The sequence below is a fragment of the Salmo trutta genome, chromosome 17 (assembly GCF_901001165.1).
Source record: "Salmo trutta chromosome 17, fSalTru1.1, whole genome shotgun sequence".
Taxonomy (NCBI): Eukaryota; Metazoa; Chordata; class Actinopteri; order Salmoniformes; family Salmonidae; genus Salmo; species Salmo trutta.
The window spans coordinates 18,193,331-18,481,688 of record NC_042973.1 but is presented as its reverse complement, the minus strand read 5'-3'; the positions used below and the strand labels follow the sequence as shown (position 1 = coordinate 18,481,688).

The window sequence follows — 288,358 nt, the reverse complement described above, 5'->3', positions numbered from 1 at the left end:
TTGTTTTTCGACCACTCCACACATTTCTTGTTAACAAACTATAGTTTTGGCAAGTCGGGTAGGACATCTACTTTGTGCATGACACAAGTAATTTTCCAACAATTGTTTACAGACAGATTATTTATCTTATGATTTACTGTATCACAATTCCAGTGGGTCAGAAGTTTATATACACTAAGTTGACTGTGCCTTTAAACAGCTTGGAAAATTCCAGAAAATGTCATGGCTGTAGAAGCTTCTGATGGGCTAATTGACATCATTTGAGTCAATTGGAGGTGTACCTGTGGATGTATTTCAAGGCCTACCTTCAACTCAGTGCCTCTTTGCTTGACATCACGGGAAAATAAAAAAATCAGCCAAGACCTCAGAAAAACAATTGTAGACCTCCACAAGGAGCAATTTCCAAATGCCTGTACCAACAATAGTACGCAAGTATAAACACCATGGAACCACTCAGCCGTCATACCGCTCATGAAGGAGACGCGTTCTGTCTCCTAGAGATGAACGTACTTTCGTGCGAAAAGTGCAAATCAATCCCAGAACAACAGCAAAGGACCTTGTGAAGATGCTGGAGGAAACGGGTGCAAAAGTATCTATATCCACAGTAAAACGAGTCCTATATCGACATAACCTGAAAGGAAGGAAGAAGCCACTGCTCCAAAACCACCAGAAAAAAGCCAGACTACGGTTTGCAACTGCACATGGGGACAAAGATCGTACTTTTTGGAGAAATATTCTCTGGTGTGATGAAACAAAAATAGAACTGTTTGGCCATAATGACCATCGTTATGTTTGGAGGAAAAAGGGGGAGGCTTGCAAGCCGAAGGACACCATCCCAACCGTGATGCACGGGGGTGGCAGCATCATGTTGTGGGGGTGCTTTGCTGCAGGAGGGACTGGTGCACTTCACAAAATAGATGGTTCATGAGGAAGGACAATTTATGTGGATATATTGAAGCAACATCTCAAGACATCAGTCAGGAAGTTAAAGCCTGGTCGCAAAGGGGTCTTCCAAATGTACAATGACCCCAAGCATACTTTCAAAGTTGTGGCAAAATGGCTTAAGGACAACAAGGTCAAGGTATTGGAGTGGCCATCACAAAGCCCTGACCTCAATCCTATAGAAAATGTGTGGTTAGAACTGAAAAAGCGTGTGCTAGCATGGAGGCCTACAAACCTGACTCAGCTCTGTCAGGAGGAATGGGGCAAAATTCACCCAACTTATTGTGGGAAGCTTGTGGAAGGCTACCCGACGCGTTTGACCCAAGTTAAACAATTTAAAGGCAATCATATCAAATACTAATTGAGGGTATGTTAACTTCTGACCCACTGGGAATGTGATGAACGAAATAAAAGCTGAAATAAATAATTCTCTCTACTATTATTTGGACATTTCACATTCTAAAATAGTGGTGATCCTAACTGACCTGAGACAGGGAATTTTTACTAGGATTAAATGTTAGGATTTGTGAAAACTGAGTTTAAATGTATTTGGCTAAGGTGTATGTAAACGTCCGACTTCAACTGTATCGGCCCATTTATTTTTTCTACATATTTTGTCTTATTTTAGTCGTTTAAATTTACACTAAGCGTTTTTCAATCCAGAGAATGTATTTTGTCTTAGGTGGTCGAAAAAAGGAAGAAAAAAAAACAGTTCTATGCAGAAAAAACCCTGACATTGCTTTCCTTTCCTAATGGTTAGATGTTCTAGCCCTGGGGGTTAGACTCGGTTTCCCACACAGGAGTCCACAAGCCTGTTCCCTGGTTACCCACCCATTATACACTCTCCCTCCAGTCTAAACCACACACAATGGAGCCAGCCTCATTCACCAGCTTGATGCGGTAGTCTGGTCCTGTTGATGAGCAGGTGTGTAATAGGAGTCTCTGCTGACGAAGTCCACAGCTGAGCTGGCACAGGCCCACTGTACACATACACTTAGAACTGGGTCAGTTTGTATGAATCGTCTCTGCCAGCCTGCAGGTCCGCTGAGTACATGGGCTCGGCTGGAAGCATTAGACCATTTTGGTCTGCTCTGCCCCATGCTCACTTATTCACACAACGAGAAGGGATTGGCTGGCGTTTGTTTGGGTTTTGGGAGCCAGTCTTCAGCATCAGGCAGGGTCAGGCTGGGTGAGAGGTGAGCAGCACTTGACACTACAGCCTGAACACACTCACCCGGCCAGGCTGACTCTTGATCAGACCGAGAGGCAGTGAGAGCCAGGATGCATCTCTGGAATGATGCTGCTTGTCTTCGAATTATAAAACAGAGACACAATGAAGAGGAATAAACCACCTGACACACAGTTGGCTACAATCATGTTTATGATTAAGTTATGTCAGTTTTATGTTGTATTGCGGGACAGAGGGCATGGGTGTTAGCTTATGTTATGACAGTTTATTGAATGCAGTGTGAGTGAACCATTTTCGAGACTAATCAGAGTGAATCGGGTGTAATCTCAAATGACACCCTAGTCCCAATTTCCCACTACATATATAGGCCGTGAATAGGGTACCTAGAAGAGACCAGATAAGTGGATCCATTTCCTCTTTGATGTTACCTGGCTTTGATCTAGATCTGTTGAACTGGTGCATAGTGGGGCTCTGGTGTCAGCAAGCCACTGTTGGTGGTTCTCATTCTCCCCCTCCTTTTCAACACAACAAAAGACTCATTCTGAGTCACTTCTTCCCTGTAATATTCACCCTCATGTTGATAAATCACATGTCTCATACAGCTGGAGACTGTCATTAGGCTAATAATATTCATCATGAGCTCTCATATGGCGAATTGGCCTTTCTGGGTTTCATTTTAATGTGCCTCGCTCAATCCCTTGTGATATTTTGCTTGCAAAAATGCTTGATTTTGCTGCAGCAATTCTGACATTGTGCATGGCAATATGGGATGATTCTGTCCAATTTGGAACAAAGTGTGAAAATGCTTCTTTATGGAGATAGATGTCCCTTGAATGTAAATTGGTTACAAAAGCATTGCCACTTCCTCGCTTGGTTTTTGTAGAGTCGGGCTAATTCTAATGTTGCTTCTAATCACGTGCAGCATGATTAATATATGAATAGCTGCAGAAACTCTAACAATACAGCAGGCTCTTAAAACACTTTGTTTCTATCTCCCTCCTGTTTGATAGCGCGGCAGATTTGGTTACTCAGTCATTTGATCATTTTTCTTTGTCATTTTCTCCCTTGTCACCGAGCTGTCCACACATCCTCTCTGTGCGTCAGTGCCGCTCAATGGAAAATGGCATGTTGATAAATACCTGATTAATAATTCACTGTTTTGAATGACAACTGTGTTTCCGAGGGAAGTAACTTGTTCCTTTTTAGGCATTTAAAAAAAAATATTTGGCATAGCATGCTGGATTAATTAGCCAAACTATCATAACCACCAACCCACTGGTTTAATGTAATGTAGCTTGGCTCTATAATCTTATTGAAATCAGACATTTAATAGGTGAGGACATAAGTGAGTGACTTTGTAGGTTTCGTTTATTAGGATCCCTATTAGCTACTGCACATGCAGCAGCTACTCATCCACATAAAGGTTGGATGAAGTGTTGTCAATTGTGAAGTCTGAGATGGTATCTCTGCTCAATGGGAACAGATACCAAACCTTTTATCTGTCGTTCATTCATATGAAACCTCATGCAACCCTGTGTGTGTGTGTGTGTCACCCTTGCTGCCAGGATGCCCTGAACTTGAGAGCGTAGTTAATGAAGATGAAGCGGGGCTGCCCATTAAGGGATTTACTCTCTGCCTTAAGCATGATTAATGCCAGGCTTGAGGAGCAAGGGAAGACAAGTGTTTTTAAATAGTGATGGATCACACATGAGGGGTGAAGAGGTGGAGGCCTGCGAACAGGGTGGTAGAGATGACACCACTATACTGGGGCATGTTCCCATACCACTCCGGGCAGTAGTTGCCCTTGGGCACAGGCCAGATCAACTATCAGTTTACCCTCTACAAATCCTAACCTTAACACATGAATGCAAAACTGAATGACCTTAGATTGGCATTTAATTAGGCAACTTTATCATGATAGATGGCAGGAAAAGACCCTGACATAGCGCTCCATAGTCAACCTTGCCTTGCTCTCTCCCCTCCCTGACCCAGGCTGAGCTAGCACCGACACAGAGGAAGAGGCCGTTGTTCCCCTCCTGTGTGGAAGGATGGTGGTCCTCGTGAGCGCTTAGCTGTGATTTAGCAGATTAAGGGAGTCACACTTCCCTGGATGACTTCCATGTGCTTCAGCTGGCAGGCTGAGTGCCTAGTCAGAATGAGAGACAGGAAAGACTGGTGGCTGGCTAGCTGGCACTCAGCAACATGGGGAAACGGCTGTGGAAAATACAATGTTACAACAAAATGTGATGTTTGTTCATAATCATTACTTAATGTTGTAATGTAGGTCATAACTTGTACTTCAGCCCTCTTAAAGGTCTTGAGTTCTTTCATCAAGGCTAGATTTATAAAATGCAGGGACATGAAATAATCTGCACCTCACCCCCTCGGTTTATAATATGTCAGGCCACCCAGTAGGAAGGCTAAGAGAGGGGGGCGCTGGACCAACCACCACCAGCACCAGTCTCTGAAGGAGGGATGGACATTTTGGTCAATTTGTTGCCGACGAACCAACCCTCAACAGGTCAACAAACTGTAAAAAAAAAAATATATATATATATATATATATATATATATATATATATATATATATATATTTATTAGCGATCGTGAAACTTCTCGCTTTGCCTCTTCCTCTCTGATACCTTGCATGCATACAAGGAACATACTTTTTTCATGAAGAGCTTAATGGAAACATGCAACATTAGCAAGCCTATCGTCTTCCAGGCAAAAGGCTATATTATTGAACATGCAACATTAGGAAGCCTATCGTCTTCCAGGCAAAAGGCTATATTATTGAACATGCAACTCCTGTAATGAAGCAGCTAATAAAACACATTTTTCAAACATTTTCCAAAATGCAATTCGCGGGAAAACAGTTCTAAACAGCACGCCTAATGTTTTTATTTCACCTTTATTTAACCAGGTAGGCAAGTTGAGAACAAGTTCACATTTACAACTGTGACCTGGCCGAGATAAAGCAAAGCAGTTCGACACATACAACAACACAGTTACACATGGAATAAACAAACATAGTCAATAATACAGTAGAAAAATAAGTCTATATACAATGTGAGCAAATGAAGTGAGAAGGGCGGTAAAGGCAAAAAAGGCCATGGTGGCAAAGTAAATACAATATAGCAAGTAAAACACTGGAATGGTAGATTTGTAGTGGAAGAAAGTGCAAAGTAGAAATATAAATAATGGGGTGCAAAGGAGCAAAATAAATAAATACAGTAGGGGAAGTGGTAGTTGTTTGGGCTAAATCATAGATGGGCTATGTACAGGTGCAGTGATCTCTGAGCTGCTCTGACAGCTGGTGCTTAAAGCTAGTGAGGGAGATAAGTGTTTCCAGTTTCAGAGATTTTTGTAGTTCGTTCCAGTCATTGGCAGCAGAGAACTGGGAGGAGAGACGGCCAAAGGAGGAATTGGCTTTGGGGGTCACCAGAGAGAGATACCTGCTGGATCGCGTGCTACAGGTGGGTGCTGCTATGGTGACCAGATAGCTGAGATAAGGGGGGACTTTACCTAGCAGAGACTTGTAGATGACCTGGAGCCAGTGGGTTTGGCGACAAGTATGAAGCGAGGGCCAGCCAACGAGAGCATACAGGTCGCAGTGGTGGGTAGTATATGGGGCTTTGGTGACAAAATGGATGGCACTGTGATAGACTGCATCCAGTTTATTGAGTAGAGTATTGGAGGCAATTGTAAATGACATCGCCGAATGTGAGCGGTTCCATGTGATTGAGATGATACAATATACATTTAGGAGAGGGAATCTAATAGTAACAACTGGGATTGGTTTCGAATACTATCATTTTGGCTTCTGGACAACAAAAGAAAGTTCATATGAAAACTAATAAAATGATTACCTCCACTTTTCTATGGATGGATTTTTGCTTCTTTGAAGCAAGGTAAGACATGCCTCATTATTTGAAGTAAAGTAAAACGTTCAGCTTTCAAACAATTATACTGCCTCAAGCTCACATTGCGGAGGTGGGTGACACGCTGATAGACTGCCTACCGTTGACTATAGGTTATGCGCTCGAATGGCGAATGGGAGGTGCACTTTAATTATGAGTTGAGATTTGACAAATAGAAATGGCTCTTTTTAATCGTTATTTGTTGCGCGATGACTGGGTTTACAGAAAGCGTTTCACTCCAGTACCAGTTTCTTGAGGCGCTGCTCTCGCGCTGTCTGACAGGTGATAGGCTATTCCGCTCCACAAACTACACTTTGTATGCTGTGCCCGTGGGATAAATAAGATGCATGACGACTACCAAAATACACACGCGGCAATTTAATTCCACCAAATTATGCAAATTACCCATAGACCGATTTTTAAGCATGACTGGGCAAATGTATTTTTCGAACAAGCTATCCGATTTAACGGTCAACATCCCTACTCTGAAGCCGTGAAAATATTGCACTGTATACTCACTCCTGTGACTGAAATGAACCCCCTCCCTCTCTACTACTCAACAATGGGCTTTAAGTTTAAACAGTTTAACACAAAAGATCTGGATTTTTGCATTACTGTCTTATAAATGGGACACCCTCCTCACCCTAGAACCCTGTACTTGTGAAAAGCATTATATATTTCAATAAAGGCCAGAACCTTTTAAATAATCCATGGAGGTATAGTAAATGCTTTCCTTATGTGTGTTTTGCTGAGTGAATGAAACACTAGTTACATTGTTAGCCTCCTGCCCTTCTCTCTCTCTCTCCCTCCCTCAGTGGCAGGGAGTTTTTCCTGTTTTCCTGTATTGATAATAGGCCTTACAGGAAGAGAACATCTGGGAACCCAATAATTATCAGTATTTATTGTCCTCGGACACTGGGCTGCTAAAGAGGGAGACTTTCTTGGTTGCTAGGAGACATGAACTGCTGCCGGTGATATGGGGGATGGTGGGATCGACTGGAGGGAAAAGCGGGAAAGGGCCCAGGGATGCTGGGAATAAATCCCAACGCTCCTGAGATGGTGAGAGAGAACGAAGGAGAGAGAGCGAGGTGGGACTCAATGAAGAGAGATGGACTGTTGTGTTTGTCACACTGATTAAGTCATCACCTGCCTGTGATTGTGGGATTCACAGCCGCATATCTCCTTCACACCACCCTCACACAAACGCATGCACACTCCTCTCATGTATCTGTTCTTTACCAGCTTTGACTGTACGCCTACACCTAATATGATTTCCAAAGTGTTAGTAGGACCAGCTGTTTTTCTGGACCATAGATGGAGCTATAGCCTATAACTATGACCCTGAGTACAGTTTTTCCTGGTCAGGTCCTGTGGTTAGAAAAACGACTTAAGTGTCAGCATCCACACACCCTGGGGAGGAGCCTGCCAGCCTGGGTCAGGCTGTAGTACAAAGGACTGCTTATTGAAACCCTCATATGAACTCCATTAGACTTTTGGCTATGCCCCCTGGCGCAGGTGGACCCGTCTGTTCTTTGTGTGCTGGCGAGGAGGGAGGGAGGAAAGAGTTTGATTAGTGAGAGAGGTGGGAAAGGGAGCATGTTAAAGAAACAAGCTTTCTATTGCTCCAGATAGTGGTATAGAAGCAATGTAGCCTGGCGTGCAGGCCTTTATGTGCCTATTTGATATGCATATCTGACTATGTTCCCTTCAGGAGGGAGTGCGATTGAGGATATGCAGCCAATCGGTCATGCTGGTGTGTGGCGCCTCTTGATCATCTGATCAAACTTAGTGGATATGTAGGTGGTGGGACTGGGAGTCCTCCAAGCTTCCTCTCCAGTAGGCTCACTAACTAGCTGTCCAGGAACATACAGCCCCTGCCATCCTCTCTCAACCCCCTCTATGTCTACAGCTACTATTTACTATTTTATTAGGATCCCCATTAGCTGTTGCCAAGGCAGCAGCTACTCTTCCGCTTCTCTTCCTAGCTCAATGAGAGCTGTGAATTTAATAGCATTGAATGTGGAATCTGCTGTGATGTCAGAAGGCATAAAGCAAATGGGTCCTGTCAATCAGGAATGATGAGCTACTTCCAATTACAATTGAGCTATGAATGCAGCAAAGTAATGTAGCATTGTGCGAAGAAGACTGACATCCCACTACATTTACAGACAAACTCATGGTTTAAATTGTGCTATTCTATGATTTGCAACATTAAGATGTTTCAATGTATAATAAGCAGTAGGCTGTTATTTGATTAACATTTTATTTTGTTTGGAACTTGAAGTAAGTGATTCTGTCAATCTGGATGTAATTCGAGTGATATTCCCCAGATGATGTTGTTGCCATCCCACACAGTTTCACCATGCTGGTTTCACTACAGACACTGTTATACATTATAGTCCGTTGTAATCAAGCCTGCCGTTGTGACGTTCATGCATTATCTTTGTTTAAAAACTGCAGCCTTTGTATAGAGTTGTCTTAGCTCATCATTCCTGATTGACAGGACCCATTTGCTTTAGTCTACTTGGTGTTACAGCACCCAAAACCATTATACAATTAGGTTATTTGACTTTAGGTATAATGGTATGTATATTCTACTGCTTCAAAACAGCAGTACAGGTTTTACAGTTATATTAGACTACACTACTGGACGAAAAACATGACGCGCTACTGTGTGAATAGTTAGGGGTTTAATTCAAGCTATTCAAATTCTGTCTCTTTCTCTCGCTCTCCAGGTGATGGAGTGGGCCTTGGTATAAGCTCTGTAGGACACAGCCAGCATACGTACGTGAAGGTCAAAGGTCATGTGTCAGCCTGCAACCTGATGCCCAGCCTCCCATCACCCTCACCGGCCATGGACGGGGAGAACTACCTGCACCCAGAGGGGCCACAGCTGGACAGCAGCATTTTCGAAGTTGCCTCTTCCAATATGGAGGTATGTCGTATGCACACTACACACGTTTACACATCCACCCATTTTGGTAAACTCAAATTTCCAGGAAAATGTGGCTACATAATATGCTAATATTAAAAGGCTACATATGCAAATAATAAAGTTTATTGTCATCAAACATTTTGTTAGAATGGCTAATGGCATGCAGAACTCTTGTCTCTGGATCTCCACTGGCCCCTCTACCTCCGGTCCTCTGGGCTGGCCTACAGGGGGGCTGACTGTCAGAGACCAAGGTGCCAGGTTACATTTTCTCCCTAGCCACTAATGTTAAAGGTTAGGGAAGGGAATGTTATGTCGGTTATATTTACATGCAGGATGTGCCCTCCGTCTATTGAATCTCCCTCCCTATCTAAGCAAGAAGTACTCAGCAAAGAGTCAACAAAGACCCGCAACTAGTTAAACAGATCAGGTGCTTCTCTCCCCTAGCCTGATAATAACTCAGGACTGACTGTCATGGTGGTTAAGGACACTTCAACTCAGGGGTCACGTTAACGCAGAATCTTTCATACAGAACATTTCTGCATTTTTCACACAGAACATTTTTAATATAACACATAAATATCTTGCTGTGTTTTGTAAACACAGATCTGAAATGCTTCTTATTGTCATTTCTGCTCGTGTTCTGACACATTTTGTGCTTCAGTTGCACTTCTCCACTTGGATGAGAAATCTTTGTTCGTCAGACCAATAAAATTCCCGCATTCGCGAACGGCATTCTATCAGCAGACCTTATTCTGTAAAGCTGCTTTTCTCCTGCACTTTTCTGTGTGTACTTTTTCTTCGGTACTTTTCTAAGTACTTTTCTTCAGTCATTTTCTGTGTACTTTTCTCCTGTAAAATGCAAGATTAACTTAATAAAGCAAGACATTAGAAAATGTAGCTGGTAAAAAAAAAAATAAATATGATAAACATCGGCATGCATCGTTTTTGCAAGAAAGACCTTGCCTTTTCATTGTAAGCTAATTTACGTGTGGCTGCTAGCCAAATAGCGTTGCACTTCTGTTGTCATCTGATGAAAATGAAGCTATTTTCTGACGAATGTGTTGCACTAATGTAATTACATGGGCCTGATCACTCTATTGAAGCAAAAAAACACTGACTTTTAATATAAATCACAGGTGAAATGGTTTTTATGGTCTCCATTTCTGAAGGCTAATGCGACTCCTGCAATTTGAGAAGGACCTGGAACACTACAATGGCAGTCATGCATAAGACTTTTTGACATCTGTGGTGGGACGGTGATGTCTTTGTGCTGACAGTTATCTCAACCGATACTGAGCCTGATGAGGGTCAAGATTTCTCAGGCTGATACTCGTTCAGGTCTTAACTAGTGCCGGGCATCATCTATGTCTCGCTTTTAGGAGACGCTGGTACTCTCTAGTGCAGGAATGGGCAACTGGTGGCGTGGCCCACGGATCTCAACTTAATGTTGAGATTTGGGATAGTAAAATACACAAGGTGCAATTTCAAATTTTGTTTGGGTATCAGCAGTTGTTCTATTATGTCAGCTCTTTGCAGTCACTCAATTAGCCCATGCCAGCTAACATATTTAAGTTTGTTAAGTTAGTCTAGCAGTAATCATTGTCAAATTACCAACCGGGGGGCCCCCATTGATTTTGTTAGTCACTCTCACTCATATAATTTTCAAATCTGCAAACATTGTTTTCCACCTTATGGAAAATTAATAGAATTGTAGGAAATTATCTGTAAAACTCTCCCAAAAAATATCCGCCCCATGGCAAAATTAGAATGGCATGAAATTAGTTATACAATTGGGTATGTGGCCCCTCATGAGGAATGACCCAGAGGAACAAAGACATCCTAAATGGTTACCTGTGAAATGCGCTTTTGGGAAGAAAAAAAAAATATTATTTTGTGCACAATTTTTCACAAATGTCATTTTGGGAAAAAGGGTACACCCCTCCCCCCATTTGTCAGAGGTGTAGCTTCATGAATGCAGAGATCTTTTGTTAGTCGATTCCTGACCAAGTAATTTGACAATATAAATACAATTCATTTTTGACCATATGATATCCAGTCGCATATAGTGTTTGAGTCTTGTTAGGCATGGTATGCTAATGAACCTTTTATCTACTCTGTTTCAGAGTTATCTGTATCCCTCTGGTTCCTGGGGATCATTTTCACAGCAGTCTGGAGGCTACAGCGCACACTGCCCTATGCAATCTGGAAACCAGTAAGTAACCAATCACTTCTCATACCTCACCCTCCCCTCTGCTGCTTTACTTGTGATGTGTATTTAGTATTTTTTTTTGAATTTTATTCGGATCCCCTTTAGCTACAGCCAAAGCTGCAGCTACTCTTCCTGGGGTCCAAACAAAATATAAAACATGACATAATACATAACATTAATAGATAATTACAGCTGAAGGACAGAATTACATGAAATTACACTACTACATTGTGGAAGGTACTATGATTACGCATAATCCTGAATTAATCGTGAATGATGATGAGTGAGAAAGTTGAGGGTATGTTTTTTGTGAGTAACTTTCTCACTCAACATTATTCACAATCATGGTAGCATCCACATTAATGTATGTGTTTAGAAACATATTTTCATTTACAATAAAAGGGACTCAAATGACACACTACATTATTTACCATTAATTTCTATTGGGCACAAAATATTCTGAAACACAATTAAAATAAACAGCAAATGCATCCAACAAGTGTGTAGAGTCACAAGCTTGATGTAGTCATTGTGTGCTAGGACACATACTAAACTTGACTACTTTTAATACACAAGTTAATTTGTGCCAATACTTTTGGTGTCCTAAAATGGAGGGATTATGTACCAAAAAATCTGTAATTACTAAACGTTTCACCCGATATGGATAAAAATACCCTCAAATTAAAGCTGACAGTCTGCACTTTAACCTCATAGTCATTGTATCATTCCTGGAGTACATGTCTGGAGTACAGAGCCAAAACAACAACAAAAATGTTTAGCCTATTAGCTGAATGTATAGAGAGAGAGATCATGCCAACCTATAAGCCCTGCATGACCCCAATGCATTTAAAAACTACACTATGTCCGGGCCAGTAGAAATTCTGTTTGAGCCAGTAGATTTTTGGCCAACTGGGCCAGTGAGAAAGCAAAGTTTACGTTGGATTCTGGTTTATTAAATCCAAATAATAATTCAAAAGTACCCTGACAATGAAGCGCCAGTCAACGTACCCTGACAATGAAGCGCCAGTCAACGTACCCAGACAATGAAGCACCAGTCAACGTACCCTGTCAATGAAGCACCAGTCAACGTACCCTGTCAATGAAGCACCAGTCAACGTACCTTGACAATGAAGCACCAGTCAACGTACCCTGACAATGAAGCACCAGTCAACGTACCCTGACAATGAAGCACCAGTCAACGTACCCTGACAATGAAGCACCAGTCAACGTACCCTGTCAATGAAGCACCAGTCAACGTACCCTGACAATGAAGCACCAGTCAACGTACCCTGACAATGAAGCACCAGTCAACGTACCCTGACAATGAAGCACCAGTCAACGTACCCTGACAATGAAGCACCAGTCAACGTACCCTGACAATGAAGCACCAGTCAACGTACCCTGACAATGAAGCACCAGTCAACGTACCCTGTCAATGAAGCACCAGTCAACGTACCCTGTCAATGAAGCACCAGTCAACGTACCCTGACAATGAAGCATCAGTCAACTTACCCTGTCAATGAAGCGCCAGTCAACTTACCCTGTCAATGAAGCGCCAGTCAACGTACCCTGACAATGAAGCGCCAGTCAACGTACCCTGACAATGAAGGTCCAGTCAACGTACCCTGTCAATGAAGCACCAGTCAACGTACCCTGTCAATGAAGCACCAGTCAACGTACCCTGACAATGAAGCACCAGTCAACGTACCCTGACAATGAAGCACCAGTCAACGTACCCTGACAATGAAGCACCAGTCAACGTACCCTGACAATGAAGCACCAGTCAACGTACCCTGACAATGAAGCACCAGTCAACGTACCCTGACAATGAAGCACCAGTCAACGTACCCTGACAATGAAGCACCAGTCAACGTACCCTGACAATGAAGCACCAGTCAACGTACCCTGACAATGAAGCACCAGTCAACGTACCCTGACAATGAAGCACCAGTCAACGTACCCTGACAATGAAGCACCAGTCAACGTACCCTGACAATGAAGCACCAGTCAACGTACCCTGACAATGAAGCACCAGTCAACGTACCCTGACAATGAAGCACCAGTCAACGTACCCTGACAATGAAGCACCAGTCAACGTACCCTGACAATGAAGCACCAGTCAACGTACCCTGACAATGAAGCACCAGTCAACGTACCCTGACAATGAAGCACCAGTCAACGTACCCTGACAATGAAGCACCTGTCAACGTACCCTGACAATGAAGCACCAGTCAACGTACCCTGTCAATGAAGCACCAGTCAACGTACCCTGTCAATGAAGCACAAGTCAACGTACCCTGTCAATGAAGCACCAGTCAACGTACCCTGACAATGAAGGGCCAGTCAACGTACCCTGACAATGAAGCGCCAGTCAACGTACCCTGACAATGAAGCGCCAGTCAACGTACCCTGACAATGAAGCACCAGTCAACGTACCCTGACAATGAAGCACCAGTCAACGTACCAGTGCGTAATGAGTCTTATGTAGATTGTCCTGTAAGTGGCAGTCTTAAAATGTGGGGGTGGGCTTCAGTTCTTTATTAAATCTCCTTAATTTCCTTAATTGCATGCCTGGCTGACTGGCTGGCGTCAACCTCCACCCTCTACAGTGAGGGTATCTCTGCATCTGGCAGCTGGGGCAGTTCCCTGGCCTCCCAGTCAACTGAGATGTGTTGCTCACACTGCCTCCTAACCCTCACCTCTCAGACACACACGCACACCACAGCACATGCGCACACACACATAAGAGCTCCTAACTCTTACCTCCATCTCGCACACACTGGCAATTGTATGCCCAGAAAGGCCTATCTGTGTACCAGTTGTGTACACATGATTTCATCTGGTTTAACAGGGTCAGGTTAATTAGTTCAATGCTTTTTATAGTATTTTCTCCATTTAGTTTTCCCATGTAGCACATGGCAAAGAGAGTATATGTCACCTAAACCTCTAATCCCTACCAACTGTTGATTTAATCCGATAGAGTCGATATCCGAGCACCCGAAAAAAAATAACCCCCAATAAAATCCGTCAGTTTAAGCTAGAGATCAGTTTTTGTATTGGATTCGTCTCAATCCCCTGCATCCGCACTTCCGCATCTGCGGTGAAAGGTGACCGAGCTAAAGCGGTCTTCTCACAAAATTGTCTGTAACGACCCCCACAAGCGTATTGGGACTTCAGACAACTTCTGTCTGTATTTCATTTTTTTAAATTTAACCTTTATTTAACCTTTCAAGTCTGTTAAGAACAAATTCTTATTTACAATGATGGCCTACACCAGCCAAACCCGGACGACACTGGGCCAATTGTGCGCCGCCCTACGGGACTCCCAATCACAGCTGGTTGTGATACAGCCTGGAATTGAACCAGGGTCTGTAGTGATGCCTCTAGCACTGAGATGCAGTGCCTTAGACCGCTGCGCACTCTAGAACACTTTAGCCCAAACCGTCTGAACAGTTTGGGCTACACACTAATATGACCTCTCTGTGGAAAATATGACATCTCCGTGGAAAGATGAGACTCTCACAAACACGTACATGTTGTTGTTTTGCTCTAGGACACCCACAGGCCTCGCAACACCCGTATCTAGGTCCCACGGTACCAGTTGAAAAATAAATGGACGAATATATGGAGACTGTTTAGTGCCAAAAATAAGGGGTTAAATACATGAGATCTTTCTTATCTCTCAGACATAGGGCACATACTTCAGAACAAACTTCCTTGAGATTTTTTTTGGGGTTGCTGATCTGTTGTTCCATGTAGTGAATCTGTTATTAAATAGACTGTAATGGGTTAACTGTTGATGTAGTTTGCTCTACCTCTTTGCAAAACCTGTGGTTTTCACATTTCCTCAGACTTTAGTTCGTTGGTAGTGGCTTCTTTAATCTATCATCTCTGTTGCAGAGATTCCCCACTTCGATAAAATATTAGGCTAACGAAAGTTGATTGATTCTACAACTATACTTATCAGCTGTATTAGTCCTGCTTGCCTCCTAATTACATTGTCATTATTGCTGTAATTGTAGCCAGACATCCAATAAATAGCATGAGAACAAGGCAAATAATGTCAGACAACAAATTAGTTATTATTATCTACTGTATCGTCTTCAGCTCTGCAGATCAGAATGATGTCTTGTAGCCGTCATTAAGTGCAGAGAGTTGATCTGACATATATGGTTAGATGTTTTTTTACTGTAGCTAAAATGGATTTGCTAGTTACCACACAGTTGATCAAGTCCTGTGGTACATTGGGAGACAAGTGATTAAATTAGTCTCAGCCTCATCCTCACATCCCTGTTCAGTGTGAGTAGATAGTCCTGTGCAGAAATGTGAATGGGTCGGTCTCCAATGCTCTGTTTACTCACCACTCTCTCACTCACTCACACACTGAGCGTAGCCTAGTGGTTAGAGCATTGGACTAGTAACCGAAAGGTTGCGAGATCGAATCCCTGAGCTGACAAGGTACAAATCTGTCGTTCTGCCCCTGAACAAACCCACTGTTCCTAGGCCGTTATTGAAAATAAGAATTTGTTCTTAACTGACTTGCCTAGTTAAATAAAGAAAAAAACACAAACACCACACACACTATTTTAAAATATCATTGAGATGCTGACTGGATAGATTTATCATTACAGAGCTCACTGAATGAGTGTGAGATCCAGCCAGGGTTGGGTGTGTGTGTGTTCAAGGGTTGCTATCCAACAAACGGCTGTACATGCCCCCTCAGTTTCGTCACCATGTGGTTTTGCCTCACAGTGTATCTCATATATCAATGCTTTGACAAACAGGCCACCCACCAGCTTGAGCTTCTGTTTACAGCAGTACTTCAAAAGCAGTAGATATCTAGGGTGTAGGCCTCTAGCTGCATTGGAACATGTATGGATCATTTTAAATGCAAACTGTTCCTCTGTCTACTGTATCTGCATTGCTGGCAGTCTAATGCCCTAGTCTGCAGTACAGGGGTGGTGAATTAATTCAGTTTCAATTCAGTTAATTCCATAGTGAATTGAAACAGGCTACCTATTTAAAAAGTAATCCTTCATGTAAATGGAACTGAAACCAAACCCTGACTGACGCACATACTGGTTGTTAACACAGAGTGGGAGATTGACACGACCTGATAATCGGAAGTAGCTAAATGAATGGCAGGTTTGTCTGGAAGTCAAAATGAAAGCTCCTGATGTGGTCAGTAGATAGGCCACGGAAGGATCATTGTGTCACATGTCTTTTGGTAAATTCTGCTGGCTTGCCACACAAGGAAATATTAAACCTCTTCTAGGAAAACAAGATATTGTTATTAATCCCCACCCCCCCATTCCTGTTAGTGTTTTGAGTGGGTTTATTTTGCCCTTCCTGCCCATGCTAGTATTTTATGTTTTTAGTGGGTGGATCAGCTTTAATATTGCAGATAAATTGTGGATTCTATCAATGTAATGTCTGCATCATTTCCAATCCCCCATATCTTTGTTGTAAAAAAATATATATATATATATTTTTTTAAACTAATATTTTCCTTTTTTATTTACCTCTAGCTATACCACCCCTGCCCTAATTGGAGTAAACTAATGGACAACAATATTTAGTCTTCAACTTCCAGCTTATACATAGTATATACATTTTACGGACGCAGTATATTTTACAATAGTTATTTTATTTGATTTTAGTCCCAACCGTCAGCTACCGTCAACCCCTCCCATCTTTCTCCGAAGCCCTTCCAGTTTTGATTTCTATCTGCCATATATTTTTCTGCTGTGATGTTTCACAAATGTTCTGAACCTTTCTATGCTAGTATTCTATAGATGATCAAACACGCCTTTCATCTGGGTCTCTGTAATCCATAGTTGTCTAGACAAGCCTGTAATTTGAGACGAGAAATGCAGGTTTGAGTTCTCTGAATATTAATGCTTCCACTTTTGGTTATCACGTCCTACTGTCCTGACCAAACTATTACAACTCGGAGGTTGTCACCTTAACTGGATTTATCTCCTCAGAATTCAATAACCGTTACGCATCAGGTGAGAAGTGATACTCGGTAGTCAATAAAGCATTTACTGGAAGATGGGTTATTTTCTGTTTGCCCTGCCCTATGTACATTAAATTGTGCAACACCAGCTTGAACCAGTCCAATACATGGAATAGCCTTTGTCACAGTTGGTTACAGAAATATTTGAGGGGTTTTGTAACACTACATAAAGCTGACTCATCCGGGAAAGGCTGACTTTGTGCTATTGGAATGCTGCTAGTGCTGACACCTTCTGGCAAGGTAGCAATTATCACTGTCATTTTTATTTAACCCTTATCTTACCAGGTAAGTTGACTGAGAACACATTGTAATTTACAGCAATGACCTGGGGAATAGTTACAGGGGAGAGGAAGGAGAATGAACGAGCCAATTGGAAGCTTTAGGATGCTGCACTGTGACCCCAGCTAGGTGGCTGACGGTGACCCTTTAAAATAAAGATGTTTGATTACAGGTGTGCATTTTCCACACTAACCAGGAAACCCGGATTTCTGATCCTAGAATATCTGGCTTGCTTTTTTTGAGATTTACCCCACATCTTGTGCCAATCACATCCCTGAATCTCCATGTTAAATTCCCCTCACACCCAGCTTTGATATACATATGAAACCGACAAACAAAGTTTAGACCACCAGCATCTCTCCCAATTGCTTATCTCTCCCGTTCTCTTTAAATAACAACCTCAAGTCCATCAACGATCCTCCAGCTGGTCTGTGGCCTGGGTTGGAGGACAGTTTTGTCCCTCAATCCCCGTTGTATACATTAACTCACACAGGATTTAATTCTATGTTGCGCTCCTCATTTTGTCACCGTCATGCCCTGCCTGCTGTGACTTGGTGAGAAAGTGAAAATATCCAACAGGCAGCAGAAGTGAAGCGGGTGTTTTTCCACTGAACTGCGTTGTGATTCCAAGAAGCAAAAGTGAAAGAGTGGAGTGCCTCCATTCGCTTAAGGTCAGGAGTCGCATGAAGCCCTGAGTGTAGAGAGACAACTCCACACAGCTCTGCCACTCCAGTGTCTTTGTGATGGTGTGTGAGTCGACTCGGTACATCTCCAATGTGTGTTGTCTGTTGATTTCTGTGCGAGTTTGACTGGACAGGGGCAGTATGGTCAGCGTGGCCTTCGTGGATCATGGAACCCGATGATGGGTAGGGGCTGTTCTCTCTCCGTCTCTGACTCTTTCTCTCTCAACTCAATTCAAAGGGGCATCTCAGATGTTATATTATTAGCTACGTACAAAGTTGTAACAGTGTGCAAGTAATTGTAGTATGATTGGCAAGGGAAAATAAATAAACAGATAATAAATATTGGTTGCATGTATATGTTGGTTGAATGTACAAAGGTGTTTGTGCTCCACTGGTTTCTCTTGTGGCAACAGGTCACATATCTTGCTCATGTGATCGCACACTGCGGTATTTTGCCTAACAGATACAGGAGTTTGTCAATGGGGGTGTAATGGTACACCAAACCCATGGTTTGGTACGATTTGGGGTCACGTTTCGGCACAGCTGGAAAATGAAATGCCAGCAGTTACTGTAGTTCATTTGTGTTTATTTAAGAAAATACAAAGTGTTGGTATTCCTGATTCCATATATGATCATGAGTCAAATAATGCCTGATGAGAGCACAATCAGGAATACCAAAACTTCTTAAATGAAAACACACAATTACTCACCAACACAAAAATAAAGTGCAACATGTGTGTGAAATCAATATGTAAACATGGCTCAGACATTGTATAGGTCCCCACTATGTTTTCTTACAAAGACAAAAATGTGCGCTTGTGTGACTCATAAAAGCATTGTGTTTCCTAGCACGGTACTTCTCATTTTCAAGTGAGGGGGAATAGGATGTGCTGTTACTGTTAAGTTGCTCTCTGTAGCTCTGGTGGTCCATCCATCTGAAGTAGGCGCAACATAGTATTCATTGGTCAATTCATTGACAACTTAAGGCTTTAGCTTGCTTTATATAGAGCTGGCTCTATCTGTTTGCTGAAAAGGGTGCGACAGAGCGAAGTTCGTAATGTTGCACGAGCACTTTCACCAGTTGCTGAAACAACCTATTCTTCTCATCAACTGAGAATGGGTGCATATCCACGGCTATAAACATACCGATCGCTCTTGTAATTTATTTGGCCCCGTCAGAATCGGCTGCGAAGGGCTGCTTGAATGAAGAGGTGGTAGGAATACTGGGGTGATGTTGGCGTAAATGTGTCAACATGTTTGAGGTGTTGCTAATCTCGTTGAGCAGTGGCAACATACTCTGTCCATCGCCAGTGTAATCTACAAGAAAGCCAAAATGTTCCCAAACTGGAGATTTAAACAATGACGGAGAATCCTCCTGGTTTATCGTTCTCGCCATCATACAGAACTTGTTCAAATCAAATATTATTTGTCTTATGCTTTGTAAACCACAGGTGTGAACTTTCTGAAGATACTGTATATTCCCTTTTGCGAGACTGGAGCCGTTTCGTCTATCCAGCTGTTCCCTTCTATGTGTAGCCTGCTGCTACAGGTAACTGCCAAAATAAAGGAAATGCCAGCAAGTGTCTTAATAGGGTGTTGGGCCACCACGAGCTTCCAGAACAGCGTCAATGCACCTTGGCATAGATTCTACAAGTGTCTTGAACTTCCTGTGTAGACACGCCCAATGCTTTCAATATACACTGCTCAAAAAAATAAAGGCAACCCTAAAATAACACATCCTAGATCTGAATGAATGAAATAATTTTATTAAATACTTTTTTCTTTACATAGTTGAATGTGCTGACAACAAAATCACACAAAAATAATCAATGGAAATCCAATTTATCAACCCATGGAGGTCTGGATTTGGAGTCACACTCAAAATTAAAGTGGAAAACCACACTACAGGCTGATCCAACTTTGATGTAATGTCCTTAAAACAAGTCAAAATGAGGCTCAGTAGTGTGTGTGGCCTCCACGTGCCTGTATGACCTCACTACAACACCTGGGCATGCTCCTGATGAGGTGGCGGATGGTCTCCTGAGGGATCTCCTCCCAGACCTGGACTAAAGCATCCGCCAACTCCTGGACAGTCTGTGGTGCAACGTGGCATTGGTGGATGGAGCGAGACATGATGTCCCAGATGTGCTCAATTGGATTCAGGTCTGGGGAACGGGCGGGCCAGTCCATAGCATCAATGCCTTCCTTTTGCAGGAACTGCTGACACACTCCAGCCACATGAGGTCTAGCATTGTCTTGCATTAGGAGGAACCCAGGGCCAACCGCACCAGCATATGGTCTCAAAAGGGGTCTGAGGATCTCATCTCGGTACCTAATGGCAGTCAGGCTACCTCTGGCGAGCACATGGAGGGCTGTGCGGCCCCCCAAAGAAATGCCACCCCACACCATAACTAACCCACCGCCAAACCGGTCATGCTGGAGGATGTTGCAGGCAGCAGAACGTTCTCCACGGCGTCTCCAGACTCTGTCACATGTGCTCAGTGTGAACCTGCTTTCATCTGTGAAGAGCACAGGGCGCCAGTGGTGAATTTGCCAATCTTGGTGTTCTCTGGCAAATGCCAAATGTCCTGCACGGTGTTGGGCTGTAAGCACAACCCCCACCTGTGGACATCGGGCCCTCATACCACCCTCATGGAGTCTGTTTCTGACCGTTTGAGCAGACACATGCACATTTGTGGCCTGCTGGAGGTCATTTTGCAGGGCTCTGGCAGTGCTCCTCCTGCTCCTCCTTGCACAAAGGCGGAGGTAGCGGTCCTGCTGCTGGGTTGTTGCCCTCCTACGGCCTCCTCTACGTCTCCTGATGTACTGGCCTGTCTCCTGGTAGCGCCTCCATGCTCTGGACACTACGCTGACAGACACAGCAAACCTTCTTGCCACAGCTCGCATTGATGTGCCATCCTGGATGAGCTGCACTACCAGCACCGCCAGCATTCAAAAGTGACCAAAACATCAGCCAGGAAGCATAGGAACTGAGAAGTTGTCTGTGGTCACCACCTGCAGAACCACTCCTTTATTGGGGGTGTCTTGCTAATTGCCTATAATTTCCACCTGTTGTCTATTCCATTTGCACAACAGCATGTGAAATGTATTGTCAATCAGTGTTGCTTCCTAAGTGGACAGTTTGATTTCACAGAAGTGTGATTGACTTGGAGTTACATTGTGTTGTTTAAGTGTTCCCTTTTATTTTGTGTATTTTGTGTCCCTAATTTACTCAACTGTTTTCTTTATTTTAACAGTTACCTGTAGAATGGACTGAGAGATATCGCTTGAGTCGCGAAAAAATTGAATATAATGTTGCGGATACATTTCGGTATACTGAGAGCTTTGCGATTTCTAAAAGGACATTTTGGAGCCTTTGTTCATGTTTTTTCGGGGACCGCATATAGGGTTGGGTGAGATCCCAATTTTCATATCGTCCTTCTCCCATCTCCCATCCTAGCAAAAGCTAGCTTTTTCAAACAGAAATTTGCGTCCTGTAACACAAACTCCAAAAAGTTCTGGGACATTGTAAAGTCCATGGAGAATAAGAGCACCTCCTCCCAGCTGCCCACTGCACTGAGGCTAGGAAACTCTGTCAGCACCGATAAATCCAATATAATTGACAATTTCAATGAGCATTTTTCTACGGCTGGCCATGCTTTCCACCTGGCTACCCCTACCCCGGTCAACAGCCCTGCACCCCCCCACAGCAACTTGCCCAAGCCTCCCCCATTTCTCCTTCACCCAAATTCAGATAGCTGATGTTCTGAAAGAGCTGCAAAATCTGGACCCCTACAAATCAGCCGGGCTAGACAATCTGGACCCTTTCTTACATTTACATTTAAGTCATTTAGCAGACGCTCTTATCCAGAGCGACTTACAAATTGGTGCATTCACCTTATGATATCCAGTGGAACAACCACTTTACAATAGTGCATCTAAATCTTTTAAGGGGGGGGGGGGGGGTTAGAAGGATTACTTTATCCTATCCTAGGTATTCCTTAAAGAGGTGGGGTTTCAGGTGTCTCCGGAAGGTGGTGATTGACTCCGCTGTCCTGGCTTCGTGAGGGAGCTTGTTCCACCATTGGGGTGCCAGAGCAGTGAACAGTTTTGACTGGGCTGAGCGGGAACTGCGCTTCCGCAGAGGTAGGGAGGCGAGCAGGCCAGAGGTGGATGAACGCAGTGCCCTTGTTTGGGTGTAGGGCCTGATCAGAGCCTGAAGGTACGGAGGTGCCGTTCCCCTCACAGTTCCGTAGGCAAGCACCATGGTCTTGTAGCGGATGCGAGCTTCAACTGGAAGCCAGTGGAGAGAGCGGAGGAGCGGGGTGACGTGAGAGAACTTGGGAAGGTTGAACACCAGACGGGCTGAGGCGTTCTGGATGAGTTGTAGGGGTTTAATGGCACAGGCAGGGAGCCCAGCCAACAGCGAGTTGCAGTAATCCAGACGGGAGATGACAAGTGCCTGGATTAGGACCTGCGCCGCTTCCTGTGTGAGGCAGGGTCGTACTCTGCGAATGTTGTAGAGCATGAACCTACAGGATCGGGTCACCGCCTTGATGTTAGTGGAGAACGACAGGGTGTTGTCCAGGGTCACGCCAAGGTTCTTAGCACTCTGGGAGGAGGACACAATGGAGTTGTCAACCGTGATGGCGAGATCATGGAACGGGCAGTCCTTCCCCGGGAGGAAGAGCAGCTCCGTCTTGCCGAAGTTCAGCTTGAGGTGGTGATCCGTCATCCACACTGATATGTCTGCCAGACATGCAGAGATGCGATTCGCCACCTGGTTATCAGAAGGGGGAAAGGAGAAGATTAATTGTGTGTCGTCTGCATAGCAATGATAGGAGAGACCATGTGAGGATATGACCGAGCCAAGTGACTTGGTGTATAGCGAGAATAGGAGAGGGCCTAGAACAGAGCCCTGGGGGACACCAGTGGTTAGAGCACGTGGTGCGGAGACAGATTCTCGCCATGCCACCTGGTAGGAGCGACCTGTCAGGTAGGACGCAATCCAAGCGTGGGCCGCGCCGGAGATGCCCAACTCGGAGAGGGTGGAGAGGAGGATCTGATGGTTCACAGTATCAAAGGCAGCAGATACGTCTAGAAGGATGAGAGCAGAGGAGAGAGAGTTAGCTTTAGCAGTGCGGAGAGCCTCCGTGACACAGAGAAGACCAGTCTCAGTTGAATGACCAGTCTTGAAATCTGACTGATTTGGATCAAGAAGGTCATTCTGAGAGAGAGAGCAGGAGAGCTGGCCAAGGACGGCACGTTCAAGAGTTTTGGAGAGAAAAGAAAGAAGGGATACTGGTCTGTAGTTGTTGACATCAGAGGGATCGAGTGTAGGTTTTTTCAGAAGGGGTGCAACTCTCGCTCTCTTGAAGACGGAAGGGACGTAGCCAGCGGTCAAGGATGAGTTGATGAGCGAGGTGAGGTAAGGGAGAAGGTCTCCGGAAATGGTCTGGAGAAGAGAGTAGGGGATAGGGTCAAGCGGGCAGGTTGTTGGGCGGCCGACCGTCACAAGTCGCGAGATTTCATCTGGAGAGAGAGGGGAGAAAGAGGTCAAAGCACAGGGTAGGGCAGTGTGAGCAGGACAAGCGGTGTCGTTTGACTTAGCAAACGAGGATCGGATGTCGTCGACCTTCTTTTCAAAATGATTGACGAAGTAATCCGCAGAGAGGGAGGGGGAGGAGGATTCAGGAGGGAGGAGAAGGTGGCAAAGAGCTTCCTAGAGTTAGAGGCAGATGCTTGGAATTTAGAGTGGTAGAAAGTGGCTTTAGCAGCAGAGACAGAAGAGGAAAATGTAGAGAGGAGGGAGTGAAAGGATGCCAGGTCCGCAGGGAGGCGAGTTTTCCTCCATTTCCGCTCGGCTGCCCGGAGCCCTGTTCTGTGAGCTCGCAATGAGTCGTCGAGCCACGGAGCAGGAGGGGAGGACCGAGCCGGCCTGGAGGATAGGGGACATGGAGAGTCAAAGGATGCAGAAAGGGAGGAGAGGAGGGTTGAGGAGGCAGAATCAGGAGATAGGTTGGAGAAGGTTTGAGCATTGGGAAGAGATGATAGGATGGAAGAGGAGAGAGTAGGGTGAGAGAGAGAGCAAAGGTTGGGACGGCGCAATACCATCCGAGTAGGGGCAGAGTGAGAAGTGTTGGATGAGAGCGAGAGGGAAAAGGATACAAGGTAGTGGTCGGAGACTTGGAGGGGAGTTGCAATGAGATTAATGGAAGAACAGCATCTAGTAAAGATGAGGTCAAGCGTATTGCCTGCCTTGTGAGTAGGGGGGGAAGGTGAGAGGGTGAGGTCAAAAGAGGAGAGGAGTGGAAAGGAGGAGGCAGAGAGGAATGAGTCAAAGGTAGACGTGGGGAGGTTAAAGTCACCCAGAACTGTGAGCGGTGAGCCATCCTCAGGAAAGGAACTTATCAAGGCGTCAAGCTCATTGATGAACTCTCCAAGGGAACCTGGAGGGCGATAAATGATAAGGATGTTAAGCTTGAAAGGGCTGGTAACTGTGACAGCATGGAATTCAAAGGAGGCGATAGACAGATGGGTCAGGGGAGAAAGAGAGAATGTCCACTTGGGAGAGATGAGGCTTCCAGTGCCACCACCCCGCTGGCCAGATGCTCTCGGGGTATGCGAGAACACGTGGGCAGACGAGGAGAGAGCAGTAGGAGTAGCAGTGTTTTTTGTGGTAATCCATGTTTCCGTCAGCGCCAAGAAGTCGAGGGACTGGAGGGTAGCATAGGCTGAGATGAACTCTGCCTTGTTGGCCGCAAACCGGCAGTTCCAGAGGCTGCCGGAGACCTGGAACTCCACGTGGGTCGTGCGCGCTGGGACCACCAGGTTAGAGTGGCAGCGGCCACGCGGTGTGAGGCGTTTGTATGGCCTGTGCAGAGGGGAGAGAACAGAGATAGACAGACACATAGTTGACAGGCTACAGAAGAGGCTACGCTAATGCAAAGGAGATTGGAATAACAAGTGGACTACACGTCTCGAATGTTCAGAAAGTTAAGCTTACGTTGCGAAAATCTTATTGACTAAAATGATACAGTACTGCTGGCTGGTGAAGTAGGCTAGCTAGCAGTGGCTGCGTTGTTGACTTTGTTTGAAAGTGTAGCTGGCTAGGTAACCTCGATAGTTTCAGTGCTACACCTTATCATGATACAAAGGCAACTATGTAGCTAGCTAACCTGGCTAGCTAACCTCGATAATTACTCTAAACTACACAATTATCTTAGATGCAAAGACAGCTATGTAGCTAGCTAACACTACACTAATCAAATCGTTCCATTGTAATGTATTAGTTTCTACAGTGCTGCTAGTCGGTAGAAGTTGGCTAGCTAGCAGTGTTGACTAAGTAGGAGAATCGCGGCGCGGCGGACGAAAATAGCTGGCTAGCTAACCTTGATAATTACTCTAAACTACATAATTATCTTAGATACAAAGACAGCAAAGACAACTATGTAGCTAGCTAACACGACACTAATCAAATCGTTCCGTTGTAATGTATTAGTTTCTACAGTGCTGCTAGTCGGTAGAAGTTGGCTAGCTAGCTAGCAGTTGTTGACTAAGTAGGAGAACGGTGCCGCGGCGGACAAATAGCTGGCTAGCTAACCTCGATAATTACTCTAAACTACACAATTATCTTTGATACAAAGACAGCTAAGTAGCTAGCTAAATAATTGCTCAGATCAAACAAATCAAACCGTTGTAATGAGATGTAATATTACCTGCGGAGCGAAGTGCTCGCTCCATTTGGAATACAACCTTCCTAAAATGATCCGGCGAAATTGTTGCAACCCCTATTACTAGCCTGTTCAACCTCTCTTTCGTATCGTCTGAGATCCCCAAAGATTGGAAAGCTGACGCGATCATCCCTCTCTTCAAAGGGGGAGACACTCTAGACCCAAACTGCTACAGGCCTATATCTACCCTACCCTGCCTTTCTAAGGTCTTCGAAAGCCAAGTCAACAAACAGATCACCGCCCATTTTGAATCCCACCGTACCTTCTCCACTATGCAATCTTGTTTCCGAGCTGGTCATGGGTGTACCTCAGCCACGCTCAAGGTCCTAAACGATATCATAACTGCCATCGATAAGAGACAATACTGTGCAGCTGTATTCATTGATATGGCCAAGGCTTTCGACTCTGTCAATCACCACATTCTTATCGGCAGACTCAACAGCCTTGATTTCTCAAATGACTGCCTCGCCTGGTTCACCAACTTCTCAGACAGAGTTCAGTGTGTCAAATCGGAGGGCCTGTTGTCCGGACCTCTGGCAGTCTCTATGGGGGTGCCACAGGGTTAAATCTTCGGGCCGACTCTTTTCTCTGTATACATCAATGATGTTGCTCTTGCTGCTGGTGATTCTCTGATCCACCTCTACGCAGACGACACCATTCTGTATACTTCTGGCCCTTCTTTGGACACTGTGTTAGCTAACCTCCAGATGGGCTTCAATGCCATACAATTCTCCTTCTGTGGCCTCCAACTGCTCTTAAATGGTAGTAAAACTAAATGCATGCTCTTCAACCGATCGCTGCCCGCACCTGCCCGCCCGTCCAGCATCACTACTCTGGACGCTTCTGACTTGGAATATGTGGACAAATACCTAGGTGTCTGGTTAGACTGTAAACTCTCCTTCCATACTCACATTAAGCATCTCCAATCCAAAATTAAATCTAGAATCGGCGTCCTATTTTGCAACAAAGCATCCTTCGCTCATGCTGCCAAACACACCCTCGTAAAACTGACTATCCTGCCGATCCTTGACTTCGGCTATATCATTTACAAAATAGCCCCCAACACTCTACTCCGCAAATTAGATGTCTATCACAGTGCCATCCGTTTTGTCACCTAAGCCCCATATGCTACCCACCACTGCGACCTGTATACTCTCGTTGGCTGGCCCTCGCTTCATTTTCGTCGCCAAATTCACTGGCTCCAGGTCATCTGAGTCTTTGCTAGGTAAAGCTCCGCCTTAGCTCACTGGTCATCATTGCAGCACCCACCCATAGCACGCGCTCCAGCAGGTATTTTTCACTGGTCATCCCCAAAGCCAACACCACCTTTGCCGCCTTTCCTTCCAGTTCTCTGCTGCCAATGACTGGAACGAATGGCAAAAATCACTGAAGCTGGAGACATATCTCCCTCACTAGCTTTAAGCACCAGCTGTCAGAGTAGCTTACAGATCACTGCACCTGTACATAGCACATCTTGCACCCCAGTATCTCTACTTGCACATTCATCTTCTGCACATCTATCACTCCAGTGTTTAATCGCTAAATTGTAATTATTTCGCCACTATGGTCTATTTATTGCATTACCTCCATCTTACCTCATTTGCACACACTGTATATAGACTTTTTCTATTGTGTTACTGTATATTTGTTTATTCCATGTGTAACTCTGTTGTTTGTGTCGCACTGCTTTGCTTTATCTTGACCAGGTCACAGTTGCAAATGAGAACTTGTTCTCAACTAGCCTACCTGGTTAAATAAAGGTAAAAAAATAAATAAAATGGAACGAGAGACATTGTTAAAATTAACAAAGTTTTGATGCATGCTTCTCTGAAGGAAGAACCGCACTGACTCTTGAGCAGCATGTGTACATGCTGCGCACACACACACACACACACACTGTGTGTAGTCTGGAGTCGCTAAGGCAACGGGCCTGCCTGCTCTGCTTGGAGAAGAGGATTGGGGGGAGCAGACAGGCAGAGAATGGAGAGGAGAAAAAACGGAAGGAAATCAAAATAGCAGTGGCAGTTTCTCAAATACGGCAGAAAGCGAACACTATAGTTAAACTTAGGGGTCGCGTTAAATGCAGAATTCAGTTTTTCCACAAAGAAGAAAAAAATGCCCAAGAAATATCTTTGCGTTTTGTAAACCCAGATCTAAAGTGCATCTTATTGTAATTTCAGTTGCACTTCTCCACTCGGATCAGAATTCATCAGGAGACTGTGCTCTGACTGATGTATAGCTACTTTAATCTGGTACTTTTCGGGGTAGCCTATTTTCTCCAGTAAAATACAAGATTAACTTCTAGCGAAAACTTAGGAATTGTAGCTGGCTACATTCTTTCTATGATAAACATTATGAATATGATGGCCATGCATCCTTTTTGCAAAAAGTACTTTGCTTTTTCATTGTAAACTAATTTACTTGTGTGACTGCCTGCCAAATAGCAAAGCACTTCTGTTAAGGTGTCTGGACCCTTCTGTAACATGCCATTTACATCACAAATAGAGATTTGGTTGTAAAAAAGAGAACTCCTTTAGGATAATGACTCATTTGGTTGAATAGCTTGTGTTATGACTCCACAGTTTGTATGGGTTGATGTATTACACTTTGTGTGCATGTTGACTTTATTTATTCCTTTTATCCTCTCACTATTCTTGCTCTTAGATATGTCTTTGTTGGGCTAGTATGAGACGGTTGTTTTTCCAACCATGCCATGCCAAAATCTTCTAGTTTCCTTTGTTTAAATAAATTCCAAACGCCTTCTGATTCAACTTCTGCCCACCTAATGATGACTAGGGAGTTCCCTTGTGAAACCTGCTATCCACAGCGCTCTGCTCTCGATCTCTCAGTACATCTCATTAAGCTGCCTTACCTCTGACCTTTTTCAGGCAATACCACTTGAATGCCCCTATGCCCGATATGCACATGGACATGTTCAGCCATTCAGGGTTCCATGACGATTTCCTCAACCTCCCCAGGAACGGAGACTTCCCTCAGGTAAGATTTCCCTATAACATGCTCCCTCTGTCCCCCTCTGTCTCGCTCTCTCTCTGATCCTGTCTTCAGGATGGTTGGTTATTCCTGGCTGCAGAAACTGATTAAAACGTTGTCTGACACTGTCTACGCTACCTGCTCCTTTTCCTGTGAAGGCTTGTTATTAATAAGCCACTGTCATTTAGCAGGGCTTTAGTTGTTGCCATCAGGTTCTATTCACTCTGTCACTGAGGAAAATGGCTGCTCTCATTGCACCTTTTGAGGAACACTTTGAAAGCGTGGGGTTTTTCGGTCAGAGTTTTTGCATGGAGGAATTTTATCTCTTGCTTTCTTCCTCATATTTGCTTGTTGAGTTTATGCACCACCGATCACCCGGGGGCTTTTGGGACAGGGAATTTCACCCCTCTGTTTATATTTAGCATCCTATGGGCTATATTTATTTTCTTCATTTATATTGCCCACTTATACACACTTTGTGTCAACCCAGGCAATTCCACTTCTCTTCATATGGAAAATGAATCCCTCCCCTGGCCTCCACTGACTGAGATTAGCCTTAACAACACAGACCATTGACTTCTCATCTGGGCTTGTTTGTATGGAGGTTGTGTGTTAGGATATTAACACATTGGGCTCCAGTAGCTGTGGGTAAAGGAGAGCAGTGATGTGTTAATGAAGAGCCAGTCAGTATGCCTCTCACATCCGGCCTGTCCTGTATCAGGTGGCTGGTGAGTAATGAGTGTTCAGTGGTTGGGGGTATGCTTATTTACTTTATGAAGAGCCTCTTACCCAAGTGTGGCACCTGCCAAGTACGCACAGATGCCTGGGAGGAGTGAATGCCCTACAGCTCCCTGGCACTGCCCAGCTGTGTGGTGTAGACTAAAATGGGTGCTGCACACACTGTACAGAGCTCCACACACACACACACACACACACACACACACACACACACACCGGTGTCATATGACACAAACATACCTCTGAAATGTCAGTTTTGCTTTGTAGACACTTGAATGGGTGTAGGTGTTTTGTGATTTTATTCTGATTACAGCATGATATTCAGATGGGGATTTTAGGAGAACAAAGATAGCAGCTTGTCTTTGTCATATAGGAACAATGTTATGTTATGCGTTCAGTGTGGTATTTCATAGGGGATTTTCCTAGTTTTTCATGTAGCTTTTTTTCTTCTTGACAAGCAGTGTGATATTTAGACTGGCCTTTCTAGTTGTCTGAATTACTGTCTCCAACTCAACCCACAAATAATATACAGTTCTTTCAGAAAGTATTCAGACCCCTTGACTTTTTCCACATTTTGTTAGGTTACAACCTTATTCTAAAATTGATACAATTGTATTTTTTTCCTCATCACACAATGACCTGTTTGGTTTGTCATTATGGGGTTTCAGAATTTTTTTCTAATTTATTAAAAATTAACTGAAATCACTTTTACATAAGCATTCAGACCCTTTACTCAATACTTTGTTGAAGCACCTTTGGCAGCAATTGCAGCCTCAAGTCTTCTTGTGTATGACACTACAAGCTTGGCGCACTTGTATTTGGAGAGTTTCTCCCATTCTTTTCTGCAAATCTTCTCAAGCTCTATCAGGTTTGATGGGGAGCGTTGCTATTTTCAGGTCTCTACAGAGATGTTTGATCGGGTTCAAGTCCGGGCTCTGGCTTTGGGACATTGAGACTTGTCCCAAAGCCACTCCTGCTTTGTCTTGGCTGTGTGCTTAGGGTCATTAGCCTGTTGGAAGGTGAACGTTCGCCCCAGTCTGAGGTCCTGAGCGCTCTGGGACAGGTTTTCATCACAGATCTCTCTGTACTTTGCTCCGTTCATCTTTGCTGCGGAAAAACATCCCCCGACCACCATGCTTCTCCCCTGCTAGAAACCGCAGGGCTCTCCAGAGGATGGTGAGGTCTGCCCAACGTATCACCAGGGGCAGACTGACTGCCCTCCAGGACACCTACAGCACCCAACAGCCAAAAAGATCATCAAGGATATCATCCACCCGAGCCACAGCCTGTTCAACCCGCTATCCTCCAGAAGGTGAGGTCAGTACATGTGCATCAAAGCTGGGACCGAAAGACTGAAAAACAGCGATTGGAGGTTTGTTGGGTCATTATCCTGTTGAAAAACAAATGATAGTCCCAATAAGCACAAACCCGAAGGGATGGCGTATCGTATGCTGTGGTAGCCATGCTGGGGAAGTGTGGCTTGAATTCTAAATAAATCAGACAGTGTCACCAGCAAAGCACCATCACACCTCCCCCTCCATGCATCACGGTGGGAACCACACTGCGTCTCACAAAGACACGGCGGTTGGAACCAAAAATCACAAATTTGGACCCATCAGACCAAAGGACAGATTTCCACCGGTCTAATGTCCATTGCTCGTGTTCTTTGACCCAAGCAAGTCTCCTCTTCTTATTGGTGTCCTTTTAGTAGTGGTTTATTTGCAGCAATTCAACCATGAAGGCCTGATTCATGCTCTCTCCTCTGAACAGTTAATGTTGATGTGTCTGTTACTTGAACTCTGAAGAATTTATGTGGCAGTTTCATTAAATAGTAACCGCAAAACACCAGTCTCAACGTCATCAGTGAAGAGGTGACTCCGGGATGCTGGCCTTCTAGGCAGAGTTGCAAAGAAAAAGCCATATCTCAGACTGGCCAATAAAATGATTAACATGGGCAAAAGAACACAGACACTGGACAGAGGAACTCTGCCTAGAAGGCCAGCATCCCAGAGTCGCCTCTTCACTGTTGACGTTGAGACTGGTGTTTTGCAGGTACTATTTAATGAAGCTGCCACTTGAGGACTTGTGAGGCGTCTGTTTCTCAAACACTCTAATGTACTTGTCCTCTTGCTCAGTTGTGCACCGGGGCCTCTCACTCCTCTTTCTATTCTGGTTAGAGCCAGTTTGCGCTGTTCTGTGAAGGGAGTAGTACACAGCATTGTACAAAATCTTCAGTTTCTTGGCAATTTCTCACATTAAATAACCTTCATTTCTCAGAACAAGAATAGACTGACGAGTTACAGAAAAGTTATTTGTTTCATTTTGAGCCTGTAATCGAACCCACAAATGCCAGATACTCAACTAGTCTAAAGAAGGCCGGTTTTATTGCTTCTTTAATCAGAACAGATTTCAGCTGTGCTAACATAATTTCAAAAGGGTTTTCTGATGATCAATTAACCTTTTAAAATTCTAAACTTGGATTAACTAACACAACTTGCCATTGGAACACAGCAGTGATGGTTGCTGATAATGGGCCTCTGTACGCCTTTGTAGATATTCCATAAAAAATCAGCCGTTTACAGCTACAATAGTAGTTTACAACATTAACAATGCCTACACTGTATTTCTGATCAATTTGATGTTATTTTAATGGAAAAAAAATTGCTTTTCTTTGACCCCAAACCTTTGAACGGTAGTGTATATACAAAAGAATGTGGACACCCCTTCAAATTAGTGGACTCGGCTATTTCAGCCACACCCGTTGCTGACAGGTGTATAAAATCGAGCACACAGCCATGCTGTCTCCATAGACAAACATTGGCAGTAGAATGGCCTCACTGAAGAGCTCAGTGAATTTCAACGTGCCAGGATGCCACCTTTCCAACAGGTCGGTATGTCAAATTTATGCCCTGCTCGAGCTGCCCGTGTCAACTTTAAGTGACGTTATTGTGAATTGGAAACGTCTAGGAGCAACAACACTACCACACTGTGAAGTGGTAGGCCACACAAGCTCACAGAACGGCACCTCCGAAGCACATAGTGTCAAAATGGTCTATCCTCGTTTGCAACACTCACTACCGAGTTCCAAACTGCCTCTGGAAGCACCGTCAGCACATTAACTATTCGTCAGGAGATGGGTTTCCATGGCCAAGCAGCTGCATAGAAGCCAAAGATCACCATGTGCAGTGCCAAGCGTCTTCTGGAGTGTCCAACAGACAAATCTGGGTTTGGCGGATGCCAGCAGAATGCTACTTGCCTGAATGCATAGTGCCAACTGTAAAGTTTGGTAGAGGAGGAATAGTGGTCTGTGGCTGTTATACATTCTTCGGTTTAGGCTCCTTAATTCCAGGTAAGGGAAATGTTAACGCCACAGCATACAATGACATTCTAGATGATTCTGTGCTTCCTACTTTGTGCCAACAGTTTGGGGAAGTACTTTTCCTTTCATCATCCACATGAAGACTATACTACTATCTATCCACATGAAGGCTATACTTCTATCTATGCTCATGAAGGCTATACTAGTACTATCTATCTATCCACATTACAGTGAGGGAAAAAAGTATTTGATCCCCTGCTGATTTTTACGTTTTCCCACTGACAAAGAAATGATCAGTCTATAATTTTAATGGTAGGTTTATTTGAACAGTGAGAGACAGAATAACAACAACAAAAATCCAGAAAAACGCATGTCAAAAATGTTATAAATTGATTTGCATTTTAATGAGGGAAATAGGTATTTGACCCCTCTGCAAAACATGACTTAGTACTTGGTGGCAAAACCCTTGTTGGCAATCACAGAGGTCAGACATTTCTTGTAGTTGGCTACCAGGTTTGCACACATCTCAGGAGGGATTTTGTCCCACTCCTCTTTGCAGATCTTCTCCAAGTCATTAAGGTTTCGAGGCAGACGTTTGGCAACTCGAACCTTCAGCTCCCTCCACAGATCTTCTATGGGATTAAGGTCTGGAGACTGGCTAGGCCACTCCAGGACCTTAATGTGCTTCTTCTTGAGCCACTCCTTTGTTGCCTTGGCTGTGTGTTTTGGGTCATTGTCATGCTGGAATACCCATCCACGACCCATTTTCAATGCCCTGGCTGAGGGAAGGAGGTTCTCACCCAAGATTTGACGGTACATGGCCCCGTCCATCGTCCCTTTGATGCGGTGAAGTTGTCCTGTCCCCTTTGCAGAAAACCACCCCCAAAGCATAATGTTTCCGCCTCCATGTTTGACGGTGGGGATGGTGTTCTTGGGGTCATAGGCAGCATTCCTCCTCTTCATCTGACCACAACACTTTCACCCAGTTGTCCTTTGAATCATTCAGATGTTCATTTGCAAACTTCACATGTATATGTGCTTTCTTGAGCAGGGGGACCTTGTGGGCGCTGCAGGATTTCAGTCCTTCACGGCGTAGTGTGTTACCAATTGTTTTCTTGGTGACTATGGTCCCAGTTGCCTTGAGATCATTGACAAGATCCTCCCGTGTAGTTCTGGGCTGATTCCTCACCGTTCTCATGATCATTGCAACTCCACGAGGTGAGATCTTGCATGGAGCCCCAGGCCGAGGGAGATTGACAGTTCTTTTGTGTTTCTTCCATTTGCGAATAATCGCATCAACTGTTGTCACTTTCTCACCAAGCTGCTTGGCGATGGTCTTGTAGCCCATTCCAGCCTTGTGTAAGTCTACATCCTTGGAGAGCTCTTTGGTCTTGGCCATGGTGGAGATTTTGGAATCTGATTGATTGCTTCTGTGGACAGGTATCTTTTTTACAGGTAGCAAGCTGCGGTTAGGAGCACTCCCTTTAAGAGTGTGCTCCTAATCTCAGCTCGTTACCTGTAAAGACACCTGGGAGCCAGAAATCTTTCTGATTGAGAGGGGGTCAATACTTATTTCCCTCATTAAAATGCAAATCATTTTATAACATTTTTGACATGCGTTTTTCAGGATTCTTTTGTTGTTATTCTGTCTCTCACTGTTGAAATAAACCTACCATTAACATTATAGACTGATCATTTCTTTGTCAGTGGGCAAACATACAAAATCAGCAGAGGATCAAATACTTTTTTCCCTCACTGTACTAGTACTATCTATCTATCCTCATGACGGCTATACTACTATCTTTCCACATGAAGGTTATACTGCTATCTATCTATCCACATGAAGGCTATACAACTACTACTATCTCTCCACATGAAGGCTATACTACAATCTATCTATCCACATGAAGGCTATACTACTACTATCTATCGCTGCACATGAAGGCGATACTAGTACCATCTCTCCACATGAAGGCTATACTACTACTACTATCTCTCCACATGAAGGCTATACTACTATCTATCTCTCCACATGAAGGCTATACTACTATCTATCCACATGAAGGCTATACTACTATCTATCTATCCACATGAAGGCTATACTACTATCTATCTATCCACATGAAGGCTATACTAGTACTATCTATCTCTCCACATGAAGGCTATACTAGTACTATCTATCTATCCACATGAAGGCTATACTAGTACTATCCATATCTCCACATGAAGGCTATACTACTATCTAAACTTAGCAAAAAAATAAATGTCCCTTTTTCAGGACCTTGTCTTTCAAAGATAATTCTTAAACATCCAAATTACTTCACAGATCTTCGTTATAAAGGGTTTAAACACTGTTTCCCATGCTTGTTCAGTGAACCATAAACAATTAATGAACATTCACCTGTGGCACGATTAAGACACTAACAGCTTACAGACGGTAGGCAATTAAAGGTCACAGTTATGAAAACTTAGGACACTAAAGAGGCCTTTACTGACTCTGAAAAACACCAAAAGAAAGATGCCCAGGGGCCCTGCTCATCTGCGTGAATGTGCCTTGGTCATGCTGCAAGGAGGCATGAGGACTGCAGATGTGGCCAGGGCAATAAATTGCAATGTCCGTACTGTGAGATGCCAAAGACAGCGCTACAGGGAGACTAGACAGCTGATAATCTTGGCAGTGGCAGACCACATGTAACAACACCTGCACAGGATCGGTATATCCAAACATCACCCCTACGGGACGGGAACAGGATGGCAACAACAACTGCCTGAGTTACACCAAGAATGCACAATCCCTCCATCAGTACTCAGACTGTCTGCAATAGGCTGAGAGAAGCTGGACTGAGGGCTTGTAGGCCTGTTGTAAGGCAGGTCCTCACCAGACATCACCGGCAACAACGTCGCCTATGGGCACAAACCCACCGTCGCTGGACCAGACAGGACTGGCAAAAAGTGCTCTTCACTGACGAGTCGCGGTTTTGTCTCACCAGGGGTGATGGTCGGATTCGCGTTTATTGTCGAAGGAATGAGCGTTACACTGAGGCCTGTACTCTGGAGCGGGATCGATTTTTGAGGTGGAGGGTTCGTCATGGTCTGGGGCGGTGTGTCATAGCATCATCGGACTGAGCATGTTGTCATTGCAGGCAATCTCATTGCTGTGCGTTACAGGGAAGACATCCTCCTCCCTCATGTGGTACCCTTCCTGCAGGCTCATCCTGACATGACCCTCCAGCATGACAATGCCACCAGCCATACTGCTTGTTCTGTGCGTGATTTCCTGCAAGACAGGAATGTCAGTGTTCTGCCATGGCCAGCGAAGAGCCCGGATCTCAATCCCATTGAGCACGTCTGGGACCTGTTGGATCGGAGGGTGAGAGCTAGGGCCATTCTCCCCCAGAAATGTCTGTGAATTTGCAGGTGCCTTGAGTGGGGTAACATCTCACAGCAAGAACTGGCAAATCTGCAGTACTTAATGCAGGTGGTGGACACACCAGATACTGACTGTTGCTTTTGATTTGATTTTAACCCCCCCCCCCCCTCTTTGTTCAGGGACACATTATTCAATTTCTGTTCGTCACATGTCTGTGGAACTTGTTCAGTTTATGTCTGTTGAATCTTATGTTCAAACAAATATTTACACATTTTAAGTTTGCTGAAAATAAACACATTTGACAGTGAGGATGTTTCTTTTTTTGCTGAGTTCATCTCTCCACATGAAGGCTATACTACTACTATCTATCTCTCCACATGAAGGCTATACTACTACTATCTATCTCTCCACATGATGGCTATACTACTACTATCTATCTCTCCACATGAAGGCTATACTACTACTATCTATCTATCCACATGAAGGCTATACTACTATCTATCTATCCACATGAAGGCTATACTACTATCTATCTATCCACATGAAGGCTATACTACTATCTATCTATCTATCCACATGAAGGCTATACTACTATCTATCTATCTCTCCACATGAAGGCTATACTACTATCTATCTATCCACATGAAGGCTATACTACTATCTATCTATCCACATGAAGGCTATACTACTATCTATCTATCTATCCACATGAAGGCTATACTACTATCTATCTATCTCTCCACATGAAGGCTATACTACTATCTATCCGCATGAAGGCTATACTACTACTATCTATCTCTCCACATGAAGGCTATACTACTATCTATCTATCTCTCCACATGAAGGCTATGCTACTATCTATCCACATGATGGCTATACTACTATCTATCCACATGAAGGCTATACTACTACTATCTATCTCTCCACATGAAGGCTATACTACTATCTATCTCTCTCTCCACATGAAGGCTATGCTACTATCTATCCACATGAAGGCTATACTGCCATCTATCCACATGAAGTCTATACTACTATCTATCCACATGATGGCTATACTTCTATCTATCCACATGAAGGCTATACTACTATCTATCCACATGAAGGCTATACTACTATCTATCCACATGAAGGCTATACTACTATCTATCCACATGAAGGCTATACTACTATCTATCCACATGATGGCTATACTACCATCTATCCACATGATGGCTATACTACTATCTATCTACATGAAGGCTATACTACTATCTATCCACATGAAGGCTATACTACTATCTATCTATCTATCCACATGAAGGCTATACTACTATCTATCCACATGAAGGCTATACTATCTATCTATCTATCCACATGAAGGCTATACTACTATCTATCCACATGAAGGCTATACTACTATCTATCTATCTATCCACATGAAGGCTATACTACTATCTATCCACATGAAGGCTATACTATCTATCTATCCACATGAAGCCTTTAATACTATCTCTCTCCACATGAAGGCTATACTACTTTCTCTTTCCACATGAAGGCTATACTACTTTCTCTCTCCACATGAAGGCTTTACTACTACTGTCTCCCTATCCACATGAAGGCTTTAATACTATCTCTCTCCACATGATGGCTATACTACTACTATCTATCTCTCCACATGATGGCTATACTACTACTATCTATCTCTCCACATGAAGGCTATACTACTATCTATCTATCCACATGAAGGCTATACTACTATCTATCCACATGAGGGCTATACTACTATATATCTCTCCACATGAAGGCTATACTACTTTCTCTCTCCACATGAAGGCTTTAATACTATCTCTCTCCACATGAAGGCTTTAATACTATCTCTCTCCACATGATGGCTATACTACTACTATCTATCTCTCCACATGAAGGCTATACTACTATCTATCTGTCCACATGAAGGCTATACTACTATCTATCTCTCCACATGAAGGCTATACTACTATCTATCTGTCCACATGAATGCTTTACTACTATCCGTCCATATGAAGGCTGGACTACTGTCTATCTCTCCACATGACAGCTACTATCTATCTCTCCACATAAAGGCTTTTCTACATCTACCTATCTATCTATCTACTTGAAGGCTATACTACTATCCATCCACAGGCTGGACAACTATCTATCTCTCCACACTGCTGCTGCTATCTATCCACATGAAGGCTATACTACTATCTATCTATCTATCCACATGAAGGCTATACTACTATCTATCTATCTATCCACATGAAGGCTATACTACTTTCTATCTATCCACATGAAGGCTATACTACTATCTATCTATCCACATGAAGGCTATACTACTACTACTACTATCTATCCACATGAAGGCTATACTACTATCTCTCCACATGAAGGCTATACTACTATCTATCTCTCCACATGAAGGCTATACTACTATCTCTCCACATGAAGGCTGTACTACTATCTATCTATCCACATGAAGGCTATACTACTATCTGTCAATCTATCCACATGAAGGCTATACTGCTATCTATCCACATGAAGGCTATACTTCTATCTATCCACATGAAGGCTATACTACTATCTATCTATCCACATGATGGCTATGCTTCTATCTATCCACATGATGGCTATGCTTCTATCTATCCACATGAAGGCTATACTACTATCTATCTATCCACATGAAGGCTATACTACTATCTATCTATCCACATGAAGGCTATACTACTATCTATCCACATGAAGGCTATACTACTATCTATCCACATGAAGGCTATACTACTATCTATCCACATGATGGCTATACTTCTATCTATCTACATGAAATCTACACTACTATATCTATCTATCTATCCACATGTCCATTGTGCTCTTGAGTGTAGTTATAGTTCTCCTAACATCTGCTGCCCTGAGTGCTGCTAGATTTAAATGTCTGAGGAGTCCCCTTCTGTTACTCAGGCAGAAACTGATTGGCTTTCTCAAGGCAGATGAAATGGGAGTGTGTATGCTTGCGTGCGGTGTGTGAAGTGCCTTGGGCCTCCGTGTGCTCAGGATGGGAGGTGCACCCAGGCTCAGTAGAATGAGCTTGTTGTGGAAAGGCTTGACCTTTTCACATTTCAGACCGGTCAAACGGTGCTGGACTCAGTGGGTGGGGATGTGCATGGAGCGGTGGAGTTTGTGGCTCTCTCTGTCTCGTTCTCTCGCTCTCTCTCTCTGTGTATTCATGCTCGCTCACATGCGTGTTCACCTCAAATCAGAATGCATGTACAGTGCATTTGGAAAATATTCAGACCCCTTCTCTTTTTCCACATTTTGTTACCTTATTTTGTTACCTTACAGCCTTATTCTAAAATGTATTTTTTTTTTTTTAAGTTTTACTTCTCAATCTACACACAGTACCCCATAATGACAAAGCAAGAATAGGTTTTAAAAAATGCTTGCAAATCTATTTATAATGTAAAAAAAATATCTTATTGACATAAGTATTCAGACCCTTTGCTATGGGACTCGAAATTGAGCTCCTGTTTCCATTGATTAAAAAAAGTTTTTACATTTATTTTAATTTAAATGTTTTATTTAACCTTTTATTTAACAAGGCAAGTCAGTTAAGAACAAATTCTTATTTACAATGATGGCCTACCGGGAAACAGTGGGTTAACTGCCTTGTTCAGGGGCAGAGCGACAGATTTTTACCTCGTCAGCTCGGGTATTCGATCCAGCAACATTTCAATTAAAGCTCTAACCACTAAGGCTACATGCCGACCCCGATCATCCTTGAGATGTTTCTACAACTTGATTGGAGTCCAACTGTGGTAAATTCAATTGATTGGACATGATTTGGAAAGGCACACACCTGCCTATATAACGTCCCACAGTTGACAGTGCATGTCAGAGAAAAAACAAGGCATGATGTCGAAGGAATTGGCCGTAGATTTCCGAGAAAGGATTGTGTCATGGCACAGATCTGGAAAAAGGTCCAAAAAAATGTCTGCTGCATTGAAGGTCCCCAAAACAGAGTTCCTCTGTGGAGATGGGAGAACCTTCCAGAAGGACAACCACCTCTGCAGCACTCCACCAATCAGGCCTTTATGGTAGAGTGGCCAGAAGGAAGCCACTCCTCAGTAAAAGGCACATGACAGCCCGTTTGGATTTTGCCAAAAGGCACCTAAAGGACTCTCAGACCATGAGAAACAAGATTCTCTGGTCTGATGAAACCAAGATTGAACTCTTTGGTCTGAATGCCAAGCGTCAAGTCTGGAGGAAACCTGGAACCATCCCTACGGTGAAGCATGGTGGTGGCAGCATCATGCTGTGGGGATATTTATCAGCGGCAGGGACTAGGAGACTAGACAGGATTGAGAAAAAGGTAACGGAGCAAAGTACAAAGAGATTCCTTGATTTAAAACCTGAGAGCGTTCAAAACATCAGACTGGGGCAAAGGTTCACCTTCCAATGGGAAAATGACCCTAAGCACACAGCCAAGACAACGCAGGAGTGACTTCGGGACTAGTCTCTGAATGTCCTTGAGTGGCCCAGACAGAGCTTGGACTTGAACCCGATCGAACACCTCTGGAGAGGCCTGAAGATAGCTGTGCAGCAACGCTCCCCATCCAACCTGACAGAGCTTGAGAGGATCTGCAGAGAAGAATGGGACAAACTCCCCAAATATAGGTGTGCCAAGATTGTAGCATCATACTCAAGAGTCAAGGCTGTAATCGCTGCCAAAGGTGCTTCAACAAGGTACTGAGTAAAGGGTCTGAATACTTAAGTAATATTCATATTCATATTTTTTTATTGATAAGTCATTTGCAAAAATTCATATTTTAGAATAAGGCTGTAACGTGGAAAGGTCAAGGGGTCTGAATACTTTCCGAATGCACTCTAAACCCATGGCTAGCATTTTTGCTAGAGAGAGTCGATTCTGTGGCATTATGCTAGCATGTTGTCACGCATTTAGAAAATTAGCCACAGAAAGCTTGCAGGGCAATGTGCATGCAGCATGAACACACTGAGGATCTGGGTCACGAGCGCTGTCTGATCTCTCCACACAGATCATATGATTCGCTGTGCTGTGTAACATGATTCAGGGAAAATAAGAGAAATGCTGCCCTGCTTACGGGAAGAAGAATCATAGGAGAGCACTTTTTCTAACCACTCTCACCAGTAAGCCACAGTTGGAGTGAGGAGTATATCCACCGCACACATATTCAATGCTGAGTACACTCTGATACACCACACACACACACACACACACACACACACACACACACACACACACACACACACACGGTGCACATACTCTTTCCTACTTCCTGATTGTCCCATGTAGTGTCAGGCTGTCTTTGTTAGATCACAAATCTGTATGTATGAACAGACCCGTTCTGCCTCCCCACCCCCTCCTGTTAAAGTTTTTTTTCATATTTGTACTCCACCATATTCTCCAAGGAGATAGAAAACGAAAGGCTTTAAAGGCCATGTTCAATTCTTCTGAAGCCCTGAATTGCAAAAGAAAGTGTCTGGAGAATGTCCATTGACTTAACACCCTCAGGTTCTGTACCAAGTGAAAGCTTCCCCCATGTCCTGTGTTTATTCTAACTGAATCAAGCTAAATGGCTTGTTTTATTGTCTCTGCTTGTTTTTTGTTGCAGTAGAAAGCCCTACAGAAATGGCACTGTTAGTGTAATAGTTAAGTCCATAAGTTCTGAAATGCAGGTTTTGTACTGTGCTTGTTTTGCAAAGACAGTTTTCTTTCTTCTCTAATTCACGTCACAAATTGCCTTTTGGATGGCCAACTGAGTTCAGTGGTTGCCATGGCGCTGTGAGGTTACCTACGCTGAGAGCTCTGTAAATATTGTATATTTAATTTATATTTTATATTTTTTGTTGCTTTTAAAAAATGTGTGGGTGTCTGACTGCTCCGGGGGTTGATCACTTACATCTTGAGGTCTTTACGCTGAGTTGCATAATTGGGATGAAAAGTATATTTTTGGCTTATCGCTAGGTAGCTGGCTGTTTTGGATTAAAATAATCATCTGTCGGGATGAATTACAAGTACAGCATGCTGTGTCTAGAGATGGCAAAGGGGCTCAGGGACTGTTCTTAATCACTGCCAAGATGTGGTGGATTTTCGTGCGCTTTTCAGCAGCTGTGGCATCCCCCAGGTGGGTGCTACATGTTTGGCAATGGAGAACCAGTATCTACGGAGGAGCGGGTCATGTGGAGGAACTGACCGTCGGAGAAGGAGATGTGGTGCACTAATGAAGCGCTCCGGGCTTGCTTGTCAGACTGTCTTTGTTTTTCTCTGGCTATACCATCGATACCTCATCCACTGAAGCTACACTGTCTTTCCAATCCAAACTGCCTCAACTTCCAGCCTTTTATCAGAAGCCAAATGGAGACATAAAATCTCTATCTCTTCCATCTCAATTGAAATGTTTGTTTTGCTTTTTATGCACCTTGAGATCATTTTCTGTGATGAAAAGAGCTATACAAGTTCAATACATGTTTATTATTACTTCTATACCAGGAAGTTATTGTAACAAATTGATTGCTACAGGTAGTCCTCCAATTGGGGGCATACAGTAGCCTCACAATTTGTGGGAAAGCAACATTTTGTGCTTTTCATGTTGCTTTTTAATGTTTAACACTCTTTGGTTCTGTCTCAGCAATAGATATAGCTTTTTTTTCAACAGCAGCAGCCCCTGCCGCCACAGTTACTCTATTGTCCTGAGTTTGACACTTAGGGGAGAGATGACACTGCCGGCTTGAAAGAGGCAGCCTATCAGTGACTCATCCTTGCCGATGTCCCAATAGCTCAGTGACCGTTACAGGCATGAGGATTCCCACAATCTCCCTCATGACACTACCCAGAGGCGCCACTCAGTCTGTCGGTCTCCATTTTGGACCAGACTAGCCCAGTGGAGGGGGGCAACACGGTGCCCCATCTCTGTTCCTGTTTGCAGAGGGCAGTGGCCCTGCACCATCCCTCTGCCAGGAAGGAGGATGTTATTGTGAAATATGTGATTGTTTCACATTCATCATTTCTTAAAGGAAATCAGGAGCTACAGTGCCTTCAGAAAGTATTCACACGCCTTGACTTTTTGATTGATTTGTCATTTTTGGTCAATGATCTGCTCAAAATACTCTGTCAAAGTGGTAGAACAATTCTAACATTTATTACAAATTAATGAAAAATAAAACACCAATATATTGATTAGATAAGTATTCAAGAAACACGTTTGGCAGCAATTACAGCTGTAAGTCTTTTGGAGTAAGTCTCTAAGAGTTTTGCAAACTTGGATTGTATAATATTTGCCTTTTTTAAAAAAGTATTATTCTTCAAGCTCTGTCTAGTTGGTTGTTGATTATTGCTAGACCACCATTTTCAGGCCATAGATTTTCAAGCTGATTTTAAGTCAAAACTGTAACTAGGCCACTCAGGAACATTCAATGTCGTCTTGGTAAGCAACGCCTGTGTAGATTTGGCCTTGTGTTTTTAGGTTATTGTCCTACTGAAAGGTGAATTCGTCTCCCAGTGTCTGTTGACAAGCAGACTGAACCAGGTGCCTTGTTACAAACAGGACGTATGTTTTTGAATATTTTTATTCTGTACAAGCTTCCTCCTTTTCACTCTGTTATTTAGGTTAGTATTGTGGAGTAACTACAATGTTGATGATCCATTCTCAGTTCTCTCATATCACAAACATGAACTGCTTTATAAAATCACCATCAGCCTCTTAGTGAAATCCAGAAGCATTTTCCTTCCTCTCCGTTAACTTAGTTTGGAAGGACGCCTGTATCTTCGTAGTAACTGGGTGTATTTATACACCATCCGAAGCCTAATGAATAACTACCATCTATCAATCGGTGCCCTTTTTTGCGAGGCTTTGAAAAAATTCCCTGGTCTTTGTGGTTGAATCTGTGTTTAAAATGTGCTACTCTGTTGAGGGACCTTACAATTATCTGTGTGTGGGGGGGGGGGGGTACAGAGATGGGGTGGTTGTTCAAAAATCATGTTTACCACTACTATTGAACACAGAATGAGTCCATGTAACTTATGTGATTTGTTAAGCACATTTGTACTCCTGAACTTATTTAGGCTTGCCATAACAAAGGGGTTGAATAATTATTGACTCAAGACATTTCAACTTTAAATGTTTTATTAATTTGTCTAAATTTCTAAAAGCAAAATTCCACTTTGACATTATTGGGTATTGTGTGTAAGCTGGTTATGCAAAATGTCAATGTAATCCATTTTAAATTCAGGCTGTAACAGAACAAAATGTGGAAAAAGTAAAGCGGTGTGAATACTTTCTGAAGGCATTATCTTTTTAGTACTAGCCGATTTCTTTCATCTCTGTCTTATCATTCTAATTTATCTATAGCCTTTCCCCCAGGTGTTTTGCCGATCACAGCCTTGTTTTCAATAAGCAGAGATGTCAGTTATGATGGATTGTGTCGGTGTCCGTAGTGCATCTGTGCAGAACTCGGGATGGGTTCAGATGTGGAGAAGACATCAGCTGTTGAAGGGCCTTCCATCATATCAGTGTAATTCATTGTAATCTCTTTATCATATAATTATTTTTTTGATAGCATATAGATCCTGTCATTTTTCAGTTTGTATCACAGATAGGCCTGTGGTGTAAGTTATGGTGACTTATATATTAGATAGACTCGCTCGTTGTCTGTGTCGGATGAGATATCAAAACTTTTCTCAGTATTTCTGAACCATGTAGCTACATGGACTGTCAGTGTGTAACAGGTGCTTTGAATGACCTTTCCATCTACTGTAGCACAACACTGATCAGTGACTGCCCATTCCATTAGCTCTTTAATTAGTTTGACATCTCAGCTCAGCAAAACTCAATCATTAGAAGTCCACATCATTTCCACTTCAAGCAGCAGCAGCAGTAGCCTTGAAATGGAGCCTAATCTGTCAGGCAGACAAAAGTCAGCGTCTGAAAATAAGTCTACCAACCAACCTCTAAATATAATAATCATTAAATACTGATCCCACACCATTAAACACAGCCGTAAGCAGCGGCTCAAGAGCCGCTAAAGAGGACCCAGCACGCAGCACTGTTTACACTACAAATGCGGTTGAGTTACACCATGTATAGTAAAATGAGCTTGACTGCCAGTAACTCTAGTCACTTACCAACAAAAGCATCATTTCCTGAAAGCTCCTCCTCCTTCTGCTCCCCTCCCCTCTGCTCTCTCCCCAGCACCTTAGAGCATTGAGGAACTAGACTACAATCAATATGACTAAACCTCTATGCAAATACCTGTCAGTCCAGCCGTAGCAGGAAATGTGTGTGTGTTTTAGGGCAGTGTTTTCTGCCCAGAGCTTACCTGTAGTCTGCGTTGTCCAAATGTGTGTGTTGGTGTTCTGAGGAGCTTGGCCGTCTGCTATTGGGAAACATTACAGCTGTGAGGTGTTTCCACAGCTCCAGCACATGGAACAATCTGTCGTTGTAAGGGAAAGGTGAATTAGGGGTGTGTGGTCTTTCCGCCCAAAGCTTTTGGACTCATGTCTTCTATTCTGCCGCTTTGGACTAAACTCTATTCACAGTTGGGACGACCACTTCCCAAGGTAAGGTTCGTCATCAGTTCTTTATGTTGAAGTGTGAAAGCAGGAGCTCTGTGTCTGGGGTGAACAATCATTTATAGATGTTTGCGGGATGGCTGTTTTCATTTATTTTCTTTTTTTTGTACCGATGTGTTTGTTTGAAACACTGACTGTCGCGTAGGTAATGGAGAATAAGTAGTAGGTTAGGTGTTATCTGGTGGACTGATTTGGTTATTTATTTGTTTGCTTTCTGGAATGGGTTATTGTTTAATATTCTTCCTTCTCCTTACACCTCCTTGGTAGAATAGAAATCGTCAGTACACCTAGGCCTCACCCCTTCTGCCTAGCTTGCATTATGGCCTCCTCTGACCTATGTAGAATTAGCTAAAGTTGGGTTAAGTTCAGACATGTATAGGCTAGGTTACTGCTCTATCAATAACTACTAATTACATGTTCATGTCAACAACAAAAAATCAGCTGCACATTCTCTTCATTCTTAGACATTGGACTGCGTTATATTCAATATGCTATTATAGATAAATAGATGACTATTGAATTAATATTATATCAAGCATATTGGTGGTTTTGGAGTTTGTTCTGTTTCACATTGGGCTTCCTATGCTGCTCGTCTCTGTTGGTGTCTGCCAATCACGATAAACGCTGTCTGGACCACAGCCTTCCAGTAAGTCCTAGAACCTGATAGCTGCGCATGACCACCATACATACAGCAGAAGTGCCATGCTCTCTCCTCATCTCTCTATTCCAAGTATAGAGGACAGAACACAGTCATACATTCTCTGAATGTTTTTTGTTCTAAATGAATCTGGAATGTATACGATTCATGTTCATTCAGCTAATGACATGATTTGGCTGCAAGGTTGATATTATCAACAAATTCAGTGTTTTCATCACAATGCCCATTTTTACAGTTGAATCCGTGCGTCATGCAGTGGTCTGTGTCATGCTCTTTCATTGACGTCCAATGTACGCAGACAGACGGTATTTTTTCCAACAAGTGAGTGTAGAGTAGTCCACTGTAATTTCTTTCCCGGTCCAGAGGTGGTGTGTGTGTGTGTGTGTGTGTGTGTGTGTGTGTGTGTGTGTGTGTGTGTGTGTCCTCGCTCTCTCTCGTGGTCTCTTGTCATCTCGTCTCTTGTCGTCTTGTCTTGTCCACTGCAGATACAAGGGAGTCAGCACTATTTTAGGCCCGGAGTGGCAGCAAGGCATGTTTTACTGGAACTGGGAGAGCGGAATGGTAACTGAGTTCATGGGCTTCTGGTGTTGGAGTGCCAGTGTGTGGGGTGGGATTTTAGAGGGTGCTTTTTTTCTTCAGCCAATTCCATTCCCAATCAAAAGAGAAACTGGCATTAAAATTGATATGTCATTGTAATTTGGTTAAAACCAGGGGTTGGAAGCCAAATTATTTTCCAATTGTTTCGTTCTGAACAGAACCACACATTATTTTGCATTCCATTCCACTGTTCCAACCAGCTAAATAAAGTTCTGAACTGGTTTGAACCAAACAACTGTTTATCGTTCCTTTCTGTTCCTTTTTAAACCTCTGAATTAATTTTATTTTTACTATTAGCACAACATTAAATGGCTTCACCAATGGATAGAGCAGCTTGCTATGGAGCGGGCAAGCTATGTACATGCATTGGACAGACAAGTAGGGTGTAACATGCAACTGAAATTTTGCGGGTGAGGAGAGCGCTGGGCATGAAGCACTGGGTATTTTTGTTATGACATGCATTATCTGAATTAGGCTCACATAATTATACCTACAGAGGAGCAGCTTCTATGAAGGAACTTTGAATGTCTTTGAAATTCAGAGTTGGCGTAACTAACGTTGGACCAGAGCTAGCCCTTGACCATGACTCTCAGTTCCATTACATTACACATAATGCTGCCTAGAGTTTTCCAGAGCTAAACCAGAGCTAGCAACAAGCTAGCTAGCTAACAAGCTTGTGTGTGCAGGGCAGCACCAGAATTAAAATAAATAACATGTCTTACCTTTTGGACTTAATAAATCCAATGTCAAACGTGATAACTATAGAATACTTAACCAGCATTGAAAAAGTTAATCCATTGTTCTCTAATTAATTTCTTACTCATGCATGTAATGTCAGTAGCTACAATAGACGATGCATGCTTCGAGGGGTGGGGCAGGTAGCCTACACACACACACACACACACACACAGTGGCAAAGGTTTTCAGCTGGCAGGCAGGCGGGCAGACACTGGAAGAAGTTTCAGTGACAGTGAGGGCTTTGCGTATGCGCATTGTTCCGTTTTTTCTGGGACTGGAAAAAAATGCCCGGAATGTAAAATAACATTATTAACCGGTTCCCATGCTTTTAAAATAATGGTTCTCTTCCAGAACATTGAAGATCACTTTCATTCTCGGTTCTGGTTCTGTTCCTTGAAAATGTGTGTTTTTTTTCTGTTTTCTTTTATTTGTTCGCTTGAACTGGTCCCTAACCCTGGTCAAAACTGAAAAGGGTTTTGGATTTAATTTATTTTAGCCTATTTAGTGTGGCCATAAAATATGGATATTGACATTGTAAGTGTTGTGGAGTGTGATGCAATCTTAGGCTGCACAATAACCCGGCAATTCTTGGGAACTGAGTTATCTGACGTCAGCACCCTGATGAAGCCATTTCCCTTAAGCCATGAGAATGCAGGCTCACATCTGCCCCCCACCCCAAAACACACAAACACAACTGCACACACACAATATCAACTTAACCGGTTTTGTTTCCGCTTTTATTTGTTCTGATTCCTGAGTCACACGTGGTGCTGGTTTACGGTAAGCTTCAGAATCCCACCCTCTTTGTTTTTCAGAGACAATGGGTGCATCTCAATACTCCTTTCTGTCATCTGCACTGTTCTGAAGAAAGAAAGAAATAAAGATGGGTGAAAGTGATATGAATATCCACCATTAAAAAAGTGATATCACCTGTCCAGTTTTTTCACAGTGCAGATTTCGAAAAAGAAAGAAAGCAGGAGAGGAAGCCACATTATACTATTGACCTTCTCCCAGTGTGTGTCAGCTGCTCTCCACCCAGCCCTTCTGCACTTCCTATTGGCAGAGAGATCACTGGGGCCGCTGACTGCTGCTCTCCTATTGGGCTAACCCTCTTCCTTATCGGGTGACTAGCTTATTCAGATTTCTTATTAAAGCTGACAAAGTTGACTGTGAGCTCATTGTTGCGGGGAAGAAGAGAGGTGTTCCGTGTAAGAGAATTGAGCATTACGTAACATTCAGATATAAATGTGCTGTTTACACCATACATTATTCTCTGGTGTGTAGAACAGACATTTCTACATTACATTTCTCTTATCTTAACCTTGTACCCGTCTGAATGCATTTTATGGTGGTGCTGCTGTTGGAGTAAGAGGATCGTTGTGCCCTACTGCCCCTCCACAGCCTGAGAGTCCCGTTCTCTCCCTGCCAACCCAAAACAGACAAAGCCATCTCAGCAGTCCTCATAGCCAACTGTATTCTTTTTTTTATCATTAAAATATGATAGCCTGCTATGGCATCCTTTTATTATTGAAAAGTGTGCAAGCATTGGAAAGTTCCAGAGGCCAGCTTCCCTTCTTTCCTGTGGCTGGGCAGGACGTAAAGGCCTCTGTGGGTATCCCTGTACACAATGTTAGGTGATGTGGGTAACAGACTGCCTGGGATAAAATAATCCAGACCGCTCCGTGGCCCCAGGCCATCCGTCAGGCTCTGGTGACGGCAGTAGGTACTGGGTTCCATACAGGGACCACGTGACCCACACAGGACACTGGAGACAGGTGGGGCTTCCTCCTCCTGCCGTCCCTCCTACACAACAATTGCTGACCCCTGTCCCAGACAGACACTGATTTTAAGGTCTGTTTTACGTCCCCTACCTGGAATTAAAAGTTTAGGATTGGGGGAGGGTAAGTTGTTTCCACACAAGCTACAGCTGTTGGGAGTGTTTCAACCAGCTGTGTTGGCATCCGGCACTGTGGACAGTGATGTCATCAACTTGAGTCCACACAGGCTGGCATATTGGAACTTCACAGAACTACTTGGCTCCTGACCTAATACTTTTTAATAGACCACACAGCAGTGGAGAGGAAAGAAGGAAGTCTGTGTTGTCATTCTGCTAAAAACACTAGCTACAGCAAATGTTGGGTAGAAAAACATCCAAACAAAACATCACAATGAGAGTTTGTTGTCTTGAGACATATTGGATGTCTGTGTGACTCTCCACTTCCTGGGCTGGCCTGGCTGAGTAGAGAGGGGATTCCCTGGCTGCCTCGTCAGCTTTTTTGGAGGAGGAGGAAGAAGAAGAAGTGGTGGGTAGGGTTTCAGGAAGTCTGCTTATTCCCTCTGGGGTGGGGGGGCGAGGAAGAGGTGGTGGTTAGGGTTTCAAGAAGTCTGCTTATTCCCTCTGGGGTGGGGGGGCGAGGAAGAAGTGGTGGTTAGGGCTTCAGGAAGTCTGCTTATTCCCTCTGGGGTGGGGGGGTGAGGAAGAAGTGGTGGTTAGGGCTTCAGGAAGTCTGCTTATTCCCTCTGGGGAGGAGGAGGTATAAGCTGCCCTGAAACACAAACCTATGATCAGCTTACCCACACCACCAAATAAAAACCTTTACTATTAGTGGAGAAAATGTCAAACTGACCTAAGATGAGTGTAATACGGGAAACTTCATCCGGGAGCTAAAATGGTCCAGAGAGAAACACTCTGTATGTTACGACTTCCTGAAAAGATAGACATACCTTCTAGAGCTGAGCCATGCCTTCTACAGTTGCTGAACAATGACAAGCCTCATGTCTTATCACAAGCCTGCTATGTAAAGCTACTATCATTATTTTAATTATGTTGGGAAAGCTTCTTGGCCAGAGACAGGATGTTTGTTTTGTTATTAAATGTTATTACATTTGTTATTAAATGTGTTTACTTCACATGACAAGGAAAATAAGAATGTCGGCTAGCTAAAAGACATCCAGTTCAAGATGGCTCAATTAACAACAAGTACAGATATTTGTGAGTGATTCATGTCTGATGGCTTTGTCATTGGCAGTGCTGCTTTAACTCAGGAGGCAGTCAATACAATCATCTCAGACCCAGCAGTGTATGCGTTGCCTTGCTTTCTGACAGGGATGCTAATTGCAGCGATTCTTTACTCTCAATGTTTCCATTACTCAATGCAGCCAGGAAACTGCCATTATCCCAGGCTCTCAAACACAATTTAGTGCGTGCGTGCGTGTGTGCGTGCTGGGTTAAGCACTAAAACAGGAGAAAATGAAGTGTAAGAGGAACCTGTGAAGGACTGGCTTTGTGTGATGACATGAGGACTGACCAACAAACTGGGTACTAGCCAACCAACACGCAGCTCTGCCGTTTCATAAATGAACGCACAACTTGTCCTGTATTTTCACTTTGAAATCCTTTTCTCTCACAAAGGCCATACACTGTCTGCTACCACTCACTCTCTCACACACACACACACGCATGAGCCTGCATGTGCATGCACGGACGCACACCACTCACTCATTCACAGATTTCTCCATGTTTCCCATCGCTCGCTCGCTCACTCTGCCATCTCCATGTTTTGTCCTGTGAGGATTAGGAGCCAGGCAGTCTGTGGCTGTTGTTGGCCAGATTACCATCAGTGCAGTTGGAATTCAGGCCTTATCTCTGCCTCACAGAACATAATCTTAGCTGCAGCACCAGCCGCATCACTGCGGGAACAAATAGTGCTTTACCAGTCACAGTTGCCTTGCTTCACATTTATTAAGAAAAATATATTCCAGTCTGCTCGGGTTATTCTCTCTCCTTCTCCTCTCGCTCTCTCTGTGAGTGGAGATTAGTGGATCTGGGGGTCCAATTGGTTGGTGATTTTAGAGAAGAACGACCTTGGCCATGACGTTTGATGTTTGGGTAGGGGATTGTTTCTGTTTGTTCATAATCAAAGCTCTTATCCTGGCTCTGAGAGGGAAAGGCTGCCGTCTCATCTTTGCTTTGATAATAAGGTTTGTCCTGTCTGAGCAAGAGGGTTGGAGTGGTGGGGAAAAGGACGTCATTATTTCTGATATCTGACTGTTCATGACAATATCAATTTGTCAATCAATAAACAAAATGTCTAAAGTATAAAGTGGTATGTGCATGTTATATCGTCTGGCCTTTTTGTGGTGAGTCTAATTGGAGGTAAGAGCCGTAATGAAGGTTGCCTAGTTTCTAGTGTAAGACAGTATGAAGCCCTTCCTTATGTTCACTGTAGGACGGAATTCATCACTAAGCTTGTGTTTCCACTGTATTAACTGCTGAGCAGTTGGGGGGAGGGGTGTAGTATATGTCTGCCTCTGGTTACATTTTGTTCCTCCTTGTTTACTAATCACTCATCTGCCGGAACAGCCACGTTTCTTGGAATGGTGGTGGGAGGGGCACTGGTGGAGGAATGGAGGGGGGAGAGTTTCCAGGGATCGTCTCGGCTTCTCTTCCCCATTTCTCTTCTGTCACACACAAAAAATGCAGCTGTTCCATTTTAGCTGGCCACAGGCACAAATCTTCAAGAGGCTGCTTTCGGAGCTCAAGTCTGATCTTGCCCTAGCAGAGCTAACACATGCACAAGTGCACACACACACACACGACACAACCAGGAGTGTAATCAGAGCGCTTCCAGTAAACACTGATTAGCTGAGTGCTGTGCCCTTGAAAAACCTCTCTTTAGGAGCTCTTTGCCACCCTTAAGACACATACATATCACACACACAACCGCATCACTCGTCCTGCTCCTCTGACCTTGTAAACAAACACACAGACCCGGTTGGCTGGCTTCTAGCCCCCTTAGGGTTCCCCTAGAGCTGCTATCCTGCCTATTAAAGTCCCTCTCCTGTCCTCGCTGGTTGGTTGTGAAACCTCCCAGCCTGGGGTGTGTATGTACACTACATGACCAAATGTATGTGGACACCTGCTCGTCGAACATCTCACTCTAAAATCATGGGCATTAATATGGAGTTGGTCCCCCCTTCGCTGCTATAACAGTCTCCACTCTTCTGGGAAGGCTTTCCACTAGAAGTTGGAACATTGCTGTGGGGACTTGTTTCCATTCAGCCACGAGCAGTAGTGAGGTCGGACACTGATGTTGGGCGATTAAACCTGGTTCGCAGTCGGCGTTCCAATTCATCCGAAAGGTGTTTGATGGAGTTGAGGCCAGGGCTCTGTGCAGGTCAGTCAAGTTCTTCCACGCTGATCTTGACAAACCATTTCTGTATGGACCTCGCTTTGTGCACGGGAGCATTGTCATGCTGAAACAGGAAAGGGCCTTCTGCAAACTGTTGCCATAAAGTTGGAAGCACAGGATAATCTAGAATGTCATTGTATGCTGTAGCATTAACATTTACCTTCACTGGAACTTAGGGGCCTAGCCCAAACCATGAAAAACAGCCCCAGACCATTATTCCTCCTCCATCAAACTTTACAGTTGGCACTATGCTTTGGGGCAGGTAGCGTTCTCCTAGCATCCGCCAAACCCAGATTTGTCTGTCGGACTGCCAGATAGTGAAGCGTGATTCATTACTCCAGAGAACACGTTTCCACTGCTCCAGAGTCCAATGACGGCAAGCTTTACACCACTCCAGCCGACGCTTAGCATTGCGCATGGTGATCTTAGGCTTGTGTGTGGCTGCTCGCCCATGGAAACCCATTTTATGAAGCTCCCGACTAACAATTATTGTGCTGACGTTGCTTCCAGAGGCAGTTTGGAACTCGGTAGTTTGTGTTGCAACCGAGGACAGGTGATTTTTACGCACTATGCGCTTCAGCACTTGGCGATCCCGTTCTGTGAGCTTTTGTGGCCTACCACTTCGCAACTGAGCCGTTGTTGCTCCTAGATGTTTCCACTTCACAATAACAGCACTTATAGTTGACTGGGGCAAAGGGCCTTCCGAGTGGCGCAGCGATCTAAGGCACTGCATCACAGTGCTTGAGGCGTCACGACAGACCTGGGTTTGATCCCAGGCTGTGTCATAACCGGCCGTGACCGGGAGTCCCATAGGACGGTGCACAATTGGCCCAGCGTCATCCATGTTAGGGGAGGGTTTGGCCGGGGGGGCTTTACTTGGCTCTTCGCACTTCTGGCGTGCCAGGCACCTACCTGCAGGCTAACTTCGGTCGTCAATTGAATGGTGTTTCCTCCAACACATTGGTGCAGCTGGCTTCTGGGTTAAGCAAGCAGGTGTTAAGGAGCGCGGTTTAGTGGGTCATGTTTCGGAGGAAGCATGACTCGACCTTCCCCTCTCCCGGGCCCGTTGGGGAGTTGCAGCGATGAGACAAGATCGCAATTGGATATTACGATATTGGGGAGAAAAAGGGGGTAAAGTTCAAAATGAAACAGTTGACCGGGGCAGCTCTAGCCAGGCAGAAATTCTATAAACTGACTTGTTGGAAAGGACGCATCCTGTGACGGTGCCACGTTGAAAGTCACTGAACTCTTCAGTAAGGCCATTCTACTGCCAATGTTTGTCTATGGAGATTGCATGGCTTTGTGCTCGATTTTATACACCTGTCAGCAACGGGTGTGGCCGAAATAGCCGAATCCACTAATTTGAAGGGGTGTCCACATACTTTTGTATACATAGTGTATGTTCTGTAGTATGTAGAGTGTAGTCACTCTGTCTAGGCCCCTTCTTCCCACATGATCTAGTAATGGACACAGCACAACTGTACTCTTATTGACCGTGGAAAATGTTTCAGTAACAGCTTGTGCGACGAGCATGTTTTCATTTTGAGTGTATGCTCTGCTGTAGGTTCTTACTGTGCTGGACAGGGTGTCCTACCTGCTGTCCCTAGACAGTCCTTTGATATTAGATAGTGTTTTATTCCATGGTGTATATCTGACTTAGGCTGCTGGGTCATCTGTGGTTGGAGCCCCTGCTCTTGTTATGCAACGCTGGGCTAAGTTGATGCATTGGCCTCTGGGTGGTTCCACTGAACTGAAGTGTGGGGGTGTGGGAGCCTCTACCAATGACCGACCAGCCAATCATACTGTGGGAACACTATACACATAGTTACCAACACTTGTATTTAAGCACGCACTCACACATACAGTACATAAACGCACTCAAATACATTTACAAGCACACGTGTGTATTACATCACCACACACACACACTCTTTCTCTCACACACACGCACACACACACACACACACACACACACACACACACACACACACACACACACACACACACACACACACACACACACACACACACACACACACACACACACACAGTGTTGGAAAGGACATGGCATCTCCTCCATGGGGCTTGTCTCTCTCTCCCACCCTCTCTCTGGGTCCATGTTTATAGGTCTCAGGGGGTGCCTGTGGGAGGTAGTTAGTGAACATGGCAAATGGAGCCTCTACAATATGAATGAAGAGGGTCTGGAAGGCAGCCATGCCTGAAATGAGATACACAGGCGCTCCACACACACATTCACATCTGTCTAATTAGGCTATGCTCTCCAGAGAGAGTGTTATGTTGGCTGAGGACCAGGCCTAGTGTGTCGTCATGTCCCTCCCATAACCTCTGTATGAGAAGCACAACTCCTCTGTTATGCTTGTAGAATAAGATTTAGGTCAAATTTGTTGTCACAAAATCATCATGCATAATATGTTGCATAATGAATATTCAAAACATACTGGAAGCAGTTTGATTGTACAGTGTGTGCTCTTTGGCATTGGATATTTTTTTTGTAACAACAATGGTTAACACCAAGGAATAACCCCACAGTACAAAGATAAACAACTGTCCTTGTTATACCCCATGGAATCTGCTGCAATATAAAAAGGTGCCAGCAGCACTAACTTGATCCAGAAAGGAGAGAATGAACTAACATATTGTCTGTTGCCCTGTCTCTGTTTCCAGGACCTGTCCTGCATCGATGACCTCTCCAACTCTCTGTTCTCCTCTCCGGCCGACTCGCTGTCAGAGTACGCCGATGCCCAGGCCTTCATCCCCACAGATAACCTGGCCCACGTGCCCACGATATGGGACATAAACACACCAGCACAGAGCCAGCTGGAGGTGAGGGGACCTGACAATGTGCACACACACATAGAGAGAGACTCTCACTTTTTTATGTCTCACTCATACACACTCACACAGAAATAAACACGTCAGAAAAAACACATAAGCCGTTTTCTTTTTCTCACACAAAACAACGAAACATGCATAACTGCCTTCAGAAAGTATTCATACCCCTTGACATATTCCACATTTTCTTGTTACAGCCTGAATTCAAAATGTATTAAATCAATTTTTTTCTCTCACACGTCTACACACAATACCCCATAATGACAAAGTGAAAACATGTTTTTAGAAATGTTTTCAAATGCATTGAAAATGAAATACAGCAATATGTAATTTACATAAGGATTCACACCTCTGAGTCAATAGTTTGTAAAAGCACCTTTGGCAGCATTACAGCTGTGAGTCTTCCTGTGTAAGTCTCTAGGAGCAATCCACACCTGGATTGTGCAACATTCACCCATTATTCTTTTCAAAATTCTTCAAGCTCTGTCAAATTGGTTGTTGATCATTGCTAGACAACCATGTTCACATCTTGGGATAGATTTTCAAGTAGATTTAAGTCAAAACTGTAACTCGGCCACTCACGAACATTCACTCCAGTTTAGATTTGGCCTTGTGTTTTAGGTTATTGTCCTGCTGAAAATGTAATTCATCTCCCAGTGTCTGGTGGAAAGCAGACTGAAACCGGTTTTCCTCTAGGATTTTGCCTATGCTTAGCTCCGTTACGTTAATTGCTTTGCCATATTTTTTGTGGCAATACTTTAGTGCCTTGTTGCAAATAGGATGCTTGTTTAGGAATTCTGTACAGGCTTCCTTCTTTTTATTCTGTCAATTAGGTTAATGTTGTTGATCCATCCTATCACAGCCATTAAACTCTGTAACTGTTTTAAAGTCACCATGTGAAATCCCTGAGCAGTTTCCTTCCTCTCTGACAACTGAGTTAGGAAGGACACCTCTATCTTTGTAGTGACTGGGTGTATTGATACACCATCCAAAGTGTAATTAATAACTTCATCATGCTCAAAAGGGATATTCAATGTTAGATTTGTTCATTTTTTACCCATCTACCAATAGGTGCCCTTCTTTACGAGGCATTGGAAAACCTCCTTGGTCTTTGTGCTTGAATCTGTGTTTGAAATTCACTGATCATCTGAGGGACCTTACAGATAATTGTGGAGTATGTGTGGGGTACAGAGATGAGGTAGTCATTCAAAAATCATATTAAACATTCCATTTATTATGGGACTTGTTAAGCAAATGTTTACTCCTTATTTAGGCTTTCCACAATAAAGGGGTTGATTACTTACTGACTCCCGGGCAGAGGTCTAAGGCACTGCATTTCAGTGCTAGAGTTGGCATTACTGACCCTGGTTCGATCCTGGGATGTATCACAACCGGCCGTGATCGGGAGTCCCATAGGGCGGCGCACAATTGGCCCAGCGTAGTCCGGGTTAGGGGAGGGTTTAGCCGGGCTAAGCTGTCATTGTAAAATAAGAATTTGTTCTTAACTGACTTGCCTAGTTAAATAAATAAAATAAAAATACATTTAAGCTTTTTATTTTTGTATTAGTTTGTGAACATTTTGAAAAACTTAATTCCACTTTGACATTATGTGGTATTGTGTGTAGTGGGCCATTGACCAAAAATCTGTAGCACAACAAATTGTGGAAATGTAAAGGGGTGTGAATACTTTCTGACGGCACTGTACATACTTCACCACACACTACTACCTAGATAACTAACACCACTATGCTCATACCCACACATACACACTCACTCTAAAAACAAGATCAGGTGTCTGTGTGCTTAACAATAAACAGCAATTCTCAAATACACATCATGTGCAGTTGGCAAATGTTGCCTCTAGGGGTCAGATAAGTTTACAACCCATCTCTGTAAAGAGAGCATGGTAGCAAATAAAGTCAGAAATGGGAGCGTTTGAGTCTTTGTATTTTTCATATAGGTTCTGTTATTATTTTATCCATTATGTAGTTGGCTGTCACTGACAAGATGACTCATCACTCTCTCTCATGTTGTGTTTCCAGATGTTCCCACATTCATGACATACACTCACTCACCACTGTGTGACTGGCATATTTTCATTAGTTTGTGTTTGTTTTTTGTTTGTTCTCCCTGCAGCTGAATGTCAACAGGTTTCAGGGTTTGAACAGTTTGGAGGATATCTCTGCCATTATCAGCACCCCACCTTTGGGAGGATACCAGGTAGCCTCAACCCTTCAAATCTAATCAGAACTAAATTAGTCAAGTGACTGACTGAGGGCATAAGAATGTGGAGATGGAGCCAACACTGACTGCATCGTTTTAAATATGCGGCACTAAATTCAAAATGAGATTGGCATAAATGTTATTATTATTTGTCATTTTTTTTACCCCCTTTTTCGATCATGTCTCATCGCTGCAACTCCCCGACGGGCTCGGGAGTCGAAGGTGGAGTCATGCGTCCTCCAGAACATGACCCGCCTAACCGCGCTCAGTAACACCCACCAGCTTAAACCGGAAGCCAGCCGCACCAATGTGTCGGAGGAAACACTGTTCAACTGGCGACTGGAGTCAGCCTGCAGGCACCTGGCCCGCCACAAGGAGTCGCTAGAGTGCGATGAGCCAAGTGAAGACCCACCCGCCAAACCCTCCCCTAACCCAGACGGAGCTGGGCCAATTGCGCACAGTCCTATGGGACTCCCCGCCACGGCCGGTTGTGGCACAGCCCAGGAATGAACCCGGGTCTGTAGTAACGCCTCTGGCACTGCGATGCAGTGCCTTAGACGGCTGCACCACTCGGGAGGCCCCGGCATAAATGTTTTAATTCGAGTGAATTGTTGCTGTATTTTTGCGGACGTTCCAAAAACAGTTTTTGAAATAATATATTGAGTAAAGCAGTTGGTTTTGGTAACTTCTTTGTCAAAATAATCTTCCTGTGAGGCTTTGCTCTTCTGAGTCCTTCCGAAACACTGAAGGCTAATGATCTGATGTCCAATCAGGCTCCCATTGACATTAATGAATTTACCTTATTAGGTTAATTATGTCCAATTAGCAGTCTCTCCACCCTTTGACCTGTAACCATCCACAAATATTTTGTTTGTTCATTTCACCTCACATCTATCTTGTCCAGTTGGTTGAGGATATTTTACTAACATCTCTTCCTCATCTGCACTGATCTGAAAAGAAAACGGGCATTTGCTTTTCACCTGTCCAGTTGTATCATACCAGTGTAGACGGCGAGGAGACCAGTAATGTACAGGATATTAACTAAATGACCTGTGTCCCTTGCTTCTGCAGGCTCAGAGAAACCAGACTCCGGCAGAAGAGGAGGCAGAGGAGGAGGAGGAAGAGACAGAGGAGCTGGGACATGTAGACACCTACGCTGACTACAAACCATCCAAATGTACGCTGCCCTGCACTACTCTCAAGACACAACCTATTTATCCTCTCTTATTGGTTTCCTTTGTGGAAGGAATTATTATTTTGCAGTAGTCTGTCTATTCAATCTTTAAACTATTTTGTCCTTCCTCAGCCACCATAGGGATCTCCCACCCAGACATAGTGGTGGAGACCAACACGCTGTCCAGCGTCCCTCCACCTGACATCACCTACACTCTGTCCATTCCTGACTCCACCATCAACTGTGGCCTGCTCTCTGCCCTGCAGCTAGAGGCCATCATCTACGCATGCCAGGTAACACACCACTCTATCACCTCTGACCCCTGACCTCACACATCTGGTCTGACAGGAACAAGTTTGTTCTTGGGAACTACAGTATGTGGGTCATGCAAAAAAGGATAGAGTATACATTGGTTTTAAACAACTGTTTCTGCTGTATTACCTACTTCAGCTGTGCTTTTGATATCTTTCTGTGTAAGACGTTTGTTCAATGGGATTACTGTTTTATTAATTGCCGGTCTTCATAAGAGTGTCTACTAGATGACTAGAATGTGAAGTGTTAGTGTTTCTACTTGCGTGGACACATGAGTGACGCTGTGCTCCCTGTGTGCTCCCAGCAACACGAGGTAATTCTGCAGAACAACCAGAGAGCAGGCTTCCTAATAGGAGACGGTGCCGGAGTAGGTAAGGGCCGCACGGTGGCCGGCATCATCCTGGAGAATTACCTAAAGGGAAGGAAGAAAGCGCTATGGTAAGACACTAGATACTCCACCCAATGCATTACCCAGCCTAGCTCTGTTTCTCCCTACCTAATAGGTTTCTCCTACCAGTACGTAGGTGCGGGTCTCCCTGTCTAACAGATTTAGATTTAATGGTTTTGATTGTAAAACGTTAGTTGTAGTGGATATTGCTTCAGGAAGGGGCCTTTGTGACCTGCGTTAGAAACCATCACTGTAAAACAAACCTATTCAGTTGTGCTCCACCATTGTTTGTAAAGATGCACTCGTTCTCCTCTTTCCCCACACAGGTTCAGTGTATCCAATGACCTGAAATACGACGCAGAGAGAGATCTGAAAGACATAGATGCTCCCACCATTCCTGTGCATGCCTTAAACAAGGTGAGTGTTTAAGGAAAAGCAAACCACACTCCAGAACAATATTTGTTCTCAGTCATCCATATCCATCAGATTTACCTAATGTCTTTCCCTGGCGAAACCTGTGATTATGTTATTTCCCTGTAGATAAAGTATGGAGACACAGCTACCTCAGAAGGAGTCCTGTTTGCGACATACTCTGCACTGATTGGGGAGAGCCAAGCAGGGGGGCAGCACCGCACCAGACTCAAGCAGATCCTGGACTGGTGCAAGACCGGCTTTGATGGAGTTGTATCCTTGTATACTACATTATCACCTTGCTCAATGACCACCATTACCTGAAGTATCTAGCTGGCCATTTTAGAAGAATGGATGTACTGCATCTGTTATCCGCTAATAATGACTAACCCCAAACTCTAAAATGCGAACATACTTGATCAATAGTTTGGATGATATTGCCACTTCTGTCAGTTCTAGCATGGCATCTAGCCCAGTAACTAGTGATAGGAGAGCATACATCACTCAATGTTTACAGTTCATATTGTAGCTGCAGTACTTTGCCCTTGACTGTGTTCCTAGATTGTGTTTGATGAATGCCACAAGGCCAAGAATGCTACGTCCACCAAGATGGGCAAGGCCGTGCTGGACCTGCAGCACAACCTGCCACTGGCCAGGGTGGTTTACGCCAGTGCCACAGGTGGGCCTTTCTCACACTGTACCTGAACCTCTGTCTTCTCTTTCACTATCGCTCCTTCTTACAATACCTGTACTTTAGAACTGTTTGTCTTCCTGTTCCAATCTCTGTTTCCCTTTCTCAATCTTATTCAGACTGTATTTGTCTTCCCTCTTCCTCTCTCTCCCTGTCTCTTCGCTACTCTCTCTCACCTGCTCTCGCTCTCTCTCTCTCTCTGTATCAACATCTCACCCTGCTTCTCTGTCTCCCTCCAGGTGCCTCTGAGCCAAAGAACATGATCTATATGAGCCGCCTGGGGATCTGGGGCGAGGGCACGCCCTTCAAGACCTTTGACGACTTCCTGCACGCCATCGAGAAGAGGTCTGACCTTATTCCACACGTCATTTACCTGATTTATGTCACTGTATTACCTGTATCATATTATTCAAATGTTTATGATTATTTATGTTGTGAGAATGACATCTCGTAATGTTGTGGGTACCAGACCAGTCCTGGCTTCCAGGATTCAGCATCGCTGACAGGCTGCCTGTGGCTTTGATTTTTGATTGACAGGGGTGTAGGCGCCATGGAGATTGTTGCCATGGACATGAAGGTGAGTGGGATGTACATCGCCCGGCAGCTGAGCTTCTCAGGGGTGTCCTTCCGCATTGAGGAGATCGGCCTGGATGACGACTTCAAACTGGTCTACAACAAAGCTGCCAAACTGGTAAGACTGACTTGATAGTGTGTGCGTGTTGATTTAATTTATTTGCTAAGTTTATTTGGATAAGGACAATGTAGATCAAAAACATTAGTCTTAGAAGTGAGAAGTGATGCATTGCAGCGTTGATACGTTTGAAAACAGAAGTCAAGACATGACACAAAAGTCATTGAAATGAAAGCTGGAAGAGGTTGAGACCCACACACTGTTCAAAAAAGAGGAATAAATCCAAAACTGAGGCTGAAATGCAAAGAAAGTATGTTTTAGTGGGACATCATGGTGCATAAATAATTTATACTGTGTAGAAAAGTGCATAAATAAGAGGTGAAAACAAAATAGAAAGGTTTTGGCATCAAGCCATCATCAGTGTGACTGGTGAGCACACACGCTAAGCTTCTATTGGAGGTTAATTACATATGTCACATGATCTAGTGAACAAATCTACACATGCAAACAAGTACGTGATTGAAGTACAGGAGTGGACAGAGAAGTATCAAAATCTTTGCTATTACATATACCATGTGAACATTTCCTACGAATAAATAGCACAGGATTATAAAGACCAGAATGTAGAGTGATGTCCAAATTAAACATCTTTATTTTTGCACTTAAGCCTTAGTTCTGGAGACAGTGTGCAGGTCTTAATATTTTCCACATCAAAGTCATTGCACATATTTCTGTTGGACCTGATAATATTAGAGTGTTAAAACACATGATGATGTGAGATTATCTGTATGTGTATGTAGAAAGTTGTCAGATTTTTGTAAATTGCAAGAGTGCAGTACTACCCTGTTAGGCTAAGATGACGAGCTTGTAAAGAGCAAGGAGACTGACCTATATATGTTTGTCCTCCTCAGTGGGCGGAGGCGCTGGCCGTGTTCATGCGTGCAGCGGACGAGCTGTGTCTGGTCAGCAGGAAGTCCCTGTGGGGTCAGTTCTGGTCGTCTCACCAGCGCTTCTTCAAATACCTCTGCATCGCCGCCAAGGTTCGCTGCCTGGTGGAGCTGGCCAAGAAAGAACTGAAAGCTGGCAAGGTGAGACTGACCAGCATTTATGTTCATTTATTCAGCCTTTATTTTATCATCAATTTTTAAGATAAAAATTCTTGGCCCCCTTTAAATCTGTACTCAGCCTCTGATTGACTTCCAAGAGGAGTCACCATAAAGCAGAACTTGGTATCCTAGATGACCTCCCTGAGGCCAAGGGTCAATGGCTTTAAATTCAGCCATCAATGGTTTCAAATTATCAATACATTTAATATAAGGCTCACTCTGACCCAAGTGCTCTTGACAACATTGATTAAATGTTTTTATCAGAGGCCCGGAACACTTGGAGAACAAACAGATAAGCACGAGTATTTATGCCTGCTCTTGAGGAGGTTGGCAGATTGGTACAAACCTCTCAGAGGAACGTGTCTATCTCCCCATATGCATCTGTCTATTGTTTGTCTATTAAACCTTTAAATATAGATGTTTTATCATGGGGGTTCAGCATTTTCCACACCAGAGTGTCATTTAGATGGGAATCTCTGGCCAAGAGGCATTATCACAATTATATAAGCATTTGATTGGACAAAGAAAATCATAAAGGAAATAGAGCCATGTTTTAATGTTTTTTCCAGGTTGGTATGTGTTACTGTGACGCTCTGCTCATGTGTCTTGTTTCTCCCCTTCCCAGTGCATCGTGATTGGTCTACAGTCCACAGGAGAGGCCCGAACCAGAGAGGTCCTGGATGAGAACGATGGGCACCTGGACAGATTCGTATCTGCAGCAGAGTAAGTGCGTGTGTCTGTGCCCATGTGTCTCTGAAGCCTTGGGTAAGTATAGTATTAGAGCAAATAGATTTTTGGCTAAGCCCTGATTCAACTCTGACACACACCACCACAGCTTCCATCTAGTGTAACCGGGGATTTCCAGCCTGACGCGCCTGTGGTTTTCATACAAATCATTTGTTTGTTGCCGGGTGAATGACCACTTCCTGGTTAGACAGCACTCCATTTGTCACTCTCCAGCTGCAGTCAAAGGTTCAGTCTGAACCCTTCACTTTTCTTCTTCAGTACACACTACCTGAGGGTGTATGAGAAATCTGCCCTTAGACACTGATCCAAAGTCAGTTAAGCTGTTTCCCCGCTAATGGTTAAAGACTAGGATTTAGGGAGGGTAAGCTGATCCCAGATCTGTTCCTGCAATCGAGTTAAACCGGCAGCATATCTGTGTGTCAGGCTGGAAATAACGCTGTGTGTCTGCCTGCCTGCCTGGACCATCTGAACCTGGGAGACATGAAATGCATATGATGAGGCCAATCAGAGCTTGTCACTCATCTCTATAACCTGTCAGAACTGTCTTGACATTCTGTCAGCCTTCCACGGTGTTAGATTGAGAAGATAACATCTGTATGTTTGTGTCTGGTCTTTTCTCCTCAGGGGTGTGTTCAAAGCTCTGGTACAGAAACACTTTCCCTCAGAGAAGCAGAGGAGAGAGAAGGCGCGTGGAAACAAGAGAAAACGTACGTTAACTAAAATAGTAAAAACTCTGGGTTCCTCTGCACTTAGTCCAAAGAAAACTTTGGACTAAGTGCAAAGGTGGGCACTGCCCCCATCCCCACTGTACTCAGCAGCACTGCCTTGTTAACAAATCCAGGGGAGAACCCTGTAATGATAATAATAACAACTCTATTTGTGACCAGATTTCTTTATGGTGGCTTATGTCAAATTTAATTGACTTCATATCCAGTCAGTCTCAATATGTACTATTCAGGTAAAGCCACTGAGCCACAGTCTGAATTAGCTCATGTGTGTGTTCTGTCCACTAGGTAAGCCCAGGGGCCGGCAGCCCAAATTCCCAAAGCACACCATGGTGCATCTGGGGGGCGTGATCAACATCAGTGACGACAGCAGCACGGACACGGACGGCATGGACACCGACTCCAACTCCTCGCCAGACTCCCTGATGGACAATAACGATGACGTCATCTTCGTCCAGCACACCAGCTGTCACACAGGTACTAGATTTCCACTCTCCTTTTAGCAATATTTCTGAATTGGTTCAGACCAAAATTGATCCACAGGTAAAAATATACACTGCGTGTACAAACTATTAAGAACATCTGCTCTTTCCATGACATAGACTGACCAGCTGAAAGCTATGATCCCTTATTGATGTCACCTGTTAAATCCACTTCAGTGTAGATGAAGGGGAGGAGACAGGTTAAATAAGCATTTAGATATGGATTGTGTATGCGTGTGCCATTGAGGGTGAATGGGCAAGACAAAATATTTAAGTGCCTTTGAACGGTATATGGTAGTAGGTGCCAGGCGCACCGTTTTGAGTGTGTCAAGATCTGCAATGCTGCTGGGTCTCCCGTGTGTATCAAGAATGGTCCACCACCCAAAGGACATCCAGCCAGCTTGACACAACTACGGGAAGCATTGGAGTCAACATGGGCCAGCATCCCTGTTGAACGCTTTCAACACCTTGAGGCTCTTCTGAGGGCAAAAGGGGGTGCAAATCATTATTGGGAAGGTGTTCCTAATGTTTTATATACTCTGTATGTTATGCAATGCACACCTTGTGTTGAAGTCTAGTCAATAATTTAAGACAAAGAAAATTACAATAAAGAAACATGCATTTTAGGTCCACTGTACTCTCATACACACAGACAGTAAAAGCACTTAGCTGACATTTGGGGACATTTTACCATGCTCGCTCCCTTTGTGACTGACCCTGTTAACAGTCGTTAACATGAATCTGTCTGTCTGGGGTTGGTTGGGTTCCTCAAGCCAGTATAGAGAAGATGAAGCAGAGCCTCCTGAACAAGATCGCTGACCTGGGAAAGGAACTACCTCTGAACACTCTGGACGAGCTCATTGACCAGTTTGGAGGACCAGAGATGGTATCGGAGGTACGTACACCTCTGTTACCGGGCTGGGCAGGCGCCACATAACCTTATGTCAGAGAGTACATAGTGAGGGCTCTATCAGACAAATGTGAGATGAGTACCGGTATGTTTCCTGTTTAGAGATTTGTGATTGATTGTTAAATTTTGCTCTGAGGCACTCATTGACGACCTATGTTGTAGATGACGGGTCGTAAGGGTCGCGTGGTGCGGCGTCCTGATGGAAGCGTGCGCTACGAGTCGCGTGCAGAGCAGAGCCATACCATAGACCACATCAACCTCAAGGAGAAGGACCGCTTCATGTGTGGAGAGAAGGTGAGACACTGGACACTAGAACCATTCTACATGTGTGTCGAAGGATCTCACTCAAACTGTGTTTGTTTATTCTTGCTTAGAAAATCATGATCCTGTGACACTATGTTCTGACCAGATATGATGGCATTCTATGTTCTGACCAGATATGATGACATTATTCTATGTTCTGACCGGATGTGATGGCATTATTCTATGTTCTGACCAGATATGATGACATTATTCTATGTTCTGACCGGATGTGATGGCATTATTCTATGTTCTGACCAGATATGATGGCATTCTATGTTCTGACCAGATATGATGGCATTATTCTATGTTCTGACCGGATGTGATGGCATTATTCTATGTTCTGACCAGATATGATGGCATTATTCTATGTTCTGACCAGATATGATGGCATTATTCTATGTTCTGACCGGATATGATGGCATTATTCTATGTTCTGACCCGATGTGATGGCATTATTCTATGTTCTGACCCGATATGATGTCATTATTCTATGTTCTGACCCGATGTGATGGCATTATTCTATGTTCTGACCCGATATGATGTCATTATTCTATGTTCTGACCCGATATGATGGCAGTATTCTATGTTCTGACCGGATATGATGGCATTATTCTATGTTCTGACCAGATATGATGGCATTATTCTATGATCTGACCAGATATGATGGCATTATTCTATGTTCTGACCAGATATGATGGCATTATTCTATGTTCTGACCGGATATGATGGCATTATTCTGTGTTCTGACCCGATAAGATGGCATTATTCTATGTTCTGACCAGATTAATGGCATTATTCTATGTTCTGACCAGATATGATGGCATTATTCTAGGTTCTGACGTCATTATTCTATGTTCTGACCGGATATGATGGCATTATTTTATGATCTGGCCGGATATGGTGGCACTATTTTATGTTCTGACCGGATGTGATGGCATTATTCTATGTTCTGACCCGATATGATGGCATTCTATGTTCTGACCGGATATGATGGCATTATTCTATGTTCTGACCGGATATGATGGCATTATTCAATGTTCTGACCAGATATGATGGCATTATTCTATGATCTGACCAGATATGATGGCATTATTCTATGATCTGACCGGATGTGATGGCATTATTCTATGTTCTGACCGGATATGATGGCATTATTCTGTGATCTGACCAGATATGATGGCATTATTCTATGATCTGACCAGATATGATGGCATTATTCTATGATCTGACCAGATATGATGGCATTATTCTGTGTTCTGACCCGATATGATGGCATTATTCTATGTTCTGACCGGATATGATGGCATTATTCTAGGTTCTGACGTCATTATTCTATGTTCTGACCGGATTTGATGGCATTATTTTGTGATCTGACCGGATATGATGGCACTATTTTATGTTCTGACCGGATGTGATGGCATTATTCTATGTTCTGACCCGATATGATGACATTATTCTATGTTCTGACCGGATGTGATGGCATTATTCTATGTTCTGACGTCATTATTCTATGTTCTGACCGGATTTGATGGCATTATTTTATGATCTGACCAGATATGATGGCATTATTCTATGTTCTGACCGGATATGATGGCATTATTCTATGTTCTGACCCGATATGATGGCATTATTCTATGTTCTGACCCGATGTGATGGCATTATTCTATGTTCTGACCCGATGTGATGGCATTATTCTATTATCTGACCCGATGTGATGGCATTATTCTATGTTCTGACCGGATATGATGGCATTATTCTATGTTCTGACCCGATATGATGTCATTATTCTATGTTCTGACCCGATATGATGGCATTATTCTATGTTCTGACCCGATGTGATGGCATTATTCTATGTTCTGACCCGATGTGATGGCATTATTCTATGTTCTGATCGGATATGATGGCATTATTCTATGTTCTGACCCGATATGATGGCATTATTCTATGTTCTGGATTGCAGTGTTACAGTGGTTTGTTATCTTCCTCTCCTCCATCCCTCTTGCCTTCCCAGATGGTGGCCATCATCTCGGAGGCAGCCAGCTCGGGCATCTCCCTGCAGGCAGACAAGCGGGTGAAGAACCAGCGTCGGAGGGTCCACATAACCCTAGAGCTGCCCTGGAGTGCAGACAGAGCCATCCAGCAGTTTGGTGAGTCTGGAGACTACCAGGGGTTAAAGGTCAGGGGTCTGTTAAGCTTAAGGTGTCTGCATGCTTCCCAGCCAAAGCAGTTCAGAGGAGTTTGAGCATATATTATGACAACATTTAGTGATGTTTTGGACTTTTTTTGGCTGTTTGGGCACAAAACACATTTTCTCGAGGCAAGCCGAAGCCCCTTCGTTGGTGATTGGTCAACAGTATGGATTCTTCAATTTAGTATTTGTCATTCAATGAGAGACGACTCGTTTTCATGCACATTTTTTAATTGAGAAATAATACTGCACCAAACATCTTAGTTAGATACATTTTGTATTATTTTTATTTAACCTTTAACTAGGCAAGTCAGTTAAGAACAAATTCTTATTTACAATGACGGCCTACCCCGGCCAAACCTGGACAACATTGGGCCAATTGTGCGCCCTGCCCTATGGGACTCCCAATCACAGCCGGGTGTGATGCAACCTGGATGTAATATTGCGCGACTAAGATCTCCTCTGCAAAAACGTCATAACTCCAGAAATCTGTAATTAATTATCTTAGATGAATTATAACTATTTTGAGGAAGTGTATATTGGCAACGGCATCTTTAAATGGACAAACATTAATATTGCTTATTTTTTCCAGTTTTTCAAGCGAAGGTCTTTTAAAGGAGTATGTGCGCAAACTCGTTCGGTTCATGGAGTTCGACTCGGTAACAGCCGAACTGAAGCATGCTGACGCCTTTAGGGGTCAGGGTCAGAGTTGGACTCTCCTCAATGCAGGTTACACACACTGTCACACAGACGTCTGTCTTCACACAGTCCACCCTGCTAGAAATGTTACACGCTAGCCTGATAAAATGTCATGACATTAGTATTGGCTGCCTCTTCGAATTGCCTTGCCTAAAGACAGATTTAATCATTTGATGTATATCAAATTAAAATATATTTTGTATTAGGATGCGATACATTCTAATCATTGGAATGAGTCACTTTTATAATGGTGTTGTGAAACTTTACTTGGAGGTGTTGCAGTTTTGTCTGGCTGCAGGGAGAGAGGTGTGTTGGACTAAATTAGAATAATATTATTATTAATCTCCGTTGCAGTCTGCTAGATATAATTTTGCACCCAATAACAACAGTGGAAAAGCGGGCGTGTGCACGCACACATCGTGGGCCGTGAATGAATTGTTTGCAATTAGCTAACTGCCTGTAATTCCTTCCTGTTAGCCGCGCTCCCTTGGGGAGCTGAACTCACTGCATGGGTTGGCATGTGTGGGCCTGATTGACAGACACTGTTTACACTCACAACAGCAAAACACGCACGCACACACATTTAGGTGGCCTAGGATTTCCACTTTAAGATCCAAGTTAGAACTTGGAACTTGAATGACGGGTTTAGATATGGTACGATTGTTCCAGGAAAAAGATGTGGTGAGTGGAAACTTGGACCCATTCTGAAATGAACCTGGGGCTTTCACACCCAGATTCAATATGCATCCATTTATTTAAGTCTGGGGGAAGCAGCAGACCAGAGCTGGTGAAGTGAGAGAGGGAGAGAGGTGCCACTCTAGCAGGCGGAGAGTGGCCGTACTGTGAGGGATTGACACAGGGAGGTGGGAGCGAGACACTGCAACCAAGCTGACTCGCACTATAGTAGACTAATAGCTGCCATAGCTAGGTTATTTATCATTGAGTATGATCACATACTACCTATCTTGATTGCATCCAACTGGGAGAAGCTAGTTAAGCTAGCTAGCTGGGCTAACTGAGGCTGCAGTGCATGCGCTTTCTCATCTTACAGTTACAAATAACAACTCCATTCAGAATATTAAATAGCAGCCTACCTGTTTGGCTCTTGGTCATTGTAGCCTATCCTTCTCCTTTAACTTTTAATTCCATCTTCCATTGATTAGATATCTCCTCACTTTTGCCACACATGGAGTGATGCTCTATGACTGTAACCTATTGCCGTTTTGATGACTCATGATTGGCCAACAGCAAGCTACACGCTTCACTCTCGTGAAAAGCAAGAGCAGCAGCATAAATGATGAAAGGTATCTCTCTCGCTCTCTCTACTGCAGCAGTCACTTTCAGATCTGTACGGGCCCACCTGGACATGTCAGTTAAAATTACACGTACCCGAGACCTGTGACAATGTTATCAGATCTGACACAGTCCCGTGACGACATAATTTAGAATTCTGCATCCGACCCGCTTGTGTCCCGGGTACAGGTGGATCTGTGAAGACCTCTAGAAGAAACACAGTTCAGAGACGGGTTAGCCAGGAAATCCACATTTGCTGACATTATCCTCTGTTCATTGAAATCAATCTACCCCACAAACCAATATCTTATTTTTCTAGCTTTTCCCTCTTGTACACTACTATACTGAACAAAAATATAAATGCAGCATGCAATAATTTCAACGATATTACTGAGTTACAGTTCATATATGGAAACAGTGAATTGAAATAAATCCATTAGGCCCTAATCTATGCATTTCACATGACTGGGCAGAGGCGCAGCCATGGGTGGGCCTGGGAGGGCCAACCCACTGGGGAGCCAGGTCCAGCCAATCAGAATGAGTTTTTCCCCACAAAAGCAGATTATTACAGACATAAATACTCCTCAGTTTCATCAGCTGTCCGGGTGGCTGGTGTCAGACCATCCCGCAAGTGAAGAAGCCGGATGTGGATGTCCTGGGCTGGCGTGATTACAAGTGGTCTGCAGTTGTGAGGCCAGTTGGACGTACTGCCAAATTCTCTGTAATAACTTTTGAGGCGGCTTATGGTAGAGTAATGAACATTCAATTCTCTGGCAACAGCTCTGGTTGACATTCCTGCAGTCTGCATGCCAATTGCATGCCCCTCAAAACTAGAGACATCTGTGGCATTGTGTTGTGTGACACAACTGCATATTTTAGAGTGGGCTTTTATTGTCCCCAGCACAAGGTGCACCTGTGTAATGATCATGCTGTTTAGTCAGCTTCTTGATATGCGGCACTTGCCAGGTGGATGGATTATCTTGGCAAAGGAGAAATGCTCACTAACAAGGATGTAAACAAATTTGTGCGTATGGAATATTACTGGGATCTTTTATTTCAGCTCATGAAACTTTGGACCAACACTTTACATGTTGCATTTATATTTGTTGAGTATAGTTCCTCAGAGTCTGCCTGTTCTGACTGATCTTCCTCCTCTGTGTGTGTGGTCCTCCAGGTCGTACCCATCGCTCTAACCAGGTGACGGCTCCAGAGTACATCTTCCTCATCTCTGAGCTGGCCGGGGAAAGACGCTTCGCCTCCATTGTGGCCAAGAGACTGGAGAGCCTGGTACGTGCTGTTGCAGCCTCCTTTACTACAGTCTGATCTATCTACTATGGAATCCCAGAACTACATGTGTAATAAATCCTCATTTTATTAGAGTGAAGATTGAACTGCTGAGCTTATTACTTGGGGGCTGTCTTTCTCCCAGTAGTCCGTTTACTTCCCCACCACTGTCCCATTGACCAGATGCTTTCAAGGTCACAAACACCTTTCACACAACATTTCAAACCCAGGAAATTCCTCAGATCCTCATTTGGTCTGAATAATAAGGTTATCAAACATTGGAACGCACCCATGTCTGGGTAGTTATGAGACAGTTTTCCATATTTCATTGTAATCTCTTTACTCCAGTCGTTTATTTTCCTTGTCTCTCCGGAGGGAAGGGGGGGTTCCAGAAAGTGTGTGTTGTCTCTGCCAGGCCTGTGCGGTAATCCAGTCTCAGAATGGGATACGTCATGCCCAAGGCCCAGCTTCTCTTCTTTCCCTCCTTCCCAGCCTCTACCTTTGTTTGGCTCCCTCCAGATCAGCAGTGATCTCATATCTGGCAGAAACATCCCTTTGTTTTTATCTCAGAACATTCCTTTGTGTGGGCACCAGCTAAAGCAGCTGCTGGCTTCAAGTGGACCTTCAGTCACAATCTGTGCACAACACTCAATGTCTTGGCAGTCATGTCAATTCACTGTCTCTATGCTTTACCTGTCTGCTGCAGTTGAGAAAGTTGTGCGTTTGTAACTGGTGTGTTATCAGTCCGTGACATAAGGCTGTAAAGCTAACTGTTTGTTCCTGTTTCTGTGTCCAGGGTGCATTGACCCACGGTGACAGGAGAGCCACAGAGTCCAGAGACCTGAGCAAATACAACTTTGAAAACAAGGTCAGGGCTGGCTAGAACTATTACATGCAAGATCATGCTTCCTCTTGTACAGAAGCCCAATTTGGCATTAGGTGTGATTGGTTGTGTTGGAGGTTCTGGGGGGAGGGAGCGCTGACCTGTTAGATGACCTGGTTTCCTGCCGTGTGTTTCTGCAGTACGGTACCAAGGCTCTGGATAAGATCACCAAAGCCATCCTGGGCCACATCGAGAGCAAGGTGTCCCCTCCCAAAGGTTACCCCGGGGGTGATGCTCTGTTCTTCAGAGGTATGTTGAGTGCATGTAGAAAATTGTTCCAAACATTATGCAAGTCCAAAGCTACATTGAAATAATTGTTGTATTACCCGTTTCAGACATGAAGCATGGCATGATGGACGTGGGTATCTTCTGCAAGGAGCCACGGTTTGGTCTCAGCACTGAGAAAGACTGCAGCATCACCAAGTTCCTCAACAGGATCCTGGGCCTGGAGGTCCACAAGCAGAACTCTCTGTTCCAGTACTTCACCGACAACTTTGACTACCTGATCGAGAAGGACAAGAAGGAGGGCAAATACGACATGGGAATCCTAGGTATGGAGTCCAACACTCACGCTTAAAACATGACTGAATAAAATGGTGCCCTTTCCCATAGGTTGTAAAGCTAAATAACTCTCCACACTATTAGAACAAAAGGCTGCATTCTATTGTATGTGACTACTACGCCATACAGTATATACTCCTCCATATATTAAAATAAATCTACCTGCCTACTGCATTTGGCCTTCCTAGAATGTCTTTCTATGAACAGCAGCATGAGGCTGATGGTTTGGGATGGTACCGAGTCTCTGTATAGAGATGCTAGGTATGTCTCCTGACTAGAACTATGTGTCCTGTCCTGTCTGTCAGATCTGGCCCCAGGTAATGATGAAATCTACGAGGAGAAGCAAGAGACCTTCATGACAGTGGGAAACCCCCAGGACGGACAGGTCGTGCTCTACAAGGTACTCCCATGGTACACTGGCACATTATTGTACAATCGAATTATCTCGCTATATTTGACAGGCACCTCATATAGATTTGCATGTTGATCTTTGTTTTGTAACTAAATGAGTGCTGCTGTTTGGGCTGGTTCTCTGGTCTGAAAAATAGATGTAAAGTTTCAATAAGACTAAATATTTTTTTTAAAACACTACCCACCACTGCCGTGAAACAACAAGAAAGCAGTGTTTCCTGCCTACGCAGCCAGAGAGGTGATATAACGTACTCGACAGATTTATCCTCCACTTTGTTATTCAGTACTCTGACTCCTGGATACAGTTTTTAGTGCTGAGCGATTTAACCAACATTTCAGAGGGGTTTCAGTTATTAAACAACTAATTGACCAACGTCGGATCACTTGCGTGAATTACATTTAGTTATTTTTTTTGTGTGCCCAGCGTGCCATTTCTCTAGAGAGAAATCAAATCATTCACGGAAGAAATCAAGTACTACGTGGGATGCTGGGCTAAAGGGAGTTGTAGTTTTCAGTAAGCAAATAACCTAGTTTAGCACAGAAACATGGTAATGAACTACATTGACCATAATCCATTGCCCGGATCTTTCCTGCTCTGACAGGATTCATTTTTCATTACGTTAGGTTAGATACATACAGACCGCATGAGAGAAGAATGTACACAATGACGAGAGAGCTACTTTGAAGAACTAGTCAAATTATTTTGTCAGACAGCTCTGCAGCATACTTGGGCAGGCTAGCCTAGCTAAAAAAGGATGATTAAAGACAGTACAGCACAGGTGTCAAACTCATTGCACGGAGGGCCGAGTGTCTGCGGGTTTTTGCTCCTTACTTGTACTTGATTGATGAATTAAGGTCACTAATTAGTATGGAACTTCCCATACCTGGTTGTCTAGGGCAACCAAAAACCTGCCCTCCATGGAATGAGTTTTACAGCCCTGCAGTGCAGTATGGGAAGCACAGAGATAACGTTAGATGGGCTGGCTGCTACAGGCAGAGATGAGATGATCACTTTTAGGAATTCAAAATGAATTCAAATAAAACTAAGTAAAAATATTTCCTATTTTCTATGTTTTGGTAATTGAGTGTTCAATTTCCTTGCTCTGGAATTTCCATAAAAAATCTCCAAAATAATTTGTATGTGACTATTTCATAATGAATAAGAAATAATTAAATTGTTGATATCAAAAAAAGCTATTCTTTTTTAAGAATTGAACCGACACCGAGCCAACTTCAAAAAGCATGAATCGCTCTGCACAAGCAGGTATATCGAGATTTAAAATGTTAACATTTCATCTGCCTGTGGTTGGATGGTGAACATCACATTTAGCCAGATGGAGGGAGAGTAGCAGAACGCTGAAAAAGTATCATTACAGGTGTCTCGGGCTCCCTGCCTTGCCTGGCCGTCACTGCAGGATAACCTAGAGTGTACATTTTTAACCAACACAGCCAGGACCGGTAAAGCACATGTAGACTCCCAACTCATGCCAACCCCCCCTGGCTGGCCTCTGAGCCCCTGATACAAAGAGGATACAAAGAGCTGTGTATGTGTGTGTGCCCGCACAGATTTCCGCGTATGTGTTGGGAATGTTGAATCGTGCCCACAGTGGGTATTCGCTGCATAGTGTTCTTCCATAGGGCAGCTATTCTGACCTCTAACCGATAACCCTTGTCCTCTGCATGTCACCCCTATAGATCAGCGTGGACAGAGGTATGCCCTGGGAGGAGGCCTATGAGAAGGTCCAGAACCTCAACAGTCCTGACGAGGGCTTCTACCTCTCCCACAAGGTGAGTCTAGCTGGCTACCGTAGAGGACAGAGAGACACTCTGCATGTCCCAGCACGCACACAGACGCATCAGGAAGCGTATGATACTGTGAGTACCTGTACCTCCCCAGGGCTCAAGCAGAGCTAGAACAGCTTCCAGACTGGTTATTTCCCAGGGGTGAATGACAGTTCAGAAGCGTCCAGGTGCCTCTGTTCTGCTCTCTGGAGTGTGGCTCTTTCATCGCACATCAAGGGAGTAGGATGAAAGTATACATGTTTTGAACCTGAAGAAGGAGCTTAACTCGGATTTTGTTCAGTATTAATTGTAGTGGCTAGAGTGAACAATATACACAGCCTCTTCCTTCCTGATGTTGAGTTTTCTTAATTATACTGTAGTTAAATTCACTTGGTTCATAATACAATTCAACAATGAAATGAGTCTTCTATAGTCCCACCAGGCAAACACTTCAACACTGCCAGGTTCCCATTTGAACTTACTTTAAATCTTCCGACTCTTTTTTGATTTGATTTATTTGTGGTTTAAAACAATTGTACAGATGGAGTTCAATCGTGGCCAGAGGAAAACACATGAAAGTATTTTACAGAACTTTAAAGACATTTCCATCTCCTATGTGTTCCTCAGTTGCGGGGGAACCACCCGTGTGTGCTGCTGGCGGAGCAGGGTCGAGGGAGGAACTTCATCGTCTACAAGCCCAACATCGGCAAGCAGGCCCACCCAGAGAGCCTGGATAACCTGCAGCTACGCTACCACAAGGTATGACTCAGTCTGACACGCACAGACACACACGGACAGAAGTCTGTTGTTTGGCGGAAGGAACAGCTATAGGGTTCACTGACATGCACACAATAGAAGGTTTCCACTCGCATGGCAACAAGATTTGTCTTTGTTGTTTGGCAGGAAATGTTTTATGTTTTTTGTGTGGTGTATGCTGCCCTCTAGTGGAATAAACAGTAGTGAAACAGGAAGAACAGTCCTGCGTATTGTCTAAGGTCCAATATAAAAACCAGCACTCAACACTTTAACATAAGACTTGTGTGTTGTGTTCCCATCCTAGGTGACTCCAGACCAAGCCAAAGACAGCTGGGAGAGCCAGTTCAACTTCTCCTTTGGGAAATGTAGCCATGCTAACTGGAACGGGAAGTGTAAGAAGATTGAGGAGGGTCAGGAGTGTCTGCAGGGAATGCGTCTGCGCCAGTACCACATGCTGTGTGGTGCGCTACTGCGCGTCTGGAAGTATGTGGCCGACGTGGTCTCTGACATCACCTGCTCCAGCATCCTTCAGATCGTACGCCTCAAAACCAAAAATAGTAACAAGCAAGTCGGTGAGTACTAAACAACTCCATACAACCCACACACACACCATCACCAAAGTGTGGTTCTGTGAAAGGGAATCAGAGGTAATGTCTTGAAAAATGGGTTTTTCGGTTGCCAAAATCAAACGCCACAACAGCATTATGCTCCAACCAACTGAGCCAAATTATCGACTTGTATAAACAAATGTTAACATAATACTCTCGTGGCCTCCCGAGTGGTGCAGTGGTCTAAGGCACTGCATTGCAGTGCTAGTTGTGCCACTAGAGATTCTGGGTTCGAGTCCAGGCTCTGTTGCAGCCGACCGCGACCGGGAGACCCATGGGGCGGCGCACAATTGGCCCAGCGTCGTCCGGGTTAGGGGAGGGTTTGGCCGGCAGGGATGTCCTTGTCCCATCGCGCACTAGCGACTCCTGTGGCAGGCCAGGCGCAGTGCACGCTGACACAGTTGCCAGGTAGGTGTACAGTGTTTCCTCCGACACATTGGTGCGGCTGGCTTCCGGGTTGGATGTGCATTGTGTCAAGAAGCAGTGCGGCTTGGTTGGGTTGTGTTTCAGAGGACGGACGGCTCCCGACCTTTTCCTCTCCCGAGTCCGGACGGGAGTTGCAGCGATGAGACAAGACTGTAACTACCAATTGGGTACCATGAAATTGGGAGAAAATGGGGTAAAAAAAAAACATAATACCCTCTCTTTCTCCCCTAGGTATCAAGATCCCAGAGAACTGTGTGGCCCGAGTGCGGCAGGAACTTCTCAAAATGGACGAGGAGGTGAAGAGAAGGCGCAAGGAGAAGGAGCAGCAGCGCGCCCAGGAGCAGCGGCTAGCCGAGGAGCGGCAGCTTCAGAACCAACATCTGCTGGCCAAGCTTTACAGCCAGAGACAGACCCTGAACCACAGCTTCAAGAACCAGAACTTGTCGCAGAGCCTCAGCCAGGGCCTCAAGACCCAGCGCCTGAGCCTGGCCCAGGCCAATCCTCTACAGGTCAGGCCTCTACTCCAGCCCAAACCTTCACAGCTCAAACCCCAGCTCGGTCCAGTCAACCAGCTCCCCAGCATGGCCAGCCCCACCTCCCACTTCTCCAATTTCCCCCACCACTTCCCCTCCCTGCCCCTCCTGCAGCCCGACCCCTCCTCCTCCTCCAAGCCCCCTCGGACCGGGGAGGAGGTCTTAGACCTGACGGTGAGCCCCTCTCCCTCCCCAGACAGCAAAGAGAAAGGCCTGGTCCTCGACTGCCTGACCAGAGACGGCTTTGGCCTGGACTCTCTGATATTGCTGAGCGAGCTCGCCGCCCAGAACACTGCACACAAACTGCAGCAACCTTTACAGCCACTGCCACCACTGACAAAGCCACAGCAGCTACAGTCGCCACAGCAGATACAACCACAGCTACAATCGCCACAGCAGATACAAACACAGCTACAGTCGCCACAGCAGATACAAACACAGCTACAGTCGCCACAGCAGATACAACCACAGCTACAGTCGCCACAGCAGATACAACCACAGCTACAGTCGCCACAGCAGATACAACCACAGCTACAGTCGCCACAGCAGATACAACCACAGCTACAGTCGCCACAGCAGATACAAACACAGCTACAGTCGCCACAGCAGATACAAACACAGCTACAGTCGCCACAGCAGATACAAACACAGCTACAGTCGCCACAGCAGATACAAACACAGCAACGGTTGGACAGTCCGACTCTAATCAACAGCGACCACCAGGACTACTATGACATCCTCAAACTGCTGGAAGATCCAGACCATCTGCCTTACTCTCTGTCTAGCCAGACAACTACTAACCCCTCCTCTTCCTCCAACACAGTGGCTCAAGTCTCGTCCGGCCTCTTCTCTTCCCCCTCTACCCCCCCCTCCTCCTCTCTTTTCTCTTCTTCGGTCCTGGCCCCCTCAGAACAGCAGCCACTCCCTCTGGCCAACGGCCACTGCAGCACGGACGCCCTCATCAATGTGCGCGAAGTGCTGGACAACATGCTGCGGACCAGCGCAGACCGGCAGACGGTTATCCATTACCGGCTGCCTGAATGGGACTCTGTGTAACCACCTTGTCAGTGTGGCTGTCTGAATGGGACTCTGTGTAACCACCTTGTCAGTGTGGCTGTCTGAATGGGACTCTGTGTAACCACCTTGTCAGTGTGGCTGTCTGAATGGGACTCTGTGTAACCACATCATCAGTGTGGCTGTCTGAATGGGACTCTGTGTAACCACCTTGTCAGTGTGGCTGTCTGAATGGGACTCTGTGTAACCACATCATCAGTGTGGCTGTCTGAATGGGACTCTGTGTAACCACCTTGTCAGTGTGGCTGTCTGTGTCCTCTAGCTGCTGAGTATGAACGCACGCCTCATCCCCTCTCCCCTCAGGGCCTAGTCACATCACTGCCTGTCCTGTGCTCTTGTCCTCCTTAACCCTCCCAGGCACTGGATCCACAGGCCAGGGTCACTTTCACTAGACCAAATGTGTGGTCCCGTTCAGAGATGGTAAACATACGACCCAGGTGGAACTGGCCGGGTCCCTTCGCTGAGAGAGAGAGAGCAAATGGTCTCTATACGGCGTTTCTACACCAAGGCTTGACTCAATGAAGAAACACAATTCCAACAGGGTTTGATTATGTTTCTATAACTATCAAAAGCTCATGTGCTTTTAAAAAAATCCAACCTGGTTGCAATTGTTTTAAATTTTTTATTGAGGAAACCTGAATGTAGAAATATTTTTCTAGAACTACAGCTAGTCGCTACTGGTTATGTTGGGTTTCACTGGTAACATCGCTGAATTCAAACTGCCTTTCATGCACATCTGTATGCTTTTCCGCGTTGTCATGTAATTCGCTTCATCGCCATTGCATCGACTTGGTTTGTTAAAACCAAGGGCTCTACTCAAAAACATAAAACTGGAAAAATCGACAATGTTTCAGTTTTGGCTCCTTCTTCTCCCTCGCTCTCTGCTGTTTCTACCATCACTCTCTCTAGTGTCCCGTGTGAAAAAAGAAGGGAAGGGGAAAAGAAAACAGTCAGCCGTTGTAACAGTGCCTTTGGAAACCTACTTAAATGCAGTCTTTGAAACCCATATAGGCCTAATGTATAGATTTGTACTGGAAGCATAGGTATGTTAATTTATTATATTTGTATTTAACTTAACCATCCTCGGCCCTTTGTTGGGTCTTTGCTGGTGGCAGGTGCCAGGGGTCGTCCCCACGAGCCCAGTATGTGTATGTCTGTCTGTGTGTGGACCCTATAGCTGTCCCTTCAGCAGGTCTGTTCTGTGTGGAACCTTGCTTTCCCAGGCCATGTTATAGACAGAGAGCAGGGGTTAGATGGGATGGACACTGCTGATGTGATGCAATTGGGTGGATGGTTTAAAATGGTGTCATTTCCTTCTTTTAGTCTACTTACCATTCATCCAACAGTGACTCCTGGGTTGCTTTTGATTTGAACTTCTCAGGAATGTCTCGGGTGCATTTGTTATTTTGTTTAACTTTCAGACCAACATTGATATGAGTATTTGTTTTGGCCTATATATATATATATATATATATATATATATATATATATATATATGCTAAAACAAATAATAATAAGTATATATAATACATACATACAGTGCCTCTGGAAAGTATACAGACCCCTTGACTTTTTCCACATTTTGTTACGTTACAGCCTGATTCTAAAATGTATTATATTTTTTCCTCATCAATCTACACACTACCCCATAATGACAAAGCAAAAACTGATTTTAGAGATGTTTGCTAATTTATTAAAAATAAAAAATTAACTCACATTTACATATGTATTCAGACCCTTTACTCAGTACTTTGTTGAAGCACCTTTGGCAGCAATTACAGCCTCAAGTCTTCTTGGGTATAACGCTACAAGCTTGACGCACCTGTATTTGGAGAGTTTCTCCCATTCTTCCCTGCAGATCCTCTCAAGCTCTGTCAGGTTGGATGGGGAGTGTTGCTGCAAAGCTATTTTCAGGTCTCCAGAGATGTTAGATCGGGTTCAAGTCCAGGCTCTGGCTGGGCCACTCAAGGACATTTAGAGACTTGTCCCAAAGCCACTCCTAAGGGTCATTGTCCTGTTGGAAGGTGAACCTTCGCCCCCAGTCGGAGCGCTCTGGAGCAGGGTTTCATCAAGCATCTCTCTGTACTTTGCTCCGTTCATCTTTCCCTCAATCCTGACTAGTCTCTTGTTTCTCATGGTATGAGAGTCTTTAGGTGTTGCAGAGATGGTTGTCCTTCTGGAAGGTTCTCTCATCTCCACAGAGGAACTCTAGAGCTCTGTCAAGAGTGACCATCAGGTTCTTGGTCACCTCCCTGACCAAGGCCCTTCTCCCCCGATTGCTCAATTTGGCCCAGGTGGCCAGCAATAGGAAGAGTCTTGTGTTCTTGGGGACCTTCAATGCTGCAGATATTTTTTGGTACCCTTCCCCCAGATCTGTGCCTCAACACAATCCTGTCTCGGGAGCTCTACGTAAAATTCCTTCGATCTCATGGCTTGGTTTTTTCTCAAACATAGACTGTCAACTGTGGGACCTTATATAGACAGATTTTTCCCCTTTACCAAATCATGTCCAATCAATTTAATTTATCACAGGTGAACTCCAATCAAGTTGTAGAAACATGTCAAGGATGATCGATGGAAACAGGATGCACCTGAGCTCAATTTCGAGTCTCAGCAAAGGGTCTGAGTGTTTATGTAAATAAGTATAAATAAATAAAAATTGTCTAAACCTGTTGTCGCTTTGTCATTATGGGTATTGTGTGTAGATTGCTTGGGATTTTTTTTCATTTAATCCGTTTTAGAATAAGGTAATTTAACAAAATGTGTAAAAAGTCAATGGGTCTGAATACTTAACGAAGGCACTGTACATACATACATACATACATGACCAAAAGTATGTGGACACCTGCTCGTCAATCATCTCGTTCCAAAATTATGGGATTTTATACACCGGTCAGCAACGGGTGTGGCCGAATCCACTTTTGTGTGTGTGTATATATACACTGCCGTTCAAAAGTTTGGGCTCACTTAGAAATGTCCTTGTTTTCCATGAAAACATACATGAAATGAGTTGCAAAATGAATAGGAAATATAGTCAAGACGTTGACAAGTATAAATAATGATTTTTAATTGAAATAATAATTGTGTCCTTCAAACTTTTCTTTTGTTAAAGAATCCTCCATTTGCAGCAATTACAGCCTTGCAGACTTTTGACATTCTAGACAGAATACCAGCTGACTGCTTCTTCCCTAAATAGTTATTGCATCGTTTGGAGCTGTGTTTTGGGTCATTGTCCTGTTGTAGGAGGAAATTGGCTCCAATTAAGCGCCGTCCACAGGGTATGGCATGGCGTTGCAAAATGGAGTGATGGCCTTCCTTCTTCAGGATCCCTTTTACCCTGTACAAATCTCCCACATTACCACCCAAAGCACCCCCAGACCATCACATTGCCTCCACCATGCTGACAGATGGCACTTCTCCAGCATCTTCATTTTCTCTGCGTCTCACGAATGTTCTTCTTTGTGATCCGAACACCTCAAACTTCGATTCGTCTGTCCAACACTTTTTTTCCAATCTTCCTCTGTCCAGTGTCTGTTCTTTTGCCCATCTTAATCTTTTCTATTTATTGGCCAGTCTGAGATATGGCTTTTTCTTTGCAACTCTGCCTAGAAGACCAGCATCTTGGAGTCGCGTCTTCACTGTTGACGTTGAGACATATTTTTTGCGGGTACTATTTAATGAAGCTGGCAGTTGAGGACTTGGGAGGCGTCTGTTTCTCAAACACTCTAATGTACTTGTCCTCTTGCTCAGTTGTGCACCGGGACCTCCCACTCCTCTTTCTATTCTGGTTAGAGCCAGTTTGCGCTGTTCTGAGAAGGGAGTAGTACACAGAGTTGTACGAGATCTTCAGTTTCTTGGCAATTTCTCGCATGGAATAGCCTTTATTTCTCAGAACAAGAATAGACTGACGATTTCAGGAGAAAGTTCTTTGTTTCTGGCCATTTTGAGCTTGTAATCAAACCTACAAATGCTGATGCTCCAGATACTCAACTAGTCTAAAGAAAGCTACTTTTATTGCTTCTTTAATTAGCACAACAGTTTTCAGCGATGCTGACATAATTGCAAAAGGGTTTTCTAATGATCAATTAACCTTTTAAAATGATAAACTTGGATTAGCTAACACAATGTGCCATTGGAACACAGGGGTGATGGTTGCTGATAATGGGCCTCTACGCCAGTGTAGATATTCCATTAAAAATCAGCCGTTTCCAGCTACATTAGTCATTTACAACATTAACAATGTCTGCGCTGTATTTCTGATCAATTTGATATTTTAATGGACAAAAAATGTGCTTTTATTTCAAAAACAAGGACATTTCTAAGTGACCTCAAACTTTTGAACAGTAGTGTGTGTGTATATATATCTTGTTTCAGAACCTGTAAGATCTGGCTGTGGTTGTGAAATGAATGCACGGTAATTGATTCATGAAAAGCCTGGGTAAGTTCAACTAATCAAAAACAATAAACAAGACATTTTGAATAGCAGATGTTTTAAAAGTCTAAGTACTGTTTACGCTCCACAGCCGAAGGTTATAGATATACCTGTGCATGGTAAGAATTGGATTCCTCTTTATTTCTGTTCTACTTGTAGTCTGTAGTTAAAGACCGCTGAAATACTTATGAACTTTGTATAAACATTGTGATGGGATGAAAGCAATGTGCTTTTGATGTTTTTTTGTCATCATTATTATGATGATTATTGTTATTTATATTTTAGGGACATTTCGTTTTTAGACTGTTATCCTGATGATGCTTTAGTCAAAGTTTGGTCAGGGACATTTCTAGTTTTCAAGATTACTATAAAAACAAAAAATAAGTCTATTATAACCTGCCACCAAATAATATTGCACTGTTCTGTACAGGGGTGATCATTTGTTTCTTTTCAGTTCTTTGATCCGATTCTGCTTGTGACTCAAGTAGAATTGTTCCAACTTTTCCATCTTCTGCCAGGGCTTTAGTTTGCAGAGAGATACCAAAGTATTCCACACCCCGGAAGTTACTGGCTATATCTGACCTATTATATCAATCTCAGGAAGAAACCTTAAAGAGATGTATTGGTGGGGAGTTATGAGAAATATTGTTGTTTCCCCTTACAACAGTGGTGAACCTAACAAAAATGCACATTTAGTGCTATTTTATTTCTTCGTTTTGTGCTGCGACTCTTGCTGTTTAAAAAAAAAAAAACGTTTTTTCAATCTTTGATTTTAAGTGTTTATGCCATTTTAGGGCAAAGATCAAATGCTGTTTCTTTTAAGGAACTTTATTGTTTATATGTCTGGACAGTTTTTTAGTAATTTAATACATTTTAATGCTGACAAAGATTTTGAGCAGATTTGCACCTGGATATACTGATATGTGCAATTACTGGTGCAGATCGTTCTCCTTTCCCGACTATCTGACAGATTCACACTGATCCCAGACATGCAATAGCTCAGGCCCATTTTCTCCTAAGAGATTCTACTTTATACCCATCTCATAGCCCTCTCTTTTCTGCTTCAGTCCCAAACATATATTTTCTCATCAGGCACATTCCAATAAATCCAAACATTTTCACAATCAAACTGTTTGTCCCATGCTTCACCTATGGCCAATGGACTGTGTGGTATAACACTGACATAGAGGTAATATGCATTATCAACCTGTGGAAACAGACAAACACGATTTGAGAAAATGAATTACAATTTTTAAAGGAACTGTTTGACTTTGTTTTAGCTAGCTAGGTCTTTTTATTTTGTCTAAATTTGCACTAAGAATGGCATAATCAAGTTACTGTTGTCTGTTTGTTGTGATTGAGAGTTGCAAGCTTGTTATGTTCCTGACCTTTTGATGGATAGCATTTTTGTATACTGTAACCACCATCCTCCTTGTTTCTCCACCTTCTGCATATAAAAGTATCACATTCAATAATTTATTGCCAACAAAAACTAAACAAAAAACATGCTACTGATTGTATGTATTAAAAAAAAAGAATAATCTTTCTGTAAAAATTGTTCAGCACTTTTATTCTGGGTTGTGCTTTTGTTTTTCTATATATTTATAATTTAGATCGAAATGTATATATTGTAAAAAAAATTGTGCCTTTCGACTAATTCTTTAAAAGGTTTTCTACTCATAAAAGGAAGGAATATATCGAAATGCAATCTTAACTTTGTAAACAAACAACAAATAAAAACTTGAAGATTGTGAAAAATGGTGTCTGACTTTTTCATTGTGAATGAATGCCTTTTGCATTGGGCCTATACTGATGATGCATAATCCATTTGCTGAATTGCTATTGAAAACTCACTTCTAAGACAGGTGGAGGTGATCTCATTACTTCTGTATTACATTGATTGAGACCTTTACTGTGCATTTCGGTTATTAATAGTTTTTTGAAATATGTCAAATGGGCTCTGTGCATTTTAGTAACGTTTTGGCTCAATGTTTTCCCATATGCAGGCAGAATAGTTTTTTGTACTTTTACCCCTTTTTCTCCCTAATTGTTACTATAGTTAGTCTTGTCCCATCGCTGCAAATCAAATTGTATTTGCCACATGCACTGAATACAACAGGTGTAGTAGACCTTACAGTAAAAAGCTTACGTACAATCCCTTAACCAACAATGCACTTTTAAGAAAAATACCTACAAAAAATAAGAAATTAAAGTAACAAATAATTAAATAATAGCGAGGCTATATACAGGGGGTACCGGTACAGAGTCAATATGCGGGGGCACCGGTTAGTCGAGGTAATTGAGGTAATATGTACAGTTGAAGTCGGACGTTTACATACACCTTAGCCAAATACATTTCTTTCAATACATTCCCAGTGGGTCAGAATTTTACATACACTCAATTAGTATTTGGTAGCATTGCCTTTAAATTGTTTAACTTAGTCAAAGTTTCGGGTAGCCTTCCACAAGCTTCCCACAATAAGTTGAGTGAATTTTGGCCCATTCCTCCTGACAGAGCTGGTGTAACTGAGTCAGGTTTGTAGGCCTCCATGCTAGCACACACTTTTTCAGTTCTGCCCACAAAAGTTCTATAGGATTGAGGTCAGGTCTTTGTGATGGCCACTCCAATACCTTGACTTTGTTGTCCTTAGGCCATTTTGCCACAACTTTGGAAGTATGCTTGTGTAACAGTGTAGCTTCCATCCCTCTCTTTGCCCCAACCTGGGCTCGAACCAGGGACCCTTGCACACATCAACAACTGACACCCACGAAGCATCGTTACCCATCGCGCCACAAAAGCCGCGGCCCTTGCAACGCAAGGGGAAACCCTTCTTCAAATCTCAGAGCGAGTGACGTCACTGATTGAAACGCTATTAGTGCGCACCACCGCTAACTAACTAGCCATTTCACATCGGTTACACTTGGTGTCATTGTCCATTTGGAAGACCCATTTGCGACCAAGCTTTAACTTCCTGACTGATGTCGAGATGTTGCTTCAATATATCTACATAATTTTCATTCCACATACTTTTCCTACCTCATGATGCCATCTATTTTGTGAAGTGCACCAGTCCCTCCTGCAGCAAAGCACCCCCACAACATGATGCTGCCACCCCCGTGCTTCATGGTTGGGATGGTGTTCTTTGGCTTGCAAACCTCCCCCTTTTTCCTTCAAACATAAAAAAAAGGGTCATTATGGCCAAACAGTTCTATTTTTGTTTCATCAGACCAGTGGACATTTCTCCAAAAAGTACGATCTTTGTCCCAATGTGCAGTTGCAAACTGTAGTCTGGCTTTTTAATGGCGGTTTTGGAGCAGTGGCTTCTTCCTTGCTGAGCGGCCTTTCAGGTTATGTCGATATAGGACTCATTTTACTGTGGATATAGATACTTTTGTACCTGTTTCCTCCAGCATGGTCCTTTGCTGTTAATTTGCACTTTTCGCACCAAAGTACGTTAATCTCTAGGAGACAGAACGCGTCTCCTTCCTGAGCGGTATGGCGGCTGCGTGGTCCCATGGTGTTTATACTTGTTTATACTATAAGTGAAATAATCTGTCTGTAAACAATTGTTGGAAAAATTACTTGTGTCATGCACAAAGTAGATGTCCTAACTAAACTTCTGACTTCAACTGTCTGGGAAGCCATTTGATTAGATGTTCAAGAGTCTTATGGCTTTGGGGTAGAAGCTGTTTAGAGCCTCTTGGACCTAGACTTGGTCTCTCTGCTACCGCTTGCCATGCGGTAGCAGAGAGAACAGTCTATGACAGGTGGCTGGAGTCTTTGACAATTTTTAGGGCCTTCCTCTGACATCACCTGGTAGAGAGGTCCTGGATGGCCTCAGACTTGGGAGAAGCGAAGGTCGAGGGCCATGCGTCCTCCGAAACACAACCCTGCCAAGCCGCACTGCTTCTTGACACACTGCTGGCTTAACCCGGAAGCCAGCCGCACCAATGTGTTGGAGGAAACACCATCCAGCTGGTGACCAAAGACAGCTTGCAGGCACCCGGCCCGACACGAGTCGCTAGAGCGTGATGGTACATGGAAATACCAGCTGGCCAACCCTCCACCAACCCAGACGACGCTTGGCCAATTGTGCGCCGCCTCATTGGACTCCCGGTCACAAACGGCGTTAACACAGCCTGGGATCGAACCCGGGTCTGTAGTGACGCCTCAAGCACTGTAATGCAGTGCCTTAAACCACTGCGACACTCTGGAGGCCGGAGGCAGTATAGTTTTACCTTTCCTACTAGACTACCACTAGCCGAAGAGGTACTCTTAAGGAGCCTACCGTTTGTTACTTTCAGAGGTAGACTGGCTCTGCCAGACAAAACAGCCAAATACTCAATCTAAACGTGAGTCGATTGTCAATTGCGATACGGTTCTAAAAGCATAAAGGTTCCTCTGTTTCCCATCTATTTTCTGTAAACGAGCGCAGTAACATAGAGATATGGCTGTGTGGGAACACTTACCCTATAAAGGTGTGTATCAATTTAACCTTTTTTATTATTATTTCTCGTTGATATGAAAGATAAGGTCCTTATGCTTACAAAACCATACTGTAAACGATGTGTGTTAATGTTCAGACCAAGCATCAGTGCTCTTGAGTCTTATGTGTAATGGAATGGAGGGTCATAATCAAGGGCTAGCCTACCAACTGTCTATTTTGTATTTATTTTTTTACCTTTATTTAAGTAGGCAAGTCAGTGAAGAACAAATTCTTATTTACAATTACGGCCTACCCTGGCCAAAGCTGAGCCAATTGTGTGCCGTTCTATGGGACTCCCAAACATGGCCGGTTGTGATACAGCCTGGAATCGAACCAGGGTCTGTTATGACACCTCTTGCACTGAGATGCAGTGCCTTAGACCGTTGTGCCACTTAGGAGCCCATCTATGTGCATTCTTGATTGTTTTTTATTAATACATCTGATATTTGATAGTACAATTATACTCCTTGTACTATTTGGGCTTTATAATAATGGTTGGATATAGGTTTGATACGTTGACAATCCATAGATTGAGGAATACCAAGGAGTGTCTCTGGACAGTGTATTGAGAACAGGGCAGGGAAGAATGAAATTGAAAAAAAGGACGGGTGTCCTACTTCCTGTATGTGACGAACAAGCGTGATGACGTTATGAAACTCACCTGAACGCTGTACCGCCAAATAGGGACATCCCTTCTCTGTGTTCTTCAGGTTGGTTTTTCAAGGATTTTATTTAGTTCATTCAAATCGGCTGATAGCATCAAGTGTTTGGAGACAAATTATTATTGTGAGTTGGACGCCTTTACGCGAGTTGCTGGGACTTGTCTGAGACGTTTTACAGGTAGGATTGGAAATAACTACCACTTTTCGAACACTATTTCTCAAGCAGATGTTGGGGATCTACAAATTGTTTTCTCGAGGCGTCAGTTGAAATGATTTGCTCGAATGTTGTGACACCTGTGTTGGCACATTGACACTGCAATGTTCATGAAAACAATCTCACAGAGGTCGCGAAGCCTACTTGGTTTACAGGTCTGGTTTTACTGTTTTCATTTTCTGTCATGTCATACAGTGAGTGCCTAAAGAAAGTATTCACACTCCTTGACTTTTCCCACAATTTGTTACAGCCTGAATTAAAAATGGATTGAAGTGATACTTTTGTCATTGGCCTACTCACAATACCCCATAATGTCGAAGTGAAATTATATTTTATGAGAATAATTAAAACGAAAAACTGGAATGTCTTTTATGGCAAGCCCCTATTTTTATGGCAAGCCTAAATACATTAAGGAGTAAAAATGTGCTTAAGTGACAAGTTGCATGGACACACTGTACAATCAGTGTTTAACATGATTTTTGAATGACTACCTCATCTCTGTACCCCACACGTTACATTATTGCTAAGGTCGATCAGTGAATTTCAAACAGATTCAACCACAAAGACCAGGGAGGTTTTCCAATGCCTCGCAAAGAAGGGCACCTATTGGTAGATGGGTAAAAAATTAACAAATCTAACATTGAATATCCCTTTTGAGCATGATGAAGTTATTAATTACACTTTGGCTGGTGTATCAAAACACCCAGTCACTACAAAGATACAGGTGTCCTTCCTAACTCAGTTGTCAGAGAGGAAGGAAACTGCTCAGGGATTTCACATGGTGACTTTAAAACAGTTACAGAGTTTAATGGCTGTGATAGGATGGATCAACAACATTAACCTAATTGACAGAGTAAAAAGAAGGAAGCCTGTACAGAATACAAATATTCCAAAACAAGCATCATGTTTGCAATAAGGCACTAAAGTAATACTGCAAAAAAATGTCCAGAATACTAAGTGTTATGGTTGGCAAATTCAATACAAAATATGACTGAGTACTGAGGGTGGGCCTGGTTCTGCCATACATGCAGGTTAAGGAGTTTCGCCACTGCATTACCAAATGGCTGCATCTTCCCTTCCCTTGTCTACTTGATGCTTGCTTGATGATAAATTAAATCTCTAATCCAATAGTTTCATTTAAATCCAAGGTTGCTTTTTTTAACTGACTCGCTCAAGGAAAAGTCTCATTCAAACTATCCAGTCATGGTCATCAGATCAGCGTGAATTCCCAGAAAGATGTTTAGTGATTGTAGTTTGTTGAAATGGTTTTCCACACTGTGTAACTGACACAAATGACACAGGATCCACACGCATTAACAGCAATGAGCATAATATTGAGTCAACAATTGTATTGGTAGAGATTCAATTACCTGCTTTGTGTGTGTGTGTGTGTGTGTGTGTGTGTGTGTATATAAACAATCCAAAAAGTTGTCTGTAATCGTCAGCAGCAGTTCAATGAAGGTTGAAGGCCCATGGTAACTAATCACATTCACTAAGATTATATGCCTCTTGTAGTTTTAAAACGTGTTGTAAAATGGTTGCACAAGGTACATAGTCTGCACTATTGTAAGTGGTAGGCCTAAGTAATCCCTCTTCAGAGCAGTTCAACTGAGAAAGTTGGCCCACTGTAATTACACTGTGGGTTCTGGCTCTGCAAACCACCATTTACATTATATACAGAATGTTAACTTTTTTTCTTCACTCATGAAAATGATCTTGTTAGTTTTGTGTTGCTGTGTTTCTCAATTCTTGACCAAACCGCACAGATGGAGTTTTGTTAGTATTTTACACGGAAATAACAGAGTCTTTGTGGACCACATAGGCAGGGACCAATCAGTGTTTTCTTTTACATTCCAAAATACAGTAGATTAAGATTTCAGGCATGCTTCATTAGCGTTCTGTGAAGAATTCTCGCTATACATTGTGGTGGAACTAGGTCTAATATAGTAAAACGTTTAGTCATAGCTCAGCAACACTCACAGGCACTGAAAGCATAGTAAGCTTCCCAGTAGTCAAGTAACAGTAGTTACAATATGTAGGTCTATTGTGTGCATTTTTGAGAAGCACAATATTTGTTCCAGTTAGGAACATGACATATTTTCCCGTGTGCTAGTTTGGGGCCTACTGAGCAGTCTCTGAGTGCGTGATTGTTTACCTGCCGTAGGGGCACACCTGTTCTTAAGAAGTGTTTGCTTTTGTTACAGCCCTCTCTATGACATGTGCTCAAGTGTTGTTTTTTAAACTCTACCTCTATTTCCCTCTGGTCTATTAATAATTCAGGATTTGTGCCCAAGTCTGGTGTAGAGGCCTAAGCAATAAAAAAAAAAAAAACATATACTTAAGGCAATCAAAATCAAAAAGTGAAGAAAAGATTTGTGATTCAAAAAGGGTGTGTTTTGACTGTCCAAAGGCCAGGAGTTCCAGTAAGCGGAGTAAAAACAGTGAGGCTGTTCTGTTCGTACTTCCGTTTTACCACACCCAATTGTCACAATACTCAGACTGGAATGTAGCCTAGAAGGCCACCTTGGTCATGCAACTGGCCTCTGATTGGCCTTTCCTTTACTCTATTTTACCCCTCCCTCTCCAAGCAAACGGAAGATTAGAAGGAAGGTTGACCAGGTAGAAGCAAAGGAGAGAAATCCAGCCAGATAACGCCTGTGCTCTAAGCCATGCATAAATGTTTTTTATGAAGAGATACAATCTAAACCCTCGTTCCTCTCCAATCAAAAAGCACAGTGACAGTGGCCTATATAGAGAGACCTTTGCCAGGGCCTTTGGTGGAATAAAAAATACCCTGTCAGTTAACAGCCCAGTGTACTCCATTCCTTCTGGTAACCATAGTGCCAGGCATGACTAAGCCAGCCCCGTAACCTGGGCTTCCATGGGAAAGTAGTGCCTAACTGCTCTCCAGTAAGTATGGGAATATCCTTCCTTTCAGTGTACAGGCCTATCTCAGCAACATTGGATATATGATTATGAAATGCCTTTTGTAAACAGGAAGGGGCTAGGTGTCATTTGGGGAGTTTCTCTATAGCATCACACTGTTCCCTGTCTCCTGGCCTATGTGGGGACAGGGTATCAGTGGCGGTGGCTTGCTGAGATGAGGTGTAAAGCTCACAGGTGCTGAGAACAGCTCCAGTGTGTCAGCCAGACCAGAGGTGACTCAGCCATATTCTGTCAGCAGGTTGTTGTTGGAACCAAACAGGACGTTGCTGTTTTGTAATGAATCTGACACAGGCGCTGAAACTCGTCACTTATTCTGTGACACCACCGGTAAGAGTTCACTCAGTCTATCCCTTTTTTTGGAGCTTCTCTTTGAGCTCAATGTTGGTTGAGTAAGTAAAATCAAGTTTGCAGTGAAATTGCAATAAGAGCAGATGACCTGATAATGTTTGACTGATTTATTGTTGTGTAGAAATTGAATCAGTATCTGTTTTGTGTTGGTTTCAATGATTTACTTTCCTACTGAATGTCACCATCAGTGCCGGGTTGGGAAGTGCTTAAAGGCTAACATGTACAGTTATGATCAAACCATGTGAGTTTACTGGCTGTAACTCCCCTTAGTGATATGATTTCTCTGCTCTCAAAATGTATATTTTCAAGTTTCATATAACTATTCATCTAATGACTGGATTACAGTGACTCACATTCTGGAGTATCTGTCTCCATATTTTCCATCTAAACCTCTTAAGGTGTTTTAAATGTGGGGCTATATGGGGTTTTACTGTGGCAAATGTGGTTCTCTGCCTTATATCCTTGGCAATATAAAGTGCTGTATGAGTGGGAGAGGCAGAGGGGGTGGAGCCAGATGGGGATTGTTTCTGCAGGGTGATTTCCAGTGGTCAGTACTCATTAGCTATTGATAACCTGGCTCCCCTTTCAACCAGACTGCCGACTCAGGGTCATTTTGGTGAGGGGGGGAAACATGATTGGATTTGAAGCACTGTCTGGATCTTGAATTTCGTTTCCCCAACATGGATTATGATATGGAAGAGAGGGCAAGTTGTTTTCGTGTAGAGGAGAGGAGTCCACAGGTGTTACTAAGCTGATCTCCCAGAGGGGAATGGAAGTGAGATTCAGAGAAGTGGTGAGTACAAAGGACACCTCTTTAATGGTCTTTTATGAAAGGCAGAAAAGTACCTAAGGATTTTGTTGCTACATTGAGAAAGTGTGGTTTAAGGTTGTGTTATTATTTTTATTTAACCAGGTAGGCTAGTTGAGAACAAGTTCTCATTTGCAACTGGGACCTGGCCAAGATAAAGCAAAGCAGTTCGACACAATCAACAACACAGAGTTACACATGGAGTAAAACAAACATACAGTCAATAATACAGTAGAAAAAGTCTATATACAATATGTGCAAATGAGGTAGGATAAGGGAGGCAAGGCAATACATAGGCCATAGTGGCAAAGTTATTACAATATAGCAATTAAACACTGGAATGGTAGATGTACAGTCATATTATTTATATTTATACATATATTATTTGTACAGTGTATACATACATACATACATACATACATACATACATACATACATACATACATACATACATGCATACATACATACATACATACATACATACAGTGGGGCAAAAAAGTATTTAGTCAGCCACCAATTGTGCAAGTTCTCCCACTTAAAAAGATGAGAGGCCTGTAAGTTTCATCATAGGTACACTTCAACTATGACAGACAAAATTAGAATTTTTTTTTCTCCAGAAAATCACATTGTAGGATTTTTAATGAATTTATTTGTGAATTATGGTGGAAAATAAGTATCTTTATCTCAATACTTCGTTATACACCCTTTGTTGGCAATGACACAGGTCAAATGTTTTCTGTAAGTCTTCACAAGGTTTTCACACACTGTTGCTGGTATTTTGGCCCATTCCTCCATGCAGATCTCGTCTAGAGCAGTGATGTTTTGGGGCTGTCGCTGGGCAACACGGACTTTCAACTCCCTCCAAAGATTTTCTATGGGGTTGAGCTCTGAAGACTGGCTAGGCCACTCCAGGACCTTGAAATGCTTCTTACGAAGCCACTCCTTCGTTGCCCGGGCAGTGTGTTTGGGATCATTGTCATGCTGAAAGACCCAGCCACGTTTCATCTTCAATGCCCTTGCTGATGGAAGGAGGTTTTCACTCAAAATCTCACGATACATGGCCCCATTCATTCTTTCCTTTACACGGATCAGTCGTCCTGGTCCCTTTGCAGAAAAACAGCCCCAAAGCATGATGTTTCCACCCCCATGCTTCACAGTAGGTATGGTGTTCTTTGGATGCAACTCAGCATTCTTTGTCCTCCAAACACGACAAGTTGAGTTTTTACCAAAAAGTTCTATTTTGGTTTCATCTGACCATATGACATTCTCCCAATCCTCTTCTGGATCATCCAAATGCTCTCTAGCAAACTTCAGACGGGCCTGGACATGTACTGGCTTAAGCAGGGGGACACGTCTGGCACTGCAGGATTTGGGTCCCTGGCGGCGTAGTGTGTTACTGATGGTAGGCTTTGTTACTTTGGTCCCAGCTCTCTGCAGGTCATTCACTAGGTCCCCCCGTGCGGTTCTGGGATTTTTGCTCACGGTTCTTGTGATCATTTTGACCCCATGGGGTGAGATCTTGCGTGGAGCCCCAGATCGAGGGAGATTATCAGTGGTCTTGTATGTCTTCCATTTCCTAATAATTGCTCCCACAGTTGATTTCTTCAAACCAAGCTGCTTACCTATTGCAGATTCAGTCTTCCCAGCCTGGTGCAGGTCTACAATTTTGTTTCTGGTGTCCTTTGACAGCACTTTGGTCTTGGCCATAGTGGAGTTTGGAGTGTGACTGTTTGAGGTTGTGGACAGGTGTCTTTTTTATACTGATAACAAGTTCAAACAGGTGCCATTAATACAGTTAACGAGTGGAGGACAGAGGAGCCTCTTAAAGAATAAGTTACAGGTCTGTGAGAGCCAGAAATCTTGCTTGTTTGTAGGTGACCAAATACTTATTTTCCACCATAATTTGCAAATAAATTCATTAAAAATCCTACAATGTGATTTTCTGGATTTTTTTTCTCATTTTGTCTGTCATAGTTGACGTGTACCTATGATGAAAATTACAGGCCTCATCTTTTTAAGTGGGAGAACTTGCACAATTGGTGGCTGACTAAATACTTTTTTGCCCCACTGTACGTACGTACGTACGTACGTACGTACACTGCACAAGTAGAGATACTGGGGCTATGTACAGATGGGCTATGTACAGGTGCAGTGATCTGTGAGCTGCTCTGACAGCTGGTGCTTAAAGCTAGTGAGGGAGATATGTCTCTCTAGCTTCAGTGATTTTCTTTTTTATTTATTTAAAAAATATATATAAATATGCAGTTCGTTCCAGTCATTGGCAGTAGAGAACTGGAAGGAAAGGCGGCTAAAGGAGGAATTGGCTTTGGGGTTGACTAGTGAGAAATACTTGCTGGAGCGTGTGCTACGGGCAGGTGCTGCTATGGTGACCAGTGAGCTGAGATAAGGCGTGGCTTTACCTAGCAGAGACTTGTAGATGACCTGGAGCCAGTGGGTTTGGCGACGAGTATGAAGCGAGGGCCAGCCAACGAGAGCGTACAGGTTGCAGTGGGGGGTAGTATATGGGGCTTTGGTGACAAAACGGATGGCACTGTGATAGACTGCATCCAATTGGTTGAGTAGAGTGTTGGAGGCTATTTTGTAAATTACATTGCCGAAGTTGAGGATCAGGAGGATGGTCAGTTTTACGAGGGTATGTTTGGCAGCATGAGTGAAGGATGCTTTGTTGTGAAATAGGAAGTCGATTCTAGATTTAATTTTGGATTGGAGATGCTTAATGTGAGTCTGGAAGGAGAGTTTACAGTCTAACCAGACACCTAGGTATTTGTAGTTGTCCACATTATTCTAAGTTAGGACTTTGAGTGTGGCTGAGGTGCACCCATGACCAGCTCTGAAACCAGATTTCATTGCGGAGAAGGTACAGTGGGATTCGAAATGGTTGGTAATCTGTTTGTTAACTTGGCTTTCGAAGACCTTTAGAAAGGCAGGGTAGGGTAGATATAGGTCTGTAGCAGTTTGGGTCTAGAGTGTCTCCCCCTTTTTGAAGAGGGGGATGACCGCGGCAGCTTTCCAATCTTTGGGAATCTCAGACGATACGAAAGAGGTTGAACAGGCTAGTGATAGGGGTTGCAACAATTTCAGGCAGATAATTTTAGAAAGAGAGGGTCCAGATTGTCTAGCCCGGCTGATTTGCAGGGGTCCAGATTTTACAGCTCTTTCAGAACATCAGCAATCTGGATTTGGGTGAAGGAGAAATGGGGAAGGCTTGGGCGAGTTGCTGTGGAGGGCATGGCCAGCCGTAGAGAAATGCTTATTGAAATTCTCAATTTTAGTGGATTTATCGGTGGTGACAGTGTTTCCTAGCCTCGGTGCATTGGGCAGCTGGGAGGAGGTGCTCTTATTCTCCATGGATTTTAGTGTCCCAGAACTTTTGAGTTTGTGCTACAGGTTGCAAATTTCTGCTTGAAAAAGCTAGCCTTAGCTTTCCTACATGCCTGTGTATATTGGTTACCAACTTCCCTGAAAAGTTTATGATCAGTATCATTATGATCATTGTCTTGCTGGGGGGGGGTTGTGCTGCTGTTGGAGTATGGATAAATACTGTAGAGCCTCATTCTAAAATGGATAAAATGTTTTTCCTTATCAATCTACACACAATACCCCATAATGGCAAAGCGAAAACCGATTTACTTTTTTTGCAAATGTATTAAAAATGAACATACCTTATTTACGTAAGTATTCAGACTGTTTGCTGTAAGACTCAATTGAGCTAAGGTGCATCCTGTTTCCATTGGTCATCCTTGATGTTTCTACAACTTGATTGGAGTCCACCTGTGGTAAATTCAATTGATTGGATATGATTTGGAAAGGCGCACACACACTTGTCTATATAAGGTCCCACAGTTGAGCAAAAACCAAGCCAAGAGGTTGAAGGAATTGTGTCGAGGCACAGATCTGGGGAAATGTACCAAAAACAATGTCTATAGCATTAAAGGTCCCCAAGAACACAGTAGCCTCCATCATTCTTAAATGGAAGAAGTTTGGATCCCCCAAGACTCTACCTAGAGCTGGCCAAACTGAGCAATTTGGGGAGAAGGGCCTTGGTCAGGGAGGTGACCAACACTCTGATAGAGCTCATGGGTTCCTCTGTGGAGATGGGAGAACCTTCCAGGAGGACAACCATTTCTGCAGCACTCCACCAATCAGGCCTTTATGGTAGAGTGGCCAGACGGAAGCCACTCCTCAGTAAAAGGCACATGACAGCCCGCTTGTTGTTTTCCAAAAGGCCGCTAAAGGACTCTCAGACCATGAGAAACAAAATTCTCTGTTTTGATGAAACCAAGATTGAACTCTTTGGCCTGAATGCCAAGCGTCATGTCTGGAGGAAACCTGGCACCATCCCTACGGTGAGGCTTGGTGGTGGTGGTGGCATTGTGCTGTGGGAATGTTTTTCAGCGGCAGGGACTGGGAGGCTAGTCAGGATCGAGGAAAAAGATTTAACGGAGCAAAGTACAGAGATCCTTGATGAAAACCTGCTCCAGAGCACTCAGGACATCAGACTGGGTCTAAGATTCACCTTCCAACAGGACAACGACCCTAACCACACAGCCAAGACAACGCAGGAGTGGTTTTGGACAAGTATCAATGTCCTTGAGTGGCCCAGCCAGAGCCTGGACTTGAACCTGATCGAACATCTCTAGAGAGACCTGAAAATAGCTGTGCAGCAATGCTCCCCATCCAACCTGACAGAGCTGGAGGATGGAGGATCTGCAGAGAAGAATGGGAGAAACTCCCCAAATACAGGTGTGCGAAGCTTGAAGCATCATACCCAAGGAGAATCTAGGCTGTAATCACTGCCAAAGGTGCTTCAACAAAGTACTGAGTAAAGGGTCTAAATACTTAACTGTTTTATGACCTTTGACACAAAAGTGCATAATGTTTTCATTACATAAAGCTGCATTAGCCTCGTTAAGTGGTGCTTATAACCTTGTTGATGGTGGGAATGGCATGTCTCATTATTGAATGTCAATTTTAAAATTGAAATTTGTTCATTATGATCAGTTACACCTCATAGCACAAACTGCTTAAGCATATTTTAGAAATATGCTTTTCTTTCTTCAAACATGCATACAACGTTGTGTAAAAGTATCATAAATTCAAAATTGTGAATTCCCCGCAATCATCCAAAAAGAGCTACGTGGAAGTATTAAGTATTCAAAACTTACAACACATAAACACTTTTTTTATTTTTTATTCTTTTTTTTGTCATCAAAATGTCTGACTACTACTTTATTTAAGTGAAGGTGTAAAACATAATATAATCAAGTAAGAAACATATTTAATAAATGTTAGATTGACTTATTAAATAGTCAACTTGTAAAAACTCATCTTTGGATTAGCACAACACAAATACAGTAGTTATATTTACTGAATAATCTAGTTTGTTTAAAGTACTCAAACATTAAGTGATAAGAACATCTGAGTAAAGTACCACTTATGATTGAGTTCTACAAGCAGTTGAAGATGTTTTGAGTAACTACTACTCAATTGTTTTGACTTAGGCAAAAAATGTTGTGTGTAGATTTCTTGACTGCATTTAACCTACTCATGTTATTTCTGACAAGTTTCACAAGCCAAGATTGTTGATTGGCAGAATCCTAAGAAAAATGTACATGCTCAAGAATGCTTTTTTTTATGTGCTTAGAAATCTCCACTTGTTCACTACCCTTTGACGATGTTGTCATATCCTTTTCATACACACATGTACTATGCCTGCTTCTTTTTGAAATCTGAAAGGGATAGGGTACTAATAAAACCCACCAAAAGACCTAGTCATGATTCCTGCATTTGACAGTAGCTAGGTTTCCATCCAATTGGCGACAGTTTAATGTGAACAATCAGAAATAAAACAAATGTGCATTTTCTCATCAGATGTTCAATCCAATTGACTTGTTGCAGATAAATCTGTGTGATGACGTAGTGTATATAAAAATGAGGTTAAATTCCCATGTACCGAAAAAATACAAATGAAATGGGTTTCCATCGCAAATGTTTTTGTCACAAAATGTTTATATAGCGAATGTTCCCACTCTGGTATTGGCATGTGTGCTTTAGCCAACAGCTCGCAAATACAGTGTGTGTATAGCCTGCATATTGAGATTATTATGGAGAAAAGAGAGATTATTTTAATTTGTCAAACTGCAGCCAAGCATCAATCATCATGTCACCATAATAAGACCCTCTATTTATTGGAAAGGAGCATTGAGCTCGTCACCGTGCACTTTCACCACCCTGTGAAGTTCATCAGAACTTATTTCATCTGTAGACTAATAAACTGCATCCTTTCCCGAGTTGTAGTGGGAGGACCACACAACTTATCGCGTGACTCCAAGTTTACGTCGATATGCTGGTTACCTAGCCAACATTTCCATATGGTGCCCATATAAGTTAATGAAGGGCTGTTCCATGGGCCCATTAGGGGAAACCCAACAGGGACCCACAAGGTTTTGTCCTCTGTATCCATGTTTGGCCCTGTGGGTTCATGTTGGGCTTATTGAAGGACCTCAGTGGGCAGATGTGTTATTCCCCACGTGAGCCCCAGGTGGGTTAAAGGGTTAACACTTGGGCCCCCCATGTAGGAGAACCACAAAGGGCACACAAAGTTCTCCTCAGTATCCACATTGGCCCCACATGTGGTTGCCATGTTGGGCTTTATGTGGGTTTATGTTGGGCTTCACAAGTTGTGAAGCCCAACATGGCAACTGCATAACATGGAAACTGCATGGGGCCAACATGGATACTGAGGAGAACTTTGTGGGCCCCTTGTGGTTATACAACATTGGGCCCAAGTGTTAACCCTTCTTTAACCCACCTGGGCTAAAACCTGGGGACCATGTGGGTTATCGTACTTACCTGCATGGGTCCCAGGTTTTTACCTGTGTGTGTGTGTGTGTGTGTGTGTGTGTGTGTGTGTAGTGACCTATATGGGCAGTAAGTAGGCTGTAAAATGTAGATTTCAATTGGGCTGTCCACCTGGGACCAAGCTGGTTTTGTTCTCAGTCTCCATGCAGGCCCCAGATGTTCCCCGAGCAAAGCTTTCTTAAGAGATGACAAAAGCAGTTCATTATAAAATTGTTTAATTATAGTATATGCTCAGATCAAATACAATGCAGGAATTGTGTATACAGGTATAGGTCAATCTAATTACAAATGTACACATTGGTTTCCTCACACTGTATACAGTCCCAAAAATGTGCATGTCAGCAGTAAAGTTCTCAAGATTTCTGTACTGAAAGTCCTCAGTGTTCCCCAATCTTGGTCCCAAAGGGGTGCACATGTTTGTTTTTGCCATAGCACTCACATACCTTATTTAATTCAGGCTTGATAATGTGTTGCTTAGTTGAATCATGTGCACTTCTCTCGGTCCCCAGGACAAGAATTGCGAAACACTGCAGTACAGAGCAAAACATGTAATGATGCAAATTATATGTAATAACCATTTTGCTAATTTGCTCTGAAAGTGCTCGATCTTAAACTTGACTATTAGCATGCACCATTTTTGGTATTATATTAACAGTGGACTAATGAACAAAGTACTACAAAGTTTATTTTGTAAAACATCCCTTTCAGAGCACCTACCACTCCATTCAGGAAAGCTGTGTCGTAACTTTTGGTCCATCGCCTCCACATCCTGGACAGTATTCATAGTGTCATCAGCCCCCTCGGGTAGTGTTGCTGTTGCCATGTTACCACTGACAGGTCCTGGCTCTTCTTCATCCATGTCTGAGTCCATCTGCAGATCAGAAGTCTCCTCTGCCTTTTTAAGTTTGATCTGGGCCTGTTCATGGGTAGCTGTGAAAATAAAACGTCATTCACTATTTAGGCTACTGATCTAGTGCAACATTTCAGAGTCCAAGGCCTCTTAGCTGAAACCTAGTTGGGTTAACCTTTTGGGACAGACATGGACAAACCCATGTGGGCTACAAAATGGGTCTCTATGAACGTGTTTACACAGGCAGCCCAATTGTGATGCTTTTTTCCCACTAATTGGTCTTTTGACCAATCAGATAAGCTTGCAAAATATCAGAATTGGGCTGCAAATGTAGATGTAGCCAAATGGTCACTTAACCATTTGAGGGCTGTAATTGACATACAGTAACCTTTTTATTTATATATATTATGAAAGTTATGAAACACAGAGAAACGAAAGATACGTTTTTATAGTTTTTGGGGAAGCCATAGACGGTCCCTGACAATATTCACACCAGGGGCCTCCCGAGTGGCGTAGTGTGCCACTAGAGATTCTGGGTTCGAATCCAGGCTCTGTCGCAGCCGGCCGCACCCGGGAGACCCATGGGGGGCTGTACAATTGGCCCAGTGACGTCCGGGTTAGGAGAGGGTTTGGCCGGCAGGGATTTTCCTTTCCCATCGTGCACGAGCGACTCCTGTGGCGGGCCGGGCGCAATGCACGCTGACACGGTCGCCAGGTGTACGTGTTTCCTCCGACACATTGGTGCGGCTTGGCTGGGTTGTTTCGGAGGACGCACGGCTCTCGACCTTTGCCTCTCCCGAGTCCGTACGGGAGTTGCAGCGATGGGACAGGACTGTAACTACCAATTGGATACCACGAAATTGGGGAGAAAAAGGGGTATTAAAAAAAGCCCACTTACAACCTATTTTAAAATTGATTCAGGGCCTATTTGATACCCATGTTGTAGCCCACATGAGTTTGCCTGTTTGTGACCTAAATGGTTAACCCGATTAGGTCCCTGTCATTATTCCTGAACAAATAACACCAGTTTGCCCATAAAATGATTCAAGGCCCATTTTACCCAAAATACAGGTATTGGGTCTGTTTCAATGGTATCTCTGGCTTTTTTATAGGTAAATTCATTAACACTTCCATTGTTAAACACAGCCCCCATGGTTGAACAACAGCCTCCTGCCCCCACACCTCCCAATTTGCCAGTTACCCATTGATATGTATATAAGGGGTATTTATTTATATATATATATTTTTTTTTCACCTTTATTTAACCAGGTAGGCTAGTTGAAAACAAGTTCTTATTTACAACTGTGACCTGGCCAAGATAAAGCAAAGCAGTTCGACACATACATCAACAGAGTTACACATGGAATAAACAAACATACAGTAGAAAAAAAAGAAAACAAACTGTCTATATACAGTGAGTGCAAATGAGGTAAGATAAGAGACGTAAGGCAATAAATAGGCCATGGTGGCGAAGTAATTACAATATAGCAATTAGACACTGGAATGGTAGATGTGCAGAAAATGAATGTGCAAGTAGAGATACTGGGGTGCAAAGGAGCTAAATAAATAAATACAGTATGGGGATGAGGTAGTTGGATGGGCTGTTTACAGATGGGCTATGTACAGATCTGTGAGCTGCTCTGACAGCTGGTGCTTAAAGCTAGTGAGGGAGATATGGGTCTCCAGCTTCAGTGATTTTTGCAGTTTGTTCCTTTCATTGGCAGCAGAGAACTGGAAGGAAAGGCGGCCAAAGGAGGAATTGGCTTTTGGGGTGACCAGTGAGATATACCTGCTGGCGTGGGTGCTATGGGTGGGTGCTGCTATGGTGACAAGTGAGCTGAGATAAGGTGGGGCTTTACCTAGCAGAGACTTGTAGATGACCTGGAGCCAGTGGGTTTGGCGACGAGTATGAAGCGAGGGCCAGCCAATGAGCATACAGGTCGCAGTGGTGGGTGACTATATGGTGCTTTGGTGACAAAACGGATGGCACTGCGATAGACTGCATCCAGTTTGTTGAGTACAGTGTTGGAGGCTATTTTATAGATGACATCGCTGAGGTATACCTGCAAGCAAGTGGTAAATAAGGGTCTGTTTGAAGGGGGGTCGTAGAAACATTGCCTTATTTTTTTTTTACTGGTAATATACCACATCTTCTGTCTGAAATGGATATTGTTGACGGACTGTTTTCAGGAATAGTGTCTCTGACTAGATGCCGTTAGAAAGATAACATAAATGCTATTTGCATCTTGGCAGTCAGCCCACTCAACCTTTCAAAGCAGATGAAAGGTGGCGGCCAGAGGATGCATGTCGACTATATCCTCGTTATTAATAAATGAACTTGACCCATGATCAAAACTATATTGCGTTATTGTATTTTATAGATAAACCATACTGGAATTTCATTGATTAGGTCATCAATGACTCTGAGCAGTCAGTCTCTTGGACCAGGATCTTCTTAAATTGATTCTATGTTAGCTGTGAGACTGCTGATATCCAGTCCTTCAGTCTGTTAGACTGATGATGTAAAACATTCTACCAGGTTAAACCTAACCCCAAGTCTCTGATGAGAAACAATGCACCTGGCTGGCAGCTATTCCACCTGCTACTATTGGTAAAGTGGGAGGAGCTATACAGGCTCATTGTAATGGCTGAAATTGAATAAATGGAACGGAGTCCAACGTGGTTTCCATGTGTTTGATACATTCCATTAATTCCATTTCAGCCATTACAATGAGCCTGTCCTCCTATAGCTCCACCCACCAGCCACCACTGGCTAGTGATTTATCGTGGATGCTTATCTGCCTCTGTGGCTACCTGACCCTGTCTGTTTCACCTTGTTGGCCTTTCGTTGACCTGTATTTTGGTCCTGACCCTGTAGGAAACACTAGGGGCTGACACTGATCTCCATGCACCAATGCCTGTTAGGTTTAATTACACTATGTAGAATAGTAGGAAATTCACTAGTTTTATTATTTCTAGTAGGCCTAGTTATATTATTAACGGAGCCGGACAGATGGTCACACATACACAGAATTGCTGAACTGATTGTAAAAGTGGTCTTCTGTTTGCATTTCATATGGAAGTAAACTTGGAGCCACGCGTGACATGGTGTGTGGTCCTCCCACTACAACTTGGGAAACCATGCAGTTTATTAGGCTACAGATTAAATAAATTGATCGACTTCACAGGGTGGGTGGTGAAAGTGTACGGTGTTGAGTATGATGTGCCTTTCCAATAAATATTGAGTCTAACTCTTGTGACATGATGATTGATGCTTGGCTTTGACAAATAATCTCATGTAGACTAGCCAGCTGCTGGATAGAGCGCACATGCCAAGACCAGAGTAGGCACATTTGCTATTTAAAGCAAAGTTTGACAAAACTATCCGTAGGGTTGAAAATGCGATAAACACATTGAATGTTAGGTTTTGATGTACCAAATAAAAATCAAAGGGCAAAAGTACATTGTGTGTGAATTTTCTGTCTGCGGCGCCTGGGGGTGGGTGCCTGAGGAATATCATTGCCAGAGAGGGGAATAGTGGGGGTCCCTGGGGTTTGGGGAGAAAAGGCCCCTCTGTATGGGGCTAACCTGTCCCGGTGCAGTGCCACCTTTCTCCCGGTACACAATCTCCCCTACCCAGACCAGCTCCCCAGCCACAAAATGCCTTCCCTGTGCGTACATGTCATAGTTCCTGTTCTGCCTTAGACCTGCATTCACCAGCCTCCCTCTAGCGACGGTGTGGACTGTCTCCAGGCGGTCCTGGAGTCTCCGGGCATACTCCGGCCCCGGGGGAACAGGAGGGCTATCCAGAGTCTGACCAAACATCATCTCTCCAGGGGTGCAGATCTCTCTCCCCAGCATGAGGAAGGCAGGCATGCAGGAGGTGGAGTTTTGGACAGCGGAACGGCATGCCATGAGGACCATACGCAGGTGCTTGTCCCAGTCACGCTGGTGTTTGGCAGAGACGATGGCCAGCTGCTGTCCAAGCGTTTTGTTGAAGCGCTCCACAAGGCCATCACTTTGAGGATGGAGAGGAGTAGTGCGGGTCTTGTGCATACCCAGCCTCTCACACATGGTGGCGAACACACGGGACTCAAAGTTTCTGCCTTAGTCGCTGTGGATGGACTCCGCAGCTCCAAACCTGCTGAACATCCCTGTGTGTTTTTGTGACCCCAAAGTGTCCAGTCCCCACCCCCCCATGGGTGCTCTGGAGCACAGCCTCCCACAGTGCTTTTGGGACCACCACCTGCCACCTCTCCTTCCATGCCTGCTGTAGCACGCCATCAGCCAGACGCAGTCGCTCAAACTTTGACCATAACCCTTTGGTCACGAGTGAGAGAGCTGCCACCTTCACACGGTGGTCTCACCTGTGCCTCTACCCACTGTAGCACTGGCTGTAGGTCTGTGTCCCGTCCCTGCTGCTGCTCCCATTCAGCCACGTCGACAGTCTGCAGCTCATAGCAGACAGGCCCGCTCGTCCGACACACTGTGGTACAGACCCCCTCCTCCGCACACAGCTCTCTCTCTCACATCCCTCTCTCCACTCAGTGGCGGCGGCACCCGTCTGCAGTACGGGGCCGACGGGACATGGCAGCGACGTTAGTGGCATGCCCCTGCCCTGCGCTGTGAAGTCATATGGCTGAAACTCCTCCAACCAGTTTGCAACCTGCCCCTCTGGCTCTCTGAAAGACATGAGCCACTGGAGAGCAGAGTGGTCAGTCCTCACAGTAAAGGGCAGGCCACCCAGGTAGTACTTGAAGTGTTTGATGGAAGCCACAACAGCCAGGAGCTCCTGCCGGGTGACACGGTAGCAGCACTCATGTTTGTTTGTTGACAAAAGTATGCCACCACTCTCTCCCCCTCTGGCCCCACCTGGACCAGCACCCCACCCATGCCCACATTGCTTGCGTCTGTGTCCAGGATAAAGGGCAAGGTGAGGTCGGGGAGGGGGGGGGGGCGAGCACAGTGGCCTTGATCAGTGCACTCCACTGTCCAAGTGAAGGCCTCCTCACACTCCACTGTCCAAGTGAAGGCCTCCTCACACTCCACTGTCCAAGTGAAGGCCTCCTCACACTCCACTGTCCAAGTGAAGGCCTCCTCACACTCCACTGTCCAAGTGAAGGCCTCCTCACACTCCACTGTCCAAGTGAAGGCCTCCTCACACTCCCCTGTCCAAGTGAAGGCCTCCTCACACTCCCCTGTCCAAGTGAAGGCCTCCTCACACTCCCCTGTCCAAGTGAAGGCCTCCTCACACTCCCCTGTCCAAGTGAAGGCCTCCTCACACTCCCCTGTCCAAGTGAAGGCCTCCTCACACTCCCCTGTCCAAGTGAAGGCCTCCTCACACTCCCCTGTCCAAGTGAAGGCCTTGTCCTTCGCCAGCAGGTGGTTCAGGGGAGCAGTGACGCTTGAGAAGCCCCATACAAACCTCCTGTAGTACGAGGCCAGGCCCAGGAAGCTCTTCAGCTGACGCTGGTCAGTGGGGGTGGTCCAGTCTCGGACAGCCCCCACCTTGTCCTCCATGGTGCTGATCGCCTCCTTCCCCACTTGGTGGCCCAAGGAGGACAACTCTCCTCATGAAGTGGCACTTCTCGGGCTGGAGTTTCAGGCCTGCGGCAGCCACCCTCTCCAGCACACGCCGTAGTGCCACCAGGGTTGACTGGAAGGAGCTGCCATGGGCCAGGATGTCATCGAGGTATACCAGACACTCCTGTCGGGGGATGCCATCCAGCACCCTGGCCATCAAATGCTCAAACGTAGCTGGAGCGTTGCACAGGCCGAAGCACAGGACCTTGAACTGCCAGTGTCCTCTGTTAGTGGAGAACGCCGTTTTGGTTCTGGCCTCTGGGGAGAGGGGCACCTGCCAGTAGCCACTGCGGAGGTCTAGTGAGGTGAACCAGGAGGACCCCTAACCAGGTCCAGCGACTCATCGATACGTGGTATGGGGTGAGTCCTTCCTGGTTACCTCATTCAGCCGCCTGTAGTCCACACAGAACCTCAGCTTGCCCCCCTTCTTAGGAACCATGGCGACTGGCGCCGCCCAGGGGCTGTCTGAGGGCTCTGAAGTCTGAAGTCTGCCCGCTGTATCTCCAACACAGCCTTGTTTGCCACCTCCTGGCGTGCTAGCGGGATACGGCGGGGACGCATCTTGATGAGTCGAGCATCACCCGTGTCGATCTCATGCTGCACCAGATGAGTCTGACCCACCTCTTCCTCACTCAGCGCAAAGCTGTCTCTGAATTCAAACAGCAACTTCCACGACCGTTCCGACAGTTCCTCCCCCATATCTCCCTGACTGCAGACCGTGTCCTCTCTCATCTGGGGTGGCTGGGCTGGGCTGGGGGGGGGGGGGGCGCTGCCCGGGCTCACAGAGGGATGTGTAGTGGAGGTAGCTGGGGGAATGTAACACACAGCCATAGGTGATAGAGGGGCTGGGGAAAAGTCACACACACAGATGTGGGGGAGGGAGGGGCAGCCATGAGTCTCTGCTGCTTTAACTGTTGGAGTAAAGGGTTTGTTGTGTGAATGTGACAGAGGGGGGGGGGGGGGGCATGATGACTACCGACCCTCCCTTGAAGCTCCGTGTGCCCCCATTTAGGTCTAACTGGCAGCTTGTGCTCCTAAGAAAGTCCAACCCCAGGATACAAAGGCCCTGCACAGCCGCCACCCACACAGGATGAGGTACAGTCCTGCCCCCTACTGTCAGTCATTATTCCCTTTCATGCAGGCCAGCTCACCTGTGACTGTGCGGAGCTGCACAGTTGTGGGCTCAAATGGTTTCCAACCTGGCACAATGTCCGACCTCACCAGGGTTAATGTGGACCCAGTGTCCACCAGGGCAGAGCAGGGCACCCCTCTACAGTGACATAACAAAAACCCCAACACAGGTCCGGCCCACCACAACAGGCTCCATCCACTTGCCCTCGTCTGCTTCTGGGGGACGAGGAGCCTTGCTCCCCTGTCCGTGTCGGTGGGCTCCTCCTGAAGATGGTGGTAGTTGGGTAAGAGCCAGGGGTCCGCACTGCCCCGTCTATGCGGACCAAGAGCCGTTTCCCTGAGCTCTGGGGGACTTGGGGCAAATCCTGCGCAGATGGCCTTGCTGGCCACACCCCCAGCAGACCATGGGACCAGGGGGTGTGTCAGCTAGCTAGCTGGCTAAGTTTTACCCTCCCCCGAACGAACACGGCTGTCTGTGCGGGTCGCTACAATACTTTAACACTTATTTTTCTTAACTGCATTGTTGGTTAAAGGCTTGTAAGTAAGCATTTCACTGTAAGGTCTACACCTGTTGTATTCGGCGCATGTGACAAATACAATTTGATTCACTATCGTAGGTTGTGTTGACTTTCCTTAGATTGTATCTAAAGGTGTGTTCAATTGGATGAGGCACGTGAAACATTGCATATAGAAATGCATTGTGTAGAACAGACACTTTTCTACATGACTAGAAGCAGGGCGCACAAGGAATATGGTCAGCTGTATTACGTTTCTACCTGCAGGTTTCTGTAACGTTGCACAACATTGAACAATGGCCTGGTGTCATATGTCACAGTAAGGCCGTAAGTGCAGCCTGCTGAGTCATTCCCCTGTGGCCCCTCCCCATACCTGCCAGACAAGAATGGAATGGGACAGGTAGGAGCACGTTGCTGTTAACTCGCTCCCCGCTGTCTCTTAAACAACACCGGGCTGTGTAAGGACATGAAACAGCTGCTTCTGATGTTGTTATCATTAATGGCAAAGTGGAGAATGCCTGTATTCTGTTGTTGGTTTAACATGTTGTTGGTTTAACATGTTGTAATGAGTTTGATATTTGGTTTTTCAGACACCGGAGATGGAGGAATTAACGATATTTGAGCAGCATACTATAACACTCGGCAAAGTAAGTGTCTCTTGTTGTTTGGTCGGTCAGTGTTTTGATGTTATACTTTCACCTGAAACTAAACAAATTGTACAGTACTTCACTTGCATCAAGGTACACTGAAAGAAATAGCTTACTGAACCACTTAGTAGGAATGGACTTCAAAACTATCAGTTTCAGTGGCGAACTACAGGAATTAAGAGTAACAAAGACATGCCCTGCTCCCTGTTACTCTCGGTACAGGTCAGGTGACACATTTCAGTGCTGATGGAACGTGCTCACTCACTCTCTCTCTCTCGCTCTCTCTCTCTCTCCTTTATCACCCGCCCTCTCTCGTGATGGCAGGATTCCAAGATGGGGTTTGGCTTTGCGATATCAGGAGGCAGAGACCAGCCGAACCCAGACTCGGGGGACACAGCCGTGATAGTTTCAGATGTGGTGCGGAACGGACCCGCTATGGGACGGCTGTTGTAAGTCACCTACACACCATACACCATACACCTTTACCCTTCAGGCTAGCCAGAAGATCCAATCCGCTTGCTTACAGCTGCACTAGGGTCAGACAGACTTCCTGGCACTGCAGAGCCAGCTCGAGATATGGCTTGGAAAACCTACCTCAATCCAGGCATGAGAAATGCGTTGTAATCTGAATTGTACCATTATACCAAATGTTACACCAAGATTGGGGGCGAAAAGGGGGGAAAAAATGCCCTTTTCGTCCTCATGCTAGCTAGCAGTAGCCACAGCAGCCATTATGGAATGGCACATTGCGTTGAACTACAAAGGAGCTGATTGGCTGATACAGCCATAACAAAAAAACAATACAAGTGACTCCAAAATGTATATAGCATCCGCATTAATGGTAGCATCCTCATTAATGTAGTGTTTAGAAAACATTATATTCTTATTTACAGTAAAAGATACTCCAAAATGACACAATACATTATTTACCATGTATTTCTATGGGCACAAAATATTCTGAAATGCAACCAAAACAATCAGCAAATGCATCCAGCAAATTTGCAGTCACACAAGCTTGATGTAGTCATTGCGTGCTAGAAATATGGGACCAAATACCTTTTACAACTTTAATACACACAAGTGAATTTGTCCCAAAATGGGGGGGAGACACTATGTACAAAAAGTGCTGTAATTTCTAAACGGTTCACCCAATACGGATGGGTGAACTGTGCTGGAGTACAGAGCCAACACAACAAAACATTTGTCATTGTCCCAATACTTTTGGAGCTCACTGTATATAAACACACACACACACACACACACACACACACACACACACACACACACACATACAAACACTTAAAATCGCATGTGTTTGATCCTTAGGAGTGCTTGATTACCTTGTTCCACATCTCATCCCTTTCCAACAGCGTCAGAGATCAGATCGTCATGGTCAATGGAGTGTCAATGGACAATGTGTACTCTACCTTCACCATCCAGAACCTCAAGTCATGTGGCAAAACAGCCAACATAGTGAGTACTGACAAACTTTATGTTCTGTTTAGATTTGTTATTCTTGACATCTTCGTAAGATTTGTGAGCAATTCCAACCCCAGGTTATGGATGTGAGATCATGATTTCAGTACACCAGAAAAAAGAATGTAATCCCTTTTTCAGCTGTGTTACTGACTCTCCCTCTCTCAGACAGTGAAGCGTCCTCGTAAGATCCAGCTCCCCGCCAGCACCAGACCATCGCGTGCTGCCTCCTACTCCAACCTGCTGGACCAGGACCCCCCGCAGAGGCCCCGACGCTACTCCGATGGTAGTGACCAGGCCCACAAAGCTGACCGCTACCGCGCCACCAGCTCCGCCCTCGACCGCAACGGGACGGCTCATGCCCTGCCGCTAAGTTCAGGGTACAAACGGCTCCCACAGCAGGCCTTCCCAGACAAGCCAGTCAAAGCCACCCTGCTGAAGAAGAAACTCACAGACGGTAAGGAGAAACAACAGGAGAGAGAATTTGCGTCGTGTTTATTTTGCCACGCCGTAGCAAAAGGTTTCAAAACGTCATCACAGATCTGACAGATGGGTGAATGCAAGGCTTGCACTATATCAATTTCATGTTGCCTTCCTGTTTCAGAGTATGGACTGAAGTTGGGAAGCCAGATCTTCATCAAACACATGACTGAGACGGGTCTGGCTGCCAAGGAGGGCACTCTGCAGGAGGGAGACCTCATTCTCAAGGTAAGAGAAAGCAGGCTGTTATGATATTTCATCACAAAACATTTGGTTTGTACATAGATTTGATTCTTTACTGAGATCATAAACCAAATGCTTTTGGTATAGTAACGGTGTCTTTTTTTCAATATTTGTCATTGTCGTGTCATTGTATGAAGCCAAGGAGATTTCTGTATTGTGTGACCACACAATTTTTCTACTTCCTGTTCAGATCAATGGGATGACCACAGAGAACCTGTCCCTTCTGGAGACCAAGCACCTGGTGGAGAAGTCCCGGGGAAAGCTGACCATGATGGTCCTGCGAGACGACCGCAAGTTCCTGGTCAGCATCCCAGAAGTGCAGGACAGTGCCCCCAACAGCGAGGAGGACCACAACAGTAGCTCTGAACTGGAGGGTGAGGGAGAGAGGGTGGAAGTAGTGTATTAGGGGGAGAATGTAGCATCAGCACTGCACCTCATGACGGGAGGGAGGGAGGGGGGAAACAGAGAGGCTGGGGAGAAAGGGGGGAGGAGAAAAGTGATTGATGTGAATGTGATGTCAGAAGCAGCTCCTGAACAGCCAGCTGTTCCAGTATGTGGTTTTAATGTCTTTCCTCGGTTGTCCTCAGACATTTCAGACCTGGATACAGACATCCCCACTCCCAGAAACAGAGTGTCACGCTCTGCAACTAGAGAACGACGCACACGCAGGTAACCTCAGCTCAAACATGCTTATTTCACCTATTCTGATGTTCTTATTGAGATGTCTGTACTTAATCCAACATTTTCTTAAGGGAACGGTTCACACATTTTGAATGTTATATTGTTTTCGTGCATCTCCGAGTGATGTTCTATCGATTACCTGGGTCATTTCATGTTTTTATCTGTAACTGAGTTACTGTCGTTCAAGCAGGCAGAAATCCGTCCGGTATGACGTAGCACTGAGATAGTCTCTCACTACAATGGAAGTTAATAGGAAAACGACTTTTACATCGCGAAAAACGTCTATCATACATGTCATATTTTAATACTGGCTGATATCATAATTTGGGAGGAGATCTTCTCTCGAATAAGTCATTGATCCTATTTTTCCGATATTCCTACCTCGAGAAATGTTTTATTTAACAGAGGGTCTAGCACATTTTTCCTATTTGTCTGCCTCTTTAGTCCAGGGTGCATTGCATGGTTCTGTTGCCAGAGAGGAATCCAATGACTGAAGGAACGTTTAACGTCCCAACCAGCAGACTGTCGACCAATCACATTCACGTTGTCATGCTGGATCACGTGGTTGCTAAGCTAATCGTCACGCAATCCCTTCTCAACGTCAGTGTGTATGTCGAGACACGTGCCTATTTTCCTCAAATATGGAATGCCGCAATTCCAAAGCAATACTATATTACAGATGGCAGGTTGATTATCTCACATCTCAGAAAAGATGAATGTGTTGAGAATTCCAAATAGTTTGCATAGTCAACTTGCACACAGCTCTGACACACACACTTATCCCAACAGACATGCCACCAGAAAGCATACAGGATTATATAGAGCCCTTATTGCATGGAACTCCTTTCCAATTTATATTGCTCAGATCAACAGCAAACCTGGTTTAAAAAAAATGATAAAGCAACACATCACAAAGTGGCCTCCCTATTTGACCTAGATGGTTTGTGTGTATATATTGATATGTAGGTTACATGTACTACATTGACGTAGCATGGGCAACGTTTTCCATCTCCTCAAAAGTATATCTGCCATAGCGAATGTCAGACTCCATTCTGTGAGGCACATCAATCTGCAGGTTGAACATGGTGAGATTGTAGACTCCTAAATTGATAGTGCAGTTTGTTTAGGTGATTTCACAGCTAACTAGTTACTTTGCATGCTGATTTTGTCTTTGGTATTATTGTGTAGCTATGTTAGCTTGCTAGCTACCTAGCTAGGTAGTCAGTTACCTCGCCAGCCAGCCCACAGAAAGAGCATTGCATTGTGGATTTTGTAGTCGACTGCAACAGATTTCCACAACAATTTTCCATGTTGCTACCAACCTTATTATAATGCCAAAAATATTGTTCTCACATATTAGTGTTATTTAACACTGTTAATTAAAGGGTGGATTTTTCCTTTAAGTGACAAGTCTGCTTTTGACCTCTGTATGACAAGGCATTCTGTCTCTCTGGCTTGTTGCAGAAGAGCTGAGCCTCCTCTAGTAGCTAAGTCACGTGATCCGTCCCCGGTGCGGTCGACACTGTCCCGGCCTGTTGCTAAAGCCTACCCCTCTCACCGAGGTGAGTCCAGTTCTCAACTCCTTCATAAACATTGGTCCATCCCACTCATGTGTAATCCGTAACCTGTCATATTGACCTGACCTGTGTATTTCAATCCAGCCCCCTCAGAGTCTGAGTCTGACCGTAGTGCATCACCCACTCGTGTCAGGAAGGACAGCCCAGACCACGCCAACAAATACAGGTGGGTTCAACCTCAAATTAGACACATTTGGTTTGATATTGTCTGTGTGTTTTGATTGGGGGTTGTTTCTCTCTTGCTGTAGAACTCTTTCAGGGCTGTCCACCCTCCCCAACCCCAAAGCCTCACCTGCTGTCTTTGACTGGGTCGCCCCACGTTCCTCCCGTCCCTCCTCCTCCACCTTGAGACCTCGCAAAGGTAAACACCACACAGGCTATAGGGAAATCTCATCAAATGACACTGAGTGGATCATGATAATAACATGTTCTCTCCCTCCCTCTCACTCTCAATCACTGTCTTTCTCTCTCCTCTTTCACTGTCTCTTGCGCTCCTTCACTCTCTCTCTGTGTGTGTGTGTGTGTAGTGGTGTCCGAGTCGGACTCGGACCACAGTGCCTCCCCACCCCCCAGAAGAGGAGAGAGTTCCCGAGTCACAGAGGACCACTCCAGATATAGAGTGCTCCCTAACCTGCCCCACCCTAGGACACTGAGAGCCTCACCCATCACCATTCGTCAGGATCCTCCTCGACGGGTCTCCTCTCCTGTCAAAGCCCTACTCCCAGGTCAGTACCTCAAGTTCCACAACAGGAATACCTTGACAGAACATTGTAAGTGCATTGAAACGAAGTAGAAACGGCCACATAATTAGAGCATTACCCCTGTTCTCTCCCCAGACTCTGAATCTGAGTCAGACAGCAGCTCCGGGCCCGCCCACAGCCAGGACTCCCGAAGCAGATACAGGTACAGATGAGGCCCACCCCTACCATCCTACCACCCCAAGTCCCAGCAGGAGCCCCCGGACTGGGGCACTGGGCAGCCGATGCATGCCACCCACCACCTCCTTCCACTCTTGTGCTATTATTAATTTACTGTTAAGTTTTCATGAATTGTTTTATTTTTTGTCTGTCGGCCTTGATTGCCGATTACGTTGTACCCCATAATACATGTTGTTCTTGTGCCTACTGTGAGGTTCTGTTTAACAATAAAATAAAGGTGACTTCCACTGAGCTCGTCTCTCTACTGTACATGTGGTCGAATCTGGTCAAAAAGCAATCAGCAGTACGATCAAATCAACAGAGATTGCCTGTTACCTGACTTAATCTTAAAATGCATTTGAAATGATACATGGCTGGGTTAGCATTCATGGCATGAATAACAGACAGGTACTCTTTTCGAATTTAACGCAACAATGACGCTAAATTGTCCATATGCTCATGACGTGATTAGCCATGTGAGACAGCTCCCCCAGAGGCCCAAAGGTGAATATATCAGTCTTCTCATCATTATCTATTTTAGCCACGGGTCCCCCTTTCCACACGTAACTGAGTTCTGTTGTCTTCCTCCCTCACTCCCAACCTCCCTCTTCTCTTCCAGAGCCACTCCCTTGGTAGCCATGTTGCCCCAGGTGGAGCCCCCCAAGTGGAAAGCCCCCAGTGTCACAATGAGCAATCCTGCTAAAGGTGTGTGCTTACTGACTTACCTGTATGTGTAACTTATTATTATTATTATTATTATTGCTCATGTGTGGTCTGTCTTGTGGTTTGTTTGTTTAGATATGTGTTGTTGTATGTGTCGAACTGCTTTGCTTTATCTTGGCCAGGTCGCAGTTGTAAATAAGAACTTGTTCTCAACTAGCCTACCTGGTTAAATAAAGGTGAAATAAAAAATGTGTGTGTCCATGTCCGCAGGGCGCTCAGGATCAGAGTCGGAGGCAAGTTATGCGTCCGTCCCTCGACGGGAGTCTGTAGACAGTGGAGGCTTTAGCTCCAGGGTATCCAGGAACAGATACAGGTCAGGCTGACAGACACACACCAACCCTTCTATAACATTGGCACACAAACACGTTTAGTCAAAACGGTTTCAATAGTTGACTGCTTCAGTGCACTAGCTTGTCTGAAGATAAAGCCAGGATGCTAGACTGGTTAGTCTACTTATACAAGGAACTGGGTGAACACTTGAAACAACACTGACAAATGCCTTCAGAAAGTATTCACACCACTTGACATTTTCCACATTTTGTGGGGTTACAACCTGAATTTGAAATGGATTAAAATAAGATTTTTTTGGTCACTGGCCTAACATGTCTTGAGTCAATAAGTATTCAAGCCCTTTTGTTATGGCAAGCCTAAATAAGTTCAGGAGTTTAAATGTGCCTAAACAAGTCACATAAGTTGCATGGACTCACTCTGTGTCCAATAATAGCGTTTAACTAACAGTTTTTGAATGACTACCTCGTCTCTGAACCCCACACAGACATTTTGTGTATTCTTTTTTTTTTTTAGTACCCCCTGTTTTCTCCCCAATTTCGTGGTATCCAATTGGTAGTAATTGGCTGCAACTCCTGTACGGACTCGGCAGAGGTGAAGGTCGAGAGCCATGCGTCCTCCAAGCCGCACTGCTTCTTGACACAATACCCATCCAACCCGGAAGCCAGCCGCACCAATGTGTCAGAGGAAACACTGTACACCTGGCAACCTGGTCAGCGTGCACTGCGCCCGGCCCGCCACAGGAGTTGCTAGTGCCCGATGAGACAAGGATATCCCTGCCAGCCAAACCCTCCCCTAACCCGGACGACACTGGGCCAATTGTGCGCCGCCCCATCGGCCTCCCGGTCGCGGCCGGCTGCCACAGAGTCTGGACTCGAACCCAGAATCTCTAGTGGCACAGCTAGCACTGCGCCCCCCGGGAGGCCCTCACACACAGACTTATCTGTAAGTTCCCTCAGGCGAGCAGTGAAATTCAAACACAGATTCAACCGCAAAGACCAGGGAAGACCCCAGCATCTCTACTTGCACATTCATCGTCTGCACATCTACCATTCCAGTGTTTTTAATTGCTATATTGTAATTACTTCTCCACCATGGCCTATTTATTGCCCTACCTCTCCTTATCCTACTTCATTTTCACTCACTGTATATAGACTTTATACTGTATTATTGACTGTTTGTTTATTCCATGTGTAACTCTGTTTGTGTCGAACTGCTTTGCTTTATCTTGGCCAGATCGCAGTTGTAAATGAGAACCTGTTCTCAACTAGCCTATTTGCCTTGCAAATTAGGGCAACTATTGGCAGATATTGAATATCCCTTTTGAGCATGGTGAAGTTATTAATTACACTTTGGATAGCATATCAATACACCCAGTGACTACAAAAGATGCAGGCATCCTTCCTAACTCGGTTGCCGGAGAGGAAGGAAACTGCTCAGGGATTTCACCATGAGGGCAATGGTGACTTTAAAACAGTTACAGAGTGTAATAGCTGTGATAGGAGAGAACTGAGGATGGACCAACGACATTGTAGTTACTCCACAATACTAACCTAATTGACAGAGTGAAAAGAAGGAAGCCTGAACAGAATAAAAATATTCCAAAACATGCATCCTGTTTGCAACAAGGCGCTAAAGTAATACTGCAAATAATATGGTAAAGCAATTCACTATTTGTCCTGAATACAAAGTGTTATATTTGATTTGCCCCAAACATAACATAACGTTACTGTTTCACTCTCCATATTTTCAAGCATAGTGGTGGCGGCATCATGTTATGGGTATTCTTGTAATCATTAAGGACTGGGGAGATTTTCAGGGGAAAAAAGACACTGGGAGATGAATTCACCTTTCATCAGGACAATAACCTAAAACACAAGACCAAAATCTAGTGGCAGAGTTACAGTTTTTAATTAAATCTATGGCAAGACTTAAATGGTTGTCTAGCATTGATCATCCAATTTGACAGAGCTTGAAGAATTTAGAAAAGAATACATGGGTAAATATTTGGAGCTCTAATTAATCAATTTTGAGTTCCGGCTATATTGCAACAAAATGTGGAATAAGTCAAGGAGTATGAATACTTTCTGAAGGCAGAGGTCAGCAACTAGCCAACAAGTGGGTTTTTTGGGTGGGGGGGGGGTTGTGTACTCAAGTTATTAGTAAATAAATTGACAAGAATTTGGGTAAATGTGATCGTGTCAATGTAATCAGAGTATGACATATTTTCAAATACTACCTCTTTTTGGTCTTACATAGCCTAGTGGTTAGAGCGTTGGACTATTAGCCTTCATACGTTCATGTACATACTACCTCAATTGGCCCGACCAACCAGTGGTCCCGCACATTGGCTAACCGGGCTATCTGCATTGTGTCCCACCAACACCTCTTTACGCTACTGCTACTCTCTGTTCATCATATATGCATAGTCACTTTAACCATATCTACATGTACATACTACCTCAATAAGCCTGACTAACCGGTGTCTGTATATAGCCTTGATACTCTTATTTTCAAATGTCTTTTTACTGTTTTATTTCTTTACTTACCTACACAAACGCACACCTTTTTTTTCTCGCACTATTGGTTAGAGCCTGTAAGTAAGAATTTCACTGTAAGGTCTACACCTGTTGTATTCAGAGCACGTGACAAATAAACTTTGATTTAACCGAAAGGTTGCAAGATCGAATCCCCGAGCTGACAAGGTAAACTGTCGCTCTGCCCCTGAACAAGGCAGTTAACCCACTGTTCCTAGGCCGTCATTGAAAATAAGAATTTGTTCTTAACTGACTTGCCTAGTTAAATAAAGGTAAAATCAAAATAAAAAACGTTAAATTTGCTGGGTACATTTTTTTTAAATAATTATGTTCCGGCCCCCCGACCATCCGCTCGAACAAAAATCATCCCACGGCTGAATCTAGTTGCCTACCCCTGAATATTTTATTTTTAAATGTAACCTTTTATTTAACTAGACAAGACAGTTAAGAACAAATTCTTATTTACAATGACAGCCTACCTGGGAACAGTGGGTTAACTGCCTTGTTCAGGGGCAGAACGACAGATTTCTACCTTGTCAGCTCAGGGACTCAAGTAGTTGACACAGTAAGGGCATTATATTGAGTGTGATTGCTCTCTCTCCCAGAGCTCTGCCTGAGATGAAGTCTTCTCCAGCTCCAGTAGTGAGACAGGACCCCCCTCGACAAGGCATGACCCCCTCCAGTCCAGTCTCATGTCAGTGTCCCTCCTGTGAAAGATGAGTACCGTCTAAAAAGATGGAATTTTGGGGTTGGAAGTCCTAAGGTCTAAACATGTACAGTGCCTTCAGAAAGAATTCATACCCCTTAACTTATTCTACATTTTGTTGTGTTACAGCCCAAATTCAAAATTGGTCAGATTTTTTTTTTTTTTCTCACACCCATCTTATAAACACAATACCTCATAATGACAAATGTGCTTCTACAAAGTATTAGCTGAGAGGTGTGAATACTTATGTAACTTAGATATCTGTATTTCATGTTCAATACATGTGAAAAAATTATAACATATTTTCACTTTGTCATTATGGAGTTTTGTGTGTAGAATAAGTCAAGGGGTATGAATACTTTCTGAAGGCACCATGTCAAATTTCAATCAAATTTATAAAGCCCTTTCACATCAGTAGATGTCAGTGTGATACAGAAACTCAGCCTAAAACAGCAAGCAATGCAGAAGTAGAAGCATGGTGGTTAGGAAAAGCACCATTGAAAGACAGGAACCTAGGAAGGAACCTAGAGGAACCAGGCTCTGAAGGGTGGCCAGTCCTCTTCTGGCTCTGCCAGGTGGAGATTATAAGAGTACCTGGCCATTAAGGCCAGATATGTATCCTGATCCTCTGTTTGCCCTGTTCAGGTTCCTCTGATTCGGACCGTACACCCTCACCCCCAAGGAGGTCTGGGAGTACAGACGTGGAGAGCAACCACAGGTAAAACTCTAGTTTACAGTATCTTCTAGAAACCACTATAGACAACCAGGTAAAGAACAGTTTTAATTAACCACCATTAAAGAAAGCTCCTCTGTGACAAAAGTCACCGTCACTATTCAAGTCAATCTGATCACAAGTGTGTGCTCACTTTCTCTGACCTCTAACTCACTGTGGAAATGTGAGTGAATGGTAATGCATCTCTTCTCTTGTAGTATTCCACACGGAGCCAATGGCAATGTCCGCACTGGGATATCAATGAAGAGCAACCCTCCAGTCTACTGTAAGTACCAATTCTCATATCAGCTCTCCAATGTCCTCTTTATAATGTAAACTCAGCAAAAAAAGAAACGTCCCTTTTTCAGGACCCTGTCTTTCAAAGATAATTCGTAAAAATCAAAATAACTTCACAGATCTTCATTGTAAAGGGTTTAATCACTGTTTCCCATGCTTGTTCAATGAACCATAAACAATTCATGCACCTGTGGAATGGTCGTTAAGACACTAACAGCTTACAGACGGTAGGCAATTAAGGTCACTGTTATGAAAACTTAGGACACTAAAGAGGCCTTTACTGACTCTGAAAAACACCAAAAGAAAGATGCCCAGGGGCCCTGCTCATCTGCGTGAACATGCCTTAGGCATGCTGCTAGGAGGCATGAGGACTGCAGACGTGGCCAGGGCAATAAATTGCAATGTCCGTACTGTGAGACGCCAAAGACAGCGCTACAGGGAGACAAGACGGACAGCTGATCGTCCTCGCAGTGGCAGACCACGTGTAATAACACCTGCACAGGATCGGTACATCCGAACATCACACCTGCGGGACAGGTACAGGATGGCAACAACAACTGCCTGAGTTACACCAGGAATGCACAATCCCTCCATCAGTGCTCAGACTGTCTGCAATAGGCTGAGAGAGGCTGGACTGAGGGCTTGTAGGCCTGTTGTAAAGCAGGTCCTCACCAGACATCACCGGCAACAACGTCGCCTATGGGCACAAACCCACTGTCGCTGGTCCAGACAGGACTGTCAAAAAGTGCTCTTCACTGACGAGTCGCAGTTTTCTGTCTCACCAGGGGTGATGGTCGGATTTGCATTTATCGTTGAAGGAATGAGCGTTACACGAGGCCTGCATTCTGGAGCGGGATCGATTTGGAGGTGGAGGGTCTGGGGCGGTGTGTCACAGCATCATCGGACTGAGCTTGTTGTCATTGCAGGCAATCTCAACGCTGTGCGTTACAGGGAAGACATCCTCCTCCCTCATGTGGTACCCTTCCTGCAGGCTCATCCTGACATGACCCTCCAGCATGACAATGCCACCAGCCATACTGCTCGTTCTGTGTGTGATTTCCTGCAAGACAGGAATGTCAGTGTTCTGCCATGGCCAGCAAAGAGCCCGGATCTCAATCCCATTGAGCACGTCTGGAACCTGTTGGATTGGAGGGTGAGGGCTAGGGCCATTCCCCCCCAGAAATGTCCAGGAACTTGCAGGTGCCTTGGTGGAAGAGTGGGGTAACATCTCACAGCAAGAACTGGCAAATCTGGTGCTGTCCATGAGGAGGAGATGTGCAGTACTTAATGCAGCTGGTGGCCACACCAGATACTGACTGTTACTTTTGATTTTGACCCCCCTTTGTTCAGGGACACATTATTCAATTTCTGTTAGTCACATGTCTGTGGAACTTGTTCAGTTTATGTCTGTTGTTGAATCTTGTTATGTTCATACAAATATTTACACATGTTAAGTTTGCTGAAAATAAACGCAGTTGACACTGAGGACGTTTCTTTTTTTGCTGATTTTATTAGAAACTCTCTGGATGGAAGGTCCTTAACTGTTATTTCCATTTCAGCCAAGACAGAGGAACCCCTCTACTCCCTACCCCCAGACTCCATTCCTACACCTAGCTTGGGGTGAGTTGTTTTATTTATACACATATAGCCTACATTAAAGGCATACTGGCGATGAGGCCCTTTTAGCTACTTCCCCAGCGTCAGATGAACTCATGGATACCATTTTTGTGTCTCTGTCTAGTTTAAAGGAAGTTCGCGGTAGTTTTGCAAGTCAATGCTAACTAGCATTAACGCAATGACTGGAAGTCTATGGGTATCTACTAGCATGCTCGCTGAAACAGATATCATATTTGTCTAAAACAATCATTTAAAACCTTGCTTACATTTGTATTCGATCGCATTTCTTTATTATGCGTGGGAATACTTTGGAACAGATTTCTAAAATTAAAATTAGTTGGAGCTGATTTGCTGGTGTTGTTAGTCTTTTATGTCCAACAATAACAAACAAACAACGTTTTTTTTGTTTTGCCCAGGCTGCCAGTAGGGATACCCGGCTATAGTCTGTAGCATATAAGACTGGACAATGCTCCTTTTCATAAATTCTCATTTTGATGTTACTCCTTTTTTCAAAACTGTGTTCACTCTCTGTTGATACAGCTCAGATCTGAACACAGTGTCGTTTGTGAAGGAGAGGAGCGTTGGCCTGAGACTGGTGGGAGGCAACGATGTGGGCATCTTTGTGGACGGGGTTCAGCCCAATAGCCCCGCTCAGGAGCAGGGCATGAAGGAGGGGGACCAGATCATGCAGGTGAAGACCCACTGATCACAGCAGTGGTCACCACCGGTACAGGGTGTGTAGGTTTTTGTTCTAGCCCAGCACGAACACAGCTGATTCAACTAAGATCTTGATTAGTTGATTGTTTAAAAAAAAAAATTATGCTGTGCTGAAGTAAAAGCCTGCCCACACTGTAGCTCTCTGGGACAAGTGTTGGTGACCACTGAAGTGCTGATCTACAGTACAGTACATGCAACACGTCTTTCACCACTTATGGGCTATGGTCTTGTTGTAGGTGAATGGGGTGGACTTTGGTTATTTCAACCGTGAGGAAGCTGTTATGTTCCTGATCAACATCAAGAGAGGGGAGCTGGTCGACATCCGTACTCAGAACAAGATGGACAGTGAGTATTACCTCAGACTGAAGCAGGTGCATGGGTGGAAGAATTGTAGTTGATTTCAGAGGACTTGTCAGTGTGACATTTTCTATATAATTACTTTGGTTATAACTCTACCCCAGTAATAAGGTACATACAAATTATTAAGTTATTCCTAAATGACTGAGTTATTCTTCCTCTCGTCAGTTTACAAGAAGATCCTGAAGTCCAACCTGGGGGACTCGTTCTACGTCCGGACCCACTATGACAATGAGGTGGAGGGCAACATCGGCCTAGCCTTCACCAGGGGAGAGGTGTTCAGGGTGGTGGACACCATGCACAGGGGCAAGCTGGGAAGGTGGCTGGCTATACGCATGGGCAACGACCTGCATGAGCTGGACAAGGGCACCATCCCCAACCAGGTCAGGTGAGTTGAGACTAGAATGATTGGTTGGTAGGTTTATTCCTTCATTGGTTGGTTGGATTTGGATGTATAAAGATACATATGGGAACAGAGCATGACACCTGAGAGCAACGTACTTATTTTCAGTGTGTACTCTTACAGATACTGTCATTGGGGTTGCTTTTATTCCACAATAATTGTATTACAGCATAATTTCCATGGTATTTCCTCTCCGTCTCTCTCAGGGCCGAGACTCTGGCCAGTATGGAGCAGGTTCAGTGGGCCAGTGAAGAAGGGGATCGCCAGGTCTCAGGGCCCAGGGCAGAGTTCTGGAAACTACGGGGGCTCAGAGGGGCCAAGAAAAACGTCCACAGGACTCGTGATGACCTGCTCCAGCTTACCATCCAGGGCAAATTCCCAGCATACGAGAGAGTTCTGCTCAGAAAAGGTAGGGACAGTTTTATATATTGCATAATGGTTCACATAATAGTCAAACACTTTAAACGTTTGTGTACTTTTTGTATTTTGAATCAACACATGTACACCTTTTGACCCGTGTGGCTCTCCAGCTAATTTCAAACGGCCAATCGTCATCATGGGTCCTCTGAACGATGTGGCCATGGAGAAGCTGGCCAGAGAGATGCCTGATGAATATGAGGTGGCAGAGATGGCTCCTCGTAGTAGTGGCGCAGACACTACTTCCACGGTCATCAAGCTGGACACAGTACGAAGGATTGCAGAGAAGGTGATGAAACAAACTGGGATGTGACCTGTTTTGGTGTGAGACAGGGCAGGTGTACAACTGCTGTATGCTTGTTTGACTCCATTACCAGAATTGAAGAAAAATGCCCTTTGTGTTTCTTCCCTCTGTTTCCAGAACAAGCACCCTCTGCTGGACATTACTCCTACTGCAGTGGAGCGTCTGAACTACATCCAGTACCACCCCATGGTGCTGTTCCTGGACCCACACAGCAGGAAGGACGTCAAGGCCATGAGGCAGAGGATGTGCCCCAACTCCAACAAGAGCTCCAGACGCCTCTACACACAGGCCCTCAAGATGAGGAAGCACTGCAGCCATCTGTTCACAGGTTAACACACACACCCGTGTTATCAAAACACATACATGTTGTGTTTGCTCTTACATGGTTTATCTGTAAAAAAAAAAAACATGTCCCAAGTGGTTTTATTAAAAACTGTCCCTTTCTTCCCATTGTTCCCAGCTCGTATTGATCTCCAGCCCAGCTCTAATGTGTGGTATGAGACTCTGAAAGACAAGATCAGACACCAGCAAGACAAACCTGTCTGGGACTCACAAGTCACGGTAACACAGACAGATCCTAGCTCACAGTCAAACTGGGAATTTGCTCTCACAAATTACCTGGTGGAATAAAGACCAAAATAAGTGTGTGTGTTTAGTTGGAGGGAGGCGGCGAGGAGGAGCTGGATGCATTGGACCGGACCCACTCGGACTACCTGAGTGCTGCCAGCGAACTGGAGGACACAGACGGAGAGGCGTTTACAGACGGAGAGGTCTACACTGACAATGAGGACCTGGAGGAACCATTCGATCCCAGCAATCATCCCCGGATGTCCAGGCTCACCGCTCTAGCCCGGTCTTCAGAGCCTGCCTCTGAGTACCACAGCCCCGGCCCCTCCCCCGAGCCTCTGAGAGAGGTTCCACCCCTGATGCATGTGTCTGAGCACAGATCGACCCGTCGTCCATCTGACAGCCCTCCTCACGTTGACGTTGCTGATGACACCCGACCCTATCATAGCTTCTCAGATTCGGACTTCAGGGCCGTTGACAAGGCTGTTCCGACCACCCCCTCGGACACACCCCCTGACTTCATAGCCCCTGACCCCAGAGTCTCTGTGCCTGAGAACCCGTCGGCTGAACTGTTGCCAGAGAGCCCCCCAGCTGTCACTCTGTCAGTCATAGAGAGTAAACTTCAACAGGTACTGGTGGGACTGTCACAGTCCATCATAGCACAAACTCTTACAGATCCTCTATAAACTCATGGTTTACATCCAAAGGCTCAAATACTCTGTTAACTTGGTCTCCAGTGATTTTTGACCCATGACCTATTTCCCTCTTTCAGACCCGTGTGGCAGAATCTCAGGAGAGGAAAGCATCTCCATCGTTCATTGTGTTAGTGAAGTAGACCAATATCTGATCATATTAATCTGTGTGACAATGTTTGTTTAATTGCATGGTCATCAAAATGCCTGTCTACCAACCTTAGCAATTGAGCAACTACTCCAGTCCTAGTCCAAATGATTCTATCCAGGTTGAGTAAGACTGAACTGACAGTTAGTAATGCCCTCTCTTTTCTATCTCCTGATAGGTTGGCTCACCACCAGGCTGTCCAAACAAGACGCACTTGCATCCGAGGCAGTGACAGCTCTGACAATGAAGAGACTGATGACATCGAGTGGGGTCCAGCTACAGAACTTTAGATTAGAGCACACCATTCTAGAACTGTAACTCTAGAGAGCACAGACAACGGCCGTGTTCGAGAGCATCAAAACCGTCATGTGACTGACTGATCTACAGATCATAATCAGTCGCTATTTATGATAAAGTTCAGTCATTCGGCAGTCGTCTGCACAAACAAGGCAATAGCCTCTTAAATGGGAGATGTGAAATGTTCTCAACTTCAACCTTCAAGGATCACTTGTTTTTTGTTTTTTTTGTCCTTCTGTTGGACCAACATCTTCTTTTGGAGAGGAAAGTTGGAGGGCCAATGCTTTGGCTGCCTTCAGACATGGGAATTTAGGCAATGGCTTCCGCAGACCAAGGCTCACACCTTTCTTTATGCCTAATTCCAAGAGAGGAAGATGTTTCATTTTGCTGGAAATTCTAATAAAAAAACTCAGGGTTTTTGTATTTCTACAACTTGCAGTAAAGTATTGTGTACTTTTTTTTTTTTTTAATAAATGCAATTTTTTAATCAAAACAATGGAGACGTTACCAACATCTTTGCTGTCAAGGATGTCATTTGAACAAAAACATTTTTTAAAGCTGGAATCCTAAATTGAAACAATAACAGTGGTCACCCCACCTTTGGGGTCAAAACGAGTGCTATGTATGCAAGGACTGACCATTTGATTATCTAAAAATATATAGTTAACCATATTGAGGCTTTTCAGTGTTTGTTTAGATTTACTTTGTCTACAAACCATGGAGTATAACAAGCTTATATTTTGGGTTCTGATGGGATATGTGATATATGGCCAATTTACCACGGCTAAAGACTGTTCTTATGCACAACATGGAGTGCCTAGATACAGCCCTTAGCCGTGGTATATTGGCCATATATCACAAACCCCCGAGGTGCCTTCTTGCTATTACAAACTGGATACCAATGTAATTAGAGCAGTAAAAAATGTTTTGTCATACCCGTGGTATACTGTCTGATATATCACGGCTGTGAGCCAATCAGCAGTCAGGGCTCGAACCACACAATTTATAATATTCAAGAATCAATGGGTGTACATCGTTCATTTATAAGTCCAAATATGGATGTTGCAACTAAGGATTCTAGCTTTAATGGGAAATGCTTCAAAAACAATTATGGACATTCACAGAACACTGGATATATTGAAGCTAAATTTTCTATCCTGCTTCATTTGTCTGTTAAAATGACTGATTTGTAAAGATTTGGTTCATTAAAGATTACAGATATGGCAATGAATATCTGCCCTTGTTATTGTTTTTCATTTCTAGAACAGAATAGAAAATCCTCACCTTGTCCACCCATAACTATTTGTATTGTAACATCCCTGTGTTACAAATATCTTGGTTGAATAATCCAACATGTTTCTGGATAATGGATGAATGAAACTCAGTTTAGCTGTGATGCTTGATAACAATGGCAGCCTGAGCACCAATTATATTCTTAAAGGGATAGTTTAACCAATCTGTCATTTAATAATTTGTCTTTCTAACCCTGTAAGCAGTCTATGGACAAGGTATGACAGCAATCCATGCTTTTGTTTAGTTTCCCTGGCACTGTTTTAACATGCTAGTGTTTTAGTATTCGTGGCACAAATCCTATTCAAGTCATCTCACTGAAATGAGCATTTTTTTTTGCACATGTTCATAATTCCTGTCAAGTATCCTTAGACGGTATTAACTGACACTTCTCCCATTATTGTTAATGTTGTGCATGGCTGTTATTTTTAGCCTACGCCTGTCGACACAGGTAGGCCCAATTTTTATTTTTTTCCAATTAGTCTTTTGACCAATCACATCAGATTTTTATCCACATCACATCTTTTTCAGAGCTGATCTGATTGGTCAAAAGACCAATTAGTGAAAAAAGGATCAGAATTGGGCTGCCTATGGTTGCGTTTTAGACCAATGATGTATATAATGCAGCGTTCATAACCAAGTGGGAATTTAGTTTATGGTTTATGCAGCTTGTTGGCCATTAGCCAATCTTTGTATTTGTATTTCAATCCGGATCCCCATTAGCTGCTTCCAAGAAATCAGCTACTCTTCCTGGGGTCCAATCACAGTTACATACAATACAAAACACAACACAGTATTACACACTACTCTACCATAACATATCTACAAAATCAATAATACAGCAAAATAATATTAAAATGTGTGTGCAAGTCAGCATGGGTTTGCGAATGCTGTGTGTTTGTCTCTTCACAGTCTGTGCTGTGTGTTTGTCTCTTCACAGTCTGTGCTGTTGAATAAGGTGTAGTTTTATGGGGGTTTTAAATCTGATTTTACTGCTTGACTGAGTTAAGAGGTAAAATCTGATTTCTCAATGAGATCAAAGCACTTGAATGCATCCAATTGGTATTAACAACTTCACAACTGGTAAATTCCCACCTCCCACTTGGTTACGAATGCAGCATAAACCCTGGATTGCTGATGCTACGTATTGGCCAAACCGGTCGCACACATTGGGAAGCAGACCCCCATAGGAATTAATGGAATTCTACAGTATTTCAATTAAATTAAAGGACAAAATTACATGGTTCAGCTTATCAACTAGCTAATTATTAGAATCAGGTGTGCTAGATTAGGGTACAGGATGGCAGCTGTCCAGGAACAGGGTTGGAGAGCCCTGGTTTAGACCAATGATGTATATAAACCCTGGATTGCTGATGCTAAGTGTTGGCCATTGAGAGGCATTGAAGCCACCGGTCATGAATTAATGAAATTCTATACTATTTCAATTAAAATGTTTCAAGGGCAACATTACATGTATTTAAATATGTTTTTGTTGTAATGGGGACAGTTAGTAATCTCTAAAAAGTATACTTTAAGGAAAATGTTTTTAGATTATTTACTTTTTTATGCTTAGCTCACATCATATAATAAAAAATATTCATATAGAATAAACCTGGCAAAAACAAATGTAGACATTCATAAATGCATTTCTATAGCTTCCAAAACATGTTTTACAAAGTGGTGGAAGTGCCAAGATGGAGGCACGGATGCTTAGACACAGCACCCCCTATTAGTCATCTAGTGTATATATAAATCATTGGTTTAGCCCATTTCTGATCTTTATTTAAATTATTTTTCTGGACTGAAAAATATATTGTGTGAAAAGATCTGATGTGATTGGTCAAAAGAAACATTTGTGGAAAACATATCAGAATTGGTCTGCCTGTGTGAACGCAGCCTATGGCCATTGTTAATACATTATTTTTCTTCGTAATGTTGAAATAAACATATCTCCAACTACACTCACAAACTGTAAATTTACAATGCCCTCAGAAAGCATTCAGACCCCTTGACTTTTTCACATTTTTCTAGGTAACAGCCTTATTCTAAAATTGATTCAATTGTTTTTTTTCCTCATCAAACTACACACAATACCCCATAATGACAAAGCAAAAACAGGTTTAGACATTTTAGCAAATGTATAAAAAAAAAGAATATGGAAATATCACATTTATGTAAGTATTCAGACCCTTTACTCAGTACTTTGTTGAAGCACCTTTGGCAACGATTGCAGCCTCGAGTCTTCTTGGGAATGATGCGCTTGGCACACCTGTATTTGGTGAGTTCATCCCGTTCTTCTCTGCAGATCCTCTCAAGCTCTGTCAGGTTGGATGGGGAGCGTTGCTGCACAGCTATCTTCAGGTCTCTCCAGAGATGTTCGATCAGGTTCAAGTCCGGGCTCTGGCTGGGCCACTCAAGGACGTTCAGAGACTTGTCCCGAAGTCACTCCTGTGTTGTCTTGGCTGTGTGCTTAGGGTTGTTGTCCCGTTGGAAGGTGAACCTTCACCCCAGTCTGAGGTCCTGAGCGCTCTGGAGCAGGTCTTCATCAAGGATCTCTCTGTACTTTGCTCCGTTCATCTTTGCCTCGATCCGGATTAGTCTCCAAGTCCCTGCCGCTGAAAAACATGCCCACAGCATGATGCTGCAACCACTATGCTTCACCGTGGGGATGGTGCCAGGTGGCCACCAGACGTGACACTTGGCATTCAGGCCAAAGAGTTCAGTCTTGGTTTCATCAGACCAGAGAATCTTGTTTCTCATGGTATGAGAGTCTTTAGGTGCCTTTTGGCAAACTTATAGCGGGGCTGTCATGTGCCTTTTATTGAGGAGTGGCTTACGTCTGGCCACTCTACCATAAAGGCCTGATTGATGGAGTGCTGCAGAGATGGTTGTCCTTCTGGAAGGTTCTCCCATCTCCACAGAGGAACTCTAGAGCTCTGTCAGAGTGACCATCAGGTTCTTCGTCACCTCTCTGACCAAGGCCCTTTTCCCCCGATTGCTCAATTTGGCCAGACGGCCAGCTCTAGGAATACTCTAGGTTTTCCCAAACTTCTTCCATTTAAAAATGTTGGAGACCACTGTGTTCTTGGGGACCTTCAATGCTGCAAAACATTTTTGGTACCCCTCCCCAGATCTGTGCCTCGACACAATCCTGTCTCGGAGCTCTACGGACAATTCCTTCAACCTCATGGCTTGGTTTTTTCTCTGATATGCACTGTCAACTGTGGGACCTTATACAGACAGGTTTGTGCCTTTCCAAATCGTGTCCAAATCAAGTTGTAGAAACATCTCAAGTATGATCAATGGAAACAGGATGCACTTAAGCTCAATTTCGAGTCTCATAGCAAAGGGTCTGAATACTTACGTAAATAAGGTATTTCAGTTTTTTGGTTTTTAATAAATGTGAAAAAAAATCAAAAAAACTGTTTTCGCTTTGTCATTATGGGGTATTGTGTGTAGATTGCTGAGGACATTGTTTTATTTCATTCATTTTAGAATACGGCTGTAATGTAACCAAATGGGGAAAAAGTCAAGGGGTCTGAATACTTTGTAGGCTACATTGTTCCCACTAATTGGTCTTTTGACCAATCACAGCAGCTCTTTTCACATCAGTTCTTTTTCAGAGCTGATCCGATGGGTCAAAAGACCAATTTGTGAATTTTTTATCAGAATTGCGCTGCCTGTGTAAATACAGCATATCAATTGGTGATTGAGCGGTATACATGAATCACAGCAAAGTTGGTTCCTGTTTCAGACATGTCTTTGGTCATGTTTGTGTGTTTCAAACAAAAACACCTGAATGATTGGTTGACAATAGAGCCTCCCACAATGCAGGCACTGGCTGCAGGATGAAGTTGATCAAATCAAATGTATTTGTCACATACACATGGTTAGCAGGTGTTAATGCAAGTGTAGCGAAATGCTTGTGCTTCTAGTTCCGACCATGCAGTAATATCTAACAAGTAATCTACCAATTCCACAACAACTACCTTGTACACACAAGTGTAAAGGAATGAATACGAATATATACATACAAATATATAAAGGAGTGATGGCGAACGGCATAGGCAAGATGTAATAGATGGTATGGAGTACAGTATATAGATATGAGATGAGTCAAGTAGGGTATGAAAACATATAAAGCGGCATTGTTTAAGGTGGCTAGTGATACATTATATCAAGATGGCAAGATGCAGTAGATGGTATAGAGTACAGTATATACATATGAGATGAATAATAGTAAACATGATATAATATAAAGTGGCAAGTGATAAATTGATTACATCCATTTTTCCATTATTAAAGTGGCTTGAGTTGAGTCAGTATGTTGGCAGCAGCCACTCAATGTTAGTGATGGCTGTTTAACAGTCTGATGGCCTTGAGACAGAAGTTGTTTTTCAGTCTCTCGGTTCCAGCTTTGATGCACCTGTACTGACCTCGTCTTCTGGATGTTAGCGGGGTGAACAGGCAGTGGCTCGGATGGTTGCTGTCCTTGATGATCTTTTTGGCCTTCCTGTGACATCGGGTGGTGTAGGTGTCCTGGAGGGCAGGTAGTTTGCCCCCGGTGATGCGGTGTGCAGACCTCACTACCCTCTGGAGAGCCTTACGGTTGTGGACGGAGCAGTTGCCGTACCAGGCGGTGATACAGCCGACAGGATGCTCTCGATTGTGCATCTGTAAAAGTTTGTGAGTGTTTTTGGTGACAAGCCGAATTTCTTCAGCCTCCTGAGGTTGAAGAGGCGCTGTTGTGCCTTCTTCACCACGCTGTCTGTGTAGGTGGACCATTTCAGATTGTCCGTGATGTGTACGCCGAGGAACTTAAAACTCTCCACCCTCTTCACTGCTGTCCCGTTACTGTAGATAGGGGGCTGCTCTCTCTGCTGTTTCCTGAAGAGCAACTGCAAAAGCTTGCAGTTTAACTGCAGCAGATAGGAAGAGGCAAAGCGAGAGGATTCACTCCTGTCAAAATCTGTCCATGCAAGAATACAAAATATCCCCATTTGGTCTGCTTATATTGGTCTGCTTAATAACACCAAGTAGCCTGCCTTTCAACGTTTGTTCAATGCCTCCCATTGTTAGGGCAGAGACAAGAGCTTGTCATTATAGACAGTGGCCGTGTTCGAGAGCATCAAAACGACTGCAGGCAACTTCTGACTGACTGGTCTACAAATCACCTTGCATCATAAATAACATCTCATTACTATTTGCAGATCAGTCAGTCATAATTTACCCATGATACTGCTTCAGTCTGACCTGTGACACTGTCAATACTACAATACTGCTTCCAGCCTAGCCTTGTGATGGTCTGAGGTTAATCTCCCGGTTAATCTCCCGGTTAATCTCCCGCTGAACCTATCACATGATATCGGAAGTTACAGTTTCCCTTAGGTTCCTAACTTATCTCCGAGTTCAATTCTGACAAACCACAGAGACTAACCATCAGTATTTCAGTTATTGACTCTTGCGTTTAAGTGTTTACCAAATATTTAATCTACTAGTGAAATATACAGTGCCTTCAGAAAGTATTCACCCCTTGACTTTTTTCCTCATTTTGTTACAGCCTGAATTTTAAAACAGATTTTCTTTGTCACTGGCCTACACACAATACCACAATGTCAAAGTGGAATTATGTTTTTAGAAATGTTTACAAATGAAAAGCTGAAATGTCTTGTCAGTAAGTATTCAAACCCTTTGTTATGATGAGCCTAAAAATGTTCAGGAGTAAAAATGTGCTTAGCAAGTCACATAAGTTGCATGCGATCTGTGTACAATAATAATGTTTAACATGAAGAAAAATCATGACCATCCCATCTCTGTACGGCACACACACACTTATCTGTAAGGTACCTACATCGAGCAGTGAATTTCAACCACATAGACCAGGGAGGTTAAAAAAAGCAGACATTGAATATCCCTTTGAGCATGGTGCAGTTATTAATTTTATACTTAGGATGTTGCAACAATACACCAGGGTCTCCATTAGAAAACTGTGTCCCCGGACAATGTGACTGGCAAGATTTTAATTTATCAGACATCCATATGCATTGGGTGCATAACTCATTGGGCGTCCACCGACGGTGCTCAAAATCACAATTAGATTAATTATAATAATCTTAACAGAATATAAATAATGTTGCAATAAAGTAGAGCAATGTTCTTATACCAACATGACAGGTTTTTATTGGAAGGAAAACAACCTGTCCTATAGGCTATTTGTACGAACATTTGAATTAAAGATTAATTATGCAGAAATTGCTCTGCCATTTCTTGGTTGCAAAAATTCTTTATTAACATTTGTTAAAATCAAGGTAAACAAAAATGATGGCAAAGTGTAGAGAATCAATCATTGTATCTAAACCACTGTGAAAAATATTTTCCATAACCAAAAAATTGCATTTTCAGGTGTTTTGAAGCTGCTGTACAAAACTAATTCACATTTCTATGTGAATTTGGTCAGATCGCTCCAAAAGTTACATATTGCAGCTTTAATAAATAACAAAACGCAGGTGTTTTCAAATGCAATCTAGGTCACTCTAATTTAATTTACAGTGCATGAACATTTTAATTAGGCCTACTTGCAATAACAAAACGTGGCTGTCAACGAACACCAGGGCCAGCCCACTCCCCATTCTCGCTGCGATTTTAGCACCACAGCAGTGGAGAGGCCGCTCTAGACGGCCACAAAACAAGGAAATTATGTTGGACAATCAAATTTAAGGCTGGTTCACTGAGAGCTTATTTTGCAATGCTCCTGTGAAACGACAGCACGTTACATGCATTTTATGAAAGCTCTCATTTCCAAAGCTCAAATGATCTCTCTTTTAACAATTCTACTGGATGATGTTATGTTTATTGTAAATTAAACTATAGTGAGGTCGTATGATATAACAGAAACCCTGCAAATACACCGAGTCACTACAAAGATACACGCAGTCTTCCTAAATCAGTTGCCGGAGAGGAAGGAAACCGCTTAGGGATTTCACCATGAGGCCAATTATGATTTTAAAACAGTTGAAGTTTAATGGCTGTGATAACTGAGGATGGATCAACAACATTTACATTACATTTGTCCTTTAGCAGACGCTCTTATCCAGAGCAACTTACAGTAATGAATGCATACATTTCATTTCATGCAGTTTTTTTATTAAATTTTTTTTGTACTGGCCCCCCGTGGGAATCGAACCCACAACCCTGGCGTTGCACACACCATGCTCTACCAACTGAGCCACAGGGAAGGCTACAACAGCATTGTAGTTACTCCACAATTCTAATCTAAATGACGGTGTAAAGAAGGGTGAATACAAAGCGTTATGTTTGGGGAAAACACATCTGAGTACCACTCTTCATATTTTCAAGAATGGTGGTGGCTGCATCATGTTGTGGCTGTGCTTGTTATCGGCAAGTACTAGGGTTTGGGGGAGATAAATCTGCTTTCCAACAAACACTGGTCGACAAAAAAATAACCTAACACAAAGTCAAATATACACACTGGAGTTGCTTATCAAGATGAATGTTCCTGAGTGGCCTAGTTTAATTTGACTTAAATCTAATTGAAAATCTATGGCAAGACTTAAATGGCAGTCTAGCAATGATCAACAACCAACTAGACTGAGCTTGATGATTTAAAAAAAAAAATAATGGCCAAATATTGTACAATCCAGGTGTGCAAAGCTCTTGGAGAATTACCCAGAAAGACCCACAGCTGTAATCACTGCCAAAGGTGATTCTAACATGTATTGACACGGGGGGTTGAATACTTATCTAATCAAGCTACTTTGTTGTTTTACAGTTCTGATGTCTTCACTATTATTCTACAATGTAGAAAATAGTAAAAATAAAGAAACCCTTGACTGAGTAGGTGTCCTAACGTTTGACTGGTGCTGTAAGTCTTCACACAGTCACATAATGATACAACAGGATGTTAGCTAGTCCAGTCAGCGTATTGGCTCCATCCTCCATGTGACATACTTTCTATCCACCGCTTTGGACTCCTGGCTCCATTCAATAGGCCAGCCGCTGACGGACATCGACAGAGACAAAGGGATGGGGGGGGGGGGGGGGGAAGAAGGGGGTCTGTACCGGCCAAAGGGTCGGTCTGTGAGACAGAGACGAGAGGAAGTGGGCTGCAGATGTCACTGCTGACATCAAAGCGGATCTGACGGTCCCTGCTTACCCATCTGTCAGTCTGTTACTATTCATGATGTCCAGACATTGGTCATTAATCACTCCCTCTCAATCTCTGATACTGTGACCAACCATGAAAGAGTCAGGATATAAAGAAAATCCCCATGTTATGTGGATTCCATGTTGTGATGGTGATCCTTGTCAGACCTCAGACAGCCTCATCTCCCTAACATCAACCATATCACTGGGGTTGTAACTGCTGCTCAGTAGATACACAAACAGGTAGGTTTAATCCTGTATTAGGAATGGCATAGGATCCATGTCTCTTGTCTGTCTGACTTTCCCCTGTCTGTAGACAAGCAGGAGAACCGTTGCCCTGTGGCCCATGAGTGCCTGGGGGAGGTCCTGAGGGTCCTACGACAGGTCATCAGCACCTACCCCCTCCTCAACACTGTGGAGACCCTCACTGCTGCAGGCAAACTCATATCTAAGGTCAAAGGTGAGACTTCTGGCTGGACCAATCAGTGGTCTACTACCTAGGTTCAGAAAGGCCATGTTTTTAGTACAATGAGTTTTAAAATTGCCAAGATGGGCTAGAATGAACACATTATTTTGATTGCAGGATTTCACTATGAGATGTGTAATGACACAGAAAAGAAGGACTTTGAGAAGGCCATTGAGACCATTGCAGTTGCTTTTAGTAGCAAGTAAGTATATGGTACACCTGTTTCTCAGTACTGTATGTATTGCCCTGAGCTAGAAACAATATTCATGGGTCCTGAAATAAGCCACAGATGTCTCTATGTCACAGTTATTTTACTATTTACCACTTGAGATGCAACAACACTGTTCTCTGGCACAGAGTAATGGGGCATGACCACATGTGGTGTCCTCAGTGGTCAGGTCAGTGGGGGTGTGTGATGACTGTAGAAGTACAGTGTGTGTGAGAGAACTGGAGCTTAGAGAGAAACGCAGTGACACATATGCATGGGGCTCAGTAGAAAACAGGAAATGTAGTGGTGGTTTTCTTTTCTTCCGTAACCAAGGACACAAAGCCAAATCGCAGCCATTTGGCTTCTGTTGTCGCAACAGATTATTATTTACAGACCAGGAATAGGTGCGTCTGTTTTTTACATTTTATTTTACCTTTATTTAACCAGGTAGGCCAGTTGAGAACAAGTTCTCATTTACAACTGAGACCTGTTCTCCATGTATATGCGCGATAATGGTCGTTTTTATACAAACATATCACTCTCTCAAAATACAATTGGAAAAATGTACCGCTAAAACGTTCTGTGACGTGTACAGTATATTGCACATAGGTGTGTTTTTAAAGTTGTGAATATGAATATACACACATTACCAAAGAGTGCTTGTTCACACCCTGGCCCTTTACAGAGTACAACACACAGCAGCAACAGGGCAAAGAAGGAAGTTAAATGGTGGCACAGAGCCTGGAGCCTGGCATGAACTGTTTCCTGCTGCTCTCTACTCCTTGTTTCCTTTCCATGACCATCGGCGGGTGAAATAACTAGAAATGTACCCTCCACATTGCTTTAACCTATTTTGTCCCTCATATATTAGTACTTTCTGTCTCTGTGATGGTAGTAGTATCTCTGTGTAATGGTCTCTGTGATGGTGGTAGTATCTCTGTGATGGTAGTAGTATCTCTGTGTAATGGCCTCTGTGATGGTGGTAGTATCTCTGTGATGGTAGTAGTATCTCTGTGTAATGGCCTCTGTGATGGTGGTAGTATCTCTGTGTAATGGTCTCTGTGATGGTGGTAGTATCTCTGTGTAATGGTCTCTGTGATGGTGGTAGTATCTCTGTGTAATGGTCTCTGTGATGGTAGTAGTATCTCTGTGTAATGGTCTCTGTGATGGTGGTAGTATCTCTGTGTAATGGTCTCTGTGATGGTGGTAGTATCTCTGTGTAATGGTCTCTGTGATGGTGGTAGTATCTCTGTGATGGTAGTAGTATCTCTGTGTAATGGTCTCTGTGATGGTGGTAGTATCTCTGTGTAATGGTCTCTGTGATGGTGGTAGTATCTCTGTGTAATGGTCTCTGTGATGGTGGTAGTATCTCTGTGTAATGGTCTCTGATGGTGGTAGTATCTCTGTGTAATGGTCTCTGTGATGGTGGTAGTATCTCTGTGTAATGGTCTCTGTGATGGTAGTAGTATCTCTGTGTGATGGTGGTAGTATCTCTGTGTAATGGTCTCTGTGATGGTGGTAGTATCTCTGTGTAATGGTCTCTGTGATGGTGGTAGTATCTCTGTGTAATGGTCTCTGATGGTGGTAGTATCTCTGTGTAATGGTCTCTGTGATGGTGGTAGTATCTCTGTGTAATGGTCTCTGTGATGGTAGTAGTATCTCTGTGTGATGGTGGTAGTATCTCTGTGTAATGGTCTCTGTGATGGTGGTAGTATCTCTGTGTAATGGTCTCTGTGATGGTGGTAGTATCTCTGTGTAATGGTCTCTGTGATGGTGGTAGTATCTCTGTGTAATGGTCTCTGTGATGGTAGTAGTATCTCTGTGATGGTAGTAGTATCTCTGTGTAATGGTCTCTGTGATGGTGGTAGTATCTCTGTGATGGTAGTAGTATCTCTGTGTAATGGTCTCTGTGATGGTGGTAGTATCTCTGTGTAATGGTCTCTGTGATGGTGGTAGTATCTCTGTGTAATGGTCTCTGTGATGGTGGTAGTATCTCTGTGTAATGGTCTCTGTGATGGTGGTAGTATCTCTGTGTAATGGTCTCTGTGATGGTAGTAGTATCTCTGTGTAATGGTCTCTGTCCTCCTAAGTGTGTCAGAGCTACTGATGGGGGATGTGGACAGCAGTACCCTACTGTCCCTGCTGCCAACAGAGAAGAGCAGGGTGAGTGGAGGTAATGTGGCTTTCTTGTGTGTGACAGTCTCAGAGTGGATGTTTGTGGGGCACGGAGGCAGCAAGGCCAACTTCCTGGCAGTGAGTCTTTATCTCTGCCTTTTCTTCACTCTCTCCTGTTGTGGCCACACACAACATACACAGGCCAGATAACAGCTCCTTCAACCTCCTCCATCCTACACTGACACACTGAATTCATCAAACCTGCACACATTCATCAAACCTGCACACTATTATTGCCCACAGTCTATGTGCCAAATGCTATATACTTCCGTTTACAGTGGAACATCCATCATTCAATTGCACATCCCCATCCATGAGATGCCACTTGGCATCGCTCTATTAAATATTTGTTTGTATTGGCTCTGGGAAAGTGTCCTGCCAAATGATTGTGTAGTGCCAGAAATGTTTCCTATGTAGTTGGCCATTTGCAATGGTTTGAACTGGTCATTTAGTGTGTAATGTTAATATCTTCCAAAATAAGGTACTATTCATGAGTGGTTAAACTCTCCCTCTCTCTTTGTCCAGTCTATGGAGAACCTCTACAGGGCGTCAGGTCAGGGGCTAGAGGGAGCTCAGATGAGGGGTGTCCTGCAGGACTTTGGCCGGGCCGAGGAGGTAGACATGCTGCTGCAGCGTAGTGAAGGGGGAGTGGACTCTGCTCTGGCCTACGCCAAGACCATCTCTAAATACATGAAGGACCTGATGAGCTATGTGGAGAAGAGGACCTCACTGGGTGGGCACACAGACACCGCAGTCCACACAGATAATAATGGACATTTAGGTTGATTCTTATACCCTTCAATTAAACATATTAAGTTGATTCGCCCATATCTTCCCCCGTCTAGAGGTGGAGTTTGCAAAGGGCTTACAAAGACTGCATCAGTCCAGCAAGCACAGCATCACACACGTAAGCCTTGGTGGTTTTGTCTTTTCTAATAAAAGGAAAGGAGTACCTAATTCACTCTCGTCAAAATGATTCCATCCATTTTAAGAGGCTCCTGTGACCATGCTCTTTCCTCTCCCTCTCTCAGTACCACATGCCCTTCTACTCCATCTACTCTCTGGCTCTGGAGCAGGACGCAGAGCAGTGGGGTGCAGCAGGCCACCTCCACACTGCACAGCCAGACCTTCCTACAGCCTCTGACGCAGCGTAAACATGAGAAGAAACGCAAGGAGATCAAGGAACAGTGGCAGCGAGCCAAGAGGAGACTGGTCAGGTCCTTGCTAGTGATATTTATGCAATATGTTGTCTCCTATTTGGATTATTTGTCTCATATTGCCATGATGTTTACAGGAATCAATTTTGTCCTATTGAGATGAGTCTTTTTAAAACAATATTTGACAAGACGTCCACACAAAGTATTTTGAAGAATACCCTTTGTTTTTTTCAAGAGTTTTCCCAATTTGTGTAACTGAAGACTGTGTTTTTGTGATCCAGCTGGAATGTGAGTCTAACCTGCGCAAGGCCAAGCATGCCTACATGGCTCGCTGTGAGGAGCACGACAAGGCCAAGCATGCCTACATGGCTCGCTGTGAGGAGCACGACAAGGCCAAGCATGCCTACATGGCTCGCTGTGAGGAGCACGACAAGGCCAAGCATGCCTACATGGCTCGCTGTGAGGCGCACGACAAGGCCAAGCATGCCTACATGGCTCGCTGTGAGGAGCACGACAAGGCCAAGCATGCCTACATGGCTCGCTGTGAGGAGCACGACAAGGCCAAGCATGCCTACATGGCTCGCTGTGAGGAGCACGACAAGGCCAAGCATGCCTACATGGCTCGCTGTGAGGCGCACGACAAGGCCAAGCATGCCTACATGGCTCGCTGTGAGGCGCACGACAAGGCCAAGCATGCCTACATGGCTCGCTGTGAGGAGCACGACAAGGCCAAGCATGCCTACATGGCTCGCTGTGAGGCGCACGACAAGGCCAAGCATGCCTACATGGCTCGCTGTGAGGAGCACGACAAGGCCAAGCATGCCTACATGGCTCGCTGTGAGGAGCACGACAAGGCCAAGCATGCCTACATGGCTCGCTGTGAGGCGCACGACAAGGCCAAGCATGCCTACATGGCTCGCTGTGAGGAGCACGACAAGGCCAAGCATGCCTACATGGCTCGCTGTGAGGAGCACGACAAGGCCAAGCATGCCTACATGGCTCGCTGTGAGGAGCACAGTATAGGTAGGTCGTCCACCATACAGACCTCAACGAATAGGCTAGGATATTAAGATGCGCAAGATGCAACACTTCGCTCTCACAGTCACACACAGTATCTCCGCATGTGCACGGGTTCGCTTCCCGCTGTTCAGTGTGGTAGATAGGGCACCAAAACAAAGAAGTTGAGCCTCGCGCTTCAACGCTCTTAGTTGTGGAAATTGACCCACTATGCTGTTTACATTCTGCATCTTTTTTCAGTTAAGGATTTTAATGTTTAAAATATTCACCCCTTCCATGTTTTAACATTTTTTTTTACCTCTCCCTGTCATATCATCCATGTTGCCCCCTTCCCTGCTCTTTCCTCAGGATTGCAGAGTTAGAGCAGGACAATAAGATGAGTCCCAGTAACCTGAGCATCGTGTTTGGCCCCTCTCTGATGCGGCCCCGGCCCACTGGGGCCACAGTGTCCCTGTCCTCTCTAGTGGACTACCCCCACCAGGCCTGCATCATAGAGACTCTGTCTTTTACACAGTCATCTTCCAGTCCTCCAGCAGTCACCCATTCTCCACCCAACAGGTGTGTTGTGTGCCTGTCTTTGGTTATAGAGGATGCGTGTACATACTTTAGATCAGCAAAATTACATGTTAAAGAATATTTCAAACATACAAAGAATGTGAATGCTTTCAGTTTACCTACCCACAATAGCTCAACTAATACCAGAGTTGTGAATGGTTTGAACTCAAGCTCCGTATTTTATCTTAAGTTTTGTTTGTCTCCCCCTGCTGGTATAGACTGTCGGTGCGGGTATAGATGAGAACAGCAGTGCTGCGGTCGCTGATGTTGAGGAACAGGATGCCAATGAAGAACAGAGCAGAACAGACTCTGACAAGATGGAGGGCTGTTTAGATGGACTTGTGAAGAATTGCCTTTGCTTTTTTGATTTTAGTACATCTTTATAACTTATTATCCAGGTGAGTCTGACCAGTGTCACTTCATTACATCCCTTCACTTTTCTCCACGCAGGCAGTTCTCCAGGCTCCCTGGGTTCCAGTGAGCAAATGGTGGACTCTGACTCAGAGCTGGATGAGACTGGGAGGGGGTCCACACACTGTCCCCACAGCCTGGTCAAACAGGAGAGCAAGGTCAGCACAGAGGATGACCAACTGAGCTGCAAGGATAGCCTGAAACTCTCCAGACAGTCTCTTCCTCAGCCTGACCTGGTTCCAGACCAGGAGAGTCCTGGTCCCGATGCCTTGAACCATGACCCCCCTGACAGTGAGCTCCCGGACCTAGAGGCGTCTGAGCAGGAGCTGAGCTCAACGTGAATCAGTCCCAACAACCATGTTCTGGGCCTGTGTGGGGCAAAGGTTAGTCTGCTGCCCAGGGAGCCAGTTTGTGTAAACACGGCCTGTGCAATGTGTCAACCACACTGAAAGGCTTTACGGAGTTTAAGTGTACTTCCAGTCTGGTGGATGTTACCACGAATCTTGGTTTTAACTTTGGTATTAGAATGTCATGAAATACTACATGACACATTCATCATGGACACTTGGTTATAGCTGTTGTGTCAGCATTAATTCTAGTTATAACAAGCTGTGATTTCATTTAAGATAATCTATTTCAAAAAGTATTTACATTGCTCTTATGCTTGAATAGTGAGTTGTCTTGTATGTGTGATTTATCTAAGATAATTATTGAAAGTGCTGCTGGTTTTATTTCAGCACTAAAATGCATCTTTAGATCATAAGTTACGTTGGATGTATTTGTCTTTATCTGCTGAATTCACTGTTGACATTGTCAGTAATAAAGAGAATGCTATTAAATGTTGACTTATGTCTTGTAAAACAACCATTTCATTGAAACTATAGCCTCATTTATACCTGCTGCTACTCTAGGTGACAGATGCTAATATGTGCCCTTTGTCCTGATCTTGACCACATTTTTAGACAAATAAAATATACATTGCCTGGACGGTTAAAGCATTTAAAATAATCATTAGAACCGGCATTGCCATACATATCTTTGGAAAGATATGTCAAAGGGTTTATTGAACAAATTAACAAAAAGCCAAACTTAATCCAAAGAGGCAGCCAGCTGTAGAATAATCCATGAGTTTTATTGGCTCACCCGCTGTTCCTTAGTACAGCAACATACCTAAAGGAACAAGAGCAGCATCAGAATTAACATTCTCAAAGGCCCATCTGAATAATTAAATGTATTGTCATACGAAAAATTAACAATATAGAGATGCTGGTTAGGAAAAAGCCCTAACACAGCAATCAAGATATTCACCAAGCACTCACATTGAAATCCTCACTGGACCAGCCTGTAGGTGATGTATCGTCCAGCAGTCTCACTGGGTCTGATTATCTTTACTACCTGTCACAGTAAAGAGCAACGAGAGCCAAGTAAATCACTTATTTCAGAAATGTTTTAACTACATTAGGTCGAGGAGATGGATCATGTACCTGGCCTCTTTTCAATCCAAAGTACCGGGCCACAGGATCTCCTTGTTGGATCCTAGGCAGCTGGCTCTCCTTCAGTTTACTGAGACACAAATAAAGAAATCCCAACACAAGTATCTCTACATAACTCAATCTAGTGTTAGATCAATCGATTCTCATTTGGGGTGACTATGCATGTGAAACCAGTCCATAGAACACAGGATTCATACTCTATCCAGGTACGAGTTTGAAATCCATGCTGTGAAAAAGGATACTATCGTAACAGCAATTCAGACAGTTCCTCTTTTGTCATGACTATGTGTTCAGGAACTAGCTGCAACAAAATAATTACATAATCAGATTAGTTAAGTGTGCCACACAGCAGTTCAAAAGGTCTTATGACTACAATATTTCAACATAACTTTCCATCTGCTTACCTCATGCTCAGTGATGTTGATTAGAAGCTCCTGCTGCAGAAACTGTTCCAGGATGTATTTGGGGGCCATATCAACTAGAGACTAAAATTTGATGTAAAGAAGAAAAAAAAAAGACCACGGAAATGAAAAACTGAAAACAAACATAGTAGCTTGAAAAATCAAGATCTCATGTCCAAAAACATCCACAAACCTTACCTGCTTAGCTGAAGGTGTCATTCCCATCTGAACTACAATGCAGGCACGTGTGATGTTTTCCTCCTGCATCCGCTGGCAGTACATCTTGATGGTCTTGATACCAACTTTAGGCTCCTCTACATGGGTGATAATGAAGGGATTCAATATCGTCATAAGTTACAGGACTACAGTAATAAGTCAGCACCTGTCATTTGCTATCAAAAATGACAGTCAACATGGTCACTAGGGCCACATTGGGTCCCAATGTTGTGGCTACGTTGGTAATAACATACCAGGAAAGAAAACAAACATCTGGTCTGTGGGGTCATCATTGTGTGCTACCAGGACAGTGAGATCTGTCCGTCGTGGGCGACCCTCGCTGGGTTTGTCCCCGAACTGACTTTTAAACTCATCCAAGGTCTGGTCCAACTCATCTTGGGTCACCAGGTAGCCTCTGTCATGACACAGCTGACCAACAAGGAGAGAGTTGTACAATGACGCTTTCCATGTAATGTGACAAGACAGGTCAATCATATACTGGATCCATTGAATCATAGCCAAATAGATAGGACTCATCTTTGTATCTCCATTTTGAAGTGGTCAATGTTGTTCTTCAAGATTGGCTGATCCCTTCAAGATTTGGATCAGCCAATGAAGTTGAAAGTATCACCCAGTTGACTACATTAAAATGGTGGAAGCCCTCAGCGGCGCTGCCCATGTTAGCACGGCCATTAGAGGCCTCTATCATTCTTTATGTACTAAAACTAAAGCTTATTGGAGTCATTCATACTCCATTCATCATTTAACTATAGTTAGTGAATATCAATTGCTCCACCTTTGGGTATCATATTGACTACAGCTACCGATAGTTAGCTAGCTACTACTAAAGTTGATACAGCTAACGTTAGCTAGCAAACAGCTCATCTCAGTAACCCACCTGCATGATGGTTTTCCGAATTTTCCATAGCCTATATGTTTCCTCATCGTCATCCATTGCGTTTCGGTGAGATGTATTGATTAATTACCGGTGCAGTATACGATATATTAATACATGTAAGGTACTTCTCACTAGCTAATGCTAACTCACGTTGCAGTTACGCGTTATTAAGAGGGCGCGCAATGACGATGTCACCGGATATTTTCCAACAATTAATTATTTTTGACTGAATTAACCAGTCATTAGAATTGTATTTTACCCTCTTCAAATAAATATGTCTTAGCACATGCAGAAAAAAACAAACGACCGTATGAGTTAGCTCAGTCAGAGAAAAACATGCAGATTATCCAGTAGTTATGGCACGCCCCCTAGAGGCTCAAACACACCAAAGATTTGAGGACGCAGAACGTTTCCCAACAAACCGAGTTTATACAACTCAATGTCGTTGTGGCAAATTAAGCGAGTCTTAGTATTTGGGACATTGGCAAGCTGTGGACTCGTTCTTGTGATTGGATTATATTTATTCACAATGGTAGGCTATTGTATACAGTACTATGGCCATATGCAGAGTTAATTGTTGTGCTGTTGACTGTTACATAGGATGAAAGTATCACCCAGTTGACTACATTAAAATGGTGGAAGCCCTCAGCGGCGCTGCCCATGTTAGCGCGGCCATTAGAGGCCTCTATCATTCTTTATGTACTAAAACTATAGCTAATTTGACTCATTCATCATTGAACTATAGTTAGTGAATATCAATTGCTCCACCTTTGGGTGTCATATTGACTACAGCTACCGATAGTTAGCTAGCTACTACTAAAGTTGATACAGCTAACGTTAGCTAGCAAACAGCTCATCTCAGTAACCCACCTGCATGATGGTTTTCCGAATTTTCCATAGCCTATATGTTTCCTCATCGTCATCCATTGCGTTTCGATGAGATGTATTGATTAATTACCGGTGCAGTATACGATATATTAATACATGTGAGGTACTTCTCACTAGCTAATGCTAACTCACGTTGCAGTTACGCGTTATTAGGAACGTGCGCAATGACGATGTCACTGGATATTTTCCAACAATTCATAAATTATTTTTGACTGATCTAACCAGTCATTAGATTTGCATTTGTATTTTACCCTCTTCAAATACATATTATGTCTTAGTACATGTAGAAAAAACAAACGACCGTATGAGTTAGCTCAGTCAGAGAAAAACATGCAGATTATCCAGTAGTTATGGCACGCCCCCTAGATGCTCAAACACACCAAAGATTTGAGGACGCAGAACGTTTCCCAACAAACCGAGTTTATACAACTCAATGTCGTTGTGGCAAATTAAGCGAGTCTTAGTATTTGGGACATTGGCAAGCTGTGGACTCGTTCTTGTGATTGGATTATATTTATTCACAATGGTAGGCTATTGTATACAGTACTATGGCCATATGCAGAGTTAATTGTTGTGCTGTTGACTGTTACATAGGATGAAACCATTCTCTCCATAGCCCTTCTGGTGTATGCTGATAACCTGCTAACGTTATAGCAAAGAGGCCTAACTTGCAGTGCATGTATTTAGGACAATTTATTTATTATGTTTGTTTTATTATGTAATTATACTACTCTACATGATGCACTCATTTGATGTCTGTGAAAAAGCTGTGTACATACAGGGTGTTAAAAGGTATTGTGTCTGGATGATCATCTGGCTGGTTTTCAGTTAAGTTATTTATTTGGTATCTGGGGTGTACACATAGGGTAGGCTATCTGGTATCACAAGGTAGGACCTCCCTGCTCCCTCATCAATCTTATCAGGTTTATAATTTACCCTGTTGGGTTTGTAAGTTGACATCATTGAGTGGTAAAGTTTAAACCAGGTGAAAGGTTCATATTTTCCGATGGCTGCACCTTATCAAAATGGTGAAATAATATATACTGAATCAATGTAGTTGCCCAACCACTGTCTTGTGCCCTCAAATTAAAAGATTGATACTCTCAGATCCTCTCTCTCTCTTAGAAAATGTAAACAGGAGTCTCCATGCACATCTGTTACATCTATTCTATACCATATGATGCTAAAGATGTTATGAAATTTGATGGAATAAAGAACCTCTGAAATAGGAAAGAACTGAGGCTTTTTGAAACCCTTGTTTACGTGCTCTCTTGTGCGAGTCATTTGTTTAGACTTACAGTATGAAGAGCCTACAGTAATTGAAAATCTCTATTACACATCACAAACAGAAATTGTTTCATTGCATGCCTTTGTCAAGTGAAGGTTCATCTAGAGTTGATATGATATCCTGACAAAGGTCACAAATATAAGATCACTGCATATGGGCAATATACATCCAAATAGTTGTTGTTTGGTGAAATAGTTTTTGGACCATATTGATAGTTTTGCTCCATCCTTTTTAAAATGTTATTGTTGATGTGAAATGTTACTGTTTGTTTAGTCATAGAGAAGTACTACTGTGTTCTGTACTACTTATGTAACCGTTTGTGTTTAGCAAGGTCAGTTCCCAAAGATGAGGTTACCTTTGTCCTGTGCAAGTCACACTTTGTGTCACTTCTAGGAAGAGATAACACTATCTATTGGTATGTAATGAGGACCACTGATTGTGTAGGTGTTATCATCCTTTGCATGTCAGTGGTCAGCATAAAAGCATCCTATCAGAGAAGAATGCCATATCTTCCTAGTTATTGATTGTCCGAGTTTCATAAATTGGAGGATTAGAGTGTGTACTGTACTGAAAGGCTCAGTCAGTCAAAGGTGTGTGGGACAGAAGACTGTGGTCAAATCACAGGGATACTGTCACATGCGCATTCTGCCTTTTCAGTCGGCCTTACTGAAAGGGAGTCATGCGTCTACTAGGATCTGCTGTCCTTTTCTCTGTCTTGCTGCAGACTTTAGTAAGATCATTGAGAAATGTTTTGGCGATATTGGCTATGGCAGGTTTTCTTATGTTTACATCTGCTGTTGAATCTTTCTATCTGAGAATGTATGCCAGGTGCATATATATAGTGTGTTTATTGTTGGAGGGGAAATACACCCTTGTAATCAGTAACTTTGTAACACATCAATTGCTGCTTTTCTGTCATTCAAACACATTTTCGAAAGATGTTATTACGTGGATTTCCGTGTAGAATGGATGAGAGCAAAGGCATTTTATTTGAATGATGACGATCACTCTGAAAGAGAGAGAGGTTTGCTGAGTTTTTCCTTTACAGTGAGTGTGAATGAGCACACGTGTGTGCCTGCACACACACCAGCCAGGTACTTAAGAGCTAGCAGCAAACAGTACACTTTTAATATTTGGACTTACTCTCTTTCTTCTCACCTCTCTCGCAGTCTGCCGCGACAGAGGACGGGCAGACAGCCACATCTATTTATGACTTCTCTGCCAAGGATATTGATGGCAACGAGGTGTCCCTCGAGAAATACAGGTGAGTGGGTGAAAAAACAAGTTACTCAGCACTCCAAAATACTAAACCACAATCATAACTACAATCATGTTAAATTTCATTCACCATGCCCCTTCCAAAAGCCTCTGACCTGTTCTCTCCTGTGTTTTAATGTGTTTGTGTAGGGGAGATGTTGTCATCATCGTCAACGTTGCCTCTAAATGAGGGAAAACCCCAGTAAACTATTCTCAGTTTGCGGAGATGCACGCGAAGTACGCTGAGAAAGGTTTACGTATCCTGGCCTTCCCTTCCAACCAGTTCGGGAGTCAGGTAGCTACATCTCTCTTCATCAAAACATTTTTCTCACCTAAAACATTTCTTCTATGGCCATTTTATTACGTGTCTTATGTGTTCATTTTAGGAACCTGGCACTGAAGCTCAGATCAAGGACTTTGCTAAGTCGTACAATGCTGAGTTCCCAATGTTCAGTAAGATTGATGTGAACGGGGATAACGCCCACCCCCTGTGGAAGTGGCTGAAGGAGCAGCCCAACGGGAAAGGCTTACTGGGAAAGTAAGTGGAGACGTTTTGGAGAGACGTGTCACAACTAGCGTGATTAGACTCGCATATCATTTTTGTTGGCCATGAATATAAAGTATATTTTATTTAACCTTTATTTGACTAGGTAAGTCAGTTAAGAACAAATTCTTATTTACAATGACGGCCAAACCCGGACGATGCTGGTCCAATTGTGCACCGCCCTATGGGACTCCCAATCACGGCTGGAAGTGATTCAGCCTGGATTCGAATCAGGGACTGTAGTGTCGCCTCTTGCACTGAGATGCAGTGCCTTAGACCGCTGTTAATACTTTAAATACATTATATCAAATGATTTACAAACTGCTTACTAATGCTCCACAAAGTATTTGATAATGGCTTATATACCGTATATAAGCAGATATTTAGAATGTAACATGTATGAGTTTGGTTATTGTCACTGTGTTAATGATTGCTTTATCTTATGATCTTGTTTTCTTCCCAACAGTGGCATCAAGTGGAATTTCACAAAGGTAAATATTTCTTATTAGTCATCAGCAGATATCCCCATCAGCAGAAAGTTAACACAGCTGAGTAGGAGTTACCCAGAGTTATATGCCAAGCGTTTATCTCTGGTGAAAGCAAAGGTTGCTCATTGCATGCCCATTGAGTTCAATGTTATAGCCTCTGTTAACAAAATCAAATAAAAATGGTAGTCTTATTATTATGGTCTTTCTTGGCCCAGTGTCATACAAATACATACTTAAATGGAAGTATATTTCAGCATTTATGATTTGGGTAGTTGTGGGGTTAACGAATTGAAAACAAAAACACCTATTGACTATTGTCAGATTTTGCAGTTAGATCATAGTTAGATTTAAAGTGATTCTCCAGAGCTTTTGTATAATTTCAGCCAGTAGTTTTGAAAGTAGTGCTCATGAGCCAAAACTGGTCCCTGAAAATTGTGCACAATTGTGTATTACGTCATCCATTTCGTATGATGTTATTTTTTTTTAAATATTACATTACAATATGTTATGAATATGTAAGTGTTTTATAATCCCGGACTGAATCTTTAATGCAGAATGAGTTTCAATGTCCATTGCTTCTTCTGTCTGTATTTGTAGTTCCTGATCAACAGAGAGGGCCAGGTTATGAAGAGATATGGACCAATGGATGATCCCAGTGTAAGTCAATGACTGTAATTACAGCACAGGCCTATGATGGGCTCACTGACACGTCCATGTGATTTGGCACTCAGCCATAACTTCAGGGCTGGCCTGGAATAACCCTCTCCATCATTCTGCCTTGTGACTTTGCCACTGAAATAATGCATTATCGACCATTTATAAATGCTTCCTGGAAACCTTTTTATGTGAATAAAACCCTGTAAAATTGGCAGTGGGGGGGGCACAATCCTCTATCAAGCACACAGAAAATGTGAATATAGGGCATGCTTTCTTTAACGGCTGCTCAAACATGGTATATCTCTCATAGCGTCTCTCCTGAATGGGACATCCAATACACCACAAGTGTCTATAGCTGGCTACTGTTATGGCTCTTATCTAACAAATGAAATCCAATTATATTAAATCCATATAAGGAGAGAAACATAACTGAAAATCAACTAAAAGACATGGATGCTAGAATGGTGTCCTCACTATATGATAGGCTAGTGACTCATAATATAAAACATCTACCTGGTATGAAGGTCTGGGAGAAGGACCTGCAAAGTTCAGGGCTTAAAATGGGATGGACCACGATATGGGGCAATATTTTTGCCTCTTCTAAGAGCCTTGCCCATCAACCTATTCATTTAAAATTTTCTCAAAGGTTTTATTTTACCCCAGAGTGAAGGTTCAAAATGAAGCTTGTGGATAGTGATGTGTAATAAATGTACCCAATCTGAGGTGGGCAATTATATGCTTTGGAGCTGTTTACCGGTAAAGTCTCTTTGGGTTCAAGTGTTTTAAATGGTTTTCTTGGCAGGAGCCTACCTGCTTTCCCATCCCTTCTGCTGGGTTGTAGCTCTAGCATTTCCTTATCTTATCCCTCAGAGGCAGATTGTTATGGTTGCATTAACAGCAGGCAAAAAAAACGATTCTAAAGGAGTTGGTTTGAACCTGCTATTGCCCTTTGCAGATGTTGGTTGTTTATGTACTAGGATATTGCGCAGCTGGGAAGATCCACTGCCAGACTGCGTGGGGCCAAGCCTGAAACTCTGGTCAATTGGTCATATGCTGCCTCCCACTTGCAAAACCTAATTTAACAACAATGTTTGGTCTTGTGGATGGGAGATGGGATTGCCCTGCTCTGTCTACCTTTAATATTCCTATGTGGCTCTGGGTTGGTAGCCTTTGAGATTGACATTTGAACAGGCTGATTGAATTTGGAAATACTGAAACGTATTAGTTTTTAGTTTGGTTTAGTCCTTATCCTTTTGTTTTTGTCTTTTCATTTCGTTTTTTCTCCCTATTGAACTGTACAGTTTTGCAAGTATTGTATCTTGAAACTAATTGTCTTAGGACATGCAAGAAAAACAAATAAATCAATTGTTCAGAAAAAAAAGAGACATGGATGTAATTCATCATACCTATTTCTTCTCCTTCCTTTCAGGTGGTGGAGAAGGATCTTCCTAAGTACCTGTAATTCTTCCATGACTGACTGACTAATGCACCCCCCCCCCCCCCCCCACCCCGGTCAGCCAATGGGTGTGAGGGGGTCTATTTCCCAGACCAGTGACGGTCTGTCCGCAAACCCGCCTGACGGACAGGACAGACCTGATGAAAATGGCGTGCAACCCCCTGGGAGGACCCCCTATACCCAGACAGCACATCGGAGAGGAACCCTGACCTCTACAACTGTTCCCTTTGAATTCTTAAAACTGAATGTGCATAATTAAAAATATGATCTTAATGTCATATTCTATAATGAACTGAACTATTTTGTGCTAATTCTGTTGTCAAGTGTGTTTGTCATGGGGAATGCGTCTTTCAACGTCTTTGTTTCTTGTTTTGAATTCCCATCACATACTACACAAGTAGAACAGTAATAAAACCATGGTTCCTGTTACTAACCTGTTTTGCTTTGCTGATGTTTTGCCAGGAGTTGATGATGTGGACAAGGTTGTTCCATGTGATGCAACAAGAAGTTCAAGTTACTGATTACCTAAAAAGGAAATAGTAATTTAGATTTACCACCTGAGAGCAGTCCTTCATATATGAGTGGTCGTGCTTGAAATTGAATTTGTGAATCTGTTCTGCCGAAATAAATGTGGTTACACTGCCCTCTACTGGATTTGAGAGCAAAAATGGTGCTAGCATAGTCACTCGCCAGACTGTTGGCCACTGAGTTCATACTTAAGCAATAAGGCCCGAGGAGGTGTGGGCTGGAAACAGCCCTTAGCCGTGGTATTTTGGCCATATACCACAAATCCCAGAGGTGCCTTATTGCTATTACAAACTGGATACCAATGTAATTAGAATACTAAAAAATATAATTTTGTCATACCGTGGTATACGATCTGATATACCTCGGATTTCACTCAGCCAGCATTCAGGACTCGAACCACCCGGTTTATAATTACGCAATAAGGCACGAGGGGGTGTGGTAGAGGATATGGCCAATATACCACGGCTAACGCTTCGAACACACCGCAGCATCATCTGGATATGTATGAAACAAAAGTTCAACATTCATCTTCTGCTACCATTTCTGTCAAGCCGTCTACGCATAGGTTTGATAAATCCAACGTATGTACCACACCGAACACACTGCAACTGCCTCTGCAATGCAATGCTGCAAGGCAAACACCGCGTTTCATTGAAAATGAATGTAATTCTGGTTGACCAAAATGCATTGACGCTGTCGGCGTTTTCGAAGAATAAGGGCCTGGATACAGCCCTTAGCTGTGGTATGTTGGCCATATACCACACACCCCTGAGGTTGCCTTATTGCTATTAGAAACTGGTTACCAATGTAATTAGAACAGTAACAAAATTATTTTTTGTCATACCCGTGGTACACAGTCTGATATACCACTGCTTTCAGCCAACCAGCATTCATGGCTCGAACCACACAGTTTATAATTACAAAATAACACTCATGATGAATCTGCATTTGATTAATAATCTACATTAAAACCAGTCAGATTTAATCAAGTTCTGTAGATGGACTATGGACGGGTCAGGTTAGTTCGAAATGCAGTTCACAACAACAGCTCTTCTTTCAGTTGATTAAATTAAGAAGAGCCCTTTGCCGACCAGAATAAACTTGAGGACCTGATAGTTGACAAAATAACAACAATGCCCAGCCATTCTATAATACCACAAATGTTATTTTCCTTTTAACTCTCCTACCAAGAAGAGCAGAAGCCTTCAAGCATCTGCAGGTGCCTGTCAGTCATTCTGCAACCTGAGGTTTTTAGATGTTGGAAGAGGAGCAGTGCCTCATCAAGGTGCCAAGGATATCAGACATCAAAGGCAATTCCTGGCTTTTGTTGATGGGATCAATCAATATGTTATAGTCTGAGTATTCCATCTTTGTGCAGAATACATGCGTCAATAGATTTGGTCATCATCCATTTTGAAAGGTCATGGACAGGGGCGAAGGTCGGTAGCTAGCCACCCTTTTTGAGGATAAAACTTTTTTTCCTCGTCAATTAAAAGAGGAAGGATTCAATCAAAGCATTTAATTTGGTTTATTGTAGCTACATTTCATTTATCCTTGCCTTGCACAGGAGAATGCGTGACGTACAGCCAAGTCAATGTCAGCAGTTCTTCAAGAATCAGTCGGAGGGAGACAGAATGCACAGCATCAAGCCAGCGACAGCAGCAAGTGCAGTCGAACTGAGAGGACCTGTGCCGCCGACGAGCTGATAACCACTGCACGGATGCCTGGTCCATAACGGATATCACACTGAATTTATTGTTTTAATTTCATCGTATGGTTTAGCTGTAGGACGTTGAATAACAACCGTTCTTTTTCTCCGAATCGCACCATCGCTGTTGGTCTTTCATTCGGAGGGCTTGCCCTGTCTCCGGGAGTCTGGATGGAAGCAGCACTGCCAGTAGCTGAGGGAGCGGTTGGGCTGTCAGAGGCCAGGGAAGCGAGTCCATTTTCCGGGGCCACAGCATCCGAGGATGCGGACACTGTCATTGGAGTAAGCTATGGAATGGATAGCGACTTCGGTAACTAAATATTTGTATTGATTGTAGCTATATCTGGCATTGTATTAGCTAGCTGTATTGATGCAGTTCCATCCGTGGCTGTGGGTCTGTGTTTCATCTTTTAGCCAGGTAACATGGCTAGCTAGCCATGCAAGGGATATAAGCAAGCTATGCTAGCTAGCTGCTAGCCACACTGACTCAGCTAGCTAGTGTGTTAGGCTGACTGTCATTGAGATTACAGCTTGCAGCAAGCTAACTCACTGAATGCCACATCAATTTCATGTCATACAGGGTGAAAATAAGTAATTTGTCAAATGTGTAACTTTGGCATTAGCAAACACCCGACAATTCCTTGATGAAGAAGCGTGTCAGTAGTAGTGAGGAGTCGATCGACTCCCATTTCTGGTTGTCAATATAGCGGAATCGACTCCTAGGATTCAGTATTTTAGCAATTTAGGAAACTATTTGCCGTACACAAACTCTAGCATCTTTCACAGCAAAGAAAGAGCAAGATAGCAAGAGATGGGAGGGGGCACAGCCAGGCACGGGTAGACGTGTCCGCCACCAGGCAGACCGTCAGAACCGTGCATTGGTAATAAGAAGATGTAGACTATCGCAATGCTGTATGTCGCCATTTCTTGGCTTGCAATGTCTCGCGCAAGTTCACGAGGATCAGGCGAGGGGACGCGAGTCGGGCCAGTCAGAACCACATCTTTAATCTGTCTAGAAATGTCTTGTCTCGCATAGCAATGCCTCGTCAATTATCCAAAACCATTAACGTGTATATTAGGCTATCAATGAGTATGGCTACGCTGTTCTTCGTGATGCCAGTGAATTGAAGTTGAACATCGGCAAATGCATCAGTTTAATTAGCCCTAAATGTGTGATTAAAAACTATTGTGCCCAGTTAATTTAATGAAACCCTGGCTGTTGATGTCCTAGGTCAGGGCTCTCCAACCCCAGTTGTAACTAACCTGATTCAGTTTATCAACCAACGAATGATTGAATCAGATGCGCTAGATTAGGTTTGGAGTGAAAACCTACAGGTTAATAGCTCTACACGAACAGCGTTGGAGAGACCTGTCCTAGGCAATAGATCGCAAAGCATCATCCCCGCTAAACTTTTTGGAAATGGCAAATTCTAAACTTTCTCATCCACTTTCTCACAATTGCAAATACGACTCAGCAACCCAAATTAGCAGGATGGGGGGAATTGTTATTAGGAAAAACGTCTACCATGGATTGCTAAAATAATGATTATGATCACAATTCATCAATTGACATTTTATGGGGAGACCTATACATTTGACAGCCAAGCACGAGTTATCCGTCTAGCCTATTATCGTCTAGACATGACGTTGAAATATTTTCACACCTACAATAAAAAAACACACGGCTTCCGTTATGAGTCAATTATTAGATTAAAAAAAAAGACAGCAGAAATATCACAGAAATATTCTAGTTTCTACACATCACCTAGGCCATTTATATGCTAAATTGATGAGCAAATGGGCAGCATCATGCTCATCTCAATCCTCCAGAACGCAAATGTAGTCTTCCTAGTAAGTCTGCAATAATGAGTTGGTGTGTGCGCATCCGTTTGTTTATTTTGGGAGTCGAGCAAGAGTCGACTCCTACGACGCAAGGCCAAAAATCCTAGAGCCGTGTACCACTGACTGACAGTGACGCCGCCCTGTAGCGTGTACAATATGGGCAGGTATAGTTTAGCTGTCTAGCTAGCTACTATCTTTCAAATAAATCTGAAGAATGCATTCAAGGATTTGAAAAGGAAACACCTTGTTTTATTCATAACATTTTTTTTCTTCCAGTTTGTCTTATTTTTCTAATAACTGTATGCAATACTTGCCTGCCTGATCCGAGTTCTACCCAGGCCATGATTCTATAGGCCTACTTTGAGGTATACTTGAAAATAAAAGGAGAGCTGCACTATAGGAGCTCAGATGCAATCATTTAATAACCTTATAACCAACGTTTCGACAGACAAGCTGTCTTCATCAGGGTATAACTTTGAGGTATAGCCTAGGTTACCTATACTGTAGTCTATTCAGAAAGATTAAAACAAAGGTTATGTATGATGGCTGTGCTGCAATGTTTACAATCCTCTGCAATGGCCAGATGAGAACATTTCATGTAGCTGAATTTGAAGACACAGTCTAGGTTTTCTCCTCTTGCTATTTTTCTTGACTGTCAACACTGTGGACTGATTCCAAATCCCTTCATCCGACAGTGCCAGAAACCCACTTGATTAAACCTTTTCTGCATGTCTTCTCTTCTGTTGAGGGCTCTGGAAATAATGAGGTTTGTGACGGTTCGGCTCATCTCTGAAATGTTGGTGATAATGTCTTTAAAATCACTTTTCTTATCACTGTATTTTTGGAAGCAAAACTGATGGTTGAAAAAAGGAATTTGCCTACTAGGCCATTGCAGTTCCTTATTATCTGTATTTTTGTAAGTTTGTTGATGTGATCTCATTTAATCTGTTTTATTCAGGGAATACGCTGATAAATAGCGTCATTGCTAGGCCTAACTCTGGCAATTTGACACTGATGTGAGAACTACAAATACTGAGTAATGTGCAATGTTCCTGTCAACTAAATGAGGTGAAGATATTTCTGAAATTCACCCCAGCCCAGTTTCACTTTTTGGGGAGATTTATTGATACATTACAGATTTCTGAAAGCACAAGCTCGTATTTCACATTAAAATGTGGGCCTAACTTTATTTACAGTGCAGTCAACATGCATGTCATGTCACATAACATACTTTATTAGCGGTTGCGTAATAGCAGAATGTGCTACGTCGGGAATGTGTGCAATGGATTTCCTCCTAACGGGTGTGTATGTGTGGAGTTGCTGAGCCAGCTGTGTCAGTTATGTTATGTTCATTTCTCTACCAGCTGGTCCTCTTTCAATCTTCCAGCCGTGACATACAGTTATCATGTCCCTTGTGAGAAAAGCGCTGACTCTGACAAGAGGCAAGGCAATACTTCAGGACAAGACTCCCATGAATCAGTCTAGGGAGGGGCATGCAGGAGTGTTGCTGCTCAGCTATGGGTGAAAATAAAAGTTCAGTTTGAGTGTGCAGGAATGCATGCATGGAGATCTTCACACATAAATAGTTTTCTTATGTAGAGAAGTGTAGACTAAACAGAAGCCATGCTATTCTGCCACTGGGATTTGTACTAGTACAGTATATCCTATTGCAGAAATAGACTAAGATAGAGCTGGGACGATAAACCAAAAATGATCGACACTGACCACTTATTGCGGGCATTTTGCTGATATCGTTTATGATAATATACTGAACAAAAATATAAACGCAACATGTAAAGCGTAGGTCCCATGTTTCATGAGATGAAATAAAAGATCCCAGAAATGTTCCATACGCACAAAAAGCTTATTTCTCTCAAATTTTGTGCACAAATGTTTACATCCCTTTTGAGAATTTTTCCTTTGCCAAGATTTTCCATCCACCTGACAGGTGTGGCATATCAAGAAGCTGATTAAACAGCATAATCATTACACAGGTCCACCTTGTGCCGGGGACAATAAAAAGCTCTCTAAAATGTGCACACAACGCAATGCCACAGAAGTATTTTTATTTATACAAGTTGAGGGAACGTGCAATTGGCATGCTGACTGCAGGAATGTCCACCAGAGGTGTTGCCAGAGAATTGAATGTTAATCTCTCTACCATAAGTCGCCTCCAACGTTGTTTTAGAGAATTTGGCAGTACTTCCAACTGGCCACACAACTGCAGGCCACGTGTAACCACACCAGCCCAGGACTTCCACATTCAGCTTCTTCACCTGTGGGATCGTCTGAGACCAGTCACCAGGACAGTTGATGAAATTGAGGAGTATTTCTCTCTAATAAAGCCCTTTTGTGGGGAAAAACTCATTCTGATTGGCTGGTGGGCCAATGCCCTCCTATGGCTGCACCCCTGCCCAGTCATGTGGAATCTGTAGATATGGGCCAAATTTATTTATTTAAATTGTCTGATTTCCTTATATGAACTGTAACTCAGTGAAAATTGTTGCATTTCTAATTTTGTTCAGTATAGTAGCCTATACTAGAGAAATTTGAAATAAAATAAGCTTGGGCATATGGGTGATTTAATGGCGCAATTGATGGCTAGAACAGTTTAAGAATAATCAATACAATTGTACACATTGTTGTAAACTTGTTCTATTCATCGTTATCGCATCAACTCCGGCAATTTATCACAATATGGATTGTTGTCCATTAGCCCAGATCTAGGCCAATATAGACATTCTTACCCACCAAGGGTGTTAATTTCTCACCCTAAGGCTAACTGATGGAGTGTTAGCGAAATGTTCGCAATTTGACAAATTAAGTTTAATTTAGACGAGCAAGTAAGTGAAAACACAGCTTTCCACAGACATGCAATGAAAGCTTTCCGTGTAAGAATGCCAACTGACGTATGATGTAGAGAGAATTTAGTCACGGAAATTGATCAGCGTCCCTGGGGATGTTTGATACAGCTTGATACATCTCTAACTACATTCTTTGGAGAGCAAATTAGGGTTGTTTTTCAGGAAACCAATGTCCCATCACGTGTGACTAACCAAATAAAATTGTATTTGGCACAGGCGCTGAATACAACAGGTCTAGTAGACCTTTGTGAAATGCTTACAAGCCCATAACCAACAATGCAGTTTAAAAAAAAGTGTTAAGTAGCAAACAATTAAAGAGCAGCAGTAAAATAACAATAGCGAGGCTATATACAGGGGGTACCGGTACAGAGTCAATGTGTGGGGACACCGGTTAGTCAAGGTAATGTGCATGTTGTTACACATGCCTCTTGGAGGGAACGCAACACCTTGCTACACTCAACTCCCCGTGGAGTGAAAGAGGTATGGGATTGCAGGTGCGGTAAGGATGAGAGACTTTTACCGTTACTGGGAATTTATTTCCTCCTTCACACGGTAATTTGTGGAAAAGGGGCTGGATGGAACCAAAGCAAAGAAACAGTTAGAGCCCCCTCTCCTACCGTAGCACCACCCGGCGCGCCAACCAAAATACATGGGGTGGTCTGCCCAGGTCTTACATGGTGTGCATAGACATAAATACTACGGGTATATGTATGCCCGCAGGCCTCTTGCCTAAGCACTCCCAAGGTGCCTCCCCCTGGGAACAAAAACAGAATAATTACTAATGTAAGTAAGCAATTTCAATAAACACAGTCCTTTTGACATACGTCTGCAGGACCGGCTACAAAATACTTTACAACAATGATACAGGACATACCAAGAAGCTCTCTCTTTCCTAACAGAGGAACACTGGCTTTTAAAGCTGGAGAAGGAGTCGGTAATTGAAGACAGCTGTATCTCCTGACGAGAGGGCGGGGTCAGATCTCCACTCATCGATGGGGATCGACCAATCAGCTACTTAGAATTTCAGGAAGCCATCCTGAAACACACACATTACAACCAAACCCACACACAGAAACTGGGGAACGTAACGCATGTAGATAGAGTTTTTAAAGTGACTATGCATAGATAATAACAGAGAGTAGCAGCAGTGTAAAAGACGGGGGACAATGCAAATAGTTTGGGAAGCCATTTGATTAGATGTTCAGGAGTCTATGGCTTGGGGGTAGAAGCTGTTTAGAAGCCTATTGGACCTAGAATTGGCGCTCCGGTACCGCTTGCCATGTGGTAGCAGAGAGAGTCTATGACTAGGGTGGAGTCTTTGACAATTTTTTAGGGCCTTCTTCTGACACCACCTGGTATATAGGTCCTGGTTGGCAGGAAGCTTGGCCCTAGTGATATACTGGGCCGTACGCACTATCCTCTGTAGTGCCTTGCGGTCGGAGGCCGGGCAGTTGCCATACCAGGCAGTGATGCAACCAGTCAGGATGCTCTCGATGGTGCAGTTGTAGAACCTTTTGAGGATCTGAGGACCCATGACACATTTTTTCAGTCTCCTGAGGGGGAATAGGTTTTGTTGTGCCCTCTTCATTACTATCTTGGTGTGCTTGGACCATGTTAGTTTGTTGGTGATGTGGACACCAAGGAACTTGAAGCTCTCAACCTGCCCCACTACAGCCCTGTCGATGAGAATGGAGGCCGTGTTGAGGATCAGCGTGGCGTATGTGTTGTTACCTACCCTTACCACCTGGGGGCGGCCCGTCAGAAAGTCCAGGATCTAGTTGCAGAGGGAGGTGTTTAGTCCCAGGGTCCTTAGCTTATTGATGAGCTTTGAGGGCACTATGGTGTAGAACGCTGAGCTGTAGTCAATGAATAGCATTCTCACATAGGTGTTCCTTTTGTCCAGGTGGGAAAGGGCAGTGTGGAGTGCAATAGAGATTACATCATCTGTGGATCTGTTAGGGCGGTATGGATGATAATTTAAGCTACTGGTGATATCTCCCCAATCTGACGCTCCTGTCGTGTAAAAATTCAACCTGAGATTATTTGGCTTCCCTGCTGAAATTTGTCTGTTTTATTGAAGTTATGTCAGGAAGAATTCTTTCTAACATTCCAGGTCCTTTCACTCTGCTATCTTGACTTCACAGTCAAGTCTAAATTTAGCAACTAGTCTTTCACTCATACTTTCACCCGCACACACCCATTAAAGTCGTGTGTGTGTGTGCCTCGCCTTATGGTGTAGATCTTCCAATTCCGAGGTTCAGCTGTTGCAGCTGATAAGCCATAATGGACTGATTTGTAGGTGCTCCGGCACAGGCCAACTTCATCTGCTGTCTGCTCAGAATGGCTCTGTCCTTGGCCATTGTTTGGTCAGATAAGAGATCATAAAGGTGCATGCTTAGTTGACAGCCTGACCATTCTAAATAAGTAGAGTAGGCCTAAACCATCCCACCAATAGGCCAAGGCTATTCATTATATCATCATAACTTATGGAAAGAGGAACAAGCATACATTGAAAAATGTAGGCGCCACGTACTCAAAGAAATATAGCAGCACAATGAAAAAGTATTTGCGATATTAAAGTTAGAATCTCACATTTTTCTAGGTGCATTGGTGCTCCTAGGTTTTCATTCCAGGTAGCACAGTAAAATATTTAGGGGCATATGTAAGTAAAATGGTCACACTGTAGAGCCCTGTAATCAGAATGTTACTGCTGAATAAGGGTAAGATCTCACTGATCTGTGGTTGATTGGGCCTATTGTTCTGTGATAATGTTGTCTGTAATATATGGACTCCATTAGAGCTGGGACATTAAACCAAAAATGATTGACACCGATCACTTATCACAGGCATTTTTCTGATATTGTTCATTGCGATAAGTAGCCTATACTTGACTAATGTGAAGTTTGACACTTTGTGTGCTGTTATGGGTGATTGTTAATGGGACAAATGATGGCTACAACCATAAGTAGTAGTAGTTTTTAAAGGATGATGATAATAATAATAAAAACAGTGTTGCACATGAATGTTAAACTTATCATTCTATTTATCATTATTGCATCAATTCAGGCAATTTATCTCAATATCAATTTTTTTTGTCCATATCGTCCAGCTCTACTCTCCATATTGTTGAGTGTTAATTCTACATGAGATCATCACATTACTTAGTGAGAATATGGTGTGGGGTTAACCGTGGCTCATGAAATAACCAGCTCACCATTTTGTTCCATTCAGGCCTTCACACTCAAGCAACTGTCATTTTTGTCTTTAGATAAATGAACAGTTCCCCTGTCAGGCTGACATAATTCATCTCACTTAGGCATACCCTACCTCCTCTCCTTGGTTCTCTCCTTCCTCTAGCCTCATCCTCTCCTCTCCTTGGTTCTCTCCTGCCCCCAGCCTCATCCTCCCCTCTCCTTGGTACTCTCCTGCCCCCAGCCTCATCCTCCCCTCTCCTTGGTACTCTCCTGCCCCCAGCCTCATCCTCCCCTCTCCTTGGTTCTCTCCTGCCCCCAGCCTCATCCTCTCCTCGGTTCTCTCCTGCCCCCAGCCTCATCCTCTCCTCTCCTTGGTTCTCTCCTGCCCCCAGCCTCATCCTCCCCTCTCCTTGGTTCTCTCCTGCCCCCAGCCTCATCCTCTCCTCTCCTTGGTTCTCTCCTGCCCCCAGCCTCATCCTCCCCTCTCCTTGGTTCTCTCCTGCCCCCAGCCTCATCCTCCCCTCTCCTTGGTACTCTCCTGCCCCCAGCCTCATCCTCTCCTCTCCTTGGTTCTCTCCTGCCCCCAGCCTCATCCTCTCCTTGGTTCTCTCCTGCCCCCAGCCTCATCCTCTCCTCTCCTTGGTTCTCTCCTGCCCCCAGCCTCATCCTCTCCTCTCCTTGGTTCTCTCCTGCCCCCAGCCTCATCCTCTCCTCTCCTTGGTTCTCTCCTGCCCCCAGCCTCATCCTCTCCTCTCCTTGGTTCTCTCCTGCCCCCAGCCTCATCCTCTCCTCTCCTTGGTTCTCTCCTGCCCCCAGCCTCATCCTCTCCTCTCCTTGGTTCTCTCCTGCCCCCAGCCTCATCCTCCCCTCTCCTTGGTTCTCTCCTGCCCCCAGCCTCATCCTCTCCTCTCCTTGGTTCTCTCCTGCCCCCAGCCTCATCCTCTCCTCTCCTTGGTTCTCTCCTGCCCCCAGCCTCATCCTCTCCTCTCCTTGGTTCTCTCCTGCCCCCAGCCTCATCCTCTCCTCTCCTTGGTTCTCTCTCCTGCCCCCAGCCTCATCCTCTCCTCTCCTTGGTTCTCTCCTGCCCCCAGCCTCATCCTCCCCTCTCCTTGGTTCTCTCCTGCCCCCAGCCTCATCCTCTCCTCTCCTTGGTACTCTCCTGCCCCCAGCCTCATCCTCTCCTCTCCTTGGTACTCTCCTGCCCCCAGCCTCATCCTCCCCTCTCCTTGGTACTCTCCTGCCCCCAGCCTCATCCTCCCCTCTCCTTGGTACTCTCCTGCCCCCAGCCTCATCCTCCCCTCTCCTTGGTTCTCTCCTGCCCCCAGCCTCATCCTCTCCTCGGTTCTCTCCTGCCCCCAGCCTCATCCTCTCCTCTCCTTGGTTCTCTCCTGCCCCCAGCCTCATCCTCTCCTCTCCTTGGTTCTCTCCTGCCCCCAGCCTCATCCTCCCCTCTCCTTGGTTCTCTCCTGCCCCCAGCCTCATCCTCCCCTCTCCTTGGTACTCTCCTGCCCCCAGCCTCATCCTCTCCTCTCCTTGGTTCTCTCCTGCCCCCAGCCTCATCCTCTCCTTGGTTCTCTCCTGCCCCCAGCCTCATCCTCTCCTCTCCTTGGTTCTCTCCTGCCCCCAGCCTCATCCTCTCCTCTCCTTGGTTCTCTCCTGCCCCCAGCCTCATCCTCTCCTCTCCTTGGTTCTCTCCTGCCCCCAGCCTCATCCTCTCCTCTCCTTGGTTCTCTCCTGCCCCCAGCCTCATCCTCTCCTCTCCTTGGTTCTCTCCTGCCCCCAGCCTCATCCTCCCTCTCCTTGGTTCTCTCCTGCCCCAGCCTCATCCTCCCTCTCCTTGGTTCTCTCCTGCCCCCAGCCTCATCCTCTCCTCTCCTTGGTTCTCTCCTGCCCCCAGCCTCATCCTCTCCTCTCCTTGGTTCTCTCCTGCCCCCAGCCTCATCCTCTCCTCTCCTTGGTTCTCTCCTGCCCCCAGCCTCATCCTCTCCTCTCCTTGGTTCTCTCCTGCCCCCAGCCTCATCCTCTCCTCTCCTTGGTTCTCTCCTGCCCCCAGCCTCATCCTCTCCTCTCCTTGGTTCTCTCCTGCCCCCAGCCTCATCCTCCCCTCTCCTTGGTTCTCTCCTGCCCCCAGCCTCATCCTCCCCTCTCCTTGGTTCTCTCCTGCCCCCAGCCTCATCCTCTCCTCTCCTTGGTTCTCTCCTTCCTCCATCCTCAGAGTCCACACTTGTACCACACCTCTCCCCTCCCCTTGTGAGTCAGTGAATTCCTTGGCTCAGCCACTCGTTCCTCAGCATTTATCCCTCTCTCCTTATCTCTCCCTCTCTGTTCTCTTCTGTAGGCTGCTGCTGTCAGAAATGCTGACAGGGGCACAATGGTGTGCCCGCTACCATTGATTCATCTGCATCCCTCACGTTACATTTACATTTTAGTCATTTAGCAGACGCTCTTATCCAGAGCGACTTACAGTAGTGAATGCATACATTTCATACAATTTCATACATTTTTTTTTTTTTTTCCTGTGCTGGCCCCCCGTGGGAATCAAACCCACAACCCTGGTGTTGCAAACACCATGCTCTACCAACTGAGCTACAGGGAAGGCTACGTTATTTCCTCTTTCTCACTCTGGAGCGACGTGCCACTCTCAGGGTTTCCTTAAATCTTGCTGGCTAAATTTAGGCCAGAACTTTCTGTCCAGGACTTAGACTGGAGTCCTCCTGGATCTTTTTCAGCCAGATTTCTTAGTCCTTATGACGTAGAAGTTGTGTGCTTGCTTGCATATCCAGACGTAAGCATTGCCTCAAAGTATGTGGGTAAATAGACTAGATGGGAACATCCTTGTTTTTTGGCTGTTTGTTTGGCTACCCTTGTCCATAGGTTTTCATCTAAGCCCAGTTTTCCATTTTAATTATTTTGAAAAATCATGGAGGCACCATCGTCATTACCTGTACTCTGTGTGTGTCAGTCTGCAGGTGAGGGCTGAGCTCAACTTCAGTTCAGACTTTATTACACTGATAACTTCAATGTCACGCTGCCCTGTTGTGTACCCTCAGAGGACTTTCAAACCAAAAGTTGCTGTTGATTCTAATTACAAGGTGGGTGCTGTGCACACTATCAAGTGGAGCTATTATAATTTCATATCCTCTTAGTAAAGTCTGAGAGAATCCAGAGCTGTTTGAAGCTAGCTCAGTCCCCGCTAAACCCTCTATCAAAACTTTTCCAGATTATTGTTCCTTTTTTGTTGTTGTGGATTATCTCCTCCTCTGTCTCCCACTCTAATGCCTCTGTATTTTATCTTCAAAGATGTTAGGACTTCAAAGTCCAGAGTCTGCATGACACAGTGAAGTGTTTAGACTGGGAATTCTCTGTTTCAGTGTTCGTGTTTATATTAAGGAGAGTTTATCTCAGTCTTCACTGCTTTACCAGTCTCTAAATATGAAGGCAGATTGTGGAACGGTTTCTCCTAAAGCATGGGATGTATTCAGGGGTCATAGTTCACACGGGTAATGTTTTGAGAGCAGTAGTCATCTGTGAAAAAGCCACTTCATTTTGTCTGCTCAAGGCGCTGTGGTACACCGGATTATTTATGACAGTATCATTCAATGACTCATCATTATGGGTCAGAATCCAGACATTATCATACAACTCCTCAGGGGCCAGTAATATCAACTATATTGCTGGACTGCTAGCAGCCATTCTGCACGGACCTCTAAGACCCACAAGAACGTAACCTGGTCTAGTAAAGTAGATCTGAATTCTGTCTTAGTCAGATGGCCACACAGGTTAGTATAACTCAATCAATTATTTACTGCACTGAATATTCTACTTTACAGGCTAGGTTTACATCCAATTGACAACAGATTTTCATGTGAATATTCAAATATCTGCATAAAGAAATTATGCACATTTTCCCACCAGTGGTGTTTCCACTAAATGGAATTGTTGCAGATAAAAGTCAGTGCATGATCACATAGTGCACACAAAATTTACTTTTTCACTTAAGTTTTCATGTACTGAATAAAAATCTAAATTTCAATGTGTTTCCATCACATTTTCAACTCTACTGTCACAAATGTGCCTACTCGGCCTCCTGAGTGGCGCAGCAGTCTAACATGCTGACCAGACCGGACACGTCGCGTGCGCGAGCGTTGCAAAATAAATGTAGAAATCCATGTTATTCAATTATTGCACCCACACTGCTCGTGCGCACCAACGAGCGTCTGCGTTGCCAAGGGCTAAAATAGAAGTTATTCCTATTTCTGACGCAGATCGCGCTGCAAGTCCTGCCTCTCCCATCTCCTCATTGGTTTATAGAAGCAGGTACCCACGTGCCATCTCCTCATTGGTTATACCCACGTGGGTGATTGAAAGGCGAACTGTTTTGCCGGTTGTCGTGGTAATACTATGAAAGTGTAGATGCCGATCACCATATAAGTTCAAAGATGAAAAAGCCTGGAAGGAGGAGAGATGACTAGAAACGATTCGGTTGACTGTTTTATGTGTGGATTAATTGTCGGAGTAAAGGACCTTGTGCATTTCAGGTAAAATAACAACTCAATGTTTATATCCCAGGACAAATTAGCTAGCAACAGCAAGCTAGCTAAATAGGACAAATTAGGTAGCAAGTGCAAGCTAGCTAGCTAAATTGCCATACATGTTTAATGCTTTTCAACCTGTCCCCAAATTAATGTAATTGCTTCAGAGTTTGTTTTGATATTTTAACCTGCGTGTCGTGATGGCGTTTGGTGTGGGGGGACAAAATACATTTATGCACAATAGCGCACGATTGCGCACGCGCGCAGCCGGTTTGGGTTCCGTGTAAGGCACTGCATCGCAGTGCTAGAGGCGTCACTACAAATCCGGGTTTGATCCCGGGCTGTGTCACAGCCAGCCGCGACTGGGAGACCCATGAGGCGGCGCACAATTGGCCCAGCGTCGTCCGGGTTAGGGGAGGGTTTGGCCGGCTGGGATGTCCTTGTCCCATCGCGCTCTTGATGAATCTGAGCACATAGCGACCACATCTGGCGACCGGGCGCATGCACACTGACTTCAATCGCCAGCTGTACGACCTTTCCTCCAACACATTGGTGCAGCTGGCTTCCGGGTTAAGCGAGTTGTGTGTCAAGAAGCAGTGCAGCTTGGCGGGGTCGTGTTTTAGAGGACGCATGGCTCTCGACCTTCACCTCTCCCGAGTCTGTACGTGAGTTGCAGCGATGGGAAAAGACTGTAACTACCAATTTGGATATGACAAAATTGGGGAGAAAAAGGGCAAAAAAGTGCCCCCCCTAAATTGTTGCCTATTCTCGTCTTGGCATGTGCGCTCTAGCCAACAGTTTCCAGATACAGTGTGGGTAGGCTAGTCTATATGATGAGATTATTATGGATAAGAGCGAGAATATTTTATTTGTCAAAGCATCGATCATCATATCACCAGAAAAGACCATAAATATTTATTGGAGAGGAGAATCAAGATCACTGTACTTTCACAACCCTGCCAAGTTAATCATAGTTTACAGTATTTAATCTGTAGCCTAATAAATTGCATGGTTTCCCGAGTCGTAGTGGGAGGACCACACACCATGCCATCGCGTGACTCCATTTACTTCGATATCATGGTTGTTCAATCAATATTTGCGCATAAAATCATTTCCACCGTCATTTCTCGCATAATTCCTTTTACTGACACAAAATGATCCCATGTCGAACGAACAAATGATCTGTCGGTATTTATAAAATTGTACAGAAACTTTATCTTTCCATCACAGTTGTCCTGTTCTTTTTATATATACGGTATGACTTTACTCTCATAAAAACTATGTATGCAAACATGGTTACTGTAACTGATGAATGCAGACCTTGAGTCAGGGCATCGTTGATGCAATGTTTCACAAAGTAGAGAGATATACTGGAGGGGTTATGAATCTTTAATGGTAGTGAACAGTGAGGAAATTCATTCATTATACAGCGGAGCTGGCGAACTTACTGACCCTTCTTTCTACTGGATGCCATTCATTCAAAGCCATCTCTATCATTCATGACTCTTAGACCATGGAGTTGGCTTTAGTCACTGATTGATTTCAGTGTTTGGCAGAAGTTGTGTGTAAAACATTACACAATCATTTTTTATCACTTACCCACGTTACTATATTTTGCTGTTAGATCTTGTTGCTATGCATAAGACATTTTTGTCTGGATTTATCCTTACTCTCTAGAAGCTGTCATCTTTCTCCATACTTCAGCAGTCAAGATTTACACTCAGTCAGACTGCCCTTCCCAGCCTTTTTGCATTCAGCAGGGTTCAGTACACATTCAATGATTTCTGTGTAAGTGCACAAGCAGGAGACCTTTACACATAGACTAGGCCTAGGAGGAGGGCTCAGGAGAAAGTTGCAGCTCAGTAAGGCTCACATCTTTGAAGTATGAGTCAAACCGAGTCAGGCCTCAGGCGGTTGCACAGGGTGGAGATATTGTCTCAACATGACTGTTAGCCTGGAGTCCATTGTAATGCAGTATTTGCACAGACATGGGCTGATTATTGAGAAAACCGATCAGTTTTTCTGGGGGGTGAACCAATAGCTGTGCTGGAATGAGAACAACATGGATGTCAGTTCTGTTGGCACGGAGCGGGTGGATGAGAGTAAAGGACCGGAATGGTCGGTAGTGGAAAGACATAGGATGACGAGAGGTCATGATACAGAAAGCAGTGAAGCGTGCTACCTTGTCCTGGACCTGCTGTTTTCGACTCTCTCTCTCTACCACACCTGCTGTCTCTAACTCTGAATGATCGGCTATGAAAAGCCAACAGACATTTACTCCTGAGGTGCTGACCTGTTGCACCCTCTACGATCACTGTGATTACTATTATTTGACCCTGCTGGTCAAAAAGTACAGATGGGATTCCTTAGTTTTAATGTTAGAGAATGTGTCCCATTTGCACTGCAGTGTTTTAAATGCCAAAGAATGGGACATGTAGCTGCTCGGTTTAAAGGAAAGAAAAGATGTGTGGGAGAAGTTAGGGATTTATTTATTATTAGCAACACATATAATAGGTGAGATATGGCTCGCTACAGGTTCACAATTTTGGATGTAGGGCATACGGCCGAGAGCGCTATGGTGGAGTGTTTCAAGAGAGTTCTTTTGGATCCAAACTGCTGCTGAAGACCTTTGATTTACCACTGCCAGCTGTCCTGCCAGGTACAACAATGCAAAGTCCTTATGTTTTCCTGGGAGATGCAACGTTCCCCCTACATGAGAACCTCTTGCGCCCTTATCCAGGTATGTTGATAATAGAATGTTGGAATTAATTTCACTTTTTCTGTTTCTAATTTTCCTTGTAACTCCATACATGTATGCACCTCTATATGAGAAATGCCATTTTATCAAGGCTTTTGGAATATGGTTGAAAATGTTTGTTTTTATATATATATATATATATATATATATACTGAACAAAATATAAACGCAACATGTAAAGTGTTGGTCCCATGTTTCTTGAGCTGAAATAAAAGATCCATATGCACAAAAATATTATTACTCTCAAATTCTGTGGAAAAATGTGTTTACATCCCTGTTAGTGATAATTTCTCCTTTGCCAAGATAATCCATCCACCTGACAGGTGTGGCATATCAAGAAGCTGATTGGACAGCATTATCATTATACAGGTGCACCTTGTGTTAGGGACAATAAAAGGCCACTCTAAAATGTGCAGTTTTGTCACACAACATGCTCAGATTCATAAAGTTTTGAAGGAGCATGCAATTGGCACGCTGCCGGTGGAAAGGCTACTTTCTTTTTCTTTGCCTTGACGAACTTGTTGCGAACCCTACCCCACTTCTTTGAAAAGGTGGTTGGGTCGGACCCCAGCATCTCCGCAGTCTCCTCTCCATGAATTGCCATTTAGATGCTGGTCTTTATATAATGCTTGGCAAGAACCGTAGTAATGATATTTTGAGGAAGTGGATAATGGCAACGGTGTCTCAAAATGGACAAACAGTACTATTGCAGCTTTTTTCTTGTTTTTCAAGATAATGTCTTTTAAGGGAGTATGCGGGCATGCTTGTTCGGTTCTCCTAGTCGAGGTCGACTAGCTGCCAGCCGAACTGAAGCATGCTGACGCCTTTAGGTAGCAATAATATCCTTTGTCACCATTGTCTTACGACACGACATATGGCCCGAACCAGCCATGAATATTTAATAAATAATTTTAACGTTTCTTTCCAGAAAATGTCTCACTTACATGATTGTATAACTAGCAAATTAGTGTTGAAGTTGAGGGTGCAGTATTTTTGTTTGGCAATGAGGACCAAAATTAGCATAGTTCAGTTAGTTTAGCCAGGGACAACTGGCGAAAACAAGCTCGGGACAGGATACAGCTGGGTGCACCTGCGCACTAGGCTAATTCCAGGGGAGTTCAGAAATCAGCATTTTCAAAACGCAGACCATCAAAACAAATCTGTTTTTAAACCATTTCATCTGCGTTTTTATATTGAAAGTCAAGTTTTTTTGTTTGCTTCAGTAGAGTGATCAGGGCCGAGCAACTATAGTTTTTTCTTCACACAAAATACATTAGTGCAACAACAACAAAAATAGGCATAACATAAACTCAGCAAAGAAAGAAACGTCCTCTCACAGTCAACTGCATTTATTTTCAGCAAACTTAACATGTTTAAATATTTATATGAACATAACAAGATTCAACAACAGACATAAACTGAAAAAGTTCCACAGACATGTGACTAACAGAAATTGAATAATGTGTCCCTGAACAAAGGGGGGTCTAAAGAAACAGTATCTGGTGTGGCCACCAGCTGCATTAAGTACTGCAATGCATCTCCTCCTCATGGACTGCACCAGATTTGCCAGTTCTTGCTGTGAGATGTTACCCCACTCTTCCACCAAGGCACCTGAAAGTTCCCAGACATTTCTGGGGGGAATTGCCCTAGCCCTCAACCTCCAATCCAACAGGTCCCAGACGTGCTCAATGGGATTGAGATCCGGGCTCTTCGCCGGCCATGGCAGAACACTGACATTCCTGTCTTGCAGGAAATCACGCACAGAACGAGCAGTATGGCTGGTGGCATTGTCATGCTGGAGGGTCATGTCAGGATGAGCCTGCAGGAAGGGTACCACATGAGGGAGGAGGATGTCTTCCCTGTAACGCACAGCGTTGAGATTGCCTGCAATGACAACAAGCTCAGTCTGATGATGCTGTGACACACTGCCCCAGACCATGACGGACCCTCCACCTCCATATCGATCCCGCTCCAGAGTACAGGCCTCGGTGTAACACTCATTCTTTCGACTATAAACGCAAATCCAACCATCACACCTGGTGAGACAAAACCGTGACTCGTCAGTGAAGAGCACTTTTTGCCAGTCCTGTCTGGTCCAGCGACGGTGGGTTTGTGCCCATAGGCGACGTTGTATCCTGTGATGTCTGGTGAGGACCTGACTTACAGCAGGCCTACAAGCCCTCAGTCCAGCCTCTCTCAGCTTATTGCGGACAGTCTGAGCACTGATGGAGGGATTGTCCGTTCTTGGTGTAACTCGGGCATCCCACCTGTCCCGCAGGTGTGATGTTCGGATGTACCGATCCTGTGCAGGTGTTGTTACACGTGGTCTGCCACTGCGAGGACGATCAGCTGTCCGTCCTGTCTCCCTGTAGCGCTGTCTTAGGCGTCTCACGGTACGGACATTGCAATTTATTGCCCTGGCCACATCTGCAGTCCTCATGCCTCCTTGCAGCATGACCAAGGCACATTCACGCAGATGAGCAGGGCCCCTGGGCATCTTTCTTTTGGTGTTTTTCAGAGTCAGTAGAAAGGCCTCTTTAGTGTCATAAGTTTTCATAACTATGACCTTAATTGCCTACCGTCTGTAAGCTGTTAGTGTCTTAACGACCGTTCCACAGGTGCATGTCCATTAATTGTTTATGGTTCATTGAACAAGCATGGGAAACAGTGTTTAAACCCTTTACAATGAAGATCTGTGAAGTAATTTGGATTTTTACGAATTATCTTTGAAAGACAGGGTCCTGAAAAAGGGACGTTTCTTTTTTTGCTGAGTTTAGCTTAATTTTCATCAGATGACAACAGAAGTGCAATGCTGTTTGTCTAGCAACCACACAAATGAGTTTACAATGAAAAAGTAATATCTTTCTTGCAGAAACAATGCATGGCCATTCTATTTCTAATGTTTGTTTTTTTTACCTTTATTTAACTAGGCAAGTCACTTATGAACAAATTCTTATTTTCGATGACGGCCTAGGAACAGTGGGTTAACTGCCTTGTTCAGGGGCAGAATGACAGATTTGTATCTTGTCAGCTCGGGGATTCAAACTTGCAACCTTTCCGGTTACTTGTCCAACGCTCTAGCCACTAGGCTATGCTGCCACCTCCATAAACGCTGCCGTTTATCATAGAAGTATATAGCCAGCAACATTTCATAATGTTTTGCTTGAAGTTAGTCTTGCATTTTACTGGAGAAAAGTAGAGTACACCGAGAAAAGTACCGAAAAGTAGCTACACATCAGTTAGAGCGTTCGTCATCTGAGTGGAGTGCAACTAAGCCACAAAATGTGTCTAATGCCAAGCAGAAATTACAATAAGACGCATTTTAAGATCTGCGTTTACAGAACTCAGCAAGATACAGTATTTGTTGTGCGTTTTGATCTTTTTCTCTGTGTGAAAAATGCCGAATTCTGCATTAACGCGACAGCTGAATTCAGGACACCGATTGTAGTTTTTATGCCATGATATCAGTAGCTGGTGGCGAGAAGTTTGATTAAACAATTCAGAAGGAAATTAATACATCAGATGACAAATATTTAAGGAGAGCGTATCGATATATACAATCCCGAAATCAGCAGTAACTGTCAATATTAAAAACAAAGCTTTTAAAATATGTTTGAGTGAACCTGAATCCATAAAATGTATGGTAATGTCGCTTCCGGACATGGTAGATACCTCCTCACCACTGTATCAGTAAAAAAGCACATCCCCTTCATTATCGACGCATCGTGCCAACAACAACAAAATATCATTTCCCCGACTCTGAATGCAGGAGGACTTGGTACAGTCAGACTATCTGACTGTACCTAGCCACACATTTCACAAGTTTGTCTCTGACATGGAAGGGCATGTTTTTAGCTCCTTATTCAACCGTAGTCCCTCCATATAAAGCTGTAGTTGAGCGATCTATGGTCAGCCTCTTGCAGAGCCCAGATAAGGTCCTTTGTAGCTCAGTTGGTGGAGCATGGTGCTTGTAACGCCAGGGTAATGGGTTTGATTCCCGTGACCACCCGTACGTAAAATGTATGCACGCATGACTGTAAGTCACTTTGGAGAAAAGTGTCCTCCAAATGGCATATTTTATATATTGTTGTTTTGACCAGCCTAACCCAGGAATTTGGGAAGGTGTGCATTGCTACTGTCGCGCCCATACAGCGTTTACGCTATGGCTCCTGTGTCAGACAGACTCTGGTCAAGGTAAACAAGAGCATTAGCTCTTAATCACCAGAGGAAAATGTGCTGCTCTCATCCATCACCACCCTGATTATTCATGGTGTAAACTGAATGAAACAGAACCAAGCTACTGCACATGCTCTTTAACTGCCATGCTCCCCTAAGTTCACCCTAAAAGGACTTTCATGCTGCTCACAACAACTCTCTGCAGTTTGGGATCAGTGAGGGATAACCACTCAGATCCGATCCAAGGACCCAGTAAGTGATGAAAACAGAAATTGCATAAGTGTGTGTGTGTGTGTGTGTGTGTGTGTGTGTGTGTGTGTGTGTGTGTGATCCCATCTCCTCTCTGCCTGGAGGTCTGAGCTGTTTTTAACTTCGCCTAAAGAGCAGGACGCAGCTCTGCTCCCGGTGGCCCTGCAGAAGCACACATCTCCCTAAAGGAGGATATGCTGACACATACAGCCAAAGAATTGGTGCTCATAGGACTAGTTAAACAATCCTCTGTCTACTTGACAGTTAAACAATCCTCTGTCTACTTGACAGTTAAACAATCCTCTGTCTACTTGACAGTGTGGGAAAGTAAACCAAAGCCCCTAAAATAAAGCTTTATTTTTACAACATAATCTAGATTTGTGCTCAGTTCACCCGTCCTCCTGACAGATTCACATATTTAGTCGTTCCAATATTGTCACGTTCTCTGCAGATGTTCATATCCTGTCTACTGTAGGTCTCGGAACGGATGAGTCCTATTCGTTAGAATACCACATAATGTCACAACATTAGGTTTGATAAACTGGCTATGATGAAGCCCAACAAACCAATCTCTGTGTGCTGGAGCATGATGTTCAACAAACCACAGTCTGTCCCAGCCGAGCAGGGTTTCTGGGTGAATGACAGAGTAATGCTGGGTCCATCTCCATCATTCCCATTGAGACCGATGGGAGAGAGCATTAAAACAGCAGGGCTCCACTCAGGCAGGCAGTTTTATAGCCCTGAGGAGGTTATGTTAGAGCCAATGTGGAAGGAAGAGAAGCAGAGCATTATGGACTCCGAGAGACTGACTGGCTTTTACTGCTGCATTTCATGAGTGTCAAGTCCTTACTTGTTTTGAGTGTTGGGAGTTCAGGTGGAGCTTCGCACTTCATCAAACAAAGGAAAGGAGGGGTGCTCAACAACAATGACAAAAATCATGAGAAGGGCTTACCAAGAAAAACTTCCAAAAGGGGTAATTGAAGGTAGAAAGAAGTTAGAGCACTCAACAACAAAAAAGCAGAGATTGATTTATTTTAGCTCACTTTAATCCATTGTACTGGATGTGAAGAGGTGACTGACGTTTTGATGTCAAGCTGACGTCTTTCAGTTGAGTGCTCCAAGTCCTTTCTAACTCGAATTAGTCCTTTTGGACGTTTTTCAAGCCCTTCTCCTTACTTGTTTATCATTTTTTGTCTTCCACATCAGTGCATGATTTATGAGAAAGTTAAAATTGCCCATGTATATCTTACAGTAGCCTAGAATGAAGATGTGACTGTAAATGACTCTGCATTCCAGGTCATGTCAGGACACACAAAGGTCCGTGGAGGTTTTGAGTCTATCAGTCTGCTGTCAATCAGACCCCAGCAGTCAGCAAAGTGGACATGGCTTTAATAAAGATACCATTTAATGCTTTGCTTTTTCCTGAGGTGAATAGCTGAGTTGTGGTTTTGATATGAAGTTTATTAAGCACTTTTTCCATCTGGTCTCAGTGGATCAGTCTTTGAAAAATGTGACAAGTTAGAGAAGCAGTAATGAGCATGCAGCCATTGCCTTTCATGGATAGAAAAGACCACAAAAGTTGTGTGTTTGCAATGGTAGTCGGTGCCAATACAGCAGGTTCCAACCTCAGTTTCAGTATATTGTTATTTTTCTGCTTTTGAAGTTAACAACACTCACCAGTCCTGACAAGACTACTATGTCCTGGTACAGTTAGGCTAGATTGGGGATTACAGTATTACCAAATATTTGTATAACTTAACCAAGATCCAGTGTATTCAGACCCCTTCCCTTTTTCCACATTTTGTTACGTTACAGCCTTATTCTAAAATTGATTAAATTAATGTTTTCCCTCAACACACCATAAAGCGACAAAGCGAAACAGGTTTTTAGATATGTTTGCAAATGTATAAAAAAACAAAAAAAACTGAAGTACATTATTTACATAAGTATTCAGACCCTTTGCTTTGAGACTCGAAATTGAGCTAAGGTGAATTGTTACCATTGATCATCCTTGAGATGTTTCTGCAATTTATTATTATTATTGTTGTTTTTTTACCAAAACATTTTTCTCACCAATTTCGATTTTTTTCTCATTGCTGGTCGAGTCATGCGTCCTCCGAAATATGACACACCAAACCGTTCTTCTTAATACCTGCCCGCTTAACCCGGAAGCCAGCCGCACCAATGTGTAGGAGGAAACACCGTCCAACTGAAGACCGAGGTCTGCCTGCAGGCCCCGACCTGCCACAAGGAGTTGCCAGAGCGTGATGAGCCCCCCGACCAAACCCTCCCCTAATCCGGACGACGCTGGGCCAATTGTGCGCCACCCTGTGGGACTCTCAATCATGACCGGCCAGACGGAAGCCACTCCTCAGTAAAAGGCGCATGACACCCCGCTTGGAGTTTGCCAAAAGGCACTTAAAGGACTCTCAGACCATGAGAAACAAGATTCTCTGTTCTGATGAAACCAAGATTGAACTCTTTGGCCTGAATGCCAACTGTCACGTCTGGAGGAAACCTGGCACCATCTCTATGGTGAAGCATGGTGGTGGCAGCATCATGCTGTGGGGATGTTTTTCAGCGGCAGGGACTGGGAGACTAGTCCGAATTGAGGGAAAGATGAATGGAGCCAAGTACAGAGAGATCCTTGATAAACCTGCTCCAGAGCACTCAGGACTTAAGACTGAGGCGAAGGTTCACCTTCAAACAGGACAACAACCTTAAGCACACAGCCAAGACAACGCAGGAGTGGCTTTGGGACAAGTCTCTGAATGTCCTTGAGTGGCCCAGCCAGAGTCCGGACTTGAACCCGAACAAACATTTCTGGAGAGACCTAAAAATAGCTGTGCAGCAACGCTCACCTTCCAACCGGACAGAGTTTGAGAGGATCTGCAGAGAAGTATGGGACAAACTCCCCAAATACAGGTGTGCCAAGCTTGTAGCATCATACCCAAGAAGAGCCGAGACTGTAAATGCTGCCAAAGGTGCTTCAACAAAGTACTGAGTAAAGGGTCTGAATACTTATGTAAACATGATATTTCTGTTTTTAATTTTTAATACATTTGCAAAAATTTCAATAAACCAGTTTTTACTTTGTCTTTATGAGATGTTGTGTGTACTTTGATGAGGGGGGAAAAAACAATTTAATCAATTTTAGAATAAGGCTGTAACGTAACAACGTGAAAAAGTCAAGGAGTCTAAATACTTTCCAAATGCACTGTAGACCACAGCCTTTTGTTTCCAATGGGAACAAATTAGTCAGAGTGGGCAGAACAAGCAAGGAGGTGGGCAGAGCCCAGCACGAGCTAGCGAGATCCTATTGGCGCGTTCTCGCATGTATCTGCATATTTCCGTTAGGGAACGCCTTCTCTGTGAAGTGTGCGTTTGCAATAACTACATTCGCGTTTGCACTCTTAAACAACGCTATTTTTAAAAAACTTTTGCAAAAGGTAAAGTCTAGTGAACTTAGTCCACTCTGTTCATAACATATTCTTGTTTTGGGAAAAGAAAACTGTATTGAGATCAAATGTTTTATCAATGAGAAAATCTGCCGAATGTCGGCCAAACTCCATCTCGTTCCAGAGGGCTTTCTCTCACCACCATATTTGGTAGTGAGTTGAAAATCCAAGCTGATGCTTCACATTTATGCATCGAGTGAAATATCTGTCTCATTGTTCTTCTATCTGTGGTATTACTCATTGAGAGGGACTGTGACTGGGTCACCATGTTGCCTAGACTAGTGTCTGTCTATTCTGAAGCTTCATTATGGAATGAAGACACCATAAGCCAATATGCTTCTAAAAAAAGTAATATATGGGTGAGCAGGATGAATCATTCAGGTCACTTTAGCAGTTTCACCCCTGGGCCGGTAACTCGCCAGTAACTACACCATCGCTACATTCTAACTCAGCAAAAAAAGAAACGACCCTGTCTTTCAAAGATAATTTGTAAAAATCCAAATAACTTCATAGATCTTCATTGTAAAGGGTTTAAACACTGTTTCCCATGCTTGTTCAATGAACCATAAACAATTAATGAACATGCACCTGTGGAACGGTTGTTAAGACACTAACAGCTTACAGACGGTAGGCAATTAAGGTCACAGTTATGAAAACTTAGGACACTAAAGAGGCCTTTCTACTCACTCTGAAAAACACAAAGGCATGAGGACTGCAGATGTGGCCAAGGCAATAAATTGCAATGTCCGTACTATGAGACGTCTAAGACAGCACTACAGGGAGACAGGACGGACAGCTGATCGTCCTCGCAGTGGAAGACCACGTGTAACAACACCTGCCCAGAAACGGAACAATCCCACCGTCGCTGGACCAGACAGGACTGGCAAAAAGTGCTCTTCACTGACGAGTCATGGTTTTGTCTCACCAGAGGTGACGGTCGGATTTGCGTTTATCGTCGAAGGAATGAGCATTACACAGAGGCCTGTACTCTGGAGCGGGATCGATTTGGAGGTGGAGGGTCCGTCATGGTCTGGGGCAGTGTGTCACAGCATCGTCGGACTGAGCTTGTTGTCATTGCAGGCAATCTCATTGCTGTGCGTTACAGGGAAGACATCCTCCTCCCTCATGTGGTATCCTTCCTGCAGGCTCATCCTGACATGACCCTCCAGCATGACAATTCCACCATCCATACTGCTCGTTCTGTGCATGATTTCCTGCACGACAGGAATGTCAGTGTTCTGCCATGGCCAGCAAAGAGCCCGGATCTCAATCCCATTGAGCACGTCTGGGACCTGTTGGATCGGAGGGTGAGGGCTAGGGCCATTCCCCCCAGAAATGTCCGGGAACTTGCAGGTGCCTTGGTGGAAATGTGGGGTAACATCTCACAGCAAGAACTGGCAAATCTGGTGCAGTCCATGAGGAGGAGATGCACTGTAGTATTTAATGCAGCTGGTGGCCACACCAGATACTGACTGTTACTTTTGATTTTGACCCCCCCCCTTTGTTCAGGGACACATTATACCATTTCTGTTAGTCACATGTCTGTGGAACTTGTTCAGTTTATGTCTCAGTTGTTGAATCTTATGTTTATACAAATATTTACGTTAAGTTTGCTGAAAATAAACGCAGTTGACAGCGAGAGGACGTTTCTTTTTTTGCAGTTTACTTCTTTTTTTTTTTCGGTCAATCCAGGAAATTATTTGAAATGAAATTAATATTTGCTCTTTATTTCACTCCCTGAATTGACAGAATTTAAAAGGAATTGAACTCAACTCTTTCCACATTGTATGTTTGGTGGCAGCTTAAATGTTTATTTTTTTACCTTTATTTAACTAGGCAAGTCAGTTAAGAACACACTCTTATTTTCAATGACAGCCTAGGAACAGTGGGTTAACTGCCTTGTTCAGGAGAAGAACAACAGATTTATACCTTGTCAGCTTGGGGATTTGAACTTGCAACCTTTTGGTTACTAGTCCAACGCTCTAACTACCAGGCTACCCTGCCACCCCGAGCTATAAATGCTATTGCTTTCAAAAGGCTGGGCTCCATTAAGATGACTGTTCTGGCAGACACCCACACGTCTCAATGGGATGTTCTAGCCAGCTGAATTGAATGACTGATACTTTTTATTAACTCAGACCCGCTATTGATCAAAATGGAGTATCCGTTGGCTTCATGAAAAGCATTTCTCCCCCTAGGCACACGCTGTATCCACTGACTGTCAGCTATACACTGCATATTTTCTTTCACTGTGGTTATGTTGACTAGACTACCATTTCAATGCTAGAATGAATCGCGTTTGGCGGTTTTAAGCTGTGGTGTGGTTTGCCAATTTTAGATGTTTTAATGCTCTGTCTGTGGGTTACTGGTATGCCTTCTGTTGGTGTGTGGGTAATACAGGGTAATACCCTGCCAGGTCCTGTAATGGCCAGGAATGTGTTAAGCCTTTAAAAGGCTTAGCATTAGTAAATTTGAGGGTGCCTTAATCATGAGTGTGGTCACTCAATAGTCCTGGTTGGGGCGGAATGGGTGAAATCTGACAACTTGGTCCCACTGGAGCAGACAGAGTCAATTACCTCACTGCAGCAACTTTCCAACCCGACTTTGGCCGAAGCCAAAAACAAAGAAGGAGGGAAGGAGTGGGCGACTTATAATTTAGAAAGAGACTAATTAGGCGTTTGCGCTGGCCCATTGCCTTCCGTAGATTCAATACTCAACAACATACAGGCCTAGTTCTTCTCCAAACTTAATTCTGTTGCCCTGCTATTGTTTTGTCCTAACCGAAAGCCACATATTAATGAAAAAAATATAGTCCTACTTACACTGGAACACAAGCAGAAAATCTACATTTTGTGTGTGACATTACTCTGCTGCCTTAAAGGCACATGGTTTTCGTTTCGCTTACTCATTAAACAATCAGTGGCACACGTCGGTAGCCATGAAGTGCTTTGAAAGGCTCACATCAACAGCATCCTCCCGGATACCCTAGACCCACTCCAATTCGCATACCGCCCCAACAGATCCACAGATGACGCAATCTCAATCGCACTCCACACCACCCTTTCTCACCTGGACAAAAGGAACACCTATGTGAGAATGCTGTTCATCGACTACAGCTCAGTGTTAAACACCATAGTGCCCTCAAAGCTCATCACTAAGCTAAGGACTCTGTAACTAAACACCTCCCTCTGCAACTGGATCCTGGACATCCTGACGGCATGCCCCCAGGTGGTAAGAGTAGGCAACAATACGTCTGCCACGCTGATCCTTAACACTGGGGCCCCTCAGGGGTGTGTACTTAGTCCCCTCCTGTATTCCCTGTTCACCCTCGACTGCATAGCCAAACACAACTCCCACACCATCATTAAGTTTGCTGACGACATAACAGTGGTAGGCCTGATCACCGACAACGAGACTGTCAGGGATTTCTTCGTCGTCAGACGATATGGCGAAATCATCGTCGGAAAATGAGGACCAATATGCAGCAGAGTTGATATAGTTCATTTTGAACGTTTAATAAACTCAAAGATGAACATACAAAATAACAAAACAAACTCACGATCTACTGACAGTCCTGAAAGGCTCACTCGGCAAAACAAGAAACAATCTCACACAATTACACAGACAAACACACCCAACTAATATAGGACTTCCAATCAAAGGCAACACCAAACAGCTGCCTTCAATTGGAAGTCCACCCCAATTAACTCAACATAGAAACAGATTACCTAGACTAAACATAGAATTACATAAACAAGGAACAGAGCCCAAAAACCCCTGAATACATCAATCAAAAGCCCTTTTTAGAAAAACCACCACCCCTAACCACATAAACCGAATTCCCTCTGCCACGTCCTGACCAAACTACAATAACAATTAATCCTTATATTGGCCAGGACGTGACAGTACCCCCCCCCCCCAAAGGTGCTAACCCCGGAAGCACCTCAAAAATAACAAAAACCCCAAACAACAAAAAATCCCCCTAAACTAAAGGGAGGGAAGGGAAGGTGGCTGCCAACAACGACGGCACTGTGCTACACCCCCCCTCCCCAACCCACCTTTAACTGGAGGTGGCTCTGGTTCAGGCAGTTCCGGGCAGACGACCCACCCCGGCAGCTCCGGGTAGACGGGCCACTCTGGCATCGCCGGAAGACAGTCGGGCCAGTCTGGCATCGCCGGGCAGTCTGGCATCGCCGGGCAGTCTGGCATCGCCGGGCAGTCTGGCAGCTCGGGGCAGTCTGGCCACACTGGCAGCTCGGGGCAGTCTGGCCACTCTGGCAGCTCGGGGCAGTCTGGCCACTCTGGCAGCTCGGGGCAGTCTGGCCACTCTGGCAGCTCGGGGCAGTCTGGCCACTCTGGCAGCTCGGGGCAGTCTGGCCACTCTGGCATCTCCGGGCAGTCTGGCCACTCTGGCATCTCCGGGCAGTCTGGCCACTCTGGCATCTCCGGGCAGTCTGGCCACTCTGGCATCTCCGGGCAGTCTGGCCACTCTGGCATCTCCGGGCAGTCTGGCCACTCTGGCAGCTCCTGACTAGTGGGTGGCTCTGGCGACTCTTGACTGACGGGCGGCTCTGGCGACTCTTGACTGACGGGCGGCTCTGGCGACTCTTGACTGACGGGCAGTTCGGGCGACTCTTGACTGACGGGCAGTTCGGGCGACTCTTGACTGACGGGCAGTTCGGGCGACTCTTGACTGACGGGCAGTTCGGGCGACTCTTGACTGACGGGCAGTTCTGGCGACTCTTGACTGACGGGCAGCTCTAGCGACGTCGGACTGGGATGACGCACTTGAAGCCTGGTGCGTGGTGCTGGTACTGGACGTACCAGATTGGGAACACGCACCTCCAGGCTAGTGCGGGGAGCGGGAACAGGACGAGTCGGACTGGGCTGACGCACTTCCGGGTCCGCACGAGAGACAGGAGCTGGAAACCTAGGGCTATGGAGGCGCACAGGCGGTCTTGATCTTACCTCCTGCACAACCCGTCCTGGCTGGATGGAACTAGTAGCCCTGTACGAGCGGGGTGCTTGTACAGGGCGGACTGGGCTGTGCAGGGGCCTGATGGTAGCCGTGCGTAGAGCGGGAGTTGGGTAGCCTGGTCCTCGGAGGCGTACCGGCGACCAGATGCGCTGCGCAGGCATCCTCCTACCAGGCTGGATACCCGCTCTAGCACGGCACCTGCGAGGGGCTGGAATAACGCGCACCGGACTGTGCGTGCGTATGGGTGAGAGAGTGCGCTCCTCAGCGAAACATGGCGCTCTCCACCTCATACGCTCCTCCATATAACCACGGGTAGCTGGCTTCCGGCTCTTCCTAGGCCTAGCCAAACTACCCGTGTGCCCCCCCCCAAAAAAATTTCTTGGGGGTGCCTCTCGTGCTTCAACGCCAGTCGTGATCCTCGGAAACGTTCCCGGTCCTTACCAGCCATTCTCCATGGGCCCTCTCCGGCCATAACTTGCTCCCATGTCCATCTCTCCCGTTTGTCCAATTCAACATTCCTCTGCTCCTTCCTCTGCTGCTTGGTCCTGGTTTGGTGGGAGATTCTGTCAGGGATTTCTTCGTCGTCAGACGATATGGCAAAATCATCGTCGGAAAATGAGGACCAATATGCAGCAAAGTTGATATAGTTCATTTTGAACGTTTAATAAACTCAAAGATGAACATACAAAATAACAAAACGAACTCACGATCTACTGACAGTCCTGAAAGGCTCACTCGGCAAAACAAGAAACAATCTCACACAATTACACAGACAAACACACCCAACTAATATAGGACTTCCAATCAAAGGCAACACCAAACAGCTGCCTTCAATTGGAAGTCCACCCCAATTAACTCAACATAGAAACAGATTACCTAGACTAAACATAGAATTACATAAACAAGGAACAGAGCCCAAAAACCCCGGAATACATAAATCAAATGCCCTTTTTAGAAAAACCACCACCTCGAACCACATAAACCAAATGCCACGTCCTGACCAAACTACAATAACAATTAATCCTTATACTGGCCAGGACGTGACAGAGACGGCCTATAGGGAGGAGGTCAGAGAACTGGCCGTGTGGTGCCAGGACAACAACTTTTCCCTCAATTTGAGCAAGACAAAGGAGGGCTGAACGGGTCCCCATTAACATCGACGGGGCTGTAGTGGAGCGGGTTGAGAGTTTCAGGTTCCTTGGTGTCCACATCACCAACAAACTATCATGGTCCAAACATACCCAGAAAGTTGTGAAGAGGGCATGACAAAACCTTTTCCCCCTCAGGAGACTGAAAAGATTTGGCATGGGCCCCCAGATCCTCAAAAGGTTCTACAGCTGCACCATCGAGAGCATCCTGACCGGTTGCATCACCGCTTGGTATGACAACTGCTCGGCATCTGACCGTAAGGCGCTATAGAAAGTAGTGCGAATGGCTCACTACATCACTGGGGCCAAGCTTCCTGCCATCCAGGACCTATATAATAGGCAGTGTCAGAGGAAAGCCCATAAAATTTGAAGAGACTCCAGTCACCCAAGTAACTGTTTTCTCTGCTACCGCATGGCAAGCGGTACCGGAGCACCAAGTCTAGGACCAAAAGACTCCTCAACAGCTTCTACCCCCAAGCCATTAGACTGCTGAACAATTCATAAAAATCACCACCGGACAATTTACATTGACCCCCCCACACACACACTTGGTGTATTTGATCAGTGGTATATTTTGAGTCTAGGCAGTTTTAGTTACAGTTTTCCACAATTGTTTACACACGTTTGCTGAATCTTTGGCCCATTTTCCCAAAACTCTAAACACAAAACTGCACTGCATTCAAAACTGTTTTCTCTTTCCAATATTTTTTTTGCATCGAAATGACACACACACGTCATATGAATAGATCTGTCTACCAACCAACAACACACTGATGTGGAAAGAGGAGGAAGGGAAGCGCTACTAAGGTACACAATAGTAAATGTTGGTAGACAGAAGGTGCTCTTTGGTAAAAGGGTTGAGTTGGTCTTCAAAAAGAAAGGAGGACCAAGGCACACTGATGTGCTCAACACAAAACACTACTATGAATATTCCATCAGTAGGTGTATGACTTTTGCATTTTCAGTGTTACACTGTAGCTGGTTGTAAAAGATTGTTACAGTATTGTATACCTACTCAAATATACATAAATACACACAAATGCAATACAGTAACAAAAACATTGTCATTTATTTCCAAAATGCAGTATTTTTGAACACTTGTTCCTGAACGCATGTAACACTTTCCATACCCAACAGGAGAAAAACATTCAGTCAGATAAAGGGTTTTCTATACAAAAATGAAAGTGGCTCATTCTTTCAAAACTCTAAACACAAAAACACATGCAAAATGTAAGAAAAAAGACACTAGGCTGCATCCTGCCTCCTATTTTGGTCTGGCCACAGCACCTCATCTACATCACAAGCCATGTTATCCTTGGCTAAACAGCGGGGAAAGAATCTTCTGGAGTGACGGATCCAGCCGCCGAAAGCCCCCACATCAACTTCACCACATGCATCCTCCATTGCCTGGAGAAGAGGCAGGCGTGCGAGGGGATGGCGGTCATACACCTTCCATCGCCATACACCTTCCACCTTCCATGCTGAAAAAAAACCTCTTCAATTGGGTTTAGGAATGGGGAATATGGTGGGAGGTATAGAACAATAAATTCTGGGTGGTCGATGAACCAGTTGCGGACCAGAGCAGCCCGATGGAAACTCACGTTGTCCCAGATGACAACATACCTGGGCTGCTCTGGTCCAGCCCTCTGCTCGGCTGGAATGAGGATGCCATGTAGTGTGTCCAGGAATGTGATGAGAAGGGCGGTGTTGTAAACCAAGGTTGGCATGGTGATGGAGGACGACTTGCTGGCTAACGGCTGAACACATGGTGATATTCCCTCCTCGCTGTCCAGAGACATTTACTATGGCACGGTGGCCAATAATGTTCCGTCCCTGTCTTTTGGCTAGGTTGAAGCCAGCCTCATCAATGTAAATATAAACGTGCTGAATTATAGCAGCCTCCTGCTCCAAGACTCTGAAACAGACAACAAGACAATATGTGACATAGACCTAGTAGACCTAGAGCAGTCAATATGGTGAAGCACAATACACTGGATTACAGTACTGCTGATATGATAGTAAATTCACAGTATAGTACTTACTTGCACATATTCATAGCGCTGTTCTTTAACCCTCTCTGAGTTTCGCTCAAATGGCACCCTGTAGACCTGTTTCATCTGGTTTCGGTTTTGCTGTAAGACACAGTCCAATGTAGACAAGCCCACCTGGTGAATGTTATTGAATATTGTGTTGTCTGCAATTATGCGGTTCTAAATTTCTCGTAGTCTAATGGTATTGTTTGCCACCACCATGTTCACAATAGCGGTCTCCTGTTCTGGTGTGAACAGATGGTGTCTTCCACCATGGCCTGGCCATCTCTCAGTTCTGCAGAAGATCCACAAATATGATATGATTGGTTACAGTAAGCTAAAATAATCTATTTTCTTTCCATATGAAATGACATTACTGTAACATTGACCAACAATCACTGAGTAACATAGGCCTACTGATATGTCGGACTGCAGTATACTACAATATACATACATAAAGAGCATAGTGTAGATGGTAGGTAACTTACCGGTTGTCATTTCTGAATGTACAGATGATAGATGTAACCGTGTAGCTGCTCAGGTTGGGCTGAACTCTGCCCAACCTCCCTCACACTCAATCCATGGTTGAGCACATGGTCCACCAATGTGGCCCTGATCTCATCTGAGACAACTGTCCTTCCTCCTCTTCCTCCTCTTCCTCTCACTCCTTCACCTCTAACTCTTGCTTCACCATTGACTTCCATTTTCCTCCAAAACAGGAGAGCTCATCTGTGGCCTTTTTATAGTGCTAAACTCTGATTTCTAAGTGAACAATTCAGCAACTAGTGTTTACACCTGTGAGGAGTGGGTGTTGCTAATTGGTGTATAGAGCTTGGCATTGTGATTGGCGTTGCTTTCCAAAGGGACTAAAGAGATTTTAATTGTGAATGTTGTGCCTAATGTAGAGAACTGTGTGTAGTGTTTTGCAAAGAGTGTGATATAGAATTTAAAACGGGGTGTAAAGCAGGAATTGTGCTTGCAATCTTTCAGACTTGGTTTAGGGATTTGGTACATGAGTTTCAGGTTTCAAGTTCCAATTTTTGTGTGTAAACAATTGGGGAAAAACTGTAAGTATCTTTCTTTGTGTTAAACTTTTTATCGAGTTATTCTCTCCATTCATTCATTTCAGAGCCAGAATGTCATTCCAGGTGTGCTCTTAAGACCCAATAAACAAAACAGGCTTGTCTAGATTGTTCTGAAGAAAATCAACCCAATCAATTGTTACAGCAACCTGCGAGACCGAGCCGACAGTCTTTAAGCACCTCTGGGGACCGATCCCATTGATCTGAACTAGGTCAGACTGACACATGGATAATCAGCTCTCAGAACATATGATGCAGATGCACTCAATCCAGTTGTTTCAATCATAGCAGCATCTAAAAATATCCCAGTTTGGCTTATATAGCGAGGTTTCGCAGTAACACACGGACAAAGTGAGGCGAGGTCACAGTATTACGTCTGGTTTGGCTGTACACTATCCTCTTTATTGATACAGGACATGGTCATTTTGTTTATTGTTTTGTCTTTGTTTAGTCTGGATTGGCTATGATCTCTGTTTGCTCCTGTGTTCAAGACAAATACCCTGATTTAGTGTGTTACTTTTTATTTTTACTATATTTATTGAACTGCACTGTTGGTTAAGGGCTTGTAAGTAAGCATTTCACGGTAAGGTCTACACCTGTAGTATTCGGCGCATGTGACAAATACAATTTGATTTGATTTGGAACGAAGGCAGCATGTGTCTGTTGATTCCAGGCACACGTGCATACTCATAAAAAGCTAGTTGACCTCAATTGGGGAGCCATGGAAACCAGGGAATGGGGAGTGGAGAAGGAGAGCGTGTGCAGTCGCGTCTGGGATGATTTGGCTTTGTTTGTGAGGATGATTGCATGAGAAAGCCAACAGCCGGCACTAAAGTACAATACAGCCATCTTCCATTGACGTCTGAGAGAGAAGGGCCAGGTGTTCTAGAGGAATAATTGTCACTAACACATTAGATGTGAATGAGATGTTAAGTGTCTACAATTTACCATATAAATTCTCCATACTGCAAACCCATAGCAAGAACAGGTGTATATAAATGTATCAGTTGAAGTGTGTGATAGGGAGAGGTACGCCGGTAAGAAGAAGCTGAACTATCACACGCAGTAAGCTTGTTCATTTTCCCCTGATCTGTTCATTTCCGACACTTGGGTGTGGAAATGCGGAGGAAGGGAGAGGAACGAGAGAGAACTAATTTCGTTGATGGCCAGGGGGCCCTAAGGGAGTCACCCTGAGGTAGGTGACTGACGCACATGGAAATGAGAGAGAGGGAGGGGGGAGAGAGAGAGGGAGGGGGGAGAGAGAGGGAGGGAGGGAGGGAGGGGGGAGGGAGAGAGAGAGGGGAGAGAGAGAGGGAGGGAGAGAGAGAGAGGGAGAGCGGGAGGGAGGGAGGGGGGGAGAGAGAGAGAGAGAGGGAGGGTGGAGGGAGGGAGGGGGGAGAGAGAGGGGGGGAGGGGGGAGAGAGAGGGAGGGGGGGAGAGAGAGGGAGGGAGAGAGGGAGGGGGGAGAGAGAGGGAGGGAGGGGGGGAGGGAGAGAGAGAGGGGAGAGAGAGAGGGAGGGAGAGAGAGAGAGGGAGAGGGGGAGGGAGGGAGGGGGGGAGAGAGAGAGAGAGAGGGAGGGTGGAGGGGGGGAGAGAGAGGGGGGGAGGGGAGAGAGGGAGGGGGGGAGAGAGGGGGGGAGGGGGGAGAGAGAGGGGGAGAGAGAGAGGGGGAGGGAGGGAGGGAGAGAGAGAGGGGACAGGACAACTTCAAAATGCCTTTGTCCCATGAATCCCTCCGTCATCCACTACTAAGGGACTTGCTGCTAGAGGCTTTGTGTGGTAAACAAGTGAGCATATTACCTGGTCTGCTTAGTACTTCCCAGGAGTGGTTGGTATTTATTGTGATGAGTATTCTATATTTGCGTATTCTCCCTGTACAGGTTTGGTGGCTGTACTACAGTGCATTCGAAAAGTATTCAGACCCCTTGACTTTTTCCACATTTTGTTACATTATAGCCTGATTCTAAAATTGATTAAATTGGTTTTTTTTTCTCATAAATCTTCATACAATACCTCATAATGACAAAGCAAAAACGGGTACTAGAAATGTAAAAATAAAAAATAGAATAATATTTATCACATTTACATAAGTATTCAGACCTTTACTCAGTACTTTGTTGAAGCACCTTTGGCAGCGATTACAGCCTTGAGTCTTCTTGGGTATGACGCTACAAGCTTGGCACACCTGTGTTTGGGGAGTTTCTCCCATTTCTTCTCTGCAGATCCTCTCAAGCTCTGTCAGGTTGGATGGGGAGCGTCACTGCAGCTAATTTCAGGTCTCTCCAAAGATGTTCGATCAGGTTCAAGTCCGGGCTCTGGCTGGGCCACTCAAGGACGTTCAGAGACTTGTCCCGAAGCCATTCCTGCATTGTCTTGGCTGTGTGCTTAGGGTTGTTGTCCTGTTGGGGTTCTGAGCACTCTGCAGCAGGTTTTCATCAAGGATCTCTCTGTACTTTGCTCCGTTCATCTTTCCCACAACCCTGACTAGTCTTCCAGTTCCTGCCACTGAAAAACATCCCCACAGCATGATGCTGCCACCACCGTGCTTCACCGTAGGGATGGTGCCAGGTTTCCTCCAGACATACCGCTTGGCATTCAGGCCAAAGAGTTTAATCTTGGTTTCATCAGACCAGAGAATCATGTTGCTCAAGGTCTCAGAGTCCTTCAGGTGCCTTTTGGCAAACATTAAGCGGGCTGTCATGTGCCTTTTACTGAGGAGTGTCTTCCGTCTGGCCACTCTACCGTAAAGGCCTAATTGGTGGAGTGTTGCAGAGATGGTTGTCCTTCTGGAAGGTTCTCCCATCTCCACAGACGAACTCTGAAGCTCTGTCATAGTGAACATCGGGTTCTTGATCACCTCCCTGACCAAGGGCCTTCTCCCCTGATTGCTCAGTTTGGCCAGGCCGACAGCTCTAGGAAGAGTTGCTGGTTCCAAACTTGAATGATGGAGGCCACTGTGTTCTTGGGGACCTTAAATGCTGCAGAAATGTTCTACTACCCTTCCACAGATCTGTGCCTCGACACAATCCTGTCTCGGAGCTCTATGGACAATTCCTTCGACACCTCATGACTTGGTTTTTGCTCTGACATGCACTGTCAACTGTTGGACCTGTATAGACAGGTGTGTGCCTTTCGAAATCATGTCCAATCAATTGAATTTACCACAGGTGGACTTCAAGTTGTACAAACTTTTTAAGGATTATTAATGGAAACAGGATGCACCTGAGCTCAATTTTGAGTCTCATAGCAAAGGGTCTGAATTCTTATGTAAATTATTATTATTATTATTATTTTTTATACATTTGATAAAATGTTTTTGATTTGGCATTATGGGGATTTGTGTGTAGATTGATGAGAATAAAAAATATTGAATCCACTTTAGAATAAGGCTAACGTAACAAACTGTGGAAAAAGGGAAAAGGTCTGAATACTTTCCGAATGCACTGTATATGGTGATGGTCCTAACTGGTTCTGCCATGTTATCGACACGGTTTACTGACAAGACCAGTGGTGTTCAAGCTTTTTCAGCGAATAAGAACACCTGTAGCGTAATAAGAACACCTGTAGCGTAATAAGAGCACCTGTAGCGTAATAAGAGCACCTGTAGCGTAATAAGAGCACCTGTAGAGTAATAAGAGCACCTGTAGCGTAATAAGAGCACCTGTAGCGTAATAAGAACACCTGTAGAGTAATAAGAGCACCTGTAGAGTAATAAGAACACCTGTAGCGTAATAAGAGCACCTGTAGCGTAATAAGAGCACCGGTAGAGTAATAAGAGCACCGGTAGAGTAATAAGAGCACCTGTAGAGTAATAAGAACACCTGTAGCGTAATAAGAACACCTGTAGAGTAATAAGAGCACCTGTAGCGTAATAAGAACACCTGTAGAGTAATAAGAGCACCTGTAGCGTAATAAGAGCACCTGTAGCGTAATAAGAGCACCTGTAGAGTAATAAGAGCACCGGTAGAGTAATAAGAGCACCGGTAGAGTAATAAGAGCACCTGTAGAGTAATAAGAGCACCTGTAGAGTAATAAGAGCACCTGTAGCGTAATAAGAGCACCTGTAGAGTAATAAAAACACCTGTAGAGTAATAAGAGCACCTGTAGAGTAATAAGAGCACCGGTAGAGTAATAAGAGCACCTGTAGAGTAATAAGAACACCGGTAGCGTAATAAGAGCACCGGTAGAGTAATAAGAGCACCTGTAGCGTAATAAGAACACCTGTAGCGTAATAAGAACACCTGTAGCGTAATAAGAACACCTGTAGAGTAATAAGAGCACCTGTAGAGTAATAAGAGCACCTGTAGAGTAATAAAAACACCTGTAGAGTAATAAGAGCACCTGTAGAGTAATAAGAACACCTGTAGAGTAATAAGAGCACCTGTAGAGTAATAAGAGCACCGGTAGAGTAATAAGAGCACCTGTAGAGTAATAAGAACACCGGTAGAGTAATAAGAGCACCTGTAGCGTAATAAGAACACCTGTAGAGTAATAAGAGCACCTGTAGAGTAATAAGAGCACCTGTAGAGTAATAAGAACACCTGTAGAGTAATAAGAGCACCTGTAGAGTAATAAGAACACCTGTAGCGTAATAAGAGCACCGGTAGAGTAATAAGAGCACCTGTAGCGTAATAAGAACACCTATAGAGTAATAAGAGCACCTGTAGAGTAATAAGAGCACCTGTAGAGTAATAAGAGCACCTGTAGAGTAATAAGAACACCTGTAGAGTAATAAGAACACCTGTAGAGTAATAAGAACACCTGTAGAGTAATAAGAGCACCTGTAGCGTAATAAGAGCACCTGTAGAGTAATAAGAGCACCTGTAGAGTAATAAGAGCACCGGTAGAGTAATAAGAGCACCTGTAGAGTAATAAGAGCACCTGTAGCGTAATAAGAACACCTGTAGAGTAATAAGAACACCTGTAGAGTAATAAGAACACCTGTAGAGTAATAAGAGCACCTGTAGAGTAATAAGAGCACCGGTAGAGTAATAAGAACACCTGTAGAGTAATAAGAACACATGCAGCTTCTCCCCTTCACAACCTCCTGTCATCACATAGCCTACTCCCTTTGCACGACTGGTATATAACACATTCTCATTCAAAATATATTTTTCTAGGTCATTCCAATTGCATATTTACTGTCTGTGTTAATCATTTTAAATAGACAAGCCTAAAATAACAGTATTGGTCAGTTTTAAACGCCTCAGTCAGTCAGTGTCTTGACTCTTAATGTAACCAGCCCCCTGGCATCTGATGTTCATTCATCCCAGTAGCAGTGTGCTATCTAAACTCCCCTCTTAGTCTACTCCTTCATTATGCTAAGTGAGTTGAGAAATGAGTTACAATTATGGATTTATTTGAGGCTGGCTGAAGAGAACAGGACAGCAGAGCTCACTGATCAATTCCTTTGTTTACGTTGCTCTGTTTTCACATCACATGGCTTTATGAAATGCTAGACCTGGGATAGATGGTACTGACTAGACTACCAGGACGAATATGGATGGTATATTGATTTGGTAACCGCTCCTTCCACTACCTGCCCCCCATTGTTATTTGACACTGTTATTACATAATGTGTACCCTATGGGATTCCTCTTTGTTCCTTCGAACACTGATTATGTGAACTAATGGAATCCCTCATAGGTCTAATGCTCTCTCTCTCTTTCAGATTTTTCTGCTAGAAAAGCACACATCACTGAGGTAGTGTACTTACCTTTACTTGTATTTACCCCAATGACTGTGAAATACAGCTGACTGACATGTCCTCTGTTTAAACCCGCCTCCTACTGTCTGTGTTCTGCTACACACACCATCTCCTGCTACTTTGATCCCCCTGCCTGCACTTCAATCCTTATGCTGTGTGATCTCTCTACTACTACACTCCACATAGAGGCTTCAGTATGCTCGCGGGCAGTGTGGGAATCTTCATAGGTACTGCCCTGGTCATATGCTGTGTTATAAGCCCCTTCCATTTTACACTCAGCCCTGTGATGAGAAGTGCCCACTGTCAGTTTGTCTGTAATCTGGGAGGGGTTAGAAAAATGGGCATAAAGGGGAGACTCAGTTCACTCACAAGGCTTTTTAGTGGCAGATTTACTAAGCGGTAGCACCTGTGTTGAGTTTTCACCTGTAATTATCACAGGAATAGAAGACAAATGAAATCAAAGCAAAAAAAAACATGAAACTGACCCCGTTGTCCTCGTTCTTCTATTGATATTCAGTTTACCTTTCATTCCTCCTTTTATGTGTTGTTCCCTATTGGAAAGAACAGGTGCACACAGGCGCTGCAAACGCTTGATAAACCTGGCCCATAGCTAGGCATCAGATGGTGTTCGTGTTTTCAGCCCATAGAAGTGAGTACAAATCTAAATCTGTGTCTTAACCACTCTGCTCCATCCTCTGGCCAACAGCTGCCTGGTGTCTCAGGCCTACCAGGCCAGGTTAAGAGGATGGGCCACAGGGGAGTGGATGCATCCGGAGAGACCACCTACAAGAAGGTAGGCAGCATCTCCCGATTCAATTACATAGTAATAACATATAGTACCTGCGCCTTGAAATGCCTTACAGCACAGCAGTCAACCTCCCACAAGAGCAAGCAAGCCAAGACACTGGCACAAGAAAGCTCACCTGGTAATGTATACATAATTAGGCTACAGCTATGAGCAAGCAAAGCAGAGAAGCGTGAAAGACTGCATTCTGTATGTTTACATTTACGTCATTTAACAGACACTCTTATCCAGAGTGTGACTTAGAGAACAAATAGGGTTAAGTGCCTTGCTCAAGGGCACGTGTCACCTAGTCGACTCAGGGATTTGAACCAGCAACCTTTTGGTTTCTGACCCAACGCTCTTAACCACTAGGCTACCTGCCGCCTGTTCCACTTATACTAATGTGAGAAGAGATGAAGACACAGCAGAGCAGACACAGTGTGTCTCACTGAAAACCAACCTGATGGAGATCTACTGAGACCTGTCTGTCTGTCTGTCTGTCTGTCTGTCTGTCTGTCTGTCTGTCTGTAGCACATTAGATTATGTGTATTCTGGTGTGCATGGTTTAGCGAGTCAAGGTTTTGTCTCTTCATTGTGGAGTACAGTCCCCTCTGAGAGCTGAACTAATGGAGATAGTAAATCAGAAGATTTCTCAATTCATATAAATGAGCTGCAGTCCACTAACCCCTACTGTCTGTCTCCTCTCCCCCAGACCACGTCCTCTGCCCTGAAAGGTGCCATCCAGCTGGGCATCGGCTACACGGTGGGCAACCTGAGCTCCAAGCCTGAGAGAGACGTCCTCATGCAGGACTTCTATGTGGTAGAGAGCGTCTTCTTTCCCAGGTAACTAAATCAGATCAAAGTTTATTGTTCGCGTACACAGTTCTGCAGATGTTATTGCCAGAGCAGTGAAATGCTTGTTTCTAGCTCCAACAGTGCAGTAATATTTAGCAATGCAATAACAATACACACATAATCCAAAAGTAAAAAACATAACAAGAAATGAAGACATAATATGAACGAACAATGTCAGAGTCCGGAATATAAATATATATGTATGTGAATGGTGTGTATTGGCTGTATGGACAGTATATTCCTAGAAAAGGTATATACAGCAGTAGTTAACTGCCAACCACACCATCAGGACAGTCATTAGAACGAGACAGTCATGTCCTCCAGACCTCGGACCAACCACACCATCAGGACAGTCATTAGAACGAGACAGTCATGTCCTCCAGGCCTCGGACCAACCACACCATCAGGACAGTCATTAGAACGAGACAGTCATGTCCTCCAGACCTCGAACCAACCACACCATCAGGACAGTCATTAGAACGAGACAGTCATGTCCTCCAGACCTCGAACCAACCACACCATCAGGACAGTCATTAGAACGAGACAGTCATGTCCTCCAGGCCTCGGACCAACCACACCATCAGGACAGTCATTAGAACGAGACAGTCATGTCCTCCAGGCCTCGGACCAACCACACCATCAGGACAGTCATTAGAACGAGACAGTCATGTCCTCCAGACCTCGGACCAACCACACCATCAGGACAGTCATTAGAACGAGACAGTCATGTCCTCCAGACCTCGAACCAACCACACCATCAGGACAGTCATTAGAACGAGACAGTCATGTCCTCCAGGCCTCGGACCAACCACACCATCAGGACAGTCATTAGAACGAGACAGTCATGTCCTCCAGGCCTCGGACCAACCACACCATCAGGACAGTCATTAGAACGAGACAGTCATGTCCTCCAGGCCTCGGACCAATCACATCCCTGATCCCGGATATGTTATTTTGATTGAAAGCAATATATATTCATATATTTACACTAGAATAGTTCCTTAGTTCATACATAGTTGTCCCGTATCTAAAAGTTTTTCTCCCCTTCTCCCCCTTCCAGTGAAGGCAGCAACCTGACTCCAGCCCACCACTTCCCAGACTTCCGCTTTAAGACATACGCTCCTGTGGCCTTCCGCTACTTCAGGGAGCTCTTTGGGATCAGGCCCGATGACTACCTGGTAAGAATATGAAAATCTACCATTTTTCAACCATGACAACAGACATGAACACATTGCATGACGTTAACATATTAGATGATCAGAATGAACAGACAAGCAGTCATTTGATAGGCCAATGTTGTGGAACAGATAGGAATGGTTTTAGGATGGCTAGTGCACCAATTCCTGATCCCACTGAAGCAGCTCTCTGTACACAAGCTGTTCAGAGGCTCCCTGTATAGAGAGACAGAGGCAGAAGGCTTGGTTTCCAGTGTCCTGTTCTTGGGCCTTGGCCCACACTCCCACAGCCTGCTGCCCACTCCCTCCCTCTCAGTCCAGCCTGCTGCCCACTCCCTCCCTCTCAGTCCAGCCTGCTGCCCACTCCCTCCCTCTCAGTCCAGCCTGCTGCCCACTCCCTCCCTCTCAGTCCAGCCTGCTGCCCACTCCCTCCCTCTCAGTCCAGCCTGCTGCCCACTCCCTCCCTCTCAGTCCAGCCTGCTGCCCACTCCCTCCCTCTCAGTCCAGCCTGCTGCCCACTCCCTCCCTCTCAGTCCAGCCTGCTGCCCACTCCCTCCCTCTCAGTCCAGCCTGCTGCCCACTCCCTCCCTCTCAGTCCAGCCTGCTGCCCACTCCCTCCCTCTCAGTCCAGGTCTGCTGTCATCAGTGAGCAGCATAGCAAGCTCTGTAGCACCCTGACTGGGAGTGTGATCTCCCCCACCAGACAGGCAGGCACCCCGGCACGCCTGGAGAGAGACTGGGAAGAGAATCAGGAGAGACGGGAGGGACAGGGAGGGTTGGAGAGAATGAGGAGATTTTGGGAGAGGGAGAGATGAGCAAAGAAATACTGTGTGGATGAATAGGGATATTAGGCAGGAAGAAGAACAGAATAGGGAGGGTGAGAGGAGAAACGGTATGCAGAGAGGAGGAGGGCTGGGGAGGGCCAGAGAAGGGTTGGGTAGGGTTGAGGAGAGGGGGAAGGTATAAGAAGGATGGGTAGAGATGGTTAGGGCCAGACGAGGCCTGGTGGAAAGGTCAAGGAGGAGGCCGGGTGAGTCACCGCTCCTCCCTGAGTGGTCAGCAGTCTAGAAGCTCCACAGCACACACATACAGTGCATTCAGACCCCTTGACTTTTTCCACATTTTGTTAGGTTGCAACCTTATTATAAAATGTATTACATCGTTTTTTTCCCTCATCATTCTACACACAATACCCCATAATGACAAAGCAAAAACTGTTTTTTTAGAAATGTTTGCTAATTTAAAAAAATATATATTAAAACTGAAATATCACATTTACATAAGTATTCAGACCCTTTAGTCAGTACTTTGTTGAAGTCCCTTTGGCAGTGATTACAGCGTAGAGTCTTCTTGGGTATGACGCTACAAGCTTGGCAAACCTGTATTTTGGGAATTTCTCCCATTCTTCTCTGCAGATCCTCTCATGCTCTGTCAGGTTGGATGGGGAGCATTGCTGAACACCTATTTTCAGGTCTCTCCAGAGATGTTCGATCGGGTTCAAGTCCGAGCTTTGGCTGGGCCACTCAAGGACATTCAGAGACTTGTCCCGAAGCCACTCCTGTGATGTCTTGGCTGTGTGCTTAGGGTTGTTGTCCTGTTGGAAGGTGAACCTTCGCCCCAGTCTGAGGTCCTGAGCGCTCTGGAGCAGGTTTTCATCAAGGATCTCTCTGTACTTTTCTCCGTTCATCTTTGCCTCGATCCTGACTAGTCTCCCAGTCCCTGCCGCTGAAAAACATCCCCATAGCATGATGCTGCCACCACCATGCTTCACTGTAGCGATGGTGCCAGGATTGCTCCAGGCGTGATGCTAGGCATTCAGGCCATAGAGTTCAACCTTGGTTTCATCAGACCAGAGAATTTTGCTATTCATGGTCTGAGAGTCTTTAGGTGCCTTTTGGCAAACTCCAAGTGGGCTGTTATGTGTCTTACTGAGGAGTGGCTTCCTTCTGGCCACTACATAAAGGCCTGATTGGTGGAGGGCTGCAGAGATGGTTGTCCTTCTGGAAGGTTCACCCATCTCCACAGAGGAACTCTAGAGCTCTGTCAAAGTGACCATTGAGTTTTTGGTCACCTCCCTGACCAAGGCCCTTCTCCCCTGATTGTTCAGTTTGACCGGGCGGCGAGCTCAAGGAAGAGTCTTGGTGGTTCCAAACTTCTTCAATTTAAGGATGATAGAGGCCTCTGTGTTCTTAGGGAACTTTGATGCTGCAGAAATGTTTTGGTACCCTTCCCCAGATCTGGGGCTCCCGAGTGGCGCAGCGGTCTAAGGCACTGCATCTCAGTGCTAGAGGCATCACTGCAGTCCCTGGTTTGAATCCAGGTTGCGTCACATCCGGCCGTGATTGGGAGTCCCATAGGGCAGGGCGCACAATTGGCCCAGCGTCGTCCGGATTTGGCCGGGGTAGGCCGTCATTGTAAATAAGAATTTGTTCTTAACTGACTTGCCTAGTTAAATAAAATAAAGAAATAAAATCTGTGCCTCAACACAATCCTGTCTCGGAGCTCTATGGACAATTCCTTTGACCTCATGGCTTGGTTTTTGCTCTGACATGCACTTTCAACTATGGGACCTTGTATAGACAGGTGTGTGCCTTTCCAAATTATGTCCAATCAATTGAATTTACCACAGGTGGACTCCAATCAAGTTGTAGAAGCATCTCAAGGATGATCAATGGAAACAGGATGCACCTGAGCTCAATTTCAAGTCTCATAGCAAAGGGTCTGAATACTTATGTAAATAAGGTATTTCTGTTTATTTTTTTTATATATATACATTTGTGTATATATACATTTACAAAAATGTCTAAACCTGTTTTCACTTTGTCATTATGGGGTATTGTGTGTAATTGCTGAGGAAATTGTTTTCTTTAATCCATTTCAGAATAAGGCTGTAACGTAACAAAATGTGGAAGAAGTCAAGGGGTCCGAATACTTTCTGAATGCACTGTACCTCTGATTATTGTGCGTGCCGTGTCTCTGTCTCTGTCTCTGCCGTGTCCTTGTGAGTTTCGATATGCCATAATAATGCAGTCAAAGTGTGTGTGTGAGTGTGACAGGCACAGCGTCACCCCTCATGGCCCTTGTCACATTGTATCAGTGTTGCCTGACTGGCTGTGTGTGTGTTCGTCTGTGAACATGCCCCTCCTGCCTTCTAGACGATATGATTATACAACTGCCTGTGTTTTAGGCTGCTGTCACGCTCCTGTGTGTATTAGGTGTCTGTCTCACTCTGAGGGTGTGTGTATGTGTGTGTGTGCGCGCACCCGCGGGTGGGTGTGTGTGTGTGTGTGTGTGTGTGTGTGTGTGTGTGTGTGTGTGTGTGTGTGTGTGTGTGTGTGTGTGTGTGTGTGTGTGTGTGTGTGTGTGTGTGTGTGTGTGTGTGTGGCTGGCCCTGGGTGTGTGTGCTGTGTTCCTGCCTCTACGATTAATCACAGTGCCTGGAGCTCAAGCTCTCTGCACTCAGGGTCTTGCTCTCCCTTCCTTCCTGCCTCACTCTCTCTCTCACTCTCTCAATTCTCTCTCTCTTCACTCTCTCACCCTTTCTCCCTTCCTCCATTCTCATCTCTCTCTGTTTATTTCTTTCTCTTTTCCCCTCTCCCCTTCTTTCTTTCTCTCATTTTCTCTCTCCTTCTTCCTCTCTCTTGTGCTCTCTCTCGCTCTCTCCCTCCTCTCTCTCTCATCTTCCCCTCCCCTTGCCATCCCCTGTTCCCCATACTATCTGATAGGGATACGCCTGCAAGAAGGGATGATTAATCAGGCTGTGCATTTCAGAGGGTGATGGATTGTGGTGAAACAATTAAAAGCTTATTATCTAATCCCCAAAAGTTATTTGTTTTCAATCTGACAATTTATAATTTCAATTGGTTAAAAGCACTGAAAACATACAATCTGACCAGTGTATCTCTGTCTTTTGTCACTGTGTGGTGTGTGTGGCCCTCTATCCCACAGCCTGCTGCCCACTCCCTCCCTCTATCCCACAGCCTGCTACCCACTCCCTCCCTCTCAGTCCAGCCTGCTGCCCACTCCCTCCCTCTCAGTCCAGCCTGCTGCCCACTCCCTCCCTCTCAGTCCAGCCTGCTGCCCACTCCCTCCCTCTCCGTCCAGCCTGCTGCCCACTCCCTCCCTCTCAGTCCAGCCTGCTGCCCACTCCCTCCCTCTCAGTCCAGCCTGCTGCCCACTCCCTCCCTCTCAGTCCAGCCTGCTGCCCACTCCCTCCCTCTCAGTCCAGCCTGCTGCCCACTCCCTCCCTCTCAGTCCAGCCTGCTGCCCACTCCCTCCCTCTCAGTCCAGGTCTGCTGTCATCAGTGAGCAGCATAGCAAGCTCTGTAGCACCCTGACTGGGAGTGTGATCTCCCCCACCAGACAGCCAGGCACCCCGGCACGCCTGGAGAGAGACTGGGAAGAGAATCAGGAGAGACGGGAGGGACAGGGAGGGTTGGAGAGAATGAGGAGATTTTGGGAGAGGGAGAGATGAGCAAAGAAATACTGTGTGGATGAATAGGGATATTAGGCAGGAAGAAGAACAGAATAGGGAGGGTGAGAGGAGAAACGGTATGCAGAGAGGAGGAGGGCTGGGGAGGGCCAGAGAAGGGTTGGGTAGGGTTGAGGAGAGGGGGAAGGTATAAGAAGGATGGGTAGAGATGGTTAGGGCCAGACGAGGCCTGGTGGAAAGGTCAAGGAGGAGGCAGGGTGAGTCACCGCTCCTCCCTGAGTGGTCAGCAGTCTAGAAGCTCCACAGCACACACATACCTCCGATTAGTGTGTGTGTGATGTGTGTCTCTGTGTATGTATACTTGTCGGAGTAGGATACATGCATGTACTTGTGTGTGTTTCAATATGCCATAATAATGCAGTCAGAGTGTATGTGTCTCTGTGTCTGCAGTACTCCCTGTGTAACGAGCCTCTGATTGAGTTGTCCAACCCTGGGGCCAGTGGCTCTGTGTTCTACCTGACCAAGGACGATGAGTTCATCATCAAGACCGTCATGCACAAGGAGGCCGAGTTTCTACAGAAGCTGCTGCCTGGCTACTACATGGTGAGATATGACCCTACACACACACACACACACACACACACACACACACACACACACACACACGCTGCATCATTCCACTCACTCACATACTACTCACAAGAGGCAATTTTTCCTGATGAATCGCACATCTCGTCGGTCCTTGTCACGTATTGGCTATTGCAGCAGATGACCACACAGGTTCCACTCCTATCAGCTGAAAACAAGAAGTGCCTCCACTGGACAATTGAGGAGTGGAAAACATTGCCTGATGAATCCCTGTTCTGTTGCATCATGCTGATGGCAGAGTTAGGATTTGGGTCCATGGCCCCATGCTGCCTGGTGTCAAAAGTACAGGCTGGTGGTGTAATGGTGTGGGGGATGTTTTCCTGGCACACGTTAAATCCCTTGATACCAATTGAGCAAAGTTTCCATCCCCCTGAGAATTCAGGCTGTTCTGGAGGCAAAGCGGGGTCCGACCAGGTACTAGTGTATGTCCATGTTTCTATTTTAGATTTCTATTTTCCGTGGGGATAAGCTTGTGTATATTCATGTACTAACAGGCACTGAAACCAAGCAGGAATTTACCCACGTTTGAAGGGAAATGCCCTCAAGCATTAGTATATGACAACAGGAAGACATTTACACTGACCTTTTCCACCATTTTGGCTCCAGACCATTGCAGTTACACGATTCCAATGGGTGTTAGGTGTGCGTGCTAATGAGCCATGAGGGATTGTGAGCCATGCGGGTTCACTGTGGCCTGAGGCCATAGCAGACTGAGACTGAGACTGAGACACATAGTGGGGACAGGCAGGCAGGCACATACACAGAGAGGCAATAGAACAGCTCTACACGTCTGCTGCAGCTGACAGGACTGGGTTGGTGCAGCTGACAGGACTGGGTTGGGCTGGGGGCATGATGTTAAACATGGTGATGTAACAAACGTCAGTGCCACCCCCTCACACTTGTTTTCCACTCTCTCATGGCATCATTCTACATGCCTGTTTTCCCCCCATACTTTTCTATTTATATTTCTCTCTCACCCTCTCACATCTCTTTCTCTCCCTCACATCTTTCTCTCCCTCTCTATTAGAGGTCGACCGATTATGCTTTTTCAACGCTGATACCGATTATTGGAGGGCCAAAAAAGCCGGTACCGACTAATCGGCCGATATTTATATATATATTTGTAATAATGACAATTACAACAACACTGAATGATCACTTTTATTTTAACTTAATATAATACATCAATAAAATCAACTTAGTCTCAAATAAATAATGAAACATGTTCAATTTGGTTTAAATAATGCAAAAACAAAGTGTTGGAGAAGAAAGTAAAAGTGCAATATGTGCCATGTAAGAAAGCTAACGTTTAAGTTCCTTGCTCAGAACATGAGAACATATGAAAGCTGGTGGTTCCTTTTAACACAAGTCTTCAATATTCCCAGGTAAGAAGTTTTAGGTTGTAGTTATTATAGGAATTATAGGACTATTTCTCTCTATACGATTTGTATTTCATATACCTTTGACTATTGGATGTTCTTATAGGCACTATAGTATTGCCAGCCTAATCTCGGGAGTTGATAGGCTTGAAGTCATAAACAGCGCAATGCTTGAAGCACAGCGAAGAGCTGCTGGCAAATGCAGGAAAGTGCTGTTTGAATGAATGCTTACGAGCCTACTGCTGCCTACGACCGCTCAGTCAGACTGCTGTATCAAATCATAGACTTAATTATAATATAATAACACAGAAATACGAGCCTTAGGTCATTAATATGGTCAAATCCGGGAACTATCATTTTGAAAACAACATTTATACTTTCAGTGAAATACGGAACCGTTCCGTATTTTATCTAACAGGTGGCATCCCTAAGTCTAAATATTCCTGTTACATTGCACAACCTTCAATGTTATTTCATAATTATGTACAATTCTGACAAATTAATTACGGTCTTTGTTAGGAAGAAATGGTCTTCACAGAACGCAAGAGAAGTGACACAATTTCCCTAGTTAAAAGAAATTCATGTTAGCAGGCAATATTAACTAAATATGCAGGTTTAAAAATATATACTTGTGTATTGATTTTAAGAAAGGCGTTGATGTTTATGGTTAGGTACACATTGGTGCAACGACAGTGCTTTTTTCGCGAATGCGCTTGTTACATCCCCCATTTGGCGAAGTAGGCTGTGATTCAATGGTAAATTAACAGGCACTGCATTGATTATGTGCAACGCAGGACAAGCTAGATAAACTAGTAATATCATCAACCATGTGTAGTTAACTAGTGATTATGTTAAGACTGATTGTTTTTTATAAGGTAAGTTTAATGCTAGCTAGCAACTTACCTTGGCTCCTTGCTGCACTCGCATAACAGGTAGTAAGCCTGCCACGCAGTCTCCTCGTGGAGTGCAATGTAATCGGCCATAATCGGTGTCCAAAAATGCCGATTACTGATTGTTATGAAAACTTGAAATCGGCCCTAATTAATCAGCCATTCCGATTAATCGGTGGACCTCTACTCTCTATCCCCCTTTTTCATTCCCTGTTTTCTCTCTCATGTGTCTCTCTCTTGTTGACTTGTCAGTGCTGTGCCCTCCACTCAGGGACAGAGGGGGCATGTGTTGCTGGATGATGGGGATTCACTCCCTCTGTTTCTCTCTGTCTCATGCCCCCAGTCTGTCTCTCTTGTGAAGATCACTGGCTGTGGCCTAAAAGCCTGAAGGCCTTACTGCTTGCTGTTGGAGCCCTGTGACTCCTCCTTCCTCCTTCCCCTGTCTCTCTGTCTGTCTCTTCCCGTCTCTCTCCCTCCTCTCTCTCTCTGTGTCTGCCAGGAGTTGCAGTCTTTGAGTGCATAAGAAGCTGGCTCCTGGTAATTACTTTAATGGGATTCTGTCATTACTTTTAATGTTCAAGGAACGTGTGTAGCTTGGCTAACCTCACTTATTTTGGTTGACTACTTAAATATTTAAAGCAGAGTGATGATAAGGAGATAGTTTTACGAAATTGTGAATTAGGTTAGTTTAAACGTCTCGTACTTTGGGTTACTGCTTTTGGTATTTTTTGTCTACTCTTGTGTTGTGAATATTTTGAAGGGGTGAGGTTGGTTTGGTCTTGAGGAATCATGTGGTACTGTGACGGAGCTGGCCTTACTCAATCACCTAAAGGGATACTTTGGGATTTTGGCAATGAGGATACCATTTTTATGTTTCTGCGTGCAGTTTGAAGTTGCTAACTAGCGTTAGCGCAATGACTAAAGTATCTGCTAGGTAGCATGCTAGTACATACCCATAGACTTCCAGTCATTACATCCTTGAAACTAGACACAGAGACATAACTCCCAAGTGGCGCAGCGGTCTAAGGCCATGATTGGGAGTCCCATAGGGCGGCGCACAATTGGCCCAGCATTGTTAGGGTTCGGCTGGGGTAGGCCGTCATTATAAAATAAGAATTTGTTCTTAACTGACTTGCCTAGTTAAATAAAGGTTAAATAACATTTGTATCCATGAGTTAATCGGACTCTGGGGAACTAGATAAAGGGCCTCATTGCCAAAATCCTGAAATATCCATTTAAAAAGGCTTAAAAACAAAGACTGAGATAAAAACTGTTCAAAATGGTTGTATTTATTGCCTTTGCAGATCAAGTTAAAACCATAAAAAAACTGTGGCTCACAAACATTGCAGGCACATCTATTTAAAATAGGTTACCTAATTACCAGGGTTAAAATGAAAGGTGCCATATCATGGACTGTTTTCTCCAATACTATCCTGTGCTCTTGGTAATGTTGGTCTTTTTCTTACTGCATCTTTCTCTCTCTCTTCCTCCTTCTCTCCAGAACCTCAACCAGAACCCTCGTACCTTGCTCCCCAAGTTCTTCGGCCTGTACTGCATCCAGTCTGGCGGTAAGAACATCCGCATGGTGGTCATGAACAATGTTCTACCGCGCGCCGTCCGCATGCACCTCAAGTTCGACCTAAAGGGCTCCACGTACAAACGCTGTGCCTCCAAGAAGGAGAGACAGAAGGCCAAGCCCACCTTCAAAGACCTGGACTTCATGCAGGACCTGCAGGACGGCCTGATGCTGGACCAGGATATGTACAGCGCTCTGGTCAAGACCCTGCAGAGAGACTGTCTGGTGAGGAGAACAAGCCAGGTTTAGGACCCATTGCTATCAGGGTTTAAATTACACATTGACATCATTTTAAACTTAGCATCTACAGTTGAGGGCACTAAAAAGTTACTTGCTGCAGCAAGGTATATTGTTAATATTGTCAATTCCTTTGACGTCGAGCAGCAAGTTATTAATTAAATATATTTCTGAAATATGCCCCTGACTGTGCAGTTACATCCACTGTGAAGCAAATGTTTTATACTACGCTGCAGTACAGGTTAACGTTTTAATACCCCATTTGTAATAGAAAAGATCATTGAGAAGGACCCCATTGATGTGTGGACCAATCATAGGGCTGATAGGCCTAGCTCAGTCCTATAACTGAAACCTATATATCTGTATGTATTTCCAGGTGCTGGAGAGCTTTAAGATCATGGACTACAGCTTGCTGCTGGGGGTCCATAACATCGACCAGGCAGAGCGGGAGCAGCAGATGGAGGGAGGAGAGAAGGATGAGAAGAGGCCCGTGGCCCAGAAGGCCCTCTACTCCACCGCCATGGAGTCCATCCAGGGAGGGGCCGCCTGCGGAGAGTCTATCGACACCGACGACACGTGAGTGACTGACATGTGACCGGCTGGGGTGTTTGACTGTTGCTAGCTGTTTCCTTGTAGCTCTCTCTACCCTCTCTGTTTGTCAGTGCCACTCTTTGTATCTCACTATCTCTTCATGTTTGTCTGTAGGATGGGCGGCATCCCAGCAGTCAACGGGAAAGGAGAGCGTCTACTCCTCTACATCGGAATCATCGACATCCTGCAATCCTACAGGTAATTACAAATGTCATATAAATCATACAGAATCGTGTTCATTAGGTCACACTGTAGCAAAACGTTTTGGAACGGAAACGAAAACTAACGTTTCTTATTGGACAAGTTCAGGTAGTCCCTATCTGTAGCAGTATATTTTTTTATCTTTGGTGCCTAATAAATGTGACCCAGGTAACTATATTATAACACTATCTGTCTTGTAGAATCAACCCGCCAGCATCATAAGATGATAAAATATTCAGCCTCCATCAGCGTATAAAACAACAGCCTGTAGCGTGGCTGGTTGACGCTGTTTATATTTGTCTCTGTGACCTTAACCCCCTAAGGTCGATGTCCGCGCCCCCGTGAAAATCGAATTAGCATAATACAAAAATCAAAAGTCTAAAAAAATGTATGGAAGTATATATGGAGACTATTTAGTGACAAAAATAAGGGGTTCAATACATGTCCCAAAAAATAACAAATGTTTCTTATATCTCTCAGATATAGGACAGACACTTTAGAACAAATTTCCTTTCGATGTTTTTTGGGGGACTATCTGTTGCTCCATGTGCTGAATCTGTTATTCAACACGTTTGTATGGGCTAATAGCAGTAAGGCCAAATCATTGTTTTTTCATGAAATCATTTTTCGTTATATTTTTTTGATACTTCAAAGGGTCTAAACATTCAAAATCAAATAGCAAAATTATCCTTGGTATGACCTTCTTAAAGCAATTCCATATAGCTTAGTAGTACCCCCACCCCAACTCCGATTTAGACAGGGCTAAGACTCTAACGGGTTAATCCATTTTTAATAACAAACGTTTTTAAGTGTTGTTTCTCTTTCTGGCTCCAGATTAATAAAGAAACTGGAGCACACGTGGAAGGCTTTGGTTCACGATGGGGTGAGTTTAACCTTCATAATGAGCCTTCTTTATTTGTATTTCCTAGTACAGTCAGTCTGGGCTATGTAATCATATCTGAGCTCTTTATGAACACAGTCATTAACAATATACAGTGCCTTCGGAATGTATTCACACCCCTTGACCTTTTCCACATTTTGTTACATTACATCCTTATTCTAAAATGTATTAAATAGTTTTTTTCCCTCATCAATCTACACACAATACCTCATAATGACAAAGCATTAACAGGTTTTTAGAAATGTTTGTGAATTTATTAAAAATAAAAAACGGATATTACATTCATAAGTATTCAGACAATTTACTCAGTACTTTGTTGAAGCACTTTTGGCAGCGATTAAAGCATTGAGTCTTCTTGGGTATGACGCTACAAGCTGGGCACACCTATATTTGGGGAGTTTCTCCGATTCTTCTCTGCAGATTCTCTCAAGCTCTGTCAGGTTGGATGGGGAGTGTTGCTGGATGGGGAGCGTCAGAGACTTGTCCCGAGTCCACTCCTGTGTTGTCTTGGCTGTGTGCTTAGGGTCATTGTCCTGTTGGAAGGTGAACCTTCGCCCCAGTCTGAGGACCTGAGCGCTCTGGAGCAGGTTTTCATCAAGGATCTCTCTGTACTTTGCCTCGATCCTGACTAGTCTTCCAGTCCATGCAGCTGAAGAACATCCCCACAGCATGATGCTGCCACCACCATGCTTCACCGTAGAGATGGTGCCAGGTTTCCTCCAGACGTAACGCTTGTCAGTCATGCCGAAGAGTTCAATCTTGGTTTCATATTTGGCAAACTCAAAGCGGGCTTTTACTGAGGAGTGGCTTCCGTCTGATTGGTGGAGTGCTGCAGAGATGGCTGTCCTTCTGGAAGGTTCTCCCATCTCCACAGAGGAACTCTAGAGCTCTGTCAGAGTGACCATTGAGTTCCTTGTCACCTGCCCGACCAAGGCCCTTCTCCACCGATTGCTCAGTTTGGCCGTACGACCAGCTCTAGGAAGAGTCTTGGTGGTTCCAAACTTCTTCTATTTAAGAATGATGGCGGCCACTGTGTTTAATGCTGAAGACATTTTTTGTTACCCTTCCCCAGATCTGTGCCTCAACACAATCCTGTCTGAGCTCTAAGGACAATTCCTTCGACCTCATGGCTTGGTTTTTGCTCTGACATGCACTGTCAACTGTGGGACCTTCGATAGACAGGTGTGTGCCTTTACAAATCATGTCCAATCAATTGAATTTACCACAGGTGGACTCCAATCAAATTGTAGAAACATCTCAAGGATGATCAATGAAACAGGATGCACCTGAGCTCCTAGTCCTGTTTGACAGACAGCTTTTCTCCAGCTCCTCACAGACAGACGTGTGTGTAGACTATTGGAGATTTGGCCAGTTGTGCGGTTTTAATGATTGAACAGCAAGCCTCCGTCTGTCTCATCCCCCCCTCTCTGTCTGGGTTCTGAGTACTCTATACTCTGACCTTGAGGTTACTGCCATTCTTTCCCTTCATGCATTTATTGATGAAGTCACAGCTATACAGACAGGTTGGCTACTGTGGAGAAGTAGGGTAGCCGTGTGTGTGTGTGTGTGTGTGTGTGTGTGTGTGTGTGTGTGTGTGTGTGTGTGTGTGTTTGTGTGTTTGTGTGTGAAACCTCCTTAGTGAATCTGTCCAGAACACGTGTACTCAGGGACCCTATAAGAGCCTCTTCTCCTCGTCATCCCTTCTCCATCACTAACAGATCCTCTGACCTCAAGCACCTCAGCCTCCCCCATTTCTCTCAGACATCAGCTTCATGCTGCTCCTAATATACAGTGCCTTCAGAAAGTATTCATACCCCTTGACTTATTCCCCCCAAAATTGATGTTTTTCTCACCCATCTACACACAATACCCCATAATGACAAAGTGAAAACATGTTTTTAGAAGTGTTTGTAAATGTATTGACAATCAAATATAAAAATATTGAATTTACAGACAGTTGAAGTCGGAGGTTTACATACACCTTATCCAAATACATTTAAACTCAGTTGTTCACAATTCCTGACATTTAATCCAAGTAAAAATTCTCTGTCTTTGGTCAGTCAGGATCACTTCTTTATTTTAAGAATGTGAAATGTCAGAATAATAGTAGAGAGAATTATTTCTTTCAGCTTTTATTTCTTTCATCACATTCCCAGTGGGTCAGAAGTTTACATACATTCAATTAGTATTTGGAAGCATTGCCTTTAAATTGTTTAACTTGGGTCAAACGTTTCAAGTAGCCTTCCACAAGCTTCCCACAATAAGTTGGGTGAATTTTGGCCCATGCCTCCAGACAGAGCTGGTGTAACTGAGTCAGGTTTGTAGGCCTCCTTGCTCGCACACACTTTTTCAGTTCTGCCCACAAATTTTCTATGGGATTGAGGTCAGGGCTTTGTGATGGCCACTCCAATACCTTGACTTTGTTGTCCTTAAGCCATTTTGCCACAACTTTGGAAGTATGCTTGGGGTCATTGTCCATTTGGAAGACCCATTTGCGACCAAGCTTTAACTTCCTGACTGATGTCTTGAGATGTTGCTTCAATATATCCACATAATTTCCTCCCTCATGATGCCATCTATTTTGTGAAGTGCACCAGTCCCTCCTGCAGCAAAGCACCCCCACAACATGATGCTGCCACCCCCGTGCTTCACGGTTGGGATGGTGTTCTTTGGCTTGCAACCATCACCCTTTTTCCTCAAAACATAACGATGATCATTATGGCCAAACAGTTCTATTTTTGTTTGATCAGACCAGAGGACATTTCTCCACAAAGTACGATCTTTGTCCCCATGTGCAGTTGCAAACCGTAGTCTGGCTTTTTTTATGGCGGTTTTGGAGCAGTGACTTCTTCCTTGCTGAGCGGCCATTCAGGTTATGTCGATATAGGACTCGTTTTACTGTGGATATAGATACTTTTGTACCTGTTCCTCCAGCATCTTCACAAGGTCCTTTGCTGTTGTTCTGGGATTGATTTGACCTTTTCGCACCAAAGTACGTTCATCTCTAGGAGACAGAACGCGTCTCCTTCCTGAGCGGTATGACGGCTGCGTGGTCCCATGGTGTTTATACTTGCGTACTATTGTTTGTTCAGATGAATGCGGTACCTTCAGGCATTTGGAAATTGCTCCCAAGGATGAACCAGACTTGTGGAGGTCTACAATTTTTTTTCTGAGGTCTTGGCTGATTTCTTTTGATTTTCCCATGATGTCAAGCAGAGGCACTGAGTTTGAAGGTATGCCTTGAAATACATCCACAGGTACACCTCCAATTGACTCAAATGATGTCAATTAGCTTATCAGAAGCTTCTAAAGCCATGATATAATTTTCTGGAATTTTCCAAGCTGTTTGAAGGCACAGTCAACTTAGTGTATGTAAACTTCTGACCCACTGGAATTGTGATACAGTGAATTATAAGTGAAATAATCTGTCTGTAAACAATTGTTGGAAAAATTCCTTGTGTCATGCACAAATGTCCTAACCGACTTGCCAAAACTATAGTTTGTTAACAAGACATTTCTGGAGTCATTAAAACTAGTTTTTCAACCACTCCAACCTAAGTGTATGTAAAATTCCGACTTCAACTGTAAGTATTCACACCCCTGAGTCAATACTTTGTAGAAGCACTTTTAGAAGCAATTACAGCTGTGAGTCTTTCTGAGTAAGTCTCTTAAGAGCTTTCCACACCTGGATTGTGCAACATTTTCCCATTGTTATTTTCAAAATTCTTCAAGGGCTGTCAATTTGGTTGTTGGTCAATATTAGGCAACCATTTTCAGGTCTTGCCATAGATTTTCAAGTAGATTTAAGTCAAAACTGTAACTTGGAAACTCAGTAACATTCACTGTCTTCCTGGTAAGCAGCTCCAGTGTAGAGTTGGTCTTGTGTTTTAGGTTATTGTCCTCCTGAAAGGTGAATTCATCTCCCATTGTCTTTTGGAAAGCAGACTGAATCAGGTTTTTCTCTAGGATTTTGCATGTCCTCCATTCCATTTGTTTTTTTATCCTGAAAAACTTGCCAGTCCTTAACGATTGCAAGCATACCCATAACATGATCAGCCACCACTATGCTTGAAAATATAGAGTGTGGTACTCAGTAATGTGTTTTATTGGATTTGCCCCAAACATACGGTAACACTTTGTATTCAGGACAAAAAGGTAATTGCTTTGCCACATTTTTTGCAGTATTACATTAGTGCCTTTTTGCAAACAGGATGCATGATTTAGAATGTTTGTATTCTATACAGGCTTCCTTCTTTTCACTCTGTCAATTAGGTTAGTATTGTGGAGTAACTACAATGTTGTTTGTCCATCCTCAGTTTTCTTCTATCACAGCCATTAATTAATAACTTCATCATGCTCAAATGGATATTCAATGTCTACTTTTTCTGTTTTTACCCATCTACCATTGGTGCCCTTCTTTACGAGGCATTGGAAAACCTCCATTGGTCTTTGTAGTTGAATCTGTTTGAAATTCACTGCTCGACTGAGGGACCTTACAGATAATTGTATGTGTTGGGTACAGAGATAAGGTTGTCATATGTTAAACACTATTATTCCATGCAGTCCATGCAACTTATTATGTGACTTATTAAGCAATGTTTTACTCCTGAACTTATTTTGGCCTGCCATAACAAAGGAGTTGAATACTTATTGACTCAAGACATTTGAGCTTTTGATTTTTTTATTAATTTGAAAACATTTTGAAAAACATAATTCCACTTTGACATTATGGGGTATTGTGTGTAGGCCAGTGTCAAAAAATCTAAGTGTAATCAATTTTAAATTCAGGCTGTAACACAACAAAATGTGGAAAAAGTCAAGGGGTGTGAATACTTTCTGAAGGCACGGTAGAACTGTTCTTTCTCACTCGCTCCCCTCTGACATGGTCTAACAAGCCTGGTGTGACGTGTTGGGAAACCAGCATAATGACTGGGGTTATACCACATCTCTCTCTCTCGGGGGTGTGGGCATGTGTGTTGAGCCAATGACAGCACAGCTTACAAAGTATATGTGGGTGATTGTTGTCATCCTGGGAGACTTGGCTGGTGAATCCAGACCCTGACACCATGCTGCCCTGGCGGTCCCGCTCAGCCTCCACCACCACCACCTTAAGGACTGGCAGGGGCCTCCGGGGCCGAAGCAGGGTACTCCGGGCCAGGGGCTTGAGCAGCAGAGGGTTTAGCAGGGGCCTCAGGAGCATCCGGGGCTGGGGAGAGGTGGAGGATGGGGCAGAACAGCAGGAGTCTCTGGTACCTCACTGAGGAGATACGGAGGGGGGGGGGGGGGGGGTCATCTCTCACCATCTCTTTCTGGGTCAGACTGAACCAAACACCCCAGTGTCATGTGTCCTGTCCAGCCATGTGATCTTAGCCCACTGGTGCATGTGTGATGAGTTGGAGAGAGTGTGTGTCCTGGGCCGTTTGGCCTGTCCTACTCTAGAGAGAAAGGATGAATTAACTAGGCCATACAGTGAGGCGTGCAGCATCCTAACTAAGAATGTCCTCGCTCTGGAGAGATGGACTGTATTTAAAGTAAATGTGTTGTTCTCTCTCGCCGTCTTTCTTTATTTCTCTCTCCCTATCTCTTTCTCTCGCTGTGTCTCTCTCTCCTGTTTTTGCTACCTCTCTCTCATTTGCTTTCTTTATCTTCCCATACCTTCCTCTCCCCCCCCTCAGGACACCGTGTCAGTCCATCGGCCTGGCTTCTATGCAGACAGGTTCTTCAAATTCATGAGCAGCAATGTGTTCAAGAAGAGCTCCTGTGAGTAGACCAGACTAGACTATACTACCAGTCAGACTGACACACACACGGCTTCCAGGAAAACAAAGACCTGCTCAATTCACTTAGTGTTATGCTTGAATCTTGGTTTTGAACTTGATGTATTTAACTTGATCTCTTTTGAATGGATGTACTTTTTCACTGCAAATCCTCTGTTATATATTTTGTATTGGGAGGTGAAACATTATGAGAAAATATGAAAGATATTGAACACTCAAACACACACGTAGGAATGTGTTCCCTTTGGTGGTAAGAGGACAAGTGATGTTATTTATCTGTGTGTTCCTCAGCCTTGAAGTCTTCTCCCATTAAGAAGGGTCGTGTGGGCCTGACGGTGCCTAAGTACACTGGCCCTGGAGCCGCCTGGTCAGCCAGCCAGCTGCCCTCGGAGAGAGACGATAACATATACGACCTGAGAGGTGCACGCAGCTTCCCCACGCTGGAGGACGAGGGTAGGGGGACCTAGATTATACAAACACCCCCCACCGTCAAATTCACACACTCCACCTTCACACAGCACTATCATTTTATCCTAGCTGTTGACGGAGACTGAATGCAGGTGTTTTGATAACCTGTTGATAACCTCTCTACCCACTTCGCCCCCCCTTGTCTCTTCTCGCTCTCTCTCTCTCAGGGCGACCAGACCTTCTCCCCTGCACCCCTCCGTCGTTTGAGGAGGCGACCACGGCCTCCATCGCCACCACGCTCTCCTCCACCACCTCTCTGTCCATCCCAGAGAGGTCTCCTTCAGACGCTGGAGCAGAGCGCCCCCGCTACAGGAACCAGAACAACAGCTCTGAGAGAAGGTACAGCTATGGACACAATGGCTTATTTATGGACTATGTATTCATGGAGTGTGTCCTCTTTTTAATGAGAATTAAAACATAAGTCAAAATGTATAATATAATGGCTATACCATATTCATAACTGGATAAAAAACAATCCCTGGTTGTGTTGAACTGTCAGAGCCACAGAACCGAGTTGATGTACCTACCCAGGTTTACAACACGTTAACTTCTCTGTGTGTTTCTCTGCAGGAGGCACACCCAGTCTGTCAGCCATGATGGGAGGTAACAACACTACTGTGCCTACATGGCCTGTTTGAATGCACAACTTATTCCGTTGCATAAAGGACTTGGTAGTTGGGTGTTCTCACAGCACTAGTCATTCTGGCTCTGACCAATGAGTAAGGCCAATAGGCTAGGGTGTGTCAGGTCACTCTATTGGTCTGTGTTTTTATGGATGTGACCACCCTTCCTGTCGCTGAGTTGTATTGCGTGTGTGTGTGCCTGCTTGTGTGCTTACGCTTGTGTGTGTGCTTATTCACGTGTGTGCACTTAAAATACCATAAAGTTTGGACACACCTACTCATTCCAGGGTTTTTCTTTATTTTTACTATTTTCTACATTGTAGAATAATAGTGAAGACATCAAAACTATGAAATAGCACATATGGAATCATGTAGTAACCAAAAATGTGTTAAAGACATCAAAATATATTTTATATTTGAGATTCTTCAAAGTAGCCAACCATTGCCTTGATGACAGCTTTGCACACTCTTGGCATTCTTTCAACCAGCTTCATGAGGTAGTCACCTGGAATCCATTTCAATTAACAGGTGTGCCTTGTTAAAAGTTCATTTGTGCAATTTCTTTCCTTCTTAATGCGTTTGAGCCAATTAGTTGTGTTGGTAGGGGTGGTATACAGAAGATATCCCTATTTGGTAAAATACCAAGTCCATATTATGGCAAGAACAGCTCAAATAAACAAAGAGAAATGACAGTCCATCATTACTTTAAGACATAAAGGTCAGTCAACTTTGAAAGTTTCTTCAAGTGCAGTTGCAAAAACCACCAAGCACTATGATGAAACTGGCTCTCATGAGGACCACCACAGGAAAGAAAGACCCAGAGTTACCTCTGCTGCAGAGGATAAGTTCATTAGAGTGACGAGCCTCAGAAATTGGCAATTAACTGAACCTCAGATTGCAGCCCAAATAAATGCTTCAGAGTTCAAGTAACAGACACATCTCAACATCAACTGTTCAGAGGAGACAGTGTGAATCAGGACTTCATGGTAGAATTGCTGCAAAGAAACCACTACTAAACGACACCAATAAGAAGAAGAGACTGTATGGGCCAAGAAACACGAGCAATGGACATGAGACCAGTGGAAATCTGTCCTTTAGTCTGATGAGTCCAAATTTAAGATTTTTGGTTCCAACCGCCGTGTCTTTGTGAGACACAGAGTAGGTGAACAGATGATCTCTGCATTTGTGGTTCCCACTGTGAAGAATGGAGGAGGAGGTGTGATGGTGTGGGGATGCTTGCTGGTGACACTGTCTGAGATTTATTTAGATTTCAAGGCACACTAAACCAGCATTGCTACCACAGAATTCTGCAGCGATACGCCATCCCATCTGGTTTGCGCTTAGTGGGACTGTCATTTGTTTTTCAACAGGGCAATGACCCAACACACCTCCAGGCTGTGGACGGTATATTTGACCAAGAAAGAGAGTGATGGAGTGCTGCATCAGATGACCTGGCCTCCACAATCACCCGACCTCAACCCAATTGAGATGGTTTGGGATGAGAGTGTGCAAAGCTGTCATCAAGGCAAAGGGTGGCTACTTTGAAGAATCTCAAATATATATATATTTTTGTTTAACACTTTTTTGGTTACTACATGATTCCATATGTGTTATTTCATAGTGTTGATGGCTCTACTATTATTCTACAATGTAGAAAATGGTACAAATAAAGAAAACTCCTGGAATGAGTAGGTGTGTCCAAACCTTTGACTGGTACTATACATTGAACGTGTGTGTACTTACATTGCACATCTGTGTGTGTGTAGGACCCAGGAGGAGGTGCGTGAGGAGGAGCAGCAGACCATCACGGTGGAGGTGGAGGTGAAGAGACATGACAGCGAGCCCATCATCACGGTCCCACAGCCATCTCCAGAGACCAGGTACACAGCCTCAACCTTACTCTACATAGATCAAGATTTATTACACAATCCCTGAGAGGAGGCTCAACTCTACCGAGCAGCACACCCAGTATCCAACACACTGAAACCAGAGCCATGCATTTACAGAGTTATTAACATTTCAACGGGCACCATGTTGGTATACTTAACATACTTGTCAGCACTCACTGTAACTCCAGGAATCCCAGGTATAAAGTCAGTGTTTCAGATCCTACCTCTGGGGCTGCTCTTACCCCAATAGGAACCCGGGCCGCTGCTGCTACCGCACTTTTTACTAAAACTAACCCGAAAACGTCTCACCTGGACAGGCTAACACCTAGGTTATCTAACCCTCCGCTCTGGGACGTGGGGCAGCCATGTTCCCATTTGGCGGTGATATTAAGTCCCCACCTTACACCTCACTCTAGGTTCCATTTCGTTATTGGGGTGGCTGTGGCCTGTTGCTATGCTGTTAAGTCCCTTGTTATGGACAGATCATCGCTGCCTCTGGATGTTCTCTGGAGCAGCCATCTAATTAGGTTAAGAGAGTACAGACAGACAGACAGACAGACAGACAGACAGACAGACAGACAGACAGACAGACAGACAGACAGACAGACAGACAGACAGACAGACAGACAGGGTAGTAGGGTGAGACCACAGTGACTGTAAAAGGGTGAGACAGGGTAGTAGGGTGAGACCACAGTGACTGTAAAAGGGTGAGACAGGGTAGTAGGGTGAGACCACAGTGACTGTAAAAGGGTGAGACAGCGTAGTAGGGTGATACCACAGTGACTGTAAAAGGGTGAGACATACAGACAGGTAGGGTGAGACCACAGTGACTGTAAAAGGGTGAGACAGACAGACAGGTAGGGTAGTAGGGTGAGACCACAGTGACTGTAAAAGGGTGAGACAGACAGACAGGTAGGGTAGTAGGGTGAGACCACAGTGACTGTAAAAGGGTGAGACAGACAGACAGCATTGCATGAGGAAAGTTATGGAGTGGCCGGGCAGTGGAACTATGTCAGATGGGTCTGGGGAGGTTGAGACCAAGTTAGACATATGGCCTCGGGGAGCTGTGTGGGGTAGTAGGGGAAGGGTGGAGGGGACGGGGTAGACAGGGGTAGACAGGGGGACTGGGGAATTAGCCACCTGGAGATCCTGCTCCTCAAAGCTGCCTCAGACTCACATACTTGTTGAGAGCAAGAGAGAAAAAGAGAGGTAGAAAGAGAGTTGAGGTCCCTGGTTGCAACTACAACACCAGCCCCTCACCCCCATGAAATACTTATTTCCCAACAAACAGGTCCTTCTCCGAGTCTGAGATGATGTCACTGCTCTTTAGGAATGCCAGGCTTCACATTTCTGCCTCTCTATCTAAACACACAAGCTGAGAAAGCAATCTGGGATAAGCTTAAGTCATTCCTAGTAGTTAATGATCTGGGTCTTGACAATAGAGGGATTGTGGTGGCACTGTGCCATATGGTAGTGTACGTCTTGGTTAGTGGCCTCTGTTCCCATTGATCTAATCAGTCAGTCACAGCTCTGCCTGTCTGGGCTGGTTTCAGAGAGAGAAGGAGTGGGAGGGAGAAGGAGAGAGAGAATGTGTGTGAGAGCAGGTGTGTACAGTAATTCTACCATGTGTGTGACTGACCCCCCCTTTATCTTCTCAGTGAGATAGCTGAGGCTTCTGCTGCTGTTGTTGCCCCACCCTCCACCTCTCCCCCGGCCCCTGATGCTCCTGAGGCCCCTGCTGAAGCCTCTGCTGCTGAGGCCCCTGCCAGTTCCAAGGCGGTGGTGGTGGAGGCTGAGCGGGACCACCGGGGCAGCATGGTGTCAGTGTCCGGCTGCACCAGCCAAGCCTCCCAAGACGACGAGGATGACGTAACAATCACAGACATCTACTTTGTAAGTTGTGCTTTCATTGGCACAACATACATGCACACACACCTGGGTCGTATTCCTTAGCAAAGCGTTTTAAAACATTTTGTAACAACAAAAAAACAGTTTCTCCCTGTTTCAGTTTGTTTTCATCCATTTAGTGCCTAATGAATAGGACCCTGGGCACACAAGGCACAGTCATGATAGATATTAAATACAAACTGCTACCATGTCTATAGGCATAGAGCACAGTTACAACATACAGTATCCTAGCTGCTAAATATCTCCTAGGTTTAAATCTGTCAGTCGGCAGGTATACAGCAGAACATGAAACAGACAACAGCAGACACTAGACTATACACAGCTAGCTCCCATCATTTCCATTGGCCATCATTTCCATTTTTGATTTGTTAAATATTGTTTGTCCATGTGTGTGTAACTGCCACCCGTAATGCAGATGGTCAGTGTGTGTTATTAGTGTTGGGTCATGGGAGGGTGTGTGAGTCTCAGATTTGGATGCTGTCATGCCTTTCTACAGAATCGTTGACAGTAGGAATCCAGAGGGAGCAGAGAGAGAGTGAGGTGAGACACCTGCATGGGCGTGTGTTATACCAGAAGACACCACAGTGGTTTGGAGTGTTCAGACTGGGTTGGAGTGTTCAGAATGTTCTGGGGTGTTCAGAGTGGGTTGGATTGAAGTGTTCAGAATGTTCTGGGGTGTTCAGAGTGAGTTGGGGTGGGTTGTGGTGGAGTGCTCAAAATGTTCTGGGGTGTTCAGAGTGGGTTGAATTGAAGTGTTCAGAATGTTCGGTGGTGTTCAGTGTGGGTTGGATTGGAGTGTTCAGAATGTTCTGGGGTGTTCAGAGTGGGTTGTGGTGGAGTGTTCAGAATGTTCTGGGATGTTCAGAGTAGGTTGGGGTGGAGTGTTAAGACTGGGATTTGAGGTGTTTAAGGGTTAATTTAGTCAGTCCATCTCCCTAGCTTCATTTCTGCTTTGTCCTAAGCACTTTATGTCATCTCAATCTGGCACTAAACATAATTAAATGTGGGCCCAGACAAATAGGACAGTACTTCAGGCTATGAATTCAGCAGATAGGGAAGTTGAGATATTCTCTCTTTTGTTCAAACATCTGTCTTAACTGCATGGCCCTTGTCCTCCTGAACAGATTACTTCTCTTCAGACAGCCTGATTTTGATCTGACATCTCTTAACTGCATGGCCCTTGTCCTCCTGAACAGATTACCTCTCTTCAGACAGCCTGATTTTGATCTGACATCTCTTAACTGCATGGCCCTTGTCCTCCTGAACAGATTACTTCTCTTCAGACAGCCTGATTTTGATCTGACATCTCTTAACTGCATGGCCCTTGTCCTCCTGAACAGATTACTTCTCTTCAGACAGCCTGATTTTGATCTGACATCTCTTAACTGCATGGCCCTTGTCCTCCTGAACAGATTACTTCTCTTCAGACAGCCTGATTTTGATCTGGCAGGTGTTATTGTAGAAGTCTAGGCTCTACGACACTGAATTCGGAGCCAGAGCCATGCATTGATGTACGAGTCTGTGGTGAGAAGTGATGAGAAGTCCAGATAGGAAAGTTTCCTCTGGTGTTGCTCTGACGGGTGGACAGTCTCTCCTGCAATGAAACACCTCACACTGTGACCCTGGAGGCTCTGAGGGTCAGTAGGTCTGTGTCTGAGAGCTCTTAGTCATCGGATGACCATCTCAACTCACCAGACCTGCTCTGCCTCTCTACTCTCATGCTGCAGTTCAGGAGAAACAGAGAGGCAACACTTAGACAACCACTATCACCGCTGTGTCTCTCTGTATCCATGCACCTGTGGTCATTTAGCCGGCCGAAGACACGTATTAGGTCATATAACATTCTAAATTGAATTCTAATAGCGTTCTAATTTAGGGCTTCTAAACGGTTTCATTCTATGGGTTGTATGGTTGTGTCATCTCATCATGATCTCAAAGCAAATAACAGTAAACTGCATGAAAAGATGATTGTCTTCTGGGATTTGACTGGTCAAAGTAGACATGACTCTTCATCAGAACAATGTGTGGGATATTGTACCAGTCCTGAGAGACGGAGCGGATATTACTTTGAGAGGTCATGGAGAGAGGGCTGAAGTGATTGTTCTAGTCAGAGCAGGCCCAGGGGAGATGGCAGAGAAGCACTTCACCAGCTACTGTTGAGTGGCTACAGCCTGAATTATTCATTTATCATCAGCAGTCACCACCTCCCTTTTACACTCACTCTCTCTCTGTTTCTGTCTCACCCTCTCGCTCTGTCTTTCACTCTGTTACTCTGTCTCCTTCCTATCCCTCGTTCTTTTTCCCTTATCTTCCTCTCTTCTTCACACCCTCTCTCCCTCTCTTTCACACTCCCTCTCTCCTCTGATTTATCTGTTTAAGCTGTGACAGAGGCTCAGGGTGGTGAGAGGAAGGAGAAAGGGGGGGTGAGAGGAGGAGGGCACCAGACCTGTAAATCCATTCATCACATTTCATTTGTTCACCCTTCACCATCACAGTCAAAACAGCAACCACCTCTATAATGAACCTTTCATTTCCACCTGTGTTCCACCCGTGTTCCATCCGTGTTCCACCCGTGTTCCACCCGTGTTCCATCCGTGATCCACCCGTGTTCTACCCGTGTTCCACCCGTGTTCCATCTTCGTCTCATCTGTCTGTCCTCCATCCCTTTCACCCCTCTGTTCTCCCCCATCTCTCTCTCCCTCCTCTCTCTTTCTTCTTTCTCTCTCCACCCCCCCTTCTATCTGGGGGTGTGCTGTCAGCTTGCAGACGGGAGAACCTGGGTGTTCTCTCCAGTCCTGTCGGAGGAGAAAGCTGCAGTGTAAGTTAGTTGGACTCTCTATGGTTCCCAGCTCATAGTCCCAAGCTCTCGTAGTAGGCATCTATCTGCATTTTTGTAAAAAAAAAAAATATTTACATAGCCTTGTTCTGTTCAATGCTCTCTACCTATATATTACTCTGAATACCCCAGTTCATGGTTTTAAGTTCAAACGAACACAAGATAAAAATTGCTGACACCATTCAAACCAATGAGGGTTCGGAACTTTAAAGCCAATTATCTCAGAATCATCTTTTTGCAGATAGAACCTTATAGTCCCAAGCTCTCATGTCTAGTCAATAGCACATGTTTATAAGGATATCAATGGCCTATAGCTGTGGATGGAGTTGCTGTAGCTTAGTCCTCCAGTCTGCTTACCTAGAGTCTTAGTGCTCTATCTGTAGCGATTCCTCAGTTGATCCTCAGACTTTGAAATAGACGGATCCGAATGAAAAGACATGCACAAGATCTCACACAAATGACTTATAAACTGACTTCCCTTGACGAGCATCTTTTCTCAGAGGATGCTTTATGGTGCCTTGATGCGTAAGAGGTCATGACACATTACATGCTTTACCTACTGTTGCAGATCATTTTTATTTCATCATGTGTTTTATATCATTTGAACAAAAAGGGACATGGCCTTTTTTGTTAAGCTTCAGTCTGCAATCTGGAAATCTTTTCAATAGTAATTTGAAATCTTTATAACATTTTGTTGTTTTTCTAATAGCAGACTGTAGCTTTAACTTTATTCATCCACCTCATCCTCCGCTTGGGGTTTGTTCCTCTTCATGTTGAATCAAATCAAACGGCTGGAGAAGACTCTCCCTGTAGAGAGAGAGAGGGGGAGTGATGGGGCAGAAAAGGAGGAGAAAGAAGGGATGAGGTGGCTGAGTTATAGGAGGAGGCGCTTGGCTTCTCATTTGAGGCCATCTGTCTCTCTCCTCCCGCTCCCACTCCCTGTCTTTCTCTCTCTCTCTCTCTCTCTCTCTCTCTCTCTCTCTCTCTCTTAAATTCGTTCTCAGTCTCTCCCTCTGTCTCTACCTGAGTGGCCTCAGAGACAGAGCAGCACTGAGGTGCTGTCCCGGCCAAACACTTAATGCACATAATAGTAAATGCAAGGCACAGAGCACTTTTCTTTATTGAGAATGAAGGGGGAAGATGCTTTGAGAGAAGATGTCCTTTTGGTTGTTGGCAGTGCTGGCACCCTCGCTTTCCACCCACCACCCGTCGCCAACCACCCACTCCCACCCTGTTTTCTGGCTGATGCATACTGTAGATTCATCCTTTTTGCTTGTCCACTTCACCTTGGCTTTTGAGATTGATGAGGGGTTAATCAAATAGAAATAGCATAGTCATAGAAAGCCATTCTTAGGCACATGATACATTCCAGCCAGCATTAAAACTGAAGACGTTTGACAGCGATAGCAGGAAATAGGAAAAGACTTACATTCTTTTGAAGGAAATGATAATATTTTATTACACTAACCCTCTACACTGTGTTCTGTTCAAATAAGATTTCCCTATTTCCCTATTTCCCCTGCAGTTAGGCTAATCTATATTCCAAGCTCACACTTTCTGTCCTGGCATTTCCTCCTTTGGCATTTCTAATTTTATTTAATTTTCCTGGCCTGCCTTGTCCTGTCTATCTCTCTTGCCTGCCTCTGCTTCTCTGTGTGCGTCCAATGGCCCCCGCTCTCTCCCTCTCTCTGACGCCCTCTGCTGTGTCGGTTGTGCACCGACAGCCCCCAGAGGACAGGACCTGGGTGTACTCCCCTCTGCACTATGGCAGTGAGTCTAATACCTTGCCGGATGGGGAGGAGAGCGAGACAGTAAGTAGTGAGAATTACACCTCCAGTATCCAGTACAGTGTGTGTATGGGCCGGCCCACCCGTCGTGCCCACTGAATATGGCCGTGCCAGTTACAACGATTTGGTTCCCTCTCCATTCACCATGCAACCCCCAACTCTCACTGCATGCTGCTCAGTTTTTTTACTGTGCTGCCTCGGCCTCATACTCTCGGTCTGTAGGCCTGGCTGGCTGGTTGCATGAAGTTTGGTAACTTGGCACAATTCTCCTTCACCTCATGGCTCATGCATCACCATTATCAGATCCCAGACCCGCACAGCTACTGTTGCCAATATCACTAGTTTTTTTTTCTCAAACAACTGGCCAACATACAGTATAAGCCTGTGCTTTGACATATACAGTAAAAAGCAGTTGGTCAGGTGAATGGCAAATAAGTAAAGCAAATAAATAGCTATTACATTTGATTTGTACAGTTCCTCTCTGAAACGCAATAATGTGTTTTTTTCAAGGAAAATAGGCACGTTTCTCGACATTTACATTGACTTTGAGAAGGGATTGCGTGATGATTATCTTAGCAACCGTGTGATGCAACATGACAACTTGAACGCAATTGGTCGACAGTCTGCTCTGTGGGGTATTATAAGTATTTTTTTTCATTGGATTCCTATCTCTTTTGTATAATATCTCTGACAACAGAACCATGCAATGCACCCTGGACTAAAGAGGCAGACAAATAGGAAAAATGTGCTAGACCCTCCATTAAATTACACATTTCTCAAAGGTAGGAATATCGGAAAAATAGGATCAATGGCTTTTTCGAGAGAAGATCTCCTCCCGAGGTATGATATCAGCCAGTATTAAAATATGACATGTATGATAGACGTTTTTGCGATGTAAAAGTCGTTTTCCTATTAACTTCCATTGTAGTGAGAGACTTTATCTCAGTGCTACGTCATACTGGACAAATATCTGCCTACTTGAATGCCAATAACGCACAAATATAGCCCCCCCCCCAATGAAGGCTTTATTGTAATGGTGAGAGGGTTAGCATGTCTTGGTATGATATTTGTGCGTCTAACTTTCTAACTCACTCATCATTATTCACGATTCATTTAGGACTATCCATACTCATGGTAGCATCCACATTAATGTACAGTCGTGGCCAAAAGTTTTGAGAATGACACAAATATTAATTTTCACAAAGTCTGCTGCCTCAGTTTGTATGATGGCATTTTGCATATACTCCAGAATGTTATGAAGAGTGATCAGATGAATTGCAATTAATTGCATAGTCCCTCTTTGCCATGCAAATGAACTGAATCCCCAAAAAAACATTTCCACTGCATTTCAGCCCTGCCACAAAACGACCAGCTGACATCATGTCAGTGATTCTCTTGTTAACACAGGTGTGAATGTTGACCAGGACAAGGCTGGAGATCCCTCTGTCATGCTGATTGAGTTCGATTAACAGACTAGAAGCTTCAAAAGGAGGGTGGTGCTTGGAATCATTGTTCTTCCTCTGTCAACCATGGTTACCTGCAAGGAAACACGTGCCATCATTATTGCTTTGCACAAAAAGGGCTTCACAGGCAAGGATATTGCTGGCAGTAAGATTGCACCTAAATCAACCATTTATCGGATCATCAACAACTTCAAGGAGAGCGCTTCAATTGTTGTGAAGAAGGCTTCAGGGCGCCCAAGAAAGTCCAGCAAGCGCCAGGACCGTCTCCTAAAGTTGATTCAGCTGCGGGATCGGGGCACCACCAGTACAGAGCTTGCTCAGGAATGGCAGCAGGCAGGTGTAAGTGCATCTGCACGCACAGTGAGGCGAAGACTCACTGTGCGTTGTGGAAATTAATATTTGTGTCATTCTCAAAACTTTTGGCCACGACTGTAGAAGTGTTTAGAAACATTATTTACAATAAAAGTAACTCAAACGACACAATTCATTATTTACCATTAATTTCCATTGGGAACAAAATAATCTGAAACAACCAAAACAAACAGCAAATGCATCCAACAAGTTTGTAGAACCACATTACATGCTTGGGAATATGGAATACTACATTTTTGACTACTTTAGGACACATACAGTGCCTTCATAAAATATTCATACCCGTTGACTTATTCCACATTTTATTTTGTTACAACCTGAATTTAAAATAGATTACATGTACATTTTTTTTGTCAATGGCCGACACAATACCCCATAATGTCAAAGTGGATTTACAAATTATTTAAAAAACTGAAATGTCTTGAGTCAATAAGTTCAGGAGTAAAAATGTGAATAACAAGTCACATAAATTGCATGGACTCACTCTGTGTGCAATAATATTGTTTAACATGATTTTTTAATGACTGACTCATCTCTGTACCCCACACATTTTTTTGTTGTTGTTGTTTACCTTTATTTAACTAGGCAAGTCAGTTAAGAACAAATTCTTATTTTTTAACTGCCTTGTTCAGGGGCAGAACGACAGATTTTTACCTTGTCAGCTCGGGGATTCGATCTTGCAACCTCTCGGTTACTAGTCCAACGTTCTAACCACTAGGCTACCTGCCGCCCAAACCGATGCTGGTACAAACCGATGCTGGTACATACATTTGGAAAGTATTCAGACCCTTTGACTTTTTCCACATTTTGTTACGTTACAGCCTTATTCTTCAAATGCGAAATCAAATGCGAAGCATTTACTCAAGATACCGGATCAGGCCCAAATCCCCATCATTCACATGAAGAAAAGACTCCGATACAGGGGACGCAGGTCCAGGTGCCTTGTGGGAATTCGTCAGCGAGTGGGTAACCCGCCTCTACCATCCGTCCTATTGGCCAACGTAGAATCATTGGATAATAAACTGTATGTGCTCCGATCAAGACTATGCTACCAACGGGTCATTATAAACTGTAATATCTTGTGTTTCACCGAGTCGTGGCTGAATGACGACATGGATAACATACAGCTGGCTGGGTTTTCTGTGCATCGGCAGGACAGAACAGCTGCCTCCGGTAAGACAAGGGGTGGTGGTCTGTGTCTATTTGTCAGTAACAGCTGGTGTGCAAAATCTAATATTAAGGAAGTCTCGAGGTTTTGCTCGCCTGAAGTAGAGTGCCAGCATCGGTTTGTGGTGGTAAATAGACAGCTACGAAGAATATAGATGAACTCTCTTGGTAGATAGTGTGGTCTACAGCTTATCATGAGATACTCTACCTCAGGCGAGCAAAACCTCATCTCATGATAAGCTGTAGACCACACTATCTACCAAGAGTTCATCTATATTTTTCGTAGCTGTCTATTTACCACCACAAACCGATGCTGGTACTAAGACCGCACTCAACGAGCTGCGGTCTTAATCAAACAAGAAAATGCTCATCCAGAGGCAGCTCTCCTAGTGGCCGGGGACTTTAATGCAGGGAAACTTAAATCCGTTTTACCTCATTTCTACTAACATGTTACATGTGCAACCAGAGAAAAAATTACTTTAGATCACCTTTCCTCCATACACAGTGTGTCTGACCATAATTCTATCCTCCTGATTCCTGCTTACAAGCAAAAACTAAAGCAGGAAGTACCAGTGACTCACTCAATACGGAAGTGGTCAGATGATGCAGATGCTAAGCTACAGGACTGTTTTGCTAGAACAGACTGGAATATGTTCTGGGACTCATCCCATGGCAATGAGGAGTATACCACATCAGTCACCGGCTTCATCAATAAGTGCATCGATGACGTTGTCCCCACAGTGACCGTATGTACATACCACGACTAGAAGCCATGGATTACAGGCAACATCCACACTGAGCTAAAGGGTAGAGCTGCCGCTTTGAAGAAGCAGAACTCTAATGAACCATCAAACAGGCAAAGCGTAAATACAGGACTAAGATTAAATCCTACTACACCGAAATGCCTCACTACTGTTATTATTCACTGTCTTTTTACTGTTGTTTTTTATTTCCTTACTTATCTATTATTCACCTAATACCTATTTTTTTACTTAATAATTGCATTGTTGGTTAGTGCTGTATTTGGCGCACGTGACAAATACACTTTGATTTTATTTGATTTTAGTCCTGGGTATTTTAAGAAATCTAAGCTGCAGTAGTAGTAGAAGTTCAGAGCTGTAGCAGGCTGGCTGACCCTCCGTCCATGTCCACTGCACTGGTTTACGGCGAGGAAGTAGCTGTGAATGGAGTTGTCACTTCCACCCCTGGCCCATTATTTCCCATGGAGAAGACACACACACAACTGTCACTTCCACCTCACCATGAGACAGGAGCTGCCAGCAGAATAAGTGGAAGCAGAGACTGTGGGACATGGCATTACAGTGCCTAGTGGAAGGAGACTGTCTCTTAGGGTTTGTCTCAACATAGATGAATACAAAATGTAAAAACAGTCATGAAAATGTTTTGTTGAGCGGATCTTCATGAGGAAAAATACTACTTTTCTCTCTTTCTACCCTCTATTTTATGTGTTTATGTCCTCCCTTGCCTGCCTTATGAATTATTGATATATATACCTTTGATAAATAAATGTACTTTGATAAGGGTTCCCAGTTATACAGTGCTGTGGGGGAATTAATAGATTTTATTTGACACTATTGACATGAATATGTGGCAAATATTTACAACCTCTATTCCCCTTACAGTTTCTCTCTCTCGCTCTCTCTCGCTCTCTCTTTCTCTCCCTCCCCCCCTTCCACCAACAGTAAACACTCCTCCATAGAGCTGAGAGGAGAATGACTGTGGAGAGAGGAGCCATCAGATTGATCCCCAGGCCTTTGAGTGGCAGGCAGCAGAATGATTCCAGTCCAGACCTGTATTTTAAACCATGGATACAAAATACTGGGAGGAAACCCCCCTAGACTTCCCGTTATCATTGTGTTGATGATATGATCTATTCCTCTCCTTTCACCCCCACCTCAACCAAAAATGACCCTACCATAAGAAAAACAGGACCTGAAATGGCTAGGCTACGTCTAGCATGCCCCATGAGAACAGGGGCGTTGAGTCGTCTCTGTTACTCGCCACAGATTCCCAACGGTTGATTAAGTCAAATGGTCACATGTATTTAATTGATATCATGTTAATTTATATTGTTTGCTTTTTCTTTGTTTTTAATTTAGTTTATTTTCTGAACTTTTTTCACAATTTTTTTATTTATTTCCATAAACAGAAAGATTATCGCTAGACTGTGTTTCACAAAACATGATTTTGTGCATTTTTATAAGCCTACTGTATTATTTTACAGGTTTATTTTTTAGTTGTCAAGTATTTATTTTCACATTTCTATCACAGTATTGCTACAATTCCCATATACTCCTGCTGAATGCACCTCTCATGAGTCTCCAAGCTTCAAAACCAGATCATTGCAACACTAACTAATGTTGAGACATTGTCTATCATTTCAGAATCCTACATCATTACAATGTCTTCCAGGACCACCCAGCTTTTGGATAAATGCAACAACAAAAAAACATTTTCCAAGCATAATGAGTTATTGAAATCTCTTAATATGAAATGAAATGCCAACAGTTACAATCAAACTTTGGCACTGAATTTTAGCTCTGCTGGACATTGGTAGTAGCCAGACTAGTAGGCTAACTCAAAGTCCTCCTGACTTCAGAGTCTGGAAAGGCTATTTTGACGTCGGCACGATGCGGCGATAAGGAAGGGGATGTGCTTGTTTTGCTGATTGGTTCTCTTCTGTGTTTTTCTCATTCCAACACCCACATGGACAGCCATTCACAGCTCTCCAATACAACTGTTGAATTTTCAAATCCAAACCACTTGAGGTCTCAACCTCCCCAGAAAAAAAAGAGGAGAAAAAAAAGTTTGAGAGAACCAATCAAAGTTCAGTACATTCAGGAGCACATTTCTGCACAAATACTGCATTTACAATGGCCTCCTTTCCAGACCAGTGTGCCACAGCTCTCCCTTGCTGTGAGTCACTTGGGTCAGGTCAGCCAGGCTAGTGACCTTAGGCTAATGGATTGGATTACTTAGGACAAATAACAATATCATATCATGGCCAGAATGAATTCATACTTCTGTTATTTAGTAAGCGTAAATCAGAAAGGGAATTCAGGCTGCTTTGACAGCACTTTATGTATTAACCATCATTAGATGTGAAAGTGACGTCTTTATCACAATCATCTGGCATAGGATTCCTGTTTTTTAGTCTTTATGTGGATTACATGTTTTAAGATTTAAGTTACATTTTAAACAGTTTTATTGCTCTTTTTCTGTTTGACACTTGGCTGTTTAAATTAAAGTTGGTGTGTTTGTATGTCTGTGTGTGAGGCAAGGTGTCAGAACTTGTAAAATATTTATGATGTGCAGTGGCCAGTTGTAATCAGTTGTTAATGTCATTAAGAGACCATAGCAGCAATATTTTCTACAGTGCAGTAGTTGTAAAGTTACTTTTAATTGCCTTATATAGAAATTAAAATTAAAATATTGATTTGATTTTTCATTGTAGTGCTGTTGTATTTATTAATTTCAAGTATTTGTTCAATACCGTGGTTGTGCTCCTGAGAATGTGTATATAGAATTATAAATACATATATAAAGATATAAATATATTTTCAATTTGAATTGGAGAAATTTAATTTTTATTTGATTTCATTTTTTGCTGCCGGCAAGAAAAGATTAAGAGCAACACATGAATTACTGTACCATATGTTATAATGAGTTAACAAAATGCAGATATATTTATGGTGTATAAATCACTGCTGTCTCTGTATGATACCTGTAACTGAAGAGTTTTACTGTACATGCAAATCAGTAGGGGTTCTTCCAACAGTTTAGCTGTATTTGTGTATGTGTTTTGAAATCGCTGTGTGCCCTCACTTAGGGAGAGTCCTTTACAGAGACAGCATGATTTAAAAATGAATATGCATATCAGAAATATGTACAGTGCATTGGGAAAGTATTCAGACCCTTTGACTCCACTTTGTGTTAAGTTACAGCCATATTCTAAAATATATTTTAAAAAATGTATCCCTCAATCTACACACAATACCCCATAATGACAAAGAAAAAACAATACCCCATAATGACAAAGAAAAAACAATACCCCATAATGACAAAGAAAAAACAATACCCCATAATGACAAAGAAAAAACAAGTTTTTAGACATTTTTGCAAATGTATAAAAAAAAATGAACTATCACATTTACATAAATATTCAGACCCTTAACTCAGTACTTTGTTGAAGCCCCTTTGGCAGCGATTACAGCATTGAGTCTTCTTGGGTATGATGCTACAAGCTTGGCACACCTGTATTTGGTGAGTTCATCCCGTTCTTCTCTGCAGATCCTCTCAAGCTCTGTCAGGTTGTATGGGGAGCGTCGCTGCACAGCTATTTTCAGGTCTCTCCAAAGATATTAAATCGGGTTCAAGTCCGAGCTCTGGCTGGGCCACTCAAGGACATTCAGAGACTTGTCCCGAAGCCACTCCTGTGTTGTCTTGGCTGTGTGCTTAACGTTGTCCTGTTTGAAGGTGAACCTTCGCCCCAGTCTGAAGTCCTGAGCACTCTGGAGCAGGTTTTCATCAAGGATCTCTCTATACTTTGCTCCGTTCATCTTTCCCTCGATCCTGACTAGTCTCCCAGTCCATGCCACTGAAAAACATCCCCACAGCATGATGCTGCCACCACCATGCTTCACTGTAGGGATGGTGCCAGGTTTCCTCCAGATGTGACACTTGGCATTCAGACCAAAGAGTTCAATCTTGGATTCATCAGACCAGAGAATCTTGTTTCTCATGGTCTGAGAGTCCTTTAGGTCCCTTTCGGCAAACTCCAAGTGGGCTGTTATGTGCCTTTTACTGAGGAATGACTTCTGTCTGGCCTGATTGGTGGAGGGCTGCAGAGATAGTTGTCCTTCTGGAAGGTTCTCCCATCTCCACAGAGGAACTCTAGAGCTCTGTCAAAGTAACCATCGGGTTCTTGGTCACCTTCCTGGCGGCCAGCTGTATGAAGAGTCTTGGTGGATCCAAACTTCTTCCATTTAAGATTTATTTTTGGTACCCTTCCCCAGATCTGTGCCTTAACACAATCCTGTCTCGGAGCTCTATGGACAATTCCTTCGACCTCATGGCTTGGTTTTTGCTCTGACATGCACTGTCAACTGTGGGACCTTCTATAGACAGGTGTGTGCCTTTCGAAATCATGTCCAATCAATTGAATTTACCACAGGTGGACTCCAATCAAGTTGTAGAAACATCTCAAGGATGATCAATGAAACAGAATGCACCTGAGCTCAATTTTTAACAAAGGGTCTGAATACTTGTGTAAATAAGTTATTTCTGTTTATTTTTAATATTTTTGCTAAAATGTCGAAACCTGTTTTTGCTTTGTCATTATGGGGTATTGTGTGTAGATTGATGAGGAAATACGATCAATTTTAGAGTAAGGCTGTAACGTAACAAAATGTGGAAAATGTTAAGGGGTCTGAATACCTTCCGAATGAACTGTATATCTGTGTATATTAATCTATTTATACATGAGGATGTGCGTGCGTGCGTGCGTGCGTGTGTGTGTTTGTGTGTGTGTGTTTGGACTCAATAAAGCAGTTACATGTCTATGAAATAGAGTATTTGCCCATGTTTCCAAAGTTGTGTGTGTCTGTGTAATTCCATGTCTATATAGCTGATGTTGGCAAGCAGGGAATTCCCTCCATGTCTCTCGTGCTACTGTTCAGCGTATGCTGTGAAAAACAATCTTCATTGTGATGTGCTTGATTTTTGTGTGGCCTTTTCCCCTTAGCTTGCAATAAAGCACCCAGAAGATACATTTTAAGAGAAGCATATTGACCTGCTTAGTATAGAATTCAATCTTTTCAACTGGTGAGAATAGCAACATGATGTTCAAGGCACAGTACTCAATAATATCTTCGATTTATGACATCTTATCTGAAGCAATACTGGTGAATGAGGGAGGTGAAGAACATTTTTCATAACAACACTCAGGAAAATGTTACTTTAATTGGTCCTCATCACTACAGAAAAGTTTCTGAGGTTACCAGTGAGTCATTTGTCAACTGAGCTGATTATTATGCTAAACCACAAATGAAGTTCATTACTAGACTGGTGTTTACACTTTTAAGTAGGAGGCCTACAGCTATAACAATACAATGGAATAGTAGGAAAGTGTTTAAATATGTTATGCAATCATGGTTTTATTATGTCAAAATTATGAGGTTCTTATGAAATATTTTGACATGTATTGATCCTTAATTTCTCTGTTCTAATGAAATGTAATACATGTTCTCAAAAGCTGTTTGCACTGTTACCTGCCCATATTGTGGCTATATAATCTTTATTTTGATTGTCTTTTTAAATTGAATTTTCTCATTGGTATTTTGCTTGAATGTTTTACATAAGAGAAAATATGCCCTGTGACAGTGCCATTTCATTAAAACATTGAGCTATATATCTGAGACCAGTGACATTAAAATGTATTGTCAAATGTCTGTAAGAACCAGTAAGAAAATGTATGCATTCAGTACTGTAAATCGCTCTGGATAAGAGCGTCTGATAAATTACAAAAATGTAACTAAAATAAACGGTCAAAGCGCTGGGAGGATTCAATTGTATGTCCTTCTCTTAATTTATATGTCAATAAAAAGGTGCAGAAAAACAAATAAAGTAAAACAAAATATTTTTTTAAACGAACACCAACATGTCTATTTATGTCAATGCATTCACTACTGTAAATCGCTCTGGATAAGAGCGTCTGATAAATTACAAAAATGTAACTAAAATAAACGGTCAAAGTGCTGGGATGATTCAATTGTATGTCCTTCTCTTAATTTACATGTCAATAAAAAAAACGAATACCAACGTGTCTATTTATGTCACTGAGACGTTCTCATGATCAAAGTGGCAGAGCCAGAGGTCTGGAAGCAACGAATGGAACGCTGGAATCGTACGTCAGGTTTCCTTGGAGAACAACAGAGCTACGTTTTGAAAGGTTAGCTAGCTAATGATATTTTATGATTCATAGGACTAGCACATTTAATAATGAAATCTAGCACATCCATAATTTGTCTAAAAATTATAATTAGAAGTCAGATTTTTTTAATCTATAGCTATAGTGACATGATGATGGACAACGGAGACTTCACTAAAACTCTCCCCACATGGGAGGTCCTGTCTTGCAAGGTTTGGTGTCCTCATGTTCATTAGCAAGTATTTTTATTTTATATATCTTATTTAACTGTGTCTGGTTTGTTCCAGGGTCTTGGAGACAAAATGTCAAATGAAGGCAATAGTAGATGCTCAAGTCCAGCATCTGGAGTTCTTAGTGATGAGAGACATCAACCCAGTGGTAAGACAAACACTGTCTTGATTTGGGCCTTTCTTTTGGAGACAAATTCCTATTTTTCTTTTTTGTAAAATGTTAAGGGTGTAATTCACTCTTTTATTTTCTAGAATGCTAGAATGTTATAATAAGACAGCTTCATGATGAAATAGACAGGTTCAAAATGTCATACAAAGAAGTTGAAGCCATGGTCCTTGCCCACATGAAGGTGCAGTATGATAATGATTGATGATGCATAGTTGCAAATCACTGTTTAAATTGTTTTTATGGTTTTCTTTTAGTATCCAGTAGTTGGCCATTGCTCTGTGATCTGCTGTGGGAATCTGCCTGAAAAACAAAAGCGTTTTATGTTTTATGTTCTCAGCTTATTTTGGATCAAATTCGTTCAGATGCATGTAAATTGGTGACTAAGTCATCAGCATTGGAGGATAGCTGTCACAGGAAAGACCAGCAGGACAAACACATTATCTTACATACCCCCTCCTTCCAAGTGTTCCTTTTGAAATTAGCGTTTACCAAAAACTGGGTAGGTACTAAAGTGTTTCCCTTTTTGATTTAGGACTGTGGTTTTTGATGGTGTTTTAATTTATTTTATTTAACCTTTATTTAACTAGGCAAGTTAGTTTAGAACAAATTGTTATTGACAATGACGACCTACCCTGGCCAAACCCTAACCCGGATGACGCTGGGCCAATTGTGCGCCGCTCTATGATGTAAGGCTATAGGACAAGGTTCCCCAGCTGGCAGCGTGGTTTTATTTGGCCAGCCAAGTTTTCTGAGCAAAATAAGAAATAAAAAAGTTGGAGAAAAAAATGTGTGTGGAATTTTCATTGTTGGACATAAAAGAGTGTAAAAAAAACACCAGGAAATCAGCTTTTTTTAAAAAATGTGTCCCGCAGTTGAATCTAGTTGATGATCCCTGCTCTAGGATAATATTCATAGTCATATGTGACCATCCTGTATTTATTCTATGTGCTGTGTTTGACTGAAGGATGACGTGCAGAGCTACCTGATCTCATCCGACCGTACATTCCTACTCTCTGAGAACGATGCCATAAAATTGGAGCTCAGAGATACCAAGAGCCGACAAGAGACTTTGATCAAGAGCCTCCACCTGTCCCTCCATTCTGCTGAGCAGGAGAACAAGAGCTCCAAGCTCACATTCCAGCAGAACCTCAGGCTGTCTGAGGACAAGGTACACTCCATGGAGCAGAAACTCAAGGAGTTTGAGGGACAGGTCCTGTCTTTGCAGCACAATCTCATGGGCTCCAATGAGAGGACTCAGAGTGTGCAGAAAATCCTCTGGGTCTCTAACAAGAGGCTCCAGTCCCTTCAGCAAGACCTGGAGGAGTCTGAGAAGAGAGGCCAAACTCTGCAGAAAATCCTTGGGGACTCCCAAGAGAGGACCCAGTCTCTGCAACAGAACCTGGCTTCCTTTGAGAAGAACACCCAGACCCTCAGCCAGAACCTTAGCGCTTCAGAAAAGAAAGTTGAGTTCCTTCAGCACAATAACTGGAAGTCTGAGGAAAAGGTCTTTCTCCTGCAGCAGAGCCTGAAGTTTTCAGAGGAGAAGGTCTTATCCCTCCAACACAACCAGGGGGCCTCAGAGGAGAGAGCCCAGTCCCTACAGCAGAGCCTCAACTCCTCAGAGGAAAATCTCAAGTCAACAAAACATTGGCTCAAGGCTACAGATGAGAAAGCTAAAGTCCTGAAGGAGGCTCTCAGATCTTTAGAGGATAAGACCCAGTCCTTACAGGAGGCCCTGGGGGTCAGTGAGAGGCAGATCAGGGCAGCCAAGGCCCAGCAACAGTCTCTGGAGAAATGCAAAGATGAGAAGGAGGAGAGGATCAAGGGTTTGATGCCGACTCTCAGGGTTTCTGAGGAGAAGCACCACAGCATAGTGCAGGACCTGCAGATGGGTCTTCAGAGTGCCAGGGAGAAAGTGGAGATTCTGCAGGATGCAGACTGAGTCTGGGCATGTGAGAGGTGGGGAAGCTTCAACAGAAACTGAACAGAGCTACAAAGAAATTGTCTTCAACAGAGCAGGAGCTGCACAGCCAGAGTGAGTGAATAATGTTGAAGATTATATCAGATGTTTCCCTTTCACTGTATAATCCTGGTTTCATATTGGCTTTGTTAGTTGTTGCCTTGAACACTCAATTGCTGGAGGAGCAGTCAAAGGCAAACAAGGAGCTTGAGAGATCCGTTAGATATGAGAAAGAGCTGCAAGACACTATCAAGGATCTCAGGTTAAAATAAACACACACACTTTCCTTTATTGATACAAATAAAATCAGATTAAAACAATGAAAATACAACAGTGACCCTAGCCAATGATAAAAAAATATATATATGTACATTTATTTAACTAGGCAAGTCAGTTAAGAAAATATTCTTATTTTCAATGATGGCCTAGGAACAGTGGGTTAACTGCCTTGTTCAGGGACAGAACGACAGATTTTTACCTTGTCCGCTCAGGGATTCAATCTCGCAACCTTTCGGTTACAAGTCCAATGCTCCAACGACTAGGCTACCTGCCGCCCCTGATTGTACATGATATAACTCCCTTATATCCCCTCTCTCTCCACTCTGACAGAAAGAAGCTGAGAACACAAATTGAGGAGAGGGAGTTTGCCCTGAATAGCCTGAGGATGCGTCAGAAGGACCTGGCGAATGTACAGCGCCACCTAAAGGCAGACCTTCTGAGGTGCAGACTGGTCTGTGGCCTGGAGAAGGGACTGCAGTACTTCACCCCCCACATGGGTGGCCTGAAGGAGGGGTTCTTCAACCTGAGAACCAACCTGCACTGTCCTGGAGAAGGAGGCTGGGAGAGATGACCAGAGGAGGCAAGACTGGATGCAGGTGTTAGACAAGAGCAAGGAATAGGAGAAAAAAGGCAGAAAAACTGGTGAGACTCATCCTTTTGTTTTATTGTAAATCATGTACAATTGATGACCAGTACACATTGGTATATTTTGCTCACGGCACTGTTACTCAGACTAAAAATGATCAATATTCAATGTATTGCTACTAGTCTTGTTAGGCTCCCTTAGTTGCAGTAGACCGTTCTCATGAAGAAGCACAGCTGAGGTTTCACAAAACACAAGCAACAGAGCATTTCTGCATCATTATTACAATAGACTGAGTTGTTGGCTTTATGTTCCTCTTTTCTGCAGTTGGACAGTTTAGATTCTCTGCAGAGTCACTAGCTGCTGGAAGAAGAAGGGGATGAGAGGGACCAATATAGAGCAGTAGCATGGAGAAGTGGAGCATCACCCTCCCCTCATTCCCCTTCTGCTGTGACGATGCCTCAGAGGAACCTCTCTACGAGACCTGCTTCTCCATATCCCAATGGATAATCTAATCAGCATCTTGGCATAGATTTCATAATTTAGCCCAGATCTTTTATTTTCATGTATGTATTGTTTTGTGTTCTTTTATTCACAGGCAATATGTAGGCCGGGAGAAAAAGCTTGGGCCTAGTGCCCATTGTGGGTTGAAGGATTCTGAAGGCATGCAGCATTTACTAACAGTCCAAAAAAGACTGAAGAACCTCCAGTCAGGTAAAAAGCAATCATGTAAAGCTATCACAAAGAAAATAGTACGTAGATGTCCATTGACCATCTTTGTAGAAAGGCCCTGAAAAACAATGGAACTTTTTAATAGGACAACATTTCACCAAATTATAAAAGAGACTATTGAGTTACAAATAGGAATATTTTACTAATTGTATGGCATCATATCCTGTTGTTGTTTTGCTTTCTGCCTTTGACACAATCAAAGCTTAGAGCCTTCATTATGACAGAAGTAGGCCAATATTTCCCCTTTCTTGTTCTGTTTTTTGTTCGACCAAATTATTTGATTAATAATGTTAGACTAGCTATGAACTGAACTCTTCACTAAATTGTAAGTTATGAATTTGTTTGTTTCTCTTAGTTGAATTCCAGAAGAATATCAAGGGTTTACTTCGGACGTCATAGCAACAGCAGCTAAAATATTTGGGACCACTGAATTACTGTACAACTGAGGGAAATCCCATCATTTTTAAGTACCTGACAATATGAGAATTGTTAAAATAATCAGAATGATTTCATGGCAAATAAATAATTGATTCGAGTCCATTTTTGTTAGTTTGTATTTTCAATAATAAGCTCTCCTTCATAAACCATCAAATGGGAGAAATACTCACATGGTGGAAAAGATTATTGCTCAATCCACATTTTTTAGAACGTAGACTTCATAAATAACTATGATGGGAAGCTATCAGTTTTCCTCTGATCACGGCCCTACCTATGGCCATTGGTCAATATTAAATGGAGAAGGATATTACTTGTCAATGTATCTATCAATTAACAGAGATACACCTCTAATTGGTCAAAGCAGTTGTCCCTCAGCTCATGTGCATATTCACTTTGGAGGCTGTTTTACTGCCGGTCGGAGCAGTGGTTGAGACAGATTTAGGAGGCTCTCTTTGGTAGTAAAGTACTTTCATAAAGTGGGAAATCTTCAAAATGGGAACCCGAGACGACGAATACGACTATCTTTTCAAAGGTAAGACGCGCCCCACATGTGTTGTAGTCAAAGTTTACATGTACATGTTTTCGCAGTAACGTTAGTTGAAGTTGAAAGGAGAGGAAGTCTCCCCAGCTAGCTAACGTTCACGTTAGCCAAACTAGCTAGCTGATAGCCAACTAGGTAACCTGTTAGCTATCAAATAACCGCTTATCTAATAGGTAGCTTGCTCAACGTCTCATCACCATTTAGTTTACTAGCTAGCTACACTCAGACAATGTGAAGAAAAAGTCACTAAGCTAACTACTTTTAAACGTTTTGTAGATTGTTAGTTTTAATATACTGGAGTGGATAACAAATGGCTAACTAATTAATTAACTAGCTAGCTAATGTAATGTCTGACAATCAGCTGGGATGGTGTTAGCCAAAGCCACTGATGGCACTGTGCTAACTAGGCTATCCATTACCACCAGCTAACCAAAGATTGTACAAGAAACTGTCTGCAATGTTAGCTTGGTCACCACTTGTCTGACATGAATAACAATTATGACTGACGACTTCTCTGTCTTGGATATAAAATGTTTTGTCATACAAATAACTTTGCCTAAGTATCAGCACCAATCATCAGGCAAGCTACCAGGAGAAACATGCTCAGCTTAGTTTTGGGCTTCATTTAGACATTGTTGAATCTAAACAACTGTATCCTGTACTAGTCACTGCTGAACCCTCATCTTTTCCACTGTGAGAAGGCAGTGCTTATGTTTTTTGTATTTTGTTGCCAGTGGTGCTGATCGGAGACTCTGGTGTGGGGAAGAGTAACCTGCTGTCCCGTTTCACACGGAATGAGTTCAACCTGGAGAGCAAAAGCACCATCGGTGTGGAGTTTGCCACCCGCAGCATTCAGGTGGATGGCAAGATGATAAAGGCCCAGATCTGGGATACAGCTGGACAGGAGCGTTACAGAGCCATCACTTCAGCGTGAGTGGAGGAGGGTGCTTGTCTTCCTGTAACCTGCCCTTTACGGAACCAAAGTATTTGGATAGTGTTGAAACCATCCTGAAAAAATGCTTCTGTCTGAATCGCACAACCTTTGACATCCTGTTCTCCTTGCTCTGTCCCAATCAGGTACTACCGGGGGGCAGTGGGGGCTCTCCTAGTGTATGACATCGCCAAGCATCTGACCTATGAAAATGTGGAGCGCTGGCTGAAGGAGCTCCGGGATCATGCTGATAACAACATTGTTATCATGCTGGTGGGCAACAAGAGTGACCTGCGCCACCTCAGGGCAGTGCCCACAGACGAGGCTTGTGCTTTTGCAGGTAAACAACCACTGCAACAATACCACTGGAGATGACAGCTCACTCTGGGGACAGAGATGGTTAAAAAGCCACCCATGTTTGTCTCAACTCAATCTTTCTATTTTTCTCCCTCAGAGAAGAATACCCTATCATTTATTGAAACATCAGCTTTGGATTCCACTAATGTGGAAGAGGCATTCAAGAATATCCTCACAGGTAAGCGACAGGAGTCACTATACAAGACTATTTACATTAGTTAGTTTCAAGTCAAATTGTGTGATTTCTAACGCATGAATGCAGTGAGTGCTGTATTAGGTCAGTATTTAATGAGTAACGGAAACTTCCTTTTTTTTTCACAGAAATCCACCGAATCGTATCACAAAAGCAGATAGCTGACAGATCAGCACATGACGAGTCTCCAGGCAACAATGTAGTGGACATCAGTGTCCCCCCCACCACCGATGGGCAAAAAAACAAACTACCGTGCTGTCAAAGCCTGTGACCCTCAATACCACCGTCCCACCGCCACTCCTCACTCTCTTCATCTCTGCTTTTCTCCTGGGTGTTGTGCTGTTGCTCTCTTCTTCCATGTGTTTTAGAAGTCTCCTAGAAACTTTGACTTTCTAGATAACATTCCTTTTTCACTTTTCTCATGTTTGTTGTTTGTCTGTATGCTATCCTCTAACCTCAACTTGTCTTTTACCAAGTGAAAGGAATTGTTTTGGGGGGGTTTGTATTCAGGCTCTGATCATGTGACCCAATCCTATAGAAGGAATGGTGAGGGATCAGATTGTCCTGAGCTTCTGGGTCATATCTAGATAAGCTACAGCTTGTGTCAATTGACATCAAAGGTTGAAATATTTAGCATTTTATCTAACCCTTTTCCTAAAACCTTAACCCAATTCTCCTAACCTGTTATGAAAAGTACATTTTGACAAGCTCTATCCCTTTTAGATAAAACAAGCTTCTGGTTGCTGTCCTCAGAGTCCCTGTTGAGTGTGGCATGAAAGGAGCAAGAACAGGGATGTGGGTAGTGTCAAAGTTTGGCTGATCTGATGCATTTCAGAAAATTGTGCAATTTTGTTAAGCCTGTGGTTCACAGATATACCAAAGTGTGGCTGAAATCAATTTCAATCTGAAATAATCTAAAAAGTAAACTTGCAGAGAGGCACATTGGTCAAGATTGGATTTACCAATTGTTTCATGTGCTTCTTTTCACTGTTAGCTGTAGCCACTGTTTTCTCTGTCATTAGATTATACTATGACCTGATCCAGTAGTCAGACTACAATTGAAAGCAAAAGTGAATATGAAGGTTGTCCTGCCGATCATTTCAATGGAACTCGCCATGTAAACTAATTCTGAATGACTAACATCTTTAAATCCCAACACTTAGCTTGGTTTGTTTGGGCGGGGGGGTCCTAATAAAACACTGCAATATCTAGGGTGGAGGATGCTCTCATTGCTTCTCTCTAGTCAAACCAGGAAGGTGTCAAATTGAGTTGACAGTGGAATTTATGAAAAGGTTGCCTTTGTATGGTTGGCTATAATGCCTTATCTCCCCTTTCTAGTAGCATTGCCTTTTTGGAATGTGGTTACATGTAATTTAATGTCACATCCAACTTTTAAATTAAACATATCGGTTTATCTGCCTTTTCATCAAGGAACACTGAAATGGAAATAAACCAAATTCATGTCATGTTGGCAGACATTTTCTTTGAACAAAAATAACTCTCCTCTCAAGTCTTGTAATTAAGTGCTGAAAATGTCCTGCATAATTTCTAGTGGCGTCTGTATAGTATACCATTGAATGCTTGATACAGAAATACATGTTTACATATCTCCTACCAGTAGGAGGACCAATATCATCTCAAATCCAACTTTATAGAGCAATTTGAGACTTATTTACAGATTTTGAAGAATTAAATGCACGGATGCCAAAAAAAATAGTGCACTGAAATGTAATGGTAGCCTTATGCAACAGACTTGTTTGAGGACTTTACCTTTACTGTATATGCTCACCAGAAAAGTGTTCATTAGATATTGGGCAACTTTGATAAAATGTCAATGTGAAATTTTATTTTTGTACGATATGCCTGATTAGCTTTACAGTAATTAATTTCAGTTAATCATTCCAAATAGTTTTTTATTTAAATGTTTTTCCATGATTTATGCACATGAATGATACCACACATTCAACTACTCTAATACAAGCAAAACATACTGAATTCCAGCACGTCTTTTAAAGGTGTTAATTTTATTAAATCCACTATGTAAATATAGCTACGTCGCTTTTTGTTCGTGGTGATTTCAACGTGGGTTGGCCTACATTGCCATACAAAATATGTGCTTGCTTCTGGTGTTAATGTATATTTGACAAAATAAAGGTCCCTTCCATATGGAACAAAACTGTACATCAATCTGTTTTATTTCACATACAAATGGGTGAGATATTTTTCTATATTTGACATTTTGTAGCCTATCGATCGGGAGCAGAAAACAGGCCAAATTGGCGAGCAAGGTAACTAAGGGTGCGTTCGTAAATTCGCTCAGGTTATCTACGCCGATATCAGAGCACTCGTCTGTGTGCCAGAGTGCCGAATAACTAATGAATTTACAAACGCTCAACACAAGTTGAATAATTTTTTTATTTAACCTTTAACTAGGCAGAATATGGCCGGTAAACGTAGGCAAAAAAGCGTAATTAAATTGTTGCCAGTAGCACAGTTACAGTTACCAACGCTCTAGATCACATGAAAACACCCTAACCAGCTCTGCTAAGGGGAGTACAATTGTGTCTGGAAGTAGCTTGCCAGTTCGCTTGGGTGCTTGACTGCCGTTGAGGTCAGGACGCTCGGATCAACCACACTCCCGGCCTGAACGCCCAGAGCGCTTTCTGGCACTCCAAAGTTTATTTACAAACGCACCCCGTATGTTGAGCGGAAACGCCGTCGGTGGAGCGTTTACTAGTTACCACAGTCATAAAGTCAAAATGGGCTATATTTTCAAAATTCAGAACTAAAATATGTTTAATTTAAGGTTAGGATTAGGCATACATTTAGCAGTGTGGTTAAGCTTAGGTTTAAAATCTGATTTTAAGAAAATAAATGGTAGAATAGGCGGGGTTTATGACTTTGTGGCTGTGTGACGACCGTGAGGAGGCTACCAAAGAAAATGCTATTGTTGTCGTCTGTCAGCTAGACGATAACTGGCATATATACTTAACTAGCTGAAAGGAATTATCAATGAGTATTTTATATATATTGACAACGCCACATATTACCTGTTAAAATGAAAAAAGGAGGAATGCTGTGAGTAATACATTTTTTTCTATCGTCTCGTTCGGCTGGCTAACATAAATAGCTAACTGGCTAGCTAACATTATAAAGCTAGTCGACTAACGTTATACAATTTTCATAGTAACGTTATAAGGCATTAGCTTAAATCAACGATACTGATGTGAACACATGCAATCATAATCGTAATTTTCCATGTATCAAGCAGTATGGTATCTAGTGTGGTCTATATTGCGCTAGCAAGCTACTGTAGCAAGTTAAACAGCTGGTTGACCAAATTATCCAGATGTGTCCTGTCGGGGGTTTGTGTCTATTTGAGTGTTGTCGGGATTCGACACCAATCATTATGTACCTAGCTCGGTTTGCTTGTAGTAACCACTAATTAATGTATCAGATCAGGATTATTTATCCTGATATTTACAAAAAAAATTGATTTCTATTTGTTAGACTTGAATACTCCAACTCCTCATTTTGAGTTAGAAAATGGTGTCTATTGTATTTTGATTGTCCAATAAAAATGCAATGGTCTTCGAGCTTTTAATGTTGGCTTTGATATCAACAGTATAAATTCAAATGGTAAAAAAATAAAAAAAACTATTTGGTCATGTCAGTGCATTTCTTAAAGACTCATCCCATACAGACAGTGAGCCTATTTGGGTGAGGATATCTACAGTGCATTTGGAAAGTACTCAGACCCCTTGACTTTTTCCACATTACAGCCTTACTCTAAAATTGATGAAAGAATCTACACACAATACCCCATAATGACAAAGCAAAAAAACAGGTTTAGAAATGTTTGCTAATGTATGAAATAAATAAAAATTAAACTGATCACATTTACATAAATATTCAAAACCTAGTACTATTGAAGCACTTTTGGCAGCGATTACAGCCCAGAGTCTTCTTGGTTATGACATAACAAGCCGGGACGCCAGGACAGCGGAGTCAATCACCACCTTCCGGAGACACCTGAAACCCCACCTCTTTAAGGAATACCTGGGATAGGATAAAGTAATCCTTCTAACCCCCCCCAAAAAAAAATAAAATAAAATATAGATGTACTATTGTAAAGTGGTTGTTCCACTGGATATCATAAGGTGAATGCACCAATTTGTAAGTCGCTCTGCCTTAAGAGCGTCTGCTAAATTACGTTAATGTAAATGTAATTTCGAGTCTCATAGCAAAGGTTCTTAATACTTAAAAAAATAAGGTATTTCTGTTTTTTATTTTTAATACATTTGCAAACATTTTTGCTTTGTCATTATGGGTTATTGTGTGTAGATTGATGAGTAAATTTGTTTTATTTAATCCATTTTAGAATAAGTCTGTAACGTAACAAAATGTGAAAAAAGTGGAAGAGCTCTGAATACTTTCTGAATGCACTGTATGATGACAGCTGTTTATCACTCTCTTGTGCCCTGCTGCTCATACAGAGGTTGCCCTTTAGAAGTAGTTGTGTTGAGTTTTGGCAAATTCGCTCAACTGGATTTTCAGACAAGAAGATCATTATTTTCCCCCCTATATTCAATACAAATGATCACTGTTTTGATTTTTTTTTAAATTCTATTTCATGTTGCCATCATTTAGACCTCATACAGCTCAGTGTTCTAATGTTGATCAAAGAAAATGATTATTATACACTACCGTTCAAAGGTTTTAGGACACCTACTCATTCAAGGCTTTTTCTTTATTTTTACTATTTTCTACATTGTAGAATAATAGTGAAGACATTTAAACTATGAAATAACACATGGAATCATGTAGTAACCAAAAACGTTTTAAACAAATCAAAATATATTTTGTATTTGAGGTTCTTCAAAGTAACAGGTGCCACCCTTTGCCTTGATGACAGCTTTGCACACTCTTGGCATTCTCTCAACCAGCTTCATGAGGTAGTCACCTAGAATGCATTTCAAATAAAAGGTGTGCCTTCTTAAAAGTTCATTTGTGGAATTTCTTGTGTTGTGACAAGGTAGGGGTGGTATACACAAGATGGCCCTATTTGGTAAAATACCAAGTCCATATTATGGCAAAAACAGCTCAAGTAAGCAAAGAGAAACGACAGTCCATCATTACTTTACGACATGAAGGTCAGTCAATACGGAAAATTTGAAGAACTTTGAAAGTTTATTCAAGTGCAGTTGCAAAAACCATCAAGCGCTATGTTGAGACTGGTTCTCATGAGGACCACCACAGGAAAGGAAGACCTAGAGTTACCTCTGCTGCAAAGGATAAGTTCATTAGAGTTACCAGCCTCAGAAATTGCAGCCCAAATAAATGCTGCACAGAGTTCAAGTAACAGACACATCTCAACATCAACTGTTCAGAGGAGACTGTGTGAATCAGGCATTCATGATCGAATTGCTGCAAAGAAACCACTACTAAACGACACCAATAAGAAGAAGAGACTGGCTTGGGCCAAGAAACACGAGCGATGGACATTAGACCGGTGGAAATTTGTCCTTTGGTCTGGAGTCCAAATTTTGAGATTTTTGGTTCCAACCGCTGTGTCTTTGTGAGACGCGGTGTGTGTGAACGGATGATCTCCTCATGTGTATTTCCCACTGTAAAGCATGAAGGAGGAAAGCATGTTATGGTGTGGGGGTGCTTTGCTGGTGACACTGTCTGATTTATTTACAATTCAAAGCACACTTAACCAGCATGGCTACCTCAGCATTTAAACATACAATAAAAAATGTAAAAAAGTATTTAATTTGACCTTTTTAACTAGGCAAGTCAGTTAAGAACAAATTCTTATTTTCAATGACGGCCTAGGAACAGTGGGTTAACTGCCTTGTTCAGGGGCAGAACAACAGATTTTTTTTACCTTGTCAGCTCAGGGATTCGATTTAGCAACCTTTCGGTTACTAGTCCAATGCTCTAACCACTAGGTTACCTTCCGCCCCATCTGGTTTGGGCTTAGTGGGACTATCATTTGTTTTTCAACAGGACAATGATTCAACACACCTCCAGGCTGTGTAAGGTATATTTGACCAAAAAGGAGAGTGATGGAGTGCTGCATCAGATGACCTGGCCTCCACAATCTCCCGACCTCAACCAAATTGTGATGGTTTGGGATGAGTCGTACCGCAGAGTTATAGGAAAAGCAGGCAACAGGTGCTCAGTATATGTGGGAACTCTTTCAAGACTGTTGGAAAAGCATTCCAGGTGAAGCTGGTTGAGAGAATGCCAAGTGTGTGCAAAGCAGTCATCAAGGCAAAGGGTGGCTATTTGAAGAATCTCAAATATAAAACATATTTTGATTTGTTTAACACTTCTTTTGGTTACTACATGATTCCATACGTGTTATTTCATAGTTTTGATGTCTTCACTATTATTCTACAATGTATAAAATAGTAAAAATAAAGAAAAACCCTTGAAGGAGTAGGTGTTCTGAAACTTTGGACCGGTAGTGTATATATTATAACTCTCACTGTTTGTCTCATAATAAGTTCTGTAAAGTAACCAGTAGTGTATTGTATGGTGAATGAGGTCCTAACTCCATCCTATCGCTCTTCAGCCATTGGGCCAAACTGCTCTGACCTGAGGGAGCTGAGTCTGCTCCCCCCATAATCCCTTTGACCCCTGACTCTTGACCCCTGGACGGTGTAACCATGACGACGGGTGATTGTTGCCACCTCCCGGGCTCCCTGTGCGACTGCACTGGCAACGCTGGCCTGTCCAAAAGCGTGGAGGAGTCGGATAACTGCAGAGCACAGTATGTCACCCAGGTCACAGCCAAAGATGGGCGGCTGCTCTCTACCGTCATCAAACCTTTGAGCACACAGAGGTACTATGGCTGAAAACTCCTGAACTCATTCTTACTTTCAGAGTTAAGCATTTATGAGATATTCAGGGCTTTCCAACAGGCTTTTATAGTAGTAATCCTAGTCATATCTTGAACTCGTGAAAGTGTATGCGAGTATGCGAGAATTAGCTTAGCTGTTAAGACTGTGACATGGTAGTCCAAGTGGCATCCGGCAGGCTGTAGTAAGTTAACCCAGTCAGAGTACCCTGTTCAGGACCTCTCTTCCTGTTTCCTCCAGCGATGGGCCAATCTGCCGGATCTGCCACGAGGGGGCCAACGGCGAGGGGCTTCTGTCCCCCTGCAACTGCACAGGGACTCTGGGCACGGTGCACAAGAGCTGCCTGGAGAAGTGGCTCTCCTCCTCCAACACCAGCTACTGTGAGCTGTGCCACACAGAGTTCACCATTGAGCGCAGGCCCAAGCCCCTCACAGAGGTAACAAAGGTCAATGCCTTTAGCTTGTCTGTTCTCCTCTGCTTGCCTCTGTGTGTGTGGTTGTGCTTATGTTATGTCAAAACACATGAGCATGATTCACTTTTTTTTCTCTTTCTGCTTGCGTAGATTCCTCAATGCAAAAATTGTGTTTGTAGGTAGCTGCAATACTTATGTGTTGAAATATAATTTATGGCCCTGTTCATGGGTCACCAACACGCAGCTCTGTTGACTTAGTTGTGTATTACTCATGCATATTACATCCTGAATATGTCAACAGAAATGTAGTTTGGGAGGGTTAGGTATTTTTTGTTATGTGCCATCATGTGTTTATGTAATGAATGATGAAGAAACCCAGGAAGTTTAACCCTTGATCTACTAATGGGTATCTCAATAAATCAAACCCTGAAGAAGAAGAAAAGCAGAGTCCTCCAGTGTCCCCTGTTTTGGCTATAGTGCATGTGCATACTCAGTGCTCATGTAGGCTCAGTACATTTTTCTCTTTCTTCTCTGTCCTCGCTTCTCTTTCCACAGTGGCTGCGGGACCCGGGCCCTCGTAACGAGAAACGCACATTGTTCTGTGACATGGTGTGCTTCCTATTAATCACGCCCCTGGCAGCCATCTCTGGCTGGCTGTGTCTAAGGGGAGCCCAAGACCACCTGCACTTCAACAGCAGACTGGAGGCCTTGGGCCTCATTGCCCTCACCATCGCTCTTTTCACAATCTACGTCCTCTGGACTCTGGTAAGTAAGCACAGATCTAGGATCAGCTGCCCTCCCCAAATCCTAACCTTAACTTTGTTTATAGCTTGGATGAACACCAATATTCTCTAGTCTATCCTCTTCTCTACCCTTCTCTCCTGCAGGTATCATTCCGCTACCACTGTCAGCTCTACTCTGAGTGGAGACGAACCCATCAGAAAGTACGCCTCCTCCTTCCCGACGCAAAGGGGCGGCATTCTAACCAGCATTCCTTGCTCTCCACCAAGCTGCTGAAAAAGACGGCAGACGAGACTATAGTATGAGGTCAAAGGTGGGAAGGTTTGAAGTTGGTGTTCTTTGGGTGCTGGAGGTTCTCAATGAAAAAGCACGTCTCCAACCAGAGCCCAAGCTCTTTTTCTATTTAAATCCTTTTTACCTATGTGTGTCATCATCGTCAGCACTTCTTTTTTATTTTGTCGTCTGAGCCTCTGATGGTGTTTTTTTGTGATCTGGTAAAGAAACCAGTAGGTTAGAGACCAGTGATTACCGTGCAGTATGGTGTTTCTGAAGGTTTGGAAAAGGGAAGTTGATTGGATGGGTCTCCGCTGTGCCCTGCAAAGGGGCGACCTAGGATTCATTGGACAGATGCTCAGTGGAGATGGCTGCTGAAGCTTTAAGACCAAACCCTCTACTGTTTATTTGGACAATTCCCACTTTCTCCTCCCTAATTTCCTTCACAGCTGTCTCTAAAAGGGTAGCATGGATCGTTGACGCTGATCTAAGGCGAGCCATCCAGCGGTTGGTTCCATAACCACTGAGTGTAGAAGTAAAAAGCTTAAAGCTTTGATTCCTGTTCACCAGCCACAGGCTATTAGACTGGGGGGGATTATAGATGCTTATGACATTTCTACGCAAGCCAGTTTGTGACGGCCCTGACTCCCTTCAATTCAACTCCATCTGTTTTCCCCCTTGGTGTGAGCAGGAATTTTGTTCATAAAGATGGAGATTGTGTAATAAAACACTGGACACGGTTTCCTCTCACAGTACGTGATGAGACTGCTACCAACATGCACAGTTTTGCATGCATGTACTGTTACTTTTTTATTTTTGTTATAGGTTTTTTTTGGGGGGGGGGTTACTGTGGGGGGTTGTACGAGAGGTTAGTTGAGCTCCCATTAATCTGGTGTTACTAGTTAATATGTTGAACGGGGTTTCTTCCCTAGAGTATAGAGGTCTCTCATACTATCAGCACCAAATAGAGTGAGCTGAGGTAGGTCTACACGCCACTGATGAGAGAAAAAATAACTTTATGGAAATTCCACCAACATGAAGTTACAACTTTTTGTGGTTGACGGAAAGTAAGTCTTACTTTTCCAGGACAGTGTTAGAATAGCGCAGGTCAAGATCACTCTTCAATAGCTAGTACATTGCTCTCCTACGACGATAGACCAATGAAATGCTTTTAAATATTATGTGTTTTTTTGTGTAGTCATAACATTTGCTAGTAATCACATGCAGCAAGAGCATAGATTGGTTAATTGATGTTACTTCATGTTTTGTAGCAGTTGTATTCCCTTTCTGATATGCAGGCGACCAGACTGACGTCTAGTCTCAGACGTCTACAGATGCCAACTGTACCTTGACAGTAGAACCCAGTGTGTGGAGCAAGACCAGTGTAGGCATTGTTCTCACCCATCTACCACAGCTTTAAAATGCATGAGTTGACCTCTGGACAAGAGAGATATGCAAAAACACTGATTTATAGGGCTGGCCATGTTACTATCATCTGTTTGGATCTTTTCATGAAAATACAGTTGAAGTCGGAAGTTTACATACACTTAGGTCGGAGTCATTAAAACTCGTTTTTCAACCACTCCGCAAATTTCTTGTTAACAAACTATAGTTTTGGCAAGTCATTTAGGACATCTACTTTGTGCATGACACAAGGAATTTTTCCAACAATTATTTACAGACAGATTATTTCACATATAATTCACTGTATCACAATTCCAGTGGGTCAGAAGTTTACATACACTAAGTTGACTGTGCCTTTTATACAGCTTGGAAAATTCCAGAAAATTATGTCATGGCTTTAGAAGCTTCTGACAGGCTAATTGACATGATTTGAGTCAATTGGAGGTGTACCAATGGATGTATTTCATGGCCTACCGTCAAACTCAGTGCTTCTTTACTTGGGAAAATCAAAAGAAATGAGCCAACACCTCAGAAAATAATTGTAGACCTCCACAAATCTGGTTCATCCTTGGGAACAATTTCCAAACGCCTGAAGGTCCCACATTCATCTGTACAAACAATAGTACGCAAGTATAAACACCATGGGACCACGCAGCTGTCATACCGCTCAGGAAGGAGACGCGTTCTGTCTCCTAGAGATGAACGTACTTTGGTGCGAAAAGGTCAAATCAATCCCAGAACAACAGCAAAGGATTTTGTGAAGATGCTGGGGGAAACGGGTACAAAAGTATCTATGTCCACAGTAAAACTAGTCCTATATCAACTTAACCTGAAAGGCCGCTCAGCAAGGAAGAAGTCACTGCTCCAAAACCACCATAAAAAGCCAGACTACGGTTTGCAACTGCACATGGGGACAAAGATCGTTCTTTTTGGAGAAATGTCCTCTGGTCTGATGAAACAAAATTATAACTGTTTGGCCATAATGACCATCGTTATGTTTGGAGCTAAACGGGGGAGGCTTGCAAGCCGAAGAACACCATCCCAACCGTGAAGCACGGGGGTGGCAGCATCATGTTGTGGGGGTACTTTGCTCCAGGAGGGACTGGTGCACTTCACAAAATAGATGGCATCATGAGGTAGGAAAATTATATGGATATATTGAAGCAACATCTCAAGACATCAGTCAGGAAGTTAAAGCTTGGTCGCAAATGGGTCTTCCAAATGGACAATGACCCCAAGCATACTTCCAAAGTTGTGGCAAAATGGCTTAAGGACAACAAAGTCAAGGTATTGGAGTGGCCATCCCAAAGCCCTGACCTCAATCCTATCGAAAATTTGTGGGCAGAACTGAAAAGGCGTATGCTAGCAAGGAGGCCTACAAACCTGATTCAGTTACACCAGCTCTGTCAAGAGGAATGGGCCAAAATTCACCCAACTTATTGTGGGAAGCTTGTGGAAGGCTACTCGAAACGTTTGACACAACTTGAACAATTTAAAGGCAATGCTACCAAATACTAATTGAGTGTATGTTAACTTCTGACCCACTGGGAATGTGATGAAAGAAATAAAAGCTGAAATAAATCATTCCCTCTACTATTCTGACATTTCACATTCTTAAAATAAAGTGGTGATCCTGACTGACCTAAGACAGGGAATTTTTACTAGGATTAAATGTCAGGAATTGTGAAAAACTGAGTTTAAATGTATTTGGCTAAGGTGTATGTAAACTTCCCACTTCAACTGTGTATGGGTGTTTGGTTTGAGTTCTTCTTTGTTCAGTTTTGTATATTTTACTTTCTTCCTTGTACACTGTATGGTCGCTTCAGAACCCCCTCTGTTTTAGCCCAGCTTAATTTCTGCATATTTGTGTATATATATATATATATATATTGTTAATCCTAGTGTCGTCCATGGTTGAACGTAAAAGTATTGACCCTGAATGTTAACAGGCCTGAATAGAAGAGAGACTGAATGCAAATAGCCTCCTCAGTAGAAAGCTCAAATTATGGTCCACAGAATCCAAAAACCTAGGCCTAGATTTGACGCTCATTTATTTCTGTGATAGTATTATTTGTTATAATCCCTTCATGGCAATCATACTCCTGTGTATTGCTTATTTTGTAGGTACAGGTTCAACTCTTCCAGTACCTGTAGGCTTCATGCATACGTTTGACTGAGGGTTTATCACCTGAAGGGCTTTGCATAGACAGACACTAGTCAGACTAGCTCAGTGGTGTCCTGTTGGGAGACCCCTTTTTTTAAATAAAGTATCCTCCATTTTTATGTTGTTGTAAAGTGTTGATTTGAACTCTAAAGGAATCCTCTTGTCTGGAAAATATATTTGTTGTTATATAATAATACTAGAGCTTAATAGGAGGTTATTTTCCTGTATGTCAATGTGTGTTGTGGAGTGGAACAGCTTTCAGGATCTTTCAGCATGGAGAGAGTTCTTATCTGCATTGTCAGTGATGGGCCACTGCCCTGTCACATGCTGTCTCTGATTGGTGCTTTTGCCTCTACCTGACATGTTGATAGCTATGGAGACTTTGCAATGTAGGGTGTAGTTAGAGCAAGTGTGCAATTTGATAACTTCACAATGCAATTCTTACCTATAACCTTAACAATACGTAATGAAATCAGAAATATAATGTAGAAGCTAGTGCATATGAAGGATCATAGCCGTTTACTCACTTGTGCAGTCTGAGAGGGCCACGATAGGAAGTTTTCTTTTGCTATGTGAGTCTGTGAGTTGCCAACAATATGCAACACTGCTCCCTTTGAAGGCAGCTCAGAGACATACTTGCCACATTACTCCAGCGTTTATATAACCGTTAACTCAAACAGGTTATTTTCTCCAAATATGCATTGATTCTTGTTTTATATGTCGAATGGCACTTCACAAAACTATCATGGAAATCAATCCAGTTTGGTTGTTTCTATAGTCTTCTAACACCGACTTTGAAAGGGATTTGAAAGCATTACTGATATAGTACAATTTTCCAGTTTCTGGTGTTTGGATAATGCTCCTCAGATTTTGTTTTTGATTTGAGGACGCAACAAAGATTCCTGGGCATTCTCATGCTTGTATGTAGAAGGAGCAACATACCAGATTTGGAGACTTGTTTTTGTTTGATAATGTTTTAATCTCTTGTTCATTTTGCCACTGTTTTTAACATACTGATGTGTATCAATTGTAATTTATGTTCAATTATTCATTAAGCACAGGGTTTCTATCACTCTTAGAGATGGAATCTGCAGAAGGTGAGGAGCGTCCCACAGCATGGTAAAACAATGATGCTCTTCTATCGCAGGTGCAATGATGTCTGTTGGGGAAAAAACAGTGTTTGTTTTTTGTTGTTGTAATATCGCAAACGGACGTGGCAGTTCCACCATTAAGGATTCCAGCTTTAACTATAATGTTTATGTTGTGCAGTGGAAAAAGAATGATGTCTTAACCCAAAATATGTTGGTGCTTGCAATCAGCCAAGAAAGTGTGCAAAGCAAATAAAAAGCGAAGCTACAGTATGGATAAACATCAATCACTCCTTTTGTTTTCTTAATGATGCGGTCTCTTGCATGTACTACACTGGCTCCTTATTGAATGTTCTTTCAGACTTTACGGTTATCTGTATCACTTAACACATTTGGTCAAAAATTTAATTTTTTACAAAATGTTGCTTGGCCTTAATAGTAGTTTTCAGTCACTCACCTTTCAACAAGATGGGAGTGGACCCATCAACACAATGTAATGTATTAAATGTCAAAATGTCTCATGTTAACTTACTGGTTACATTCTCAACTTATAAAACCCATCATCTCCATTTAAGATTAGGCTTGTTTTTAAATCAATTTAAAATAGACCACCAAAGATGAGAGGGTCATGTCATGCGATAATTATTTTCCACCACTGGCCTATATTCTCTTGGCTACACCGAACTAAACAACTAATGGGACATATTGAATGTAACAGTTCCTGGACCTAAAGAACGTCTCACTCACACCCAATGACTGGCAGATAGACCTATATGAGGCTTAGAATAAACACTGGTGAAATATTTTCCATATGCTGATTCAGCACCACATTTTGCACCACTAGGCTAACTCTCATGGGGTGTGGTGCTGTCCTAGGTCAGAGGAACAGGGTCCTAGGTCAGAGGAACAGGGTCCTAGGTCAGAGGAACAGGGTCCTAGGTCAGAGGAACAGGGTCCTAGCTCAGAGGAACAGGGTCCTAGGTCAGAGGAACAGGGTCCTAGGTCAGAGGAATAGGGTCCTAGGTCAGAGGAACAGGGTCCTAGGTCAGAGGAACAGGGTCCTAGGTCAGAGGAACAGGGTCCTAGGTCAGAGGAACAGGGTCCTAGGTCAGAGGAACAGGGTCCTAGGTCAGAGGAACAGGGTCCTAGCTCAGAGGAACAGGGTCCTAGGTCAGAGGAACAGGGTCCTAGCTCAGAGGAACAGGGTCCTAGGTCAGAGGAACAGGGTCCTAGCTCAGAGGAACAGGGTCCTAGGTCAGAGGAACAGGGTCCTAGGTCAGAGGAACAGGGTCCTTGGTCAGAGGAACAGGGTCCTTGGTCAGAGGAACAGGGTCCTAGGTCAGAGGAACAGGGTCCTAGGTCAGAGGAACAGGGCTGGGCAAGAACAATCTTTCTAGACCCCTGCCTCTACCACAGCAAGCCCCCATAACCACAGAACAGGTACACAGGAGACATCTCACATATTCTACCCACATACATCTAAGGTTGAGCAATTTCAATTCCAATACGGTGTAGTGCACTGATAAGTTATATATGTTAATGATGAATGAATTACTTACGTATTACTGTGTTTAAAGGAGTTTATTGAAAAGTCTTACAGTGCTTATGGAAAATAAAACAATGAAAAGGTGAGCCAAATATATTTGAATAAATACACAATAAGGTTAATTTTGGGCATGATAACTGCCTGGGTGAAAAATAAGAGCCACTTAAAAGACAAATGCATACATATACCAATTTAATAATACTGCCTTATTCATGAGCAACTGTGAGTGGCTATATACACAGCACCATCTAGTGGTCATTGTTCAAATATACTAGTCCAGCACACTATAGCAGGGTTTCCCAAACTCAGTCATGGGGGGCCCCCTCCCCTGGGTGCACGTTTTGGTTTTTGCCAAAAGCTTGATGATGAGTTAGTTATTTCAATCAGCTGTGTAGTCCTAGGGCAAAAAAGTAAACTTGCACCCAGGGGGGACCTCAGGACCGAGTTTGGGAAACCCTGCTTTATAGCACTTCAAGTACATGTGTAGGATCTTAATTTGATCACTCTTTTGTTGCTGAGAATTTTCCTGCGTCGCAGGAAAAAAGCTTTGTGATTTACATAAATTCACTGAAAACCCACACTAACACACGGTTGTATTAACAGTATTGCACTTTTCATGTAGGCTACTTTAGACCAGATTATGGACTAAACATTATTTTTCTGTGACAATATAAGTCAAATTAAGATCCTACACCTGTATAGCTCAATCCATTTCAAATAAAACTGCCCTGTTCCTACAATGCAGGAACCTCAACATTGAATCCATGAATGACTGACAAAGTGACAGAAAGGTTTTTTTAAGTTTCACTTCATGACAGAATGTAATAAAAAGGATGTTTTGTATACAGACAGGGAGGGGAAAGCAGGGCGTCGTCACATATGGGAACAAAGACAGAATGGGCGGTACAGGATAAGACAGAGTGATGGTGGAAGTGGAGGGAGGTTGGGTGAAGGGGGTCACAGGCTTTGACAGCACGGTAGTTTGTTTTTTTGCCCATCGGTGGTGGGGGGGACACTGATGTCCACTACATTGTTGCCTGGAGACTCGTCATGTGCTGATCTGTCAGCTATCTGCTTTTGTGATACGATTCTGTAGATTTCTGTAGGAAAAGGAAGAGACAGTTACTGAAAAGAAAATGTGCCAATAATACATCATTTATAGACTACCGGTAGCTAGTTTCCAGTAATGTGAGGTGTGTCGTGGATCCCTCTTCTTACCTGTGAGGATGTTCTTGAATGCCTCTTCCACATTAGTGGAATCCAAAGCTGATGTTTCAATAAATGATAGGGTATTCTTCTCTGAGGGAGAAAAATAGAAAATAATGTATTGAGACAAAGATGGGTGGATTTTAAACCATCTGTCCCCACAGTGAGCTGTCATCTCCAGTGGTATTGTTGCAGTGGTTGTTGTTTACCTGCAAAGGCACGAGCCTCGTCTGTGGGCACTGCCCTGAGGTGGCGCAGGTCACTCTTGTTGCCCACCAGCATGATGACGATGTTGTTATCAGCATGATCCCGGAGCTCCTTCAGCCAGCGCTCCACATTTTCATAGGTCAGATGCTTGGCGATGTCATACACTAGGAGAGCCCCCACTGCCCCCCGGTAGTACCTGATTGGGACAGAGCAAGGAGGTCAAAGGTTGTAGGACTAAGACAGAGAAGTACCTCATAACAGTTTCTATGGTTCATGGCAGGTTTCAGAAGGGCGTTATGAGCACATTATAACAAATGTATTACAAAGTTGTTGATTGCTTGGTACATTTCGTTACTCCACTCACGCTGAGGTGATGGCCCTGTAACGCTCCTGTCCAGCTGTATCCCAGATCTGGGCCTTTATCGTCTTGCCATCCACCTGAATGCTGCGGGTGGCAAACTCCACACCGATGGTGCTTTTGCTCTCCAGGTTGAACTCATTCCGTGTGAAACGGGACAGCAGGTTACTCTTCCCCACACCAGAGTCTCCGATCAGTACCACTGGCAACAAAACACACAGACAACATTAGCACTGCAATGACAGGCTGCCATTGTATGTGCAGTTCAGTACAGTCAAAAATATGAGATCACATATAGTACAGTAAACCAATTACAGGTATACCAAGTAGATTACTTATCATAACCTATGAGGTTTGCATGTCTGACTTTTTTTTAAAGCTTTGGAAAGACAATATTTTCATTGATTGAATACTGCTGAAGACTGAGACAACAGAAAAACACTCAGAAATAAAGTGGTTATATGAGTACAAAGTGCTGCTCTGCCTCTTCAGAGGGGGAAAAGGATCTGAACTTTGTCCTTCTGGAGTCATGGTGCAGGAAGCTGAGAACCTGCTCCTGCTGGGAACCCTGAGTTGACACTTTTCAGAGGGCCTCTCTTCCTATCTTCTCCTTCAGTCATTCTCCCTTGGAAATCCTCTTTGTTCTCACACTGACCCTTTTTCACATTTTCTGTGATGTTTGAAGTGTCATTTGGAATATATTTTATAGACTGCTGTATACTAAAATAGATTGGGTAACGGGTGAGGTGTGCTTCTTTGGGATTGATTTGAAACACAACATCTAACAGTAGCTCATCAGTAGGGTTATAAATTGGCATCTGTAAGATTTTGTGCTATGTTGAGTGGAATAGATTATGGAATGGTCAGAGCGTCAGACTATCAAGAGGGTGACCCACTGGGAACTTCCTTCCTGCTCATTATCCCATCCTTATCTGATACAATTAGGACAGTATTTTATGGGCATGTTCAGCTATTATTGATCATAAAGTAAGTCACATTATAATGTAAACAACTGTTTATGATTGAGTATGTATATTAGGCTAATTCTGTATGTGTATTAGGTCTACCTATGAATTATAGCAGGCTAATTGTAGGCTACAACTAATTAAAAATGACTGTGAATCATTTCAGATTTGACCCTTTGGTAAACTTGTTTGAAGGATCCTCCCAGCTATATTAATTTGATAAAACCCGACATATTGCTGGCTATAAACCAGGCCCTTTGAGGATGATGGTATTGGTGTTATAAAGCAACCTAAGAAAACCTCTGTTGTTAGCTAAGTTAGAGCTATGCATTGCTCAACACAATGCGACAAACCCATTATACTCAGCATTATATTTAGCAAGCCACCAGATCAGATGGAGCCCATCAATTCCAATCTATCTGTACATTCTAAAGCGATCTGTTAGAATAAAATACATTGTGAGAGCTTCACACGGTACCTTCATAATTGACAGAATGAGACACATTTCAATATTTGTTGTAGCTACCACCAAGAGGCAGCTGGCTACAGCTAGATGGATATTTTACCTTTGAACAAGAAATCGTATTCATCATCTCTGTTGCCCATGTCTTAGAAATAGTCAAATTCCGATTGAATTGCGATATATTCTTGGTCTGAAGTTAGTTGCAGTGTTTTGTCTATAACCCAATGCGTGAGACAATGCGCTGGTCTTTCAGTCCCCGACTGACCGCAGGAACACGGAATCTTCCTGACTCTGCAGAAGGGGAGGAGTTCACTGGCGCCCATGTAAACTGTACAATATTCATGACATTCATTACAGTATTTGTATTTTTATTTTATTAGGGATCCCCATTAGCAAATGCCTACTCCTCCTGGGGTCCAAACGCATCAAGACACTTACATTACACAAAATATAAAACAGTACATCATATAACATCACTACACTGCTACATATCAACAACACAAAATGCATGATACCACCATACAACAATACCACAAAGTACGTGGGTAGAGTGCGTGTGCTAGCTCCCATGTGTGTCTCTTCACAGTACACGCTGGTCCATAAGGTGTATTTTTATCCGTTTTTTAAATCTGATTCTACTGCTTGCATCAGTTACCTGATGTGGAATATAGTTCCATGTAGTCATGGCTCTATGTAGTGCTGTGCACCTCCCATAGTCTGTTCCGGATTTATGGGATTTTGAAGAGACCTCTGGTGGCATGTCTTGTGGGGTATGCATGGGTGTCCGAGCTGTGTGCTAGTAGTTTAAACAGACAGCTCGGTGCATTCAGCTTGTCAACACTTCTTACAAAAACACGTAAGGATTAAGTCAATCTCCTCCACTTTGAGCCAGGAGAAATTGACATGCATATAGTGGAGCGTTAATAAAGCTGCATACAAACATGGTCTCTTTTTTGTTTTCTTGAGTAAGGCAGCTCCAAAATGCAGGCGTTTCAGCCTAGCTCAGTGCTTTCTGTGGTGGTGGGGCAAGCCAGCAGAAAATAGGAGCATTGCGCCATAATTGCCTCAGTATTCTGTCACTCATGGGGACACTATATCACAGGCAAAGTGTAAGTCCTTAGTAAGAGTAGACATCAAACATTTAAGCCCTTCGGGTCCTGCCATAGAGTTACATTACAAGAGCCCTTACAAGAAGGCTCAAGGTCATTGGCCACAGATAAAATGACATCAAATCACGTTATATGTACAGTAGCTTTGATTGGACTGATCATGTCAACGTCTTACTTTCAAAATCTTAGCTAGCCGTCATCATCATGAATCAAGTCGACAATCTAATGGCAAATCCTTTTGAATGCTTGTCGTATGAAGAGAAATAATGAAGAGAAATTATAGATAAAACGTATCGGTGCTCATCGGCTATTGGACATTAACATTACACAACAAGTTGGAAATTGCAAATTCAACAATGAGTGGTTTGGAAGGAATCAGTGGCTAACTGCAAGCATTGCAAAGCAACCACTAGCTTGCTATTCAGAGGAGTGGCTGTGTGGTTCCAGAGAATGCCAGACATTGATGACAAAATTTGCCGACAAAGGACCGCCGCGCTACCTTTCTGTTTAAGTGAGCACAGCACAAGGTGAGTCCAAAAATGTCTTGTAACATTATGCTGCTGCATAAATTATGTAGTATGCAAGGGAAATATGTACAGTGGGGGGAAAAGTATGTGAACCCTTTAGAATTACTTGGATTTCTGCATAAATTGGTCATAAAATGTTATCTGATCTTCATCTAAATCACAACAATAGACATATAGTCTGCTTAAACTAATAACACACAAACAATTATAATTGTTCATGTCTTTATTGAATACACCGTGTAAACATTCACAGTGGAGATTGGGAAAAGTATTTGAACCCTTGGATTTAATAACAGGTTGACCCTCCTTTGGCAGCAATAACCTCAACCAAACTTTTTCTGTAGTTGCGGATCAGACTGCACAACGGTCAGGAGGAATTTTGGACCATTCCTCTTTACAAAACTGTTTCAGTTCCACAATATTCTTGGGCTGTCTGGTGTGAACCGCTCTCGAGGTCATGCCACAGCATCTCAATTGAGTTGAGGTCAGGACTGACTGGGCCACTCCAGAAGGCATATTTTCTTCTGTTCAAGCCATTCTGTTGTTGATTTGTTGATTCTGTTGTTGTCCTGCTGCATCAACTAACTTCTGTTGAGCTTCAATTGGCGGACAGATAGAATTACGTTCTCCTGCAAAATGTCTTGATAAACTTGGGAATTCATTTTTCCGTCGATGATAGCAAGCTGTCCAGGCCGAGGCAGCAAAGCAGACCCAAACCATGATGCTCCCTCCACCATAGTTTACAGTTGGGATGAGGTTTTGATGTTGGTGTGCTGTGCCTTTTTTTCTCCACACATAGTGTGGTGTGTTCCTTCCAAACAGCACAACTTTAGCTTCATTTGTCCACAGAATATTTTGCCAGTAGCACTGTGGAACATCCAGGTACTCTTTTGCCAACTTCAGATGTGCAGCAATGTTGTTTTTTTTGGACAGCAGTGGCTTCTTCCATGGTGTCCTCCCATGAACACCATTCTTGTTAAGTATTTTACGTATTGTACACTCGTCAACAGAGATGTTAGCATGTTCCAGAGATTTCTGTAAGTCTTTAGCTGACACTCTAGGATTCTTCTTAACCTCATTGAGCATTCTGCGCTGTGCTCTTCCAGTCATCTTTGCAGAATGGCCACTCCTAGGGAGAGTAGCAACAGTGCTGAAATTTCTCCATTTATAGACAATTTGTCTTACCGTGGACTGACTTTTAGAGATACTTTTGTAACCCTTTCCAGCTTTATGCAAGGCAACAATTCTTAATCTTAGGTCTTCTGAGATCTCTTTTGTTCAAGGCATGGTTCACATCAGGCAATGATTCTTGTGAATAGCAAACTCAAGTGTTTTTTATGGGGCAGGGCAGCTCTAACCAAAATCTCCAATCTCGTCTCATTGATTCGACTCCAGGTTAGTTGACTCCTGACTCCAATTAGTTTTTGGAGAAGTCATTAGCCTAGGGGTTCACATACCTTAAACATTCAGTGTAGGTTGGAAAAGTATGTATTCAATATAGACAAGAAAAATACAATAATTTGTGTGTTATTAGTTTAAGCACACTGTGTTTGTCTATTGTTGTGACTTTAATGTAAAATTTATGCAGAAATCCAGGTAATTCCAAAGGGTTCACATACTTGTTCTTGCCACTGTATACTTTAGCTAAGAAAGTAATACTAAGTGTATGCTGTGTAGTAAGCTGTTAGGAGCACATGTGCCTCACCCTAATAATTTGTCTACTTTCACCAACGCGGTATTGTAAACACATTGTTCGTGGCCGGTGTGTGCTTGTTTGCAGACTTTTTTTGTACAGCTTTGACAATGCTACTGATAGTAGTGGTGGCGCTTGTCTTACATGTGCAAATTCAACACACACAACATTCTATAATAGAATTGTGTTATCTGACGTGTCAAATTAAAAGCGTATTTAACGCGTCAAATAGTATTATTTGATGTGTATCTTTTTTGACACGCAAAGACCCAAACGGTGTTCAACGTGCCTCACCCTAATAATTTGGTCTATTTTCACCTCTTAATTTCGCCTACTGTTCTAACTTGGTGGTGCACATGTAGCCTATAACCTGTTTTAGAGAAATGTAATCATCGAATATTGTAAGAGCTTTCATTGTCTAAATTCTGTCGCTATACATTTCAAAAGTGCTGAACATATAGTTATATTGACTACATCCGTCGTTGCTCGCTCATTAACGTCTTAATCGAAATTACGGATTGCCTCTTATCCGCCTGTCGTCCCCTTATGCCATAGTTTGTACATCTCAAATGTCTGTAGAAACCACACTTGTTTAAGCAAGTCAGCCATACCAGCTATGTTTTTTTTTTTTTAAACAGTAAACGAGGCTGAATTAACTATTTCGCTGCCAGACAAGGTTCCGCTGAGAGCCAGGTGGAGCAGTGGTAAGGTGTTGGGACAGCATTATGTAGGCGCTAACTGGGACTGTTTGTGGGCACCGGTTATCACCGTTATAGTGCAATTAATGTATTGTTTAGTGTTGTGACTTTTCTGGCATGCATCCCACTTTTCTTTTTTTGCCCCACCAAGATTTACATGCTAAAATCGCCACTGCATGCAGATCATTAATGTTAGCTCTCTGTGTACATTTAAGGGCCAGCCGTGCTGCCCTGTTCTGAGCCAATTGTAATTTTCCTAGACCCTCTTTGTGGCACCTGACCACACGACTGAACAGTAGTCCAGGTGCGACAAAACTAGGGCCTGTAGGAACTACTTTGTTAATAGTGTTGTTAAGAAGGCAGAGCAGTGCTTTATTATGGACAGACTTCTCCCCATTTTAGCCACATGCTGTATTAACATGTTTTGACCATGACAGTTTACAATCCAGGGTTACTCCAAGCAGATTAGTCTCCTCAACTTGCTCAATTTCCACAGTATTCATTACAAGTTTTAGTTGAGGTTTAGGGTTTAGTGAATGATTTGTCCCAAATACAATGCTTTTTGTTTTTGTAATATTTAGGACTAACTTATTCCTTGACACCCTTTTTGAAACTAACTGCAGCTCTTTGTTAAGTGTTGCAGTCATAGTCTCTGTAGTAGCTGACATGTATAGTGTTGAGACACCGCATACATAGATTAAAGCCAGTGGCATGTCGTTAGTAAATATTTTAAAAAGTAAGGGGCCTAGACAGCTGCCCTGGGGAATTTCTGATTCTGCCTGGAGTATGTTGGAGAGGCTTCCAATAAAGACATGTAACTCTTTATCCACAATATAGCAGGGGTGTAAAGCCATAACACATACGTTTTTCCAGCAGCAGACTATGATCGATAATGTCAAACGCCGCACTGAAGTCTAACAAAACAGAAGTAGGCCCACAGATAGAACAATGAGATTGAGACAATGAGGTTTACTTATACAAATATTTGGTAGGCCTACATAGCTAGGCTATAGTAGTGATGCATATGTACAGCAGGTGGTAAAAAGAAAAGTGAGTTATTTTTTTCATCCGATGTCTATTCTATTAGGCAACTCTTTTTAATCTTGGTAAACTGTAGTTTACTGGATGTGCTTGCCACAAACAGATTCAGGCTTGCATTAGTTCAAGATAAAACATATTCTTGCAATTTCTTAGCTACATATTCTGAATGTGCACATATGTGTCTTATTAAGACTGTTTGACATTCATTGACGTACCAGTACGCAAAAAAATAAATAGTATCTGCAAAGACAGTACAGTATGAAGATAGGAGGAAAGTGCTTCTCCAATAGAAATCCCCGATCACACTTGTAGGCGATGTCATGGCGACGTTGGCTAGCTAAACTCATGCGCAGAAACGGGTCTATCGCACCAAACTGCGCATGTGCATCCCGTCAACGCAAAGGCACTCCTCTGTAAAGTTGTTTTTTGACGAAAATGAAAACCTGTTACCACTTTCCCTAGGTTAGAGTAGTAACATGTTCAACTACTTAATATATTGGCTCTAATCTAGGTTATACCTTTTAGATGTCGAGAAAATGAACAACAACATAAATGTTTTTTCACTTCTCAAACTCCAAACCCGTTCCTGGTCTGTTTCAAAAGCGTTCTCGGAAGTCTCGTGATGTTGTCTCTGGGTTTAGAAACTCAGTTTCTTTGCCATGATAAAAACAGTGTAAACCAGATTCTAACTGGTAACTGATTTATATATATTCAATAGAATAAAAAATAATAATAATTGTACTTTGATTCTGAGCGGTCGTCGGTCGCAGAGCCAAATTCCCAGCATGCTTCACTCTCCTTGGCAACCCAACGAATAAATAGAAACGGGTGTATTCATCCGCCATTTCACCAACGTTAGCTTGTTGACTAGCAGCCCGTCGCGCCAAAGTAATACATTAAAACAGTTATTTATTCGATACTGCTAAAGTGAAGAAACACTGCCAAATTTCGGCAATATTTTATCAGCGTTGTTGAGGTATTCTATTGACCACAAATTCATTCCGTAACAAAACAGGATTAGCCAACTGCGCAAGAAGATGTCGAACGAGGCCGCTGCTCCAGAGAAACCAGGCCAGGGGTAACGTTTTGATTTATTTCGTTAATTCTTTTTTTTGGCTGGCAGTAACAGTACCTAGTAACTTTCTTTAAATTTCCCGCTCGCCAAGGTTTCGTATATTTTTAATCTGTATTGTTTTGAAGTTAACAGCTAAATGGATACCTACCTAGCTAATCACTAAAATAGCTAAACAATGGATTCTGCTTGCTACGCTAGCCACAATGTGAGCTGCGTGCGTGCACCAGTGCCACCACACCGCATGAGATTAGCAAATTAGCTAGCCTGCTAACTTGTCCTCTCCCTCCATTTTTTTTGTTAAGTACGCCATCACTTGCTATTTTGGTTGACTAAGCTCGTGTACTGGCCAACTATTCACAAAATACGGAATAACGTTAGCTAGCTAATGTTATATGATATATATCGCGTGTCTGAAAATTAGTTAACATTTAGCTATATTAACGGATCTATAAACAAAGTAAAAGTTAGAATCGTTAATTAACATACATGCCTAACGTTAGTTGCAGAACGAAGCTAGCTAGTAAATTACAACTAGTTACCCTTTTGTACTGCAGTCTAGAAATGTAATTTTTTTGTTAGTGGACGGTAACCTTTTTTCACGGTCAGACCGACATATTATCGTTACTCCATTAATCACTTCCCGTTCTTTTTTCCCAAAGGGAAATTAACGGCAAGGCCAAGCATGAACCCAGTGCCAGGAAGGAAAGGCCCCAGAAGCGTGGAGGTGGTCGCTTTGAACCCTATGGAAACCCATCTAAAAGATACCGTGTGTTTGTCAGCAACATTCCATATGATGTGAAATGGCAAGCACTCAAAGACCTAATGAAAGAAAAAGGTATGGTGTTAAGTTAGATCCGTCATAGATATGGAGTCCATCAAGGCTAATAAAACCTCACATAACAGGTCATTTGCGTTGAACCACTTCACCTTGTTGACTAAAAGGCATCTGGCAAATCTGTAAAGGGCCCAGGTTGCAATTCATAGCTGTGAGGTTCTTGGTATACAGACTATGGGAGTGGCCTTTCCATGGATTGGCCTGTGTTCTAAGTCTTGGATGGTTTAGATTTCAGAATAGTTCTCTCTGTGATTTCTGCCTTCGGCTAGTCATTTTTATAGTGCTGCGAATAGCATTATGAATTTGTACTTCATTTTGGGGTCCTTGATCACTGCAGCTACACTTGCGTGAACAATGGGAATATACAAACTAAAGGAAGGTCCTCAAATTAAGTACAGGGCTTATAGTGTATGGGCCATCAATTGCACTGTTGTTGGGTCTTGTGGTTTGTGTATGTAGCTGCAAATAGAAAACTGTCTGCATTGCCTTGACATACTGAATTTCTCTCAGGTGATTATACTACAACTATTAAAGCTGGTCTTATGTTTGCATTATAATTTTCTTGGAAATTGTCAAATTAAGAATTGTTTAATTGGTTCTATTTAATGTTAATTTGCAGCATGGGCTAGTTGTCCTCAACTTCTTCTTTTTGTCTTCAAATTGTCCTGCAACAAAAGGAACGGTGTACTGTTTATCGAAGTTTAAATGGTTGTTTACGTGGCTTTGGCAAAGCTATAATATATTTTAGCACTAATGTAATAAATAGCACCTGCTTTTAATCAGGATAAAGCATGGGTGTTCTGAGAGGTTACCAATGCCTTTCAGTTTTTAGTGTTTGGATATAATAATTGAATGTGGCGTTAAATTGCATTCTCTTTTTTAGGTTTGTCGTTTCCGCAGATCTCCATGTTGTACCAATTACAGATGTGTTTGGGATTTCTTGGGGTACAGGTCTACAAAATGAAGCAGCTTCTCTCGGCTGTCCATGTTTCAGCTGAGGATTGGTTCCTGTCCATTTATAGCGCACTCATTTGCTGGAATTAGCCATGGTTGTCCCTTTGTTAGTTAAAAACACATTTGGACACTGTTGTGCCTCTCCAGGTCCAATGTATGTACAGCTTTCCAAAAATGTCAATGTTCTTCAGACATTGGAGTTAGTTGAGTTGGTGCAATTTAGTTTTTAGTGGAGTTTACGTTCAAAGGTGCGTCCGAACAGTTGTATCAGTCAGTGGTTCCAAATACATTTAACAAGGAACATGGCTTTTGGAAGGGTGGACTCATGGTTTCAAATGACTCTGCAAACTTAACTGTCATTCTGTCAACTTTATCCTCACTTCGAAAATTGTTCCTTTATAACTCATCTGATTTAGATGTTGTTAGCTATTTGACGATTGTTCTCTTCAATCTATTGCTCTTGGTGTTTGGGGACTCTACAAGGACAGGCTAAGAAGTCATTTTAAGATCAGTAAGAGCTTGTCTTTTGTAGACCTGTACCAGAATTGAGGTGCTGGGGGGGAGGCTCTGGAGTAGCAGGCCGAGCTCACGGTCACCAACCGCTTGTCTGCTCTAAACCCCCATTGTTTTCTCGGCTTCTCTCCCCTGGTGTGTGTCGTCTGGAATCTGATTTGTAGTGGGTGAGGTAACGTACGTGGAACACTTAATGGACGGAGAAGGCAAATCGAGGGTAAGTGCAATAGACGAACCTGTGTTTGTCAGCTTGAGATCTTTTCTTTCATTGTGGGGGATGTTCAAACCTGGATGAGTTTTGATGAACGCGTGAAGTGGGTGACACTGGACAGAAAACATGGTGCCGTCTGTGGCACCGAATGAGGTCATCTTGGTGTCTGATTGGGAATTCGGGTTTCTGTAGCCAATCCCATGTGATTGCAGTAGCTGGGAAAGTCCCCTTTTGCTGTGGATTTGTTCATCTGGGACTTAATCTAAAATGGGGCCCAGCCCCCCAAGAGGTTGTAACATGGCTGTTACATGTAATAGATTTGAGTCCATGTAATTGTTTTTGTGGAACAGATATTTCCTTCAAAGGAGTGCATTTTGTCTGTGGGACTTCTGCCTTTGTACCCATCAATGTTAAGGGTTTAGATTCACCAGACAACCTCTGTATTTCCTATATTGTCTGGTGACCAGCTTTTAAGCGGTCTAATAATTTTGAAAGCCTTGAACAGTCAGTTACTCTAAGGCCATACAAGTGAGTAGAATGTGTTTGGCCCTGTTATTGAATATGCACGAAGGTCATTCGATGCCTTTCATAAGAGTAATTCAGCCCCTGAATACCATTGTTCTCTACAGTGCCACAACTGATTACTAACTTGAATGTTGTTTTTCTACTTCAATGATGCTGTTGTTCGGTCTTCAATCAATCAAGGGCTGCGCGTAAGTATTTTCATCATTCTGTCTTCATTCTAATAGGTGTCTCAAGGTTATTCTAAGTTCCTGGTGTTCATCACGATGTTTGTGTGAACAGGGTTGTTGAGTTCAGGACTGAGGAACTGATGAAGAAGGCTGTGGAGAAGGTCAACAAGCACAACCTGAATGGGCGGCCCCTGAAGGTCAAAGAGGTGAGCAGTCTTTTTTTGATGCTACTGACACTTGTTACCACCAGAAGAACAAAAATCTAGCACTGTCTTTTTTCCCTGTTTAGTGATGTTGCCCATGTCTCCCTTCCTCTCTCCCCAGGACCCAGATGGTGTGATTGCCCAGAGGGATGCCCACAGGTCCCAGGGTGGTGGTGGGCCCCCTGGTGGCCATGGTGGAATGAACATGGGCATGGATCGCATGAACATGGAGCGAATGAACATGGACCGCATGGGCCCAGGACCAGGCGCCCCACCCATGGTCAACATCCCCCCCAGCCTCATGAACAACTCCAACATCCCCAATGAGATCATCCACGGGCTGCAGGCTGGCAAGATTGGAAGCACTGTTTTTGTAGCTAACGTAAGTTGGAGATTGTAGTCCAGTATGCACAATATACATTGTTTTTGATATCATTTGAAATGATGTTATTGCAAGTATTTTAACCAAGTCAACACCATGTTTTGTTTCCAGCTGGACTACAAGGTTGGCTGGAAGAAGCTGAAGGAGGTGTTTGGCATGGCAGGAGTGGTGGTGCGTACTGACATCCTGGAGGACAAAGATGGGAATAGCAGGGGCATGGGCACCGTCACCTTTGACATGCCTATTGAAGCTGTCCAAGCCGTCAGTATGTTCAACGGTCAACTGCTATTCAACCGGGTCATGCATGTCAAGCTGGTAAGCAACATATTAGATTGTGCACACACTAAAATTAACAAATGTTACATTCAAAAATGTGTACAAGGAATATATTTTAACTGATGCTTGTTGGATGTTTCAGGATGAGAAGTCCTTGCCAAAAGGAGACTTTGCACCACCTGAGAGACCCCCAGCACTACCCCGTATGTACAATTCCCCCCCCCCCTGAAATGTAAAGAGAAGTCAATGGAAATACTCTTTCCAACACATTTTGAGTATGTTCAAGGCTAGCTTCCACCGAATCTTCAATAGAAGGCTCGGTTGTGTTTCTTTCTCTCAATCATCCATTTATTTTCCCTCAGGTGGCCTTAGTGGCATCGGGCTGGGACTTGGGCCTGGTGGCCAACCCATCGACGCCACCGCACTGAACAGAGGAGGTGGAGGAATGGGCAACATGGGACCTGGGGGTAAGGAGCTGTCTTTGTGATCCTCTACAGTGGACTTTTCATTTGGGTTGGTTCATTCACTCACTGTTTGTTTGGTTTGTAGGCATGGATGGCATGGGCTTTGGTGGTGGCATGGGTAGAATGGGAGGTATGTACTTTTTGTACTGCGTCCATTGAATGGGTATAGTTTAACATATTTTTGCATGGTGTTTTTCCTGCTCTTTTTTCACTATTACACTATTGTAGATTTAACTTTCTTGCCATAATTTTTCCCCAGGCATGGATAACTTTGGTGGAATGAACAACATGGAGCGTTTTGGACCATCTGGAATGGGCAGGATGAATGGTAAGGAAATTAAATTCACACAATACAAATTCGCGTGTTTGTGAAACATTAATGTTTGTCTTCTAATAGTTTAATCTTTTGCGTTGTCAGAGATGGACCGTGGGCTTGGTGGTTCTTTTGACCGAGAGTTTGGTCGAAATGATATGGGCATGTCTCGCAATAATTTTGGAGAATCCTTTGAAAGAGGAATGGGTTAGTATTTTTAGGATTTGCGCAATTCTTCCTAACGCGTACACGCCTGACGCTAATTTCACACAGGACCTAAAATGTCTCACTAGTCGTTTTTCCTTGACTTACAGGTAGCTCATTGGGCATGGACCGCATGAGCTCTGGCATGGATCGCTTGGGCGGTGGAATGGACCGTCTGGGTGGAATGGAGCGCATGGGGATGGAGAGGATGGACCGCGTGTCTGATCTGGACAGGCTAGGGGGGTCTGGCTTTGACAGGATGGGCTCAGGGCTGGACCGGCTGGGGCCCAGTATGGACAGGCTTGGTTCTGGGCTGGACCGTATGAGCTCCAGCGTGGACCGCCTGGGCCCAGCTGGGTTTGACCGCCTAGGCCCGTCCAGTTTGGAACGTATGCCTGCTGGCCTGGACTTCGCCTCTCCCATGGGCATGGCGGATCGCATGGAGAGGATGGGAACCAACTTTGACCGCATGGGGTCTGCTGGCATCGAGCGATTCCCGACCACCGGGCTTGACCGCATGGGCTCCACTATGGACCGCATGGGTGCTGTCGGTGTTGGCGGCCAGTTTGACCGGCCAGCTGAGATGGAGCGTGGGGGCTTTGGAGGAAATGGCTTTGGGGGGTCCGGAGGTCCTGGAGCCAACGCCAGGAAGGGCTGTCAGATCTTTGTCAGAAATGTAAGCTTCTCTATAGAAATAATGATCAACTGTCCCCAATTGTGTGGTTGGAGTGTATTCAGAATATTGGTTTTTATTAAGACTCATCTTGATGGTTGTATTCAACACAGACCATTGTAAACTTATTGATTTGACTCTTCTTGTAGCTGCCCTTTGACTTCACCTGGAAAATGCTGAAGGATAACTTCAATACATGTGGTAAGAACATAATCCACTCATTTCATTAATGTAGGGACTGACTTGAGTACAAAAAATCTGAAATGTCATTTGACAGAATTGAGACGCATGCAAATGGAATGTTCAAGTTCATTAGGTAATGACACCATGGAAGTCTTTCTGACCCAACATTCAATTGGAACTTCAGCCAAAATATTTCTAACAGCTTCAATGTGCTTTCTACTGTAGGTATTGTCCAATATGCTGACATCAAGATGGAGAATGGCAAGTCCAAGGGCTGTGGCGTGGTTCGCTTTGACAACCCGGAGACTGCAGAGAGAGCCTGTCGCACCATGAACGGCTACAGGCTGAATGGAAGGGAGATTGATGTCAGAATTGACAGAAATGCGTAATCGTCCAGTGTCATTATGGCCCTGATATTTGCCGCCCTGTATCGACCTTTCCACACTTCTTGTTTGTTAGGCAATTGTAACTGCGCAAGTGTATTTTTAGTTAGTTCTCGTCCCTGCATAATTTGTGACCAAATTTACATTTCTTTATATTTTACCTGTAATGCTTCACTTCATTGCCTTTGTTCTATAAGGTGTTTTGATAATAAATATCAACATTGGAATTTTGTTTTCTGTCTTCTTTGCCACTGACATGTACAGTTGTGGCCAAAAGTTGTGAGAATGACACAAATATTAATTTTCACAAAGTCTGTTGTCTCAGTGTCTTTAGATATTTTTGTCAGATGTTACTATGGAATACTGAAGTATAATTACACGCATTTCATAAGTGTCAAGGCTTTTATTGACAATTACATGAAGTTGATGCAAAGAGTCAATATTTGCAGTGTTGACCCTTTTTCAAGACCTCTGCAATCTACCCTGGCATGCTGTCAATTAACTTCTGGGCCACATCCTGACTGAAGACAGCCCATTCTTGCATAATCCATTGTTTGGAGTTTGTCAGAATTTGTGGATTTTTGACTGACACGTGATCTAAATGATTTTATAAACTGGGTGGTTAGAGTCCTGAATGCTGATTTTTCTGACAGCTGTGGTATGTCAGACCGTGTACCACGTATGACATGTATTTTTACTGATCTAATTACGTTGATAACCAGTTTATAATAGCAATAATTACCTCGGGTTTGTGTTATATGGCCAATATACCACGGCTAAGGGCTGTGTCCAGGCACTCCATGTTGCGTCGTGCGATTGAACAGCCCTTAGCCGTGGAATGTATATTGGCCATATACCACACCCCCTCGTGCCTTATTGCTTAACTTTTTTTTTTTTTTTCATTATTTAACTAGGCAAGTCAGTTAAGAACAAATTCTTATTTACAATGACGGCCTACCAGAAGGCCTCCTGTGGGGACGGCGGCTAGGATTAAAATAAAAATGTAGACGAAACGCTTCACGACGAGAGACACCACAACACTACATAAAGAGAGACCTAATACGACAACAGCATTGTAGCAACACAACATGACAACATGGAAGCAGCACAACATGGTAGCAGCACAAAACAGTACAAACATTATTGGGAACAGACAACAGCACAAAGGGCAAGAAGGTAGAGACAATACATCATGCAAAGCAGCCACAACTGTCAGAGTGTCCATGATTGAGTCTTTGAATGAAGAGATGGAGATAAAACAGTCCAGTTTGAGTGTTTTTTTTGCAGCTCGTTCCAGTCGATAGCTGCAGCAAACTGAAAAGAGGAGCGACCCAGGGATGTGTGCGCTTTGGGGACCTTTAAACGAATGTGACTGGCAGAACAGGTGTTGTATGTGGATGATGAGGGCTGCAGTAGATCTCTCAGAGGGGGGAATGAGGGTTTTATAAATAAGCATTAACCAGTGGATCTTGCGACAGGTATACTGTACAGAGATTAATAAAACTGAAGGACCACGGCGTTACTCTGGACCCTGATCTCTCTTTTGACGAACATATCAAGAATATTTCAAGGACAGCTTTTTTCCATCTTCGTAACATTGCAAAAATCAGAAACTTTCTGTCCAAAAATGATGCAGAAAAATGTATCCATGCTTTTGTCACTTCTAGATTAGACGACTGCAATGCTCTACTTTCCGGCTACCCGGATAAAGCACTAAATAAACTTCAGTTAGTGCTAAACCCGGCTGCAAGAATCTTGACTAGAACCAAAACATTTCATCATATTACTCCAGTGCTAGCCTCTACACTGGCTTCCTGTTAAGGCAAGGGCTGATTTCAAGGTTTTACTGCTAACCTACAAAGCATTACATGGGCTTGCTCCTACCTATCTTTCCGATTTGGTCCTGCCGTACATACCTACATGTAAGCTACGGTCACAAAACGCAGACCTCCTTACTGTCCCTAGAATTTCTAAGCAAACAGCTGCAGGCAGGGCTTTCTCCTATAGAGATCCATTTTTATGGAATTTGTCTGCCTATCCATGTGAGAGACGCAGACTCGGTCTCGACCTTTAAGCCTTTATTGAAGACATATCTCTTCAGTTGGTCCTATGATTGAGTGTAGTCTGGCCCAGGGGTGTGAAGGTGAACGGAAAGGCACTGGAGCGACGAACCGCCCTTGCTGTCTCTGCCTGGCCATTTCCCCTCTCTCCACTGGGATTCTCTGCCTCCAACCCTATTACAGGGGCTGAGGCACTGGCTTACTGGTGCTCATCCATGCCGTCCCTAGGAGGGGTGCGTCACTTCGTGGGCTACACTCGGCCTTGTCTCAGGGTAGTAGGTTGGTGGTTGAAGATATCCCTCTAGTGGTGTGGGGACTGTGCTTTGGCAAAGTGGGTGGGGTTATATCCTGCCTGTTTGGCCCTGTCTGGGGGTACCGTCGGACGGGCTCACAATGTCTCCCAACTCCTTCTGTCTCAGCCTCCAGTATTTATGCTGCAATAGTTTGTGTGTCGGGGGGATAGGGTCACCTCTGTTATAGCTGGAGTATTTCTCCTGTCTTATTCCGTGTCCTGTGTGGATTTAAGTATGCTCTCTCTGATTCTCTCTCTCTCGGAGGACCTGAGCCCTAGGACCATGCCTCAGGACTACCTGGCCTGATGACTCCTTGCTGTCACCAGTCCACCTGGTCGTGCTGCTGCTCCAGTTTCAACTGTTCTACCTGCAGCTATGGACCCCTGACCTGTTCAACGGACGTGCTACCTTGTCCCAGACCTGCTGTTTCAACTCTCTAGAGACAGCAGGTGTGGTAGAGATACTCTGAGTGATCGGCTATGAAAAGCCAACTGACATTTACTCCTGAGGTGCTGACCTGTTGCACCCTCTACAACCACTGTGATTATTATTATCTGACCCTGCTGGTCATCTATGAACATCTTGGCTATGTTCTGTTATAATCTTCACCCGGCACAGCCAGAAGAGGACTGGCCACCCCTCATAGCCTGGTTCCTCTCTAGGTTTCGGCCTTTCTAGGGAGTTTTTCCTAGCCACTGTGCTTCTACACCTGCATTGTTTGCTGTTTGGGGTTTTGGGCTGGGTTTCTGTACAGCACTTTGTGACATCAGCTGATGTAAGAAGGACTTTATAAATACATTTGATTGATTGATTGTTCAGAGAAGACTGCGTGAATCAGGCCTTCATGGCTCGATTTGCTGCAAAGAAACCACTACTAAAGGACACCAATAAGAAGAAGAGACTTGCTTGGGCCAAGACACATGAGCAATAGTAATTGTCGTGTATTTGTGAGATGCAGAGTAGGTGAACGGATGATCTCTGCATGTGTGGTTCCTACCGTGAAGCATGGAGGAGGTGTGATCATTGTCAGTGATTTATTTAGAATTCAAGGCACACTTAACCAGCATGGCTACCACAGCATTTTGCAGCGATACGCCATCCCATCTGGTTTGAGCTTAATGGGACTATCATTTGTTTTTCAATAGGACAATGACCCAAAACACACCTCCAGGCTGTGTAAGGGATATTTAAAGAAGAAGGAGAGAGTGAATCAGATGACCTGGCCTCAACAATCACCCGACCTCAACCCAAATGAGATGGTTTGGGATGAGTTGGACCACAGAGTGAAGGAAAAGCAGCCAACATGTGCCCAGCATATGTGGGAACTCCTTCAAGACTGTTGGAAAAGCATTCTGGTTGAGAGAATGCCAAGAGTTGTGGTAGTTATTTATTTATTCTCAAATGAGGAGAGACAAACATATCACACAAGTCAGAGTTATACTTAAAGTAAAATATTTATTCACTTATTAATAAGGAAAGTAGGTCACACCACACACACAAGTGAATGAGTGCTCTGCAATAATGAGGCTGGTCAACTCAACACTCTTGACTGTTGGGTTGAGAGCCCCAACACAAAGAATACCAAGATCTTGTATATGGCAAAGATACACCCCCCTAGTTTACATGACAAACAACAGATGTGTGGAATGGGTCACAAGGTGAGACTTAATATATGAGAAAGGAGTATCCCCCAGCCAGATAGCATTTGCTATTTAATAAATGAATAACAGTATCTGCTGTGAAGACTGTTCTCATTGTAAGGAAACCAGGGTTTGGCCCCGAAAACGAGGTTCCTCTCAACCCAAGCCATCTCACCCTGGTACCTTCGGGTCAGACTGGAGCAATCTCCCTCACATGAATGGAATGTGGCTTGTTAGGTTTATCACCTAAGGCATCATAAATCTACTGTCAGCATTAACACAGACACATGAGAGTTCTAAGAGCCCTATTCTGTTACATAAAACAACCATTTGATGCAATAACAGTATTATAACATAATATTGTAATTTCGCCACCATAGAGTGTGCAAAGCTGTCATCAAGGCAAAGGGTGGCTACTTTGTAGAATCTAAAATATCAAACTTTTTTGGTTACTACATTATTCCATATGTGTTATTTCATATTTTTTTCTGGTTCTGTAGGTCGGGGTGCCTTGTAAGAATCCAACGGCAAGTGTGGGTAACCCGCCGCTACCATCCGTCCTATTGGCCAACAGAAGCTCTATAAGGTCATAAGAGACAGTGGCAGAGACATTATGTACAAAATAAGTTACAAATAACGTGAAAAAACACACACAATAGTACAATTGGTTAGGGGACCGTAAAACGGCAGCCATCTCCTCTGGCGCCATTATATATCCAACACCATCATCATTAAGTTTGCCGACGACACAACAGTGGTCGGCCTGATCACCTACAACGATGAGAGCCTATAGGGAGGAGGTCAGAGACCTGGCAGTGTAGTGCCCGGATAACAACCTCTCCCTCAATGTGATCAAGACATAAGAGATGATCGTGGACAACAGGAAAAGGAGGGCCGAGCACTACCCTACAGAGGGTAGTGTGTACGGCCTGGTACATCACTAGGGCCAAGCTTCCTGCCATCCAGGACCTCTATACCAGTCGGTGTCAGAGGAAGGCCCTAAAAATTGCCAAAGACTACAGTCACCCTGGTCATAGCCTCCCCCAAAGCCATAAGACTACTGAACAGCATAAGACTCCTGCATTACGCTGCTGCTACTCTCTGTTTATTATCTATGCATAGCCACTTTACACCTCTACCTACATGTACATATTATCTCAACTAACCTGTGCCCCCGCACATTGACTCTGTACTGTTACCCCCTGTATATAACCTCATTACTGTTATTTTATTATTTATTCTTTATTTTATTTTAGTAAATACTTTCTGAACACTTATTTATCTTAAAACGGCATTGTTGGTTAAGGGCTTGTAAGTAAGCATTTCACTGTCAGGTCTACACCTGGCGCATGTGACAAATAACATTGATTTGATACAGACACAAATCAAATCAAATGTATTTATATAGCCCTTCTTAAATCAGCTGATATATCAAAGTGCTGTACAGAAACCCAGCCTAAAACCCCAAACAGCAAGCAATGCAGGTGTAGAAGCACAGTGGCTAGGAAAAACTCCCTAGAAAGACCAAAACCTAGGAAGAAGCCTAGAGAGGAACTAGGCTATGAGGGGTGGGCCAGTCCTCTTCTGGCTGTGCCGGGTGGAGATTATAACAGAACATGGCCAAGATGTTCAAATGTTCATAAATGACCAGCATGGTCAAATAATAGTAATCACAGTGAACAGGTCAGGGTTCCATAGCCGCACGCAGAACAGTTGAAACTGGAGCAGCAGCACGGCCAGGTAGGGACAACAAGGAGTCATCATGCCAGGTAGTCCTGAGGCATGGTCCTAGGGCTCAGGTCCTCCGAAAGAGAGAGAAAGAAAGAATTAGAGAGAGCATACTTAAAATCACCACAGGACATCGGATAAAACAGGAGAAATACTCCAGATATAACAGACTGACCCTAGCCCCCCGACACATAAACTACTGCAGCATAAATACTGGAGGCTGAGACAGGAGGGGTCAGGAGACACTGTGGCCCCATCCGATGATACCCCCGGACAGGGCCAAACAGGCAGGATATAACCCCACCCACTTTGCCAAAGCACAGCCCCCACACCACTAGAGGGATATCTTCAACCACCAACTTACCATCCTGAGACAAGGCCGAGTATAGCCCACAAAGATCTCCGCCACGGCACAACACAAAGGGGGGCGCCAACCCAGACAGGAAGACCGCGTCAGTGACTCAACCCACTCAAGTGATGCACCCCTCCTAGGGACGGCACGGAAGAGCACCAGTAAGCCCCTGTAATAGGGTTAGAGGCAGAGAATCCCAGTGGAGAGAGGGGAACCGGCTAGGCAGAGACAGCAAGAACGGTTCGTTGCTCCAGTGCCTTTCCGTACACCTTCACACTCCTGGGCCAGACTACACTCAATCATAGGACCTACTGAAGAGATGAGTCTTCAATAAAGACTTAAAGGTTGAGACCGAGTCTGCGTCTCTCACATGGGTAGGCAGACCATTCCATCAAAATGGAGCTCAATAGGAGAAAGCCCTGCCTCCAGCTGTTTGCTTAGAAATTCTAGGGACAATTAGGAGGCCTGTGTCTTGTGACCGTAGCGTACGTGTAGGTATGTACGGCAGGACCAAATCGGAAAGATAGGTAGGAGCAAGCCCATGTAATGCTTTGTAGGTTAGCAGTAAAACCTTGAAATCAGCCCTTGCCTTAACAGGAAGCCAGTGTAGGGAGGCTAGCACTGGAGTAATATGATCACATTTTTTGGTTCTAGTCAGGATTCTAGCAGCCGTATTTAATACTAACTGAAGTTTATTTAGTGCTTTATCCGGGTAGCCGGAAAGTAGAGCATTGCAGTAGTCTAACCTAGAAGTAACAAAAGCATGGATACATTTTTCTGCATCCAAAAAAAAGCTGTCCTTGAAACAATCTTGATATGTTCGTCAAAAGAGAGATCAGGGTCCAGAGTAACGCGGAGGTCCTTCACAGTTTTATTTGAGACGACTGTACAACCATCAAGATTAATTGTCAGATTCAACAGGAGATCTCTTCATTTCTTGGGATCTAGAACAAGCATCTCTGTTTTGTCCGAGTTTAAAAGTAGAAAGTTTGCAGCCATCCACTTCCTTATGTCTGAAACACAGGCTTCCACGAAGGGCAATTTTGGGGCTTCACCATGTTTCATTGAAATGTACAGCTGTGTGTCATCTGCATAGCAGTGAAAGTTAACATTATGTTTTCGAATGACATTCCCAAGAGGTAAAATATATAGTGAAAACAATAGTGGTCCTAAAACAGAACCTTGAGGAACACCAAAATTTACATTTGATTTGTCAGAGGACAAACCATTCACAGAGACAAACTGATATATTTCCGACAGATAAGATCTAAACCAGGCCAGAACTTGTCCGTGTAGACCAATATGGGTTTCCAATCTCTCCAAAAGAATGTGGTGATCGATGGTATCAAAAGCAGCACTAAGATCTAGGAGCACGAGGACAGATGCAGAGCCTCGGTCTGATGCCATTAAAAAGTAATTTACCACCTTCACAAGTGCAGTCTCAGTGCTATGATGGGGTCTAAAACCAGACTGAAGCATTTCGTATACATTGTTTGTCTTCAGGAAGGCAGTGAGTTGCTGCACAACAGCTTTTTCAAAAATTTTTGAGAGGAATGGGAGATTCGATATAGGCCGATAGTTTTTTATATTTTCTGGGTCAAGGTTTGGCTTTTTCAAGAGAGGCTTTATTACTGCCACTTTTAGTGAGTTTGGTACACATCCGGTGGATAGAGAGCCGTTTATTATGTTCAACATAGGAGGGCCAAGCACAGGAAACAGCTCTTTCAGTAGATTAGTTGGAATAGGGTCCAGTTTGCAGCTTGAAGGTTTAGAGGCCATGATTATTTTCATCATTGTGTCAAGAGATATAGTACTAAAACACTTGAGTGTCTCCCTTGATCCTAGGTCCTGGCAGAGTTGTGCAGACTCAGGACAACGGAGCTTTGGAGGAATACACAGATTTAAAGAGGAGTCCGTAATTTGCTTTCTAATGATCATGATCTTTTCCTCAAAGAAGTTCATGAATTTATTACTGCTGAAGTGAAAGCCATCCTCTCTTGGGGAATGCTGCTTTTTAGTTAGCTTTGCGACAGTATCAAAAAGACATTTCGGATTGTTCTTGTTTTCCTCAATTAGGTTGGAAAAATAGGATGCTCAAGCAGCAGTGAGGGCTCTTCCATACTGCACGGTACTGTCTTTCCAAGCTAGTCGGAAGACTTCCAGTTTGGTATGGCGCCATTTCCGTTCCAATTTTCTGGAAGCTTGCTTCAGAGCTAGGGGATTTTCTGTATACCAGGGAGCTAGTTTCTTATGACAAATGTTTTTAGGGGTGCAACTGCATCTAGGGTATTGCGCAAGATTAAATTGAGTTCCTCAGTTAGGTGGTTAACTGATTTTTGTCCTCTGACAACACAAACACACATTCACACTCATCATTTGCTGCTGCTACTGTTCTTTATTTTACTTTCATTATTATATTATCTTATGCCTAGTCACTTTACCCTGACTTCTTGGACATACTGACCTTCAAAATCTCGTACCTCTGCACATTGATCTGGTACTGGTACTCCCTGTATATTGCTTCATTCTTGTGTATTTTATTTTATTCCTCGTGTTACTGTTTTAAACTTGTTGGGAAGGGCTCCAAAGCAAGCATTTCACTATTTATTTAAATGTTTTATTTAACCTTTATTTAATTTGGCAAGTCAGTTAAGAACAAATTCTTATTTACAATGACGGCTACCCCTGCCAAACTCTAACCCGGACAACACTGGGCCAACTGTGCGCCGCTCTATGGGACTCCCAATCATGGCCGGCTGTGATACAGCCTGGAATTGAACCTGGGTCTGTAGTGATGCCTCTACCACTGAGATGCAGTACCTTAGACCGCTGCACCACTCTACACCATTCAGCACGTGGCAAATTACAGTTGATTGATTTGATTTACCACCACTTATTTTTAATTCAGCATAAGGACCAGAGTTGAAAACCCCACTGATACTTGTGCACTACTTATTTATTTCTGTTTTCGCTTTTTTTGTGTGTTGTTGGCTGTGGGCCTGGGTTCTGTTTGTTTGTTTAAATACTTTCACAGGTTTCACCGTCTTCGGTTTCTGTTTAAACTGAGAAATCCGATCCTTAGTTGGTGCTACTGCCCCCTCCTGGTCTGGAAATGTTTTTTGAAAAGATAAAGATATTTTTGTAACGATGATGCGTGAATCTACATCTGTAACAAAGTTGGTGTTTTTATCACAAATCGAAGGATGTATTTCTTGCTTACCTGCCACACCACGGAGGTATATGAACAACACAAAGCGTCCATGGCTAAATGGCCCACCTTCAGGCTCCTCGTCCACGCACATACACGTCAGAAGGTCATCATCGGAAAAGGTCACATGCAATGCAAGCAAGATGTCAGCTTCCTTGTGTTTGTGTTACCAGGTGAGTTCTCATTAAACATATTTTTCCAAGTTGTCTTTTAATCTTCAATAATTAAGGTTACCCATTATTGAAAATAGCGATGAAACACATATATGCTCGAAGTGTCCGCTCCACTGCAAAATCCCGAACCAGACTAGCTCGCTAATTTAGCATCAAGACTTCTCAGAATGGAATGGAATGGAATGTCATGCCGGTGTTTGGGGCTTGATTCATAACAGTAGAACATGTGCACCAAGCAAAAGTTTATTGCTGTCATTAAAATAATATAATAATATATTTGCATTATTTACACTTGCATACGTATTTCAATAGCATAGACAAATGATATGGATATCGTTTACGTTTTGTACAACAGTCTGGTCATACTCAATTATCTGAAGTGATTATTTTGTAACTCTGAAAACTGTTATTTTTTAAAATCATACAATATCTAGCAGGCCAAAGTTAGTTCAATTGTATCTAGTAGGAGGAAACTGTCCATTTCATAAGCAAGATAGGCGTTGTTGTCTTTAACAGTTTTGTTATCAAAATCTCATGAGTTGGCAATATCACTTGTTTTAGGTATGTATTGTATGCCTAACAAAGCATCTTGGCCAATCATAATGTGGCTAGAAAAAAAATGTTTCGTAATGTTTTGAGTTTTTCTTATTGTGCATTTCATCCTCCAGCAATGTGTTAGAAGTTTGCTTGTGTCCAGTCCTTCATATTTGCTCCTACACAACTGACCTCGTGTATACTGGATATGTGGGTTCCTCACAGGTAACAGTGAATGTTCCGCTTGTGGTAATCATGCTAATCATTAATTGTATACAGTTTGAATTGTACCTTCCTTTCTGTTTTACAGTTCACTAAGTTCTTAGTTTTAACATTCAAAGTGCTTAGACAGCGGTGTATCAAATCAGTTTCTGCTTTAGCCAACTTGGCCTTGTCAGATAAGAATCAAATCATTTTGGTTATGCAGAAATGTATTGCTCTCTAACTAATACAATGACCATATCTTGCTCTAGGTGCGGTATGCATCAGACAGGGGAGGTGGCCAAAAAGGCTTCTTTGGGGGGGTTCTTAGATAACCTCAAGCAGGAGCTCAGCAAGAACAAGGAGATGAAGGAGAACATCAAGAAGTTTCGCGAGGAGGCCAAAAAGCTGGAAGAATCGGAAGCTCTGAATCAAGCTCGGCGGAAATATGTGAATACTCCAATAAATTGAACAGCTTCATTCCTTTATATTTAGGTCAAAATCTGTGGCCCAGCAAATAATATTGAAGCGCGTGTCACACGCTGTTTCGTTGTCACATCAGACAAAGGATGTTGTTAGGCAGGTTGGATTGGCCAATTTTTTTATTTTTTTGTCTTCACTATTTATAATTTATGCCATTTCACTTTCTTCCTCAGAAAACCATAGAGTCTGAAACTGTGAAGACATCCGAAGTTCTGAAGAAGAAGTTAGGGACCTTCTCAGAGACTGTGAAAGAGGTACTGTACATGTCTGCTGTAGTCACTGTCATCAGCTTTGATCACTGAACTTGAGTATGGTAAATGTAGTGCTGCATGTTGTCAATTAAATGCCAACATGGACATTAATAACATAAGTAGGCCTTTGCCTTCGTCATGTCAACAGAAAGGGTGTGAGTGTCAGACATAAGAAGTTAATGTTCCTGTGTGTCTGTTTTTAGGGTTTGAAAGAGGTCAGTTGTACAGATATAGGGAAGAAGATCAAGGAAGGCATGGAGGAAGCAGCAAAGGCAGCCAATACATCTGCAGAGTCTGTGTCCAAGAGTGGAGGGAAACTGGGAAAGACTGGTGCCTTCAGAGCAATATCACAGGTGAGACCTAAATAGTCAGGGACAAGGTACAAAAAGGAGCAATCCAGCACTTCAAAGTCAAATACCGGGTTTGGTCATTTTCACTGCGTTATAGCAACCACTTGCTCCATTTTGTTATTGTCACTGCATAAACCAAGTAAGTCTAATGATCAGGAGGAAATGTGCAGAAACAACCCATTGATTAGGTAGCTCATCATAACAGCCCATGCATTTCCTCTTAAGCCTGCTGTATGTGCTCACACAGGGTATGGAGAGTGTGAAGAAGGAGATTGATGATCTTAATCAGAGTGGGCCCTACCGGGCCCCCAAGAGACTACGGAAGAGGAGCGACTTTTCATCCAAGGCTGCAGAAAATGAACACAAGGTCTTCGAGGCTAATGAGTACGTGCTGCCAGTCTCCCACTCTTATTCAGTATTGCTAGATCTCTAGATCATTACTCAAGTAGAATTGTGTTCAATAACACAACACATTTTTCAGTGCCCAAATTGCACCTTTGGGTGTAATTTGGATAGACAGCCACAGTGAAATGCAGTTCTAGTCTAGATAACTGTTTACTTTCTGCTGTACTATGTCTGGTGGCATGTGCGTGAGCAGTGATCTGTTTTCAAGGGAGGCCATGGGAGTGGTGCTGCACAGGGACTCTAAGTGGTACGCACAGTGGAAGGACTTCAAGGACAACAACATGGTCTTCAACAGTGAGCCTGTCTCTATCACAGTTTTATTTTTTTCACCTGTCTGGTGTCTTTAGTTTTCATTGACGTCTCTAACTATCACCCTTCTGAATCATAATGTAGGATGATATATTAGGATGAATACAGAGCTATTCCTTTAAAATATACACTCATTGGTCAGTTTATTAGGTACACCACCTGTTCACGAAAATGTACAGCGATGCAAACTAGTCACCTTTCAGTGAAATTCGCCATTTTGAATCCAAAAAACGTGATTCTTGTAGATCCGGTGGGGGAAAAAGTTTTGGGTGGAGGGGTTGGATCACTACTGGCTGTAAGCGAACGAGTGATGCACGTTTGTAGCAATACTGGCTGTATCCGAGGCTCAGACAATCGTTTACGTAACAACAGAATTCAGTGCAGCACGTGACTGAAGAAAGAAGAGGCAACCAACTTACTAGTTACAGCATCAGCGCACACTCTGGAAAGGCAGCTGGCCAGTTACAGCAGCGCGTCCCCTGAACGATAACGAAGTGGTAACGTTAGGTGAGAAGCCTGACCACAGAGACGGGGGTGAGTGCAAAAAAAAAGTTACCTTTTTGGCCCTCACCAGTTTACATTCAGGGATGTATCGCTCCTACAAACAGTGAGTCACGTGGACGTGGCTTGCTATATAAAGCAGGCAGACGGGCATTCAGTTACTGTTCGATTGAACTTTAGAATGGGTAAAACTAGTGACGTAAGCGACTTTGGGTGTGGAATGATTGTCAGTGTCTAAGAAACGGCTGGGCTTTTCACGCACAACCGTGTCTAGAGTTTCCAGAGAATGGTGTGACAATGGGGCCACAAACAGACAAATAACGGTGCAGTACAACAGTGGTGTGCAGAACGGCATCTCGAGTTCTTGTCATGGATGGGCTATTTTAGCAGACGACCACACCGGGTTCCACTCCTATCAGATAAAAACAAGAAGTGGCTCCAATGGGCACAGGATCACCAACACTGGACAATTGAGCAGTGGAAACACATTGCCTGGTCTGAATAAATCCTGGTTCCTGCAGCTGCGTGATGTCAGCATGGACCAACATTCCTGTGGAAGTTTCCGACTTGTAGAATCCATGCCCAGAAGCATTCGGGCTATTCTGGAGGCAAAGGGGGGTCCGACCGGGTACTAGATGGAGGTGTCAATTGGCTGGTGAGCTTTTATCAAAACATTTTGTATGAATGTCTGCCTCTGTAATATGTTTGTCCAGTAGATGGGGCTAAGTTCAAGTGTAAAACTACCAATCAGTGATTTAGTGCTGTGACTTAGGCTCTGTGTGAACCATGCCCATATACAGTGGCTTGTTGCTCTGAGGTGCAGGTGCGTTTGTAAACTTGACCACGTGTCGTTTACTTTTGACTATAAAGATTAGTTTGAATTTGGCAATGAACAAAAATTATCATCATGGTTGCCGGTCAGAAACGTCCCGGTCTCCAAAATCACAGTATTTAAGGGATCTAAACTTAGCCCTGGAGTAGTTTGTGGGGTGTGCAGCAAGGTGTATATGGGGAAACCCTCTGCTAGCTGACTGACTGCTGTATCAGTCTGGTGAACACTGTCCTGCTCCTATTAACCTTGTTAATCTTAGAGCTAATGGCCCCATTACTAACGAGCAGCAGGTAATGGGAGGCCAGGGACTACCTAGGAATAAGGTGCGAGAGGCTGGGGACTAGCTGCCTTAAACTGTGTTTCTGTCTTAGGTTTACACCAGTCATCCTCAATAGGTGGACAACGGAACGGGAACAATATGGGCTTGTGCAGGCCAGTCAAGTTATTCCATACCGATCTCGACAAATGTATTTCTGTATGGACCTCGCTTTGTGCAGGGGAGCATTGTCATGCTGAAACATGAAAGGGCCTTTCCCAAACTTGCCACAAAGTTGGAAGCACAGAGTCATCTAGAATGTCAATGTATGCTGTAGCGTTAAGATTCCCCTTCACCCGAACCATGAAAAACAGCCTCAGACCATTATTCCTCCTCAACCAAACTTTACAGTTGGCACTATGCATTCGGGCAGGTAGCGTTTTCCTGGCATCCGCCAAACCCAGATTCGTCTTTCGGAGTGAAGAGTAATTCATCACTCCAGAGAACGCGTTTCCACTGCTCCAGAGTCCAATGGCGGCGAGCTTTACACTACTCCTGCTGACACTTGGCATTACGCATGGTGATCTTAGGCTTGTTTGAGGCTGCTCGGCCATGGAAAACAATTTTATAAAGCTCCCTACGAACAGTTCTTGTGCTGACGTTGCTTCCAGAGGCAGTTTGGAACTCGGTAGTGAGTGTTGCAACTGGCGCTTCAGTACTCAGCGGTCCTGTTCTGTGAGCTTGTGTGGCCTACCACTTCCCGGCTGAGCTGTCGTTGCTCCTAGATGTTTCTACTTCACAATAACAGCACTTACAGTTGACCAGAGCAGCTCTAACAGGGCAGAAATTTAACGAACTGACTTGTTGGAAAAGTGGCATCCTATGACAGTGCCACGTTGAAAGTCACTGATCTTCAGTAAGGCCATTTTACTGCCAATGTTTGTCAATGGAGATTCCATGGCTGTGTGCTTGATTTTATACTCCTGTCAGCAACAGGTGTGGGTGAAATAGCCGAGTTCACTCATTTTAAGGGGTGTCCTCTTACTTTTGTGTATATATCAGTACCAGTCAAAAGTTTGGACACACCTACTCATTCTAGGGTTTTTCTTTATTTTTACTATTTTGTACATTGTAGAATAATAGTGAAGACATCAAAACTATGAAATAATACATATGGAATCATGTAGAAACCAAGAAAGTGTTAAAGAAATCAAGATATATGTTAGTCCCCTGGTATGTATTTCAATTAACTGGTGTGCCTTATTCATTTGTGGAATTTCTTTCCTTAATGTGTTTGAGCCAAATCAGTTGGGGTGGTATACAGAAATTTGGTAAAAGACCAAGTCCATATTATGCAAGAATGGCTCAAATAAGCAAAGAAAAACGACAGTCCATCATTAATTTAAGACATGAAGGTCAGTCAATCTGGAACATTTTATGAACTTTTATTAAAGTGCAGTCGCAAAAACTATCAAGCACTATGATGAAACTGGCTTTCATGAGGACCGCTACAGGAATGGAAGACCCAGAAATACCTCTGCTGCAGAGGATAAGTTCATTAGAGTTACCAGCCTCAGAAAATAAATGCTTCAGAGTTCAAGTAACAGACACATCTCAACATCAACTGTTCAGAGGAGACTGCGTGAATCAGGCCTTCATGGTCGAATTGCTGCAAAGAAACCACTACTAAAGGACACGAAGAAGAGACTTGCTTGGGGCAAGAAACACAGGCAATGGACATTAGACCGGTGGAAATCTGTCCTTTTGGTCTAAGGAGTCCAAATTTGAGATTTTTGGTTTCAATCGCCGTGTCTTTGTAAGACACAGAGTAGGTGAACGGATGATCTCTGCTTGTATGGTTCCCACCGTGAAGCATGGTGGAGGTGTGATTGATGGTGCTTTGCTGGTGACACTGTCAGTGATTTTATTTAGAATTCAAGGCGATACACCATCACATCTGGTTTGACCTTAGTCCCACTATCATTTGTTTTTCAACAGGATAATGACCCTACACACCTCCACGCTATATACGCGCTATTTGACCAAGAAGCAGAGTGATGGTGTGCGGCATCAGATGGCCTGGCCTCCACAATCACCCGACCTCAATCCAGTTTGGGATAAGTTGGACCGCAGAGTGAAGGAAAAGCAGCCAACAAGTGCTCAGCATATGTGGGAACACCTTTTAAGAACATTCCAGATGATGCTGGTGTAGAGAAGTCAAAAGGCAAAGGGTGGATACTTTGAAGAATCTCATATTAAAATATATTTTTAACACTTTTGGTCACTACATGATTCCATATGTGTTATTTCATAGTTTTGATATCTTCCCTAATTATATTACAAAGTAAAAATAAGGAAACCTACTCATTCAAGGGTTTGTGTCCAACCTTTTGAGTGGTACTGTGTGTATATATAGTTGTCATGATGTCCCCCCCACTTGTTGTGTTTTTATATTTTTGTTTAGTGTAGTATTTCAGTACTCAATTGCTTGTTCCATGTATAATGCTACAGTGTAAACCAGACACTAGCCTTATACATGGAACAAGCAATTGAGTATTACCAAAGAAACAGCGCTGACAATAAAATGTTTCTGACTGGTGAAAAGGAGCTATGAATGATATACGGTAATGACATTGTGAAAAGTCAATAGAAATGCTGTGGTATTGACTTCCTTTCCTTTTGTAGCATCAGTCACAACCGAGTCAATCGCAGAGCTATGGTGTACATTGACCCACAGCTCAGTCCCAATGTTCGATCCATATGATCCAACTCGCTGTCCTGGCTTTGGGAAAATACTGTCTATATGCTGAGTCCAACCCCACCCTGTAACCCTGTGTGATGTTGATGCACTGTGACCTAATGACTCACTCTGCCCTCTCTTCCCAGGGTTCTTTGAGATGAAGATGAAGTATGATGAAAGCGAGAATGCCCTCATCAGAGCGTCTCGTGCCGTCACAGATAAAATGACCGACGTCATAGGTAACCTATTCACTTCTCCATACCACCAACCCCAATCACATCAGCCTTTGGTAGGTGGGCTCTGTCTTTTGTTCTTGTCTAACTTGTGTGTCTGGTCAGGTGGGCTCTTCTCCAAGACAGATGTCAGAGGTGCTGACAGAGATTCTGAAGGTGGACCCATTGTTCGACAAGGATGTCTTCCTCAAGCAGTGTGAATTTGACATCATACCCAATGTACTGGAGGTGAAGAAAGATATTTCCTCTGACATTGGTGTGGTACAAATCGTGATGAAGGTATACAGGAAGAACACAGGTTGTTCTTTTCGAGCTGAAGACACTTGGGAATGAACCCTTCCGTGTATGTCACTGCAGTTAGAGACACCAGATACATTTTTCGGTCTGCGACCTTCAACATTAGTCTCAAGTCTCACTTAAATCAGGTGAATATCCAGATGAATTGTAAAATCAATGGAGCACTTCTTTCTTCACTGTCCAGATACATTTTATTGCTATTTTTGTCTATCTGCAGTGTCTCATGAGGTGTGGATATCACCGGACCTACTTGCCTTACCTCTCTCTTTGTGTGTCTCTCTTTGTGTGTCTGTCTGTGTCTCTCTTTGTGTGTCTGTCTGTGTCTCTCTTTGTGTGTCTGTAGGCCATGATTCGAGGGGAGCTTGAGGTGCTGAAGGACTGGTGTTATGAAGCCGTAAGCACTTTTATTGACCAATGGATCGGCTAGTCATTTGTACACCAGCAGAAGAAGAATTGATTATTATGAAGTACTGTAAATGGTGACCTGTACATTTTTTCCTGCCGTTGCTGTTTGCCACACATCTGTCTTGTTCATAGACGTACAGCCAGCTGGCCCACCCCATCCAACAGGCCAAGGCTATGGGCCTGCAGTTCCACTCTAAGATCCTGGACATAGACAACATTGATGTGAGTTAATCTTTTGCAATAAACACTTCCTGTTATTGGTTTATGGAATGTTCTTTTCTAATAGTGTCTTTTTATGGTGTGTTCTCAGCTGGCCATGGGGAAGATGATGGAGCAGGGCCCGGTGCTGATCATCACCTTCCAGGCCCGGCTGGTCATGGTGATCCGCAACACTAAAGGCGACGTCATAGAAGGAGACCCTGTGAGTAGAATACACCAGCCATCTCTACTCTGGAAATAAGGATTACATTGTAAAAGTATTAAAACAGGGATGTTTTTGTCTCTTAGCTTGTCTAATCAGGCAAGGCAATGTTTCAGACCCGGGGTGCATTTCAATAGTCTAAAGTGGCTTCCTCCCCTCGTCTTTCAATGGCGCCCTGCTGACTGTCATCCAGGCTCCACATGAAAGCATCCAGGGCCCGTTAGAACCTTCGTAGGAGCATCGTTAAATCTCTGAGCTGTTTCCCAAAACCATCACTATTAACGATGCACTTGAATACATTCATAATCTAACACCTGCCTCAGACTACACATAGAACAAATAAGTGCTTTGTTAGATGCTTTTTTTCCCCCCCCTCCCGCGTCACTTTATACACAGAAGATCTCCGCTAAACATAGAAACACATGGTTCATCTGTCTCTCTGTGACCACCAATAACCTCAGAACTAAGTTGACTACAGATACAAAGTTACCAATGTCTTGGCAACTGATACAAACAAGCGATGTATAAAAAGATGCTTCAAATGAAAACTGAGATGACAGCATTAAAATAAACAGTAGGCTATAGGCCTTTTACAATCATATTGAAATGCATTTTAATGTTCAAGATATTTTGCTACTTGTCTGTATTTTGTCTCTATACACCGAGTATACCAAACATTAGGAACATCTTCCTAATAATGGATGGGCAGCCGCAGGAAGCTGGCACTCCCTCAGTCTGGTGCAGGGCACTGCTAGGGGATTCATGAAGGCTGGGCTGTTATGTCCTGTACTGTTGATGATGCAACTTTTGTTGCCCTTTGTCTCTGGTCTGAGAGAGAACAGGCTAGCCAGGGTGGTACAGTGTACACTTTGTCTCTGGGCTGAGAGAGAACAGGCTAGCCAGGGTGGTACAGTGTACACTTTCGACACACGTTCCAAAGGATTGAAAATGGATTTCATTTGTGCAATTTGCCAATACCTCTGATCGTCATTATGTGTTTGCCGGGCTGTGTTTGCCAACAGGACCAGGTGCTGAGGATGATGTACGTATGGGCCCCGTGTCGAGACCAGGAGGAGCTCAACCCTTATGCAGCCTGGAGACTCCTGGACATCTCTGCCTCCAGCACTGAACAGATCCTCTGATAGGCCCACACACACGGCTGGAAGACCGAGGAGGGGAGGCGGGCTGGACAGGGGAACATGGAATTACCACAGGGACATGAACAAGCAGTGCTGGCCCTGTCAGCAACCCAGCGATCTCCTCCCCTAACATTGCTTTGGGTGGCCCGCTGTGGACTGCCTCGTCTGGCTGCCCCTCATGGACCAGACTGGTGGTGTTCACAGACCAGGATAGAGGAGACCCAGACTGGATGGACCTGTGTTCCCACCAGGTGACAGTGGAGGCAGTAGACCACTCAAGCAGTGTCTGGCTGTCTCACACCATGGTTTGATAAGTTAATACTGTCCTCCTCTCCTAGACTTCATTATGTTCACTAGAGGATGAAGTGAAGAGTGTCTTTAATGCCTTTGTCGAATCCCTTCCCAGTTTGGGGAGGACATCTTGGATGCCATGTGGTCCGCCAATGCCCGAGACCAGGGATGGACAACTTTGGTGGGGGCCACAGAAAATCTGAACTCCTCAAGTCTACGTACCCACATCTATACCCACACAAAGTCAGAGCCAGTTAATTACCTGCAATTCTACACATTTTGCCATTGGGCGGACATACATTTTTTTTATGATATCTGAGTGAGTGACTAACAAAATCAATGGGGGCCTCCCCAGTCGGTAGATAGTCTATCGCCCAGCTATGTAAACACATTTACCAATCCAAAAACTGTTAGGTAAGATGGGCTAATTGAGTTACTGTCTGAGATAGCAAGAGAAACCACTGCTGCACAACCAAATTTTGAAATTGCACTTTGTGTATTGTACCATTTTAACTATCAACAGTAAATTGAGACCCACGACTGAGTTCCCTAAAAAATGTTTATTTATATATCTACTCATTCAAGGGTTTTTCTTTATTTTGACTATTTTCTACATTGTAAAACTATGAAATAACACACATGGAATCATGTACATTTTTTACATTTTAGTCATTTAGCAGACGCTCTTATCCAGAGCGACTTACAGTAGTGAATGCATACATTTCATACATTTTTTTGTACTGGCCCCCCGTGGGAATCGAACCCACAACCCTGGCGTTGCACACACCATGCTGGCGTTGCAAACACCATGCTCTACCAACTGAGCCACAGGGAAGGCCAATAACCAAAGAATATATTTTGGATTTTTCAAAGTAGCCACCCTTTGCCTTGATGACAGCTTTGCACACTCTTGGCATTCTCTCAAGCAGCTTCATCTGGAATGCTTTTCCAACATTCTTGAAGGAGTTCCCACATACGCTGAGCATTTGTTGGCTAATTTTCCTTCACTCTGCGGTCCAACTCATCCCAAACCATTTCATTTGGGTTGAGGTGATTGTGCAGGTCAGGTTATCTGATGCAGCACTCCACTCTCCTTCTTGGTCAAATAGCCCTTACATAGCCTGGAGGTGTGTTTGGGGTCATTGTCCTATTGAAAAACAAATCATAGTCCCACTAAGCGCAAACCATCGCTGCAGAATGCTGTGGTAGCCATGCTGATTAAGTGTTCCTTGAATTCTAAATAAATCACCAGCAAAGCACCATCATACCACCACCTCCATGCTTCATGGTTGGAACCACACATGCAGAGATCATCCGTTTACCTACTCTGCGTCTCACAAAGACACGGCGGGTGGAACCAAAAATCTCAAATTTGGACTCAGACATCCACCGGTCTAATATCCATTGCTCGTGTTTCTTGGACCAAGCAAGCCTCTTCTTATTGATGTCTTTTAGTAGTGGTTTCTTTGCTGCAAATTGACCATGAAGGCCTGATTCACAGTCTCCTCTGAACAGCTGATGTTGAGATGTCTGTTACTTGAACTCTGAAGCATTTATTTGGGCTGCAATTTCAGAGGGCTGATAACTAATGAACTTATCCTTTGCAGCAGAGGTAACTCTGGGTCTTTCCTGTGGTGGTCCTCATGAGAACCAGTCTCAACATAGCGCTTGATGGTTTTTGCGACTGCACTTGAAGAAACCTTCAAAGTTCTTGAAATGTTCCGTATTGACTGACCTTCATGTCTTAAAGTAATGATGGACTGTCGTTTCTCTTTGCTTATTTGAGCTGTTTTTGCCATAATATGGACTTGGTCTTTTACCAAATAGGGATATCTTTTGTATACCACCCCTACCTTGTCACAACACAACTGATTGGCTCAAACGCATTATGAAAGGAATGAAATTCCACAAATTCACTTAACAAGGCACACCTGTTAATTAAAATGCATTCCAGGTGACTACCTCCATGAAGCTGTTTGACAGAATGCCAAGAGCGTGCAAAGCTGTCAAGGTGGCTACTTTGAAGAATCTCAAATATAATATATTTTGATTTGTTTAACACTTTTTTGGTTACTACATGATTCCATATGTGTTATTTCATAGTTTGTCTTCGCTATTATTCTACAATGTAGAAAATAGTAATAATGAAAAACCCTTGAATGAGTAGGTGTGTTCAAACTTTTGAATGGTGTGTGTTTGTGTGTGATTTATTTTTTATCAAATCAATGTAAACACAACATGCAATAATTTTGACGATTTTACTGTGCTACAGTTCATAAGTCAATTTAAATAAATTCATTAGGCCCTAATCTATGGATTTCACATGACTGGACAGGGGCACAGCCACTGGGGAGCCAGGCCCAGCTAATCAGAATTAGTTTTTCCCCACAAAAGGGCTTTAAATTACAAACATAAATACTCCTCAGTTTCATCAGCTGTAGGGGTGGCTGGTCTCAAACGATCCCGCAGGTGAAAAAGCCGGTTAGACGTACTGCCAAATTCTCTAAATGAAGTTGGAGGCTGCTTATGTCAGAGAAATGTACTGTAATTTCCAGACTATTGAGCGCACCTGAATATAAGTCGCACCCACTGAATTTAAAAATAAATATTATTTTGAACATAAATAAGCCGCACATGTCTATAAGCTGCAGGTGCCTACCGGTACATTGAAACAAATTAACTTTACACAGGCTTTAACGAAACACGGCTTGTAACAAAAATAAATAGGCTTTAACGAAACACGGCTTGTAATAAAATATTTGCAGTAAGCTTTAGTTGTCTTTTTGCACTGAGTCAATTCCTCACGCTGCTGTTTCCAACGTCTTATCATCGACTCATTAAGACCAAGCTCCCGTGCAGCAGCTCTATTTCCTTTTCCAACAGCCAGATCAATCGCCTTCAACTTGAAAGCTGCATCATATGCATTTCTCCGTGTCTTTGCCATGAGGGTGACAAAATGACTACCGTAATCAGAATGATGGGAAGTTTGAGAGCGCTCAATTTAATCTAAACCGTAAACAAAAAAGTTGTTTGACCTTAACCCGTTCGGCAATTTCATTGGTCTAATGAAAGGTTCATGCTGCCAAAAAACTGAGCACGTCACAGAATGTGTTTTTTTTTTAAAAAAGAAATTTGAAAGCGGGAAAAATCCATATATTAGCCGCGTCATTGTTTAAGCCGCGAGGTTCAAAGCGTTGGATAAAAGTTGCGGCTTATAGTCCGGAAATTACGGTACATAAAATTCTGGCAACACCTCTGGTGGACATTCCTGCAGTTATTATGCCATTTGCATGCTCCCTTAAAATGTGATACATCTGTGGTATTGTGTTGTATGAAAACTGCCCATTTTATTGTTCACAGCACAAGGTACACATGTGTAATGATCATGCCGTTTTAATCAGCTTCTTGATATGCCACACCTGCCAGGTGAATGGATTATCTTGGCAAATGAGAAATGCTCACTAACAGGGATGTTAACAAATTTATGCTCAAAGTTGGGGGAGAAGCTTTTTGTGCTTATGGAACAAAACATTATGATTTGTTTTCTAAGGTTCTACTGCAGTCATTTGAGTGTCAACACGCGTAGATGATAAAACTTTACACTGCTGTGGTTAAGTCATATTTTATTCACTAACAGTATTCTTGTTTTTCTCCCAAAAACTGGTGTCCCAAGTTGTCCTCTCCTGTCCTAAGGTGAGAGCCTGACTGACTACACACCGCGCTTCGATAGGAGGCGTTACCATGTCTGATGTCACACATTACCTCTGAGGGTGGACAGCACAGCGAGTAGACTATAGAGAAGCAGGGCCTGCTGATGACAATGTGTACATGTGGATGCTCCCAGCTCTGATGCACCAGGATTGATTACCCGGGCCTTTGGAACGTGAGGGAAGCCTGATGAACAAGTCCACCTCCTGCCTGTAGAGTCACCCGCACTATTCCAGGGCTGTCTGCGATAATGGATCCCCCAGGAGGTTGTAGCTCCCTACTGGGCTGCCCATCGGTCACACTGCACCCCCACTTTACAGCCAGGGGGGGTCTATCACACACAGTCCACCAAGAGGCAAAAACGCATCCAGACCACCCCAGGAGAATTCCCCACAGACCACCCCAGGAGAATTCCCCACAGACCATGGCAGTCAGAGAAAAGTCAGCCACAAACACACTGACCTGGAGAGGACCTGACATACAAATGCATATGAATACTATTAATCATGGCTATGTAAGCAGCCTTTACAAACAAACACACAATTGGCAGGGATTTTTAGACATGCCAGCTGAGGTCTGCTTTAACACATAC

The 288,358-nt window shown here is 43.7% G+C and overlaps 9 protein-coding genes, 1 long non-coding RNA gene and 2 pseudogenes across 26 annotated transcripts in view; 10 read left to right on the top strand and 2 right to left on the bottom strand.

Annotated features, from left to right (window-relative positions):
* sbno2b (strawberry notch homolog 2b) overlaps positions 1-79,493 on the top strand; it is a 102,855-nt gene extending 23,362 nt beyond the window's left edge. Inside the window, exons 2-30 of one of the 3 annotated variants that reach the window (XM_029696017.1) lie at positions 8,787-8,986; positions 11,110-11,198; positions 28,798-28,906; positions 55,799-55,957; positions 58,103-58,186; positions 59,261-59,366; positions 59,496-59,656; positions 59,980-60,113; positions 60,390-60,480; positions 60,604-60,747; positions 61,036-61,153; positions 61,405-61,510; positions 61,703-61,856; positions 62,708-62,884; positions 63,528-63,625; positions 64,274-64,356; positions 64,663-64,851; positions 65,630-65,751; positions 65,929-66,060; positions 68,081-68,216; positions 71,424-71,536; positions 72,330-72,401; positions 72,557-72,665; positions 72,752-72,967; positions 73,283-73,377; positions 75,084-75,176; positions 75,798-75,929; positions 76,231-76,498; positions 77,192-79,493. In XM_029696017.1, the coding sequence (XP_029551877.1) occupies positions 8,876-8,986; positions 11,110-11,198; positions 28,798-28,906; positions 55,799-55,957; positions 58,103-58,186; positions 59,261-59,366; positions 59,496-59,656; positions 59,980-60,113; positions 60,390-60,480; positions 60,604-60,747; positions 61,036-61,153; positions 61,405-61,510; positions 61,703-61,856; positions 62,708-62,884; positions 63,528-63,625; positions 64,274-64,356; positions 64,663-64,851; positions 65,630-65,751; positions 65,929-66,060; positions 68,081-68,216; positions 71,424-71,536; positions 72,330-72,401; positions 72,557-72,665; positions 72,752-72,967; positions 73,283-73,377; positions 75,084-75,176; positions 75,798-75,929; positions 76,231-76,498; positions 77,192-78,549 (4,959 nt within the window). In that variant the 5' untranslated portion in view covers positions 8,787-8,875 and the 3' untranslated portion in view covers positions 78,550-79,493. Of the gene's footprint in view, positions 1-8,786; positions 8,987-11,109; positions 11,199-17,957; positions 18,360-28,797; positions 28,907-45,571; positions 45,917-55,798; positions 55,958-58,102; positions 58,187-59,260; positions 59,367-59,495; positions 59,657-59,979; positions 60,114-60,389; positions 60,481-60,603; positions 60,748-61,035; positions 61,154-61,404; positions 61,511-61,702; positions 61,857-62,707; positions 62,885-63,527; positions 63,626-64,273; positions 64,357-64,662; positions 64,852-65,629; positions 65,752-65,928; positions 66,061-68,080; positions 68,217-71,423; positions 71,537-72,329; positions 72,402-72,556; positions 72,666-72,751; positions 72,968-73,282; positions 73,378-75,083; positions 75,177-75,797; positions 75,930-76,230; positions 76,499-77,191 lie in introns of those variants that run through there. The other 2 variants (XM_029696018.1, XM_029696019.1) reach the window with 2 other exon arrangements.
* Positions 79,494-88,164: 8,671 nt separating this feature from the next.
* On the top strand, positions 88,165-125,459 carry tjp3 (tight junction protein 3). Of its 6 annotated transcripts, none has more exons than XM_029696013.1 (29): positions 88,165-88,326; positions 108,016-108,072; positions 108,397-108,521; positions 109,443-109,545; positions 109,717-110,005; positions 110,153-110,256; positions 110,462-110,645; positions 110,859-110,940; positions 112,390-112,514; positions 112,614-112,695; positions 112,778-112,890; positions 113,057-113,254; positions 113,366-113,432; positions 114,066-114,151; positions 114,380-114,482; positions 117,600-117,688; positions 118,346-118,418; positions 118,631-118,698; positions 120,269-120,329; positions 120,867-121,017; positions 121,280-121,388; positions 121,569-121,788; positions 122,010-122,212; positions 122,334-122,509; positions 122,642-122,852; positions 122,985-123,085; positions 123,181-123,720; positions 123,864-123,913; positions 124,110-125,459. In XM_029696013.1, the coding sequence occupies exons 2-29, from the start codon at positions 108,025-108,027 to the stop codon at positions 124,219-124,221; spliced, it is 3,873 nt and encodes a 1,290-aa protein (XP_029551873.1). In that variant the 5' UTR covers positions 88,165-88,326; positions 108,016-108,024; the 3' UTR covers positions 124,222-125,459. The 6 variants fall into 6 exon arrangements, with proteins under 6 accessions (XP_029551873.1, XP_029551876.1, XP_029551870.1 ...); XM_029696016.1 differs by having other exon boundaries at positions 88,178-88,196; XM_029696010.1 differs by lacking the exon at positions 88,165-88,326 and adding an exon at positions 92,238-92,449.
* A 4,110-nt stretch (positions 125,460-129,569) lies between these two features.
* Positions 129,570-137,691, top strand: arhgap45b (Rho GTPase activating protein 45b). Its single transcript, XM_029695221.1, has 7 exons — positions 129,570-129,585; positions 133,998-134,141; positions 134,295-134,349; positions 136,446-136,518; positions 137,056-137,263; positions 137,376-137,437; positions 137,562-137,691. Exons 1-7 carry the CDS (start codon positions 129,570-129,572, stop codon positions 137,682-137,684), a joined length of 681 nt encoding a protein of 226 aa, XP_029551081.1. The 3' UTR covers positions 137,685-137,691.
* Positions 137,692-140,693: 3,002 nt separating this feature from the next.
* polr2eb (RNA polymerase II, I and III subunit E, b) lies at positions 140,694-143,724 on the bottom strand. Of its 2 annotated transcripts, none has more exons than XM_029696009.1 (8): positions 143,549-143,724; positions 142,035-142,209; positions 141,763-141,878; positions 141,568-141,648; positions 141,406-141,464; positions 141,155-141,233; positions 140,990-141,065; positions 140,694-140,840 (listed from the first exon to the last, which is right to left on the bottom strand). In XM_029696009.1, the coding sequence occupies exons 1-7, from the start codon at positions 143,603-143,605 to the stop codon at positions 141,000-141,002; spliced, it is 633 nt and encodes a 210-aa protein (XP_029551869.1). In that variant the 5' UTR covers positions 143,606-143,724; the 3' UTR covers positions 140,694-140,840; positions 140,990-140,999. The 2 variants fall into 2 exon arrangements, with proteins under 2 accessions (XP_029551869.1, XP_029551868.1); XM_029696008.1 differs by lacking the exon at positions 143,549-143,724 and adding an exon at positions 142,679-142,981.
* On the top strand, positions 143,052-149,689 carry LOC115151786 (phospholipid hydroperoxide glutathione peroxidase-like; annotated as a pseudogene).
* A 1,666-nt stretch (positions 149,690-151,355) lies between these two features.
* On the top strand, positions 151,356-224,943 carry LOC115151784 (phosphatidylinositol 4-phosphate 5-kinase type-1 gamma). 4 transcript variants are annotated; one of them, XM_029696005.1, is made up of 18 exons: positions 151,357-151,802; positions 189,475-189,506; positions 190,217-190,303; positions 191,007-191,137; positions 192,210-192,327; positions 197,207-197,359; positions 201,175-201,474; positions 201,863-202,062; positions 202,192-202,275; positions 203,113-203,161; positions 208,855-208,939; positions 209,248-209,409; positions 209,592-209,763; positions 209,995-210,027; positions 211,814-211,927; positions 213,595-213,829; positions 218,405-218,491; positions 223,173-224,943. In XM_029696005.1, the coding sequence occupies exons 1-18, from the start codon at positions 151,664-151,666 to the stop codon at positions 223,173-223,175; spliced, it is 2,184 nt and encodes a 727-aa protein (XP_029551865.1). In that variant the 5' UTR covers positions 151,357-151,663; the 3' UTR covers positions 223,176-224,943. The 4 variants fall into 4 exon arrangements, with proteins under 4 accessions (XP_029551864.1, XP_029551865.1, XP_029551866.1 ...); XM_029696006.1 differs by lacking the exon at positions 218,405-218,491 and adding an exon at positions 214,341-214,384 and having other exon boundaries at positions 151,358-151,802; XM_029696004.1 differs by lacking the exon at positions 223,173-224,943 and having other exon boundaries at positions 151,356-151,802; positions 218,405-219,533.
* A 6,389-nt stretch (positions 224,944-231,332) lies between these two features.
* Positions 231,333-232,911, top strand: LOC115151783 (uncharacterized). The gene is made up of 3 exons (XR_003867357.1): positions 231,333-231,698; positions 231,967-232,353; positions 232,727-232,911. It is a non-coding gene; the product is annotated as an uncharacterized LOC115151783 (long non-coding RNA).
* A 274-nt stretch (positions 232,912-233,185) lies between these two features.
* Positions 233,186-237,007, top strand: LOC115151782 (ras-related protein Rab-11B). The gene is made up of 5 exons (XM_029696002.1): positions 233,186-233,341; positions 234,085-234,280; positions 234,428-234,621; positions 234,736-234,816; positions 234,960-237,007. Exons 1-5 carry the CDS (start codon positions 233,302-233,304, stop codon positions 235,100-235,102), a joined length of 654 nt encoding a protein of 217 aa, XP_029551862.1. The 5' UTR covers positions 233,186-233,301; the 3' UTR covers positions 235,103-237,007.
* A 692-nt stretch (positions 237,008-237,699) lies between these two features.
* On the top strand, positions 237,700-244,644 carry LOC115151780 (E3 ubiquitin-protein ligase MARCH2). 3 transcript variants are annotated; one of them, XM_029696000.1, is made up of 6 exons: positions 237,700-237,909; positions 241,415-241,684; positions 241,941-242,145; positions 242,668-242,877; positions 243,000-243,166; positions 244,425-244,644. In XM_029696000.1, the coding sequence occupies exons 2-5, from the start codon at positions 241,509-241,511 to the stop codon at positions 243,156-243,158; spliced, it is 750 nt and encodes a 249-aa protein (XP_029551860.1). In that variant the 5' UTR covers positions 237,700-237,909; positions 241,415-241,508; the 3' UTR covers positions 243,159-243,166; positions 244,425-244,644. The 3 variants fall into 3 exon arrangements, with proteins under 3 accessions (XP_029551860.1, XP_029551859.1, XP_029551861.1); XM_029695999.1 differs by having other exon boundaries at positions 243,000-244,638; XM_029696001.1 differs by having other exon boundaries at positions 237,701-237,909; positions 241,941-242,136; positions 243,000-244,638.
* Positions 244,645-250,109: 5,465 nt separating this feature from the next.
* LOC115151779 (ras-related protein Rab-11B) lies at positions 250,110-252,810 on the bottom strand. Its single transcript, XM_029695998.1, has 5 exons — positions 252,631-252,810; positions 251,106-251,301; positions 250,744-250,937; positions 250,547-250,627; positions 250,110-250,428 (listed from the first exon to the last, which is right to left on the bottom strand). The coding sequence occupies exons 1-5, from the start codon at positions 252,668-252,670 to the stop codon at positions 250,286-250,288; spliced, it is 654 nt and encodes a 217-aa protein (XP_029551858.1). The 5' UTR covers positions 252,671-252,810; the 3' UTR covers positions 250,110-250,285.
* Positions 252,811-258,405: 5,595 nt separating this feature from the next.
* LOC115151778 (heterogeneous nuclear ribonucleoprotein M) lies at positions 258,406-265,183 on the top strand. Of its 4 annotated transcripts, XM_029695995.1 has the most exons (16): positions 258,427-258,483; positions 258,611-258,673; positions 259,330-259,505; positions 261,137-261,189; positions 261,889-261,896; positions 261,988-262,081; positions 262,200-262,460; positions 262,572-262,775; positions 262,879-262,939; positions 263,099-263,203; positions 263,286-263,330; positions 263,460-263,528; positions 263,619-263,720; positions 263,828-264,393; positions 264,540-264,591; positions 264,799-265,183. In XM_029695995.1, exons 2-16 carry the CDS (start codon positions 258,633-258,635, stop codon positions 264,960-264,962), a joined length of 2,001 nt encoding a protein of 666 aa, XP_029551855.1. In that variant the 5' UTR covers positions 258,427-258,483; positions 258,611-258,632; the 3' UTR covers positions 264,963-265,183. The 4 variants fall into 4 exon arrangements, with proteins under 4 accessions (XP_029551854.1, XP_029551856.1, XP_029551855.1 ...); XM_029695994.1 differs by having other exon boundaries at positions 258,406-258,673; XM_029695996.1 differs by lacking the exon at positions 263,286-263,330 and having other exon boundaries at positions 258,406-258,673.
* An 8,940-nt stretch (positions 265,184-274,123) lies between these two features.
* On the top strand, positions 274,124-284,599 carry LOC115151777 (mitochondrial import inner membrane translocase subunit TIM44-like; annotated as a pseudogene).
* The last annotated feature ends 3,759 nt before the right edge of the window (positions 284,600-288,358 follow it).

Excerpts from the sequence above, each read along its gene's own strand:
- tjp3 (XM_029696010.1), top strand. The coding sequence starts at position 92,426 with ATGGAAGTGAGATTCAGAGAAGTG. Across the intron at positions 122,213-122,333 it reads GAGAGTTCTGCTCAGAAAAG|CTAATTTCAAACGGCCAATC; the intron begins GTAGGGACAGTT and ends GTGGCTCTCCAG. Across the intron at positions 123,914-124,109 it reads GCATCTCCATCGTTCATTGT|GTTGGCTCACCACCAGGCTG; the intron begins GTTAGTGAAGTA and ends ATCTCCTGATAG.
- arhgap45b (XM_029695221.1), top strand. Across the intron at positions 134,142-134,294 it reads ACTCATATCTAAGGTCAAAG|AAAAGAAGGACTTTGAGAAG; the intron begins GTGAGACTTCTG and ends GTAATGACACAG. Across the intron at positions 136,519-137,055 it reads TGCCAACAGAGAAGAGCAGG|TCTATGGAGAACCTCTACAG; the intron begins GTGAGTGGAGGT and ends CTCTTTGTCCAG.
- polr2eb (XM_029696009.1), bottom strand. The coding sequence starts at position 143,605 with ATGGATGACGATGAGGAAACATATAGGCTATGGAAAATTCGGAAAACC. Across the intron at positions 142,210-143,548 it reads TTCGGAAAACCATCATGCAG|CTGTGTCATGACAGAGGCTA; the intron begins GTGGGTTACTGA and ends CTTGTTGGTCAG. Across the intron at positions 141,879-142,034 it reads GATGTTTGTTTTCTTTCCTG|AGGAGCCTAAAGTTGGTATC; the intron begins GTATGTTATTAC and ends TCACCCATGTAG.
- LOC115151784 (XM_029696004.1), top strand. The coding sequence starts at position 151,664 with ATGGAAGCAGCACTGCCAGTAGCTGAGGGAGCGGTTGGGCTGTCAGAG. Across the intron at positions 189,507-190,216 it reads GAAAAGCACACATCACTGAG|CTGCCTGGTGTCTCAGGCCT; the intron begins GTAGTGTACTTA and ends TCTGGCCAACAG. Across the intron at positions 210,028-211,813 it reads TCTGTCAGCCATGATGGGAG|GACCCAGGAGGAGGTGCGTG; the intron begins GTAACAACACTA and ends GTGTGTGTGTAG.
- LOC115151782 (XM_029696002.1), top strand. The coding sequence starts at position 233,302 with ATGGGAACCCGAGACGACGAATACGACTATCTTTTCAAAG. Across the intron at positions 234,281-234,427 it reads TACAGAGCCATCACTTCAGC|GTACTACCGGGGGGCAGTGG; the intron begins GTGAGTGGAGGA and ends TGTCCCAATCAG. Across the intron at positions 234,622-234,735 it reads CGAGGCTTGTGCTTTTGCAG|AGAAGAATACCCTATCATTT; the intron begins GTAAACAACCAC and ends TTTCTCCCTCAG.
- LOC115151780 (XM_029696000.1), top strand. The coding sequence starts at position 241,509 with ATGACGACGGGTGATTGTTGCCACCTCCCGGGCTCCCTGTGCGACTGC. Across the intron at positions 241,685-241,940 it reads AAACCTTTGAGCACACAGAG|CGATGGGCCAATCTGCCGGA; the intron begins GTACTATGGCTG and ends TGTTTCCTCCAG. Across the intron at positions 242,878-242,999 it reads TCTACGTCCTCTGGACTCTG|GTATCATTCCGCTACCACTG; the intron begins GTAAGTAAGCAC and ends TCTCTCCTGCAG.
- LOC115151779 (XM_029695998.1), bottom strand. The coding sequence starts at position 252,670 with ATGGGCAACAGAGATGATGAATACGATTTCTTGTTCAAAG. Across the intron at positions 251,302-252,630 it reads ATACGATTTCTTGTTCAAAG|TGGTACTGATCGGAGACTCT; the intron begins GTAAAATATCCA and ends TTTTGTTGCCAG. Across the intron at positions 250,938-251,105 it reads TACAGGGCCATCACCTCAGC|GTACTACCGGGGGGCAGTGG; the intron begins GTGAGTGGAGTA and ends TGTCCCAATCAG.
- LOC115151778 (XM_029695994.1), top strand. The coding sequence starts at position 258,633 with ATGTCGAACGAGGCCGCTGCTCCAGAGAAACCAGGCCAGGG. Across the intron at positions 259,506-261,136 it reads AGACCTAATGAAAGAAAAAG|TGGGTGAGGTAACGTACGTG; the intron begins GTATGGTGTTAA and ends TCTGATTTGTAG. Across the intron at positions 263,529-263,618 it reads TGGAATGGGCAGGATGAATG|AGATGGACCGTGGGCTTGGT; the intron begins GTAAGGAAATTA and ends TTGCGTTGTCAG.